The 284,515-nt window shown below is 53.0% G+C and overlaps 1 protein-coding gene across 2 annotated transcripts; it reads left to right on the top strand.

Annotated features, from left to right (window-relative positions):
- Positions 1–55,238: 55,238 nt before the first annotated feature.
- On the top strand, positions 55,239–277,833 carry GRIK3 (glutamate ionotropic receptor kainate type subunit 3). Of its 2 annotated transcripts, none has more exons than XM_042996562.1 (16): positions 55,239–55,353; positions 192,297–192,473; positions 204,038–204,295; positions 211,216–211,397; positions 213,771–213,824; positions 223,162–223,335; positions 223,925–224,068; positions 229,302–229,409; positions 232,508–232,621; positions 241,184–241,387; positions 255,568–255,791; positions 260,768–260,886; positions 263,348–263,565; positions 274,020–274,242; positions 274,770–275,020; positions 277,619–277,833. In XM_042996562.1, the coding sequence occupies exons 1-16, from the start codon at positions 55,239–55,241 to the stop codon at positions 277,811–277,813; spliced, it is 2,760 nt and encodes a 919-aa protein (XP_042852496.1). In that variant the 3' UTR covers positions 277,814–277,833. The 2 variants fall into 2 exon arrangements, with proteins under 2 accessions (XP_042852496.1, XP_042852497.1); XM_042996563.1 differs by having other exon boundaries at positions 274,770–275,075; positions 277,619–277,647.
- Positions 277,834–284,515: the final 6,682 nt, after the last annotated feature.

Genomic DNA, 284,515 nt, shown 5'->3' with positions numbered 1-284,515 from the left:
ATATGGCGTTGTAGATGCCACTGGGACACTATTTATTGACTTTAACATGCCTCTGTTTAACATTTATTGAGGATCAACTACGTACCAGGCACTTTGCTAGATGGTAAGGTTATGAAAATTTGGTCACTCTTGTTCTTAAGGGGCTTACTATCTAGTGGAGGGAGACATACATGTAAATTGACAAGTGTAAAAAAATGACTACTGGGGCACCTGGGTGGCTCAGTCAGTTGAGCAGCTGACTCTTGATTTTGGCTCAGGTCATGATCCCAGAGTTGAGAGATCGAGCCCCAGGCCGGGCTCCACACTGGGCGTGGAGCCTGCTTAAGATTTTCTCTTGCCCTCTGCCCCTCCCCTGCAAAAAAAATTAGTACTACAGGGTTTTCTTTAGGAAGTGAATGGATAAACTGTGATACATTCGTGCAAAGGAATATTATTCACTGCTAAAAAGAAATGAGCTATCAAACGCTCATGAAAAGACATAGAAGAAACTTAAGTGCACATTGTTAAGTGAAAGAAGCCAATATGAAAAGCCTACACACTGTGTGATTCCAACTATCTGACATTCTGGACAAGGCGAAACTATGGGGCTACAGTAAGAAGATCAGCTGTTGCCAGGGGTTAGGAGGGGGGAAGGGATGAGTAGGCAGAGCACAGAGAACTTTTAGTCAGTGAAGCTACTCTATGATACTATGATGGTGGATAAATGTCATCGTACATTTGTCAAAACGCTTAGAGTGTATAACACCAAGAGTAAACCCTAGTGTGAACTGTGGGCTTGGTGTGATCATGCCTTGTCAATGTGGGTTCACTGATGGTAATAAATGTGCCATTCTGGTGGGGGGAGTTGATATAGGGGAACAAGTGCATGTGTGGGGACTGTGGGTATTTGGAAACGATCAGTCCTTTTTGCTTAATTTAGCAGTGAACTCAAAACGGCTCTAAAAATAAAGTCTATTTTAAAAGTGAGTATTACAAGATGCTAAGATTGAGATCTGTGTAGGGACTAGAACTCTGAAGGGGGAGGGGTGGTCGGGAAGGGCGTCATCATGGAGGGGACCTTGACTTGTGAGAGACATTCAGTGGAGACCAGTCTGTAGCTCAGAAGAGGGCTCTAGGCGGGCAATAAGGATTTGGAATTCATTGGATCATCCGTGGAAGCCAGGGGAACATGGGAAGAGTATATGAAGTTCAGAAGAATGGAATCATGAAGGTGGGACCCCAGCTATGCCAGTGCCTGAGGGCCGGGAAGACCTTGGAGAGGGTGAGAAAGGAAGAAGGAGGATGAGATGAGAAGGACCCTGGGTGAAAGGAACATGCTGAAAAGTGGAGAGTGTATGAGAGTGGCACTGGGGAATGGCAAAAGAAGGGAAATAGTTAAGTCCCTGAGAGTCCGTTGGAACCCATGGACTAGAGCAGACATAGGCTGGGTCATCTAAAAATGAAAAACTGTTCAGGGACCAGGAGTGCTGGACTATAGCCTATTTTGTCTGTCTAGGAAATCTAAAATAAGAAAATTGTTGGCCAGAAGGAAGTTGATCACGGAGCAGAAGAGAGTGGGAGTCCCCAGAGAAAAGAGAGGCGGTGCCCATCCCAGGGAGGTCTAGAAGACAAGAAACTGTGACCTTCAGGAAATTCTGTCCCTAAAGACACATACAGAGCATTCAAGCTATAAGATTTGGAGTTTTCTGGTCCCAATGGCAAGAGCTTCTCAAGGGCAAGAGGAATGGATGCAGAAGGCTGTGGTTGTCTCTAGTCTCTTTGTTCCACCAGACGTCTTTGTTCTGAGTCTGTTCGCCAAGCAACCTTCCAGCGCTCGTGCAGATCTGCCCTTAAGTTGCCAGGGCCTGAGTCCAGCCTTTTCCAGTGGAGACTAAGAATTTAGCTACTTACCTCCAGCTGCTCATGGAATCCCCTACATGCCCTTTCTTCTCACTTGACCTCATGCTCCATTGACAGAATGAAACTCCTTCACCTTCTACCCCCACCACCAAATCTACTCAACTACAGATACTCGTATCAAAACCTACAGTTGGTATTTTCCTTTCCATAACATGGTTGGAAGACTTTGAGCATACGTCCAAATCCTCCATTTATGCCCTGGACTCAAGCCAGCTCACCTTCCTCAGGGCTTTGCTCCTTCTTTCCCTCTTGATGCTCTCCTCGATCATCCTCACCTACAGATGTGCATGTTCTGGAATGACATCTTTTGAAAACCCCTATAATTGGCCAGACACCTTGCTCCAAGCATTGTCCCATTTCCCTACTTGTCAGTACAGCGAGATAGGTCAAACAAATAATTGCCTACAATTGCTGTAATCAGGTCTCCACCTCTGATTCTCCCTCTCACCTTTTCTACCTGGGCTTCCATTCCCACCATCCCACCAAAAGTCCTCTTGGCAAGATTACCTGGTGATCCCTGTCCCGCCAAATCCAATGGTTGCCCCTCACTGGCACTCAACCCTGACGGCTCCTCCCTTTTCCTTAAAACGGCTCCTCTCTTGGCTTCTGGGACACCCACTCTTCTCAATTCTCTCCCACTTCATGGGTCTCTCTTCAGTGTCTCTGGCAGGCTACACATCCTCTACTTGCTGGATGACCAGGAGTTTCCCAAACTAGGTCCTCAGCCTTGACTGAGCCTCATGCTCACCTGTCAGGCTGCATAGTTGTCAACACTCCGCGGACGTCTGTCAGGACTCTGGGATGGCACATGGCCAAAGCTGAGCTCTTAATTTCCTCCAGAAATCGGTGCCCCATCTCAGGAATGGGAACACCATCTTCCCCAGTGCTCAAACCAGATATTTGGGAGCCACCTTTGATTCCTCCCATGTTTTGTCTTACAGTGAGGCCAACTATGACTTCCGCTGGTTCTACCTAGAAATTATAATCTGGCTTTGCCAGATTCTCTACATTTCTGTAGCTACCACCTGTGGCATACTTCATAGCATGCCCAGGGCACCCGATCCTCCAGTGGCAGCGTCCTTCTCCAGGAATTCCTCTCAGTTGAAGAGAACCCTCTTTTGTTTGAGGCTACGTTCCCTCCCCAGGCCCACACCCCGTCGTCCAGGGACTGGTTGAGTCTACGGTCTGAAAGCCTGACCCTCTGGCTTCCATTTAGGACAGCTCCAAGGACGTCTCCCAGCTTGGTGGCTTCCCTTGAGGGGAGCTGAGGGCTCTCAGTTGCAACTTGTTCACAGTTGGAAGTTGTGCCTGCTTTCCTCACTCCCCCACAGGTGTCGTCCCTGAGCGCATCCCCCAGGAAATCACCTGTATGCAAATCACAGAATTCCAGAGTCTGTCTCCAGGGAAAACAATCTACACTAGTCAAAACCGCCATCACATCTCCCCCCACAGCCCTGCGATAGCCATTCCGCTAGTCTCTCTGCTTTGGCCGTTGCCTCCCTCTAATGCATTCTCCAGGTAGCAACCAGACTGCTCTTCATAAAACAAGAACCACATCATCGACTCCCCTGCTTTAAATCTCTGTTCATTCACCGTTGCACTTGGACTAAAGTCCAGACTGGGCCCGGTGGGGGGGGGGAGGTGGGCTGAGCCCACTAGTGTCTCTGGCCTCATCTCCCACCACTCAGCGGTTCGCTCAGCTCTGCAGCAGCCACACTGGCCTTCTTTCTGTTCTTTAGACACCCCAAGATGCTGCCCGCTTTAGAGTCTTTGCATTAGCTGCTCCCTTGGCCTAGAGTGCTCTTCCCCCCAATCTCCCCATGGCTGGCTCCTTCATTCAAACCCCAGTTCAAATGTCACCTCCCTGGAGAAGCTTTCTCCGACTGCTTGCTCTAATATAGGTTCTCTATGTAGGATTCTCTGTCACTTCATCCTCCCTTGTTGTCATCACAATACTTACACATATGAAATCTTACAGTCTATCTACTTCTGGGCCTATTTTAATCTGTGCCCCTGTGCCTCTAATGCAATCTTCTTTGAGAGTAAGGACCGTGCCCGTTTCGTGGAGTGCTTTGGTGCTGCGTCTGCAATACCCACAAGTATGCAAGGGTGTATCAAGATGAATGAATGAAGGAATGAATGGAAGTTTCCAGGAGCCAGCATGCCAGGATCTAATCGCTCTTGAGTTCTCCCAAAAGAGGTTCAGATTCAGCGAAGGTCTTGTTGGGACAAGGCTCTAAGCCACTTCAGTCACCAACATCAAGGGCCAAAGGGAAGTCAAGTACAGGAAGGACACAAATCATTCAGCAGATTTAGTAACTAGGAGATTATTGGTGACCTCGAGGAGAACAGCTTCAGTGGAGTAGAGGAAGTGGAGGAATTAAATTGCAGCAAAATGAGAGTGAATAGAAGGGCAAGAAATGAATACAGAAAACTCTTGGAAGGAATTTGTCAGGGATGGAAAATAAAGGCTCACTTGTTTTCTGTTGATTGCTTGAGATGGGCTTTGCTTGGTTATAATCTAGGGGAAAATTGCTGATCTGGTACTACCGTGAGCATCCACTAACACTCTTAGGGGCTGCTGGTGGTGCTAGACTCTTCTCTAAGCTCTTTATGTATGCATTTGTTTTCTGTTACTATGGAACAAATTGCCACAAACTCGGCAGCTTGCAACAACACATATTTATCATCTTATAGTTTCTGCGGGTCAGGAATCCTGATATGGCAGAGTTGGGTCCTCTGCTCTGGGTCTCAAAGCTTACAGTCGAGGTGGCAGCTGAGTTGAATTCTCATCTGGAGGCTCAACTGGGGCAGACTTCACTTCTACACTTACTCAGATTGTTAGCATAATTCATTTTCTTGTGGTTGTAGTGCTGGGGCTGTGGAGTCTTGGTGGCCATTGGCTAGAGGCTCCTCTGAGATCCTGGAGGCCACCTGCAGGAGGATGCCCAGGGTTCCCCAGTGTGCCTGATTACTTCATGAAGCCAGCAAGGAAAGTCTGTACCTCGAGTCTTCTAAGACAGAGTCTTATGTAATGTGACATAATTATGGGAGTGACATCCCATCACCTTTGCCATATGCCATTGGTTAGAGGAGCAAGTCACAGGTCTCACCTCTACTCACGCCAGGGGATTTCACGAAGGCCTGAACAGGAGGAGATGGGGATCTTGAGGGACCTCAGAATCTATCCACTGAACTCATTTAATCCTCACAAAACCCCAGGAGGTGGACCTTACTGTTATCCTCATTTTATGGAGGAGAATACTGGCAGTGAGAGAGAAGGGGGGACAGACAGAGCAAGACCCATCAGGCAGCAGGAAAGGGGATAATGCAGAGCATAGCTGGAGAGTTCTGTAATCGGAGGAGAGACACCTCAGTCACTGATACTGGAGAGGAAGGAGAGAAGGATCCAGATCAGCTCGTAAGATTGGGGTGAGTTCCTAGGCATCTGCCCAAGAGGCATAAAAATATATATCCGCACAAAGATGTGTATGCAAACGTTCACAGCAGCATCACTCCTCACAGCCAAAGAGCAAAAACAACTCAAATGTCCGTCACCTAGTGAACAAACGAAATGTGTTTTATCCATACGATGCAAGAGCATTTTGCAATAAAATGGAACCAGCTTCTGTTGCAGGCTGCAACATGGACGAACCTGAAAAAGAAGTCAGACACAGGGGCGCCTGGGTGGCGCAGTCGGTTAAGCGTCCGACTTCAGCCAGGTCACGATCTCGCGGCCCGTGAGTTCGAGCCCCGCGTCGGGCTCTGGGCTGACGGCTCGGAGCCTGGAGCCTGTTTCCGAGTCTGTGTCTCCCTCTCTCTCTGCCCCTCCCCCGTTCATGCTCTGTCTCTCTCTGTCCCAAAAATAAATAAAAAATGTTAATAAAAAAAAAAAAAAGAAGAAGTCAGACACAAAAGATTACGCATTGTGCGACTCCATTTACGCGAAATGTCCAGAAAAGGCAAACCTATAGAGACAGAACGTAGACTCGTGGATGCCGAGGGCTTGGGATAGCAATGGAACATGACTAAAAGATTAGAACGGGGTGATGACTGCCCAAGTCTGTCAAAACAGCAAATATCAGTAAATTGTACACGTCCACAGAGGAATTTTATGGCATGGAAATTACACCTCATTAAGCTGTTTAAAAAAAAGAGAGGGGCAGTAAGTTGGTGGAGTACTTCCCACCCCCGCCAAAATGCCTTTTTCTCTCCCACCCAGGTCAGGTCATATGCTGAGAGTGAGGAGTGTGGCGTGCGGGTGAGGGGGGTTGTCCAGAGGGGACAAGGACTAAGAAGCCAGGAGTGGGGACTAGAGACGAAGCTGATGTGTGGAAGGACCTTGCTGGGGGAGTGGAGACACCGAGCTTGACGTGTTCCAGTCTCCAGTATATTTTCCAGTCTTGCTGTCTTCAGAAACCCAAGTCCCTAAGCAGAAAAGCAAGGGTCACGGTCTCAAGCCAGACTTGGCATTTTGCCGGATGGGATGGAAAAAAGGACAAGGAGGTTGAGGGTGTTGGGAGAGTGGAGTCAATAGGATGGCAGTGGCGACTCAGGACAGGGGAGGAAGCAGTGCTGGGGTTCTGGGGACAGCCGATGGAGGGGACAAGAGGCGAGTTCAGACATGGGGGTTGCAAGGAGGCCGCGGGCCAAGTATGGTGGGAATGGGGGTGCGCAGGGACAGTGAGAGTGGGTGTTGCATACGCTTTTCCTTTCGTGTCCTCAATTGTCAATATCCTTCTGGAACCGTGGTGCCCCGGCCTGAGTGTGTCCCATCTGCGTCGTTACTCGCTCCCACGGCAGAGAGCTGACCGGTCCTGAGCTTACTGTCCAACTCACAGCCCTAGAGCTCTGTATGCAGTGGGCGCTCCGTAAGGCGGCAGTTGGGTTTAGGACCCAAGGGCAAATTGCACATTTACGCTTGTGCCGCTTTAGCTGGTAAACCTCGGCCCGTTGGTCCAGCCGGAGGACGTCTGTCTGATCCCACCTCCTCAGTGGTGCCTGTCTCCGGCTGTGTACCGTGTACCTGTCTGCCAGCAGGTGCTCTCTGTCACTGGTGTCCCGGGCCACCAGAGCGCCTCATGCTGACTGTGGCTGGATCGTCCATCCCAGGAAGGAAAACACAAACACTGCAAAGCCCTCGGCTCTTCAACCTCTTGCCTGGGGAGTGGGGAGCAATCTCTTCCATCGGGTGCCTCCCTGGGGTTCAGAACCTCCTGTCCCCAGCCAGCCGGCCCTTTGGAGGTGAAGGCGAGTCCACCCCAGCCTCCCTTTCACGCTCCAAGTCCCACAGGAAGGAGGATCGATGCTTTCTGTCTCCCGGAGACAGACCGTGCATTCCTGCAGGGCTATTGACAGCCTCGGCGCTCTCTCGTATCTTCCATACTTCATTTGTGAAAAGAACTGTAATTACCCTCAAGGAGTCATTGGAGAAAAGTATACAAATTGAAAAGGACTGGAATTGGGCACCTCTGGCTGCGGAGAAAACACTTTCCATATTGAACCGTTCTCTCTCGGGCCCGAACATTCCCGTTTGCTCGTCCCTTAGCTTTTCTGCCGAAAACTGTGGCAGCCTTTGTGCCCGCCCTGACAATGGGCGTTTGACACGGAGGGCAGCGAGATTAATGAAAGACCAGAGTTTTCCATTTCTCCCTTCCACAGCTAACTACTTTCCTTTCAACTCCTACTGCTAAATAGCTCAGACAATTAATAAAGCTTCGGTTGTGCTTTGGGGGTTTTTTTTGTTTGGTTTTTTGTTTTTTTGGGGTTGTTTTTTTTTTCTCTCTCTCTCTCCTTTTCTTCCCACACAGTTGGTTGTTGACACGGCCTTAACCCGACAATCCACTGGCCTTGTTAACTGGTCCAGAGACTTAGATCTTGCCAAGAGTGGAGAGTTCTACGATCTGGGGAAGAAAATGTCCCTGTTGCGGGGCAGTTATCTGAGGTCGAGACGCTGAGAGCTTTGTCCCAGGCCCTGCAAGGTGACCCTGGGCCTGGGCCAGCCTCTGAGCTCCCTGCCCAGCTGCCTGACCTGACGGTGCCTTGGCCTTGAGGCCTTTTTGTTTGGGGAACTGTATTATTCATTCCCTGGGGCTGCTGTAACAAATGACGTCAAACCTGGTTGGCTTGCAACAGCAGAAATTTATTCTCCCACAGTTCTGGAGGCCAGAAGTCCAAAATCAAGGTGTTAGCAAGGTCGGATCCTTCCGGAAGCTCTGAGGGAGAATCTGTTCCATGCCTTTCTCCTAGCATCTGGTTATGGCCCGCAGTCTTTGGTGCTCCCTGGCTTGTCGATGCATCATTTCATCTCTGCTCTGCTTCCCCCACCTCCCTGCTTCCCTGCGTCTTCTCCTTTTCCATCTCTTATAAGGGCACTTGTTGGTTTTAGGGGCCACCATGATCTAGGATGATAATCTCATTTTGAGGTCATTACCTTAATCACTTCTGCAAAGACCCTCATTCCAAAGAAGGTCACAACCAGAGATTCCAGGCGGACGTACATTGCGGGGGCACAACTCAAACCGTTGTAGAACCCAACAGAACTCCTCTGCCGCCCGGAATTCAGAGCTTGGGCCGCTTCAAGCCCCATTCTCTGCCTAGTGCCAGAGGCTAAAGCCCACTGTGTGCGCACAGCAGCCGTCGGGGAGCAGGTGGGGGTGGCCATGGGGCAGGCGGGAAAGGAGGAGGGTGAGCCCAGACCATCGCAGTCGTGGACTCCCACTCACCTGCTCCCCGGCTGTCCAGCCTCCTGAAGCGAACCCTCAAATACCAGCTGGGATTTGAAGAAGCTGCTCAGGACCACCCCGCCCCCCCAACCCATTTCCTTTCTATCCTGTTTCCCCAGCTCTGAACTCTCAGCCTTGGGGCACTGAATTCTCCCCTCGTTTCTGCCCTTGGACCTCTGTTCTTGCAGACTCTGCTGGGTCTCCCCTTAGCCCTGCCTCCTTCTACTGCCCCGGGGGACAATCATAGCATTAGGAGCGCATGTCTGGAGTGCTGATTCTGTGCCAGGCACCGTTCTAAGCACTTTGTACACATTAGCTCCTTTAATTCTTACAACAGCCCTGTGAGGAGGGTACTGTCAGTGCCACCCCCATTTTAGAGATGGGAAAACCGAGGCCCAGAAATGTCCAGTAATTTGGCTAAGGCAGGGTTTCTCAACCTCATCACTGCTGACATTTGGGGCTAATAATCCTTTGTTGGGGGAGCTATTCTGTGTGTTGTAGGATGTTTAAGCGGCATCCGTGGCCTCTGCCCACTGGATGCCAAGATCACCGCCACCCCCTCAGTCGTGACAACAAAAATGGCTCCAGACATTGCCAACGTCTCCTGGGGTGCGGTGAAACCACCCCAGGGTGAACCCCCTGGCCTAAGGCCATGTGGTAGTGACTGGAGAATCTAGGATTAAAGCTCAGCAAGTCTACACCTGGTCCAGTAGTCCCCCCTAATCGATGCCTATTCTGGATTTCGATCCGTGCAGGCACTACACGTTCAAGGTTAGGGCTGACACCATAGCTTATACCCCGTGAAGTCTAATGTCCGTCCTTGCCTGACACTTCACACCGAGACAGGCTAACCAGGCACGGGGAGGAGGGGTGCACACTTTCTAGGGCAGCTCGGGGTCTCCAGCCCTGCACCGCTCCTGGCCGTGGCCGTGCCTCCTAGCTGCCCGAATGGCTCAGCATTGGGGTGTGGACACCACAGCTCCATGTGCATCGCGACCCTGGATTCACAAGTATACCCTGGGATCCTCCCTCGTTTCCGGTTCTCAGGACAGGGGGCGGGGGTAAGGGGATTCGCCCCCTTGATGGCCTTCTAGGGACGGTACAAGGACTCTACCTGTTCTCTTTAAGCACATGAGAGATTCCTGCTTGTGCTCCTGGGGGAGGGGATGGCCTTTTGAGGTCTCTTCCAACCTGGCTTTTGTCCATTCCAGAAATGGTGAGGGTTTTGGAGTCTTCAGAGAAGGACTAGTAATTAAAAGGGCGAGTTAATTGCCCCTGGTGGTCATGGCTACTGCCCTTGGCTTATGGCCCTCCCTTTCACAAAGAAAAAAGAAGGTATTAAACTAGGAAAGCCAGAGAGGGTTGTTTGTTCTGTGTTCCTTCCCCTTCCCCACCCCGCTGGGCCCCCGCCCTCCAACCACACACACAAGTGGGGACAGTGATGGTGGAAATCTCTGCGTTTCTGTAACAAGAGCTCCTCTCTGCCTGGTTCCGTAACGAAGGAGAAAGGACCAGATCGTGTCATTCTCGGGGGAAACGTACCCACTCTTTCCAAACACACAGTGGCTCCGAGGCGCTAGCTGCTTTTCATCGTCTGCTATAATCGCTCGTTTTTTATTGGCACATAAAAGGGCTTCCTGTAAAACATATTAAAGCTTCCAATTCTGAATGAAAAGCACTTGATGTAAAATCTCTCCAAGAACAGGAGCCGCAATCAAGCGGGGGCTGGTGGCATCTCCCCTGTGTGGGAGGGACAGCAGCCTGGACAGTGGGTTGACACCACCCTTCAAGGAGCTGGGGCTGAGGAAACCACCCTGGGAGGACACAGCCTGGCTGCCCCAACCCCTCCCCCCCCCGCCAGGAACCTGGGCCTTCGCTCCTTCTCCTACGGGCTGAACCCTCCCCAGATGTATTCAGACACGTACCAAAGAAGATCCGAAGCCCCAGGCAAACATGATACATGGCTCCCGGATGCCTGTTTTATTAGAAGATTCAGAAAAAAAAAATGTTATTATCTTTATGTGCAAACAAACATGGCAATATTAGGGAGTAGAATACAAAACACGTGTGCGTTTTTAGGATTAAAGCGCAGTTTCCGAGAAACTGCCTGGCTCTGAGCAACGCTCCTGCCTAGTAGGGATCCTAGAGCAGAAAAGTTTGAGCCGCATTGATGTTTGGGTCCAAGCCCTAATTCCCTGGCATTCAGAATCCTTTGTGATCTGGCTCCATCAGTGGAGTGGAAAAGTCCACTGCCTAGAACATAAGCTTCCCAAACGCAGGTGTATCTTTCCGAGGAGAGAGAACTCGGGCCAGAGGGGAGACAGGGTCCCGCATCACACGGCTAGGTGTGATGTCAAGCCTGAGCCTCCTGCCTCAGCCGTGCTGTTTCTGGAGTTCCTGTCCTCCCCGCTGCTCCCTCTCTAGGAAGGAGTTCCTATTATTATACCCATTTTACAGATGGGGAAACTGAAGCACAGAAAGGTTAAGCAACTTGCCTGAGGTCACACAGCCAGGAAGTGGAGGAATGTAGCATCTGAACCCGGGTGATATCCGGCTGCAGGACAAGCATACGTCTGCCTCTTAAGCTTCTCTGTATCTGTTTTGTCTTTAGTGTTCTCAAAGAGCAGTCTTTAGACCAGCAAGGTCAGGATCATCTGGGAACTGGTTAGAAACGCACATTCTCCGGGCGCCTGGGCGGCTCAGACGGTTAAGCATCCGACTTCGGCTCAGGTCATGATCTCAAGGTTCGTGAGTTCGAGCCCCGCGTCAGGCTCTGCACTGACAACTTGGAGCCTGGAGCCTGCTTCGGATTCTGTATCTACCTCTCTCTCTCTGCCCCTCCTTGGCCTGTGCGCGCTCTCTCTCTCTCTCTCTCTCTCTCTCAAAAATAAATAAATAAACTTAACAAAATACTTAACAAAAAAATGAAACGCACATTCTCAGTCTGGACCCTAGACCTTCTGAATCAGAAACGCTGGGGGTGGAGAGCAGTTGTCGGTGGTTTAGAAAGCCACACAGGTGATTTAGATTCCTGCGTAAGTTTGAAAATCACTGCTTTCGAGGGTTAAAGTGAAATAATGTTTATAAAATTCTTAGCGCAGCATTCAACAAACGTTAGCTATTATCACGACCAGCTTTATTTGATAAGAGTGAAAAAACCGTTGTGGGGAATATAAAAAAAACACCTGTCTCCTTGGTAAAGAGCCATGGAAAGCAACTTACACTGGCAAAAAAAAAAAAAAAAGAAGAAAAAGTATTCAAGTGCACTGGGGGGAGAGATACCGACAAAACCATCATAGTGGTGCACCTGGCACCTGGAACTTGATCCAGTGCAAATAGATGTACCCCCCACCCCCGCCAAAGGGGCAGATCCCATCTCGTCATTTGAAGGACGCCGTTGCCTCCTCCTGGAACCTGATATGATCTGGTTAACGAGCTGGCCGGCTGATTCACTGGCTGGCTTAAAGCTAGACCTCACCCTGGTCCTCTCCTGGGCACCCCCATCCCTGCCCGCATGGGCTCCGCCCCACGACAAGGACGCCACGTCCCTTGGCCTCCTATGCTTGCTCAGGTCTCATGAAGACACTCCCCTCTGGGCGTGACCTGCCCCCTTGTCACTGCGTGTCACCCTCAGTGGCGATGGGCTTGCCCTTCCCCGGGCCCGGCGTGTAATTGGCCTGGCATTACCCCGCAGTCTCCTGGGAATTGCTTCTGTCAGGAGCAGAACAAGCTTATCTGTTTAGCCTGAATTATGTCACCATGTGCTCAATGTAAATCTGACCGCCTTCCCGAAGCACCCGTCCTGGATGGATTTGTGAATAATTTCGCCACCACAATTATTTTACAATTTTGAATCTTGGCTGGCAACTTAATGCATAGTTTGCAGCAAGAAGCTGCATAAATCAGGACTTCAAACAAAGGCTCTCCAATCGGGCATGGGGCTCCCAGTGCTGAGAGAGGCGGGGAGCCCCTCCTTCGGGGGGTGGGAGCTGGACTTCCGGCCCACACCCCCAGGCCACGTCCCCGCTTGGAGCTTCTCTCTGCTCAGGGGCCTTTCCGGTGCTTTCCACGTCAGTTTTTTTCTTGTTATCTTAGTGTTTAAGTTGATTTCCACTTTTATAAATTGGAGGGGGGTGGCAGGTAGTGGGCTCGCCTTCTCTCTTCCTGTTTCCAGGGCCACTTTCCCTGATCTCCTCACCCTCCAGGACAGGACCTGGTCCATAGAGATCATCTATTCCAGCATGTTTAAATGTCTGTCCCCCAGGTCCCAGAGGTGCCTCGGGCTGCCTTGGGGTGGCGGAGGGAAAGGCTCTGGGCTCTGTTGCCTCAATCAGGGCAGCTCCCTTTTGATTTATTTTGATTTATTTCATACATTTTTTTTATTTGAATAAAAGTGTTCAGCTGCTAGAAAATTCTGAAAACCCATGGTGTAATCTAACCCTTTTGTTTTACAGAACGGGAATCTGAGCCTCGGAGAAAAGGGGCATTGCTAAGCAAATTTGCTGTAAAGCACACGGATGAGAAACCCAGGCTCTGGCAAAGGTCCCCCAGAACTAGCCTCTTTCCTTGACTAGCTCGTGCGACCTTGAGCTAAGCTAAGGCTTCACCCCTCCCAAGACTCAGTTTCGTCAGTGATTAAATGGGAATAATAATAGATTTGTTCTGTACATTAAATGAGATCACATGTAAAGTGCCCAGCCCAGTGTCTGTACCCAATAAATCAATAAATGTTAGCTCAGGGTATTAACCTGGGTCTGCTAAATCCCAGCCATAAGAACACACACCGGAAACTACGTGTGGTGGAGTCTGTGTGTAAGTAAAGAAGAAACTGGCATGGGCTGAACACCTAATACCTGCCAGGGTCCTATCATTTCATCTTCAAACCTGCATGTGGGTCTCACATCATCGGCATTTTGCTGGGAAGGAAACTGCAGCCTCGAGCGGCGGACTGGCCAGGGCAGCCTCCCCGATGGAATTCCACCCTCCTGAGACCAGAGGCTGAGACCAGACGCTGGCTACAGCCGTTCCAGTAAAAGGATTCGGCTGGCACTTGGGCCGGGCTATCAACAGTTTCTTCAAACCACGTTAGCTGTTTTCCCCAAGTACGTTTATTAACAGACTTTGTGTCTGCTGCCTTTTGCCCGTGTTTACTTTTATAGCATTCTATTCCTGCCGCATGTTGTTCTATTAGCCACCTTTCCTCCCTAGTTTTGTTTTGTTGTGTTTGTATCCTCTCTCCGCTTTCATAAGTGATGAAAGAGACTCGTGAGGGGCCTCTCACCAGGGAGGAGGCACCGGGAGAGTGGGTGATGCGGTTCTTTACAAGCTTCAAGGCTGTAGACGAATGGAATGGACGTATGGGGGAGGGACTGGGCACCCCTTTATTCACTCGATTATTTGGCTGGTATTCACCAAGACAGATCTGGTCTCTGCCCCCGGGGGGACTCAGGGCAGTGCAGAGGGCAGATAAACTAGCCGTGGGAAGACTGAGCAGTGCTGCCCTGATTAGGCAAGTCCTTGGTGTGCGGCTCATGGGAGCACCTCCCTGGGGCCCCACCTCAGCACCCAGCTCGGGCATGGCCCAGAGGAGGTCTCATAAAAGGTGCCGAGCAACCATTTGTGAGAAAGTCACAGTGGCGTCAGCTCCTCGCCTGTGTGCCCCGTCCTTTCCCTGGGCTCCACGGCCAGGGTCTGTTCAGACCTGCAGCCATACAGGGCACCCCTTGGGAGGAGTTTGCTCAGCTCGCCTTCAGGACGGTGTCCCGTTCCCCAGCCATTCTGGATACCCCGACTTTCCTTCCCTGGTGTCTGTTGGGGACCTAAGAGACCCCAGCTAGGGCAGAGATAAGTGGAAGAAACAAACATCCTGCCATTTCTTCATACATGCAGACACACATACATGTACAGATCTCTACCATCCGCACAGATCTGTGCACACAGATCAGTGTCGGCATCCAGAAAGACATGCCCCCCTACTTAGAAGTTCATGGCAAATGCCCCCCGCCACACACACACACACACACACACACACACACACAGCATAGAATCATACAGTCACTTAATTCTGGTCGAAAACCTGCATAAACCAGACACCATTCAAGGCCTAGAGAAGAGCAGGGTTTCAAAGAGACGCTCCATACCCTCCTGGAGACAGGGAAGAGGCAAGTTAACACAAAAATAAATGTACAGTAACAAATACACGTAAGTGCATTGAAAGAAAGGAGTAGAACACCGTGAGAAAAAACAGCAGGGAATGTGTTCTTTAAGTTGAACGGGAAGGTAAGTAGCAGAGGAAGCGTTTCGGGCACGGGAGCACGCGTGCGGAGGCCTTGAGGGAGAAAAGAGTTCCAAACATTCAAGGAGTCAAAATATGGAATCAGCATTCACATGAACACAGACTGCACATCCATACGAGTATACGTAGAAATCTACGCACAGGTGAGTGTGCGCCCCAAGCACGTGTACCGCGCCCCCATAGACAGGTGCGCGGGGCGCTCACGCAAACACATATACGAGTGGGGAGGAGCACACACACATATACACACACATGCACACACATGCACCTATGTATATGTGCAGAGCACATAGAGACACGCACAAACGAACAGGAGAACGAACCTGAAGGCACCGAGCACAGAGATGGGTGTGGAACACACACAAATACTTACTCATTCTCCCGTATGCATACAGACACGAGATGAGCGTGCACCGTATCTACACACGTCTGTCCACAATCACCCCCCACGTGTGACACGCACCCCCGTGCATGGAAGGAAATAGCACATTGTCCAGAGCATCAGAACACACGGTGATTCCCAGGCCCCAGACCATGAAAGTCAATGGCCATTAAGGAGCCGATCCCTCCTTCGGTTCTGTGAACACCTGGGGGCATAATCCGCGGCCGCCTCCATTTCTGCACAGCTTTGGAAGGATTCTGGACGGTGAGGACGAGGGGAGGGGGATGGAGGTCTTAGAGTCTTTGACATTGTTAAGCGCTGCCCACGGCAGCTTTTCTCCCTGAGCTGTATGCGGATGGTGTTCTCTCGTTCCAGAGGGCGCTTGGCTCCTTAATCCATTTTCCCTGGCCTTTCTTTGTGGGTCAGACAAGTGGCCAGTTGGTCACAGAGGTCAGCTAAAGTTCCCTGGGGACTGGAGGCTTCCTTTTTGCAGTTGGTGGTGGGAGGGGAGGGCAGGTTGGTTTCCTGAGGGTCCGGATATCCTTCTCCCCTGCTGGGTGTGAACAAGGCAGGGCCTGGGGGCCGTGCTCTCTGGGGACTTGAGGCCCAGCTGAGGGGGCTGGGAGTACTGGGCAAAGTTCACCTCTCAAGTTCAAAGTTCAGAGAAGTGGCTAACGTCTAAAATAAACTTTAACAAAATCAAGTGAGGCTTGTCTGGGAGCAGGAGGAGCTCAGTGTCAGCTGAACAGCCCAGACAGACAGTCACTTGTGTTCTGAGTCTCAGTTTTGTCATCTGTGAAATGGACTTTGTCATCTGATACCTTGGCCCCCGCCTGACAAGATTTGAAGACAGGGGCACCTGGGTGGCTCAGCCAGTTAAGCTGCTGAATCTTGGTGCGGGTTCAGGTCATTGTCTCACAGTTTGTGAGTTCAAGCCCCGCATCAGACTCTGCGCTCCTTGCGTGGAGCCTGCTTCGGATCCTCTGTCTCCCTCTTTCTGCCCCTCCCTCTCTCTCTCTCTCAAAAATAAACAAACGTTAAAAAAGAAAAAAAGGTTTGAAGACAAATGAGATAATGGACTCCCAATTTCCTGGCTGGACTTTCGAGGCCCCTCTCTGACCTGACCCCTCTTTACGGCCCTGCCCTCCCCAACCTCACTTCTAGCCTCTCCCCCACCACACTATAGTCCAGTCACACGGAACCACCGGAAGTTCTGCAAACCCACTCTGGTCTTAAGAGCAGTACCTTTGCGCGTGCTATTTTCTCCTCTTGGAATGTCCTTTCTTCACGTGTTCCCTCAGTAAATGTCTTCTGACTTACCCAGACCCCTCTGAGCTGTGGCATCTTGAAGGGAACCTGCCCTGATCAACCCAAGCAGCCCCGGATGTTTTCCTCCTCTCTGTCCCTGTGGTTCCTGGCAAAACCACCGCCCCTTGGTCGCACTGTGTCACCACATCCTCCTGCCCCATGGGGGGGCCCATAAGGACAGAGACCGAGTCCTGGCCATCCCCCCACCCCCAGGTGTTCCCTCAGAGGTTGTCAGATACTGGTGGATGAGTACAATAAACATATCAGGGTGTGTAGATTTTAGAAATCTGGCTCTGTTGATTAAGTGTCTGACTCTTGATCTCAGTTCAGGTTCTTGATCTCAGGGTTGTGAGTTCAAGCCCTGCAATGGGCTCCATGCTGGGCATGGAGGCTACTTTAAAAAAAAGACAGCAACTTAATTTTAAAACCAGATGCAGGGGTACCCGGGTGGCTCAGTCAGTTAACCGTCCGACTCTTGGTTTTGGCTCAGATCATGATCTCGCAGTTCGTGGGTTTGAGCCCTGAGTTCAACTCTGCTCTGGCAGCTTGGAGCCTGCTCGGGATTCTCTCTTCATCTCTCTGTCTCTGCTTCTCCCTCACTTGCTCTCTCTCATTCTCTCTCTCTCTCTCTCAAAATAAATAAATAAACCTAAAAGACAACAGATGCAGAATTCCTCTCTGGGAAACAAGTGCTTCTGTTGAGGAAAGTCCCTTAATGATGTCTGGATGTGGGGAGTGAAAGGTGAAATCCACTGCCGTCCTCCCCATCTCAGGACGTGGTCAGAAGCAGCCAGAAAGAGAAGGAAGAAGAGGAAAAGAGATGAGTTGCTTTCTAAAACCGAGTAGAAGAATTTGGAGTTTCAGAGCAGTTAGGAGAGAGGAAAGCCAGGAGCCAAGAGCAGGGACCGGGACGGGGAGTGAGACCAGCCACACTGTGGGCTCCCAGGAGGAATGCGCTGTCTCCCTGACTTGAAAGGGCAGACTTCCGGTTTGTGCACTGCGCTGGCCGACGTGCAAACCTCTCCACCCCCACCTCCCAAACTTCACTAAAGTCGGGGGCACACAAATGCCACGTGTTGGATCACTTGGAGGAACCCAAAGGAAAGGGGCAGCGCTGGGTGCCGGAGGGAGCGGCCGGCCGTTCTGGAACACAGATGGCAGAGGGGATGCTGCGAAAACCTGTCTGCATCGATTGGCAGGACCCGGGCTCAGGCCCTAACCGCCACAGTGGGTTGGGGGGAGGGGAAGCAGGTCCAGCCACCTGCCTGGAGGCCTTGGGGACGCTGGGCTGGCAAAGGTCCGTTGCACGACAATAGGAATCACTGGTCTTGAGAAGCCCCGTGGCCTGGGAAGTGGGGGGAAGTGGAGGTGGGGACCAGGGGTGACTTTTGGAGGGCAGTGGAGTTAGATCTGTTCTCAGGAGGAGGGCTGGAGGAGCCCGGTAACGTGCATCACCCGCAGGGAGACTGGCCACACTGAGTCTGAAGCTGATGGGCCTCATCAGGGGGCAAAGAGGAGCTCTGGCAGCGACCTGCAGATCCAGGGGAGGGACGGCCCACACTTGCCCCCGGCCAGAAGGGGCTCCATAGGGGCAGCTCTGAGCTGCGCAGGAGCCTCTGTTACAGCCCCCTGTGCCACCACCTCCCTCCCCAGGGGCCCACACAGTGAGCAGGAGGCTCCAAACATGAATTCCCCTGACTCAGCCACTCGGCAAGGAGACTGAACAATTAGGTCAGTTTAGAGCCAGAGCGACGGGACAGGAGGCAGGCGTGCCAGCGAAGCGGTGCCCATCCTTACTTCCGCGGCAAAGCCACACTCACAACCACGGAGCACCCGGCCTCGTCTGACCCACGGGCTCCGGGGTCCCGGTAGCTCAGGCCGGGCTGGGGAGAACGAGAACCCCGAGCAGCTGAGGGAGACAGCTGGAGGCTCCGGTGCTGGTTGATCGGAGAGGAAGGTGCAAGGTGTGGCCATAACATATGGAGCAGTTTAGGAGGAGCCCCTTAGGGACCGCGTTCTCGGGAAAGGGAAGGAAAGCAGTTCGTTCATTCGGCAAACATTTCCTGGGCACCTGCTACGCGCCAGTTCTCGGCACTCGTGGGAGAGTTCAGGAGAGCGATCAGGCCGGAGTTTAAATGTCTGCACAAAGAGCAGACACCTGAACCCGAACAGTGAACTTGAGCCCCACGTTGGAATGCTCTGATTTCCTCGTGATCCGGAGAGTTTGGAGGAAGAATCCTTGACTTGACAGGGGGGTGGGAACAAGGAGAGAAGCCAAAGGTGGAAACGGACTCGGAGATGTTTCTAGCAGCCTGACTAATGAGCCTTCAGCGCCAACCCAGCAGACGCGCCTGTGCCCGTGGCTGGTGCCAGCTACCTCTGCAGACAGTGACGGAGGCCTCTGCGCTCTGACCGGCTGAGCGAGGCCGCGTGTGCGCTGACGATGGCTGAAGAGGACTGGGGGTGGGGGGAATAAAAACAAAAGTGCAGGTGGGACCACCGAAGGCTCCCTTTGGGGCGGTGGCAGCAAAATGGAGGCAGGGTTTGCCTGCTTTTGGAGGGCCTGGGCCAGTGTCCAGGGAGAGCACTTGGGGGTGAGGAGGCCTGGCTTCTGCCTCTAGCTGGGCAGCTCCAGAGCGTTTGGGGTGGCCCAGCGAGCAGCCAGAGGGAAGGGAGGGCAGAGGCAGGGGCAGAAGCATCCAGAGAGGCTGGCGGAGAGGTCGGGCAGGCACGTTAGACAAGGCTGGGCACGCCCCTGGCATGAGTGGGGTTCCTTCCCTGCCTCCGCCACGCCTGGTCAGGCCGGGTCAGGAACTCGGTGATGAAGTGAGCAGAAGGGGCTGAGGAAGGCTGGGCAGACGAGGGAACAGATGCAGAAAAACCCACATGATGGAGCAAAATAGATCTTTCCACAAGCGATGCTGTTTAGATGGTCCCATTACGCTTTGGCCCATTTTCCTGATGGTATTGCTTTGGATTGAAGGGTGTGGCAGTGACTTGGGGGAGCTCGTCGAATGGCTTTAGGAGAGGGGAAGAGAAGGAAAGGCCTTGGGGTCAGAAGTGGAGGGGTCTTGGGGCGCCTGGGTGGCTCAGTCCGTTGAGCGTCTGACTCTCGATTTCAGCTTACATCATGATCTCACGGTTGGTGGGATCGAGCCCTGCATGGGGCTCTTCACTGACTGCAGATCCTGCTTGGGATTCTCTTTTCGCCCCTCCCCCACATGCGCGTGCACACTTTCTCTCTCTCTCATAATAAATAAATAAACTTTGGGAGGCTTTTCAAGGCAGCCTGCACCAGGGTTCTGGGGGCCTGGGCCCATTTGGGTTAAGGATTGAGGGCTGAGTGTGGCAGCTCTTGTTTAGATATTAGAAAAACAAACTTGGCCTCCACCCGAGGTCAGAACCAAAAAGGCAGAAGGGACTGTGGAGAATCTGGGGAAGGCCACAGCGCGCTCCCATTCACGCCCAATCAGTCAGTAAAAACCAAGAAGCCTGACGATGCCACGATGCAGCTTCAAATGTTGCTAGAAGGGCAAGTTGTTTTGTTTTGTTTTTAATTTCTTTTTAACGTCCATTCATTTTTGAGAGACAGAGTGTGAGTGAGGGAGGGGTAGAGAGAGAGGGAGACACAGAATGGGAAGCAGGCTCCAGGCTCTGAGCTGTCAGCACGGGGCCTGACGTGGGGCCCGAACCCACAAACTGTGAGATCATGACCTGAGCTCAAGTCGGACGCTTAACCGACTGAGCCACCCAGGTGCCCCTAGAGGTATACGTTGACACGACGACCCTGGAAAACAATCTGACATTGTCTTGTCAAATCAAACGATTCAAACATCCTCTGCCCCACCAATTCCACCCCACGGTATATGTGCGCAGAAGCCCTTGCCCCTGTGCCCCAGGAGACACCGAGGAAGGCTCAGGGCAGCTGCGTTCATAAAAGTAAGCGTAAAGACACGGAAAGCCGGAAAGAACCCAAGTGTCCCATTCCGGAAGCAAGGTTAAACACATAGGGTAAAGCTCACGCTGTGGAATGATGGGGAACAGCAGCAAATGATGGGCCCAGGGCTACACACAGCAGCCTGGGTCAATTCCGGTGGCTGACGGAGGGTAAAACCAGGGTCTCAGAAGACTTCATACCATCCGAGGCCTGGTTGATGAGGCTCCGAAAGAAGGCAGAAGAGATGATGAATCGCTTAAGCACATATCCTGGGCTAAAACTGAGGAAGGAGGAAGGGAGGAGAGAGGGAGAGAGAGACAGAGAGAGAGCAAAGAAAGTCAGGAGAGGAGGGAAGGAGTGCAGGGAGGGAGGAGAAGAGGGAGAAGAAAGGAGAAGCAAGCTGAGGTGGAAGAGGACGGGAGGATAGGATCAGGGAACAGGTAGAGGACGTTCTAATCTGTGCTTGGAGCGTAGGGTCCCGGTTGTTTGTTACATTACAAGTGAAAAAAAGAATTAAAAATGGGTAAAAAAAAAAAAAAGGTGGTCATGAAACAGAGTGTGTTATGAATAACAGTGTATGACTAATACACTCCAAGGGACAAAAAAAGTATGGAACTGCCCCTGGAGGTCCCTTTGGGACCTTGGTCCAGTTCTCCCAGTGTCCTCAGGATGTTCCCAGGCCCCACCCTCCCCCTTTTCCATGGTCCCCTCCCTCCTACCATCACCCCATCACTTCCTCTGGGGATCTCTCTGAGCTCAGCCTCGAGGGGATGCTCGGAAAGCAGAACCGTGGAAAGAGGGGACCCCCTGAGACCTGGGGCCGGCCCTGTACCCCCAGACGGCAGCACAGGGGGGGCTACTGGACATTCAGCAAAGAGCGGATACAGTAGCAGCTGTCCTTGCCCCTGGCTCTCGGTGACTTCCTGATCTCCCTCGCTGCACCTTTGTGCCCACGACCGGTGTGGTGTGTGTGGGGGGTACTTCCTGTCAAAGATCTGCAGGCTCCCAAATCAGAGCACCCCTCCCCCCACATCCCTGCCCCACCCACATCACTGACCCCTCTTCTCTGTGTTCATTTGTTCAGATGCGTGTGCTGAGGGCCAGGCGCTGTCCCCCGTGCTAAGAACACAACGGCGAGAAAAAGGAGCAAACAGCCTTGCCCTTGCCACACTCGTCTTCTTGGTGGGAGCAGGGCAGGCAGGGAGGCGGACGGTGACAAGATAAATGTGAAAACGACCTAGGGTGGTGTATGGGGACGGCAAGGGCTGTGGCTGGGGAGAGGATATCAGGGCTTGAGGGTAGGGAGTAGGCTGCCCTTTCGATCAGGGAGGCCAGGGACGCCCTGTTGCGAAGGTGACATTTGAGTATAACGATCTTTGTTTTTTAAGTTTTATTTATTTGGAGAGAAGGAGAGAGAGAAGAGAGGAGGGACAGAGAGAGAGGGAGAGAAGGAGACCCCAGGCAGGCTCCGTGCCATTAGCGCAGAGCCCGATGCAGGGCTCAAACTCTTGAACCATGAGATCATGACCTGTGCCGAGATCAAGAGTCAGATACTTAACGGACGGAGCCACCCAGGCACCCCTGAGTAACAACTGAAGGCGGTGAGAGGGTGAGCTCTGGGGATCTTGTGGGGGGTGGGGGAGGAGTCTTCCAGGCAGAGGGAACAGCCAGGGCGAAGTTCCCCGCCTGCAGTAGCATTAGCTGGACAGAGGAGGCACTGGGGAGAGAAGGAGGTAACACAAGAACCAGGGCAAAGGGGACAGGTAAGGAGGCTAAGGTGACACCTGGAGGGATCAGGGGTGACCTGGACCAGGGTCGTGGCAGTGGGAGTGGTGAGTGGTTGGGTTCTGGACCCAAGGAGGTGGAGCTGAGAGGGTGGCTGTGACGTGAGGTGTTAAGAGAGGGTCAACAAAGCCACTGGCTTTTTGTCCTGAGCCCCTGGAGGGAGGGTGCTGTCCTGCAGTGAGATGACAAGACCGTGCAGGACAGGTCTGAGCAAGAGCAGGAATTCCATTTCGGACGTGTCAAAGCAAGATGGCTGTGGGATGTCCAAACCAATGGTCAGTGGGCAGTTGAAGGGGTAAGTCCGGTGGGGGGGGGATGGTGGCGGGTATAGGGGAGAGTCCTGCTTCCAGAATACTCGGCATCCCTTTGTTGGTCACACTCCGGTGGGCCTTGGGGCTTCAGGGAGGCAGAGGTCGTTTCCCAGGCATCTGGATTTCTCAGTGCCCACTACAGGGCCCATAAGCAATGTTGAATGAATGAATGAATGAATGAATGCTCAAAGAATCATAGGGTGTCAGCTGCTGGCCTGCCCCACGATGACTAGGTATGACCAAGATGGGTACACAATGACAGCCCCATTTTCAGAGGGGGCCATCTAGAGACAGTGGCCCATCCCCCCTTGAGGACCGCCCCAGGCACTTGGGTGAAAATTGACTGGGGGGTGTCAGGGCTGGTGACAAGGGTACAATTGGCCTCAGGGTGCTTGTTATGACACCACTGCCTCTGCAGCTGTCATCAGCCCCAGGGAGGGCAGCGCGGTCTCTGCACGGGCCTGGTGTCCGGGCAAAGACAGTGACCCCATGCCCTGGGGATCTCCTGGGACCTCCCTGCCCTCTCTCTCAGATGGTTTGGTCCAGCCCAGTGGTCTTCATGGAACCCTTGGGGCGCCTGGGTGGCTCGGTCGGTAGAGCCTCTGACTCCCGATTTCAGCTCAGGTCATGATCTCAGGGTCGTGGGATCGAGCCCCGTGGCGGGCTCTGTGCTGAGTGTGGAGACTGCTTGGGATTCTCTCTCTCTCTGCTCCTCTTTTTCTCTCTCTCTAAAAATAAAAAAAATAAAATAAAATAGTTAAGTCATGGAACCCTCTAATGAAACCTCCCTGGGAGTGGGGAGAGAAGGAAGAGAATCCCCAGGGGTGTGGGAGTCCAGGAAGCACAGAGCACAGCAGGAGGAAGGCAGGGTCCCCAGGGCTGGGTCAGCCGCACAGATTCCCAAGCCCCACTCCAGAGACTCCGAAGCCATTGGTTCTTTGCCTCGTGGGTAAGTCCTTGGCCTCTGGTTTCCCGTCCTGCTCCCTAAGGTCTGGGATTTGGGCAAAGTGCTCCCCTTCTCTGGGCCTCAGTTTGCTCCTCCTGTCAAAATCCAGATTCTGCCGAGTACCTTGTTTGTGTATGAGGATTCAGCAAGACAAAGCACCTAAAGCCTTCTCTATTGTGACTATCAAAAGGCCTCCTCCACAACACATAGCTGGAAGGTCACTACCACCCTGAGGACGCCATTGTTGTCAGATTCCATTGAGCTCCTCCACGATCTTCTCTTCTCGTGCGTTCAAGCACTTTCCCCGCAGCTGCAGCCGTCTGCCTCTCTCCTCGCCCTTCCCCCCTCCTCCTCCCTCCCTCCTGCCTCTCACCTGCCTCCTCTCAGCCCCCACCCTGACCCTGGAGAGAGACGCAGCCATTCTGCACAGCCTCACCTGGGAGACTAGCGGGTCCTAGTGGGACAATGGGCTTCTGGCGAGTCGTCCTCTCCCCAAAGCCTCTCAGAAATTGGGGGCAGCTTCTGGAGACGCTGTTTTTGGCCCAGGCACCACCAGCCCAAACAAAGGCATTTTCTATGGCTGCTGGGAAGGCGACAATTGTTTTCATTTAGCGAACGTTCACTGCCAGTGCCAGTGTTTTCTCTTGGAAGCCAACGTTTGGTTGAGAAGACAATGCCAAGCTAAATATTTTCTCTGCATAGAAATCCCTTTAATTTTTTAATCATTTGGCAAACATCGGCTCCCTCCCTCCCCTCGCCCTTCTGTTCTTCTCCCCCTCGCTCTCTGTCTCTGGCTGGGTCTGTGTCACACCCAACATCTGGGCTGGAAGGGAACGGTTTGGTGGGCCACACGATTGTTTCCAGACCTACAAATGGGGGGCTTGGTGCAGACGCACAGCTGGTTGACGTGTTGACGTTGTCGTTTGAGATGTTTTATGTGAATGATGGCGGTTGATGCAGAACATGGCCTTCAGCCCCCGCCCCCAGCCCCGCCACCCCCATCCTATCCCAGCTGCTCACACTAAGTTCTGGTTAAGAGAGGCCAAGCAGGCAGTGATGAGGGGCCCCTATGCTGCCAACCAGGGCCGGGGCAACAACAGCTCTCCATCACTTTATGGCTGATGGCTGCAGCAGCTGTGGGTCAACATGCCCCTCTCGCTTCCTAAGTGCCCCCCGAGGAGGACAACCCCATCTCGTCCTCCGTGCCGAGGCCCAAAGGTACTCAGAGCCTCGGGCTTCCGAATTCCCTAGATCCAGGAGGGAGAGCTCCCTGCCCCGTGCCCCGCCCTGCCTCCTTCCTGACACCACAGCTGGGGCCGGACCCTCAGAGGGTGACTCAGAGGCGGGAGCATATCTGAACAAGACACAAAGAGTAAATGGATCAATGGATCAATGGATCAATGGATCAATCAATGAATGGATGGGTGATCGTGTGAATTCGTGAATGGGTGAGTGAATGAATGGCCCACGCTTCGTGTGAGAGGCCAAGTGAATGAATGAACGCGTCCCTGTGTTTGTGCCCAAGGGCGCAGTGTGCAGCACGGACATTGGAGGGGAGGCCAACGAATGTGAAATTGGGTGGAACAAGTCTCCACGGAGCGCGTCCACGGTAAAGGGCGACTGTGTTTGTTCCTCCTCCTTGATGAAAGTTCTGCCATCCGCAGGGAGAGCACCAGCTTTGCAACCCCGGGCCCTTTATCTGGGGTTGACTGCTGGCTTTGTCATTTCTTAGCTTGTGACCTTGAGCAGCTTGCTTCATTTCTCTGGGCCTCAGTCTTCTCATTGGTAAAATGGGATGAGCGGGCAGCTATCTTTTGGGTTGTGTGGAAAGGATTTGAACATAAGGCCCTTGCCAAGTTTTAGTGCTCGTCTCCCTGAAGGGGGGTCAATGGAAAACATAACCTCGTCGCCTGGTAGCACAGCGGGTGAAGGCCACCCTTTGTTTCCAAGGGAACATCTCCTCTCTCTGTGGAAAGACATCTGGCTACAAGGATATCTTCGGGAACACAGATACACCCAGGGGACACTGCCAGACTCCTCTGTCCTTCCCCTCTCTCTCTTAGCTCCTGGTGAATGTTTGACATCACATGGACCCAGACAGAGTGGGTGGATTTAAGAAAAATACTTCTTGGTATGAATGATGGAACTTCCTAGAAAGAATCACTACTAAATACTAGCAGGGGTAGCAGAGAGAACGTTCACTGGGGCTGAGCATGTTAATTGCCGAGGCCTGCCATCGTTATGAGCCAGATAGCAAGCAATGGTGTGGAGCTGGGCCGACGCTGCTGAAATTCTTCCTGGCAGGTGGCCTTGGCCGTGTTATCTAACCTGTTTACCTCTGTTTCCCCATCTGTATCATGGCAAAAATAGCATCTACCTCAATGCTTGGAATATAGCCTGGCACATGGTGAGCAATACATAAATGTTAGCTAGTATGGTGGTGATAGTCCCCAACTACAAGCTCATTCTTTTTTTTTTTTTTTCTTTAACGTTTATTTATTTTTTGAGAGACAGGGACAGAGCATGAGCTGGGGAGGGGACAGAGAGAGAGGGGGAGTCACAGATTCCGAAGCAGGCTCCAGGCTCTGAGCTGTCGGACCCCGACGCGGGGCTCGAACCCACAAACCATGAGATTGTGACCTGAGCCGAAGCCGGATGCTTAACCGACTGAGCCACCCAGGCGCCCCAACGCTCATTCTTGCAAGAGGATTACGCAGCCTCTCCCCACTGTGACCGGGCTGGGGCACGTGACTTGCTGTGGCCACTGGAGTGCAGACAGGTTGAACTGGTGTTCCAGGTCCCAGAAGAGCTTTGAAGAGCATCTTCTGCTTGCTGTCTCCAGCCTGCCTCCACCATGAGAGCAGCGTGTTCTAGATTATGGTTGGTTCTTCAGCCTAGGACGTGGTACAACAAGACATGTGGAGCTCAGCCAAGTCTGGCCAAGTGCAGGAAAGCTGCAGTCCCCATATAATGAGAGCAAGAAAGAAATGCTGCTTGTATAAGCTGCAAGATATCGGGACTGCTGTTAACTGCGGCAAAAGCCGACCAATGCAGCTATTGTTACCATCATTATCCCCATTTTATAGATGAGGCAACCGAGGCTCCGAGAAGCTAGGTTACTTGCTGTGTTTACACAGTAATTACGGGGGTGCAGATGGAATTCAAACTCGAATCAGTCATTCATTCAACAACAAGGGCTGGCACTGAAAAGGTAGACAGGGCCCTGGCTCTTGTGGAGCTTACGTTCAGCTGGGCAGGAACAGAGAAATACAAGTCAATTGGTAAATACACAAGAAAATTTCAGGCTGTCATAAATAGAGTAAAAATAGGGGTAAAAAATAGAGTGATGTGATCGTGCCTGGGGAGGAGTGATGGGGTAGTCTTGACAGGATGGTCAGAGAGGATCCTCCCGAGGAAGTAACATCTCCTTTAAGGTATCAAGGATGAGAAGAAGCCAGCCCTGGAGAAGAGCGTGGCACAGCAGAGGGAACAGCAAATGCAAAGGCCCTGAGGTTGGAACCAGCATGGGGTGTTCCAGGAGCAGAAAGGGGCCTGGAGTGGCTGGGGGCAAGTGAGGACCGAGAGTGGAAGACCGGGGTGTCGAGGGAGAAGGGCCAGTGACGCGTGCTTTGTCATCCATGCTCTGGAAGGCGGGGGGAATTTATTCCGAGTGCGCGGAGGATTCTAAGCAGAGGAGAGATGTGTTTGCATTTGCTTTCTAGAATTACGGTTATTTGGGATGGAGAAGGCAGGAGGCCAGCTGGAGGCTATGACAGCGATGTAGGAGGAAGCAGTGGCGAGGCCCCGCGTGGGGGTGGAAATGAGAGAAGCGAACCGACTGCGGATATCCTTCAGAAGGAAGGGCTGTGTGTTCGTTGGAGGTTTGGAGGTGGGCGAGATAAGGAGGTGGCTCAAGGATGACCTTCAGGTGACCTTGTGGGGGGTTGGTACCTGACTGACTTGAGGAGAACTGGAGGAGGGGCCAGCAAGCCACTTCTGTCCAATTCCAGAGGAGGAGCTCATTATGAAGAAGCTCCAGGGGGCCCCTGGGTGGGGGGGCTCAGTCGATAAATCATCGACTGGATTTCAAGCTCAGGTCATGATCTCACAGTTTGTGAGTTCAAGCCCCGCACTGGGCTCTGCGCTGGCAGTGTGGAGCCTGCTTGGGATTCTCTCTCTCTCTCAAAATAAATAAATAAACTTAAAAAAAAGAAAAAAAAAAAAAAAGAAGCCCTGTGACCCTCGAAGCCTGAGACCGTGTCCTGTCCGCTCCGGTAGCCGCCAGCCATGGCTGGCTACCAAGCACTAGAAGGATGGCAGGGCCACGCTGACGTGCACGACGAGTGCATGTCAGACTCCAAAGACTTCCACTGCTTCCTCCTACATCGCTGTCATAGTACGGAAACCAGAATGTAAAACAGCTCATTAATAGTTTTTATATTGATTACACGTAGAAATGGTAATATTTCAGATATGTTGGGTTAAATAAAGTAAGATAAATAAGATATATATAACAAATGTAATATAAATATCATATATGTAACAAATGCTACCTGCTTCTCTACTTTTAAAAATGTAGTTACCAGAAAAATCTAAAGTTACTATGGGGCTCACGTTTGCGGCTCGCACTGCCTTCCTACTGGGCTATGCTGTCGTAGAAGGACCACAATGGGGTGCCACCCCACATAAGGATGTAATTGCTACAGCACTGCCCAGAGCTGTCCCCAAGGCTCTCTTCTTCCTGTCCTCCGGGGTCCCTGGGCTCCCTCAGCCAAGAGTAGGTGTCAGATTTCTCTGCAAAGACTGACAAGTTCTCACTCCAGCCCCTCCGGACCTGTTTTTGCCTAGAAACCACATGCAGTTTTCATCAGAAAGAAAAATACACACAACACGAAACTAAAGAAAGGAGCAAAATTTCCCTGACGCACTGCCAAGCAACTGTTCCATCTCCCACAACGCCCCGCAGTTTCTTCAAACACAAAGACGTTTGCCACATGGTCAATGAAATCATTTGGGAAAGTGTCAAAAGACTATCCACTTCGCCGGGAAGTTTGGGAGCCCTGAGATTTCCCCATTCCCCACAGCGGTCTCGGGGCCATTTACCTGTTTCCCCCTAGCTCAAAGCTCCCCTGGGGGTGGTCCCTGAGATCACACCCCTGTAAATCCACAGCCCCACCAGACCCCGCACCCACAAGGATTGCCACTGAGGGTCCGCATGGGCCCTGGGGGCACCTTGGGGCTCTGAGCAAATATCATTTCTCCTTCATGGAGGGTATTTGAACTCAGCGGGGTCAGGCAGTTTTTGAAAAGTGTCATATTCCCTGCCTGCCCACAGCCTAGACTGGATACGCCACCTTGCCCTGGGGCCATTAAACAAGGTGGAACCTCAGGAGAGCAAGATAGCTACGGAGAGAGGCAAAACCCAAAGAGACCACCCAAAGAGAGAGCCCAGAGACAGTGAGACAGAGAGAACAAAGGGAATACAGAGCAAGAAGGACACCTTGGGTACTCAGGTAGGGCCAGGCCTGAAGAAAGTTCAGAAGAACGGAGTGCATTTATTCATTCATTCACAAAACTGTAACTGAGTACCTACTATGTGCCGGGCACTGCACTAGGTGTGGCTAATTCAACAGTGAATTAGAGCGTAGCAGGTCTGGCATCTGCCCTCACAGGCTTGCAGACCTGTTGGGAAGATTAAACAAAGAATGTGTGGATGTATTTATAGTGAAAACTATAAATGCTATACAAAGATAAGGATATGACGCCGTGAAATCTGCACCAGAGACATTCGAGCTGAGCTGAGAGACCAGGAAAACCTTCCTTGAGGAAATGACGTTTGAGCTGAGATCTGAACAGTGACTTGGGGCTAACTGCACAAAGAGGAAAGTGAGCATGCCAACCGAGCAGTGCAAATGACATGTGCAAAGGCCCTGGGGCAGAGGGAGCGGAGTGAATTTGAGGACTAGAGAGCAGTGTGGTTAGAGCAGAGATAGCTAAGGAAAGCTTGGCAAGAGATGGCTCTGGAGATGGAGGCAGGGGCCAGACCACACGGGCCTCACGGAGGTCCCAGAGTCAGGTAGGGAAGTAGAGTCGAGACTCTGAAGCCAAAGGCTAGAAAGAGGAGGAGACTTGTTCATCGCCAAGGAGAACAGGTGCATGGTTGAAGCAGTGACAGAAGCTGGTACTGTACTATGAGTGGGTCACACCCGGAGTCAATCACCTCTGCGTTCACAGACCCAAGATAACTTTTACTTGGTGGGGTGTCCTGATGATTAGATGAAATATGCCTGGGACACACTTGGCAGAGAGTTGGCATGTGGTGAGCGAACATGTTCTAAGCAATTATGAAAAAAAAGCAATTACGTATTAATCTATTATTAATATTGTGGAGATGGGACAGGGGACGCAGGCAGGGAGCCCCACAGCAGAGCCAAGACCTAGGGACAAGACGGTTTGGGTCCATGGAGGAGCAGGACTGTCGAGAGGCTGAGCAGTCCAGGCAGGGTACTGCCAGGCTTCCCCAGGACCTGCCACCACAGTCCAGGGATCTCAGTTCCCGCCTCTCCTCCTGCGTGCCTGGGAGTTGCCCCGTGTTTTCCAAGAGGGAGGCGGACAGAGGCGGCGTCCTGGGGCCCCGTCCTGGTGTCTCCCTCTAACGACCTCAGCCTTGAGCTTGAATTGAGAAAAAAAGACCCTTGTTCCTCCCGTGGGAGCTTGGGCACCAGTTTCTGAGATCTTCTCCAGAAGCAGTCACCCTGGTGTCTTCTGGGCGGAGCCTTCGGGGAGCCTGGGAGCTTAGCATCAAAGGATCATAGACGTCCGGGCTGTGAACAACAAGGTTTAACATGCTTCAGGCTTCTCCAAGGTTCCAAATTTTTCATCTGCCTTTAAAAAACTTTTTTTTTTCAATTTCAAAGGGTTGGAGGTTTTTGTCTTGCTTTAAAAAATGTTGCCTATGTCTGAAGAAATCCACACAAAAGAACTTGGAGATTCGGGAGGTGATTAGTATACAGGTAATATTTTTTTTTTTTTTGCTTTCTCTTAATGATAAAAGTAACATACACCCAACCTGGAAACTTGTAAAACACAGAAAAAGATCAATTTTAAAAAATTGACCTAAACCCCCTCTCTGCAGATACTCACTGTTAATGGTATTAATGTGTAGCGCATGTATATATATTTTTTGAGCTCTTATGAAAATATACGCCAGCCATTACATTTGAGGTTTTTATGCACGGTTTTATCTTGTCCTCACAACAGCCCTATAGGGTAGTACAAGTATTTATTCCCAATTTACAGATAAGTAAAGTGACCCTCAGAGGGTCACACAGTTTGTTCAAAGTCATTCACATTAGGTGGGAAGACGCAAAGCTGGAATCCAAACCCTTTCTGACCCTAAGCCCACCCAGATCACCACCACATTTATTCAGCTTCTGACTCTGGTTATATCCTAGTCACCTTCCTTTCTTTTTCCTTTCCTTTTCTTTTTTTTTTTCTTTCTGAGAGAGACAGAGAGAGAGAGAGAGAGAGAGAGAGAGAGAGAACGAGCAGGGGAGGAGCAAAGAGAGAGGGAGACAGGGGATCTGAAGCAGGCTTTGCCCCGACAGCATGGAGCCTGATGCAGGGCTTGAACTCACAAACCATGAGATCATGACCTGAGCTGAAGTCGAATGCTCCACTGACTGAGCCACCCAGGCGCCCCACTACCTTTCTTTCTATACACACATTTATATGTGTAATATATATATATATATATATATATATATATATATATATATAATAATGTATACACATTTAAGGTAATATTTACACTTATACTGAATGCATTGCCCAGGTTATTTTGCTTTTTCACTTTGCAACACATCACGCGTATTTTCTCAAATCAACAATACTCTTCGACAGCACTGTTGTTAATGTCGGTATAGTATGTTTCAGTGCAGACTGGTGGCAGCTCTCAAGGTTCGCTCCAGGGTCATCTGGGAACTTGTTGGAAATGCGAATTCTCAGGTCCTGGCCCCAGACCTACCGCATCAGAAATTCTGGGAGTGCGGTCCAGGAATCCGTGCTTTAATCGGCGGTGACTCTGATGCAGCTCAAGTTTAAGAAGGGACCCTTCAGACGTTCTGTATTTTTCTGAATTAGTCCCCTCTAACGGATATGTTTAGATTATTTCCAGGTTTTGTTTACCAAAAACCAGGCAAAATAAGCATCTTCGTTTGCCCACTTCTCTGAAGATCAAGAAAGTGATTTTAAAATAAAACAGGTGTCGAAACCAAATCAAAACAAACGAACGGAACGCGAATTAATAGATGCTACACTTAAAAAAAAAAAGGGAACTAAAGAAAAGCATGAGAGATTTTGGTCAGACCCAAGGAAGTACTCTCTTTCCTGGCAGGACCACCTGGCAGGAGGAATGTCTCTGGAGCCCTGGATGTCATCTGCGGGGACAGCTCTGTCCCGCAGCAGCCTGGGAGGCCCCCGGGACACTGCTGATGCACTCCAGGCCCTTCTCATGCTTTCTGGGCTTTGAAGCATACTGGCTGAGCCGTTTATTAAAGAGACAGCTGCTGTCTGGGCCCACCCAGCGGGAGGAGGGCAGAGGGGCCCGGAAGCCGCGAAGGTGGATCTAGAGGGTAGGCTGGCCACTCACCTCCCAGCTGGTGATTTCATTAAGCGAGTGCCTGCTGAGCGGGCTCTGCCCCACGCCTCACTGTTGCCCTGCCAAGCTGCAGGGTTGTCGGCCTGGGGCCGAGCCCAGACTTCTGAAATCAACTCCAGGCTGCTCCCCGGGTTCTTGGAAGACACCCTCCATCTGATGCCGAATGGAGATCGGTCAGCGGGGCATTTTGCTGCCTGTTCTGGAGATCAGGCTATCGCCAACGCCCGCCAGCTCTCATTTCCTGTCCACGCCTCCAGCCTGCCTGTTGGCAGGAAAACTTCCCTGGAACCTGATGGGCCCGAAGGATGCCTTGACAAAGAACTAAGGAAAGCAGTTTTAACTTTCCGGTGTGTCTGTTTTGTCACCTGTGAAATGGGAGTAGCCGGCGATCCCCGTCCAGTGAGCAAAGGGACTGCTTGTGGGGTGTGCGCGGTGAGTCTTGCGTGTGACGTGGGGTTTTGACGTCATTGCTGTGTATTCCGAGTCTAGAAGCGGCCGTTGTGGCTGGCTACTAAGGAAAGCACAGGTCTCTGGGGACATGTCGCCGGGGAGCAACAGGGCTCTTCCGCTTAGTGACTGTGTGACTGTGGGTTTGTCACGTCTCCTTCCTGAGCATCCGGTTCCCCGTTGGTGAACAGAGGTGATAACGTCTGCCTCACAGGATGAAGGTGAAAGCTGTGTGGGTAGCAGGGCCGAGAGTGCCTGGCACCTGGCGGGCTGCTTAGCAAGGGGGCCGTCTTTCTGCCCGGGAGACGGTGAGATACAGCAATGTGTGTTTTTCACATCAGACACCTGCAAACTTGGGTCTTGGCTTTCCCAGTGAACGGGCAACTTTGGACACGTTACTTGACCTCTCTGTGCCTCAGTTTCCGTCTCTGTAAAATGGGGGAACAAAAGCACCTACTTTGTAGGGTTCTTGAGAGAATAAAATCTGTTCTTAAAATGTGAGGGACTGTTTGGAATCACTGTTACCGTGTTTATTTTCCAGATGTGGCACAGCCTGAGTCTCTGTGCCATCAAATATCTGGAAATGTGGGCATGCCAGGAGAGGCCACTGCCTGCCAGTTTTGATGGGACATTCAGTCGGTGGATGTTTATTGAGCACCAGCTGTGTGGCAGGCCGTTTACTGACCCCTTCAAGCCCCTTGGGCTCGGGGTTTGTGGAGGACCCATGGCAGAGAAGCCCCAGGACTGCGCATGCAGGAGGGCACAGAGGGGGCCACTGTCGGAGGCAGTGCACGAAGGCACAAAGGCACGGAGGCAGAGGGGGTGAAGGTCGGAGGAAGTGCACTGCCCTTGGCCACCTTCCAGCAAGGAAGCAGAGCTCCCAGCTGGTGTGGATGTGTCTCAGAGTGGTCCCTGACTGCCCCTCTCCTACAACCTCCCGAAGAGCAAGACCTTGAATAATTTCGGGTTCAACATCAGCCCTCAGATTCCACTGCAGGTAATTCAAGGGAGAAAAAGAACAAAAATCAATGCGAACCCAGTCTCCGGGTCTGAGGACCAGTCGCCTCTTGTTTGTAACCTGAAGGGATCAATAGAGATGCTTCTTTGGGTCCATTTTGAAGCTCAATACCATGGATGCAATTTGGTTGACAATTATGAGCAATCAGTTATCTTGTACAGCCTCGCTCCCACCACCAGCCGCCAGTTCAGGCAATCATGAGCTATTACCCGGGGCGGGGGCGGGGGGGGGTGGCACTGGCGAGGGACTGGAAACTATGACATGCTCACCAATGATCACTCAGGAGTAAACGGAATTCGTTGATCAATTAAGTCGCTGGGATGGAGAAGTTATGAATGCTCCAACGCAGAAGGCTAGCTTCTTCTTTTCATATCCTTTAGCCAGGGGTAGGTTACTATTGATTAAATGATCTATCTCCCTGGCATTGGCAGTCACAGGGGCCAAGTGTCTAGGTTAGGGATCGCAATAGTTCAGAACATCCAGTGCCCCCTGCTGCCATCAGGAACACACAGGGACAGTCGCCTTCACGACGCAGATATCTTGAGTTAGGGTGGATAAAAATCTATGGGGTGCTCCTGGGTTTTAGGTGCCCCAGAGATGGCCCGAGCTAGGGCTTGGCAATTCCCTTGTGGGGAACCTTCCTCCGGGATTCTTGGCTTGTGGCCACTTGGCTGCAGGTGCACACAGAAGCAGCCCTGTGCAGAGTGGGTGAACACCGGGGACCTCGACCCCTCCCGGGTCATGAACTGCTTTGGAAAATGGGTGTAGCCTCTTCATCCTTTCTCTGGAAAATTGCTCAGATCCCCCAAGTTTTGCACATCCTTTTAAGGCCGCCTATGAAACCCGTGATAAGAATGTAAAGCCAAGAGTTTGGGAATCAAATAAATCTGAATTCCTTCCTGTTTGCAAGCCATGTGATCCCGGGCCGCTAACCTTCATCCTTCAACCTGCATTTCCTCCCTGTAATGGAAACGATAATACTACTGACCTGGTAGAATTGCAAGCTGGTCCACGTGAAGCAGTAATCCGTATGCCTAGCATGTAGTAAGTGCTTAGTAAACATTAACCAGCATCATTAGTAACACGAATAATAACTATTAGTAGGAAATAACTATAAATCATGTACTGTCTCTATGCTGCATCTGTAAAATGAGGATATAATAGTACCCGCCTTGCAGACACATCGAAGGAAGTGTTACTTAAAAGGATGTGTATGAAGCACTTAGCCCAGGTCTGGCACATTATAGGTGCTCAATAAATAGTAGTTCTTTATCGTGATTCTGGTGGCTCTTATTTTTCTACTAATGAATATTACTGATTATTTCCTGGGCCCTCCCATCTGCCAGGGCAGGCTTGGGCTGAGGGGGATTCTGATGAAGGCCTTGGCAGCTGGCCATTGACAAAGATGGTGGTATTCATGGTGGCCTCTGGTGGGGGGCAGGGAGGCCACAAACAACCACATGATGCAAGCTACCTGGCCCCAACTCTGCAATGGATATGCTGTGTGATCTTAGCTAAGCCTCTTTCTCCATCTGGCCAGCACTTTCCTTTAACTTCCTAAACCAAAGTTGATGATTTGCAGTGGTCCAGACTACAGTTGGCTCAGCCCATCTTGTCAATTGCTGGAGACATTTCCTGTAGCTGGGTCTGGACTGGTGTGGCCTGATGCTAAGGGTGGACCAAGGAGAGCAGTAACTTGACCAAAGGCAAAGAATGCCCCTCCTTTGCCTTCTCCTTTCCTTTGGAATAATAGGGTTTGCTGTTCCCCAAAACCTCCTGGCCACTGTGGGTCATCTCATTCCACCACATCTAGAAGTTTCAGGTTGGGCTAAGATTGCCCCCTGTCAGGGTCCCAGGAGGCCAGGTAGCCAAGTCCTCTCTCTATCCTTCCCCAGGAACCACAGGCTGCCTCATGCTTGGTACTTCGGCCGTGGGGTTGGGATAACCAGGATGTCTGGCCTCCACCATTGGCTTATAGATCTCTTGGAGCCTTCAGATCTCTTTCTGTGGAACGGGGTGAATAGCCCTCGTCTTGCCGTATCCTGGTGGCAGAAAGGCAGGACTTCTCCATGTGGAGCAGGGACAGTGACGTGGCCACCTACAAAGCCAACGTCGCGTTCACCAGCCCTTTGAGTGAGCTGGCCCACCCCAGCAACCTATCCTCAGGACCCGTATGTATGGACGACCGGCAGAAGGTCGTGGAGGCGGCTGTTTCTCACCCCGGATTTGCCCCTCCCTCCCCTCCGAGGCCAGCCTCCTTCTCTGGGGCCCTTCTCTGCAGTTTTCAGTTTTCGACGCCATCTCTCCGCCTTCCTCCTCCATCTCCCCGCCAGCCCCTGACTCGATGTTCATCCCATTAACCTTAAAAAGCAAACTGCCAGCTATTTTACCAAAATAGTGAGTTCATTCAAGAATAGCGAATTACAATCTAGAATAAGCAAGCTGCGGCAAAACAACAGGCAAGACCAGGAAAGAAAGGAAAGAAAAGCTCTTTGATAGAGGGAAGCGGGAAGCTGGGAGGAGCTGCTATCAAAAAGTCCATTGGAGGAACCTGGGAGCAGGAAGTGGCTTCTCATTGGTTGACTTGTGACGGTCTGTCATTGGCTGAGCTGTTGCTGGGGGAGGAGGAAGCCTGCCTTCCTCTTGCTAGGATAATAAAGAGGCAAAAGGTCTCTGTCTGTCTCTCTCTGTCTCTGTCTCTGTCTCTGTCTCTGTCTCTCTCTCTCTGTTGGGTCTGCAATGGATTTCCAGTGGTAGGGCGTGTGAGCTCCTGACCCCGTTCTAAATGAGGTTTGCCTTTATGTATTTTCACAATCCAGATATTTTCCTGCCAGCGTCTCAGCTCCCTCACTCTTTCTGTTGGCCAGCGCCATCCCTTCATTTCAGGACCCTGTCCTAGGTTCTTCCTTTCATGCATGTTCACAGCCAGTGTCACAGCCTGTCTTCCTAGGGGAAGTGAGAGCAAGAGGGACCGGGGTGACTCCAGATACCCTGGGCTGCATTATTAGAAGCATACAATTTAGGAGGAAGGAGGTGACAGTCATGCCCGTGGTTCTGCCAGGCCCCCCAAGTGTCATATTCAATACAGGTTTCCTGTTATCACTTCCAGGGAAGTGGGTGACCTTTCTTTTGAAAACACTCCTTAGTGTCTGGCATTATTTACTTAAGTGACAATTTGTTCTTCTCTCTCTTGCCAGACTGCATGCTCCATGAGGCTAGAGACCATATGAACGGGTGTAATTAAAAAATTTTTAATTTAAGCATTTATTCATTTTTGAGTGACAGAGACAGAGCACAAGTGAGGGAGGGGCAGAGAGAGAGGGAGACACAGAATCTGAAGCAGGCTCCAGGCTCTGAGCTGTCCGCACAGGGCCTAACATGGGGCTAGAACCCATGAACCGCAAGATCATGACCTGAGCCCAAGTTGGACACGTAACCAACAGAGAGCTACTCAGGCACTGGTGTCATTCACCTTGTGTTTATAGCTCCTGCCCACGTGTTACCACCATGGTAAGTACTCAGTATCAATTTATTGAGTATAGGAATGGATGAATGGATGGTAAAATGGATAAATAGGGTAGGAGGGAAAATAAAGACTTTCTATAGAGCCAGCCCCTTACAGGTGTGAGTTTGAAGGAAGTTGCATTAACCTGAAACACAATGCTGTTGATTATTTTATGAGCAAAACTGGTTTATTTGGGGATAAAAGAGAAATGTAATACAGGACAAGCAAGCTATGCTAAAACCATAGGCAAGCCCAACAAATAAAGGAGAGGAAAGTTATTTTATGGAGAAGAGGGAGGAATGTGGGAAGGCTTGTTTTGAAAAGTCAGCTGGAGAGAAGCAAGAGTTCGGGATGATGATGGTTTCTCATTGGCTGAGTGGCTGGGGTAGTTGATTTCATAAAGGAAATGCAATGTACATTGCTCCCTGTTGGGACTTGTAATTGCTGATTCTTTTCTGTTAAGGATTCTTCCCTTGGGGTCGGTAATTGAGGATTCTTCCTGAAATTGACACTGAATGGTATGGCTCCCCCCTCCAGCCTCCCTTTCCAGCTCCACAATCTACTTCAGTGAGGTTTTCCTTTACTAAATTTCATACTTAGAAGGGGGAGAAGCCCTATATGCAGAGGTCAGTGTCCTGTGAGTGTCTGGGAAGGCATCCCATCTCAGAGTCAGAATTCAAGTCTCCTCCCATCTCAGGGCATTATAGAAGGAATTGGATGGACCACAGGTCCTGGACATGCTTCTACCCACCCCTGCACCTCAGCACCCCATCCCCTGGCCCTTACCCTTCAGCCCATCAGATGGCAACCTTGTGCCCCAAACCATCTTGCCTTCAGGAAATTACATGATCCTTTCATGAGCACCTGAGACTGAACTGGATTCCATTCTTGGGGTTATTTGCATTTTAATGACCAGGGAAAAAACCACTTCAGTCCAAGGGGTGATGCAGATGGGGTGAGACAGTAAGCCCTTGTGTGAGGCTCTTTAGGTGTTTAGAGAGAAGGTCTCTGGGTAAGGAGGACTTGATAGTTGATGTCCCACTGGCAGGTTTGTGGGCCATACAGCTTCACTCCCCACCCCCTATTCCCAACATGTACTGTTCCAGAAACGTTCTTTATTTCCAGAATGGAGCTGGGTTCTCCATGGTGGGCATCATGGCAGCTTTTCCTAACCCAGCTGCAGGCTCCCCTTTCCTTGCCTTCCCCAGGCGAGGAGGGTTCCTCTACCTGCCCAGGCCACCCAGCCTGGCTGGAAGCACCCCATTCAGCTCCTCCCAGAGATGTACTCCTGCATAGGGACTGTAGCTTTTGCAGAGATGGGACTGGAACAGCCAGGCTGCTGCGAAGCCAGAAGTGGGTTCGCAGCAGCCCCCAGCCCCTCCGTGTAATTAGGCAGGCACTGTTGGGAAGGAGGAGGGGAGCGAGAGCAGACAAGCGGCACCAGGCACGAGAAAAACAATCGCATGAAGTGCCTGCGGCTTCTCAATTTAAACAGTCTCCCAGAAGGCCCAGATGGCTATCAGTGACCCCACAGAGAAGCTTGGGGTGGGGAGAGGGTGGGTGGAGGTGGGTTGAGAGGAAAGGGGCCTTTTCCCAGCCAACCCCGGGTGGGGAAATGGTCTCCCAGGAAAGCAGACCCACTTTTGCCTAAGTGGCTGGTCTGTGTAGCACATTCATCCGGTATTCATGAGCCTGGCATTAACTCTAAATGACAAGGCACCATGGGCTCTGGCTGTGATACTCAGTGTGGCCTTGTCGCTCCCTTCTTCAGCCACTCTGTGATTTCCATTAGTGAAATGCATGCACAGAACTCAGATGACAGTAGTCTGGACTTCCAGACATGGACACACACACACACACACACACACGCACACATGTCTGCACATGCACGCACACTGGCCTGACTTCTGACCCCATGCCTGGATGAGGGTGGCTGGAAAGGCACCTCCAAACCCAGCTAAACATCCTCAAGGACCTGCTCAGGACCTGCTGTGTCACAGAAAGCTAGAGTACCACACACGGAGAGCACCGGACCTGAAGTCAAGAGAACCGGGTTCAAGTCCCAGCTAAGAGCTAAGATTTGTCGAGTATTTCTCTACCCCTAGCACTATGCCGTGTGCAAGGTGTGCCTTATCTCCTCAAATTCTCAAGACAACCGCGCGAGTAGCTATCATTATCCCCTTCTACAGATGAGGAAACTGGGATCAAGTAACTTGCTTGACCTCCCACAGCCAAGAGGCAAAGCTGGAATTCAAATCCAATCTGTCAGATGCCAGTGACACGCAAGCTGGTGTTGTCACTTGGCTGCTTACTCACCGACGACACTCTTCCTGGAGTCCCCAGTTCCCTCATCTGCAAAACAGAGGCTCACACCTCTCCTGCTTCCTGCGCAGGATTGTTACGAAGCTCGCAGGTTACACACATCCCTACATACTCACCGAGATTTTTAAGCCTCTTGATGCATGTTGAATTCTAGGCCAGACATTCAGCCTGTCTGAGATAGCGGAGAGCATTTTTACTATGAAAGCCCTACTCTAATGATTCGAGAAATGTCATTTTCCTCTTGAAAAACAACGGAACTGACGTGTTGTGGGAGAAGGACCCCCGAGCCAGACTTGGCAATGCCCGAGAAGACCCAAGGTGATGAATTTCTGTGAACTTGCACCTTGGCCTCTCCGAGTCATTGTCCTGAGGGCAGAAGAAAGGGCCGGTGGGAGGGGGTCTGAGGCAGCTGACCCTTCAGCGCCCCCACCCCCGCTCTTGCCCACAGAGAAAGTAGAGGAGCCACCCCAACTTTCCTGCGTCTAATCACCTTTGTCTTGTTGTGCTGTCCCCCAGGCCGGTTTTCCCAGACCCTAGAGCAAAGGATGTTTACTCCATTCCTACCTGAATCTGCGACCATCAAGAAAGCATGAGTGGGCTTTCTGGGGAGGGGGACTGGACAGCCAGTGGGCTGATTTTCCTGTGTCTTGGAGAGCTAGACACATGATGGCTGAGGCCACCAGGTCTAGGTTGACCTGCTAAGACTGAGGCAGCAGATTTCCGTTCCAAACAGCAGCCTTCTCCTTCCATCATCCTAAGCATGAGCAAAGCCACCACCACCTACATGGTGGAGTTGGAGGGGCGCCCAGCTTGCCAGTCTGGCACCTCCACACTGAAATGTCCCAGTTATAGGCACACGAGACACACACATTCCAAGTGAGAAAGGCACTGGGAGACACTGTCGTGTGATGAAGCCGCTCTTCTGGGTTCTTTGGACCAGAATCAGGGGAGGCCACAGGCACGGTGAGTGTGGGGCCTTGGAGAAAGACGAGGTCGCTGGGAGCCATCGCCTGCTGGCTGCTCCCTTAGCTTTTTCTGTTCAGGCCCCAGAGCAGAGACAGGAGTCTCCTTCCCTCCCTTCATCCGCAAGCCTCTTCTCACCTCGCTTTGCGAGAGATTCTGCCCCAGGCACTCATCTGGCCACATCTGGTTGTATGAGTCATTGTACACTTATGAAGACGTGTGGATCCGTATCTGTATGTGCGTGTGTGTATACGCACGTATGGGCATGTTGATGTGTACATAACACAGCGTGTGTGCGCGCGCGCGCACGAGGGTTTCATAAAAGCACAAACCCGTGTGTTTGCCCGTGTATGTGCATTCTCAGCCCGCCTGCCTCCAGATTCTTTTCCCTGCCTGGGTAACGGTACCTCCGGGCTGCTTTTCTACTGAGTCTATACTCGTATAGGGATTTCATTCTGATTCATAGCTTCTTTTCTTCCCCTGTGAGGATAAAATTCTCAGATCTATACCTCCAACCTCCGATCTCTTTTCCAGGCTCTAAAGCTTTGTTTCTGATGGATCACTTGTGTGCCTCTCAAACCCGATGGTCCCAAATTGTCCCTTATCACCCCTTTCCCCAAACCCGTTTTCCCTCCAGCCCTAAGTATGCTAGAGACTGGTATATGGCTGCCCTCCCAGACTCCTTCACCCCTCACACCTTGTGACAGAGGCTTGTGGCTCCTTCCTGTGAAATGTCGCCTTCTGTTTTCACCACCGCCATCCTCGGCCAAGGCTTTATCACCACACACCTGTTCCACTCATGAGCCCCTAACTGGTCTCCAGGGATCCAGGCTCTCTGGCCCCGGCTCACCCAGTCCTGGGAGAGTGGAGCCCTTTCTAAAAGCAGGAGCTAGATCTCATCACTTCCTATTAAAAACCTTTTTCTGGGTTCCTGTGGCCTTCAAAGTCAGCTCTACCAGAACCCAAATCTACCCTCTGATGCTTGTTACCTATGAGACCCTGTCCACGTTACCAGGCCTCTCTGAAACCACACTACGGTTTTCAGAGTTATGGCCCAAACTAAGCAAGGCAACATGTGGAAGTCCTGCAAAATGTCTTTTCTGTAATATATATGCTATATAAATGTGCTTATATATGTATACAATATAAATATGTGTGAGTATTGTATGAAATATGTATTTTCTTAATTCTAGTTCCTTGGTTTGGGGGGAGAGGTTGTGTGTGTGTGTGTCAATTTGCAAATATGTAAGAAAATGAAGGTTGTATATAACTACATGCACAGAAATGCTTTTATTTGTCTATCTTGTCATTCATTCATTCATTCATTCATTCAGCATGCAAGCAAGCAAACGTTTGTTGACCCTACTATGTACCATGCATTGTAGAAAGACCTACGTTCTAGGCCTTAAGGATTTGGCTTCATATCTGAACTTCCTCTCAAGTCATATGCCCTGAGCAAAGTCCAGATTCATTTGTCAAATCCTACTTCCCTTGTCGAGTCCGAGTTCATGGAGGTGTGATGATCTTTTCAGGGAGGGCTGGCTGGCCCTGTCTGTCCATCTCTGAAGGCCCCTCACCTGGAATTATTTGTCTTGGAAATCGCCAGGCTCCACGGAGCCCTTCTACATCGTGGCAGGCCTGTCTTCTGCCCTGCTTTGCTCTGCCGAGCAGGAGGCCCTGGGCAGTGCAGGCGGAGGCCTGTGCAGAGGGGCAGAGGGCGGGTGAGGCCCCTGCAAACCCTTCCTGGGAAAGCCATGCTTGCCTTTGTGGGGGGCAGGGAGGTGGAGGTCGGCCAGACTCCATCAAACGGAAGGCTCTCCAATTTACTTTCAGGAAGGAGCTCCATTAACGCGAGCGTTTGGGGAAAAAAACAAAAACACTAATCACCATCCGAAATGTACATGCTATTTCCCATCTGGTGTGCGGAATTGGATCGTCTCGGGAGTCTCGGGAAAATGCAGCAGATGGGCTGGGTTTGGAGCCCGTCTCCCCACAGGCAGTGGGGAGAGGAGGAAGAGGCTTGGCACAGGCAAGCCAGCCTGCGTGAGGAATGGTGGGCCCCGCCGGGTCCCCATCAACCGGGTCCTGGAGGAGCCCTCCCTGCCGTCAGATGCCTGATGCAGCCAGAGCAGCTGTGTTGGCTGCCCCTGTGGCTTCTGGTCCGTTCTGGGAAGCGGTGGCTCATGCTCTCAGTTTGCAGGAACTCTACAGCAGCTCAGGCTGCAGTGGTGCCAAGGAAAGATTTGAGGGGCTCAGATGCTGGCTGGGACTACCCCTTGGCTGTGCAGTATGGGGCCAGTCTCTCACCAAGGCTCATGGTCAGTGTCTCCCAGAGTGGCCAAGAGGCTCAATGAGGCCAGTGGGAAACACCTCCCATGGTGCCTGTGCACCTGATCACTTGATTGGGATGCCCCCAGGCGGGGGATTTAGGGGTGCTCCAGAGAGGATGGGGGCATAATGATAGACCTCTGCTGGGGAGGAGGCCTCACCCGCGAGCTCACGGTCAGGCCGAGGGAAGAGGTGCCCAGGCCCCCACACTGTACCACGGCAAAGGGGTGCGTGTGTCAAAGACAACAGCTCATCCTGTGACCTCCGAGTAGAGTCAGGAGGGACAGGGGCATGTGCGGGCAGAAGACTGGAACAGCTCCCAGCAGGTGGACAGAGAGAAACTGGAAGAGAAAGAATGGGGCGGGAAAACAGAGCTCCTGCAGAGGACGAGGGAGACACAGCAAAGAGTAAACAATGCATGATGGCCGTCCCTTCTGGAGATGGGATGCCCCCCACCTCCATCTGACCCCCACCGATGACTGCTGTCCTATCAGGTGGCAGGATGCTGCCAACACTTTTCTTGTCTGCAGTGACTTTCAAACCCCCTCCCTGGGGCACCCCTCCCCTCCACATCTAATTAAAGGGAGGAAAGTAATTAAGGAAGGGCATGTAACATTCCTTGTTACACTGAACTTAATAACACCCCCCGCCCCTCCCCCACCTCCGATCCATAAATATGACACGCAGAACAACTCGCTGCAACACCAAATTGTTTATTGCTTGCTAAGCTGGAAAGCACTTGAATTAACCTCCTGCATAAGAGGAGTTAGGAAAGATCCAGGCATCTTGAAGTGGAAAGAGGACATGAGCCAGACAGAGTCCTTGTCTGGGAACCCAGAGGATGAGGCTTCACTCACTCTCTCACGCACGCACTCCTTCATACAAGCATTTGAGTGCCCACCGTGTAATAGAGCATTTGGTAGTGCTCAGGACAGAGAGGAGGCTAAGCCAGGATCGCCTTTGCAGTTTGACACGCGTTGTCCTTTGCAGCTTTAAAAGGGGCGGCTCTGAGCCAGTGAGGGGAGGGCCTGTTGCATCGGGGAGAGGACCCTCCTCAGGCTGGGGCTGAACGGAGATGGTGGGACAGATGCTCGGTCCTGGCTGGGCCATTGCTGTTCACCGGGCCCTTCATGTACGCAGGCGCAGTAGGGTTACAGAGATGAAGTAGCCGCTGCCCGCCCCCCCTCCCCACCCCCCCCCCCGGCCCTAGAGAAGCTCACAATCAAGTTGGGGAGAGGGACGGGGACACAGCACAAGTTGCAGCATTAAGAGTGCCAGTCCTTAATTGAGATGTGTACCAAGTGCAGGGAAAACACGGGCGGCAGCCATCAACTTTGTCTGGGGGAACACTAGAAAGGATCACAGAGGAGCTGACATTGAAGGTGGGTTTTGAAGCGTAACTGGGAATTCCCAGTGGAGAGAAGGGTACGGGAAGATCTAGGTATGAGAAAAAGCTTGTGCGGAGACTCAAAGGCATGAAAGGGGAGGTGGCCTGCTTGGGCTAGAGTGGAGAGGGGTGGGGACCGGTGGGGGAGCCGGAAGGCATGGGGGTAATCTCAGGGAGGAAGATACTCTCTTCTACGAAGAGCAGTGTGATACGGTCTAACGGGTGAGCTGCCTGGATTCAAAACCTGGTTCCACCACCTCCTAACTGTGTCCCAGTCTCCTCATCAGCAGACTGGAAAGAACAGCAGCACCCACTTTATAGGGGAATCGTGTGGATTAAGGGAGTTAACACTTGCAAAGTGCCAGGAGCCATGCCTGGCACGTAGCGTGCACAAATAATGGCAGGGATTACTATCTGTTTCTTGTCACCACCCCACCCTGGCACGCTGGTCTAGGAGCCATCGGAGGGTTTTGGACCGAAGGGCAATACCCTCTCTTTGCGTGTTGCATTTTGGAAAGGTCCTTCCAGCGGTGGTTTAGATCCAGTATGTCCCCGAACGTCCCTGTCCCAGAATCCCCTAGGAAACTTGTTCAAACATACATTCCCAGACCCTGCCCCAGAATGACTGAGTCAAAGCCCCTCAGATGAATGGGCACCAGGGACATTTGGGGGTGATGGAAATGTTCTAAAATTAGATTGTAGTGATGGCTGCATGACCCTGTACATTTAGTAAAAGTCATGGAATTGTACACTTAAAATGGATAAAGTTTATGGTATGTAAATGACATCTCAATAAAGGCATTAAAAAGTTTTCCCCAGGTGATTCTGTAAGCTGGCTCTGCCTTGAAGGTAGGGGCAGGCCGGTGGGGGGACTCAGAGCCTGACTGCAGGCTTGATGGGCAAGGTGGGGGGAAGGGACAGGGAGGTCACAGAAATCCTGCTGGCAGCTTGTGCAGGGCTCGCCTGGATTTGAGGCTGCTTCGCTGGGTTTAAATGCTCTCTCATCTTTACCAGGGAAGCCATTGGATTTCGCCCAGGGCTCTCTCTCTTCAGGGCTCCTACAGCACCAACGTCTGGCGGCCTGCCATTAGCATGTGGCCCCACCCGCGGGATGCTCGGAGTCCAGGCTGGCTCCCCACCAGTCCTGGGAGCTCCTCAAGGGCAGGTCCACAGGGGCGCAGAGTAGGTGGTTTCCTAGTACGCAGTGGGCCTCTGTGCACACACCACTCCTGGCTTCCTCTGCGTGGGTGTGGACAGGGCTTCAGAACTTAGGAGGAGCAGGTGTTCAACTTGGCCTTCAAGTCCTGGTTGCTCAGAAGCCACCTTGAGATGATATGTCTTCATCTTTTCCTCCTCCTCTGGCCATCAGCTTCATCTGTGGCTGTTCTGTTCTTCAAGGCTGAGAGCTCCTTATAGGGGTGATTTGTCCTCTTGGGTTCCCAACTTTGTCCCCTCCGGGTTTCCCTGGGCCATCACGACTCCTACCTGTCTTTCCCCAACTCTCGCCTGGGTTCCAAGACTTTGGATGTGACTACTTTGGGTATGACCCCCTCGTTTGTCCCTCTGTCCCCTCTGTGGGCTCTCGAGTTCTCATCTGTCCCCTCAAACTTTCCAAATGTTACCCTTGTCCGTTTCTGTGACCCCACGGCCCCTACCTGCCTCTCTCCTGTCACTATCTGTGCCCCTTGGCCTCTGCCATTTATCCCCATGGATTCCCCCTGTGACCCTATGGCCCTCCCCATGTCACCTCAGCCCTTCCTGGTCTCCCTATGACAGCGGGTCGCCAGGGAAAAAGAATAAAGGCACGGATGAGGGGAACAGCTGGGCAGGTATTGGAACGAGCTGCAAGTGCGGTTGGTATAAAAGTGTTTTCCCTTGAATTATCTGGAAAGTTGTTTCTATTTTTTGCTCAGTGGTATGTATGTAGATGCAGGCATGGGCCTCAATGCCACACCATGGGCTGTGGAACTTTTGTCCATGCCCCCTGCCCTTCAGTCCTGACCATTAAAGACCCAAGTCCCCTGACCCAACACATAGGGACCCTCTTGCACTTGACATGGAGATCCCGCGGGCCATGTCAGATGCCCTCATATCCCAGGAGAACGGGCATCAGAACCTTGTTCTCTGGTTCCCATCTGTCCTCAAGCTGCTCAGAGTTTCTCTGGGCTTCTCTGGGTATCTCTGAGCATCCTGGTTCTTGCAAGGGACACACGTGCCTGCTTGAGAGCAAAGGGACCCGGCAGGCAGAGTCCACAGAATGACGTAAAGCCAAAGCGGAGAAATGAGGCTGTGGCCACTGGCACCTGTTCCTGCCCAGCCCGTCTATTCAACCCAACCAAACCCAGGTGGAGGGTGGAAGACTGGGATTAACTGATTGGCAGAACCCAGCTCTCCATCACACAGACCTCCTGGTGCCTCGAGATAACACAGAGCAGGAGGCTGGCTCCTGCAGCCAGCACCCCCTCCCCATCCCAGCTTCAGGCTACTGCCCAAATCTGCCTGCCGCCTCCCTTAGCTGCATCCCTTTTGTCCTCTGGGAGGCACAACAGCATTAGCAGCTAGGCCACTAGGCTTCCGGGGCTTTTGAGACAGCCTGGGGACCCGAGCCCTCCCTGACGCTTCCGAAGGCTCCCAGCTTCTGATGGGGAGGGAGGGGCAGGTGTTCTCTTCCCAAATAGGATTTCCTGAACTGTTTCTTGGGCCAGAGGCTGGGGAATTCCCCTAGGGATGAGAAGATCCAGGACTGAGATGCAGGGAGATCAGGTCACCAATGTCAAGACCAAGAGGCAGCCCAGGCTGGTAGGGGTGGAGAGGAAGGAGCCCGGAGAAATCTCCAAGCTTGGAAGCTGGTTTGGGGTACAAGTCCTAGGTTGCCTTCCCGCCCCACAACGGCAGCCAGTTCGTCCCCCACGGAACAGAGACCCCACCCCCACCCCCACTCCCACCCCCGCCCCCAGCAACCCCACAGATTCTGTGGGCATTCCATAATGCAGTGTCGGTGAGCAGGGGAGGGGAGCAGAGGGCCACCTTGACACAGAGCATTCCTTCTGAGCCCTTCCCCACCCCGGGGAACCCGGCAAGGCCTGAGTGAGTGTGAGCGAGAGTGTGTGTGTATGTGTAAACACACTGTGCTTCCTCCCGGAGCCTTGCAGGAAAGACGGTTTTCTCCCAGGGCCTATTCAGGGGCTCAATGCATCCATACAGCAGAGAAAGTTAGTCACTAAGTACAGTGCACTCTGACTGTGTGCGGGTACCATGCTAAGCACATCACATGTGTTAACTCATTTAATCCTGCAACAACCTTGCACGGCAGATGGTATGATTATCTCCATTTTACAGACAGGAAAGCGAGGCAAAGAAAATTTGGTAAATGGCCAGCAGCACTCAGCTGGCAAGAGACAGGGCAGATGTGAAGTCAGTCTGCCTGGTTCCAGAGTTCGTACTTTCCAGAGAAGCAGGCCTGCCCAGCTCTGTTCAATGAAATCTTGAGGAATCTGTCTCTTCTCCTTCCCCCAGAGAAGCCTGCGGCTTTCCTCTGCCCAGGCTGCCTCTGCCTCTGCCCAGCTGCCCGAGGCTGGTGCTCACCACCTCTGTGCCCTTGCTGTCCATGGACGAGGGATCAGGAACAGCAACAAAGCCAAGGCACGCTTGAGCCCTGAGAGCTTGGATGTGGGGTGAGTTTGATTTGTAGCACCTGCCTGCAGCTGGAATTTGGGCCACCCCCAGCCCTACTTGGGACACAGACACCAATCAATATTTCTTCCACATTAGGCAGTTGCTAGAGGAACATGTCTCGCTAGAACCAGGTGGAATAGGGACCATATTACTGGGGGATCTCCTGCACCAAGAGGCGGGGGCTGGGAGTGTCCGCATCAGAGCCGAGGTCTGGCATCATGGAGAGGTGAGGACCGCTCCCCTCTGGACCTGAAGCAGGGAGGCAGCATCGCATTCCAACAGCCTGTTGTCCCCATCTCCCTCTGGGTCCTCCTCCCGAGTGTGAGGGCACGTGCTCCTCTCCGCTCCCAGCCTGGCTGCCTGCCGCCTTGTCTGTCTTGCGGGCAGAGAAGTGCCATACCTGTGTGCCAAAGAGACACAGGTGTGCCTGCGACGCTCACACAGTGCACCACCTGCTGGAATCTTGGCGGAGGGTGGACCTGGGATGGGATCCATGCGAGAGACAGTCTGCGGCATAATTACGAGGGAGCAAAACACAAAACAAAACAATGTTTTCCTGCCTCTCTCTTTTCTACCACTTGCTCTAATTATTTTCCCACTTTAAAATTCTACATCAACTTTAATTAAGCTGGCCTCGGGCAGGGAAGTCTGGCAAACTTGGAGAAGTTCACTTGTTTATTTTCTTATCACTCAGTGATTGGATTTTCGTGGCTCACTCTCTCTCTCTCTCTTTAAGGAAGGATGATGGCAGCCTCCTGCCCGTGGGAGGGACAGGTGCAGACAAGAATGGCTCCACGCAGCCTCTGAGGGACACGCTCCTCCAGAAAACTCTACTTCGTGCTCTGCGTTTGCCTCACCTCCCCCTCCAGCCCCTGCCTCTTGCTATACCCTGCAAGGTCAAGGTGTGGTAGAGGGGAGCAATTGTTAAACAAGGGAGAGAGCACTGGGCTTGGAGTCCAGAAGTTTGGGTCAGAAGCTTAGTTTAGCCTCTTATTTGTTGGGCGCACGTCATTCCTTCATGCATTCATTTGCTCATTCTCTCATTTATTCGTTCATACACACGTCCACTCCCTCATGTATCATTTAGTTTCTCATTCATCCCTCTCTCCCTATCACATTGAGCCAAGGCACATGCTTGCTTCTGCCATCCGTGCCCCCAGCAAGTTATTCGTGGGAAAGTTATTTGACCCCTCGAAGCCCATTTCCTCCCGCTGGGTTGTTTCAAGGACAAAGAGATCATGCAAATGGAAGCCAAGGTGGCTCCTGGCACAGTGTGGTGGCACCAAATGGCACCTCTGATATTACGTCCATCATCAGCCCTGGGCTCTGGGTCTCTGTGGGCCTTTGATGTGCTAGCACGGCAACTGCCCGGACCATCTCCAGGGTCAGAGGCGAGAGCTGAATTCTGAAGGTGGCTGAATTTCGTGATCCAGTGAAAGAAACGAGCACTGGGGGGCTCTGAAGGGGCCAAGAAGCCTGGGGGGCTGACTGGGGACTCAGCACACTGCTGGGGTACACTGGGCTGTACCATGAGGTTGGACGGTGTCTGAGGCTCCGCCTGCAAAGTGGCCGAGGACAGGAGAAGCAGGCAGGTTTCTGCCAGCTCTGGTGGGCGCCCAGTGCGTGAATGACTGAGTGATGGAGGGAACGAGTGTGGATGTGGATGCGAGTAACGGAGTGAGGGGGTGATGGAGGAATGGGCTGGATACATGAGTGAATGTGCGGACAGCTGACTGTTTGAAGCAAAGGGTAGATGACTAAGTAAATGAATGAGTGAATGTCTAAGTGAGTCATTAGTGATGGAATGAATGAATGAATGGGGAACGGCTGAATGGATGGATGAGCGGATGAATGGGTAAAGAACTGTGTAAGTAAATTAATGAATGGGCCAATGACTGAGAGCATAAATAAATTAGGGAATGACTGAGTGACTTCAGTGAGCGAGTGAATCTCATCTGCACACCCAGAACCAGGCCCATGGGACCCAGGAGGTGACAGTTTCCTGTGGGCAGTTGTCCCCTCCTCCCCTCTCCCTCCAGCAGCAGAACCCCATGGGCACCCAGCCCAGAAGTGGGGCCACTCCGTTATGTATAAATACAAACAGGATCCCCGTGTGTCATTTACCCTCTACCACAACTGCATCCCGACTACTGAAACGCACATGTCAGTAAAATAACATATCTCTGGTGGCTTGTCTACCTGTCTCCCTCACTGCTGAGAAATAACTTGCAGCAGCAGGTTAAGCTGACAATAAACACAGGAATTGACTTCACTGGGAATGAACTTGCTTGACTGTTGACAAAAATCTAAGGTGATACAACCTTTGCGGGGCTTGTGGCTTGCTCAGGGGGCTCTGATAGCTGCTGTGCTCCTTCCTTCTTGGGATAGGGATGAAGGATGCAGGCCCCAGGCTGGTGAGAGGGTCTCCCGTCCCTGGGCCCAGAGGCAAGTCTCCGTGTCCCTTAAAGGGCAGAGGCTCGGCTTTTGTGGTTTCACCAACTTTGCCATGGAGAGAATGCTGCGAAGTAAAGACCGGGTATGAGGAAGGCATCTCCCTCCTCCTCCCTGCTCTAGCAGTCGGCAAAGATCAGGAGAGGCTGGCAGTGACCAGCTTCTGGTCCAGGCCCCCTCCAGGGTGAGATGGTGGGAGGTAGCCTGTCCCCTCACGCTCACCAAGGCACCCAGGCTACCGGTGCAGGTGTGCACAGCCGCGGCGGGGAGGGCCGGTAGTGGGACACTTGGAGGAGGGGCTGGAGCCCGGGCTTCAGCAACCAGCAACCCCCCCCCCCCCAGCCGGCAGCCTGCCCGCTGCTGGGCAGCCTGAAGGGAGATGAAGGTAGGCAGGCTTCAGCAGAGGGCACTCCAGTGCTAGGAATCTGCACTCAGCAGCCACAAGCCTGTGCTCCGTGGTTTCCCTGGGAAGCGGAGATCATGAATCTCGGTAACTCGAGCCCAGGGCCTCATCACTCACCATGATTGTGGGGGGATTGAGGGCTGGAGTGGATCGGTCTAAACAAAATGCGCACACAGGGGACTCATCCAAATGAGCCCGCCTGGCCACCCCTGGGAGGCTCCTCCCGCCCCAGCAGAAGCGGGGAGGGGCCGGGAGGGGCCGGAGGTCTAGGGTTTCTTCCTTCCCAACCCCCACCTGGGAGCCAGTGGGAGACATGAATCTCGCTGGCAGGGACTTGGGCCAGCTCAGCCATTTTCGGGGATGTTAATGAAATGCGGGAGCACTTGTCCTTTCAGACAGCGGCCCCTTTTATTTTGGAATGAAAAGCTGCATTAGTCTGAATGAGGTTTGGAGGCCTCATAAATCCGGCGCTGGCTGCCTCGTGGGGGAGTGAGGAGCCGAGGCCTGGCTGGTGGGTAGACTTGTTTACCAACAATTCGAAAAGCCTGGATTGGCGGCTCCCAATCCCAGGAGATGCAGCTTGAGATCCCGCCAGCTCTGGTGCCTGCTGGTGGCAGGACAGCCTGGAGAGGCGCCCCACCACAGGGAGAGAGGGCTGCAGGTTTGGGGGCACCCCGGTTTGCTCTAGTAAAGGGCCCAGATCCTATTCTACTCTTAGCCTTTCTACAAGCAGCCGGATGCCCCAGTGGGCCTCCAGCGGAGGTGATGAGGACCTTTTGCTAGAGCCTATCCCCTGCTGAGTCCAAGCAGGACAGGATAAGGGTCAAGCTTGCAAGCTTAAGAGGCAGATAAGACTGCGTGCGGATCCTGGGTCCTCACCCACAGTGCCTGGCAGTGATGGCCAACAAGTATTACAGGAAGGAAGGAAGACGGAGGCAAGGAGGAAGGAAAGAAGGGAAGGAAGAAGGAAGGAGGAACGAAGGGAGGGAGGGAAGGAGGAAAAGAGGAGGGAGGGAGGAAGGAAGGAGGGAAGGAAGGGGGAAGAGAGGAAGAGAAGAGGAAGGAGGGAGGAAGGAAGGGAGGAGGGAAGAGGGGAAAGGAGGAAAGGAAGGAGGGAGGAAGGGAGGGAGGAGGGAAAGGAGGAAGGAGGGAGCAGAGGAGGAGGAAGAGGAAGGGGAGAGAAAAGGAAAAGGAAAGGAGGGAAGGAGGAAGGGAGGAGGGAAAAAGAGGAAGGGAGGAGGGAGGAAGGGGGAAGGAGGAAGGTCACACACTAGCTTTGTGACTTTGAACCTCTTAACCTCCCCGAGGCTCAGAGTCTTTACGGTAAAATGTAAAAATCCCAGGGATCCTATCCTGGCAGGCTGTGGAGAGGGCTAGAGGAAGTGATGCATGTAAGGTACATTGAGTAAGTACATCGTCTGGAATATAGAAAACATGTAATAAATACTAGCAGTCATTATTATCATTGCTGTTGGTTTTGTTGACGTAATGCGTCCCACCCTTCCCCAGCCTGGAAGGGAGCGGGCTCCTGTCAGTTTGGGGAGACCTCTGTGGTACAAAATGGCTCGCAGCGAGGTCCAGAATAAGGCCCAGTTCTGAGCTCACATCAGCCCGCTTCCCTCTGACCCCGGGGGCTCCCGAGGGGCTGCGGGCCCGGTGACCTGAGCCCCACAGCCTCTGCAGCTGGGGGCTGTTTTCCACCGCAGCCAACGTGGCAGCAGAGGGAAGCCTCCTTCTGCAGCGCTGGCTAACACCCGCCCACTCTGGGATGCGGCAGGAAGCCTGGCCCAGCTTGTGCTGCTTCCCTGGACCTGGCCAGGGGGCTGCAGGGGACAGGGCCACAGCGTGCCCTGGGGGCCTCAGATTCCCCCTCCACCTTCATCCATTCACTTCTCTAGTACCTCTCCTCTTGTGCTGGCTTTCTTGAAGGCTACTCCTTCTTCTCCTGCCCCCCATCTTTCATTCTTCACTCTCACTGTCCCAGCATAGGGTTCTGGTCTAGGGTCCAGATCTGCTCATCCCCTGGAGTCGTACCTCTCCCCTTCTGCTTCCACAGTTTCCTTGCCAGGCCATTTGTTCCCTGCACCCTACCCCTCTCCTGGCAAGAGGCTGCCTGCAGGATAACCAGACAGAATTAGCATCCAGGCTCTTGCCTCCTCCCCCACCGCCCAACCATGCTTGGGCACTGTTGGCGAGGCTTTTTTAGCCCTGCATCCTTTGCCTTGAGTTCAGGTCCTGCCAACCCCTTTTCCGTTCCCCATCAGGGCACTGGAATTTCCTTCCTTAGAGACCGGTCCTGGGCTTTCTGGCCTCTTGGAGCAACTAAACCAGGGGACAGGGAAGGGTGTCCACCTTCATCCTGGAGGGTGGGGCCACTGGTTCCCCTCTCCCGCGCTTCCTCCTTGCTGGTGCCCACTGGGGCCCGTTGCTCTCTATCAAGAGGTGGCAGTTGCTGCCTCTTTGGCTCTGGTCTGCATGTCCTTCCCTCTGGTCTCTTGGGCAACATTTTCCAGTGGCTGCTGGGGAAACCAGCCGCTGCTGCGCACGGGTGAGGAAGGCCAAAGTTCGGGCAAAGACGGAAGCCGGTAACCTCTCTTTGCTGTTGGGTCTTTGAGGATGGCCTCTAGCCCGGCACACCTCTTCCCCTTCTTAGAAGAAGAGCCCTGGGAATCCTCCTCCCTGCTCCCTGGCTGCCTTCCCTTCAGGTGGGAGGGAGTCCCCTTCCAAGTGGCACGATTGGCCACGCTGCAGTGTCACATCTCCACACAATGCCAACGTGCCCTACTCCCAGAACGGAAGGGAAAGAAAAGCCAGGGAAATTAACGGGCTGGATAGAACTGGACTCATAGTCTATTTGTAAGAAAATCAAAGATTTGCTTTTCAGATGTTGGGGGCCATGCTCTTACCAGACAGCTGGCAAATGGGAGGTATTGGGAATGATGGAATAGATCAAGTTATTTAAATGAGAAAAATAAATTCACACACAGCCTAGCCGCTGCCCGGTGACAGATCCGTTTATTTATCTACTGTATCGGCACCGCTTTGTCTCTGTCAAAAAGGTCATTAAACTCGCCTAACTGCGTAATTCCCAGCCTCCTGCTCTAGACTCGCTCCACAGCCCTTCCTTTCCCTCGACACCCAGCGCCACTTGAAAAAAAATTTATTATTGCTAATAAACAAGGTTTTTTTTTTTTTTAACCCTTTCTAGCTTGTCCCCCCATGGGTCTCGCTGTATCCCACAGAAAATGACAGTTTCTCTTTATTCGTTCTCAGGAGGAAAGGGGAAGGGAACTAGCCCCTCCTGCACGGTTGGGGAGTTGGGGGAAGACGGGTGGGAAGTAGGTACCAGGGTGCATCTCAGATGCCCTCCGAGTCTAAGGATTTAGCCATCTGCCTCCGAAACCCCTGTGGTTGCCGGGCGTCGTCAAGTCCTGCCTTCCAAGGCACAGGGTCTGGCCTGGGCCGTCCCACCGCCACCAGCTCCCGCCGCTCCCCTAGCCCAGCGTGGTCGATTCTGTCTTCCCGGAGCCCCAGCCCCAACTCTGCCTCCCCGAGACATGGGCTTAGGGAGGGAAACCGGTTCCCGGGTCCGTCTCCCGCCGCCGCCGTCCAGCCTGCGCCCGCTGCGTGGGAGCTGGAAGGCGAGACTCCGCAGACGGCGGGCTCCGCGTCCCTCTGCTCCGGCGGGCGCGTCTCCTCCAGCTGGTCGGGCCGCTAGGCTGCCGCCGTCGCCCAGCTCGCGGTGCCAGCTCCCTTGCTCCACGCCCGGCTCCCAGGCTCCGTGCCCTCGCAGTTGAAGGGACTGGGGGCGGCAGGGCGGATGGGGACATCTGGGAAGCGAGGAGAATCCTCGTTCTCCGGGCGTCCCCCTAAACCGGGTCCAGGGTCCCCTTCCCCGCCCCCTGCGCAGGTGTGAGCGCGCGAGTGTACGCCTCGGCGGGCGTGAGTGTGAAGTGTGTGTGCGCGGGGGAGTGCGCGGAGGGAGCGCGGGCGGCGGGCGGCGCGGGAGGCGGGAGGCAGGGCGCGGGGAGGGGGCTGGGAGGGAGTGTGTGCGCGCGTGCAACTCCACTCCGGGGCTTTGTGCGAGCCCGGGCGATAGCATTGGCGGCGGCTGGAGGAGGAGCGGCCGGAGACGCGTGCAGCCCGCCCGCCAGCGCCCGGCAGCCGGGGCAGGTGGGAGCCCGCGCGGGAGCCGAGCCGACGCGAGCCGGAGCGGAGTCCGAGCGGAGCCCGAGCGCAGCCCGGGCGGAGCCCAGGAGCCTCGCTCGCGGGCGACCCGTGGGCGGCAGCCGGGCGGGGCGGGCGCCGGCGGGGCGGCCCCCCAGTAAGATGTGCGCGGCGCCGCGGGGCGCCCCCCACTCGCAGCGGCGCTCGGGAGCCGGGCAGCTGGGCCAGGCGGCGCCTCGGGGGCTGCTGCGCGCCCGCGCCTAGAGCTGCCGCCCCAGGGAGCCCGCCACGGCCGCGCCCCGGGCACGCTCGGCGGCGCCCAACGATGACCGCTCCCTGGCGGCGCCTCCGGAGTCTGGTTTGGGAATACTGGGCCGGGCTCCTCGTGTGCGCCTTCTGGATCCCGGACTCGCGCGGGATGCCCCACGTCATTCGGATCGGTAAGGGCTCCCCGGAGCCGGGGGTCTCTGTGCGCCCGGGCGGGGGCGGCAATGGGGAGCCAACGAACGCGATCCCAAGAGATTTTTCCCGATCTCTGCGGGCCGCCGGGGCCGGGTGACCACCGGGAGCTCGGCCCGGTCAGGGCAAAGTTCCAAAGCCGGGGGTCACGGGCCCTACTTAGTGGGGAGGAGACAGCCGGGCCGCGGCGGGCGAGGGGCCCTTGGAGCGCTCGTGAGAGGCCAGACCTGGCGGAGAGGAGCGAAGCGTTCCAGCCCCAACCCGAGTGGAGGGCTCATTTCCCGGCCACTGCTGGCACGACCGGCCACAGACCGAGTTCTGGGAGCGGGCTTCTCCGCGGAGCGGGAACCCTGGGGGAAGGCGCCAACTTCTCTTTCCTCCTCGCTCCCGGCAGGCCCCCGCCCCCACCTGGGGAACAGCTCCAGCGGCCGCGGCGGGGAAGCGAGGGACGGCTTCGCAGGACGGAAGGGGGGTGGGCGGCGGGTCTCTCCTCCCGGCGGCCGCCCTCGGCCTCGGGGGTGCCCCATCCAGCCCGGTGGCTTGGGGGAGGAGAGGGGCAGCCCCGGCCGGTCGCTCTTGCGTTCCCTCGCGGCTGGGGGGAGGGGGGGGGGAAGGAAGCCACGGAGGCTGCCCGCCGCGGCCGGGAATGTGGCGGGAGGGATGCGAGCGGTTTGTAAAGTTAGCCGAAATCCCTCCGCAGCTGGCGGCGGCTGGCGGGGTTGCGCGCGGCTTTCCGGGGCTGCCGCGTCTCAGCTCTCTTCTCGCCGGAGACTCCTACTCCGGGCTTTAACTTTGTTGTGGTCGCCCCAGGCACCCTGTAGGCAGCGCTCTGGGCAGTGCGGGAGACCCTGCGGGGCCCAGGCCCGCGCCCGCCAGGGCTGGGCCCGGCCTGGCCACGCGGGAGCCTGCCGCCAGGCCGGAGACTTGGGCCTCCTGGGTTCGCGAGGCGCCACCACCAGCATCTGGCGCAGGGCGGGCAGAGCTCTGCTGAGCCAGGGCCACCTTCCCCCCTTGTGGCTCTTCTCCAGGAGAGGACTGCTAGAGGCTTGAGGGGATGCAGGGAACCGAGGTCGGGCTTGGTTTCCGTACTTGAGGTTTTCCTAGGAGGTGGTCAGGAATGGGGGGGCGGTTGAGGGGTACGTCTTCGTGGTTCGCTCCTGGATACCACAACCTCTGGAACTCAATATCCGGGTGGGGGTAGTGCGCGGTGCTCAGCGCTGCCCACGCTGGGGTCTTTGAGTCCATGCCCGGGACCCTGGCAGACTCACACCCTGAGGCGGAAGAGGCAGAGGAGTCCAGGCACGCGACTCTCGGGACATCCCTCACGGTCAGGCTTAACCCTTTGCAGCCCAGGCTGCTCTTGGCAAGCCAAGCAACGTCTTCTATCTGCCCTTTTGCCTGCCCCAGCTCCCTGTTTGGTTAGCATTCCAGGGGCAGGCACAACCTTAGTCTTGGGCCAGCACTTCTTTCATTCCCTCCTTCCTTCCCTGCTTTTTGGGGGCCTACGTGGAAGAGTGCCCTTGAGAGAAAGGAGAGGGGCCCCAAAAGGTGCTCTGTGCGCGTCCCACGCGTTGCAGTTTCCTTTCCTCTGCACGCCGGGGAGCTGGGTATGCTCCCAGCTTAGCTTCAGGGGTGGAGGTTTTTGGGGCCCCAGGAAGTCAGGAGAAGGTGAGGACAGCCCCAGAAGGATGAGCTAAGGAGGGGCAGGATGGTGTGTCCTTAGCTGCCCCCTCTTATTGTGAAATTGACTTCACTGGGGGCTCTTCACTGCTCTGAGGGGAAGCCCCAGCCTGCTGCCCTTTCTTGGGTTCATGTTGTAATAATGCAATTAAGGATGGCAAAGCCCTCCTCTCTTCTAATCTTCTTCGTATTAAGCCCCAGGATTAATTAGCATGTCGGCCCAAGCCATTTATATCAGAGAGCCCTGCCCCATTTGATTCCCAGCCCGGGGACTGGGGTGCTGTGTGGATGCCAAACGTGACCGCCGGAGCTGTGCCAGCTTAGATGGAAGATGGGAAGGCTCCGAGGCCTCTGGGCTTCTCTGGAGCTTCCTAGGGAGCTGAACTTCCATCCTTGGGAGTCCGGGCTGGAGCCTTAGCTGGGGCCAGAGAAGCACAGTGGACATGGGCGGGCCCATGCGCGCGGGAGCGCACACACACACGCGCGTGCGTGCGTGCACACACACACACACTTATGCAGAACCTAAACACACTGCCTTGGCTGGGTCCCCCACCATCTCCCTTTTCTGATCCACCCGTGGGATTCCAGGGTTTTCTGCCTGAGGCTGCAGGAATTGAGGTCCTGGAAATGGGGTTCGGGAGTATGCTGGGTGTTTTGTGGTTCCCGAGATTGGTGCCTGAGCTGGCTGTTCCTGGAGCCGAATTCTCCAGCAGGCAGGCATCCTCAAACACCAGCTTGGGAGAGGGTTTTCCTGCAGGTGTGTGAGGGGCTCTCTGGGCTGGGAGCAGTGTACCCGCCCCCTCTCTTTGTGCCTTTTTTGGGGGCTGAAATTTCCTCTTAGACAAGGAGATGGATAGCTCAGCGGTGTGACAGAGTGTTCAAACAATCCGTCTTGAATAGATGAATTGCATTGCTCTGTCTTTTTGTAATTGTGTCTATCAGAGGGAGAGGTCAAGGCATTGATTGCTTGGATGGTTTGCAAGTAACAAAGGAGAGCGAGGGAGAGAGCGAGGGAGAGAGAGTAATTGGATTGTAGTCTGCGGGAAAAAATGATCATTGATTATTTTATATGAATATGTGAAAGATGTATCTGCGTGTGATTATCAAGTGTTGCTCATTGAAGGTTTTCAAGGCATATTGTTCGGCATTTTATTATTACTCTTCTCATCGTTATTATTGTTGGGATGGATTCTGGTCTTAACTCATGGGAAGCAGTTTAATGCATGGATCATCTCAGCCAGATGGGCTTCAGTGACCTTTTGTGGGAACCTGGATTTCCTGGTTATATGACCTAGAAGCTGAAGTGGAGGGGCCCTAGGCTGGGAGCTAGGAGGCCTGGGTTTTCTGCTCTCTCTTCTGCCCGTTAACTGAGCCATTGTGGTCAAATCACACCGTTCCCCCCAACCTTGAGCCTCTGTTTCCCCATCTGTAAACCACCGTTGGATTGGCTGTGATGGTTTGGGATATTCTGTGGCTTCAAAGTTCCTTTTAGTGCAGACGGTGGGGACTGTCCGTGCCACTGTAGGTTTCATGGTTACACGAGGCTCCCTCGTATTACATGCATACGGTAGGATCGAGGGCCAGCTTGGAACTTGAAAAGGGAACCAGACAGTGGTGGTGGCAGCTGGAGAGCCCTGGTGGATGGTGATGATCTCTAGCCAGCCAGGGGGAGGTTGGGAGCCAAATGACTGCAGAGACATAAAGCAGGTGTATGTGTTGGGGATGGGGGTGGGGTAGAGCGGGAAGGACTGGCTCGGCTCTGGACTCTCTGAGCATCTACAGACAGCAGAACAGATGAGCCTCAAGACCCAGAACCTGGGCCGGGGACGGGCAGGGGTGGCCAGCGGGCAGTCACAGCAGTCTCTCCCTGGGGAACGAGATCCCCCTCCCCCAGAGTTCTCCAACCAGCCCCGTCTTCATTGTCTCCGATCAGTTCACCCAAACGGTCCTGACCATTCGTCTCCTGAGTTTGGGAGCCGTGTGTAAAACAATGAGGAATTTCTTACAGTGACTGGTGACGCGCTGAAACATTGCCGCCTTGTAGGAGCAGACAGGAGCTGAATGAAGATCAATAGGGCTTTCCCCCCTGGAAGTAAATAGCTTCAGACAAGACCTGGGAGTGGCCCGAGGGGCCTTGGAAGGCATTAACTTGAGCAATTTCTGCCTCCACTTTCCAGCCCAGCCGCTCCTGTCAGCCCGGGCTTCCCTCTTCCTCAAAGCTGGAGTTTAATTTCTTCGTGATGCCTGCCTTGCACTGCGCTAAACAGTTTTTTGACATCAGGATGAGCTGGGGGTTTTAGAGGTGGCTTATGCAGGGTGAGCCAGGCACTGTGTCCTGAGTAGGCTCCTCCAAGGTCATTTGCATTCCCCTGTTGCTGGCCTGACAGCCAGTCCAGCCTGATGTGCTCTTTTGAAAGGGCTTTGAGGGGTGGCCCTTCATCCCCCCCACCCTTTCAGGAATGCAAGGTTGCTTGGCTGCTTTTAGGGTCCTTTCTGGGGCCTGGGAGCCTCCCTGAGTCCTCCTGTTCCGGCAGGCACTCTCTGTCCCTGCTCTAGGAAACAGCCCCCTCGGGGTGGGGGGGCGCAAGGGGGCAGGAAGCACAGAGTCCTCTGTGGACATCACAGCGCTCCCTCCTCTTGGGGGAGGCACGAGGCCATGTACAGGGAAGGTGGCAGAGGCTGCTTGGGGTGTGCTTGTCAGAGGAGACTTGGTGGTACTCAGCAGCTGGGTTTGTTTCTGATCTGCTGAGGCCAAGCCTCCTCCATTCTGCGAGAGACTGCTGCCCCTGCCTCCTGTGGCTTCAGCCCGAGCCGTGGACCCTCCAGAGGTAATGCAGAGAGGCGAGAGCCAGTGCTCCATTTGGCTGGGCAGCAGCAGAGAGGACCGAAGTTCCGGGGACAGGGCTGGTCCTCCCGAGGCTGGTGTGATGGGGCTGGAGCTTTGGATGGATGGATGGGCCCAGGGCCTAGTGCAGACGGGGCTGGGTCTTGTTCGCCAGAATAGCTGTTCTCCCAGGTGCCCATTCCCCGACAGCAGCACCAGGGGGCAGTGTGCCTGTGTCGAGGTATCCCTGTGTCTCCTGCCTGGGACCCCACCTGGGTCGGGAGTGACATCAAAATAATGCACAGCAATGCGACAATAACAATGACCCCCACTTAGGAAGCGCTTACTAGGTGCCAGGCACCGCGGTGTTTCACACGCTGACTAGTAATGCGGGCGCATAGTAAGTGCTCAGTAAATGCCGCTGCATTTCCCTCCCCCATCTTATTTAACCTTCACCGCCGTGCGGGCATCATTTCCATTTTGCAGTTGAGGAAACTAAGCTTGGCAAAGTCACTTGCACAAGATCACATGGGCAGTGAGTGGTAGACGGATAAGAACTCCTGTCGGCCTGACTGCAGGGGTCCTGCGTGTTTGACGGTCCGTGAGGGCGGAGGACGAGGAAGCACCACCAGTTTGCACAGGTGCTGAATGGAGCACCCCCACCCCCACGGCTCTGGGAGCTGAGTGTGTCCTCACAGGGCCGGGCTGTGTGTTTGGCCCTGTGTTGGAGGTGGCTCTGTAGGTTCTGTGACATTTAACCCTGCCAGTGCCAGTTTTCAGAAGCAGATAGCCCTTGTTGATGAGCTGTGTGGCAGATACGCTTCCTGGACGGAAAAGGACGGATGGTCTTTCCCACCCTCCCACCAATAGACACTTACACTGACTACATCTCACTTTATCCGGGCTTCTGGACTCTGCCCAGTGCTTCCCTGGAAGCCTGAAATAAAGGATGGACTCTCCCTTGGATATGGCTGGTCCACCCATAGGAATCCTTCCGCTCCGGGGACTCCAGCCTATGTGTCCCCCTGGAAGCCATGAGCTGTCCTCAAAGACATCATCAGAGCCATGAGGGAAGGGCTCCATGTCTGTGCCTCGTCTTTGCCTCTGTCCTCCTCAGCCAGTGACCTGGCCAGAGAAGGTGGTCGCGAATTGTTCTCTGTTCTTCTTTTTCCCCTCACCTCCCTTTCCCTCCCCAATCCCATCCCCTCTCCCTTCCAACATCCTTTCCAGGCTAATAGGTTTTATGGTCATTTTATTTTTAAGCAAGAGTCACATTCTGCCCTTCCGAATAGAGCCTGCCTTGCCAGTCACTGAGACAGGTGGACAATCCGAGGCCACTGACGCTGGGTCCTGGAATATTTGTTGCTGTCTCAAAAGACACTGTGGTAGGGTGTGGGGACGTCGGTGCAGGAGCTGCTCAGTCCACCCTTCCCCATGCCACCTCTGTAAGAGCAAAGGCAAAATCAAATTTACTCTCCTTGTCCCTCATGTTCCTTCTTCTGGGGGACCCAGGAGGCTGGAATAATGGTGGCTTCCAGGGACGGAACTGTTTTGGAAGTGGGCGGAAACTGCATGCTGAGAGCCCCTAAAGAGGTGACAGATTTGGGATAAGCACAATCAGAGGGCTCATGGTATTTTCCAGGACCTCAGTTTCCCCTTCTGTAAAAATGGGGCGATACTGTCTGCCTCACAGAGCCAAACAGGTACGACATCTTTCCAGAAAAGCTTAAATGCTGTCCAAAGATCAGCATTTCTTCTTGTTGTTGTTTGAGGGGTCTGATACCAGCACAGGGCCAGCACTGGGGTGAGATGAGCGAGGCAGCTAGGGAGCAGAGTTGAAGCAGGCTCTCTAGTGGTGACCCTGCATTCGCACGACTGACCACGAGAGCGGGTGCTTCCTTAAATGTTGTGCCCCTAAGTGCCTCATTGGCCTGGACCAGTACCTGTGTTTGCTCATGGAGTCGGTTTTCTTCTGCTTCTCTTTGTGCCCCAGAGACGAAATCCTACCTGAGTGTGATTGGGAGTGGGGACACTGGGTCGAGGGCCAAGGGGTTGGGCTTGAGGACCACAGGTCATTCTGATTTGGCTTTCGTTCCCCATCGGCCACCTTTTATAGGCAGCACAGAGCACTCTGCCCCGCCTTGCCTCATTTTATTTCCTTTGGAGTTATGTCCAGGGTCCCACTGCCTTTTACTCCAAACCTGGCCCTCCCCTCTCCCCAAAGCTCACTTTCCCATGTCCCCTTCCTTGTTTCCTTGGACGTCTGTGCCTTGTTTACTAATGCTGATTGGCCTTGGCTGTAGTTATGCTTTGTGGGTTTGTCTAGGGCTTTCTCTAGTGCATGCGTGTCCTGCCTCCCCCGTTAGGCCAGAAGCTGCTCCAGGGTGTGTAAGGCCAGCTCCCCCCGCATCATTACCAAGAGGCAGAATGAATTTTTGCGGGGGAACCAAATAATATATTTCATTGATTCTAGGATGGACTTTCCTCCTCTCCCTTCTCCCTTCTCTGAAGTCAGGACATGTCTCACGTGTCATAGCTGGGGTTGCCTACAGGATGTTTTCTTTTTTGGCACCTCAACATGTAATGGCATGGCTTGGGTTTGATGAACTGTGGTGGACCCGAGTTAGACCGTGCGTCTCACATGTCTGCGCCGCGTGACCTTGGACGCGTCACTTTACCCCTGGGTCTCCGTTTTCTCATTTTAAGATAGAAGTATTGGGATTAAGTGAGACTACATTCAGATGTTTTTGACCTGCAAAAATTTCCTGTGGCCGAACCTTAGAGTATCGTCTTCACAGAGTCAGTGCGAGGATTAAAGATGATAAAGTGTATGAAGCTCTTTGCGCAGTGCTTGATATTTAATAAATGCTGGGAGAGAAAGGATTCTCCAAGGTTGGAGGCCATGTCCCTCCCATCAGACTGTGAGCTCTGAGACTGTCTGCTTCCTGCGTACCCTGTGCCAACCCTGGTGCCCAGTACTCCATGCCGCTCAATACCTGGCATTTATTTACCCATTGCCCACACACCCACATGCCCCGTAGTGGAAATGGTAGGGTCCAGCTGCCTGTGACAATTATCCACCACATTAGGGGGAGAGAGAGGTGCCCTTTGGGATGCTTCTGTGTGTCAGCTCCCAGACTCCTCCTGGCCTGCTATTTATCACATACCTGCAGCCCATGGGGTGCTGGTTCTTCCTCCCAGGTGCAGTGTTTTAGCTGAAATGCATTTTGCATGTATTCAGGACCGAGGAGACCCTGGTTGTGGGATGCTCTTTAGGGACTGATCCAGAGAATCCTTGTCAGTCCTTCTTGGATGTAGAGTTCAGTCTTGCTTCTTGGGCAGGCTAGTATGGCCCAGAGAGGGTCTGCGGCTAGAGGCTGGGCCCCAGGGGATAGAGACCGCTGGCTCTGCTGGGAGACATCAAGTAATGAGGCCACGGCAAGAGCTGGGGAGGAGAGAGTCCCCATGGTGATCATACAGATCGGAGATAATGAGATGGAGTGAGATCCGGGGGGAGTGGCAGCTTCGACTCCAAATCCTTTGGTGCCATGCTGAATGGTGGTTAAGGAAGGCAGGGGAAAAAAGGGAGCGAGAAGGAGCTAAGATTCCAGTTTGTGTGAAGAGGGTTCCGATCCATAGGAGACAATTAAGCCTTGCGCTATTAAAGGGACTGATGCAGACAGGCTGCCGATGGAAGGGGGTTTATAGAGTTCTCAGAACAACTGCAGGGATGAGCTCTTTAAATATGGGAACGAGGGAGACTTCTGCAAAGCCTTCCTGCATCTGCTTTGCAGAACCGAAATATGCTATTCCAAAAAGCCTGCCCAATTGGGCGGAAAAGCAGGAGCAGGGAGCCAAGGACTTCCCAGGGCTCCACGCATCACACTTCCTATCTGTGGTGGAGAATCACAGAATCTAGGCTGAAAAGGACCCCAGGGGTCATTCTTAGGCCTCTGGTTCTCAAACGGAGCCTTGCACCAAAATCACCTGGAATGCTCATCAAACTACAGACTGCTGGGCACCCGCAGAGCTTCTCATTTGGTAGGTCTGGGGTGAGACCTGGGATTTTACACTTTTGACAGGTCCCCAGATAATGCTGATGCTGCTCCTCTGGGCACTTCCCTTTGAGGACCAATGTTCTCAGTCACTGGAGGGACCTTCCCCTAACCCCCCCTTATAGGTGGATATCTGGTCTCTGATTGAACATCACCCGAGATAAGAAGCTTACTACTTTTGACCCTCTTTTGTTCTTTACTGCGAATGTTTCGGCTGACTCCAATCTTTGTTGCAAATTCCCCCCCCCCCCAAACTTGTCTCCCTGCAGTCCCAGGGAAGGCGATAGAACTTGGATGTTGGGAGTATAGGTTCTGAGATCCATCTGTCTGAACTTAAACCTTTTCCCCCGTCCAGGCTCTGGCACTTGGGATAAGTCACTTAGCCTTCGATTTCCTCATCTGCAAAATGGGGATAATAATAGATTTGGCCACGTGGGCTCATTGTGAGAATTAGTATGCCTGGCACAAGAGCAGCTTTCAATGCACTTTTACAATCTAGCATGTGGATAAGTTCACAGGTTCTGGAATCTGCTGGCCCGAGTTTGAGGCCTGTCTCCATCACTTCCCATCTGTGTGATCTTGGGCAAATTTATCTAATAATAATAACGATGATGATGATGATGATGATGATGATGATGATGATAATGGTATCTGCCTCACAGGGTTGTTATAAGGATTAAATGAATTAATGCATATGAAGTGTTTAGACCACAGCCATGGGAAGCACTCAACAAATGGTGTCCATTACTCTTATGGTACAATAGCCATGCTCACTGGTTCTGGTTCTGGTCTGCTCCCTATCCTCCCATGCAACCCTACGGAAATGTAAAGGCATTTCTCCCAATTAGAGATGCTCAGTTCTTCCCACCAGGCGTTGAGAGCTAAGCTAACCCCAGTGCTGCTTGTGTGTTACACCCAGTGAGCGCCTGGCTTCCTCGGACCTCAGCTTCAGTGTCTCCTTGTACAGCCCAGGCCAGTTCAGCCTTCTCAGCAGCTACTTCACTTCGCCGAGTTAGACTGAGCTGGCGGTCTCTTGAGATCCCCTGGTCTTTTTCACAGGCATCGCTGCTGATCTATAACTTCTCTCATCTTCCCTTTGGCAGTTGATCTTTTGAGCCTAAAGGCAGGACCTGTCATTTATCCTCAGTAAATCCCACCATGGAACCTTCAGGCAGTTATTCTTGCTCGTTGTTCCTGGACCACCAGAGCCTGCTTCTGGTTCAACATCCTCAGGAAGTAGGCATGGATTTCACCCTCTACTTCCTCCCTGGCCTCCCTCTGGGGGGTCTGTGGTGGACAGGTTAAGTGGTTATTGGCCTACACTACGGTGGGGGCTGGGAATTGCTGCTCTGGACAGTGTAGCTTTTGCGGCTCCTCTTCCATTGTTTGCCTTGCTTCGTGCCATCTGAGCCTGAGGTGAGCCCGCCTTCCCTCCCTTCAGCCATTTCTGCCATCGACGCATTAGGCAGGAAATGACCAACGTCAGAGTCTGTTGGCTTAATTCGGTAATCATGGATCCACGATCCTATACTTTAACCCGCTTCAAAACCCCACTAGCTTCCTTATACTTTCAGGCCCTTTATGACATGCCCTGGTTGGCAGACCTATACTGCATCCCTCCTTGCCTCATACACACTCTGTGCTCCACTATACTGAACACCCAGGAGGCACCGTGCCTTCCCTCACACCCTGGGGCCTCCACTCTTGTTATTCTTTGCAGACAACTTCTAGTCATCCTTCAGGTTTCAGCAAACGTGTCTTTTCCTCCAGGAAGCTTTTCTTCATGTCTGCCCACTTCTTTGGGCCCCCACAGCACCCTGTATTTCCCTTATCGTAGCACTTATTATATAAGCAGGGACCCCGATGACTTATTCACCTCTTCATCTGGTGCGCCTAGCACAGTGGATGGCACATAGTAGGTGATTAATAACTGTTGAATAAATGAATGCATTGATGAATACAGTCGTTTGAGTAGAAGTCCACACTCCTGCCCTGTTACTCAGCTCAACATTTTTTCCATCTGGTCAACAAGATTTCATGAAAGGCATTGTTAGAGCCTTCTACAGAGTCAAAGTTCTAATGATGTCTGTGGTGTTCTGACACATGAATTCAACACCAAGACTTTTTCCACGTAGTAGCTTGGGCAGAACTGGAATATTCAGGGGAGTGTGTCCTTCGTTCCCGGGACTAGATTGGTCTTCATATCCATTGTTTGGTTCATACCGTGATGATTCTCCTCGTGAGAGACACAAGGTGTCTGTTTCCAGAAGCAACTGAAGAAGGGCTCATGGTCCTCCTGTCTTCCTGACCTCACCTGTTTCTCCTTCCCACTTGCCCCTAAGCATCCCTGCAGCTCCCTTGGGTTGTTGAACCCAGCAAGAGAACTTCTGCTACTCATCCTTAATAGGCTGGCTGCTTAGGACAGCTGCTAGACAGGGATGTTGTGCCGCTTACACTGTGGCCAATTATAGGTCAGGCCTCTCTGTTTTCCGTCTTCACCACATCACTTACTCCTGCAAAGATGTCTAGACAACAGGTCTACATGCCAGCTTTGTGTAAAGCAGAGGTGTTCAGGCTATATGGACAGTCAGCCTGGGGCATTTAGCCCTGGGGTTGAGTGCATCATCCACACTGGGTTCTTGAGAGTGTGAATGTGTATATTTCTATGTGTTTGTGTTATTTTAAGAAATGACCAGTTGGAGGTTTGCTCCTCTAGCACAGGCTTCCCAGGTTGTGGCTCAACAGCCATTCATTACCCCAAGCCTGTTAAATGGATCAGTGGGAAACTGAAGACTTAAGTGTTGAAGTGACGGTCCCAATTCCTGACTGTGCTGATTGGTCTGCTGTATTTGTGTAGCTGAGAGTGAGGCCAGGGCAGATTTGCAGTGAGGCCCTGGGCTTCCCCTCTTGAGCATGACAGAACCGGGCTCTGCCCTGAGGCCATGCCCTCCCTTCCTTGCTTCCCTCCCCAAGGAAACAGATGACACATTATGGGCAGAAAGAGCCTGTTGCCTACATGGCCATTTTTCCTGCCCAGTTTAATAGAGGTGACAGCCGTCTATTTTACTTGTCTCGTAACATTGAATCAGTAAATAAAATATGGGTGAACTCTCAGGTTTAGCTGAATTATGGCTGGTCCCTGGGGGTTGAGGGCTGGGGGAGAGCTGAGCAGAGAGGTTGAATCCCTGGCTTGTTGCAAGAGAACCTGAGCCTTGTGTCCTCCTGTGGCTCCAGGAAATCTTTCAGTGCTGAAGAAGGCCAGGCAAGGTCACCTTGTTGGACTATCTCTGAGTCCATGGAAGAACCAGAACACAACTGGGGGTCCCCCAAGTGTTGGAACTACAGGAGTACAGTACCTGTCCCTATTCTTTTCCTATCACAGATCAGGATACTGAGGACCAAATGGGGGACATGATTTGTGCCACATCCTTTGGGAAGCCATGGGAAAATCAGATGAAAACATGAGTCTCTGACCTCCACTATATTAAGAAAACTCAGTCTCTCTCTCTCTCTCTCTCTCACACACACACACACACACACACACACGCACACACACACACATACACTTGAAGCTTTACATTTTCAGTCTTGAGATAGAGACTAAATTTTTGTAATACTGAAAAACAGACCGATAAAACATTTTTCCACATTGAGGGAGAAGTACAAAGCAGATTCGTCTGTGTTTAGAAAGGCTTGTAGATAACAGATCCACCCTATGAAGTTCCCACGAGGCCGGGGAGATTAAGGTTCACCCCTAACCTCTGTGTTCAGCACCACGGAGAGCATTCAGGCGCTGGGGTAGTGAGTGGGCGCCATCTGCCCGCTGACTCTTCTGGCAGGGGTGATGTGGTTATTGCAAGGTCTTGCTAAACAGGCATTCTTTTTCAGAATGCTATTCCTCTAGGATTCTGGTGTTCATAAACTGGACTGAGGTGTTTAGCAGGCACACGTAGGCTAGTGAGAACTATCGTTTGTGGTCGTTCAAATCAAGCAATTCACAGTAAAAAAAATGAAGGCAACAGATAGAATTTGCTCATCCCTCCCCCGCCCTCCCCCCCCCCCCCATAAATTGTGCCTAAGCCTTTGGTGCCTTGTACAGCTTGTCTGCTAGGGAGCAGTAGCAGATGACAAAATGAGTGAACATTTCTATTGTCAAATATCACACCCGATACCAAGCATCTTTGCTCAGCTTGTCAACATCATCTTTCACATTGCATTTGGTAAGTAGGCTTGTGTTATGTATTTTTATCCTGCTAAATGTGATTTCTTAAAAGTATTTTGTGTGTTATTATTTCCTGAGTTGTGGAACCCTGCATACCTATAATAGAGCCGTATTTCCTGCTAGTAAATAAAACGACTCTTCGTTCAGGTGATGGGAATGGAATGTGTCACGGCTTTGTGGTTTTCCCCAAAGAACCCCAGCAGTACCAGGTGCTGTACCACCTGGATGTGTCTGGGAAGCCTTGTGATTGGCCTGGGTGTTGACAAAGGTCTCTCCTAGATAGAAAGTCACTCCGAGTGGCCTCAGCATACCTCTGAGAGAGGGGTAGTTTGTGGCCATTACCGAGGCACTCTGGGTTGGCCGGAACACCTGGTCTAGAAGCCAAAGAGCATAGGAACCTAGGAGTATTTGGATGATAGACTCCGAGGAACTGACACGTGCCTCTGAACACGGAGCGACATTTAAGTAAATAGGCTCCAAGGATGTAGGAGACAAGATGGCACCTTTCAGTCATACAGCAGAAAGATCTGGAATGGACAGAGGGGAAGTGCGCTATGATACCAACAAAGCAGGGCTCTTCAGGAGCCCTGGCTTGAAAGATCTCAGGAAGAAAGGATTGGTTTCTTTGCTGCTCCTGCTTGGGTTCAGAGAATCAGAAAAATCTGCTTTGGAAATGTGGCTATTTTTATGCTGTTTGTAATCTCGTGTTTATTTCCTGTCGTTTTCACATGGACTCTGGGCTGACTCACTGATTCACCAAACATGGGTGGCGCGTCCACTCTGTGTACTGCAGAGTGCACAGGGAAGGGACTTGTGGAGGGCCTGGGGCGTGAAGCAGCCTCCCTGGACCTGGTGGTAACTCAGTGGCCTCCTGCTAGGTCCATGTAGGTGACCTTCAGTGATAGCCATGGTTCCTTGAACAATCAGATACGTGCAGTTTGGACCAGAACCCCACCCTTGGATCTTTCTCATTCTCCTGGGTGCTGGGGAGGGGCACTGAGGCTCAGAGAGGAGAAGAAACAAGCTAAAAATCACACGGCAGAGCCAGCTGGGAAGCCATGTCTGTTCCCTTTCACCCTTTACACCTCTGTTCTACTTGTCTTGCTGCTAAACCATATCACTCCTTCCACTGTTCTGAGAGCCCCCTCCTCCCGAGCTGTCACACCCTATCCTCGGGCCCCCGTCAGGGTTCATTTTGGCCAGTTGTCTGTCTCTTGTCAGAATGGAACCTTACGTTTTCTAGATGGGGCAGGTGAGTAAGTGTAAGTAAGGAGGAAAGGTAGGGGTAGGGACTAGTATCTGATTTTTGTCTCTGAAGAAGTGAGTCTGTCTCCTTCGGTGGAAGTTTTTCTCTCTGGCTGACTCACCTTCTTCCTGCTGCAGTGTAAATCCATCTTGTCCGTGACATGACATGGCCATTTGTGGAGTTTGGGAAGGAACATCTAGATTGGGAAACAGTAGCTTCGGGGACTTCCTTTTCTAGGGCTGTAGCAAAGAGACTCTCAAACAATTAAGCTGAAATGGCTACACTGTCCCTCACATGGGCTCAGGCAGATTTATAAGATTTTCTTTTTTAAAAAATTGGGATTTTTTTCCCTGGAGACAATGATTTATGGAATAATCAATTTCTTTATCTACTTAATACATTGGAGCGATCCGTCCACGCAGGCATCAATCTCCCCCAGAGGCTGGAGAGGGCCGACAGCCTTTTGAGCCTGACTCACCCGGCAGAAGGTGGCTTTTTCTGTGAGCGACTTTGATCCCAGAGTCTGGCTCTGAGGCCCGCAGTAAAGAAGGTCTGGGGCTCCCGCAGCCCCACTCTTTGAGCAGAAATGCTAATGCTTTCTCCTGTTTGGTGTCAGCCCCACCTGGAGAGGAGTCAGGTCCAGCACTTGCTGGCCCCGTGGTACAGGTATGGAGGCTGAGATGAAGGTCAAAATCCAGAGCTTGGAGATGTGAAGGTAAGGGCTGTCATTCTCTTCATCTCTGAAGGCTGTAGTGTAGAAGGGGGAGCAAACCTGGCCTTAGAAGTCCCAGTGGAGAGAATTGGAGCCAGTGGGATGATGGTCCAAGGAGGCAGAATTTGGTTCAATGCCAGCCATCTCGTATTCAGTGCTGTTTGAAGATTAAGTAAGATACGTCGGGAGTAGTGATCTTCCTGGTACGGGAGATAATCAAGAACACGTTGGCCAAGGATGTTCCCAGGGGACTCCGGGTTCCTTTCACCGTGAAACTCCAGGCATCCCCAGCCGTGATGCTATAAAACCCCAGGCTTTCTAAGCTCCCTGAAAGGAATGCGCCCGCCCTGGTTACACAAACTCCACGAACTCACAAACTCTGAGTTCAGAGTGGTGGCTGCAGCCAGCCCCAGGAAGGACCTGTCGATATTTTTGAGCAGTGTAATTCCAAATACACGGGCACTCCTGATGTCACGTAATTGGCACATCTCTCTGAGGTAGGTACGATTACCTTCTCGTGCAGTTGTAGAAACCGATGTGTAAAGGAGAATGGGTGGGTCCAAGGTCACACAGCTGGTTGGGATAGAGCTTTGGCTCATTCAAACCAGCACCTCTTTACTCCATGAGCCTTTAGTGAGCACATACTGTGAGCACATACAGCCCTGTGTCAGGTGCTAGGACTACAAGGGGGAGCAAGACAGATATGCTTCTGGCCCTTACGGAGCTTGCATTCTGGCAGGACAGACATCAAGGAGTCACTACAAGTTCAAAGCGTGTTATAGAAGGGAAGCACAGGCTGCCTGGGGGAACACCAGGAAGGGCTTCCCTGAAGAAGTGACATTTGGGCTGACACCCGGGGGAGAAGAAAGGGGCAGTGAGGTGAAGGTGCTGGGGAGGAGGGAGTCACGGGTTCTAGGTAGAGGGCGCAACATGTTTAGATGCCCAAGGGGCAGACAGTTGTGTTAAATTAAACCAGAAGAAACTGACAGCTTTGTAGGTCAAACGTGGCCAAATACCCACAGAATTGTATTTAAAAAAACAAAAACAAAACAAAACTCAAGGAAGTCCAGTGTGAATAGAGCAGAGAGAGGGGGTATGGCAAGATAAGGCCTGAGTAGTGGGCCTCGAGCCAAGGTGAGGAGGCTGGACTTCATCCCAAGGGCACTGGGGAGACATGGAGGACTGTAGAAAGGGAGCAACCTTTGAAAAGTCATCCTGGTGGCTGGGTGGTGTGACTACATGGGGGTGAAAGCGGAAGCTGGGGGCCTATCAGGAAGCTGTTGAAGTAGTCCAGGTGAGAAAGGACAGCGAGATGGGCAGATGGCAGGTTAGTTGGGGACCAAGTGTCCAGGGCCCTTCTCAGAAGCCTGGCTCTTCCCTCTGCCCCAGGCCTGAGCAATGGAGGCCAGGCCATGATACCTGTGAGTGGACCGTCCCCAGAGCCATGTGCCTGTTTTCTGAGCCCTCCGTCGATGGGTACCACATCTGGTCATCTGAGAGCTCAGCTGGGCCTCCGGCCACATTTCATGGTTTCCTGGGTTGGCCGGGGAACCCTAGGTGAGTTCCGTCTCCTGCTGCACAAGGCAATGAGCCCTCCTTGGCAGGTGGGCCACTCTCAGTCTCCTTCAGCAGGCAGACGGGGCTTGCGGGTCAGACCTTCTGCAAGTGCTAGGTCTTTGTGACAACCTGTCCGAGAGGCTTCAGAAAGGAGCTCTTTGGGGGTGCCTGGGTGGCTCAGTCAGTTAAGCGTCTGACTTCGGCTCAGGTCACGATCTCGCGGTCCGTGAGTTCGAGCCCTGTGTCGGGCTCTGGGCTGATGGCTCAGAGCCTGGAGCCTGCTTCCGATTCTGTGTCTCCCTCTCTCTCTGACCCTCCCCCGTTCATGCTCTGTCTCTCTCTGTCTCAAAAGTAAATAAACGTTAAAAAAAAATTAAAAAAAGAAAAGAAAGGAGCTCTGTGGCTGAGCTGAAACCCCTTCTCCCGCTGAGGAAGGAACCCTCCTTCTCCTTGGCAGAAGGTGGGAGGAGGGAGACCTCTGACCTGCAGGGCAGGCGCAGGGGTCGCTGCTGCCTAGGACTGCAGCATCAGGGGCGGGAGTGACAGCCCCACACAGATCTGGCTGGGCTGGGCTTCCCCTTGTGGTTTCAATTTCCAGCCCCCTGTGCTAACACAGTGTTACTGTGCTCATAGACGTAACAGTCGTGATGTGTTAGAGGCTTGCAGTGTGTCAGACACCGCGAAGAGCATCTTCCTGACATTCATTCACTTAATACAGCAAATCTGAGCAGTAGGAACTTTATCCCCACTTTATAGATGAGGAAAAGAACCTGGCGTCACGCACGTGGCAAAAGCATTCAGAGATGGTAATTGACATCATCGCTGTCATCCATCATCATGGTCGCTGTTGGTTTAAATAATGGATGCAAAGACCTATCCCAGTACCTGGTGCAAAGTGGGTGCTCAGGGAGTATTTGTTGAACCTGTTTGTACAGATTCAGGCAGAAAATGGGGTGAGTGGCCTGGGTCAGGAGAGGGGAAAAGCTTGGGAAAGGGGTCTTCCCAGCTTCCTGGATCCCCGAGGATCTCTTGCTCCCATTCCCCTGGCTAGGCCTTTCTTAGCCTGGTCCCTCCCCTGTCGCCTGCTCCTCGCCCACCCCCCATTCTTCTAGCGAGGGCGCCCGATTCTCTAATGCCATTTCTTGGCAGCCTCAAGGGAAGCAGGGACAGCCTCCAGTGTCCCCCTGTCTTGGGAGGCAGTCGGTTGGAAGACCCTCCCATCGTTCAGGGCTTCACCCTCCGGTTGGCTCTGCTCTGTCCTCAGCCACTGGCAGCCGCTTCCCTCAGCCAGTCCTGTCAGGACTCCACAGAAACACCTCTTCACATACAGACCTGTTGTCAGCTCAAGGCAGGTGGTGAGGCTGTTTCTGACCCGTGCTTCTGCATTCTGTGTTTTCCACCTGAATGCCCTCCCCTCTTCTCCTGCTGCATTTCTTTCTCATACTTCATGTTCTGTCATAGGCTCACTTCCTCCAGGAAGCCTCCTCTGATACACCCAGGCAGTGGTACAACCTTCCCTGAGCCTCCCGGAGCCTTGCTGCACCGTCCGTTGTTATAACACTTCCTGTGGGTGCAGAAATGATCTTCTTCCCCATCATGCCCCTGGTGACCCCAGAGCTCACGCTGAAGCTCGTGGAACCTCTTGTGTTTGCCTCCAACTAGTTGTTAATTTTTTTTATCCTGTTATTAAAACAACACCCATGACAACATCTTTTGATGGTTTACTCTCTTGGAGACAGACTTCTTAGCCTAGAATTTAAGGGATTCTCCCTCTGATCTCTTTTTCTAGGTTCTGCCCTCCCCCAACCCCCCATCAATTTAATTTTAAGTTGAATTAGTTTCTTAGGTTGAGTTAGCCAACATACCCAAATTGGGATGTTTTATATAAAGTTTTGGGTTTCCGGCTTCCTTTCCCACATTCCCACATGCCACAGCCCCCACCTGTCTTTATAGAGCTTCCGCCAAGATGGGGCGATTTACTGTTATGCAGTAAAAGCATAAGTACTCTTCTTGCTGTGGAGTTAAGAGGGAAAGGTGAAATGTTTTGTGTGGCTGTGTTTTTATTATCAGGAGTGAAGAAGACGCAGACCAGGAGGGCCGTTTATTTCAAACATTTGTCCCTCACCGGTCCTGCTTCCCCGTTGGGTTCCTGTTGGCTCCTGCAGGCACTGAGTCCCTGACCCCCACGGGGGCCAGGAGCTTCTCAAAGGCAAGGCCCTTATCTCATTCTTATTTACTGTGATGATAGGACCTAGTGCTCGCTGAGCCCTTTTCCCATCTCCTTTAACCCTTACAACGTCCCGAAGATGGGGGCCCTTATCCCCTCTTCCCAGAGGAGGGATCTAAGCCCTAGCCAGGGGGAGGACCCCTTCGGTAAGTGACAGTGTCTCCCAGATTTGAACACCGGTCTGCCTGGCCCCAGCTTGATTCCCCTGTGTATTTCCAGCAGCCATGCCAAACGAGGCCCAGAGCAGACCATTCATAAGTGCTTGACAAATCAGACTGAATCCCGGAGTCGCAGATGGGATGGAGTTCTGGGAGACGTCCTCCGGCAGTGGACAGTGGCATGCTTGGGATGTTCCTGGCCCTTTTCCTTCTTTCGGTGCCTGGATGGCTCTGAGTGATGCTGTGTATCTCTAGGGCAGCATCACGCACAATTAGGCTAATGTGTGCTGGGCAGAGAATTTGCTGTGAGTCCCTTCGCATTACCATGTCTTTGAGGCACTAGGACGTGGTGGGGGCATCAGAGCTCTGCAGGAGCATTTAAAAACATTTTTTTTAAGTTTATCCACTTTTGAGAGAGAGAGAGAGAGAGAGACAGAGCATGAGCAGGGGAGGGGCAGAGAGAGAGAGAGAGGGAGACACAGAACCCAAAGCAGGCTCCAGGCTCTGAGCTGTCAGCACAGAGCCCGACGTGGGGCTTGAACTTTCGAACCGTGAGATCATGAACTGAGCTGAAGGCGGACGCTCAACCCACCGAGCTGCCCAGGCGCCCCTGCAGGAGCATTTTAACAACCTCTGTCTGTGCTGGCTCCCTCTGGTGTTCGCCGTGGCCGCAGGCCCATCATGCCCACACAGTCCCGGCAACTAATCAGGCCTGGATAATAGGCCACACGGACACACGTCCTTTTCCCGCTTGCCTCTGGGCTCTGGGGATGCAGAGGAGGAGGGTTGCACAGACTCCATTTCTGCTTGGCCGGGGTCGGGGGAGAATGGGGAGGGCAGGGAGAGGCTGTGCCCGCACTCCAGCAGGCATGAGGTGCGGGGCGCCCTTGCCTTGGCCAGGCTGTGGCTGAGGGGCACCTACGGTGAGAGGGTGGGTTGTCTGGTGTCAGTCAGGACTCAGGAGGTGGCCGCAGAGGGAAGACTTAGCAAAGAATGAATCAGCGGCTGTGTCTAGAATAGTGTCTGTAAATGCCGCCTCTCCCGGACGCAGCCGGTTTAAGATTCTAGACATCTGGCCTATCTGGGTCTGGAAGAGGGTCCCTTCCCAGGGAGAATAGCCTTGGCTGATGGTGGTAGGTATCGTGGCAAGGACGAGGCGTGAGTGACTTTCTCCCGACACCACCTGGGAGCTGGCGCCCGCTGGAGGTCTCCCGGGCCCATGGTTCAGGGCCGCTTCCCAGGGCTGGGCTCAGACCCGCCCCACTGTGGGAACCGGAGGTCTTGACTTTTGGAAAGTGCGGTGGTCCTCAAGGTTATTGGAGGCATAGCTCTTGTGACAGTCTGTTGGAGTAGCCTTCGTTCTTCCCAGTCCTGAGTAGGTCATGCTGAGGACATCAGCCCCACCCCCGTATTAGCGGATCTAGGGTCATCCACCTCCTGGGAGCTTGGGACCAAAAGAGGGGGAGTAAGAGGCCCCATGCAACACGCCATATCCCTTGGGCTCGGTGCTTCCTGCGCCAGCTGGAAGTGACTTTGCATGCCCCTCCAGGGGTGGCGAAGAGAAGGCTTCCTCTGTGTCCCACTCAGGGTGGACGGCACTACCTCTCCTCATTGTCCCTGCAGGCAGGCTCACACTTAAAACAAATAAACAAGATGAGAACTAATAGACCCAGACCGGGAAAAAACTCCCACTAGGACTTACTGGGCACTTACAATGCCAGACAGTATGGAAGCAATTCTGGGTATTCACTCTTTAGTCCTCGCAGCGACCCTGTGAAATGGTCCAGTCATCCCCATCTTCAGGTGAAGAAACTGTGTGTGGCTCGGGTCACTCAGCCAGTAGGTGGCAGAACCCGGGTTCCCGGGGGGAGGTCGGTTTCAGAGCCCTTAGCCGTTCGCTCTAGGATGTGTCTGCATACTTAGAGAAAACACGAGTTACTGCTGAGTATGGATTTTTCCAGATTTCTGAACCTAGAATCCTGATAGAATCTGGGCAGGATCTTCCTGGGCTTCAGGATCCCTTGATGCTAAGACAGGAACAGGATGTTTAGACTCTATTTTGAGCCCACTGTTTTCATCCTTGAATGAACCAATGTGGATGAATTCCTATTGAGAGACAAAGAGTGAGTCAGGAAGAGGAAGCCAGTGATTGAGACAGAGGCACTCAGAACAGAGGAGATGGGGAGGGACAAAGAGATGAGACAGAGACAGAGAGGAGAAAGGGAGGTTAAGTGTGTTTGGTACCGGGATAAAGAAGCTCTCAAACACCTGGTGGGGTCAGAACGACTTCACAGAGTGGCAGGTTCAGATATCCTAGACGCTCACCTGGGAATGCTTCACTCTGGTGCCCACCATGGTTTCTGCCCCCAACCCCCCCCCCCCCCACTTACCTCCAGCTGCTCAGCAAAGAGGCCACCTGGTGTGGTTTACCTCCTATAGGTGGATGGGCACCATATGTAAAATACTGAAAGTTGTGCTAGCCTGGCCCAGAGTGGGGTTCAGTGAGTTACTGGATGGAGTCTTCCTAGAGGAACCAGGTCATCTAAATGGGATCCACGTGAAGAGACGTCTGAGAATCTGCCAGAAAAGGAACACCTTAGCTTGGAGTACACCCATCCTGGTTGATTCTCAGGAGCTGGTCTGCAGTTCACTTGCTTGCCTGGCTTCTTCCGCCCCTCCCTCCCCACATCTTTCCTTTCCCTCAATAAATGCTGGATGAGCCCCTACTATGTGCCCAGAGTTTCAGGTGCTGGCTCGAGGGACGAGATTCCCTTCTTCATGGGATCCTGTCTAATGTGTTCCGGATGACAAACAGTAAGCAAGTGAAAAAGCCAGTACACGCACAGTTAGGGATTAGAGCAAATGCTAGGCATGAACATAATTGAGAGGCTACTCTGTGCTTTTTCGGAGCAGGGCGAGCCTCTCTGAGGAGGTAGCATTCAGGCCGAGGCCTGAAGAAGGGGGAGGAATTGCCATGTGAAGCATGTAGGAGAGTTCCAGGCGGAGGGAGCAGCATGTGTGAGGGCCTTGAGGGTCGGAAAGATTGTAGGATGGTCAAAGGAGAGAAAGAAGTTCTCTGTAGCACGGGGGCTTGGTGTGCAGGGGTGGGGGTGAGGCATGGCATAAGATGAAGCTGGGAGGTGGCTTTGCCAAGGTCCCGTTCCGGTGTCGTCTCTGGGCTTTCCCAAGCTGGCACAGGTTCTGGTCTGAGGCATGGGCCAGCTTCATACCACAGACCATTGGTTCCTGTGGCCCGTTTAGGCTTTGGGGGTCAGCCTTCACTCTTCTGTACATTCTCGCGTGGAGCTGCTCTTGGCCAGTGACGCCTCCTCCCAGCCCGGGGCGGTGGGGGGGCTCCCCCAACCCTGTCCCAAGCACATGCTGGATGCAGCAATGGAAAAGCCAGCGCGACCCCACGGAGGGGCAGGCTCTCTATGGGGGCGGGGCTTCTCTTCCAGGGAGATTCATGTCTCCTGGCAAATCCCCAGCATCTAGGGGAGTGAACTCCAGGTGGAGGTCTTTAGGAGTCTAATGGTTCTGGGGGACACAGGTGGGCATTAAACAGCAAAGGTTCTGATTGGCTCCTTCCATGGAGCGTGTGACAAGAGGTTTTTTTTTTTTTTTTTTAAATGTTTATTTTTGAGAGAGAGACAGAGTGCGAGCAGGGGAGGGACAGAGGGAGAGGGGGAGACACAGCATCCGAAGCAGGCTCCAGGCTCGGAGATGTCAGCACAGAGTCTGACGCGGGGCTCGAACTCACAAACGGTGAGATCATGACCTGAGCCAAAGCCGGACACTTAACCGACTGAGCCACCCAGGTGACCCACAGGTGCCGGGCTGTGTGCCACCTACGGGTGGCCCACACTTCTTGAGGAAGAGCACACACACTGTTCCAGGCATCCAGGTATCGCAAGGATGGGACACCAGGCCATCTGGTTCAATCCACTGATAGATTATTCAGCATATGTGAGTGTGTGGGTCCAGGCTGGGTGCTTTGGGGGAACCCTAGGAGGAGAGTCCGTCGTTTCCATTAGCAGAATTCTCTCCAGTTGGCCGAGTGTGCACGTCTGTGTCCCATTCCATGTTCCCAGCAGTGAGTTCGGCAGGCAGGGCAGGACGGAGGCTCGCTCCCCGGTTGGCACTGAAAAGACTGAGGTTCGCTGAGGCCAGGTCACTGCTTCAAAGTCACACTGGTGGTGTCTAGAAAGCCCTGACTGAGGTCTGAATGCGGATCACTCCTTCACCATGTAGGCGCTCTGCCAACTCGAGAACACGAGGCCAGCCCCCTTTTTCTCATCTGTAAATGTGGAGTAACGTGCTAGATGTCGAAGCGCTTGGCTGGGGGCCTGGGAAAGAGTCGGTGGCCAGTAAGCTCCGTTTCCCTCTGGCCTTCTGACCAGACTCTGGGCCTGGGCATCTCCTAGCCCATCCCCTTCCTCCCCGCCTCGAGAGTTTCACGTGCGTTGTCGTGACCTTGCACAGAAATGTCTTGATAGCTGCTGCCGGGTAGACAAAACATCTGGAAGATTGGTCTATCCTTTTTCTTTCCATCCCACTGTTTTGGTGTCATGAAGATAAAGCCACAGACACGTAACTGCCAGGGCCCAGTTCCCAGAAGGCCATAAAACACGGGCGATGCTGCCTGGCCCCGCTCGCCACAATCCAGTAAAGTGCTCCTTGCATCCAACACACGGTTATTTTTTACAAAATCGCTGAACTAGCCATGTTAGCTGTACTGATCAATAAATTACGTTGATGAAAACTCAGTAGGCGGCGTCCCCCCGGCGCTCATTCCCGCACAAAGGAAGAGCTCCACACTCTTCCCTTCTCGGTGCCACTTCTTGGTGCCATTTCCTGTCTCCTTTTTCTTCCCGGAGTACCGTTCCCGGGGCCACTGTCCGAGCCAGAACCCCCGGACAGGATGTGGAGAATTCCAGGACCACCGGCGGGGCTTCCGGCCCAGGGCATGGGACCTCCGTGGTGGGATAGAGTTGATCCATCTACCGAAGCCTCCAAGAAGATACTTGCTTTCCAGGGCACCCTGTACCCATGGCCACCTGCTGCTGGGTGTCCTCCCATCTGTGAGACTCCTGATTAGCAGCCCTGTTGGGGGGAGTGACAGCCAGTCACAGCACCAGCCTCCTTGCTTAGAAGAACCAGGAGCCACAACAGATCCATGGTCTTCCCTTCAACTCACTCATTCATTCGTTTGCATGACATGTTTTGAGACCTTGCTGTGGGCTCGGAACTTTCCGTGTGCAGTCTTACTGAGTCCTTGCCAAAAGGCAGGTGTCGGGAGTTGACTTTTCACCACTGCCTCCCTTAGTTATAACAATACCTTTATTGCATATGCTTAGGGAAGGCAGGTTCCTGCATTTGATGAAGCGGCAGCTCATGCTAATGGTAAGTCCAGACACGGGGCTTCGCTGCCTAGGTTCAAATCCTGCCTCGTGACCTTGGACCAGCTCTGAACTTCTCCATGCTTCAGTTTTTCCTTCTGTAAAATATGGATGAAAAAGTGTTTACCTCATCGGGTTGTAGCATAGATTGAGTTACTGAGAGCGAGCACCCCATGCCTAGAATTTTCAAGCACCATACGAGTGCTGGCTGCTTTAAGCTGGTGAGGATTAAGTGGGCTCCTATGTGGGGGCGCCTGGGTGGCTGAGTCAGTTAAGCGTCTGACTCTTGCTTTTGGCTCAGGTCATGATCTCACGGTTTGTGAGTTCGAGCCCCGTGTCAGGCTCTGCCCTGACAGCGCGGAGCCTGCTGGGGATTCTGCCTCTCCCCCCTCTCTGCCCCTCCCCTGCTTGCGCACACATGCTTGCACTCTCTCTGTCTCAAAATAAGTAAATAAAAAAACGTTAAAAGCTATGTGTAAAGTGCTCAGGATAGCACCTGCTGCATCCTGAGAGCTCGAAGAATGTAAGCTAATGGCCTTGTCCCATCCAATTGTCACAACACTGCTGAAGCAAGAACTGTTAACCACCCCATGTTGCAGATGAGGAAACTGAGGCCAAGCAGCTCACCCAGGATTTCAGAGCAGAAATCTGACCATGGCTTGTCTGGCTGCAGCCCCCAGCTGTCTTCTGTAGTGCTGGGCTGCCTGCAATTGTACTGCTTTGGAGTTGGAAAGCCCCCGGGAGATGCTTGGATGGGACAGGTGGGGAATCTGCCACCCAGAGGGGTCACATGACTCACCTGAGAGCACACCGTTAGGTGGGTGACTCCTGGGTGCTTCCTACACGCATTGTAGCCAGGGATCGTGTGTCCTGAAGTGGCCTGGGCTGTCTCCTGGCCACGTGTGCTGTCCTGTGCAAGGATGACCTTGTCCCCTTCACTCCAGGAGCATCTTAAGAGCTCCTCGCACAGGTGCTAAATGAGTAGCAGGTACTTGAGTTGGACTCGCCGGGTTTGGATCCTGGATCCACCATTTCCCATCTGCCATGCTTTCTGTGCCTCAGTTTCCCTGGGCTGTAGACAGGACTGGGTGGGAGAAGGTGCCTGGCGTGCCGCGGGCACTCAGTAGACGTTCGCTTCTATTTATTCTCCTCAAGAATAAACACTGAAATAAAAAGAATAAACGTCCCTTTGTACAGCTCTAAACATTTACAGCTCGTTCTGACCCTCAGACAGCTCTGGAAGATAGAACGGCTGGCGTCCGGTCTTCGCTAATTTGTAGCTGAGCAAAGAGAGGTCCCGCTTAGGTGATGGGTCTGGGTCACACAGCTGGCCGGTGAGGGAGGCAGGACGCAAAGTCACATCTGTGGGTCGGCAGAGCAGGCTTCTCCCCCAGCTGCAGCTGCCCCCTTTACGAAGGCCCCGCAGTGGGGGAAACCTGGCCGCCCCCATGGAAGCCAGTACAGAGCTTGCTGGCCACTCAGGCTGCTTCTCCCCCTTCCCAGGGTAGGTACGCTGTCGGGGAGCCAGCGCTGCTGGTCCCTGGGGGTGGCCCCGATCAGTAGCCTCAATACTTGCCTCCTCTTCTCATTATTGGGACATTGGCTGCCCCCTCCAGGCTCTGTCTCTCCCCTGTCCCCTGCCCCCACCAGTCCACATCCTAGGCACCATGGCTGCAGGCCAGGGGACATTTTTCCCAATTACAGGGATCACCCAAGTTCCTGATTCAGCCTGGCCCGGCCCAGCCCCATTTGCATACCATTAGCTATGATGCCATGCATTATGGATTCATATTTAATTTTAGGACTTTTTGGAGGCAACTCTAACCTAATTAAAATCTCCTTCTCCAAGAACCTGACATTTTCCCGAACTCTGGTAACATGGGCTCTGCACGAATGGACCCCACACGCATACACACACACACACACACACACACACACACACACACACACACCCCTCCAGCCATAGACACACATTGCCATTTCAGCCCCGGTTCCTGTGGATTCTTTTTTTAAATGAAAAGGAAAAAAAATGAAAAAAAAGTCTTTTTCCTCCAAGTTGATTTGTATGCAGACTTATCTCTGAGAGCCCCCTGGGGCTTGTGCCTGGAGAGGCTGCCAGAGCTGGGCTCCACAGAGAATCCAGGGGCCGGGGGAGTGTGGGGACCCAAGCTCTGCCTCAGCCTCGACCTGCCTCCCTCTGGGAGTCACTCAGCCTGCCCGCGCCTCAGTTTCCCCTCCTCCTTGCTATCATTGTGCGATAAAAATCTCAAGTCCACATCATGCCATTATCTTCAGCCCGTTTCAACTCAGGCAATCTGAAATGAAGTATGTGGAAATCTTTTTCCTTAATCAAATGAAAATAAGATAGCGGGGGTGGGGGGACGGAGGGAGAGATGAAAAGGTGGTGTACAGGCGATTTTTAAGACAGTGGAACTCTTCTGGATGATACTATAATGGAACCGTGTCATTACACATTTGTCAAAACCCACAGAATATACAACACCAGGTCTGATGTCTGTGTAGGCTCATGGGTTGTAACAAATGTACCACTCTGGCCGGGGGTTGTTGATAGTGGGGGAGGCTGTACATGTGTGGGGCCAGGGCTATATGAAAACTCTCTCTGCTTGCTGCTTATTTTTTTTTGCTTCTGTGAACCTAAAACTTCCCTAAAAAATAATAAATTGCTCAATATTTCTTGAGCGCTCACGTCCGTCTAGCATTTCGCATGCATTAACTAATTGTCACGGCAACGACTTGAGGTCAGTATTATGATCGTAGCATCCCCACTTGACGGAGGAGGAAACTGAGGCTCAGAGGGATAAGTAGCTTGCCCAAGGTCACACAGCAAGCAAGAAGAGGAGACTGGATTTATTCCTGGATGTTCTGGCTTCAGAGCCCATGGTCTTAACTGTAACACTGACCATGCTGCACTAGAAATGCTGGAGCTCAGACCGCACCTAAGCAAGCTGGGCCCTCTCTTGTCTGGGGAGGGTGAGGTGAGAGCACAGAGCTCTCCAGGGAGCGGGCGGGGGACGTTGGCCCAACACCATTCCCAGGTCCTCACCGTGACCTGCCCGCATGCCTGTGTCTTTCCACGCGTGGAATAGCCAGAAAGCTGCATCTAGGTGGGTGGCTTTGTCTGGGGTTGATCTTAGGTTTGCAGTGCCAGGGGAAAAAATACGGCATTTATTTTCCCCAACACTGAATTATGAAAAAATTTAAATGCCTAGGAAAGTTGACAAGAATTTTACTGGGAATAACCATACACTCACATGATATTTCTTTAGTCATCATCTGCCTTGTGCTCTGGCAGTGTCCTGGCTGATCTCGTCACACGCTCATTTCAGCCCTCACGCAGGGCCAGTGGAGTGGTCATTTTACAGACGAGGATACTGAGGCTCAGGCAGATGAAGATACTTGTCCAGTGCTGCCCGGCTTGGTAAGGGGGAGAGCCGGGAGTTGTACCCAGAGCTCTCTTACCCTCAAGGCTGATCTTTCTCACTTTTCTCTGTTATCCTCGTGAGATTCTGAAGTCCCTTTTATAATAATGGCAGGCAAAGCATCCTTACCTCGGCCCCTCTGGGTACCAGGAGGAGATGTGCGTGGCAGTCAGAGGATGTAACGAGAGTGGAGGTGAGATACGGGGTGTTTCTCTCAGGCAGGCTTGTGCTGGGCATATCACCCTTTATGACAGTGGCTCCCTCTTCTGACGCTCCTGGCCCATGAGGGACCCAGAGCTCTAAAGAGCACTTGAGCCCTCAGGCAGCTGCATGGGTCCCGGGACTCCGGGGTCCTCCCACCTTCCCACTCTGCCTGCTTGGCTTGCCACACGGTGAAGCCCGGATTAGTGCTGTGACCCATCGGCGCCCTCCTCAGAAGCCTGAGCGGGCTTCCTGGCTCCCACGGCGCTTAGCCCCCTCCCTGGTCCGGGCCACTTCACCTCTCCCGTGGGACAGCCATTTTTCAACTGTGATGTGAAGAAGTAATTGTTGGACCAACCACTCGTGGTTGACGGTGCTGAGAAAATGCCTTGAAAGTGCTTGGCCCGGGCCTGGCGCACAGTATACACACAGTATGGGGACTGTTCTTGTGACCTCCAGCTGGATTTGTACTCCCGTCTCCAGCCGGGGCCTGATGGCATCCAAATGCCACCGCACACTCGGACCTCCTCGCCTTCACTCCTTTGGTCCTCTCTGCCTAGAATGCCCTTCCCAACATCCTCCAGTGTCAGATCTCTTCTCCTCTGGAGATCTGGAAGGCTTTCCAGTTTCCCCTGTACGAATGACTTCCCTCTTCTCCCTCTTGCTGCCACCTGAGCTCCGTGACTAGAGGCACGGTCGGGTGCCGGGCTGTGTGGTTTGACTTGCAGCTCTGTCACTTGTTGACTACCTGACCTTGTAAGTTACTGGTCTGCTCTCTGCCTCAGCGGGCTCATCTGCTAAATGGGCACGATGGAAGTAGCTCCCTCCTCGTGAGACCTGCGTGAGTTATGACATGAGGGAGCATTGGCATGGTATCTGCCACAAACATTTCAGAGCCTGCTGAGTTGAGACGACTCTGTGCTCAGCCTCCAAGTGTGAGACTCGGCAAGGGGGAGGCCCCGCAGGCGGACGGGATCGCTCCAAAAGGCAAAACTCGGGGCAGCTCGTAGACTGGGGTGGAGAGTGGGCATGCCGCTGGGCTGAAGCAAGGGCCTCTGCTCTGTACGGGATCATCTCGGTGAGGACGTGGGCTTTCCCGTGCCACAGTGCCAGTGGCACAGGGCTGGGGAGCAGCCTCTTGGTTGTAAGAAGTCGCTGTGGTGACAGACCTGAGTTCAAATGCTGCCTGCACCACCGGTTTGCTGTGTGGCCTGGGGCAAGTTCCTGGGCTCCTCCCCGGCCTCAGTTTCCTCTCCTGTGAAGCGGAGAAGCATCGTGCCGCCTCCCAAGTGTCCTCAGCGCGGCAAAGCCATGGCCCTTCTGGCACTCGTTCCACCTCCCGTGGACGTTCAGCTCAGGCCTGCCTTGCCCGCCCGCCTCCTTCGCCTGAAGCCCCTGCTGGTGACTGGGAACAGAGCGCCGACGTGTAACCCACGTGCCTGGTTTGCATGGAGGCTGCCCTTTGTCCAGAGGGATTTCGATTTTTAGATTTTTCGTGAATAAGTTCACCTGAGTCCTGCAGGGCATTGACCAGGAAGGTCTTTGACTCGAACCTCCATTAGCTGCCGCCTCCTCTCATGCTGAGGCTTTTGCAGAAAAATCATTTAATGTTTTCTCTGTGTTTAAAGAAAGCTCCGAGGACCCATCAGGCTCAGCCTGGCTGGCGTGATCCTGAAACAAAGTGCAGTCCCCAGTGGAACAGGCCAACCTCTGCTCTTAAGTAAATTCAGGGGAGCATTTCTGCACGTGGCCTGCCTGGCTATATTTAGGCCTCGCCAGGCCTTTGAGTTCCTCCCCACTGCATTATTAAAGTTGCTCTGAGCTAAGGCTGACAGGGCGGGGGTGGGGAGAAGCCCCCCCACCCCCACCCCATGAACACAGCTGGAGTTTGCCCTTCGAGGTCTGGGATTCATGCTTAGCTCTGTCATGTGTGCGTTTAGAGACAGGAGAGAGGGCCACAGACTCCCAAGGGAACAGATGGCTTTCCAGAGGAGGCTCCCCCAGCCTCAGGCCTCCTGAGTCCCCATCTCACTGCCCACTCACTCACATCCTCACCCTTCTCTTCATCTCTACCTTGAAGCAAGTGACCTTCCGTGTCAGGGATTCTCAGTCTTTGGCATGTCTCTGCAGGTCATATTATCCTCTTCAAAAACCCTTAAGGGCTTCGCGTTGCCTGCACAATAAAGCCTAACCTCCTCAGCCTAGCATTCAAGGCCTTCCGTGATCTGGCCTCTGCCTACCTTTTCATCCTCACCCAGCAGGCATAAACCGCCTTGAGTGTAAATGCCATGCGAACAGGGGCTTTCATCTGCTTTATTTACCACAATATGCCTAGTGCCTTGAGGATTGTCTAGAATACTGTAGGTGCTCAATAAATATTTGCTGAATGAATGAATGATGCAGCGATCTGCAGTTTCCCAACCTTGTGGTGTTTTTGCTCTGCCAGCCATCTGCTGCCAGGCAGGCCTTCCCACCTCTTTGCCCACCTGCGTTCTACCCTGTAAAGCCCCGGATCAGGTCCTGCCTCATCTGGTGGCCCAGCCCCTGTGATCCCTCCTGGTCTACCACTTTGACACCATCTGTTGTTAGACACCCAGCGTCTTCCTTGTTAGCTGGCTTTCTGGAGGCCCCATCTGCTCTTATACTTGGCTGCACACCCTTGAGGTCTAGGACGGGTGAACATGGCCTCCCAGGGCTTCACAGACTTCCCATGTGGCCAGAAAGTGACCGAGCTCAGAGGAGTAGTCCCGGAAGCAGGTGAAGTTCAAGGCAGCAGGCGAAGTGGGCCAGGACTAGGGGGTGCTGTCATTGGAGAGACAGTCGTTAGAGGGAAGAGACTGTTAGGCAGGTGTCTGAGACTGGCACCGAAGGCCAGGAAATAAGGCAGCAACCCTGTGTGATGCCCAGAGACCAGGGTTAGGGCTCCAGCTGCCAAAGGACCAGCTCCATCAGGGGCTCACTCTAGTGCTGGGTTGGTTGGGAAGGACGTCCAGAGACACGGAGAGCCGAGATCCATGGGGGGCAATCCAGGGGTCTCAGTGGGGAAGGGAAATGAAGAGACTCCAGTTAAACACAGTAGGTGTGTTGTAAATGTGGGCTTCAGCCAGTGCAGATAATGGTTGTCCCCACCGTGGTCACCACTCCTGAGTCACTTGTAGAAATCACCATTGGAAGTCTTCAGAGGACTCATAGACGCACACACACGTGCATGCATATTCATAGATACACACACACGCACACACACAGACACACAGCCCCCCCTCTACAGCTCAGTGACAGCAAAAGGACACCAGGCATGGAGCATGGGGAGGAACCAGATGACCGCCCGTGACCTCTGGAGGCCCCTTCTCTGAAGACCAAGCTTGTGGATTCAAGGGTACACATGTGAACAGAGGGAGTGGAGATGTGTAGGGGGGAGGGGAGGGGGAGTGGGAGCTGGGAGCCCTGGCCAGAGCTCAGACCCCGGCTCCGCTCCAGATCCTGAAGCTCAGTGTTTCTCTGGTTTTTCTGGGGTCACTTAGCTCTCAGAGGGAACAATTCTCCACTTCTTTGTGTGATTCTTTATCCTTTTCAAAGCCCTTTTGTGCACAGTTTTCAATTTGATACCCACCCCGTGAGGGAGAACGGTATTCTTATCTCTGCTTTATAGATAAGGAAATGGAGCCTCAGAGAAGGTGCCTGGCTTGACCAAGCCCCTCAGAGGGTGGGTCGTGGAGCGGGGATTAGAACCAGGAGCATGTGACTCTGCCCCGTTGCATTTGCCTGTGCCCCCTCTGATGAGTGCTTATTTTGGAAAGCAGCTTCCTTTGGCCTGCAGGCGTCCATGCTGAAGCTTCCTGGTGTGTGTGTGTGTGTGTGTGTGTGTGTGTGTGTGTGTGTGTGTGTGTGTGTTTGAGGGGGTGCGGAAAGCAGCGGATGGGCCAAGCCCTCCGATATTGCATCCACCCCCCTCCTTCAAGTTGGCTTTGGGGGTTCTGATGGCAGCAGGCACCAATGCCGGTTCCCTCCCCCCTGCCTCCCCTGCCCACTGGGGGCAGCCCTGGGCAGAAGAGAGTGGGAGCTGGGGAACCCAGTGGGGCCCCAGTGGGGGCCCAGTAGGTGGCCCTCTCATCCCAGAAGGGTGGCCTCTGGTGGAGCCTGACTCAGGAGTCAGAATTTGTCAGCTTGGAGGGAGCAGAGAAGCGGAACAGCCCAGGTCACCAAAGAGCCACCGAAGGGGTCTATTTGAGACCCAAAAGGACAAATTCCAGGAGAAGTTCAAAGAGGAGGTTAAGAGGCATTTGGAGAGACATGTGGGTTCCTAGTTGCTCAGAAAGACCAGGAATTGATTCAAGGTACAAATGAAAACAGAGTGGTGATTCTGTTTGGGGGAGGGGCAGTGAGGTGGGGGCCGGGAGCCTCTTGGCCAGACCCCAGATCCCTGCTGCTCCAGATCCTGAAGCTCAGCCCTTTCTCCTGTTGAGGCTGATATTATGAACATAAAGTAAGTAAAAGACCTTTTTCTCTTTCTCATGTGCAAGGCAGATTCGGTGTTTGAAATTTCATGGCACTGATGCAGGAGGGCGTTATTGATGTTTTATGTTTATGTCCAAAAGTGCAGTTGGGGGGCATTAGCTGGGATTAATTTTTATTTTTTATGCATTTTATTTTTTTTAACATTTATTTATTTATTTCGAGAGAGAGGTGGAGGGAGCTCACTTGAGGGAGGGGCGGAGAGAGAAGGAGAGAGAGAATCTCAAGCAGGCTCCGTGCCGTCAGCTCGGAGCCTGATGTGGGGCTTGATCTCACAAACCACGGGATCATGACCTGAGCCGAAATCAAGAGTTGGACGCTTAACGGACTGAGCCACCCAGGTACCCCAGAATTAATTTTTAATTAATGAATCGGTAACTTATTCCATCTCATTCCACGGAAATAATTTGAGGCTGTTTGTAAGACTTACATTAAATAAGGTGGCTAACTTATTTTTCTAAGTATTTAGAGTAAGGAAAAATATAAATTAGAAATAAAATGTTTTCTTGGAAGCATGCTAAAATACTCTTGTTAAGTCATAATGTCCATTGCAGTTGCTGTAATGGGGCCATGTATTTTTAACTCTGTGCTTTCTAGCGGCCAACACTGTTAGTTATAGAAGTTTTACCTTTTCTTTGCGGAAAGGTCACCTAAGTATCTCTGGGGCAAAATAAACCTTTTATTAACCCCTCATTAAAAAAATTTTTTAATATTTATTTATTTCTGAGACAGGGAGAGACAGAGGATGTGTGGGGGAGGGGCAGAGAGAGAGGGGGACACAGAATCCGAAGCAGGCTCCAGGCCCCAAGCTGTCAGCACAGAGCCCGACGCAGGGCTCGAACCCACGAACCGTGAGATCATGACCTGAGCTGAAATCAAGAGTGGATGCTTAACCCACTGAGCCACCGAGGTGCCCCGTCATCCAGGGCTTTGGATGGAACATTCTGAGGATGCAAAGTCTTTCTAACAGACAGCAGTAGCAGATTTCCTTAACCGACCGAGGCACCCAGGCGCCCCCAGCAGTAACAGATTTCCTAAGACTGGGCCTGTTATTGTCTGCTCTTCATGTTACCTGAAGCCATAAAGACAAAACTCATGGAGACAAAACCAAGCCAGGAGCCTAAAAAATGCTCCAAGTGCACAGCTTGATCAAGGACAGATCCTGGAATGGCTGCAGGAATAGGCGGCTGGCCTCCCCTTCTGCCCATTCTCCGAAATGTTATTTTTCTCCATCAGACTTTGGGTTTGTGTTGGGCGAGAGACGGCTGATGGGACCGTCTCTGGCAAGATCTGACATCCAGGTGGCTCTTTGGTTGAAGGCCGCTCCGTGTAATTGAGAGCAGTGATCCCCAGGCTTTTCTCTGATTGATAATGATTCCCCACTACTAACAAAGTATAGCATGCACCCTGATCAATGTGGCTTATTCTTTATGTGTCGTATGTAGATACACCCAGGTCCATCTACTATGTACCTTATACCTCATATGTGGGAAGAAGTAATTAAAATGGGTGAAATCCAGATCAATGTAGGTAGAAGATAATATTTTGTTCCTCTTCCTGGTGGGTTGTCTTATGCCCTCCCTAGGCTGTGCCCTCCCTCCACCTTCTTCTTTGGTTCCTCTGCAAGCCTGGGCTGCTTACTAATTCCTGCTGCTCTGACTGGGAGCTGGAGGGCAGAGCGAACCTTCCTCCAATGGCAGGAGATCACTACCCCTGCTGCCTCTCCCCTCCTCTGGGATAGCTCTGAAGCAGGTTCCCCACCGTCTCCCAGAGGTCCCCCCCCGTGGTGGCTGGCTTGAGCCCAGCTGATAAAGCATCCATTATTAGCTACCCCTTTCCCTCACTTTCCTCTCCCTACCATTGTAGCCCGAGATCACCTCTCAAGTAAACTATGGGCACTCAACTCTCGGTCCTGGACTCTGCCTCTGGAGAGATTCAAATTCCCCCAAAGCCTTTTTCTGAGGGGCTGAGGAACCTATCCAGATTCTCATAGCTTCTTACTTTAACGCAAAGAGGGGCCTTGGTTTTTTTCTTCAAATCCAGTCCCGTGTCTCTTCCCACAAATGAACCAATGGACAGTTCTGTACCCGGTGTAGGGTCCAGGCCTGGGAGATTTCCTTACCAATCTTCCCAGGCCCCCCTCTGTGAGCAGGGAGAAATTCCGTAATGCTCCTGGGGCGAGCCAGCGCTAGAGCCCCGTGGCTTCCTGCCCGGGGAGTCAGGTGCAGGACATCCCCCCTGGCCCCCACCAAGTAAGTACATTGAGCTCCCTGCTGTATGGAGTTATTGAATATACACTCGTTAAATTTGAGAGGACAACTGCCAAATGCAATTGATTTTTTGCTTTAGAACAATTGATCTCAGACGATTCTTTCTGACAATAGGCAGATGAAGGACCACTTGGCCATCACAGCCACTCCTGGTTTGTGACGATAAAATGGAGCCCTGGGCCCGCGGGAGCTCATCTTTCTGAGTACTGTGGGCAGCGGGGGTGGGAGACGCAGAACATACATTTGCAGCATCTCAAGGTGTTTTAATTCTTTACGTTGGGAATGAATGTTACTCGCTGGTAATCCCAAGAATCCCCTTGGATGGTTATGGACAGAATCGAAGGAGGTGGTGCGACAGCCATATGCAATTTACTCCTTGACCTCTGCAGCCAGGATGTGCTCCCGGCTTCCCTGGCTGGGGATGAAGTGAAATCAGGGCCCAGCATAGTGCTTCCTTCTGTGTGGGCTGGTGGATGATCGCAGAACGTGGGTTTCAGGGATGGAAGAACTCCCCGCAGGCATTTTGACCCAAGAAAGGAATTGGGATCTAGGCCATCATCTTCAAGGCTTACCTTCTTGCGCACTCTGATTTAAAAAAAAATTTTTTTTTTAATGTTTATTTACTTTTGAGACAATGCAAGAGACAGAGTGCAAGCAGCGGAGGGGCAGACAGAGGCAGACACAGATTCGGAAGCGGGCTCCAGGCTCCGAGCTGTCAGCCCAGAGCCCGATGTGGGGCTCGAACTCACGATCCATGAGATCATGACCCGAGCCGAAGTCGGACGCTCAACCGACTGAGCCACTCAGGCACCACCCCTTGCCCACTCTGATTTCATGTCCCTCTGAATGCCCACTTCTGCTGGGAAGCTTCCTGCCCAGGTGGACATGGGGGAAAGGAGGCTGAATTTGGATTCAGACAGACGTGTGTGTGTACCTTGCTACCCGGCTGACCTTTGACAGGTCACTGCCTTTATCTTGGCCTCAGTTTCCTATTCCATAAAATAGAGTTATTGCCTTGTAAGAGCGTGGTAAGCATTAAATGATGTAATCCACGTGGAGCACCCAGCATGGTACAGGGCACATGGCTGTGTGACCTTGGGCAAGTTACCTTACTTCTCTGAGGTCCATTTTCCCCAGCTGTCAAATTGGGTTAATAGCACTTAGCCTCCTAGAGTCGTGAAAATTAAATTGATTAGATTTATGCATGTGGAGCTATATCACAGGCCCTGGCACATAGGAAGTCCTCGATAAAGTGAGCTGTGAGCACTGTAATTATTATTTACTCATATATATGATAGCAGTAATAAAAGGAACACCTGTCTTGCCAACCCTAATGATTGGAAGGCTGAGAGATCAAGTGGGTGGTTTCTGAAGGTCATTCGCTCAGCAGGTATTTCTGGAGTGCTCACTGTGTGCCAGGCACTGTCCTGAGCACTGGAGAGTGAGCAAAGAGCAGAACAGCAAAACTCCTTGCCCTCCCAGAGCCTACATTCCAGCAGGGACATTAACCACAAGCCTCGTAATTGAAGTAAGCTATGGAGTGTGCTTCGTAATATGAGGTGTTTAGGAGACAAAATAATACAGGGATGAGGACCAGGAGGTGGAAGGAAGGGGTCATGTGAAATCGAGGTCCGGGTCCCCCGGGACCTAGGTGAGAAGTCTGTTTGAGCAAAGACCTGAAGCAGTGCCTTAAAGCGGAGACAGTAGAGGGACTGGGGTGGGCCCGTCCCTGCAGATGCCTTCTGCTGGGTGTGGGCCAAGCGTGCCTTCTGGAGGCCCAGCCAAGGGACGGTGCCCTGGACTGGTGGGGGCCGGGGGGGGGGGCGCACGCTTCTGCGGGAGGGAGCTGGAAACTCCAGGCTGGGTGGGACAAGTGAAGCGAGCACTCCCCAAGGCCCCTCTCCAGGTGCCTCAGGCCCCTTTGGGTGCAGAATGGGGAAACTGACTTAGATTTGGGCCCTCAGGGTGCTTTCTAGAAAGGACCTTTTCTGAAAGCAGCTCTGAAGGTCAGACGCTGAGCGCTGTGCTCTCTACCTGCCCCCGTGCTCACCAACCCCTCACACCTGGCTCCTGACTTGCAGTTTCCTTCCTTCTGAGACAGGGACGTTTGGTCCTGGTCTGGGAGAGTGACCCACTCTTCCATCTGCCCTTGCAGCTGCCTCTCTGCCTCGGTGCACCTGGGCCCCTCCCCCAGACCATGCACCTCAGCCCCCCAACTCTGTGTTCCCAAGCCTCCCTCCACGATTCCTGGGTCCCTCTGTGTGTACCTGACTCTCCCTCCCCCCCCACAACCTTTATGCACCCAGGCCCCCAAATTCAGGCACCTGAGCTTTCCACTCTGTACCCCATGTCCTATCTATTCCCCAGAGCAGCCTTCATCCCTGCTCCTCCCCTCCCCACCCCCAGCACACGCACTCACACACACACACACACACACACACACACACACACACACCCTCCACACCTGAAGTTCAGCAGAAGTGGGCAGAGCTGTGATGGGAACCGCAGACGCTGCAGGTGGATGTCCAAGGACATGGCAGGGGTCTCAGAAGCCCCTTAGGCATCAGCAGGAGGGGTCTTTCACGGATTCCGGGGGCCTAGGGACTTGCCTTGCCCCGATTACTGCTTTGGAAACTGACATTCAAGCTGCCTTTCACAGGTTGGGAGAGGGGCTCCCTTCACCACCAGCCCAATGGGGAGCTTTGGGAAGAGCAGCGGAGGGGGAAGAGGAATTTCTCTGTAAAATGGAGATAATAAGTGCCCATCACAAAGCTGTCGGGACAGCCGGGTGAGAAGGTGCAAGGGAAGCTCTGGGCACAGTGCTTGGCACGTGGTGGCGAGTCCAGCCAGTGACAGGTGCGGTGGAGATGCTGCTGGTCGTGCACCCCCACCACCTGGTCATTTATGGGTCCCCCTAACAGACGCCAAGCACCGTCTGCATCTAGGTCCTTGCTGATACTGGAGAATAAAGTAGACGTGGGGCTGATTCTCAGGGAGACCACAGGCTTACTGGGGAGGCAGTATTAGGCTCCAAGGCCCCGTGGTCAGGCTCTAACAGGTGTGAGATGGAGTGCTGGCTTGTCCACTGGGCACAGTCAAGGAAGGGTTCCTGTGTTAAGCCAATGGGGAGGGCCCCTCGTGGTGGGGTGTTGGGCCACTTTATCAGTAGGAGGGCAACGGTTCAGCCAGGGCCTTCCATCCCCAGATGCAGATCAGGTTCACAGCCACCTGTTTGTTTATTTGTTTTAGTGTTTACTTATTTATATATTTAGAGAGAGACTATGAGTGTGAGAGGGGCATAGAGAGAGGGAGAAAGAGAATCCCTAGCAGGCTCCATGTTGTCAGCAGGGAGCGGGACACGGGGCTCGATCCCACGAACTGTGAGATCATGACCTGAGCCGAAATCAAGAATCGGTCATGCAACCGACTGAGCCACCCAGGCGCCCCAACAGCCCTTGGGTCCTCCAGTCAGAAACCTGGGCTTAAGGGAGTGGCACGGCCAGCTTTGGTCCCCACAAGATGGGCCTGGACACCGTTGCTTCCTCCCACTGTGCCTACTGTAGGCCAGGTGTTGCTTTATGCTCTGAAGTTACACCAGGGAACCGAGCAGATCCTGGTCCTTGGATTAATAGTTCGCTCTAGTTGGGGGAGCGATGGCCAGTCAATGGGCACGGTCACCCCTGGCCCCTCCCAGGCAGGGTCTGGCCACTCTTGTTTTCGCTAGAAGTAGCTTGAGAGGCAGGAGTCCGCAAGGGCTCTGGACGGAGTCCCCCTGCGCAGGGGTACCTCCATGGCTCCCCGTATGGTTGCGGCCGGCTCCCCCTCGCTGCGCGTGGCGTTGAGCTCTGGAATTATATTTCCTGATTTAACAACTGCAAGTGTTTGCTGCAGCTTTACTGCCTTAAAAATGTTTTCTAATAATCCCCAGGTGTTTCTCTCGCATACAATAGCCTGGCTTGTTACAACCCAATTAAATCCTTATTTGAGACGCTTAATTAAAACTCTGAACGGAACAAGCCATAAAGCTTGCTCCTTGCCAGCCTCGTGCCAAAAGTGCCTATCCCTGCCCCCCGCCCCCACCCCTTTCCCAGGCCAGCCGCTGACATTTGCCACTTCCGGTTTTGCGTGGTGGAAGGGGGCACTCCGTTTCCTGCTTGGGGGGAGGCTCAGATGCTGAGCTCGGTTACCTAGAGACACAGGGATGGGCTCCTTGAACTCTTGGTACCCAGTTCCCCACCCAGAATCAGCCTCTCCTGGCTGCCGCAGAACAGGGTTTCTCAGCCTCCGAACTGTCTGCATTTGGGGCCAGATACTTTATTGTGGGTTGGTCTGTGCATTGAAGGGTGTTTAGCGGCATCCCTAGCCTCTCCCCCCAAGATGCCAGCAGCACACTCCCCCCAGATGTGACAGCTAAAAATGTCTCCCGACGTGGCCCAGTGTCCCCTTGGGGGGCAAAATGGCCCCCCACCATTGAGAACCCCTGTCCTAGAGGGAGGCGCCACCCCAACACCACTGACAGCCAGGAGCCCGGGCACAGCTGGGCAGCCACTGGCAATTCACTTTCACCCCCTTCTCAAACCAAGTTCTAACAAAATAGGGAGCTACAGGCGATAGACTGTGTTCTCCGTCCGGGGCACCGGGAAAGTGTCTCATGGGGAAACAGAGAGGAAGAGGCCCCTGCCTTGGAGCCCACAGACACACATCTCTGCCCTAACAACCGACTTGTCTTCACATCTTCTTGGCCTTCTTCTTTTCTCCCACTCCATGCTCGGCTTAGGACAAAATGGAGCCAGATCTCTTTGAGTAGAACCTGAAGGTAGGGTGACCCACTTGTCCTGTTTTGCTGAGACTTCTCCTGTTTAGCACTAAAAGTCCCATGTCCTGAGAGACTCTGTGGAGCAAAGTGGGATGGTGGGGAAGGCCTGTTCGTTGCTCATCCCACCAAGTGGTCCCTGAGGGGCTAAGAGAACAGCCCTGGAAGAGGGAGTTGTTATTGAGAATCTATGGGCCCCGTGGGTATCATCTCACTTCCTCCCACAAGCTGGTGGACCATTAGCTTCACCTTATGGGTGAAGAAACCAAGGCCCAGGAAGACTGGCCCACAGTGACGCTGTACAAGTGAAGATCCAGGATTTGAACCCGGCCTGTCTTGCACATGCCATTCTCATGTACCTTTTCCCTAAGATCCTGGAAAGGGAGGACTTGGACACACGGGTTCTGACGTGAAGAATCTCTCTTTGGCCTTGGCCTGGCCATGGAGAAAGAAGGGCTGCTTTCCTGGTACCTACTGCCTGCTGATGCGGAGTCAGGGGTTTTGATGGCAGGAGAGCCTGACCTCCCAACATCAGCTTAGGAGTAGCTTCAGTCCTGCATGGGGCTCCCGGTCGGTTCTAGACTTGCCTGGTGACAGTTCCAGTGCCCAGAACAAAAAGAATGTGACCGGAGGAGCCGCTTGGGACCAAACTGTCACCAACAAGAAAACGGCTGGTGAAGGGACATGATGGGGACCAGCTCTATATTTGTGGTGTCCAAGGAGGATGCAGCCCGCATTTTAGCAAGTGACATATGGAAGCTCAGAAGACACAGGAGCAGGTGTCCATGGCCTGAGCTGATTGGTGGCAGGCTGGGAGGTGCTCAGAGAATTGGGGCAATTGCAGACTCCTGTTTCTGACAGTGTAGTTGCAAATCGACCCAAGGAAATAGAAGGGGTGGGGGGGGGGTGGCTCCTAAGGAAACGTGTGATTGTGTATGGAGCTCTCTGGATGGGCTGGATTTATAGTGGTTGTATTCCAAGGGTGGCAAGAAGGCACATCAGAAGGGATGTGATTCCTGGACTGCATCATCCCCAGGAGGAGTGTCAAATGCTGAGACTTCAAGGCAGTGTGTATAGCATATGTGTAGAAAAACGTAACTGTGAGTCTTAACAATGGCTGTTACTTATTGAGTGTTTACTACGTGCCAAATGTGGCGTTAAACATTTTCCATGTAATGGCTCGAATAGCCCTCAAAACAGCCCATGAGGCAGGAAGTGTTGGCCACCCTGGCTTTTCAGATGAGGAAACTGAGGCACACACATAGTCTGTGCTGGAGGCAGGATTGAGGACCGGCAGACCTGGGTTCACGTAATGGTTTGGCCACTTCCTTACCCGCTGTGTGGCCTTGAGTTGGTTGTCAGTGGCTGTTTCCTAGATCGAAGGTCGTGAGGCTTGGGAGAGTTCATCCACCTGACATGTCAACACAGAGATGGGTCCACGGCCGGTGTCCAATAAACGGGAATTCCTGTCTGTCTAAGGGACCGGCCATCATAATGGAATAACTGTTGAGGGGGAGCCCCGGGGTGGCAGGGACTCATTTCACACCATTAAGGGGGACGATGGTCAGCCCAAAAGGGGAAGCCCAGACCTCGGGGACAGACAGACCCAGGGTGGCCCAGGCATCGTGGACATCCCTGAACTGCTGGAAAACAGAGGACAATGGAGCCCTGGGGGAGTGGGGAGGGGCAGATCCCAAGAGGGAGACTGGTTTTCAGAAACCACAGGTCGGGGAGCTTGCTTAAAGCTGAGGTTTGTGAACGCCCATAAACCAAAAGCCAAGCTTCCTTGAAGACCTGTCATGTGCCCCATGTCATGTTAGGTGTGAGGCCAAATTCTGCCAGACTGAACTTGCTTTCCTGGACAGTCATTAAACTTCAGACCAGGGGCCTGCATTTGCCTGAATTCAGCAGTGATTTGGGTTCACTCCTCAACTCTCCTTGTGGACAAGATGGAGAAGCCAGATATTAAGAAGGACAGTTAGGTGGCTGGGTAACTGGCCCAATGGTTGCATCCCAAAGGTGCTTACTTATTAACGGTTCTGTCCACGGGCAGAGAGGTTTCTGCTGGAGTGCCACAGGGCTTTCCCATTGGGTTACAGATGTAAGGTACGGGTTGCTAGGTTCCTGTGCACAGGGCCCAGTAAAAGAGAAAGAACCGGGGTTCGCTAGGACAGGGCCAAAGGTGAGGAATGGTTCGGATCTAGGACCAAAGTCGGGGGACCTCAGCCACAGGAGTGCCCCAGAGACAGCACTTGGATTCCCTGGCTTCTGCTCCGTCTTCCTGATTGCCCGTTGCTTCCTCACCCTATTCTCTGAGCTCTCGGAGCTTGTGTTCACACTTAGTTCCTGGTCCCCTGTGCCTGTCACTTGCACATGGTTGTTCGTGACCTCTCCCTCCTATCTAACCTGGTGGCCTTTCAGCTCTCACTGGCAACAGCTTTGTGCTCAGCATTGTGTTGTTCACATTCGTTTGTGAAGGGATCTGATGGGACCTCCAACTGTTCACATAAGGCCATTGTCGTGGGCCTTGGCCAAGCTGTGGATAGGCTTCCAGCCACAGTCAAGCGTTTGCAGCCCCCGGGGATGAGGGCTGGCGGGGTCACAAGATGCAAAACAGAGGGGCCCGATGGCTGCTCTTTCTGTAGAAATGGTGGATTGAACGAAACCACCATGAACAATGATGATTAATTGTTATTACCGATGGTGTGGCAGGCATAAGGATGTTAATTTCATGTTGTAACGTGAAATCGTGGGGAATTGCAATTACGGATGACAACAGCAACATTCATGACTCTCTTGATGGCTCTGGGGTTTTCGCAAAACCACTCCTCCCTCCAGTGGGCATCTGCCCCGCCCGTCTCCGGCAGCTCATTCTCCATTCCCACCGCTCTGCTGAGGTCACTGGCAGTGTCTGTCCGGCTCATTTGTGGGTTCTCTCCCCCCTTCTGTTTGTGAAGGGCTTTCACCGGCAGAACCAAACGGAACAAGTCTAACTGAGCGAAAGGTGGCGCCTTGCACACAGGTGCAGAATCCCACCCGAGTCAAAAGGCACAGACGTGCTGGGAAAGCGTGCGTGCACGTTTCACAGGCGGTTCTGTGTTTGTTTTTGTGTTCTGCCGGGAATCTCAGGATGATGCTCGGTGTGTGTGATGGCTTAAAAGACCCATTCTGTAAAAATTCTGGACAGCGTCATTCAAAGCAAAGGATCTGCCAGGGAGGTGATAGGGCCACTCTGCTCTGCGCTGGAGAGACCATAGCCAATGGTACTGCATTTAGTTCTGGGCACCCACTGATGAAAGAGCTCTGAAGATAATAGCTGACATGTATCGAGAACCTACTGCATGCAAGTCACTGTTCGAGTGTTCCGTGGATTAAATGGCTCTAGGAGATTTGGTGCCACTCCACAAATCATAAAACAGAGAGATTGGGTAACTTGCTTAAGGTTGCTCAGCTTAAAATAACTTGAAACCTGGATATTTTTTTAAACGCTTATTTATTTTTGACAGACAGAGACAGAGCACAAGCGGGGGAGGAACAGAGAGAGAGGGAGACACAGACTCTGAAGCAGGCTCCAGGCTGTGAGCTGTCAGCCCAGAGCCCCACACGGGGCTCCAACTCACGAACCGTGAGATCATGACCTGAGCTGAAGTTGGACGTTTAACTGACTGTGCTACCCCACCCCCCACCCCACCCCGGGCGCCCTGAAACCTGGACATTTGTATAATTATCTGAGAAATTGGGAATGAGAAAGTTTAGTGGCCAATGGTTTGAGGGCACAGCCCGTGTTACATCCTAGGCCATGCACGAATATCTTAAGAAACACTTAACAGTTGTGCAAAGTAGGGGTTACCATGTCTACTTGATGGAGGAGGAGACCAAGGCTCAGGAGGAGTGAACTAACATGTTCAAGGTCCCAGAGCTAAGAAATGGAAAAGGGGGTGGCCCTGATTGGTGTTGACCACCGGCTGGGCGATGTGTGGGACCCTGAGAGCAGTCAAAGCAGCTGCCTGCCAGGAGAGCCTGGTAATGGCTGGCACAGTCCACTGATGGGCTAGGCCACCCAGGGAGATAGAGTCTGTGTCACTGAGGGTGTGCAGGTGTGGGCTTGGCGATCTCCCGGAGGGGTGCTTCTTAGGGAGGGTGCTTGCTTCCCACAAACCCCACACGGTGCTGTGGAGCTAGGGTGGCCCTCCGGTGGCCCGTACACCCCTGTGCCGATCAGTTACTCTACACAGGCCACCACTGGAGGCGTGACCTTGGGTAGGGCCGTTTTCTACAGCAGGGGTGATCCCCAAAGCGGCCCGCAGGCTGAGGGCCGCTCTGGTGGTGGGGGGTAATCTTTCTTATTTCTAATCATCCCAACGGCCACCACACCCCCTCCCTATCTCACACGTGTCATCTGGAGACACCTTGCCAAGACTCTCTCGTCACATCACCGTTACTGTGAGGGTGCTTATTAATATCCATCAGATTTCCTGCTAACAAAAGGCTCTTAAATGTTCTGTTGCATTTTATCCTCCCAAATGCCCTCTGAACGGAGGATGATTAACGCCCCCACTTGATAGAAGATGGGCTCAAATGCTCAGAATTAAGCTACTGGTTCAAGGCCGCATACCCAGCAGGAGGTAATGTGGGGACTGACCACATCGGCCTCCTGCCCCCAGCTAGAGGCCCTGGGCGTCTCCTGTGGGACCCATGGAGATGGCACCTTGGATTTGCCACACTTGGTCACTTTCCTGGCTTTCCCCTATGACCGATCCATTGACTCTCCCCTCTCCACCGACCCCCCCCCCCCCGCCCCGCCCAGGGCTTCATCTCTCCCATCTGTGCTGATGCCTCCAGAACTCCCGTTGCCCCTGAAATTCAGGCCCATGTTTGTTTTGTTTTGTTTTCTCCCTGTTAGCCCATCCAGATGTCCCAGGGACACCTCGGACTTGCCATGTGTAGCACTGACCTTACCCTCTGAACTCAGGGCTGCAGGGCAGTGAGGTGGCATGAGCTCAGGCCCTGGGATTAGATTGGGTTCGAATCCTGGCTCGCCACCTGCTGGCCATGGCCTTGGGATGCTGCTTAGCCTTTGTGTCTCAGTATTCTCATCTGTAAAATGGGGATGAACATGGTGTACGCCCGCCTCATGCCGTCGTGAGGGTCAGCTGAGCTAATGCACGTCGAGTGTTCAGAGCAGGGCCTGGCACATAGCGGTCTGCAAATGTGAGCCGTTTGGGTTATTGCTCGTGATGGCGCTTACAAGGACCGCCATCCACCGAGTCCCGGGTAGGAGCGTGTGCTACCTCGCCCTTGACACCTGACTGGTCTCTGCTTCCCCGTGTCTGGGGCACACGTGCCTCCTTGCCTTCCCTGTCACCACTGCCTCAGCTTCCGCCGGGACCAGTATTTCCTAGGAGGGCCATCCGATCCGTCCACTGTTCTTCAGCCACCGGAATTGGACTTCCCTAATGTGAATGTTTGATCGTGGTTCTCTTCGGCTGCCAGTCCTTCCATGGCTTCCTATCGCCCGCAGGGTAAGGTCCAGCTTCTTGAGGCGGGTGTTCGGGGCCCCCTAGCATCCCACCCACAGCCCCTTCTCCAGCCTCTCACTGCCCACGAAGGCCCCTGGATCCTGCCTCACTAAATGCCTGGCATCTATTCTGCCTTCCGACCTCTCTCCCCTGGGTGCTGTTCCCAGCACACCGCCCTCCACTGAGCCTCTGCCGTCACACCGGGACGTGTACACCAAGCCTCTGTACAGGGGCTTTCCCTGGTCCCAGGCCCTCCCTGCCACCTGGCTGATAACCTTTGCTGCTGTGTTCACCCTTTTGCTTCCTGGACCTTGGCTGAGCCTTTGCCTGATGCCGGGAGAGGCAAACGGCCTGAAACTACAACCCCCAGGGACCTTCAGTTTCAGCCGGGAAAAGGCAGATTCCCGGGAAGAGCTCCTTTTGGAACCTGAGAGACTGGAGTTCGAATGCCAGCCTTTCCCCTTGCTGGTGGTGTGGCCAGTGATCGGCACACCGCTTCTCCTGTGGGGCCCGGTTTTGCCATCTGTAAGGTGAGGGCTGTTGCCGGGAGGCTGCTAAAGCCCTTCCTTACGGAGCCGAGCCCAGCGGGGCAGCGGGGGTGCTGAGGGAAGATTGGGACCTGGGTTTGCATCTCGCCTCCACCATTGACTACTGTGTGTTTGAGGCTGCTCACTGCCTCTCTCGGGGCCTGTCAAATGCAGGACTGAAGCTGATGGTTTCTGTGGCCCTTCAAGTCCTGGCCTGTGATGATTTAGGACTCCTGTGAAGGGGAGTCCGAGAGAGAACGGTGGAAATTCATGTTTATGAAGCTACTATGCGGTTCCAGCGCTGGGCTAAGTGCCTTATATGCATGAGCACCTCGGTGAGGTGAGGGCTGTTATTATTTCTAGTTTACAGATGAGAAGACGGGCTCAGAGAAGTAAAGTGATTTGCCCGAGGTCACACAGCAAGTAAGTGGTGGTGCTGACTCTGGTGCCCTTGCACTTGCCTCGGGCAGCTCAGGGTAGTCTATAGTCCCCTTTCCCCCACCTCACACACCAGGGAAGGGGCAGCCGGGGAGCAGGTGGATAGACAGGTGGGTCGGGACTCAGGACCCAGGGCCCAGTCTCCACCCCCACGTAGACTATGGAGGCCAGATCGTTGCCCCTTTCGAGAAGGCTCCTGGCCCTGGGCACAGCCCAAACTTGAGTCTCCAGCTAAGCACCTTGCCTTCTCATCTGATCCCAGTGGCCCTGGGGATCCCAGGGCCCTGGGCCCTTCCCCACTCCCTGGAACTCTGGCTACCACCGGCAGCCAGAGTCCTGGGCCCAGATGTTCGCAGCTCCTCAACTGCAGCCCCTTGTGACTGTATCCACACTCACAAGGGAATGGTGTCTTTCATTCCCTTAACAGAGCGGAAGATCCTGTCAATGTCTGTATTTGCCATTAGAGAAAATGAAGTTTGTTTTGCTTTCCCCCTTTTTAAGTGGGACCCCAACCCAGGCAGTTCCTTGGAACTCAGATATTAAAAACAGCAAATTAATGGGAATTTGTCTGGGTGGAACCCGTCACGAGTCCAAATGCTTCTCTGGGACTTCTCATCAGTCCTCCCGGCGGCCTTAGTCTGGAGCCAGCAACTCCTGGACTTCTCCCAGCACCCCCCGGGGTGTGAGCACATTGCTGGCCCAGGTGCAGAGGTACAGGCCCTTCCAAGCTGGGAACTCAAGCAGGATCCGGTGCTGGGAGACCCGGATGGTATAGATGTGGCTGTGTGGAGAAGGGCTGACCTGGAGGACACAGCAGCATGGGGTGAGGACAGGCATGACTCAGGATTGGCTCGTATCTCAGAAACTGGACCTCAAGCTGAAGAGGGCTGAGCAGGGCTCGGGGCTGGGCACCACGGGTCTGAGCACTGGAGGGCTGTAGTCATGACAGGGACCTGGCAGACGAGCAGTGAGAGCCTTGTGCTGGAGTGTACTGGTCCAAGGTGTGTGCTCTAAAGCTAGGCTGTGGGGGTCAAGCCCTTACTTTCTGCTACTTGGTCTAATTTCTTAGAGGAGTTACGTAGCCTACCTGTGTGTCAGGGCCTCCCTCTGGAAATTCAGGATGAGTGTAAATGTCTGCTTCATAGAACTTCAGTGAGGCTTAGGGGGAAATGGTATCCTGAAGAAGTCAGAGGGGCGTGTGGTTGTTGTTGTGTCGTGGGTTTCACGAGGGGGAGGTTGTGAGTTAGGACTCCCGCAGGCCAAGAGCGCGGTCGGGACGAACTCTGGTTCCCACAGGACCCGCGGGAAGAGAAGTGGACCCCAAACTGTGTGGGTGCGAGGGCGGCCAAGCTTTCTTGGGCCGGGCAGGGATCTGGCCTGTGTCCACCGCATGGTGGGTGAGGCCTGGCTGGAAAGTGGTGGGGGGCCCATGCTTGGTCTCCCCAGGAGGATCCCAGAGATCGGAGCATGTGATTCAGAGGGGCCTTTTCGCTGACAGCTCCCTCTGCCACACCAGACTCCAAGCAATTAACCAGCCAGGCCCCTGGGAGGAGCGCTCGGCGGCAGTCAGAGGCTAACCTTGACCTCCTTTGCACACTGCTGCAGCCGCCTCCTGCCTCCCATCTCCAAGGTGCTCCAGTGTTGTTGAAGGGCAGCTTCTCCCTGGCATACCGAGCGCTCATGCTTCTCTGCCAGCAGAGTAGCGGGCGAGGGCTCCCGGGCCACGAACACTGGCTCTTGGGTCTCCCACTGAGACAACGGGCCTCCCTGGGTCTTTAACCCCGGACACCCTTTCTTGGAGATGCACAACATCCTCAGCTGTGTGTGTGTGTGTGTGTGTGTGTGTGTGTGTGTGTACACACGCGTGCACACACAGGGGAGAAGGGCTGGAGGATGTGCGTACGAGGGCAGGGGTGGAGACACCTGTATGCATGTGCGTGAAGGGAGAGGATGCGTGTGCACGCGTGTGCTCGGCTGGAGGAATGCGGACGAAGCGAGCGGAAGTGCGAAGCGGGGAGAAGGGATGTCTGTCGGGGGCGGGTGGGTGGGAGTGGGGGACGTGTTGAGGGGATGTGAGCTGCGGCGGGGAGGAGGGGAGTGTGTCTGAGCGTCGCATGCGTTGAGGCTCCGGGATGGGTAGAGGGGCGTGGAGGGATGTGGTGACACTACATTCCCCGCCACCCCCTCTCCACCAGCTCGGGGCCTGTACGTTTCAAATACTTCATTGTCAGTCCTGGTAAAGCCTTTATTTATAAAGCGCGGGTGTCTCATTCAGCTTAACTGAAAAGGCCTTTAAATCACCGCAGCTGGGAAGGGCTAATTGCAGTTAGTTGTCAAGGACTCTCTTGTCTGCTTTTGCCATCTGTGACATAGTGAATGCAAAGATCATTTTAAACATAGGCAGTTAATGTAGAGAATAATTTGAGAGCTTTAGATATTTATGGTAAATTATTTAACTTTATAGTTGAGTTTTATTGCCTCATTATTCTATGTGTGAGGAATCTTGGCGTTTTCTGTGACTCGGCACTTTGTGGAGTTTCTCTTTGCAACACTCGAGAGTGAAGTTATTCGGCCCTCACGCGAGGTCCGGGCTCATTGCTAGTCCTCTCACGGAAGGGGCTCTCTGATCTTTGCCCAGCTGGCCACGGCTTCTACTCACCCTGCCGTCAGGGTTTCTGGGCGGGCTTGGGTGCTCAGCAAAGCTTCTGGGTGCTTCCTGCTGCCCCGTGGGTGGGATGCAACTCTGTGGAGCACAGCACTGCTCTGCTGCGGTCCCTCTGTGGGCTCCATGGCGATGCTGGCGGGGTGGGGAGGAGGGAGGGGCCGGCAGGAGGCTCCCGTTCTGGGGTGGTCCCCAGGCTTGGGTTTTCATTTGTGCTGAGGCTCTTTGGCACCGCTCTCCTGGAGCCTCTCGTGCCTGCCTGAGTTCTGTTAGGGCAGACCCTTGTCATCTGGATGTCATTTATCTGTTTGAGTTGTCACTGATCACTGTTCAGAGTTGAAGCTTACTTAGATCTCTTTTGGGTGTCTGAAAGGGAAGACTTCCCTCCTCCTGGAAGGTAGCCTGTCTCTCCTTGCCGTGATCAGAGGGGGTCCTGGCCCAGGCACTGCGGCACAAGCTCTTGGTGCCCCTGCCTGTGTCCCTTGGGCACTCACCATTCCAGTGCTGCTGGCAGCCTTTTGCTGCGAGCACCCGAGACTCCTTCCCCAGGCCTACGTGCTGGGGTGCTGTTGCCTCAGGAGCAGCCCTCAGCCAGGGGTGGACAGGAATAGGAAGAGAAGTACCCCAGCCTCTTTGCTCCTCTAGTGGATGATGCTGGGGTGTAGCCTGTTCTGTCCCCCATAACAACCCGGTGAGATTGAGCTCAAGTTGTCCTTGGCCATAATCTACTCATCAGCCCTCCCTTTTTTGGCTTCCTTCCCTTCCCTGCCTCACTGCCCCTTTCTTCCCCCATATTTCCTGGTATCGCCTCCCAAAGAAACTACTTAAACTCCTTGTCTTAGGGGCAGATTTTAGGAGAAACTTTATTAGGCACCTGTGCAGTTGAACTGTACCACTGCCCACTTGATAAACTGGGAGCCGTGATCCTTGAACTCTGCTTCTCCAACCCACTGGCTTGGCTTGGTCTTTGGACGTGGCATGCGCATTGCTTCGGGCTGTGCTCTTGACCAAGTTCAACCTTGATCAGGATTTCTGTGAGAGGGAGGGAGTGCTCAGCTAGCCAGAGCTCCATGAGCACAGCTCCCTGAATGAAGGTGCTGGGATTTCCAGGGGAAGATTATGTCCTTGGGAAGGGTGAGTGACTCTTTTCTGTGAGGCTCCAACTCCTAGTTCAAGGTCTCAAATGAGTGCATCAGGTCCGAGTTCAATGGCTGGGGAGGATTTAGTTTGAACCCCAGAGTTATTAGTTGTGGAGCTAAAACTGTCACAAGATACTTGTGAGGAATGTCAGAACGAGCTCTCCCCCACATCTCCTGCTAGAAGACTGCCACTCATTCTTCAAGACTCAGCTGAAATGTCACCTCTTCTGCCAAGCCTTCCCCAACTCCTGCAGGCTTTGGCCGATGTGTTTCCACAGCTCTCTGTTCATAGCTTGGTATTTGTATTTATCACATTGCCTTGCCATTTATCTGTCTCCACATCTGATCCCTGACCAGGCTGTGAGCTCCTTGACGGCAGGGGCTGTGTTGATTCATCTTTTCATCTTTCTTGTCTGCAGAGCCCAGGGTGTGGCACAACTATAGGCCGAGAATCATGATCTGAATTCATGGATGGTTGTGGATGGGTGAATGGATGGATAGATGGATAGACAGATGGACTAAGGGAGAGAGGGAGGGAGGGAGGGGGATGGATGGATGGATGGATGGATGGGTGGATGGATGGATAAATGAATGGTTTGACAGGCAGACTGAGAGATGGATGGATGGATGGATGGATGGATGGATGGATGGATGGACTGAGGAAGGGATGAATGGATGGGTGGATACATAGATGGACTGACAGGGATAGAGGGAGGGAGAGTGGGGGATGGGCTGGTGGGTAAGTGGGTGGATGGAAGGATGGGGAGATTGTTGGGTGGATGTTGAAGAATTGTGGCATTCTGTGTTCAAGTCGAAATTCGGAACCAAGAAACGGCTGCCTTCTACAATGTCTCTGCATTCTTGGGCAGTAGACAAACACCTCAGGATTTTCCCTGGAAGCTCAGAGAGGAGAAGATAGTGAGTCTGGGTCCCTGGAGGTAGGTGTGAGCTCCTTTCAGCTGGAGGATGGGGGCCTTTCGCTTGGGCTGGGAGCTGTGGTTCAGGGGGACTTCCTCCTCCACCTTCTCCTGGAGCCAGGGCATTTCTCCACCATCCCTGCCCCCACAGCTTTGCAGAGACACCACAGGGAGGAGCAGGGAGGAAACTCAGCTGGGAGGGGCTTCCAACACCCTTCACTGAGGTCCTACTTTGGAGGGAGAGCAGATGAGGAGGGACCCAAGTAGGATGTGCTCAGCAGGTGGAGAGGGAGCCCATGCATGACTCCAGCTGTGTGGCAGGAGGTCTGGGGTGGGGGGCAGGACAACAGCCTAGAAGGCAGGAAGCAAGAGTACATTTGAAGTTCAGTGACAGTAGCTGGGGACTTTGGGTGCAGCCTCTGACAAGCCGCCTTTTGCCATTTGATGGGAGGAAGCCAAGATCCCAAAGCCTTCCTCTGGCCCTGAGCTGTCCCAGCAGGAAACCTCATCCCACTGCCACACCTGAGACCCATCCCTGCCACCTTGGGCATGGACAACACCCATCCCTTTCATCAGCAGCGACAAAGGAGGCCGAAGGAGATGCGAGGCACTTGGACCCATGTGCATGCCCAGCCTCTGCAAGGCATTGTGCCCATGCATATCAAATTCACCACGCCTGCCCCTGCTTTCTCCACCCCAGACGTCCAGGTGCTTTCCATGAGGACAGTGCTCTGAGGCCCCTGTCAATGATGGCAGCCCCTGGGAGGCAGGCAGACGTGAGGGGGTCGTGGCTGGTAGAGAGGGTGCACCAGGAGCCCCAACTGCAGAGTAATAGCAGGTTTTCAGCACTTCGGACAGCTTTATTAGGGATGGGCAGGGACACCCTGGCCGGCCTTGGAGCCTGAGGCAACAAGGCAGAGCAAGAGCGGCACCCCACCCCACCCGCATTCTCCTCCCCAGAGCTCTGAAGACAAGGCCCTGTCTGCTGTCACCCTGGCCCTGCTTTCCCTCCTCTTCTCCTTGTGGATTCCAGTCTTTTCTCTGCCCCTCTGGCTGTCCGCATGGTCTCCAGAGCCTGAAGCTGCCTGCGCTCCCAGCACTGCTGAATGTCCACCGTGGGGGCGATCCTGCTTGGGGGTGCTCTGAGTGTCCATGCCCAGCATGTTCCTTCTGCCCTTGCTTTGTGGAGCCTGTGGCCACAGTGCTTGTCCCGGCCTCCTGTCCAGCTGTCCCGCACCCCCTCCTCTGCCCATTCTGCATGTGCCAGACTCTGCCTGAGATGTCCCTGAGGCCTGGAGCACCCTGATTAATCCTTGGCCTGCTTCCCATGTGTGCTATGTAGCCCTCCTGGCCTGGGCCCCACTCCCTGGCCGCGCACACGGGGCTGGATTATTCTGGCACGGAGGTGCCACCATTTCAGCCGGGCTGAAGAGGGGACGCCATGGAAAGGAGGGGTTTTGTCCTTACCCCTGGGCAGACCCCAGCAGCCACTCACTGCCTCCTCCCTTCCCTCCTAGCTGCCACCACCGCTCTTTCCACCCCTCACCCACTCACAAACACCTCATTACCCACACTGGCCCATCTTCGTGATTCCCAGAGCCCATATGTCCAGGAGTCTGGGCAAACAGGGAGTAGCCATTTAGAGAGCTGGGGGCGAGATCTCTGGCTGCCTGAGAGGGTCACTTCCTGAGGCCAGGTGCCCTGAGCTACAACTTTCCTCTCTGTCAGCTATTGAAGCTTCTGGAGTCACACCTCGGTCCCCACCTGTGTGGGGGTGGGTGGGTGTGTCTATGCGTGTGACCGTGCGCCTGTGGGGATGCGGGTGGGGTGATGGCATGCGGGTGCCGAGGCTGAGGGTGGCGCTGCCAGCGTGCGAGGCTTGGAACCCCAGCTCTTCGCCCGTGTGCAAGTGTGTGCAGATGCCACAGTGTATGGCTGCTATGTTGTCTGTCTTTCTAGCTAATTCTGTTCTTATCCAGTGCCTGCTCCGTGGAAGGCACCCTGCAGGGTGGGGTAGACAGTGGCGGGAGAGACCGAGACCTCCCCGGTAGAGTGCCTGGCACCTGGTAGGTGCTCAGTCAGCATTTGTCGAGCGAACAAGTGAAAGTTAAAGAATCCCATAAATACATCATTAACTGATCATTGACTTCAAGGAATAGCCCAGTGTGCCCCCAGACCATATGTTGGAGCAATCTAATTTAAACTGGGGGTCAAGGAGGGCCTCAGTTTTGAAGGTTTCTTGCTGTGAGTATCATGGATGGAGCAGTTAGACAAGAGCTAGGATTTGAGGCCCAGCTCTGCTCTGTATCAGCCGTGTGATGGGAGTAAATGCCTTGACCTCTCTGTCTCCACCCACATCCTGTGAAATGAGCACGATCAGGGCCCCTACTTCTTAGGGTTGCAGTGAGGAGTAAAGCCGGGGAGAGCACCAAGGACAGTACCTGGCACATAGGAAACTCTCAGGGCTCCCTGGAATTGCTGTGTCCCCCACCCCCAGTGCTGGAAGGGATGTGCAAGCGTGTGCCATGTGTACATGCGGGTATGAGCCAAAGCGGGCACGTGAAACGGTATATGTGACCCAGCAGGTGTCGGGGTGTGGATCCATACATCCTGGCTGTGTGTGTGTGCAGGAACTCTCTCGTGTGTGTGGGACAGTGTGGATGTGATATGCGCGGGGAGGGGGCTGTGTGTGTGTGTGTGTGTGTGTGTGTGTGTGTGCACGCGAGCATGCGCGTACCAGGCCAGAAGAGGCAGCCATTCTGGGAGTGCCGGCAGCCATCAGCGTACGGGTGGGGGAGAGCACGCCTGCTCCTCGGTGCGCACATGCATGGGTGCACACTGATGTGTGCTGTAAGGGTTGCAGGGAATGAGTGTCTGGGTGACAGTGTGAGAGAGCAGGAGTGAGCAGGACCAGGAGAGGGCTGGAGCCAGAGCCGGCACAGCAGCAGGTGGCCCGGGGCCGCCAGGGCTCACTCCGAGACAGCCGGGTTTTAATTGTCCGTGGAGAGGATGGGGCTCTGGGGAGTTGTCAGCAGCCCTCTGAGAGCTGCAGTTGGGCTCCTTGCCCTACTTGTGGGCCAGCATCCTTCAGCTCAGCTGGCAGCCGCTCCTCTCCTTCTCCTCCTTCCCCTCCTCCCCCGCTTCCTGCTTGCCTCCCGGCTCCCTCCCTCTGCCAGCCTCGAAGCTCTGTGAGTGACCCCCCTCCCCACCTCTTCTCCCCCTCCCCTTCACCTTCCTACTGCTTCAAGACCCTCGGCCCTGGGGCTGCCCCTTCCATTCTCCCTGACCAGTGATTTGCCTGGGTCCTCCCTCTAGAAACTTGGATGGATGGGCCCGGGAACAGAGCACTGTTCCCTCCTGCCTGCTCCCTGAAGACCCTTTTCTTCAGAAAGTGACCTCAGGCAGTTTTCTCCCAATTCAACACATGGATTCCTCTTCTTTTTTTTTTTAAGTTTATTTATTTTGAGAGAGAGAGAAAGAAAGCACAAATGGGGGAGGGGCAGAGAAAGGGAGAGAGAGAATCCCAAGCAGGCCCCCCCACCGCCAGCGTGGAGCCTGATGCGGGGCTCGAACTCATGAACCGTGAGATCACGACCTGAACCCAAGTCAGTGCTTAACCAACTGAGCCAACCGGGTGCCCCATCACTTGGATTACTTTTATGCAGACCTGAGGGTCTGGGTTATGAATAGAACCTGAGGTTCTGCGTTCCCTACAAACCCCTAGGGTGGTGTAGGCGCCCCGTCTGGTCTGAGTTCCACACTTGGAGTGAGGAAGACGCGAGGCCTTCAGGGACCAGCTGTAGACAAGCGGCCTTGCTCAAGGACTCCATATGCTCCCCGCTCATCCTCTCTGAGCGGCCCGAGCCAGGCCGCCTCCCTTGGATGCTGCAGGAGCAGCAGCCACACTTGAGACCCCGGCCCTGGGGGACCACAGCCACAGCACACGTGTGCTTCTGGCCGGCCAGCTTGGGAACCAACCACAGGAGTCCTCTCCCAGGGAGCTGCCCCTCGCTGGCCCCACCTGCCCACTCCCCCCGCCCCACCCAGTTCACCTGGACAGGTTGGGGATGCCGCCCTGAAGGTCTGTAGGAAACATGCCTTCTGGCTGAGATGGTGACAGCAAGGGTGGGATCTAGGAGCTGGGGGCAGTGGGAGGACTTAGGAGTATGTCAGGGACCCTGGGGAGGTGGGGAGAACTCCCTCCTCACCACCTGCAGTGCCCCCTCCAGCACCCCCAGCCCCAGTTTGCAGCATACCCCTCCCCCCGAGGGAGACGCAGACATGCTACTCCCTTACACCTTGGCTTAGTGTCATTGGCTACTTGACATTACGTTCTCCCATTTGTTGGTTTATTGTCTGACCCTTCTATAAGACTCGAGGCTCCGAGGGGACTTTGTTCAATGTCATGTCTTCACTGCCCAGAGCAATGCTTGCTGCATAGTAGGTGCTCAAAAGCATTCACTGCACGAATGCCCTAGGCAGCCTGTATACCCTCCTAGAAAGAATGAACAAGAGTACTCAGTTCAAGGCCTGACTTGCCCCTCACCCCCCATTATCTCTTGGAGGAATGACTAGGCTGGCTTCTGAGAGGTACAATGGAGCAGGTGGCAAGCCGACTCTAGTCAGAAGAGCCTGGCTGCACTCCCTAGCTTGACCACTTACAAGCTGGGTGCTGTTAGGCAGATTGTCTCGATGGCTCCGTTTTCTCAACTGTGAAATGGGAGCTATAATCCCCCACTCACTGTGGCCATGAGGAGTCTCAAAGCGTTGTTGAAACAGAGCTCTGACGATGGTTCCCCGTACCTTCCCTTCTGTCACCCCTGACCTGTCTGGCTGCCCCATCACCCCAACTCCCTGGTCACCCCACCTCCCTGGAATCCCGTAGCCTCTGGAAGCAGCCTCTGTCTCGATCTGGGTCCCTTTGCCCCCCTCCCCACCCCATCTCAGGCAGTGTGGCTTCAGCCCTGTGATGTACGAGTCCTCTTTGTTCTCCCTCTTTCTCCACCCTCTGCAGTCCAGAGGTTCTCCCCGTGGAGCACTTGGCTCTGTGGCCCGTCATACCCTCTCTGGGCTGACCGCACCTTATCGTCTCTCGTCTGCAGCTCCTGCCACCGCCCAGCAAATCTTGTCTGTGTTTCTTAGTTCAGATTCCCAAAAGAAAGAAATCTGATTGGATCAACTCTTCCTTATGAGTCAGGTCATACATTGTTTGTCTTTGGGTCAGGTGCCTGCCCATTTGTCTGATGGGTTATGTCCAAGGAAGACATGATCCAAAACACAGTCTCCAAGGCAGCAAGCGCTATGAATGGGGCACCTCCCCCTCGAAGAGGGTGCGCCTGGGACGGGCATATCACCAGCTTATTCCAAACCTAGAGAATTCCTGCGCCAGAGCTCCAAACTTGAGGCCTTCTGGATCGGACTGCTTAATCGGTTGTGCTGAGAAGCCAAAACCTGTGAGCTCTGGGTGACCAGAGCTGAACATAGATCTCCAGCCAAAGTAAGACCTAATTCTGGCCTGTTTGCTGACTAGCCCAGGCCACTGGTTCCAGCAAGGGAGTGTGACTGGTTCCTTGCAGGCCAACCTCATGGTCAGAGTACATCTTGTAGTGAGGGCTGGTGGATCTGGGCCCTTTTCTGTCTCAATGACTGGCCCATTAGACTAGGGCTGGATACCACACTTAGAGGGGAAATAGAGTTAATAGAAGTCACCATAACCAATAACAGTTCATCTGTCCTTGACCCATCCAGACATCTCCTGCAGTAGCTTGATGGCAAGTGGCTATACATTTTTTCATTCCTCTCTGTATCCTTGATCTACGTAAGGTGAGTGCAGAATCTCCCATCAAGAGGTGGTCTGTTTTGGGCCAGTAGAGTTTGACAGAAAGGACATTGTGCCAACTCTAAGCCTAGACTTTAAGACTCTTTGCATGCTTTTACTCTCTCTCCATTGGAATCCTGCTACTGCCCTATGGATGATGAGAGATGGGTGGCCAAGTCACCCCACGGCTGCTGTTGACAGTGAGCCAACCACCAGTCATCGAACGAGGCCATCCTGGGCCAGCTAGCCCCTACCCACCACTGACACACAAGCAAGCCCAGCCTGGGTTTGTCTAGGTTGGCCCATATCAGTAGAACCACCCACAGGATCTTGCTTGTTGCTTCAAGCCACTAACCTTTAGAGCGGTTTGTTATACAGCAGTTGCTGACTGATACACCTCCTTGCTGGGAGACTTCCAAGGATGTGTTAATAAGCGCTGACTAATTCAGTCTCTGAGCCTGGGAAGTTCACTCCTTGAAGGCAGGACATAAAATGTGGTTGGACTCAAGTTGCAACGATGACTCTACGTTGATAGATGCCCCGTAATCTGGGTGGGGTGTGTGCACCAGGCAGCTGCACTTCCTGCCACTTACAGAGAATTTGCTGTAATGCATTGTGATGCATTAGCATAATAATTGCTAAGCATTCGCAAATGAATAGCTCACTGACTGATGGATTTTGTACAGAATCTGTGAAGGTTACATCGAGGGTGAAAACATTTCACTGTGTCAATGAACATACTTAATTTTTCTGGAAGTGCTATTTAAATTGCGTTGTGCTGTGACATTAGCATAACAAAGACATAATGCATTCGTTTATGCTGTAGTAGGGAACACTGCCTTAATCAGCGGACACCATGGAGGGAGGAGGCGGGACGTGCAGAGAGTGGCCCAGGAGCTCTGAAGAGCAGCCCCATTGGGTCCCTGTGGCCGTGCAAGGGAGGTCCTGCCTGTGCAGGTCCCGCCCCAGACGCGACTCCAGGGGCCCTGGGGGCTCTGGCAGTGGGTGGACTCTTTTTATTGGCTTGTTTCCTTTTCACTGATTTTTCTCTTCTCACTATACTGGGCACGGAGTCCTGCTAATGGCTGGGTGGGTCTTGGCTGTCAAAAGAGAAATCCTCAGAACAGTTAGGAAGCGTTCAAATCTGACAGCAGTCACCCGCCCCCCTCAGAGGGTAGGGTGGCCTCCCCAGAATCCGCCAGCTGGTCCCAGGAAGCTGTGCCTTGGGGCCTTGGTCTCTCTAGCCCCCTCCCCTGAAAGGGCCTTCAGAGCTGTCACAGAAAACCTCACGAGGGAGGGTGGCTCGTTATACATTTTCTCCAGATCTGGCTCTTCAAGGGGGAAGTGTTTGGGGAGGAGAGAGAGCCTGCTAACTGAGAATCTACTGCCTGCCAGGGAGTGAACTGTCTTTATATGCACCAGCTCAGAGCTTCTCTGCCAGCTGTGCACAGATGCGGCGATTCATGGTCCAGTCCTGGGTTAACCAGAGTGGGACAGACTTCTTTTCTTTTTTTGCAGAACTTCTCAGGACCTTTAGTATCATAATGAATCTTAAGTATGTCCAAGAGGGAGATATAAGGGAACCAGACATTTAAAACAGTGGAACCTGGTGAGAGACAGATACAGTTTCATTTGTTGCTTTATAGGGGCTCCATGAGAATAGGATTGTTAACCTCATCTCAAAGCTAAGGAAGTGGAGGGTTCACAAGGAAGTAATTGACACAGAACTGGCAGATGGCCCAGGTGGGATTTTAAACCACGTCTCCCTGATTCTCACACCAGAGGGATGGTGTGGACTGGCTTCCTGAGGGAAGGAGGGGACTGAGAGCCAGCTTTTGGAGGGAGAGACCAAACTGAAGATGACCCACAGTTACTGCTGGTCACACCTACTCAGACCCTTAGGACCCTGGCTGCCTGAGGGAGCCCATTCTGGAGATGCAGGGCTGAGGTCAGGACAGAGAGATGTCTGTCGTGTGTCCTGTGGCCAGGGGCCCTTCTGGCAAAAGGTACATAGTTGAGAAATGTGAGTGGGGAGGAGGTTGGCCAGCTCTCCTGCCTCCTGACGTGGGGCTTGCAGAAGAGGTCATTTGAGTGTCTTGGTGCTTTGGGACTGGGCTAATATGGAGTGAGGGGGGTGGTTGTGATTGAGTCCAGGAAGGAGGGAGGAACCATGGGGAGGGGAGGGGGATCAGTACCCTGTCATCCCGTCCACCAGCAGCGTACCCTTGAGATGCAGTTGATTTCACATTGAGTCCCAGTCCTCAATCCAGATGGCCATGAGGTCTGGATAGTGGCTGAGCTCACTGGGCGAGCTCCTCCACCCTCGCCTGCTGAAATCTAAGGCCCATGGGGGTGAGGGACAAGTTGTGTGGGACCCTACCCAATTGGCTTTTACCCAGAGGTCTTTCAGGTGTCACAAAGTCCTTTTAGAATCTGATGGAAGCTATGGGCCCTTTCCTCAGAAAACTGCACATTCATATAATGAGTTGCTTACAGTATGAAGGGTCACAGATGCCCTGAAGACCATCCTCTGGTGGGATCTTCTGTCTTGGGGAGAAAGTAGCTGAGAATTGAGACTCTGGCAAAAGGGAAAAGGCAGGGAGCCCTCCCACTGGCTTCTAAGGACTCATCCCAACTTTCCTAGGTTGGTGTTCAAGGGCTCATTTCGCCTTCCATCCTCCTCGCCCACTAACCACCCCAGCTCACACTCCCTCCGAGCACCACCACCCCCACCTGTCCTCTGCCAGCCCAGCGTGACCGCTCACCGTCCACAGAGGACACTGCAGGTCTCCCTACTTTGTTTGGGTTTCTGCTTGGGATGCTCTTCTGCCTCTGCTCCCAGAGTGAATCTTGTCCACTTTTGGAGTCTCTCTTCTCCTAGGAGGCCCTCGTCTAATTCCGTCCCTTTCAGTTGAGCATTTATTTTATTAAACACTCTGCACATGCTACATTCCAGGATACAGAAAGGGGCAGGAGGGACAGATCACTGCTCTCACATAACCTATAGGCCAGTGGGGGGAATCAGAGGAAATAAGCATTTACAGGTGCAATGGGTGTTTTGAAAAGGAGAAAGTGGGAGAGTGCTCTGCGACCATGTGGCAGTGGGGATTTCATTTCCTCTAGGGTGGAGTTTCCCAAACGGTGATCATTGAAGTTCCACTTTTACAATTTGTGCCATATCCGCTTGCCATCTATACTATAGTTTACTTCTCATTTAAGGAAATAAACATTAAAAAGTCTTACCTTCTTAGCGTTGTCCTCAGCAATATTATCTGTGAAATCATGGGTCTTCATGGGTTATTTATGTATTTAAAAAAAATTTAAAGCTTTTCTTATTGTGATAAAATATGCATAACATAAAATGTATTATTTTAACCATCTTTGAATGTATGGTTCAGTGGCATTCAGTACAGTCACAATGTTGTGTAACTATTACCACTATGCATTTCCAGAAATTTCTCATCATCCCAAATAAAAACTCTATACCCATGAAACAACAGTTCTCCATTATTTTAAAAAAATCTCTATTATCACCCCCTCCCAGCTCTTGGTAACTTCTGTTCTGCTTCCTGTCTCTATGAATTTGCTTATTTTAGATAGCTCACATAATGGAATAATACGATATTGTCCTTTTGTGCCTGGCTTATTTCACTGAGCATAATGTCCTCAAGGTTCATCTGTTTTGTAGTTTGTATCTGAATTTTCTTCCTTTTTAAGGCTGGATAATATTCCATTGAGTGTATATACCACATTGTTTATGTATTCATCTGTGATGGACGTTCGGGTTGTTTCCACCTTTGGGCTGTATGATGTGTGTTTTTTGTAAGTTAATATATGTTAAAACATATACATAAATATTAAAGTAAAAAAGATAGTTGTCTGTGATTTTTTTTTGTCCTGAGAGCAGAGCCCAAGATAAGGACCTGAGTGCAGGCAGTTTATTTGGGAAGTACTTCTAGGAAACAAGAGTGGAGGAGCAGAGAACATGAAAGAGGGAGGGGATAGAATCCAATGAAATAATGAACTGGTTTTTGTGGGCAGTTGGGGCTCAGTTCCATTATGGCCTTTTGAAGAACCAAGTAGAACACCCCTCAGAATTACCCCATTGGAAGACAGGAAAGCTGGGCACAACTGCGACTTCAACACCCACTGCTTTATCTCCCACCCCACACTTCCTGGTGGTTGCTGAGGGGTTCAGCAACCTTCCCAAAGCTCAAGAAAATAGACTCAGAGACCAGTGCTTGGCAATCCCTATAAAAATAACACCAGCATTCTTCACAGAGCTAGAACAAACAATCCTAAAATTTGTATGGAACCAGAAAAGACCCTGAATAGCTAAAGCAATCTTGAAAAAGAAAACCAAAGCTGGAGGCATCACAATCCTGGACTTCAAGCTGTATTACAAAACTGTAATCATCAAGACAGTATGGTACTGGCACAAAAACAGACATTCAGATCAATAGAACAGAATAGAGAACCCAGAAATGGACTCACAAATGAATGGCCAACTATGCTTTGACAAAGCAGGAAAGAATATCCAGTGGAATAAAGACAGTCTCTTCAGCACATGGTGCTGGGAAAACTGGACAGCAACATGCAGAAAAATGAACCTGGACCACTTTCTTACACCATACACAAAAATAAACTCAAAATGGATGAAAGACCTAAATGTAAAACAGAAAGCCATCAAAACCCTACAGGAGAGGGGCTCCTGGGTGGCTCAGTCGGTTAAGCGTCCGACTTCAGCTCAGGTCACGATCTCACGGTCCGTGGGTTCAAGCCCCGCGTCGGGCTCTGGGCTGATGATGGCCCAGAGCCTGGAGCCTGCTTCCAATTCTGTGTCTCCCTCTCTCTCTGACCCTCCCCTGTTCATGCTCTGCCTCTCTCTGTCTCAAAAATAAATAAACGTTAAAAAAATATATTAAAAAAAAAAACCCTACAGGAGAAAATGGGCAAAAACCTCTTTGACCTCGGCCGCAGCAAATTCTTACTCAACACATCTCCAGAGGCAAGGGAAACAAAAGCAAAAATGAACTATTGGGACCTCACCTCATGAAAATAAAAACTTCTGCACAGTGAAGGAAACAATCAACAAAACTAAAAGGCAACCGACAGAATGGGAGAAGATATTTGCAAATGACATGTCAGATAAAGGGTTAGTATCCAAAATCTATAAAGAATTTATCAAACTCAACACCCAAAAAACAAATAATCCAGTGAAGAAATGGGCAAAAGACATGAGTAGACATTTCTCCAAAGAAGACGTCCAGATGGCCAACCAACACATGAAAAAATGCTCTACATCACTCATCATCAGTGAAATACAAACCAAAACCACAATGAGATACCACCTCACACCTGTCAGAATAGCTGCTATTAACAACTCTGGCAACAACAGATGTTGGTGAGAATGCTGAGAAAGAGGATCTCTCCTGCACTGCTGGTAGGAATGCAAACTGGTGCAGGCACTCTGGAAAACAGTGTGGAGGTTCCTCAAAAAATTAAAAATAGAACTACCCTACTACCCAGGAATTACATGACTCAGTATTTATCCAGGGGATACAGGTGTGCTGTTTTGAAGGAGCACATGCACCCCAATGTTTATAGCAGTGCTATTGACAATAGCCAAATTATGGAAAGAGCCCAAATGTCCATAGACGGATGAATGGATAAAGAGGTTGTGGTGTATATATATACAGTGGAGTACTACTCGGCATTCAAAAGAATGAATGAAATATTGCCATTTGCAACTACGTAGATGGAACTGGAGGGTATTATGCTAAGCGAAATTAGTCAGAGAAAGACAAATGTATGACTTCACTCATGTGAAGACTTTAAGATACAAAACAGATGAACATAAGGGAAGGGAAGCAAAAATAATATAAAAACAGGGAGGGGCACAAAACGTAAGAGACTCTTAAATATAGAGAACAAACAGAGAGGGGTTGCTGGAGGGGTTGTGGGAGGGGGGATGGACTAAATTCCTAAGGGGCATTAAGGAATATACTCCTGAAATCATTGTGGGACTATATGCTAACTAACTTGGATGTAAATAAATAAATAAATAAATAAATAAATAAATAAATAATAAAAAAGAATTGGGGTGGGGGGGGGAAGCCCAGTGCTTGAAGTGGGATGTGGGCAGGGAACTGTCCACTACAGCGGTGCTGAAATCAGGTGTGCCAAAGAATGGGGCACACTGCATTGTAAATGTCTGCTGCGTTATCTAAAAACATTCCTTATACTTCATTTTATGCTTTGAGAGGGTTGGCCCCTAAAAAAAGTGATCTCTAAACTCTCACCTGAAGAGACATTAGGAGCTAGTCAGGCAAACACCATGGGAAGGGTGTTTATGGTGGAAGGAACAGCTCAGATAAAGGCCTGGAGTACGGACATCGCAAGGCCATGTTTCCAGAAGGTCAGAGCTGCTGGAGCAGGGAGGAGGAACAGAAAGATGGCTTTACGGAGGTGGGCAGGGACAGACTGTGGAGAGTCCTGAGTGTGCCCCCAGTGATGTTAGTATGCTTTCCTAAGACCCATGGGAAACCTAGGAAGGATTTAAACAAGGTTGGGGTGTGTGTGATACCCTGGGCCTGAGACCACCTGAGCAGGCCAGACCCCTGTGTGGTTCTCTCAGTGTCAGCATATCTTTCTCTGGATACATGTGTGCAGCCATATCCTTTGTCTTCCAGTGTAGCAGAGAGGAAAGAGTTCCATGGGACTGGGTCCCACCTCTGCTACCAGCTAGCTGAAGAACCCTGGGAACATCACTTTTTTTTCTCTGCTAGTCTCAGTTTCCTAGTCTGTTAGGTGGGAATAATCATAATGTCCGTCTTTCATGGTTATTGGGCAGATTCCATGAGAAGACTTTACCAAGAGCATAGCAGAGTGCTTGGAAACATAATAAATGTCCAAGACATGAGGGTTTCCTTTCCTAGTATCCAACACATATCTTGGTTCCATGAACATAACCAGGCCCAACTTGCCTGAGAGAAAGGTCGCTTAACAGTGACAGAAGGAAACCCTGGAGGTAGTGAGAGCCCTCATTAGGGTAGGGTCCACCTCATTTCTCAAGAGTATACTCCTGTCCCTTTCATCTTCCTTGTTAGTGGGCATTATATCCTCATCCAGGAACAGGCTGAGGTCGGATGGACCTGATACTTTGTTCCAAAGGTGCTGAAGTCAGGAAAGGCTAGGCCACTCCAGCAGGATCTGTCTGCTTCCAGCTTGGGCTGGGTCTTTGGTGGGGTTCTTAGGGGTTCCACGGTGGCTCTAGCCCCAGTGAGGTTCTCATAGGCAATTCCCAGGGCTCCCAGGCCCTGTAAATTCCCCTTCAAAAATAATGGCCTCGTTGGGATGCTGAGCACGTGGTGGAGCCCGTGCCAAAGATGGATCAGGAGCCTCTGCGTGTGGCCCGGCTGGGATGATTACTGCTGCTAAGTAAATTGCCAGCGCCTCCTCAAGCCCCCTCCTGCCTGGCTCTGTGATTCATTTCCGTTCAGAGAAGTTTAATAATTAGCAAAGGGGATTTCTAACAACAGATGGTGCCTGGCCCTGGGGAGTGGTTCTGCCGCAGACATACTTTGCAGAGAGGTAAGCTGGAGATGTTCTCCTGCTCCTTCCAAACGGGTGTCTCCAGGGCTCTGTGATGACTGAGTCTATTTGCATAATGAGGCTGCAAGAAGAACAGAAGGAAAGGAGGGTGTCAGCTAGGTGGTGGTGGTGGTGACTCTGCTGGAGAGGGGGCACCAGGCAATGGTCTCCTTCGCTCTGCTACCCATGTGGAGGTCTACAAAGACAGAAGAGAAGAGCTTCCAAGTGTCATGAGAGGCCACTTAAGAGCCTGCCTGGGACTGAGGCAAGAGAGAATGAGTGGGCTAGGAGCCTCCAAGGGCCTCAGGAGGCTTCTCGTACCCACACATAAACTTTCCCCCAGACCTCCTCTGAAAGCTGAGCAATTTGCTCATCTTCTATCTCCCTCCTGGTACAGCGGGAGAGCTCAGATCTACCTTGGACTGTCCCGACTTTAGAAGCCAAACTCAAAGTATCTTAGGTAAAAGAGGAATTGGCAGGCCCTCCACATTGGACAATCTCAGGATAGACTGGCTTCAGACATGGGTAGACCTAGGGGATCATTCCTTGATTTTGCTTCTGAGAGGCCTAGTGGTGGCCTCATTCTCTTTATAGCATAGGCTTTCTTCTTCCATTTGTGCGGGAAAGATGTTGCCCTGCTAGCTCTAGCCTAAACCCCCTATGCTGGCCCAAACTTATGTGCCCGTCCTGTAGTTGATCTCTGTGGCCATGAAGAGTGCTGATTGGCCAGTTTGGACACTTAATCGTTTTCTGTGCCTGAAAGAGAGCACTATGGTTGACGGCTCCACCAGAACCACAAGGAGCAGGGGGTTCTCCAAATGAAGAGCTGCAGAAGAGCCAGACCAAACATGTCCTGGAGGTGGCCAGCCAAGATCATGCAGCAGCAGAGCTTGGGTTAGGCAAATTATACTTTGCTTGACTAGTGGCATCTCAGGGCTCAGCATGGCTCCCCAGTGAGGGCCTGGTATGTTCATATTACCACCTAGTGAGTTCCTACTGGGACTTGCCCAGTGATCCTGGACTGTCCTGGGATAACACAGGGTATTACCTTTGTGATAGTGGTAGGCTACTTGGAGGACAGACATAAAAAATGGTTGCAAGACAAAGAAGAATGTAAGACATTGCAGGGGCACTCTGCAGAATCAAGGCATGATTTATATCTCACCGAGGTTAAGAGAGACAAAAAACCACTGTGTGATCAGATGAGCTGGGTGAGGGAAGGGTCCTGGAGGATAAATCTTATGAGCCAGTTGTTCAAGGGTAAGCTGGTTTGGATTAAGAGTTCCAGGCAGAGCAAGTGGCATGGTGGTAGGACCTATCCAACCATTCGTCCATCCATTCACCCTTTTATTCATTATATAGGATACCTATTGAGTACAATTTATGTGCTGGAATTGAGCTAAGTTCTGTGTTGATCAGAACAGTATATCATGTGACGGGAATGGTGAATAGAACATCCCAGCTAGATTAGAGAGTAATCTAGTGGAAGAAAAGACTTGAAATGTATTTTGGCTCAGAGTATGGGGCCTCAAAAACCAGACTCAGGTGTGGAAGGATTTTCCTGAGGGAAGCCAGTCCTTCCTTATATGGGGAGTTGATTCCACTCACTACCCAAGGACACTGTGGGGACAGTCTCCTAGGTCAGGATAGGGGTTTCGTGGACAGAGAGTGCCTCCACTGGTCTAAACATAGTGCTCTTTTCCCAAGTCATGGACACTGTGCAGTTAGTTGATATTCTGAATCACCACAACTCTTGTGCATTTTTTATTAAATCTTTGGTGCCTGCCAACACTGATCTCCAGCAAGTAGTACTAGATGACATGAACAGAGGCTGTTCAGTTTTGAGATATCACACCTTCTTCAGCCTGTTGACCTCCCCCTTCACACTGCTGTTGGTGAGATTGGTATTATGTGTTTTCCCTGTCAAGATGGAGTTTCTTAACACTACTTCATAGTGTTAGTTTCTATATGATCATGTCTGTTAGCTGAATTGTTCTTAGCTCATGCAATAGAGTTCTATTCATCCACGTTTTCATGGTGTTCCCAGGAAAGTGCTATGATTTCTGGGTGTGCAATGCCCTAGATGAGTTTAAGACCTGTGTAGCGGCCTGAAGCTGGGACCCATGATTTTATTGAACTCTGTGAGCTTCCTGCCTCCCCTTGATGAATTCTTGCTTATCCATCTAGTGTCTGGGCCTGTGTTCCTCAGCTATGAAGTCCTCTCTGATATCCTCAAGAAGTAGTGAATCTTTCCCCACCAGAGGCTTCCAGGGCACCTTGCACGTAGCTCCACCTAAGACTAATTCCATCATTAGGGCTTTCATTTCTATACCTCCAAGGCCTAGCCTCAGAGCCTGGCACATGGTTGGTGCCAGAAAATGTTGAATGGATGAATGAATGAAACTATCTATTAGTGATTGTGTGTGAGGGGGTCAATCTGTCAAGATCACAACTCTGCAAACTGTTCCAAAAACAAACAAACAAACAAACAAAAACTAACAAAACAAAAGCCAAGTCTGTTCCCAGGCGATAGATTCAAACACAAGTCCCATGCTCCTTGTTAACACCTTCCACTGATCTCCCCAGAGATGTATAGGGTGAAGATGATGGGATACAACCTCCTGTGCTAGTTGCCAAAGACAGGGGTGATCTCTCTGAGTTCTTTGGGTTCACTCCTCCCCTTTATCCCTGGCTGTCTTGTCAGGTGTCTGCCATTGGTGGATACCCAATCCACTCAGCTCCCAAGGAGACTCTTGGTGAGGGAATCAGTAAGGGCTGATTGAGGAGATGAGCAGGGGGATGCTTACCTGTTTTTCTGGAAAGGACACTTTGTCTTGGGAGCCAGAGTAATTTGGGGGAAGCAAAGGTGGCGTTTTCAGCCAATTCCATTAATCTGGCCTCCTCTTGGGGAACAGAGGGAGTGGAGAGTGGGGGCTGACTCCACAGTGGGCACTCTGACGAGGCCATTTAATTAGTTTGCTTCCCGTGGGAGAGGGTTGGAAAGGCTCTCTATCTTGGTTTTGTCTTCAGGATGAGTCATTCTGTTTGCTCAAATTGTCAACTGTCAAACTACAGTCAAGAGTGCATTCTGGGTAGAGGTGTTGGTGCTGTCCTTTTCCTGAAACACCCACTCTTGGGAAAGGGGGGCATGTTGCTACCAAGCTACTGGCTTGAATGTCTTGGCAAGGGATCCAGAAGGGCCTGGACAGCCCCATATGGAGCTACAGTTGGGGAGATAGGGAGGTGGGGGTTTCAGGCTGAAAGGAGGATGCACCTACTGTGTCCATGTCCCAGGACTAGTAGACTCATGGGATGTCTACATGTATGTAAGAGGGGGGAGGGTCTATAAATCAGAGGCCTTTAAAAAGGCAGCTGAAGATATTTTCTGAGCTGTCTAAAGCTTGACTAGAAACAGGTTAAATGTTCTTTGCTCTTGGGGGAGTATCAATACTTGGGGGGAGAATACCCCATTGTCACCCTTAACAGAGAGCTTCTGACTTGCCTTATGGAAACGTGCATCAATCTCAATGGCCACCAATTATCCTGCCCTGCAGGACAGTGGTAATTAGGGGGGTGTGGGAGAAGAGAAATAAAGAGAGAGGGAGAAAAATAAAGGCAGAGAGAGCATGAACAGAAGGAGACAAAACAGAAAACACAGGGTCATAGAGAGAGATGGAGAGAAAGACGTAAGAGCAGGTGATACTGTGGGGAAGTGAGTAATAGAGCTCCCATGGATCATGGTGGAAGCTTCTGAGGTTGCTCCTACCTACAAGAGACAGATACAGATGGGGTGTCTGGGGCCGTGAGGGGTCTGTACCATCACAGAATGCCTGCACTCTTCGAGCTCAGCTTTTCAGTGCAATAGACTGGAAGTGAATCTAGGCATCTGTTCCCAGGAGCCTGGGAGCCAGGTCCTTCAGAACAAGCTCAGTGGATAAGTATGTCATTTTTATCAATAGTCTCACTGTCATTAATTGAGTGCTTACTGTGGACTATAGATCTGTTATCTCAGTTAATTCTCACAAGAAGGGTGTATTTTTGCTCTTATTAGCTGCATTTTACAGATGGTAAAACTGCGCCTTTCAGAGTTTAAGTAACCTGCCAGTAAGTGGCAGAGTTGGGCATCTAACCCAGGCCCATCCAGTACCAAAGTGCATTTTCTTGACCCTCTGTCCTTCACTATTCATCGTATGCCTTCTATGGGCACTGCCGAAGGAACCTTCCCGTTGCTTACACCACTGTGTCGCTCTCGCTGGATTTCTTTCTTGGTTTTCTATCCTGCTTCCTCTTTACTTCCTCTTCTGTCACCTCCCACTTTCCCAGACCATCGGCTGTGGCTCGATGTCCTGGTCTTGGCTTTTCCCAGCTAGCCACAGATGACCCCCGAGTCTTTGCTCTCTCATTTCTAATTACATTCTCAAGGGGTTTGAGTTCTGCATTGTGGAGCGATCCCTGGAAGGGGACAGTGAGGTCCTGCTGGGCATGGAGATGGGAGCAGAAAGCCAGGACAGACCAGAGGAAAGCAACCGAGTCAGAAGCACTTCTCAGGACTTTGTGGATCCCAGCAGAAAGGATTCAGGCCTGAGTGGAGAAGGAGGACCAGGGGTTGGGGAAGAGAACTAAGGACCAGAAAGGCTCTTCTATGAACTCAAAGGCCTCTTCCATTCTATCACTGTACAGATTAAAACTGTATTGTCATTGTCTAGAGGTTAAAACCCTGGAGACAGGCTGCCTGAGTTCAAATACTAGCTCCTCCTCTTTCTAGCTGTGTGACCAGATGATAATGACACCTCCTTCGTAGGGTTTCTTAGAAAATTAAATGAGATACTGTCTATGGAGGGTTCAACACAAGTCTTGATACTTAGAGTTCAATAAGCATTAGTGATAATTATCATCCACTTATTTGTCCTCTTCCCCCTTAGGAAAACCAAAATTCTATACATTTTTAAATACTTGTATCTTCAGAAACAAGAACCTTCCCTGGCAAGCAGTGAGTCTTAGACAATTTGTTGAATGAATGAATGAATGAATGAATGAATGAATGAGAGACTCACCACATCCGGATCTCTTATTATTCCTTCCTTTCCTGGGCCCACGTCTAGAGGTCAGAATCCCTATGAAGGGGAGAGTACCAGGGGTGGCAGGGTGGGGTGGTCTCTACCCAGGAAGAAGGTTCTGATGAGGAAGATTCTGGGAAATTAGCTGCCACTGAATCCATGAGGGATCAGTGGTGTCCAGAGTGGTCCATGTGTGTCCACAGACACCCAGCTTTGTGAGGGAGAGAAGGTTCTTGGTGTGGATGAGGATGAACCCTTTCCACAAAGATCAGGATCTGTATTCTCAGTCCTGGCCTTTCAAGCTAGGAATTTCTCTCCCCTGCTGTCCCGGGTGGGCCTAATCTGAACTGTGTGGGCAGTCAAAAGGTTGCAGTCAGCCCCAGTCTCAGCCAAGCCGACTTGTTGGGAACTGTCCCTGGTCCTGACCCACCAGCCCCCACCTTGGTTCTGGCAAAGAGGCTGTGGTCCAGACCGACCCAGCCCAAGCAAGCCTGTTCTGCTGAACCTTTCAAGGGCCCTATTGGCTTGGCAAAGTCTTTAGGCTCAGTCCAGGCCAAACATTGGCCTGTATGACACTCGTCTGGTAGCCTGTCTGGTCTCATCTCCTGCTTCAGACATCACAAATCTGCCACAAGCTGCCACAAGCTGCCTCAGCTGAGGCAGACTGGGTCTGCGGAGAGCAGACTGGAAAAATGAAGGGAAAACTCACTGGTTTTCCTCTTGTCCTCTACCCTCAGTGCTTGACTTCTGAAAGCAAATTTGGGTGTTTTTCCTCCGCACCAAACAATTCTTCTGTTCTCTGCAGATAGAGACTGGGAGTCCTACAATTTCACTTGATTCTGACACTGTCTTGCTGGAGTTAGCATCATCTCCCACAGATTAAGGGCCCAGTCCCACACAAGACTACCCACACTCCAGATGCCAATCTCAAGCAATGGGTCCCCAGGTTACTCATGCTTGTGTCTGACTTGGTTATAAGTTAGGGTTCCTCTAAGCCCCTCCTCGCGTTCAGTAATTTGCTGTAACAACTCACAGAACCCAAAGAAACACCTTTATTTACTAGTTTAGTATAACATAAAGGATATGATAAAGGTTGTAGATAAACAGCAAGATAAAGAGGTACATAGGGCAGGGTCTGGAAGGATCCCCAGTGCAGGAGCTTCTGTCTCCGTGGACCTGGTGACCACCCTTCCAGCACATGGAAGTTTTCATCAACCTGGAAGTTTTGTGAGCCTCATTCTTTAGGAATTTTTATGAAGGCTTAATCCTGTAGATATGATAGACTATTAACTCAGTCTTTTTAGCCCCTGAAGTGGGGCCGAGAGCTCCAAGCTGGGGTGGTCTTTCTGGTGACCAGCTCCCATCCAGGAACCAGCCCAAAGTCACCTCATTAGAACAAAAGATGCTCTTATCACCTAGGAAATTCCAAAGGATTTAAGAGCTATGTGTAATATGCTCCTATCACCCCATCACTGCAGAAGTTACAAGGATTTTAGGAACTCTGTGCCAGGAACCAGGCTCAAAGACTAAATATTAGCAGGAACTGGAGGCAGAGAGACCAAATACTATATTTCTTACTGTGTCACAGGTGACCCTTGAGGACAAAAGATATGGTGCATCCACGTACAGCTAGCTGGACCTGCCCCCTTGGCTGGCACCTCTCACTGGCCAGCGTGCCCTGTGGGCCAGAGTCTCTTGGGACCATGGGTCGTATTTCTTTTCCACAGCAAAACTTGTGTTGTGGGTGGGGCTGAGAAGTGCCGTCTCAGCATGATGCTTCCCGGCTAATATAGCAGTGTGAAGGCTCATCTCTGGAAGGGCAGATTAATCATTTCTGCCCCGAGTCACCATCCAGGCCAGATTTATGGTGGCAGGAGCATGGGAGCCCCCGACTTTATGGTCTTGTAAATTACAGAGCTGCTTGTGCAAGAGGCAGGCTAGACTGTAAATCATGTGTAATTGCTTGTAAATCGGGAAACAAATAGTATTTTTGCTTAAATTACCCTGTTTGCAGTGTTTCTTAGGGAATTGTGGGTCCATAGAGGACCTTTAACCTCTCTGGGGCCAAAATTCCCTTTGGGAATCCATATAAACCATCTCAGAGTCTCTCAGTGCCAGCCCAGCAAGTCTGGAGGCCTTTGGGTCAAATGGAGAAGAATTGACTGCGGTTGTCATAAATTCCCCTTTCAGGCAGGCTTAATCCACATTCTCCTGGGACCTCCCTCCCCCTCTCCCTCCATTTTGAATTAACCCCAAGGGTCCCACCTCCCCCGTGGCTATGGCCAGTCCTCTCCAAGGCTCTGGGAAGACAAGCCCACGTGAGCTCCAGAGAATCCCAATTTCATTCCTCCTTAACCCCCCACGCAAAGGCAGTGACTCACTTGTATGCGGGTAAGCGTGGCCTCTGTGTTAAGAAGCTATTTGCTGGCTTTTTCTCATTTTTTCCTCATTTCAATGAAATTACATTTATAATCTTTTTGCCTGCCTTGGTCAACTTTGAAGAGTCATTAAATTCGCTGATAGGCAGCCTGGTAAACTTTAATTGAATCACGAATCACAGGCTCCTAGAAGGTTCAGCCTTCAGGGGACCTTGGGGACCACATAATTCAGCTCCTTCATTTGACAGATGAGGAAATAGAAGTCTAGTGTGGTTAAGTGACTTGCCCAAGGTCACACTGAGTGAGGGCGGCTCTGGGATGAGAACTGAGTCTCTGTCTTGAGTGCATGCCTTCCCCTCCACCACGTGGGCCCTCAGATTCAGCTGTCACTCCTACAGCTCCGCTATGGGATAAATCTTAATCGGATCAACAAGCATGTGTCTTATAACTGCGGGAATGAGCAGTATTTCCTTCCCTAGGAAACTGAGTCAGCCGGAGGGCTTGGGCTATGATGTGGTTCTGGCAGCTCGGAGACATTCCTTATGGGCTCCGGCGTAGGATCCCTCTGGGCCTTCACTTTTCAAAGTGGCACTTGAGGCTTGAGTTTGATGCTGTTGGTTAGGCCTGCGCTAGTCATGTTGCATGGGGTAGTTGCGGGGTGTAGCGGGAAAGACATGAATCGTCTCGGATTCCAGGCTACGCTACTCACTGTGGGTGGGGTCTTGGTGAAGTCACCTCACCAAACCTCAGTTTCCTCATCTGCCAAATGGGCATAAGTAGATTTCCCTTGCAGGGTTTCTGTGGAGACAATAAAGGTGGGGCATGGGAGAAGTCACCTAGACCACGGCCTGGCACATGGGGATCCCCCCATCCATGCTGGTTGTATCAGAAGGGCAGAGACGTGGGGCTCTTGGTTACAGTGACCTGAACTTGTCTGTGGAAGCTCTGTGTACAGAGAAGTGGGGGAGAGATCACTGTGTGGGGGCCAACCCTGGGTCACAAGGAACCTGTGGTCTGATTTCCTGTCCTTGGGGTCTTTATCAGCCTCACTAACTGAGGCTGCCAGGCCAGAGCTCACGGGCACCCTCCAGGAGAGGTTACCTGAGCTCTGACGAATCCTGAACCCTCACCTAGCACCTCTCTCTGGGCAAGACAAGAGGGTACTGTCTGGGGAAGGACTTCAGTGCCGTCCAGAAGGCTGAGGTACAGCAGCCTGACTCGCCCCCATCTGTCTTGGGCCTCACTTGGCTTTGTGAACAGACTCACAAGGGGTAGCTCTCCTCCTGCCCAGGCCGAGCCCACAGCTTCTCCGCACCTCCTGCATCCACATACTTCGTTTGACCCATGGGGCCTCCGTGGTTAAGGATGTGCTGAGAGAAGGGCGGTGGGCTTCTGCTTAGGAGGAGAAGCCTTCTGACTCTACACCATCTCTTCACTGTCACCAGCCAGTTCCTCATCCTTGGGGCTGACTGGGGCTGACAGGCAATCTGGGACCAGTTGGACACACTGAATGCTTTGGGATGCCCTTGTCAATGACAGCCATTCAAAGCTGAAATGCCTCTAGCGGTTATACCAATCCCAAGACTAGGAAGGAGACTGAAGGGGCCTCTCGTGAAGGATCATTTCCTAAAGGACTCTGAACCTCAGTAGGTGGGGAGCTCGCACAGAGGCCGGCACCCTCTGGCTCCTCTTTATAGATAACAAGAAATAGAAACTCAAAGCAGGGGCTCAGATCCTGCTCCACCACTGACTTCCTGGCTGTGCCACTTGGGCGAGTTCCCGAACCTCTCTGGGCCTCAGGTGTTCAAAAGGGGGGGGGGGTGGGTTAAAGGCACATGGTTCAGAGGGTCTTGGTGAGGACTCCATGAAATCATGCATAGAAAGAGCTCAGCACAGGGGCACCTGGGTGGCTCAGTCGGTTGAGCGTCCGACTTCAGCTTAGGTCGTGATCTCACGGTCCACGGGTTCGAGCCCCACATCAGGCTCTGTGCTGAGAGCTCAGAGCCTGGAGCCTGCTTCGGATTCTGTGTCTCCCTCTCTCTCTGCCCCTCCCCCGCCACGCTCTATCTCTCTCTCTGTCTCAAAAATAAATAAACATTAAAAAAATATTTAAAAAAATAAAAAAGAAAGAGCTCAGCACAGTGCCTGCCACGTAGAAAGTGTTCCTCGACATTGTGGTTACTAATGTGACTCCTAAGCCTCCTTCCAGACCTGCAGGAGACCGTCAGGAAGCGTGACGGGTGTGACTTTCATGTTCAGCCTGGCGTCCTGAGTGTCCTGGTCTCAGGAGGCTGAGCAAGATTGTTTATTCCCGGAGCTGTTTTCTCCACTGCCCGCCTCCCCCAGACATACTCGAGGAGCCAAGTGGGCAGGAGGCACGAGGGAGACCTGCCAGGCTGACGGAGTGGAAGACTGTGGTCTAGCTCCTGTGGACAGACAGATGGAGTAGAGGACGCTGGGCACGTGGCCTCCCTGCCTGGGACTCTGACCCCAGGCTTGGCCTGGCCTGGATAGAGACTCTCCTCCTTCTCTTCCCTTTTGCTGGTTCTTTCTCCTCCCTGGCACTCGCTGGTCCTGTCTCCCTCCGTCCCTCTCTCTCCTTGCTGTTGTACTCCCCCCCCCCCCCCACCCCACTCGTCACCTTCAAACACCCTGGATAATCTTTGGCCACTTATCTATCGCCCTCTCTTTTTCTGCTCCTCTGCCTCTCTGGCTTTTTTCTTTCCTTCCTTCCTTTGCATTGCCTTTTCTCCATCTGACTTGGTCCCTGTCTTTGCGCCTCAAAATCTCCCCCTCTCTCGTAACTTGTGTTCACCTTCTGCCTCTTTCTGTCGCGTAACCTCTCTGCCTCTGTGTGTGCGCATCCCTCTCACTCTTCGGTTGTCCTGTTCATTCTTTTTCTTTCTCTCCATTTCCTATTCTCTCCCTTCCCCCTACCCCCACCCCTCTGCACTGAGGCTGTCTCCAGCTCCCCCTGCTTCCCTTCAGGGTTAATCACCCTCTACTCAGGTGAGCCCAGGGCTCTGCTCAGGACTCTTTAGTTTTCCTAGAACAGGTGGTTTGTGTGGCTCTCCTTCTCCTTCCTTGCCCTTTCCCCAGAAGCTGAAGCATCAGTTTGATTCTTTCCTGGAAGGTGGGATCGGGGCTGGGACTGACCTCCTGCAGCACATACCTGGGAGTCCCTGAATCTCTTGGAGGAGAGAGTGGGAGGGAACAGAGGCCTGAGCCTACGACCCCACCCGCCACCTGCAGCCCTTTTCTGGCATGGCCAGAGCTTCCATGCAGTGAGGATTTTTTTTAAGTTTGTTTTGAGAGAGACAGAGAAAGTGCAGGTGGGGGAAGGGCAGAGAGAGAGGGAGAACCCCAAACAGGCTCCGCACAGCCGGCCAGTGCACAGAGCCCGAGGCGGAACTTGAACCCACAAAACCAGGAGATCCTGACCCTGGTCGACCTCAAAGGTCGGACGCTTAACCGACTGAGCCACCCAGGCGTCCCATGAAGTGAGGATTTGTTAAGCCCACTGTGTGCCCAGGGCTGTGGAGGGTGTAGGGGGCAAAGGGGAGAGGGCCTGCTCATAGAGATCTTTCTATCTGGTTGTGGAGGAGAAGCTAATAGGCGTGAACTGGTTCAGAGGCGGGTAGTAGGCGGTGAGGGAGCGATAGTTATTCATCATGACGTCCGGAATTGTCAGGGCCAGGGCTGATGTTCCCACCACCACCTGCCATCCCACCCCCCACTCTCTGCTTCCTTAGGCCTCCCTTCCTTTAGACACCTTTCTGTGCCTTCCTCTGACAGCCTGGACCCCGTGTCCATCTACAGTCCAGACTCTGAGACCAGCCATCACAGTGTATTGAGCTCATCTGGCCAGGTCTCTCTGTCCTCCTCTGTCAGGCTGGGAGCTGTCCAAGAGCAAAGGCTTTCCTGGTCCTTGCTGAGTCTAGCTGGGCCTGGCACGGAGGAGGGGGCACATTCCGGCCTCTTCCTAGGAGAGGTTGGGAAGTAAGGAGGTGTGACGCGAATTCAAGCAGGACAACCTTGATGCAAGGGTTTTTGCATCCTTTGGCGAAATGGTTCCGTCTGGCACATCCCAGCTCTCCCGAGGCACGAGTGTCGGGGCTGGCAGGCACCTTAGAGAAGACTGTCCAGCCCTTTCTGTTTACGGATGGGCCCCTGAAGCCCACCCTCAGCCTGGCCTGCCTGGGAGCGGAGGAGGGAAAGGGCCCCTCGGGGCTCCGCCTGGGGCCGGCGGCCCAGCTCACTCTTTCGGGCAGCTGTTTCCACTAACGTGCCACCTCTCTTGGTACCGGTGCCTGTTGCTGTCTTTGTCTGCCCCGAGCTGTCTCTCTGTCTGCCACTGTCCTCATCCTCTCTCTCCTGTTTTTCTTTCCTCTGATGGGATAATTATGCTAATCAGCCTGTCAGAACAAAGATAATTGTGGTGGACTATTTCAGACTTTGGAATTCAGGCCGGGGCCCCTTTCCTGCTTGCTTCTACACGCCCTTTAACACCCCCCCACCCCACCCAGGCCTGGGCCGGGCAGGTCTGTTGCGGGAACGGTGGGGGACACTCGGGAGCAGCGGCAGGGTGCGAGCGTGGATGAGCGTGTAGGTGTGCCCACGCACGCATGCACGCACACACGCACTGCACAGGGCCCACCTCTGTGCACAGGCACACGCTGCACCAAATGTCTGCAGAAAACGGCGGAACACGAGGAGGATAATCGGAGAGCTGGTATTCCGGGCGTAGGATTGCTGAGGGCAGTTCATCTCTGTGTGGCCGGGTCCAGCCCTGGGGTGACCCCTGACCTGCCCCAAAGCTGCAGTGGTAGTGACGTGTGTGTGTGGCAGGTATAAAGGCCAAATCAGCACCCTCTCTTCTTTTTTTTTTTTTTTTTTTTAAAGATGTGTCAGGACCATAGACTATTTACTCATGACTTCATTTTAATGTTTTTTTATTATTTATTTATTTATTTTTGCGACAGAGAGAGACAGAGCATGAGCAGGGGAGGGACAGAGAGAGAGGGAGACACAGAATCGGAAGCAGGCTCCAGGCTCTGAGCTGTCAGCACAGAGCCCGATGTGGGGCTTGAACCCACAGACTGTGAGATCATGACCTGAGCTGAAGTCGGACGCTTAACCGACTGAGCCACCCAGGCGCCCCAGCACCCTCTCTTCTTTGGGGATTGTGCCCCACCCCCAGCCAGGCCTGGCTCCACTCCCTGGGAACAATTGGTCATCCCTGGGTGGGGGCAGAGGGGGGCTGCTGTGACAGGCGGCAGGGCTGGCCAAGCGGGGCCAGAGGGGCAGTTCTGTGTCCGGGGGGTCTCCAGGGGGGTGAAGGGAGTGATCCCTGAGGAGCCAGGCTCAGTAGTAGGAATCCTGGAGGTGCTCGTGGGGAGGGGAGGGGGGCCGGCAGGAGGTTCTGGACCACCCTCCCTGCTCTCCTGTTTCTCAGATTCTCATGTGTTCCAGAGGAGCTTGGGCTCAGCCCAGGAGTGGATCCAGAGTCCCCGAGGCCACTGTGCAGCCAGCCAACCCCCTTCACACACCTCCCTCTTGTCCTCAGCGTCCCCTCCTTCTCCAGGGACCCCCAGTCCCCTCACGCGCCTTTTACCTGCATGCGCTCGATAGTATTTATCAAGCATCGAGCAGATGCCAGGCACTGGGGTCCCCGCCTTCACGGAGCGCGCAGAGTCACTGCTGCCCCCCAGACAGTTCCCCGAAATGTCACCCTCTCCTCTTTGGTCAGAGTACAAGCCCCAGTCAGTACCCCCGGGTTCAGGATCTGACCCAGCTTTGTTCTGGGCCCTATTTGTCAGAGGCTCAGTTTCTACACCTGTCATTGGGCATCCTCACGCTCGCTGCCTCCGGGAATGTCAATGAGGTGGGGGAGGGGTGGTGTCTGTCATGGAGCCTGGCGCACTGCGTGGTGCTCAAAGCGTTATGGTTCCCCTGCCCTCCTCCCTCCCCTGCCCCCTCCCGCCATCCTTCCCCCTGCCCTGTGCCAAGTGCCCAGACCTTTTAAGGGACCCAGCCAGCAATTTACCTTTAAAAGACCAGCCTCCCCTGTGCCGGCCAGCCCCCTGCCCGCTGCATCTCACTGCTCCCTCACCTCCATTCTGGCAAATGGCAGCCGGTCCCCAAGGGAACCAGACTGACGCTCTGGATGTGAAGCTGTCCCCACCCCCTCGCTCTTCAGGTCTGGCCCACCCGGCACCCCAGACCAGCTCAAAGCCTCCAGCTCCAGCATAGGGCGGGGGGCGGGGTGTCTTTCTTCTTGTGCCCGGAGTGAGGCAGGTGAGTCCGCTCACAAGAAGGTTCCCCCACTGGACATGCAGCTCCCCAAGGGCAGGGCCCCCGAGCAGCTGACAGAGGGAATGAATGTGTGATTATGGGAATGAGTGATGAACAAGTATTATCTCTAAGAGAGGAGATCCAAAGCCTTTATTTTAGAAAATTTCAAAATACACCGAAGTGGAGAGAATGGAAGTCACGCGCTCCTTGGCCGCTCTTGTCATCCGTTGCCAGCTGGGGCCAGAGCTGTTTTCAGCCGTCTCTGCTCACCTGAGTGCCAGCTCTGCTCTGCGCTCCCTCTACCTGCCCACAGATGCTGGCGCTCAGGGCCAGGCTCCCGTAGGAATCTTTCAAAGGTGGCAATACAGATGCCTTGCAAAGGTGGCAATACAGCGTGCTGGCTGGGGAGTGGTGCGGGGGTGGACATGGCCCTGGGCAGCCCTTTCCCCAAAGACAGAAGCCTGTCTGCCTACAGGCCGGCGCGGAAGGAGTTAGTGGCATTTCCTCCCCTCTCTTGTGTGCATTTGGAACGTCGCCGTCCCAGTAAATTGTGGCCATTTCACAATCGAGCCTTTGAGTCATTTAAATAGCTGTTGGTGAGATGCTACACTGACTCATTTAATCTTCCTAAGTAACTTTCCTCCTCTGGGCTTGTGCTTACGCAGCACGTCTGCCCAGTCTGGAGCCAAGGCGGCTGCTGGCTCCAGGGATCACACCCGCCAGCGCCTGCCCCAGCCCTCTCCTCCTCGGGCTTCTCCCCAGCTCGGCCGCCCCAGCTCAGCTCAGCCGAGTGCTGACTTACGTGGGGAGAGGAGAGGCTGATGGTGGAAAGGGCGAGTGTCAGAGCTCCTTGGGGCCCTGCTCCCCAGGGAAGACTGGCAGCTTGGGAGAGGAGGAGACTCCTTGGAATCTGGTTCCTGGCACTCTTACTTCCCATTTCAGAGCAGTCAGTCTGGATGCTGAGCCTTCGTCCTGGGGGCCTTGGACTTGGCCATGTTTATCCCACATGGGTGACACTGGATCCTGGCCCTGTTGGCCAGGAGGGAGGAGTGGGGAGAGGGACCCTCAAGCAGGAGGTCAGCGAACACTCTGTGGATGCATGTGTGAGTGCCTGTGTGTACATGTGCAAGGTGTGTGTGTGTGTGTGTGTATGTGTGTGTGTCTTTAGTCCTAAATGTCTTGGTGTATTTGATGCATCTGTGTCTATACAGCATGTGCCAGGGTGTTTATGAGCCTTCTGCTGTTGAGCCCACGTACATGAGTGCTTCAGTATGGCGTGTTCAGTGTATATTTGGGTACGGGTGCAGCCTATGTGCCTGTTACCCGTGTCTCTGTGTATCTGGGCAGCATGTGTATGTATGTATGTGCGTGTGCGTGTGTGTGCACCTTCTGGAGGTCTGTCTGTGTGCAAGTGTGTGTGCCGTGAGTCTGTGCCTCTGGTGTCGGTGACTCAAAGATCTCTAATGACTTGGCGGTTGTGTTTCTACGTATTTTGGTGCCGTGTGTATTTCATGCTTCTGTCCGCCTCTGTGCACCTGTCCACATATCTGTGTGCTGCTCAAGGATGGGGAAGCACGGCCAAGGCCGGGTCGGGTCAGGCCGCTCCCCCGTGTCCCATGCCTGCCCCTCCCGATCCTGCTGGCAGGGTTGATGCCGGCCGTGCCAGGCCCCGCCGTTAGCCCGGTGGGCGGTCACTCACCCACTGCTGCTGTTTTAGGAGAGGAAGCCGCTGGCTGGTGGGCTGACACATTCACCCAAGTCTCAACAAGTCGACGAGCTTGAGGCCCGTTGTGTGCGCTTCCGTGTCTGTCTGGCTCCGGCTGTGATGTGTATACGCACGTGCGTGTCCTCGTAGGTACGCAGATGTACACACGTGTGCCTCTGCGTACATGTGTGCCTCTGCGTACATGTGTGCTTGGACCTGTGTGTGGAGGTGAGGGGAGCCCGCTCCCAGCCTCCTCACGCTGATCAGGGTGAGCCTGGGGGACCTGTCTTTGGGAACACAGACGGGTTCTCCTACCTGTTTTCCCACTCTCCAGCCTCAGGCCCCCTCCCTACCCCTGAGCGTCCTGGAGGTCCCCACATACCACTCAGTGTCGCGCTGCTCAAAACCCTCGCAGTTTCCCACCGCTTATGCAGAAACGACCACCTGCCTTCAGGGAGAGGCTGTCCGGGCTTCCCTCCCACTCCCCCCTCAGATGAGCTGTGTGGTTTCTGCCTTCACTTGTGGCTCCCTGCACAGAAGGGCACCCATGAACCTCTTTGGCGCAGGTCCTTGGCTACGTGCCGGGCCCTGGGAGACGCGGGCAGGAGGAGGTCCAGCCTCGCACCCCAGGGCCTGTCGGGCTGGTGCAGTAGCAAGCCTGGAGCCGGGATCTAAGGATGTAAGGCGTGCCAGACACACGAGTGCTCGGCCACGGCCAGGTCTTCCCAGCGGGCACTCCCTCCCTCCACGTCAGTGTGGAGAGGCCCTCTGGCTTTGAGAGTTCTTTCGGAGCCCCTCTTCCCAGATTCTCTTCTGATTCCCCAGCTGAAGGTGCATGCTTCGCCCTCCTCGTGTCCACACAGCAGCATCAGACTTCGCCCCCTGGGACATCCTCGGGACGATAGGTTTCCCCAAGCAGAGCTGAGCCTGGCAGCCAGCGCAGAAGAGGGAGGCCAGGGGCTGACTGACAGCCCCTTGGGGAAAGGGAGGCCCTGTGGTGGCTCCCAGGTGTCCTCAGCACCGTCCCTGGCGTCCTCTAGCCTCTGGATGTGCTCCCCCACCCCGGGCAGCATTCCTTATTCAAGCTGTTCTCTCTCTTTGTACTTTCCCTTCAGGGAAGCTCTTCCAGGGCCACACTTAGTTGTTAAGCCAATAAAACCCGTGTGAATATCTACTCCTGTAGACCTGTGGGTCCCAGTCCTCGCTCTGTGTCTCTACTTGGATGCCTCAAAAGCCCCCAGCTCGCAGCAAATGGCACCTTTAGGTGCCCAGGTCCACAAGCTGGGAGCCCGCGGGATCACCGCTGACTCCTGCCTGTCTCCTCTGCCCCGGCCGGTCCATCACTCTGTCTTGTAGGTTTCATCTTCTAAGTGTGCCTAGATCAGTTTCCTTCTCTACGGCCCCCCCCCCGCCCCCGAACCATTGTCAGTGCCATCTAGGCCTTTCTCCTTGCATGTGCTCTGGCCCCTACTTCTCCCTCTGCTCCACATGTGGTATCTACAGATTCAGTCTTGGAGCCCCACCCCCAAAAGCCGTCAACAGCTCATCATCGCTCTGAGAATAAGCCCCAAGATCTCTGCTTAGTCCACCAGGCGACCACTGGACCCACTTTCTTTTCCTCCACAGCTCTCAATTCGACCTCGTCTCTTCAGGTTGGCCTCTCCTGATCTCCCTCCCCTCTGCCCCCAGATGTGCCTGGTGGGGTCCTCCTGCCACCTGCTCTGATCACGCCAGGCACCCCTCAGCACTTCCAGAACCCAGGTGGCCTGCTTACTGTAGATGATCTATCTCACTGGTGTCCAGTGAGACCTCCTCCTCTCCAAGGGCTGTGGGGCTGCGGCTGTGTCAGGGGTTGACCCCCACTGAGTCCCCAGTGCTGGCAGGGAGGCACAGAGTCTGCATAGTCGGGGAGCTCGGCAAACGTGTCCTGAATGAATGGATGCATAGAGGGCACTCAACCACCTTCTCTTCCTCCTTTTTCCTCTCCTCCTCCAGGCGGTCCTGGGCCAGCCTGCTTGCTCCCGCAGAGGACACAGTGCGGACTCTTCGGTGGTGACACTGATGCTCCCTGTTGTCTGGCTTGTACAATGTGCCGCACATGTTGGTCCCTTAGCCTGGAGGACTTTTTCCCCGTCACCTGGCTGGGTTCCTTCCGGGCCTTCAGATCTTGGCTTTAAACGGTCCCTCTTTGAAGAGGCCTTCCCTGATGGCCACATGCAAATTAGGCTCCCCAGCTCCCCACTCTGTATCATTACACCTTGGCTTTTTCCTTCCTGGCACTTCTGTAGTCAAATAGTTGTTCATTCGTACACTTTTTGTTGCTTGTTTCCCCTGCCAGACCGTAAGCCCTAGGAGGGCGTGGACCACGTCTGTTGATTCCCTGTCAGTTACCCAGTACCCATCCCAGAGCCTTCTTGGCATGCAGTAGGTGCTCAATAAGTGTATAAATGAATGAATGAGGGATTGCATTGTGTAACTGATTTTCCAACCCTGTGAAGGATCCATTTGAGAGATGAGAAAACTGAGGGGATTTTTTAAGTTTTTTATTTAATTTGAGAGAGAGAGAAGAGTGAGCAGGGGAGGGGCAGACAGACAGGGAGGGAGAGAGAATCCCAAGCAGGCTCCACGCTGGCTTAAAGTCACGAACTGTAAGATCATGACCTGAGCTGAAATCAAGAGTCAGACGCTCAACCGCCTGAGCTACCCAAGCGCCAGGAGAAAACGGAGTTTCACGGAGGCTTAGCAACTCACCAGTGGTCACAGCTAATGAGAGGTGGAGTGGGGTTCAAACCCAGGTCTTGTCTGACCTGAAAGCCTAACTCCATTCATTCATTCACTCGTTCATTCATTCACTTTGTCCATCTCTCATTCTATGCTGGGAAGCAGGACACAGAGGGGATGAATCGTGCTGTCGGGGAGATGTCTCGGGCCGGCAGGGGAGAGGACTTCGGGGGGAGTAGGCTTTCCTCACTGGGTGGTCCATGCTGCATGGCAGGAAGAGCACTGGACAGGGAGTCAAGAGGCCTGGGCTCTACTGTGTACCACTGCCCACCCCCATGACTTCAGGAAACCTGCTTCCACACTTGTAAAGTGAAGGGCCTGGTCCTGTTCTGACAGCACATCCGCCGAGGTAGCTAATTGGCAGGACATTCATTTTCCTTTCCTTTCTTTCCCTTTCCTCTCCTTTCCCCCTCACAAGAGAGGTCACCTTACCAAGATCCTAGATGGGCTGTCTGGTGGAGTGGGAGGAGCAGGGGCCTTCGCAGGCTCCCTGCCCCGGGACACCGCTCTCCTGCACCCCCGCCTCCTGCCCCCTTACTTCCCTCTCCTCCCGCCCTCAGTGTCTCCCCAGTTCTCCCTTCTCCTCCCCTCCTTCGTCCCCCCTCCTCTCCTCCTCCCTGCCCCCTTCCTTATATCCCTTCCTCTTCTTCCTCTTCCTCCCTTTCTCCGCCTCCTCCCTTTTACTTCTCTTCCCACCCTGCCAAGGGGGAGAGCACAAAGGGTAGTCAAAGTTAATTTAGGCTCAAGTGCCTGGTCACCTAGAAACAAGGCCAGTCCCCTGGTGCAGGGCCTCAGCCGTGGCCTCATTAATCTGCGAGAGACCAGCATCGGCGGTGCCGACGTAAGTAAGTAGGACAGAGGCATGCTGCGGTGGAGGGGGGCCTTGGGCTCTGGCCACTTGGCCCCCCAGCAGTCACATGGCCACCCCCAGGTGTGCAGTGGGAAGAAGACAAAGGAGAAAGAAGGAGAAACAAAGACCCCCGGGTATCTGCTGTCCCTTCCTCCATGTGTCCTTGCTTTTGGCCCAAGGACCCTCGGGTTTTTGCTGTCCCTTTCCTGCATGCGTCCTTGATTGTGGTCCACTCTTCCTGACCCTGAACGCAGGGCTGCATTGGTAGGGACCCACCTTCAGAGGGTGTTACAGAGCCCGGAGTCCCCTGTCCTGCTCTCTGCTTGCATGCACTGACCCTCAAAGGACTCTTGTGTCCAGCCTCACAGCTGTGAGCTTCGACAGTGGGAGTGCTGGGTGAGCCCGAGCAGTTTGGCCTCCTGGGTCAGCCACTTCCTTCGTAAAGCCACCTCCTCCCAGCCGCATGCTCCGTACCTTCTCCTTTCCTGGGCCCTGCCTTGGGACGTCTTCTTTCTGGGTCTGAGTACATCTGTTCTGCTCTGCGCTGGCTAATGTTGAGAAAAACCTCTGACCCCAGCCCGAACTGAGGCTCCGCCATACCCCAGCCCAGACCTTCTGCAGTCACTGTAGCATTAACGGGCCCCTGATATCCCAGGGGGATAAGTGTGTAATTGGTAAGTGAGAGTGCACAATCATTCATGAGAACCTGCTCCCGCAAGTTGTGATCCCAAAGCCCCAGTTGTGTTTTGCAGCGGGGCTAACATCAAGTTTTCATCAAGATAGTTCGTAGAATAGGGGTGCCTGCCTGGGTGGCTACGTCGGTTGAGTGTCCGACTTCAGCTCAGGTCATGATCTCACAGTCTGTGGGTTCGAGCCCCGCGTCGGGCTCTGTGCTGACAGCTCGGAGCCTGGAGCCTGCTTTGGATTCTGTGTCTCCCCCTCTCTCTGCCCTTCCCCCGCGCATGCTCTGTCTCTCTCTCTGTCTCAAAAATAAATGAAAATATTTAAAAAAAGATAGTTCGTAGAATAAACAGGCAAATCTCATGGAGGCCCTCGCCTTTACCAGAGCAAATTGTATAGCGGGAGGAAGGGTACCAGCTGGGCCAAGCATCTTCTGCATGGCGTGTCCCTGCTCTGTGCTATCTGCTGACCACACAGTCAGACTGACTCAGCCAAGCCCATTCTAGTTTGGTCTTCTGGAAATCTTATCTATCTGGGAGTGTGGGAGGATGGGCTTAAACACCTAGGGGCCCAATTGTTAGGATTTGTCAAGGAAATCATGCAGCACCACATTTTGGGGGGGGAATACTTTACTGAAAAAATATTATATTTATAGATGGGAAAAAGACTGGAAGGACCTGTACCAAAATACGAACAGTGATTTTTTGGATGGAAGGGCAATTGGAAGTATCGCTAGTTTTTTTTTTCTTTCTGTTATGCGGTGCGCACGTATTTTGTAAGCAGGAATGAATATAGTTAAAAATCTGAATTTGAATGCCAACTTGATCGGGTCTCAGCTGAGCTATCTTTGGCAAGCCAGTTCTCCTTACAGAGTTCCAACTTCTACGTCGCTAGGATTGGGGTAATAAAACCCATTCTGTAGCATTGTTCTGAAAAAGAAAATGAGATTTTGTGTGTGTGTGTGTGTGTGTGTGTGTGTGTGTGTGCACGCGCACGTGTGAATACTGAAGCCAGAGCTAATGCATGTTTAGAACAACTCCGGGATCATGGGGGCACACACAGGTGCCATAGTGTCGGGTGGCTTGGATCCGAATCCTGACTCTGATACTTACAAGCTATGCGTCTTTGGGAAGGTTGCTTAACCACTGTGTGCCTCTCTTTTTTGTCTGTAAAATGGGGTTGTTATAACGAATAAAGGCATTAATACATGCAAAGCACCTAAAATGGTGCCGATACACAACAAGTGGTCAACAAATGCTGGTAGTGGGAGTAGTAGTATTTTATTGTTGAATACATGTTCTTTCACTTTCTTTCTAGACCATTAGGATTCAAAGCCCTGTGTGGCTCATGGGGTTGTTTTATTCCAGGAGGATTCCATCTGCCTGCCTATTTCAGAGTCAAGGGAGACAGAGGTCCCCCAGGAGCCTCAGCCAAGGAAAATTGGGGCTCAGTGTAGAGCTGGGATCAAAGGTCAGAATGGGGTTAAAGTCAAGGTTCAGTCTGATGTGAGAATCAAGACTAATTTGAAGAAAGATTTAGGTCTCCAGGGCAGGAGCGCAGATTCGTCTCTTGCTTTCCAGTGGAAGCCGGCAGGCTCTGGGGCCTGCTCTGTGCTGCTGGCTGGACATCCAGAAAGGATCTTTCCCTGGGTCCCAAGCTCACCCCTCAGTGAACTCATCCTTGGGCCTGTTGCAGCCTCCCCAGAGGCCAGACCTTCCTTCCTAAACAGTCTGAGCCGCCCAGCGGTGCCCTGACCCATCCTCAAGGAATCCCTGGGAGCTACCCTCTGTGTCCTGGTCCCTGGTCATCTTCCAGCTCAGGGATCGGCCACCTCAGCTCTGGCGGGAGGGAGGAGCACCCTTATCACGCCTGCGCCGGACCTCGGCTGTATTTTTAGAATCGCTCTGGGCCCGTCCACCTGGTGGCAGTGGGCTGGACAGCTGGACAAGGAGGCCGGGTGCCTCTTGTCCCAGGCAGTGACGAGTTGATGGAAGGCCAGGCTGTCCCCCAGAGCCGAGCTGGGCTCCTGTGTTGGGCCGTGCTGGTGATGAGTGGGCATGGAGCTGTGTGCACAGATGGCCCTACATGTACTCGTAATTTGCCAGAATAAATAGTTGTTATTAATCTCCCCTGTGCTTTCCTCCTTCCCCTGCCTCCCCCATTTGCTGCTCGCCTCGGGCTGATTGAGAGGCACTTGAAGGCAGGGGCTGAGTTTTACTTATCTTGCGGCCCCCGGTGCCTGGTTCAGGGCCTAGCACACAGTAGGTGCACTCTCAGCAGGAAACCAGGTACATATGTGCCCCTACCTTCCATCACAGGAGTGCATCCAAACCAGATCTATACACAGTAGGGTTTCAGCCGACTCAGACTGGCCCACAGGAGGTGATTTCTTGGCACAGAACCTGGCACATGAGAGGTCCCTCCTCGTATGGGACCTGGCACACAGTAGAAGTCATGCAGCATGGTGTTTGGCACATAGTAGGGCCTCGGCCAACCCAGAGTTTGGCTGGGAGTAGATAAATTTCAGAAAAAATGCTTGCTGAGTCGAATCTTCTCTCTCTATACCACACTCAAGAAATAATTACTGAGTACCTAGGATGTACCTGATTTGTTACCAGGTATTGTGTGGGGGAAGAGGGTGGGTAAGACACAGGCCTTTCATTCTTATTTAAGGAACCTACAGCCAAGTGATGAAAGATTAGCCCTTCAGAAATACTCTATCACATGGCTGACCGAGTGAGGTCGGTTAAAGGAGGGGGGCTGCCTGGAGGAAGACGCATGGGAGATGGATCAAATGTCCCACTTGAGCTTTAGTACGAAGGCGACTGATAGAGCATGGGTTGGGCCCGTGAGGCCAGCTGCGGTGTCGTGAATTGCTGTAGCAGAGAGTACGGAGTGTGTGGGGGACAGGGCTGTCATTCGTTTGTTCAGCAAGCACCAGTCCCTGGGACAGACTGGCACTGCCCTGAGCCCTGATGTTGTGGCTATGGATTAAACCATCCCTGCTTTCGGCGGGGCAGGAGGGTCAAAACTCTAACAGGCTCAGGTCATGATCTCGCGGTTCATGAGTTCAAGCCCCCGCCTTGGGCACGCTGCTGTCAGCATAGAGCCTGCTTCAGATTCTCTGTCTCCCTGTCTCTCTGCTCCTCCCCTGCTCTCTCTCTCTCTCTCTCTCTCTCTCAAAAATAAGTAAGAACGTTTTTAAAAACTTAAAAAGAAATCCAGTATACTGGTTGTCAGCTGTTGATAGTGTTTTGAGGGAAACCTAAAGCTTTAGGGTGAGGGCGTGAAAGACCGGACCAGACGGGTGGGCTCCTTTGGACGGTAACCTGATATGATATGTTGACATTTGAGCCAAAACCCGAATCCCAGAAGGCGGAGCGCACGTGAGGTGTCAGGGAGAGAACCCAGTAGGTAGACAGAAGGGAGGGAGCGCAGGGGGTGGGAGCCAGACTGGGAAGGGCCTTGAACACCAGTATAAGGAACTTGGACTTGACTCTGTAGCCAGTGGCCTGCCTTTGAAGGCTTTTGAACAGAGGAGGGACGTAATCAGAGCCTCAGAAGGAAGAAGCCGGCAGAGCTGGGGCTGCGGTGGGGGGCCGGGGGGGGGGCACCGGAACTGGAGGCCAGTGATGGGGAGGCAGCTCCAGGTGGAGGAGGACAGAGCCGGGAGGCAGGTGCTATAGGCATTTAACAGCGGAATTGTCTGGTTGTCTGAGGTTGAAGGAAGAGGAAAAGCAAAAAGGCGGATGAGGGTGAGTGGGGACCCCTTGATGACAAACAGAAACACCAGGCCCTGGAGTGGGTTGAGGGGGCAGGTCCCTTCTGAAATGGATGTTCCTCCTGCTTCTCTCCCCCACCCCCCCACCCCCATCCAAACCCTCTTCTCTCCTCCTCCAGTGCCTTTCCCTACAGTCTGGAGACTCCACAATCCAAATCCTGAGGAATATCTTGCTGTTGGCCTTACATGTGTCTCTTTCTCCTTCTCCTCTGTCCTCCTTAACCCTTCTGAGCCAACCTTCTTGGAGGAGATCCTGAAAATCAACTAGTCCGGGTCCTTGTGGGGCCCCTGAACGCCCGATGGATTGTGAGCAATATCAGGAGAAGCTAAGTGCTCTGGGTTTTGTGCTGGACAAAATGGGGTTGGAGTCCCCGCTCCGCTGTTTACAAGCAGTGTGACGTTGGGTGAGTTACTTAACGTCTCTGAGCCTCCGATTCCTCCCCTGTAAAATGAGAACATGCATGTGCTAGCATGGGGCCTGGCACAGAATAAGGTTTCAGACAGGTTTGTTGTTGTTATTATTATTGCTGTGACTTGTTAGCCACGTGTGAGGCCGTTCACCCCGGCAGGTCCTTCGGGTCCCAGAGCCTCCTTCGGGAAAGTGTGTGTGGTTTGGAATCAGGCCGATCTGCTCAAGTCATTCCTGAGGAGGTGCTCATCCCGGTGTCTATTTGGGCCACCCGGTAGGGGAGATGGTAGGCAGCCAGTGCCCCTTCCATAGCGTGCAGCAGGCTCTTGGCCCAAGTCTCCCTGCAGCAAGCCCAGCGGGCACTCACAGACTCCTTGCTGTGTGCGCTGGGTAATCCCAAGGCCGTGCCCCCAGCCTGCAGTGTAGTGCCCCCAGGGCCCATGTCCCCTCAGGCAAAGGACAGGTGTCCCATTTTTACTGTCAGGGCGCAGCCCTGCCTCTCAGCCTCAGGCCACAGGTGTCAGGGCTTCCCAGGGAGGCAGATCTGGCTTCTGTCCCTGGCCTGGCCTGGGCTATCATGATGGGGATTTTGGCTCCCCACTGCCCGCAGGCCCAGCCAATATCCTGGCTGCATCCCAAAGCTCTGCCCTCCCCTCTCACTCTCTGGCCTCCTCAGACCTATACCTGGCTTTTCACCTCTGCCTCTGCCACCCGCCAGGAGCTTCTTGGGGTCCAAGAGTTTGTCACCCTGGGGAAACCAGGGTACTCCATAATGTAAGACTCTTGGGGGCACAGGGCTTCATCCATGGGGACCCAGGGGAATGAGACACACATCCTCATCCAGCACGGAGTGGTAAGAAGAACAGAACATCCAAAGCTGCCACTCAGCTGTGTGACCTTGGGCAAGTCCCCTAACGTCTCTGAGCTTGTTTCCTCAACTCTGAAGTGAGAAGAGAAATTCCATCCTTTCAGAGCCAGTGTGTGGATTAAATGAGATTTTATTTATTTATTTTATTTATTTATTCATTTATTTTTAATTTTTTTTTTAACGTTTATTTATTTTTGAGACAGAGAGAGACAGAGCATGAACAGGGGAGGGTCAGAAAGAGGGGGACACAGAATCTGAAACAGGCTCCAGGCTCTGAGCTGTCAGCACAGAGCCTGACGCGGGGCTTGAACTCACTGACCGTGAGATCATGACCTGAGCCGAAGTCGGCCACTCAACCGACTGAGCCACCCAGGCGCCCCTAAATGAGATTTTAAACCCCAAAAGCACCTTTGGAGCTACAACATGCTTAGGAATGTGGGCTGTGTATTAAATACCCGAGTCAGGAGCCCAGGCCCTGATGACAACGTTGAGCCATCCACAACGTCTCTTGGGTCCCCCGTGTCCTCCTATCTGTTGCATAAAGTCTCAGTCTAAATGATGTTGCAGGATCAGTTTTCATGATACCACAAGTCCCTGCCGGCTCAGAAAGCCTGGGATGGGCGCCTGGACTTTTCCATTCCCTGTTGGGGACCTTGAGGCCCGAGAGCGCACCCCTGCCCAGGCCAAGGGCTCAGACCCGCCCCCCGCCCCAGCTGCCCCATCTCAGTCCACTCGCACCAGCCCCTCTCCGCTCTGCTGCCCCTTGTCCCCTAACCTGGAGCCCTGTCCAGAAAACTAATTGCTGTGACTCCAGTGTTTATTTGGAGACAATACAAGTCAATTGAAACTGCCGCATCAGGAGAAATATGTTCCACTTAGATCTTTAAATTAGCTCAGCGCCTGCCTTTGATGAGGCCGACTTGGGAGAGGCGTCCGCCCTCGTGCTCCACTGATCATTGGCCATTGTGGGCCATTTGCTTAATGAACAGTGTGGCCAGCGGCCAGGGGGTGGGGACAGCCAGGCACACCTGCCCATAGGCTGGCGAAGCTGGGTGGCCTTGCCGTCGTGCCATTTGCCTTGGCCCTCGGCTCCGCAGCCGACCCTTCTGGTTGGAGAGGACACTGAGGTCGGCTCAAGCTGTTGCTAATGGCCAGAATAGAAAGGTGGTGCCAGCCACGGATTACGAAGCGCTTCCCGTGTCCCCTGCCAGGCACAGGCTGAGCCCTCTGCAGACGTTGCCTCACTGCCAATTGGAGCAGCCTTAAGAGGTCAAGGCCATTGTTCTCCCATTTTACGGACACGAGACTGATTACAGCCACATGTCTCTGACTCAGAAGCCCGTGGAAGTCAGCGGAAGAGGATGGGAGGGAAGGGGGCTGCGGCGGAGGATGAGGTGCGATGCGCTGGAGACTTCCGGCCAGAAACTTCGGAGGCCCCATCTGTCTTCCCTTTTGTTTTGTGGACTCAGGCCTGCATCCTGGGAGCAGGTGCTCTGCAGCCTGAGAACACTCCTTCCCCTCCTGCTCCCCTTCCTCCTTTCTTCCCCCTGCCCCTCCCTCCCCCTGCCCTGACATCCTGCAACCCTCAATTTCCTGCTTTGCCCCCAGATCCCTAAGTGTGGGGGTGCTGCAGAGATCCAGGGGAGGCCTGTGACCCTTTCGGCCTGCAGGGCCTTCCAACAAGGACGCCTCTCTGCCGTCTCTAATGTTGCCTTCTAGATGATCCTCAGGTGTCCCGACTCACCCGTGCCTTCCAGAGGTTCTGTTCACTAGCAGAGCTATAGCCCTGGGAAAGTTGTTCTTTACTCCCGTCTTTGTCCCAGGCCTTCCTTCCGGGGTGGGGGAGTGGATTTAGAAGTCATGATTGCAGACCTTTGAGGAGCTCCCAGTCTGGAGCAGCTGTGTGTGTCCCGGGTAGAAAGGGATAGGGTCCTAAGCCGCCGCGGCAGTCCCCAGGTTTGCTCGGATGCCCGGTGTGAGATGTGGGACCCGAGCCGGCCCAGAGCCTGGTGAGGAGGCCCTGAAGGGCAATGACCTCACCTTCCCCAAAACCCTGCCACACCTACAGGCCCAGCTCTGCTGTCTGTCTGCGAGTGAAGCATTTCCCTGCAGCCAGGGACCTGGCAGGTACCTGCAGGGCCAGTCAGACTGGGTCGGTCCGGTGCCTGAACCAGACCAGCCCCTGGCTGGGCAGCACAAGCCAGAGATGGGCATTGCTGGCTCCACCCTAGGATGATGGTAGGCCCCTTGAGGACAGGGCACGTGCCTTCTTCTCCTAGAGCCCCACAACCCTTGTCCTGCACGGGCCTGCCTGGTGAGACTAGACCATGAATGAGTGAACAGTAGCTATTGTTAACGCGGCTACTAGTCATTCATTTTTCCTTTATTCATTTGCTCATTTACCGTCTACTCTTGCCAGGAAGTTTCTGGTCCAGATTCTTAACATGTAATTATCTCCAGGGCCCGGACTGGGGAGAGACTTAATGAGGTGCCTCGGGCACAAAATTTAAGGAGACCCTCGCTCTCAGGGTCATGGGAGTGCCTGATTATCTCAGCTCCTGAAAATAACCTTGCTGGTAGGTATCGTAATTTCCATTTCAGAGATGAGGAAATGAAGTCAGAGAAAGGCTAATTCATTTCCCCTGGTCACCTGGCTGGGAGATATTTATTCCCAGATCTGTGGGACTCCAGTGCCTTTGTTCTTCCCTGTGAACGGTCCTCAGTTTCCCTGCCTCGCCTGACCTCCCGGGTGGGGCCCCGGCTCGAGGCAGGGAGGGTGAGTTACCGTCGTTTACTTTCCGAGTGTGTTAGCTCCGCTTGGCTCCCTCTCCTGTGTCCTGAGCACAGACTGAGCGCCTAGGGGCCGGTCCTGTCTCCTCTGCTTAGCAGAGGACAGTGAACTCTCAGCGCCTCCGTGTTTATCTGTAAACAGGGACAAAATAATAGTCCCTATTTCGTGGGTTGCCGTGAGCACTTGATGAGAAGGGATATGTAATATGCACAGCACTTAGAACAGTGCCTGCTACGCAGCTTCATGGAATTGTTAGCTGTTAGCTTTCATAGCTGGGTAACCTGTTGTCACCCCAAGGTAGGTGGGGTCTGCAGTGAGCCCCAAGCCCTCAGCCCACTGAGCCTTCAAGATTCAGTCTCCGCCTCCCTCTCAGGAGAGCTGCCCTCCAGGCTAACAGTTCCCAGCCTGTCACCTCAAGGCTTCTGGGATGGCAAGTGCCCCATCAATGCTCCCCCCAGGTGGAATGATGGGGATAGGGTTTGGTCCCCGCCACCCCATTCGCCCTCTGCCTCCAGGCAGGGGAGCAGCCTCCCTGGCTCCTTCCAGCTTGAGCTCTCCTGGAACTCACTGGAGCTTTGGAGAGCGAGAATTCACACCTCACTGAAAATTCGTTTCAAACAATTAGCAGGTCTTTATTGGAGGAGCCTTTGAAGTGGGAGCCCAGACCCATCTCCATGAAGGATTTCCCCCCAAATGACAGGCTGGCAGACGCTGCCACCAGCTTGGCCCTTCCCTGAGTGCCAGGGGCTCCTGGCTCTGGGATGGCACCATGGGGCTCCTGTGCTTCTCTCTACTATCGCCCCTCAGTGTCCTCCTGTCTGGCACAGAGGGCTGCTGAGACCGTAGATAATGCGTGGAGCAGGGGTCCCCCTGGGGTGGGGGGCGCTTTATCAAGTCTGTGGGGTTTTTCTGTTTCCAAATCTGTCAACCCACAGGCTAGGGCAGCTGAAGCCCTTGACTGTGAACTTGGAGCTCATGCATTCTTGAACAGTGCCTAAAACTGTAATTATCAGTCGAATGAATGTATGGATTCCTCCAATGATTGGCCTTGTGGCTTTAAGCCAGCCTCCATTTCCATGGGCAAACTGGAGGCAGGGTGGGTGAGAGAGGAGTGGGCTGTCTGGTCTCCAGGGCTCTGAGCTAAACCTACTTTTCTTAGAAGGGCTTCTATTGCAGTGGAGTGAAGACTGGGTTCTGACTCTGCCCCCCTTCTACCTACGTGATCTTGAGCCAGGCTGCCAGGTGCATCTCAGTTTCTCCATCTGTAAAATGGGTAAACTTCTGCTTCGGATTCTGTATCTCCCTCTCAGCCCCTCCCCTGCTCACACTCTGTCTCTCTCGGTCTCTCAAAATTGAATAGACGTGAAAAAAAAATTTTTTTTAATGGGTAAACTAATCTCTATGTTGCAGAGCAAGTGTACAGATTAAATGAAGTCATACCTGGAAAGTGCCAGGCCCAATAAGTGCTCGCGATTGATCGGCTACAGCCTATGCCCCTTACCGTGACTTTTCTGACCTCTTCCTCCACAGCCAAAGTAGGCTGTTCGTTAGCTATGGCGGGAAGGGCACTTTCTGCATCATCCTAACCCCGCAGAACTGAGGCGGGGAGAGCCAGGAAGGATGGGAGCTGAAAGGATCCTATCCCCACGCTCCTGCCCCACGAGGCAGCCCCCAGCCTGGGCCTCCAGGCTGCTGTTTGATTCCCTTTCTTTGACATTCCATCCATCATCATAATTGCTTCTCCCGAAAAATGAATTTGTAGTTGATTTCTTCAAAAGAGGGAATCAGCCAACAGATAAAAAGGTTGTTTTATTTAATTTGCATGAAGAGGCCGCCTGCTGCCCCCCAGCTGTGCCAGCTGGGCTGTGGGGAGGGGGCCTGGCGGCAGGTACTGTGTTTACACAGGTAGGCACGGCTGTTCCCCGGCTCAGGACCTCCCTCCCAGGTTGTGGAGATCCTGGCCCCAGAGCGGGGGTCTTTGGTGAACCCGCTGGGCTGATCATTCTATCCCAAGAGACCTGCACCTGCCCCACACCTGTCGTTGCTGGGGCAGGACGAGGCTTCTAGCTCTGAGGGCCGAGGGTCATGAAGCCAGATGCTCCTGAGGGCAAAACTCGGGACATCAGGGGCTCTATTAGGCCAGGGTCTGATACACATGCCAGATATCACTGAGTTTTCTCAGGAGGAAAGGGCATTTAAATGGCACGTATGGGGTACCTGGAGGGCATAGTTGGTTAAGCATCTGATTTTGGCTCAGGTCATGATCTCACGGTTTGTGAGTTCGAGCCCCATGTCAGGCTTTGTGCTGACAGCTAGGAGCCTGGAGCCTGCTTTGGATTCTGTGCCCCGTCCCTCCCCCACTGTGCACTCTCTCTCTCTCTCTCTCTCTCTCTCAAAAGTAAATAAACATTTAAAAAAATAATAAATTGCATGTATGTTTGGGTCAAATTGAGAACTCCAGATTCCTCTGTGAGATATATTTCACCCAAGGGTGTTGTGTTTCCTCTCAGTTTAGCAAACACTTGATGATGCTCCCGTGCTCCCAGAGCATGGCTGATTCTCTCCAGAAGCTTCTCTTGCGGTCATTGTGAGCCCTGTCTTTAGGAGAAATTCTTGGCAGGGGCGAGGGTTAATGGGCAAGGCAGAGCATAGCCGGGGGTAGGAGTGGGACCAGACAGGGAAGGCCTACTGAAGAGAAGCCTCAAAGGTTGAGTGATATCCAGCGAGGTGGGCACCAAGGTTTCCTGGGGCAGAATTCAGCAGAGCTCCTCGCCTTGTCCAACATCTGGAGAAAGTGCCAAATACTTAGACGGTTCTCCACCAAGACGCTTCAAAGATTCAGAGGCTTAGGTACGCCACGGATGGGGGTGGGGTGGGGTGTGCGTATAATTTGTTGTTGAAACCTGGACGCTTCTGCACGTGAGAATGGGCTGTATTCATAATTACTCCAGGACAACAGGTGTAACTGAGACTGTCCCTGGCAAAGCAAATGTGTGTCTTCAGGTCGACCGTGTGCCAGATGCACTGGGGACTTAGGCCAGCAGGGCGTGCTCCCAAGAACTGCCAAAAAGAGCATCGGACATTTCTGGATAGAATGACAGGGCATCCGTGGGGCGACCAGGGCCACAGAATGGAGGTGGGGCAGTAGCTGGGAGACTGCAGTTGGCGGGGGTGGGGGGTGGGGGGGTAGGTTTCATCCCCTGGGGCTGCTGCTTAGGGCAAGTCTCATACCCTCTCTAGGCCAGTGTTTCCTCTCCAGGAGTTGCTGAATGTGAGAGGGTCTCACACGTTTCTTACATCTGTAATTGCCTTGCTCCTTCATTTGTCCCCTTTCTTACTGCGTGTGCTCCTGCCTGTCACATAAGTCTATGAGGACAGAGGCCTTGTGCGTCTTACTCGCTGCGATGTGCACAGCTTCTAGAACAGTCTAACAGGGGTAGACACTCCGCAAGTGGGATGCGGTCATGGGGGGTCTGCAAGGGGCCTCGCTTGCACACGCTTCCGGGTGTGGCAAGGATGACCGCGCCGGGATGGCCCGCGACGGCTTTGGTAGAGGCTGGTGGCGCAGGTTCTTCTCCAGGAGTTCCTGCTTGGTCTCTGCTCTTGTGTTTTTGTCCCCTTTTCTGAGTCACATGGAATTCTTCTACCCCTGACCACCCCCTACCCCCCATCTGTAAGAAGAAACGACATTTCGGGCACAGAATCCTCACTGCAATTATTAGGGTTTTTTTAGAAGATTGCAATTTTTTAAAAACTTTTTTTAATGTTTTAATTTATTTTTGAGAGAGAGAGAGAGAGTGGGAGAGGGGTGGAGAGAGCAGGAGACATAATCTGAAGCAGGCTCCAGGCTCCACGTTGTCAGCACAGAGCCCGACGTGGGGCTCAAACCCGTGAACTGTGAGATCATGACCTGAGCCGAAGTCCAACGCTTAACGACGGAGCCACCCAGGTGCCCCAGAAGATTGCAGTTTTTTAAGTTGATGTACTTATGTTGAGAGAGACACAGCATGAGAGGGAGAGGCGCAGAAAGAAAGAGGATACTTTCTCCGTGCTGCCAGGTGCGGAGCCCAACACGGGGCTCGATCCCAGAAACTCTGAGATCATGACCACCAGAAGGGAGAGGCTTAACCGACTGAGCCCCCCGGGCGCCCCACCCGCCGCCCCCGTTTGCAATTGTTAAGGCAGGTGTGGGGGTGGGATGGGGCAAGGGGCTCCCTGGCTTTATGAAGATGGCAGTCATTACCTTAAAAGGCATTATGAACAGCAACTATGGCTGACGGAGGTAGGGGTGGTGCTACATCTTTTCTTCTTCCGCGAGGGGTGGGTGCGAACTCCCACCGGAGACACCGCGTCCGACCGTCTGAGTCGCTCCTCCTGCCCGTCTTCCCTCCCATGTGAACTCTCTGTTCTCCATGTGGCTGTGGTTGTGTCTGTGGTTGTGCCTCATCTGAGCTGGGATGGAGCTGCCGCGTGTCGCATGGCCCCCGGTTGGCTACGAGCAGGAGTGGTTTGTCCTCGCCTGGCAAACGCACAAAGCCAAGGGCAGGATCTTTTCCGTGGTTTCGTTGGGGGAGACTTTCTTCCTTGGTAGCTCCTTGTTGTGACTGTGAACATCGCCACTTGGGTCACGTTCTCCCTTGGGGGGGGGGGTGTGCCTCCCCCACAGGCTCCCCTCACAGGTGCACGATCAGCGTTTCATGCCCCCCTCATGTGTGCGCTGTGTGTTACAGGGACGCCTGGCCTTGACGGCCACTGGCAGCAACATGCCAGGCAGGTGACATGCCAGTAGGGGCGTATTTGGCTCCTGTAGCCACGTGCGGGAAGGCGGGGTTGGCTTAACCTTAGGGGCAGACAGAAGCCTTAGGGACAGCCAGAATCTCTCTGCCCTCCCCTCTCCCCTGCCATCTTGTGCTGGCTCCCATCCCACTCTTCTGAGTCAACTTTGTTCTCTCAGGTTGGCTTCTCCACGAGGTCAGAACCCTAGCTTCTGGAAACTCCAGGCTTCTGTTCATTAGCGTGTTATGTCAGGAGAAAAAACTGCCTTTTCTCCTCACCTCCCATTTGAAAGACCCCAGGAAAGGACGCAGTTGGCTAAGCTTGGGTTGGCTGCTGACCCCTCGAGCAGTTACTCTTCAGGTCAGAGGACAGCAGTCCCCATTCGGAGACAGGCCACGAGTGGGGTGGGGGCTACATGGAGGATGGCTGTCCTAAAAGAGGAGGCAGGTGGGGGTGACGTAGACCTGGCTGCTGGGAGAATGGGGTGAGGTGGGCGAAATTATTCCAGTTTGTGACTGACACAGGAGGACCGTTTCTCATCTCCCGGCCTTTCCGCAGGAAGAACTTCGAGAGTCAGTCCCAGGCTAAAAACGCATTTCTCCAATGAACAGAAACGCAGGCACCACGGAGCTCCTGACTGACATGATCAATTCCTTCCCTGGCAGCAGCAAGCCCCGGTTTTACTGTTTAATCACTTCCAAACCCTGCTTCGTGGCCAATGATGCAGCTCAGGGCTTTGGGGGGGCTGGAGTGGGCAATGCTCTTTCTGGGAAAGGAAAACAGTGCAGTGCGTAGCCCCGTTGTCTGGCACAGAACGGGTCTCGTCTCCCCATCCTCGCCCTCCGCCTGGTCTGGGCTAGAGGCAGCCACGGAGGACCCAGGAGGTGGTGCCCACCACTTTCCACTTCACGGGGCCACCCTCTGCTTCCTGCCCTGTCCTCCAGTCTCAGCCAGCACCCTCTGCCTCCACACTGCCTGCCGTGCAGTTCTAGATTGTCCTGTGCGCCTGCTCTTCTCTCCTTCCAGTCCATGTTACTTACTAGTAAAAGAATGTGTATACACTTGGAAGGCCTGCGGGGACATTAGGTTGGCAGAGGGTGGAGGTGTCTTTTGGGGACCACTCAATGCAGCCTGACCAGCCTTTATCTGAGGGCCCTCCAAGTTGACTGCATAAGGGCGTTGTCCTCCAGCCGGGTTAGTTCATGGGTGTAGTGGCCCCTGGGTGGCAATGAATAGCTATGGAACTTGGCTGGTCATTATAAACCTGAAGTGATAGCAATTGGAAGGGGCTGCTTTGGAGAACCCCTCCCTCCCTTCCCTCCTTTCCTCCCTTCCCTCCTTTCCTCCCTTCCCTCCTTTCCTCCCTTCCGTCCTTCCTTCCTTCCTCCCTCCCTCCCTCCCTCCCTCCCTCCCTCCCTTCCATTTCTTCCTTCCTTCTGTCCTTCCTTCCTTCTTTCTTTCCTTCCATTCCTTCCTTCCACTCCTTCCTTCCTTCCTTCCTTCCTTCCTTCCTTCCTTCCTTCCTCCACTCCTTTGCCCCCTCCCTCTTCCCCCCCTTCTGCCCTCCCCCTCTCTCTTCCCCTCCTCCTCCTTCTCTCTCCCTCCCTCCCTTCCTTCTTTCTTCCCTTCCTCAGACTCCGTGGGACTGTCCTCCAAGGAACTGGGCCTCGATCATCTCTGCTCCCCACCTCTACCCCAACTGTAATCATGTAAGGATGTGAAGGGTAGGGCATGTCTCGGGTCCTTTTTCCCCACCAAGATTTCTGTTTCATTGAGTCACAACCAACTCAGACGGAGTTTATCAGTGAGGCCTGAGACAGTCCTCTCGCGATGAGGAATAACTCACAAGGTCTGATAACGTCTGTATCTTCTAGCATCCACTTTAGGATCTCAAAACTGAGTCCGGTTCTGTCTGTGCACGCCGAGTGGAGCAAGATAGCACCCTCCACCCTCTAGAGTCCCTGCTTGCATTAACGTGGCAACTGATGTCCTTAGCCTCCTGGGGAGCTGATTCATACTGGGCTTGTTGAGCACTTGAGGGCGTGTCACTAAGCTGTGTCCCCATCCTGCCCTGTGCTCTAGGAATGTGGCTTCAGTGTACTCCCGGGACAGTTCGTCTTTTTAGAGTTAGTCCATTGTTCGAGCTCGCTCACATTCTTCCATCCGATTCACAGTGCGACGCCTCTGGCTTTGTGACATGCCCCTCATCTGGTGACAGGATGGGGGAGAAACAGAAAGTCCCCCCTTAGGTGTCTCAGGCTAGTTATATTGTTCAGTATAACACTTGCAGGGAAGGTATAGAGAGGGGAAGCAATAGGGGTGCACAGGACGCTTACTGACAAAGCAGCACTTCCTCTCTCCTTTGACTTCCTGCTCGTGCACACACTCCCTCCACTGGGAATCCTGCTGCTTCGTGCACTCCTGACCCAAGGCTCTGTCTGCTCTCTCACCCGGTCTGTGCATTCTGACTCTGCCCTGCCCTCCACACTGGCATGGTCGTCTCTTGCAAGCACACAAGTGGTACGAAAGCAAGGCTCTTTTACCCTGGGCCAGAGTCTGTATCCAGCCTGTAGGGCTGCCCCTCCGCTCCCTTCCTGGCACTGCCCGGGCTTGGGGGAGCCTTCCTTTCCTGGTGCGCAACCTGAACACATGTCCACAAGGCCTTTCTGCCTGCCCTGCCTCAGGGCCTCTGCTCTCCTGCTTGCAGACTCCCAGGACATTGATTGCTGTCTTTTCCCAGCCACCCAAACACTTTTCTGACTCTCACCTTCTACCTTCCTGAGCCCGCGGGGTTTTTTTCCTGCCCCTGCCGTGATGGCTGTTTCAGTTCTTGAACAAGCTGATAATGTCTGTATCTTCCAGCATCAACTTTTGGATCTCAAAACTGAGTCCGGTTCTGTCCGTGCACACAAAGTGGAGCGAGTTAACACCTGCCTTCTAGAGTCCCTGCTGCCATTAAGGCAGCAGCTGATGTCCTGTCTCAGGGGGTTCACAGAGCTCTTCCCTCTGACGGAATGTTCTTCCATCCATTCATCTCGACTAGCCCTTGTCCTTTGGGTCTCAACGCAAATGTCATGTCTTCAGAGAAAGCCTTCCTCCACCTCCATTCCTGGCTATTTTTTCTTTCAGAGAATGTCACAGACTGTGAGTCTGGAGTTCTCTCTTGTCCAGCAAGAGCACGGATGCCGAATTGAATACGAGAGAGGCTAATGTCCAGGAGGAAACAAGAGCCCCTGAACAGGGGTTTCATCTCCGTATTTTGAGCGCTCAAGATCTTACACACGTGGTGAACGTGAGGAAAACAATCAGACAGTAATCATTAACATTTGTGTTTAAGAAGCAAAGAGTCTGGGAGGCAAATAGATTTTGTGATCACAGCACAATAGGATATAGGCGTCAAATGGAAAGTAATTTCCTGCAGGTGATATAACAAGTTATTTGTGGTCCCATTATAATATCTCGCTAGCTCACCTCGGGCACTTTTGCCCTGTGGTGTCAGCTTTCCGCCCTAAGCTTGTTCCTAACCCATTTATATAACTATAAGGAATTCTTGAACCTATTTCCCCACAAGAGAATTTATTACAAATTGTAACTACACGTGAAAGCTGCAGAGGCAACAGATCTGACCCAGTGCCACGCCGATGCCCCGCAGCCTCTCCTATCGTTGTGCTAGGCTGCACGTGTGCACCACACACTGAATGGGGCGGGGGGAGCAGAACAGGAGTCCAGCGGTCTGTCACCCAGCAAAAACTTGCAAAGTGTCTCCTCCTCGGCATCAATCTGTCCCCAGAGCTCCGACCCTACGGCAGCCGCCGCTTCTCTCTTCTCCCTCCTCTTGGGCTGTCATTCTCCTGCCTCCCCTTCCTGGCTCCTGCACCTCCTTTTTTTCTCTTCCTTATCTGGAACCTTCCCTTCAAGGTCTTGATTTCCCTAGCTTATTTAGAGTAACTTGACCCTACATACACATAGGTCTATTTGATGCCTGTCCCCACTACTGTATTGCAAGTTCCACGACACTCACGTGTCTTCACAGATGCCTTATTTGCCACTGTATACCCAGTGTCTAACATGGTGCCTGGCACATAGTAGGGGGGGGGGTCCATAAATACTGAGAAAATGAATGAATACCACATTTCTCTAAAGAAACTTATTATTGATTTCACGTTGAATGTCCAGAGCCCCTGGATATCTAATCCTGGGCACTCATCTACCTGGCTAGAAAGTCACTGTGGCTTAATAAGAAAGATATTTGTTCTTTGTCCCCAGTGCCTAGCAGAGAGTTCCTATAAGCTCTTGAAATTTCTTGAGTGGTAAGGGTGATACGGGAGCATCTTTTGGTATAACAAGGTGCCTCTTGGTGGACCTACATAGCTTCAGGATGGGGACTGGTTGCCAGAAAGATTAAACCTTTATTAGAGTCTTAGAGCTTTCAGTCCCACCTCCCAACCTCCTGGGAAGGGAGAGGGGCTGGAGATTGAGTTCAATCGCCAATGGCCAGTGATTCAGTTAGTCATGCCCACATAACGAGTCTTCCATGAAACCCCCAATGATGAGGTTGACAAGAAAGTCCAGATTGGTGAACGCATTGGGTGCTGGGAGAATGGTATGCCCAGGAAGAGCATGGCAGCTCCCTCCCCTCCCCTGTACCTTGCCCAGTGTGGCTCTTCCATTTGGCTGTTCCTGAGTTGTAGTCTTTGTAATGAACCAGTAAATGTAAGTACCCGGTTCTCCTCAGTTCTCCAAGCCATTCTAGCAAATTATGGCACCTGAGCGGGGGGGGTTGTGGGAATGCCCAATTTATCGCCAATGGGTTAAAAGTTCAGGTGGCCTAGGACTTGGAACTGTCATCTGAAGTGGAGACAGCCTTGTGGGACGGAGCCCTTATCCTGTAGCGTCTGTACTAACTCTGGGTAGTTACTGCCAGAACTGCACTGAATTGTGGGAGACTGGTTGGCATTGGAGAATCAGAGAACGGGTTGGGTAGAGAAGAAACTCTTCAGAATCACCATAGACCTTGGGCACATTTTGTGGTCTTCATCTCCCGGGGCAGACAGGAGCATTCAGCACTCTCAACCTCATTTGGATTACAGTCAGGGGGTCCTCTGAATCCAGGATGAGCTGGAGCGCCTGCGGCAGCTCTGGGTCTGGGGAAGACCACCTCCCCTCCCTCAGCCCCTCCCCCACCTTCTCTCCCTGGCCCTGCCCCCACACCCGGTAAAGATGAGAGTGACTGAACAAGCATGAAAGATATGGAAACTTCCCTCCTGAATGATCACGCTAATGGTAAATTGATGGGATTGAATACATTCAAGTCGGAAATGATCCAAATATATGCTAATGAAGCTGAATATGCATTATTTAGACTAAAACAAACTAACTGCGAGTCAGGAAATAAAGTAGGTGAATTATTAGTTTGGCAACTCAAAGAATCGGGGAACTCAAGCACCGTTCCAGAGACAGGCAGAGGCAGGCAGGAAAATGTGGTTAATGAATTCTAAACCAATTAACCGCAAATTGATGGTGTGCTCTGAGACCCGCCACCCCCGACTCCCTCGGATTGCTTTCTGGAAATTCAAAAGGAAAACGCTGTTGCCGTGCGCTTTTCTTGTTCTCACTTCCTAAGTGTGCTCTCCTGGCAACTTGAGTCTCGGGGAAAAAATATTAAAAACTACAAACAGATCCCAGACACGGGAATGGGGCTATTTTGGCCACAGGGAGAGATAAATAATGCAAAGAGGAACCTCTCTATTCTTCTTTGTCAAAGGGAATCATCCTCAGACTGAAGAGAGGAAAGCGAGCCTTGATGGGAGGGAGCTAAAAGCCTGAGATGGGTGAAGAAAATACGAGAACATACTGTGCTTGTCCGGACCAGAACAACTCAACTGTCCTGGCTGAATTCTGCCCCAGGGCACAGAAGATCACAGATGAGGTCCCCATGAGACTGACGAGTCACTAGGAAGGGGTTAGAACCCAGGAGGTGGCATAGTGCTTTCCAAAGATAGAGTCTGTACATTCCAAGGCATTTGATGGTGATCATAGAAAAATCTCAGGTTCGGTTCATAAAATGTTACAGTTTCCGAGTTACAGTTACCGAGATCTTAGGAAAAGTAAGTAGCGATCAGTTGGAGCCAGCATGGGTTCACCATGAACTAGATCTTTGCTGAAAGGGCACCTTTGTTGATGAATGCTTTCCTGGTCTCTCTATAGAAACAGTCCTGCCCCTCCCCCACTTTCCCCATTCCCATCCCCACATATATATGTACTTGCTATTTCCTTCTCCTCCCGCTGGACCATAAGCTCCACAAGGACTGGGACTTTGCCTGGTACATGGTGAGGGGTCAGTACATATCTGTTGAATGAGTGAGACTTCCCCCTCATTTCGCATTCACCAAATATGGCCAGACCTTCAAGGAAGACCTGTCCCTCCCTCCCTCCTTATCCACTCACAGACAGAGACACTGGAAATGAGAACCCGAGAGCAGTTCTGGGCCCTTACTGCTCAGGTCTTGACCCCTAAGGCATATATCCCTGCCCACTTGGAAGTAGGGCCCAGTGGACTTGGAATACTCAGATTAGCATTTTTTTTTCCTTTTTAAAATGTGTATCTATTCATTTTTGAGAGAGAGTGTGTGCATGCAGGGAGAAAGAGAATCCCAACTGATAGCGTGGAGCCCGATGCGGGGCTTGATCCCATGAACCATGAGATCACAACCCAAGCCAAAATCAAGAGTCATCTGCTTAACCGACTGAGCCACCCAGGCACCCCTACTCAGATTAACAATTTCCCATCCCACAGTGGGGTGTCCGGAGGGGGCAGAGGAGGGCCAGAAGCCCCAGTGGAAGTTCCTGCTTCCTCTGGGAGAAAGCAGAAGCACGAGGGGAGGAGTCGCTGTGGCCCCTCCACACAGTCAGGACTCACCTCCTCTACTCAGTCGCGGAAACGGAGGAGAAGGCATGGCTGGTGAGCTCTGACTCTCAGTCCTGTGCCCCTTGTCCTATACTTGGCTGCCTCTGAACTTGGAAGTAATGTGGGAGAAAAGTGTAAGACACACGAAGGCCTTCTGCCTCGACCCAGCCAAAGCACGCGGAGACAGATGTTTGACCTTTGATTACGGTGTCGTCACTTGGTTGTCTGTGGGTGGGTTCACCGGCTTGCAGGTGAACCGTGGGAAAACATGTAATAATAAGGGAAACGATGGGGTAAAATAATCAGACTGATAGCCTATCAGTAATAGCATCTCTCTTAGACACCTACTGTTGGGAGCTACGTAGATCTCTTTAGGTCCACATTGTGTTCTTCGCAACAAGGCAACATCCCCCCACCAGCAGTCCATCAGGCAGCACGCCTGAAGGGGAGCAGTGGCCACATTGATGCAAATACAGTCATGAGTGGCTCGCTGCAATACCTCCGGACTGAGAGGTCTGACAGCCTTGAGTAAAGTCAGCTCACCCGGCAGAGAGGTGGGGGAACAGCACTGGCGGCGGAGGGGCCGCCCCCCAAAATCAAGCCCCAGAAGCTGCTGGGCTTAGTCGCTTCGGCCTGTGCCGGCTGCCAGACTGTTTAGAAAGCAAATAGCTCAGCCTGCTCGGTGACAAACCGTGTTAGTGTAGGCTTTGTTCTCTATTCCCACACAAAAAAGATAGCTCAGATAGAAACAGACAGTGTAACAGACTGCGGAATGAATGGTAAATGTGTTTCTACATATTGGACGGGATTGTAACCGAATCAGCTGACGCTAAGTGTGCTGTTTGGCACGTTTTGGTGATTAGTGTTAGCAGTGATTTGGGGATCTCCGTGACCTCTTCCCCCCTCCGTTATCCCAGTACGTTCATTTCGCATAGATTTATGTGTCAGGCACCGGGCTAGCCATGCAATGGTGAGCACACAGACGTGGTGCCTGGCCTCAGGGTGTTCACAGGCAGGCGCTGCCTGCAGGTAGGTGTACCTGCAAGGGTGACCAGATGTACCTGCCTCTCTTCTTCAAAAACATTCAGAATGAAAAGAAAAGGAGAGTGCCTTTAGGAAGGGGGAGTGGGTAGATGCAAAGTGGCAGTTTGGGAAACAGTATGCATCTTCTTTTAGCCAAGAAACTTCTTTTTAAAAATTTTTTTTCAGTTTATTTATTTTGAGAAAGAGTGCGTGTGAGTGGAGGAGGGCCAGAGAGAGTGAGAGAGAGAGAGAGAGAGAGAGAGAGAGAGAAAGAGAGAGACAGGGAGAGAGAGAATCAGAAGCAGGCTCTGCACTGTCAGCACAGAGCCCGACGTGGGGCTTGAACTCCCAAACGGTGAGATCACAATCTAAGCCAAAACCAAGAGTCGGAAGCTTAACCGACTGAGCCACTCAGGCTCCCCTAAGCCAAGAAACTTCTTAATGCCTCTGGCCATAAAGTGGTCACCATGGTTGCTGACCCTTTGTTGGAAAGAAAGACCCTGGGAATGTTGCCTCCATGTGCTCTGACTCTGACCCCAGGAAGGAAAGGACATGAGCTCCAAGTGTCTCTGGTACCAATGGATAAAGAAAAGCAAGGAAGGCTTCAGGAGTGCTCGGATGTCTTCTAACCCCTTCCCGTGGTGGAGGAGGGGACAGTGATATAATCCAAGACCCAAGGGCCAGAGCAGACCACAAACTTCACTTGTTTAGGAGTGGCATTGACCGAGCTTCTAGAGATTGGGCACCACCCAAAACCCAGGGTCAGCTTTCTATACCTGCTAAAAATGAAAACAAGAATTAGATTATCATATAGAAACTATTATCAGTCAAATTAGAGTGAAGGTCGATCATGAGAAATTGTCAGCATCAGGAATTCACAGTCCATGGGCCTTCTGTGCCCCGGAGAAGGAGGGAGGAACCCACTGAGAGGTCAGTAGGTATGTGGGATGTTGGCTCCCAAGGAAGTCCCAAGCATAGAACAGGTTCGTCCAGGAAAGGGAGAGAGTGATGAATCCAGGCTGTCCCAGCAAGCATCGATGTCTGAGATGGGTCCTGTCTCAGGGGGATAGAGAGGGAGGAGAAGGCTGGCAGAAGGGTTGATGCAGAAATTCTGGATGATCCAACTGGGACAAGACAGGATGAATATGAGATGGGCAGCCCACTCCTGAGATATGGGGGCTGGCAAGACCAGGGTCAGCAAGTTGGGCTTCAGCGGGTCAGCTGGGGAACAGGCAGGGCTCCTTGTCAAATGCCAAAGACACAGCATCTGAGACCCTGAGAGAAGGGGATGCACAGTCTGTCTATGGGAGTGAGATGGAGAAGCTCTCATCTGGTCCCAATGACCAGGAAGATGGCCTCTCCTCCAGATGTCTCAGCCGTCCTGCATATGGCAAAGGGAAACACTCTTCTCTCGAGTCCAGAACAATCATTTGCAGAGTGCCAGCTTTGTGCTGGACATTGAAGACAGAGTGGGGAACCAAACAGTCATTGTCATGTCCCCGTGATCCTTGCAGTCTTGTAAGGGAGATAGACAACCAGTAAGTAAATACATACGTGGATGAGCACACCATGTATTAAGCACTGTGAAGGAACAAACAGGACCCACCATGAGGAAGAACACGGTGATAAAACCTCAGAGAAGGGAGTCAGAGAAAGCTCTCTGAGGAAGGTGAGGTTTTGAGCTAGAGCCTCTCTCTAGCGGGGATGGGAGCCGAGATGGAGCATATTTGACCAATGAGGGCAGGCAGGTGTCTCCGTTTTGATTCAGTCTTGCTCCTTATTGACTTTTCTCCGTGTATCCTGCATTTATTGAGTCATCTCAAGAACATGCTTGCAGAAACTTGTGACAGGTACCTGGAGTCCCAACAGCTGGGTGGAGGGGAGACCCTGCTGAACCGGCTCAACCAACCACTTGGGACTGACCAGAAGGGCAGGCCCCATGCCTAGAAGGACCTCATTCTTGGCAGTCTGCTGTGCACATCCAAGCCACGACAAAGATACAGGGTCAGCAAGCATGTCACGTGTTCACGCTCCGTTCTTCCTGGTTCTACGGCCTGGATGGTTGGCTGAGCTTGGGTTTGGAGAGAAGGGTGGGTCTCAAGAGGTAGGCTTTGAAGAGAAAGCTCCTAGTTCCTGTCATTCCCTTGGATGGTGATAGTGGAGTTGCTCAGAAATCAGGTGTACCCCCACCTCCGTAAAGCCTCCACTCACACCATCCCTGGCCTGGAGCTCCCTGGACCCTTGGCCCATGTGGTCAGGTGCACAGAAATGTCAAGGCTTTCAGTAGGGATGGGGAGCACCCCTGGAATTTCTGGCCAGTGGATTTACATGTGCATCTTGTCAAGCATGTGTGATGGAGAAGGAACACAAAACTTGCAAGCCATGGGTTGCCACTAACTTTCTCTGTGACCCTGGACAATTTCTTTGCTTTTATCGGCCTCCGTTTCCCTACCCGTGAATTGAGTTAGGCCTGGATGGCTTCTAGCTCTGACACGTGGGATTTATGATTCCACAAGGTCAAGAGATTTAGGAGGTCAAGCGAGGCAGCTCATGGCAGCACAGTGTAAAAACCAACTGGTCACCGGGCATGGCTGTGTGAGTTGAAAATAGGTCTGTGTTTACCTGCAGACCTGAAGGAGGAGACACATGCCTATCACCAAGCTCCAGAAGCTTAGGTCAGAAGGCCATCTGGACAGCGGGCCTCCAAGAAGGCCCCACAGTAATCCTTGCATCCTGGTGTTCATGCCCTTATGCATTCCTTTCCCACATTGTATCAGGGATCCCCTGGGAGACCAATAAAATGTGGTGGTCCCAATAGTCTGTGACTCCTAAGGCGAGGCCATAAAACACATTGTCGCTTTTATTTTGCTCTCTGGGACCACTCCTTCTTGAGAAACCATAGCCTGGGGACACTTGAGCAAGCCCCATGGGGGATCCGTATGGTGAGGAACTGAGGCCCCATGCCAGCAGCCAGCACCAACTTGCCTGCCCCATGAGTGTGCCGTGTTGGGTCTTCGGGCCTCCGTCAAGCGTTCAGATGACTTGGCTGACATCCGGACTACAGCTCACGCAAGAACCTTAGCCAGAATCATGCAACTAAGTTGCTTCTGAATTCCTAACTCATCGAAACTGTGTGAGATCATACTGATTGTTGTTTTAAGTTGCCGAGTTTTGGGGAATATTTCTTACACGGCAATAAATATCGAATACACCCTCCCTTGTAGCCCAAAACATGTGACTCAAGGGTGGTGCTTCCCAAATTTTGTTTGCTGGGGCTTTGGTCCCAGGAGATGCTCACCAACCAAAAGAACTTAAGAAGGCCTAAAGTAAAGAAGCCTGTTTAGCTTTGTTTAACCTAGAGCCCTCCAAACTCGCATGGCTATGGATACCGTTTTGTGCCTGTATTTCCAGGAATTCGTGCCCCCTGGAATGTTTTCTGGGAACTACTGTTCTAGGACAAATGGAAGGTTTGATGTACTAATGTACTAAAGTACTAATGTGCTGTAATCTTACGTATTTGTTACCTCAGGGTCTATTTGTGTTCTGATTACATCTGAATTCATTCACTGCTCCCATCATTTCATCCATCCATTCATTCATCCATCCAGCGACATTCACCGATACCTCATCTCTCCTGGAACCCATTCTATGTACCAGGAGTGCAGAAATGAATCCTACAGCCCCTGCCTTCAAAGGCTCAGTCTAGTGGGGTTTAGCAGGGAGGTTAGAGTGAGGGCTCAGATGTCATAATGCCTGATTCGGAAGCCCAGTTCTGTCCCTTACAAGCTGGATAACCTTGGGCAGGTTTTCTTCACCTCTCTGATTCAGTTTCTTCATTTGCAAGTTCAAACTAATACTGGTTGTGTCTATCCCACAGGGAATATTTTAAGGAGTAAGTGGCATAACGTAGGTAAAGCACTGATTTGGTTCCTGGCACGTAGTAGGTGTTGAATGAACATGAGCTGTCATCATTATGTTTATTATTCATTCCCTAAAGTTCAACACAGGTGCATTTCCTCTGGGGAGAATTCTCTGACACCCGTACCCCCCAAGCTGACCAAGGTGCCCCTAGTATCTGCTTCCTTGAGAATATCCTGCCCTTACTTCCATCAGAGCATTTTCCTATTATATAACTGGAGACAGTGAGTGGCCTACTACAGCCAAAGCAGAGACTATAAGGGAATGGGGCTGAAGAGGTGGGTTTGGGGTATCTTTTTTCGCCAGGATGAAGTTTAGGCTAGATTTCTTGGGTGATAGGAAACCAGAGAGGGTTGGGAGAAAGGCTGTGGCTGGGCTCGGCCTGCCATTGGAATGATGTCTCACAAGGCTGTCCCTACACGCACAGGAACAGATGGCTGTACTAAGCCTTGGGCCGTTAGCCTGTGTTTTGGGTGGCAGGCGGTGACCTCATCACTCCTGCCACTCCATGCCGCTGCCATGTTTGTTCAGACACATCTGGAATATACCAAGTAACGCCCTTCTTTGTTCACCTGGGGAGCCACAGTGCAAGGTTTGAGTGATGATAGGGAAGCTGCTTAGGTCTCTGGAGTCTGCATCCCTGAGGTGGGGGGAACTGTGGGCTAGACTGTGGCTGTGGGAGTTCCGTGTCTTGTGCCAGCTGCATTGCACACTCAGAGGGGTTTTGCAGAGAACAGCTGGTAAATTCACTTCAGTATCTGCTTCCCCCAGCCCTTGCCTCCACTCACCTCTACCTTCCCCACCACAAGTGGGTGGCTGCCTCTCCTCCCAGCCACGGCTCTGAAGGAGTCTCGGGGATGACTCCGAGGCCTTCCCGGTCTCCAGAGGCAGTTTCCAACCAGCAGCCTGGCTCGGGGGTGCCCGAACCTCCCTCCCAGCCTGCTGGCTTTGAGCAGGACAGCAGCCATGTGCCAGCAGCTCCCGGGGTTCCAGGCGAGGCCTGGTGCCCCCACCTCTGCCCTCTCTCACTCTCACACGCAATTCCGGAGGCAGAATGCTAGACAATCTCTTTTTCTTTTTAAATCCGTGAAATCAGGAACCAGAGGGCAAACTGGGGCTCCGGGTCTCCAATTATCTCTCTCCCCCTACCTCTCGGGGAGCCTATACTCTCCCACTCCGCTTCAAGCAGTCAACAGCCTCTCGGAACCTGTTGAAATCTATTACCGACCTTTGGTCTCATCACCACAAAGGAGTTTTCTGCAGCGCGGAGGTGGATTAAACAGAAATGAATTGGCCGATGGAGACTTTACGACCCTCTCCGTTCTTGCCTCCCACTTTCCCCTTCTCTTTCTTGATCTCACTCTTTATTTTTTGTATAGATGCCAGCTGGGCAGAGCTGAGACAAGGTGATGGGGCCTGAGCGGACTGAGGTCACAAATACCTCGACAAATCTGCTTCATTCGTTTTGCAAACTAGGGCACCCGCAGTTCCATGGCACGGGGCCTGTTAGTGCTAAATTCATTGTGTCTGGCAAAAAAGAAAATAAAACAAAATGAAAAGCCCATAAAGTTGAACCATTAAATATTTAGGGCTCGTGATGAACAGCATGTCATAATATTTGTTGACTTGCATTTGCTATTCAATGCATCTTTTCCACTTAAGGCCCCAGTTTGGGGAGGTAGAAGGAGAAAATCAGAAGAATTGGGTTGCGTCAAAAATGAAACGTGGGCTTTAATTTAACCTCAAAAGACAAGTCTGTCTGTGTGCCCTGGGCTGTGTGGCTGTTAGCACTCTTGAATGGGGGTCTTTGCTTCCCCAGAGCCTGTCTCTTGGTGTTCAAACACAGCTCTGTGTGTAATTAGCAGATTCTCTTCAACATTCGACTTAAATTATCAAACGTCAGGACATGACACTTTATTTGTGTATGTTTTCCTTGCTTAGCAATTCAGGCGGTACCTAGGGAAGGGAGATGTGTCTGCTGAGCTCTAGGAAGGAGCTTTTCCTTACAGCTCCTTGTCTCAAAGTCTCCTCTTACAGGTTCTCTTTTTTGGCTTATGACCTCTCTTCACGCAAATTCCCCGGGAGAACCCATGGAACTCAGTTCCTTACCTCATCAGGGGGTGGGTTAATAAGATAGTTTCTTGAGAATGAAAAATGAGTGAATATAAAAACCTAGGGAGTCTGAGAGGTGGGGAGACCCTGGCTCTGGCCTGGGAAACATTAATAGATTCCTTGTCGACAGGCCTGGGGGATCCTGCTCCATAGAAGGGGGTGGCAGGGGAGAAGACAGAAGGAGAGAGAGGGAAGGAAGGAGGAGCACCCAGTGTGTGCATTGCATGCATATTACCAAGTTCAGGTGAGGCACATACCACCATCTCCTCCGTGACCACCCCCCATTCCCACTCTGTGATGCTAACCATCCAGTCCGGAAGTTTACACTGCTCACAGGGCCTGCCTTTCTGTCAGGAGCCCAAAGGGCCAGGGCAGACAGCAGAGCTGGGTCTTCCTAAAGTGGAAGTAGGGCCCTAGGAGTGCTTGGGGCTGGCCCTAGGAATCACTGTGATCTCAGGAATCCACGTGGTCTTCGAGATCTCTGCCCACTGACCAGCCAAATCATTGTGCAATGACCTTGGGAATCAGAGTAGAGATCTGGTGAATCCGAGAGTGCTCAGGGAGCCTGGAGGCAACAGGTCAGGCCTGGGGTTCCTGAGTGGACCAAGCCAGTGTGGACCGAGACTGTGGGCGATGCTTAGGGTTCCTTAGCCAGGCTCCTGCCACACCAGCACTGAACACCCTTTTTCTCTCCGGGGCTACTAGGACCCAAGTGATGTTTTGCTAAGCTGCCCAGAGCTCTGGAGAAGTCCAGACTCCAAAGCTGAGCCCTCCCCATATGTCACCAGGCTCTTATGCCAGGCTTGGCCTATAGTAGTAGTCACACTGACTGCACCTTCAGCAGAACTCCTGCCTCTAGGAGACCGCTGTGCAGGGCCAGGCTGAAGCTGAGCTCCCAATTTCAGCAGGCTTGTTTGTTTCCATACAACATCTGGGGCTTACCGCCACCATCTGGACTTGCTCCCAATCAAAGCCCACTCTCTCGATGGCTGCCAGTACTGTTCTCGACATGAGCCAGCTCACCCTACCAGAATCTGGACAGCTTATGGGAGAAGGGCTCAGAAGGCACGAACTGGCTCTCTCGAGCAGCGTGTCCAGGCCCTGAGGGGCACTGAGGCAGCGGATACGTGAGCTTGGGGGAAGATGGTTGTGCTGTGTGTGTGCGCGTATACATGCATATGTACAGGCGAGTTCATTTCTGTGAATGCACACGTGTAGCCCAAGTTTGCCTCTGTGTGTGCCTGTGTGTCCATGTCTATGGGTGAGTGTGTCTGATGCACATGTACCTCGGGTGGGCAGGTGTGTATCAGCACAGTGGATGGTAAGAGCCCTAGCCGTGGGGTTGGCCTGCTGGAGCCTCGATTTTGTCATCTGAAAAATAGGAGTGTGATAATGCGAACACTGAGGGTTGTCAGGAGAGTCAAATAGGATAGTGCATACTAATTGCCCGAAAACAGTGTTCGTGGTAGGTTCTCAATACCTACGGAGTTATCTTATTACCCCGAGGATGTGGGTTTGTGTGTGTAGGTCTACATGTGGGTATCTGTTTGTGTATTGATGGTAAGCGTGCCTCTAGGTTTCTGTACATGTCTGGGGAATAAGTCTGTGTGGAAGTTTGTATCTGTGTGTTGGCATGCTGTGCCCTGTGCGAGTAGGTGTGTGCACGTGTGCTCCAGAGCCAGGCGCCTACTAAATATTTGTTTTGCCGGGCCCTGGGGAGTGCAGTTGGCAGAGCTGTGAGCGCTGCGTGCAGTGTTTCTGACAGCTCGAGCGCGGCCTCCGAGAAGTGTGAACTTTCTCAGGGTAAACAGTTAATGATACCGCGATGCCAGCACTGACCCCCTTGGCAGGCCTCCTCTCATGCTGGGAGTCATTAGGAGGCTTCTGGCTCATGCCTCCCTCCCGCTCCCCCAGCGTGGCATCTGGAGGCCGGGTGAGTGATAGGACAGTGGGGCTCCGCACCCAACCCACACCCCCACCACCCTCCCCCACCCTTCCCTGAAGCTGGCAGGTGCCAGGGAGGAGAAAAACAACTTCTCTCAGCCAATCTCCCCAAGCCTCAGCCATCAGCACCTCGGAGAGCTCCTGATGAATGCATGCGGGGTGGGGCAGTGGGGGGAGGCACATTACCAGCTCCCCCACCCCCTTCATTCCAGGTGCAGCCAGGACTGGGGCTGTGGGTCTCCAGCTGCTCCAGGTCTCTGGATCTGGGGAAGCCCTAGTAGGAATGTGTTTACCTGGTTAATTTATGCAAAACCTCACTCTTGTCTGAATTGGGTCATGGCCTCTGGGAACTCCTGAAACCCTGGCATGAAACCTATTTGGTTTCATGAGTCTCATCATGGTCTCATCATGGGTGATGAGAAAACGGGCCCTTGGTCCTCCACCCCAGCAATGCCATCCCTGCCCCTCACCCCCAGTGCTATTTCTGAAATGTGCCCAAGCCACGTGTGCCCGAGACCCTCCTGTCCGTGCAGGACTATGACAAGGCTTCACCTTTAATGCAACTGTGTGTGCACATGTATGCACTCATGTGTGGGAGCTCTGAGCCTGTATGTGTCTGTGTGCACACTTGTTTGCATGCGTAGGTCCTAGATGCCGACATATGCCTGAATGGGGCAGCCAGCGCATGTGTGTGCGTGTATGTATATGCATGTGCACATTACCAGCTGCGTAGACATATGAGTACCCTTTTGTGCTTGTGTCAAAAAAGGGATTTTCCAAAAGCCATTCAAGGGTTGGGATATCCAGGTGCACCCCACATGGGGCTCAGCTCCCCACTAGGTTATCTGCTGAGGGTGAGGGCAAGGTGAACATTGGGATTTATTCTAGAAGCCCATGATATGAAAGAAGCTGAGCTGGAAGAGAGCATCGAAGATGGTTTCATTCTCCTCCCCAATTGACAGGTGAGGAAACTGAGGCCCTGCCAGGAAGTTGGCTTGTGTAGTCTCTAGGGGCAGAGCTGGAGTCCCATCCCATGGTCCTGCTTCCCAGGCAGTGTTCTCCACCTTTGCAGCCCCCTGTCCTTGGAGTGGCCCACTGCTTCTGCCCTGACTCCCTCCCCTCCGAGGCTCCAGCAAATCAGGGGTCAAAAAGTCTATGTTTTTCAGGTTTCCTGTGAGCCAGAGGAAGCCCCCTTGGGTCTCTCCCTTCCCTGCTGCCCCTGTGCCAATCAGCTGAGGTCCCTTTAACAGATGGATCAGGCCTCCCACCCCCCACCCCCTGCTGCTGCTGCTGAAGAGAGAGAACCTTTCCAGACATCCCCTGTCTGTGTTTCATTACAAAGACGCAGCCATATTCCATTAATTCCTCATTTGCTGTGGGCAAAGCGCTGATACGTACATTTTTACCTGGGGTGGTTTTAATCAGTTAATTTAACCAGAAACATTAATAATGTATTTCTTTGCCACTCGACTGCCCATCTGTTGAACAACTTACCTGTTGGAGAGCAATGTCACCTCCCGTGACTCAGAGCCCTCGGCTGCCCAGGAACAAGATGAGATTCTGCATATTTAATGGCTTTGCAGACCAAGGGTGAGGGCTGGGGGTACTGCTCTGTGCCTGGCATGGGCTACCAGGCTGCAGCGGGCAGCATGGTCTTCCTTTTACCCCAGGCTCCAGAAAAACATCATCTCTCTGCCTTTGATCATCGCTTTGTTGGTAGATTCTGGGTTACGGGAGAGGTTGGATCTCTGCTTACTGTTGAGTGTATGTTGGGAGATGCCAACAGACAGAGCTGAGCTTTTAAGTGCAGCTTAGCTGCTTCCCAGGCAAGCAGCTGCTCCTCCCAAGCCTCAGTTTCCCTGACCACCTCTTGGATCCGTTGGAAAGATTCAGTGGGAAAGTCTGTGTGATCAGGCACAGGGCCAAGCATAGAGCAGGTGCTCCATATAAGGTTTCCTTCCTTGAGTCTAAGTAAGCTCATGGTCCCGAGCATCAGGACCAATCCCAAAAAGGCTGAAAGCCTGAATTACCTTGGGGGAGTCAGGAGTGATGTTCAGAATAAATACCCACCAGGCTGGGAGGGGAGGAGCAGCAGCCAATCAGAGCTTCCTGTGGGGCCGGAGGCTAAGCATATAGTTACTGGGTCATGGAAGGTTCGAGAAGGGGGTGGGAGCTATTGAGGCAGCCGTGCAACTTTAGATGCTTGGGATTGCTGGTTGGCTGAGGAGGTTGGTGGTGGGGCGGCGGGGGGGCCTGCCAGCCATAGGACAGACCCACCACCTGACCTCCCCTACATCTTGGCTTTCCTGGGTTCTCGGCTTTCTCCTCCTTCCTCAGAAACCATGATGCAGCCAGAGCTCTGGGCGTGCTGTCCCGCTCCTGAACCTGCATCTCTGGGACTAGTACTCAGCCCGCTCAGGTCTGTGTCCCGTCTACCCACGGTGCTGGGGACCCTGAGGGTGGCAAAGCCACTGTGTTCCGTCCTAGTGGGCGGATAAGGACTGGATCCCTGTGAATATCCACTGCCTGACCAGCCAGCTCTTGCCTGCAGCCTGGTGCTGGGAAAACAGGCCTCACCCTCTTACAGAGCCCAGAAGGACACTGACCTCACTCCAAGAAGAAAGAGTGGGCAGATGTAAGGAAGAAGTCGAAGAGGGGTGGGCTGAGGGGGAACACTAGCCCCAGGTGACCAGAGAGATTTGTCCCTGGGAGCCTGGAGGGGCCAGGGCAGGTGGGATACCCTCAGGAACAGCAGGGCCAGGTCCTCAGAACTTTCCTTCTTGCCTCGGTCTGCCCCGATTTCATCAATTCTAAAACACCACTGACTGTAAGATACATAATTTTATGTACTTCCCTAAGAAAGAAAAAAAAAATGCCACCAATTAAACTATGACACAGTGCTTTCTTATCATCTATTGCAAACCCATCTCCATTTCATGGATGTTAAAATGCGGAGGGAAAAAAAGTGTGACTTGGAATCAATGAAATATGGTAATTAAAGAAAAAAAAATACAAAACAGTCACTGCTGTTTATCCAGGGCTCTCTGTGCACCAGGCTCTCTGCTGAGGGGCATACCAGCCGCACCTTGCTGCGTCTTCACAAAGCCTGGAAATCGAGACACCGCTCAGAGAGGCTAAGTAACGTCACAAGGTCACAGACAATCCTGTTAGCAGAGTATCTGACCGTGCTTATGTGCCAGCAAGATCCGCTTCCACATCTGTAGTAAGAACTCGGAGACCCACAGAGCTTGACAGACTTGTCTGAGGTCCTGCAGCCTGTGTGTGGCAGAGCGGCTGGGTTTGAGTGACCACTCTACCGTCCTGTTATCAGCTAGCAGGGGCGGAGCTCAAACCCCACTCCAGCCACCCCCACACTGTGCTCCCAATCGCTAGCTAGCTAGCGGACATGGCCTCTTTTCAAGAGCAGAGGGTGGGTGCCAGAGCGGGTGGTTCTGCATCGGTGTCTCCCTACAGGACTCAGCCTCTCTCTGGCCTCCCAGTGCCCTGGAGGTTCCCTCCTTCCCCTCCCCCCCTCCAATGGGCACTTGCTTCCTCCACTGGCTGGCCAGCCGAGGGTGAGTCCCACCTCTCTGGCCTCCTTCGGATTCCTACCAGCCAGCGGAGCGAGTGGGGGCAGCAGGCAGGCAGAGATGAGGCAGAAACGGGAGAGCTAGAGCTGCTGCCGAAAACTCACAAATTGGTCCCAGAGAGAAATGGAGCCTCTTTTTTGCCCATCAGCTCACTTCCCCAACCATTACCAGGCAAGCAGCATGAGGGCCTTGGCTGGAGCAAAACTCAGGCACGGGCATGGGGAATGGCTTTGGGACAGCCGGAGCTCCCTTTTAGAAGTCAGCCTGGGCTCGGCCTCCCCAGGGAACTGGCCTGGAGTTGGGGAGACTTGCCCCCCTTCCGTACCCTCAGGTGGATGGGAGGGCCCAGGCCCACCTGATGCAAGGAGAAGGGGTGGGTGCTAGATGGGCCGAAGGGCCCAAAGTCTATCCCAAGAGCAGACGGCAGCTCCGGAGGATTGGGCATGGCCAAAGGTGGGGCTGACCCGGGGACTGTAAATTCAGGAGCTGGCCTTGTTCCAAGTTTTGGGCAGAGAACAACAGAGAGGGAGAATCAGAGGCCACAGGTGCGTCTATTGTGTCCCAGGCACTGGGCCAAGGGCTTTATATACACCATCTCCTCTCACCTGTTCAGCGGCACCAGTTGATAGGCAGAGGAGGTGAGCTGGTTAGTGTCTGTGAGGGGTGTGAACTGCACTTGGCAAACTGACTCCAGACCACTGTGGTCCTGTCCTTCTGGGGAAACTGAGGCATTCGACAAGTGAGCCAGGCAGGGCAAGATGAGCTCCCGGAGCTGGGGCACACAGCGGCACAGGAGAGCTTCAGGGACTACGGTGCTTCAGCTCCCTGATTCCGCCCAGCGCTGTTCACCGGTGGTCCTATATGCCTCTGCAGGGTTGAGCGGGGTGTGGCGGCGTGGAGGTGGAGGCAGGGAGACATAGGCCTTGCCTTTGAGAACTGGGAGCCAAGCTGCATCCACTGGGCATCGGCGCTGCAGCCTGCATGCTTCTGCTGCTGGCCAGGGCAGAGCTGGCTGTCCAGCTAGAGGGGGTGTTCAGTCCTTTGCCTTGTGCCACGTGCCTCCCTCCTGAAGATGAGGGTGCTCCCAGCAGCAGGCAGGACCTGGGAGGCCCTGGGTGCTGTGTTTTCCCACTGAACTCTCCAGTCCTCCAGTGCTGGGCTCCCTGGCCGACCCAGCACCTACTGGGAGATGCAGTGTTCAGCTGGCAACAGAGCACAGCAGTGCTAGAGAAAGGAGCAGTGGTTCCTCGAGGCAGCGTGGCTTTCCGAGGCAGGGACTGAGAAAACCTGATGCCGGGGGGAGATGGCCTGCCAGCCGGGGGCCTGTGCACGACCACACTAGCCCCTGCCCACTTGCTGAAATCACCAGGCTCTGTCATGCTCCGCCCCTGCTGTCCTGCTGCCCATTCCATCTGCTTCTACTCATTCTTCAGGGCCCAGGCTAAACATCACCTCCTCCAGGAACCCTACTGGGATTTCTCCTGGCCATTTTCATTCCTGATGCACTCTGTATTTACCACAACAGAGCAGGCATCATCCATCCTGTTAATTATTTAATTCATCCTTTCCCCCTTTAGGGAACCCGGGAGAGCAACCCAGGGAGACAATGGACTTATCCATTCTTCTGTTCCCCTACACTAAGAAGGTACCAGTGACCTTCTCTGGGAGAGTCTTAAAAACCAGTACCCCGTAGGCACTGGTATGATCTCACCCTGTTTTTTCCTTTTGTGGTTTTTATGACAAGGAAGTTGGCACCCCAAAGGCAGGGACCTTGTTCGCTTAGATCATCACTGTATCCCCAGTGCCTGGAATGGTCCTTTAGCACATAGTAGGTGTGCAGCGACTGCTTGTATGGGATCAGTGAGTTGGAGAAGGGCCGCTCTGAGCTCTCAGTCACCCAGGGACAAAGATGTGGGCTTTATTCCCGCCCACTCAGTATCTGGGCACTGCACTGGGCACTGGACGACACGTCCCCTGGAGGTCCTATGGTCCAGTTGGGGGACCAACACGGAAAGAGTGACAGGTAAACGCAAACTCCAGGTCAGACCAATCAGTGTGGTGTATGGGGAGGACATACCTGGGGGCACCTGGGTTTCAGGTGTGAGCTGCAGGGAAGTTACACTCTCTCTGAGCCTCAATTTCCTGATTAGTTATGTAGTGAGAATCTAACACTTAGGGATGTTGATTAAACAAGGTGAGGCTCATAAAGTATTTGGCCTAGTATCTGGTGCACGAGAAAGGATCAAGTGCTTTGTCACCATCAATGAGAAGCGCAATGTTAGGAGCGAAGGCATAAAGATGTGGCAGTTCTTGGGGCGTGCTGAGAAACTGATGTGCCAAACTACGCATTGCAGAGAGGGGTTTAGTGGGAGATGAGGTGGAAAGATAGATGGGGCCAGATTTATGAAGACATCGAAAATCAGAAAGAAAACTGGGGCCCTGAGCCTCAGGGCAGGAGGAAGCCAGGGAGGGTGTGAGGCAGAGAGCCCTGGCACCATTGAGTTTGGGCTTTGAGGGCCACTGGGCAGATGAAAGGAGGGGGAACTGGGAAGAGAGAGGGCGGGGGAAGGGAGGGCCTGGGGAGGCTGGTGCCCTGGTGCAGGGCATGAGCTGGAAGGTGGCACTGAAGATGGCAGTGCCAGACGGACCCCAGAGTCATCTGGGGACTGAAGGGTGAGGAGGGGGTCGGGGTGGGAGGGGAAGACACCAACTTTTCTAGTCTGGACCACTGAAGGGCACTGATGCCCTTCCTGGAGGTAAGAAGCCAGGGAAAGAGCAGATTTGGGGAGAAGGTGCTGTGTTTTATTTCGGTGACATTGGGTTAGAGATACCATGGCGGACTTGAAGGCAGGTCACAGGACAGAGATCCTTGCCTTACAAAAGCCTGTTCCTCGACCACAGCCTGGAGGCTACCAGCCTCTCATCAAAAGTGACAGCATTCGGGACCGGTGCAGAGCACCCCTCTCCTGGGTGAGGACAACAGGCAGCCCACCTGGGCAGGGACAGGGTCTGCTCTGGAAGGGCCATTTACTTGATCTTTTTGGAAGACAGGAGTCCACTGTTTTATTCTCATGGCCTAATTCCCTCTGCTTGGAAATACTTGAAGTTTGTTGTTGTTGCTGTTAATTATAACCTTTTAAGCATTGCCCTAAGAAAGAATTAGTTGGAAATGACTGAACCCGTACTGTAGAATGAGAACCACACAGTGTTTCCTAAATAGTTAAACATAAATCTAGGAGCGCTAAGCTCCAGATTTAAGGACTCTGTGGGCACTGATGTTAACTACCACGGGAGATCCTTTCTCAGATGAGGCTCGGAGGAGATTGTACCTTGGCTCTGAGCTAGATGCCCAATTTCATCACCTGTGTGCCGTTTGCAGTCTTAAGCTCCTGACTCAAACCAGAAGAGATCATAACTCCTGGATATGCAGAAGCTGTGTGGTTTTGGACTAATCCCTGACTTCTCTGAGCTTCCGTTTTCTCCTCTGAAAACAATGAGAATAATAGTAGAATCCCTGTCATGGGGTTTTTGTGAGGATTAAACGAGCTAATGAGTGGAGAAGGCGTAGAACACAGGCTCAGTAGCTATTAGTGATTCTCCTTCCTGTTAGTAAGTCCAACTCCTGAACTGCTTTTGGTGCCCCAGCTAATCCACACCAGATGGTTATGCAGAAAGTTCTGTCTTTGCATTTGTTCAAAGTGTGGAGTTTTGTGGATGGTGTTTTTAATCCTGTATTTTTAAAATTCAAGCTCCTTTGTTTCCCCACGAGTGCTGACAGTCCATGCAGATTTTAAGATTGCAACTTTGCTCCAGCTCTCGAATGCACCTGCTGTCCCGCCTATTGGGACTGCCTTGGGCTTTCTGAGTCGTTGTGACCAGAGGGGATTCTACATCTTTCTGGCTCTTGGAAAGAAGTGCTCAGCTTTCTGATCCAGATGCACCTGTAAGCTTTCTTACTTTTTTGTGGCATCCCCTTCTGCCACCTGAGGCAGCAGCACTGGTTAAAAGCCACTGTCCATGTGTTATCCCTGTGGAGTTTTGTTGGCCAGTCATTTCATGCTTGCTTAGACTTGTATGTTTCACATACATTCAGTAATAGTTGAGAAGCGTTTGCTGAGTGCCTACTATGTAGCAGGCACTGTTTTAGGCACTGGAGAGAAAGTGAGATATTGGCTCAGTGTGCTCAAAGAGCTGATGTTCTGGTGGTGGCATCCTATAAACTAGATGACAGATACTGGAGATCAATTTCTTTTATTTTAATGTTTTTATTTATTTTTGAGAGAGAGACAGCACATGAGCAGGAGAGGGAGACACAAAATCTGAGCAGGCTCCAGACTCTGAGCTGTCAGGATAGACCCGGACATGGGGCTCAAACTCCTGAACCATGAGATCATGACCCGAGGCAAAGTCAGACACCTAACCCACTGAGCCACTCAGGTGCCCCTGGAGATCAGTTGCAACTTGCATTAAGATCTTTGGGGAAATAAACAAGGTGCTGCAGAGATAAAGGTCCCCCTTACTGTTTAGCTGCTGTATATCCGGTGCCTGACATACGGAGGGTGCTCTCTGAGTGTTGAATGAAGGGAGGGCGGAGTGGATGAACGGCTCTATCCGTCAAGTCAAGTTGGTGGAGGGCAAGGTCACTTGGAATTCCTTTGTATGAGCCTGGAATTTCTTTGCACAAGCCAAGAGCTTGTGAAGATGCAGGCAGCCTCATTTGCTAATGATCATAATTCAGACAATCTCCTATCTCAACCCCTTGGGGAGAGAGGCACGAAGAATTGGGTTGATGAATTGGCTCTATGTGCTTCCCTCCCTGCTGTGTCCCCGCCCAGGTGAGATGTGTGCTCACACACAGACACATGCTCATTACCTGGCAGGGTAGTCACACCTCCAAGCTCTGTTAAAACAACCAGTTGCTAGTGTCCCGGAAGCAGTCCGGTAAAAAAAAAAAAAAAAAAAAAAAAAAAAAAAAAAAATTGTCACACTGGGCCCCTGGTGTTAAGCAGACCGAACGCTTTCACTGTCATACTTTGTCATACTTTCTTCATTCTCTCTGTGTGTCTGTGGTGTTCAGGGCCAGGTATGTGGGGCAGACTGAGTTGTGAAGCATCTAGCTCTGGATGTCAAATAGCTCACATCTCGGAGAGGGGGAATAAAGACCACTTTTGCCCAAAGCAGTGTAACGCAGCGATTCCCAAAGCGTGTTTTCAGTGAGATGCTCTGCCAAGACAGGTTTCCACAGTTGTCAAGTAAGTTTGGGAAATGTTGCTTATGCTACCCCCGTCTCTGAGGCTGCACATGAGCAGAATAAATGCCCAGAGAAGTCCTGCAGAAAAGGAATCTTCTCCATCTCGTTTAACTTCTAGCTTCCCTGCGCACCAACTGCGATTTCCTGATTCACTGAAATAGCAGGGACATAATCTGCCCTCCAGCCAAGCCAGAAGTACCCATTCTCTACCCATAGCAGCACGGTGGTTGGAGTCAGAACCCAGACAGGGGGAGAGAGAGCGAAAGGAAGCCCAGGCTGGCACACTCTCACAAGGTCCAGGCACCCTGGGGCTGCAGCTGCCCCACCCCCAACACAGATGAGCAGGGAGCCCAGAGAGGGACCTGAGGGGTGCCAGGGTAAAGCTTCTCTGTACCAACCAGTTCTAGGAGGCCAGCAAGACTTTGGGAGCCAGGAGCCCAGATGAAATCAGAGTCTCTGAGCAAGAAGTGGCTCTGAAATCGCTTTGACAGCATTTGTGTTGGTTTTTTTATTTTGGGGGTGTTGTGGGGGGAGGGCCTATAGGGTAGGTGGGTTGAGGGTGGACAACTTTATTGGATTCCAGCCAATGGCAGGTGAAGTATACTGGTATTTTCAGCATCTTAAGGTCCTACCTTGGAGAGCTCCTACCTGGACCTGGCAGAGGTGTAGCCAGGAGGATGGCCTGGGAGAGCTCACCCCAGAGTCTGGGGCCACACGTGCGCACGTGTGTGTGTGTGTGTCCCTTTGTGTGCGTCCGTGTGTGTGTGAATGCCCATATGTGTGCGTCCGTGTGTGTGCGCCTGCGCGTGTGCATCCATGTGTGTGCGCCCGTATGCACGTGTGTGTGTGCATGCGTATGTGCACGTGTGAGTCTGTGTGTGCATTCGTGTGTGGGTGTGTGTGCATGCATCCATGTATGTGTGCATCCGTGTGTACGTGCATCCGTGTGTGCGTGCATGCACATGTGTGTATGCATTCATGTATGTGTAGATGTGCACGTGTGTGCATCCATGTGTGTGTGCGCTCATGTGTGTGTGTGCACGTCCATGTGTGCATGCGTGTGTGTATGCGTCCATGTGTGTATGCATGCACGTGTGTGTGTCTATGTGTGTGTGCATGCGTATGTGCACGTGAGTCTGTGTGTGCATGTGTGTGTGCATGTGTGTGCATGCATCCATGTATGTGTGCGTCCGTGTGTGCATGCATCCGTGTGTGCGTGCATGCACATGTGTGTGCATCTATGTATGTGTACATGTGAGCGTGTGTGCATCCATGTGTGTGTGCATGCTCATGTGTGTGTGTGTGTGTGCGTCCATGTGTGTATGCGTGCACGTGTGTGCGTCTATGTGTGTGCATGTGTATGTGCGCGTGTGAGTCTGTGTGTGCATCTGTGTGTGCGTGTGTGTGCATGCATCCATGTATGTGTGCGTCCGTGTGTGCGTGCATCCGTGTGTGCGTGCGTGCACATGTGTGTGTGCATCTATGTATGTGTACATGTGAGCGTGTGTGCATCCGTGTGTGTGCACACGCTCATGTGCATGTGTGCGCGTCCATGTGTGTGCATGCGTGTGTGTATGCGTCCACGTGTGTATGCATGCACGTGTGTGTGCGTCCGTGTGTGTGCATGCGTGTGTGTGTGTGTGTGTGTGTGTGTGTGTGTATAGTGGCTGTGGGCAATGTTCGCTGTTGCAGCCTAATGAAAACAGCGTGTGTTCTTGCCCCACCAGGCCCCTGTCACTCCTACAGCCATCGTCAGAGAAGAAACAAAACAAAATAGAGAAGTGGAAGTTGATTCTATAATTAGTGCAGTTTCTTCACTGTTCATTCAGGATCTCCAGAGATCAATTAGCTTGCTTTTAAGCTAAAAGGCATCTGAATAAGTATTTAACCTGCATAGCAATTGATATTTAAAACAGATGAGGATGGGAGTAATAATGCAGAACGGGCTGCTCCTTTCTCCTCCACTAATCTCCCGGCCTCTGCTCCTCCTGCCCCTCACCTCTGCCCACTCCACATCCAGAGCGGCCTTCAGTTGGGCCTCCTGGCATTCTCCGTGCAGGGCTGTGGGTGTGTAGGCCGGCGCTGAGGGGCCGCTGGAGGTGGGGCTGCCATTCATAGGCTGACACCACCGCGGAGCAGGTGGCCGGGGGTGGGGGTGCCCAGCCAGGGAGAGCCGGGTTCCCTCTCTGCTGCCACCAGCCATGCCTCCAGCCACAGGGCACCTGGCCATCCATGCAGGGGGCAGGGGCCTGGAAGGATGCGTCCTGAGAACACCTCAGCTGAAGCTTCCTCATCTAGTAGGAGCCAATCATTGCCAGGCTGGGGTGGGAGCAGCTGGGAAATTGTGGGACCCGGGTGGCCTCCTGGCTGAGCATCTTTTGGCAGGTGGTCTGAAGGATATTTGCATGTTTTCTGCTTTGTCACTGAACTGTATTAACATCCTGAACTAGAATTAGCTTTTTAAAATGAGCTCTGTGTGTGTGTGTGTGTGTGTGTGTGTGTGTGTGATGTGCATTGACAAATGCATTTATTTAACAAATGGGTCTTGATATCCTCTGTGATAGATATGTGCTGGGGACTGGGGGAGGGAAAGGGATGCCAGGATGACTGAGGTGTGTTCCCCTCCTTCCAGATGACCACAGCCTAACAAGGAGAGGGAGAGGAGCCTATGACGCATTGTAACACGTGTGAGCCTACCCACAGAGGATGAGTTCAGAGCTCAGGGAGGATGTCTTAGTAGGGAACCCCAAAATCGGGCCCTGCAACAAAGGTTCTCGTGTGAGCAGTTTTATCTGGGAGGTGATCCCAGGCGTGTGGGACGAGGGGCACTGTGGACGACTGGCGCTTAGCCCTGCCGGGGCCCTTTGAGAAACTATAGAAGTGGGCCTCAGAATTGCACCCCCAAGGGGCAAGGGAACGAGTTCACTCATCTGCCCCATGTCTTCTGGGCAGAGGTTCTGCAGCATTCCTAACGCCCTGGCTCTTATGGCCTGCACTGGCCATGCCTGCACTGTTACCAGAGGATATCCCGGATACAGAAAGCCCAGACCTCTGCCCAGAAAGCAGAGGAAGTGTCTACAGGTGGCCCTTGGGTGGGACAAGGGCATAGGGACAGTGTCTGCTCCGCAGGCTCAGAAGAGAAATGTGGGAGCCAGGTTTGGAGGGATGAAACGGAGGAAGAAGGGAAGGTGACCCAGGCGGAGGAAGAGCACACTGGAACGGACAGGTGCGGACAGACCGGCAGGCTCCGTGATGTGGACAGAGGACATGCTGTGTGGAGGGGCTGAGGCTGGGGGAGGTCGGACTGGGCCGGGATGCCAGCTAGGGGCCGGTCTTTGTGCTGTGGGCATGGGTGCGCGAGGGTGGGCTGTGTCACAGCTCAGCGCCTCCGGGAGGCAGGCCGGCCCCACCAGCCTCTCAAGGATTCTAGGTCTTTGTTCCTTTGTCTCCTCCGGCAAGGGCACTGTCTGCTCCCCGCACCCCTCCGCAGCAGCCCCCTTCCCAGTCCTGTCCCCAGCAGCTCTAGCTCCTGTTCCTCTGCCTGATGACAGCCCATCGGTCATCAGGGTCTCTGGGCGGCACTGGAGCCTTCCAGCCATCCTCCCGACATGGTCGATTCTGCAATATTTGACTTGCGTGTCCCTGAGTTGTACAGACAAAGCTCCGCATATCACTGGATCAATTAAAACAACTGCCACCAGGCCCCGGAACTCAATCAGGAGCCCCTCCCCTGGGACCCTATGGGCCTCGCACATCCTGTTGTCCAATCTGTTGCTTCTCTGGATGCCTCTGTCTCAGCTAAGTGCTCCCCGGCTTCCTTGTCACCTCGTGAGAGTAACTTCCTGCCCCTCTCGAGGGCTTACGGCGTGCCTTTGATGATTTATGCCATTTAGGCCTCAGAATGGCTCTGTGTTACAAGTGCTGGTAATATCCCTGTTTTCAGAAGGTGAAACAGAGACCCAGAGGGGTGAGGGACCCACCCAGGGTCACACAGCCAGGAAGCGGTGGGGTCCGCTGAAACCCAGCTATCTGGCTGTAGCACCTACGCGCCTGACTGTACTTCCGTCCTCATCCAGACTCTGGGGGTGTCTTTGCGCACTCTGTCCCAGACCCTGCCTCCCTCCGGCCCCTCCTCACTGACCAGTCCTCCCTTCCTGCCTGGGTCCCACCCGCCCTCGCACTCTCTCATGCCCACGGTGCCCGCCCCAGGCCAGTCTCCCTACCTGCCGCAGCCTGCCACACTCCCTCCACAGCTCAGCTCGAGCAGGTCAGATGCTGCCTCCTCCGTGAAGACCTCCATGGCACCCTTCTGAGCCTCACCAGCTCTCTGACCATTCTTATCACATGGAGAGTTTTTACCCATGTAGTGTTTTTTTATGGGTGTTCCTCCTCTCACCCCTTGGAGGAACACCCGGGAGGGTTGGAAGGGTGTCCAGCCACGGGCTGACTCACACAGTGACCGGCACACAGCCGTGTTCCCACTTGTAGCCAATAAACTGCTTGAGGAACGAAAGAATGAATGAACGAATGAATGATCGAACAAATGAAAGGGGAGACACGCCTATTCCTTGCCCCCTCCCCTCTTGCCCACGACCTCAGAAAGCCCATCATTGGGCCTTTTATGCTGGGCACTGCTTGCCTATTGCAAACCACATATTAGGCCCAGCGGGGAAAGCCAGCCAACGTGTCCCCTGACTCCTCCTGCTGAGACAACAGCATAGAGAGACCCAAAAGCAAGTTCAGAAGCGCTGTCAGGGTCCCCTAAGGGCTGGCCAAGGTACAGCAGAGAACAGAGCCTGGTTCTTCCAACCCACAGGCTGCACAGAGCCGCAGGGGCCCTGGCAGGGAGAAGAGAAAGCCCTGATCAGAACAGACAGGGAGGCGGGCCCCAGGAAGAGGCTGTTAGCAACAATCTCGCTGATCAGCGTCTCAATTAATCTCCACGACACCTTGGAAACTTCAGAAAAGAACAAAGCACACTAGGAAAAAAAAAAAGAGCAGACTCAGGCCCCGGAGGACAGACAGCGCCTGGGCCTGGTGCTGGGAACATGAGTGTCTCCTGGGACTCTGCTGCCAGACAGACGGGGGAGGCAAGCACAGGCTCTGCTGAGTCTCCCAGGCTCACCCCACTCAGGGCTGGGCTGCTTTTGCAAGGGCCAAATTCGGGAGCACAAAGTTGTTCAAGAGAAAGGAAAATCTCAACAGTTTCCAGACCAGCCCTAGACAGTCATGAGGTCATGGGCTTGACCAAAGGGACTCAGCCTTGTGCTATCGTTTGCCCTAAGACCTGTGCCTCAGGGTATTTCTAGGTCCATCTGACCAGAAAGAATATGTGTTAGGGGGGTGGGGGTGCCTCCAGGGCCCTTGCCCTTAATGTTATAAGGATGAGGCCTGGCAAGGAAGCCATGACAATCCTTGTTCCTGGTTTTTGAGGTCCCATTCAGCTTGACACAGGCCACCATAGCAGGCTCACCTGGGAGGCAGGGAAATTCCACCATTTGGGCACGTTTTCAGAGACAGAAAAAGCAATCTTAAAAATATGGGCATTTCTGGGCGGCTCAGTTGGTTGAACGTCTGGCTTCAGCTCAGGTCGTGATCTCACAGGTCTTGGGTTCAAGGCCTGCGCTGGGCTCTGTGTTGACAGCTCAGAGCCTGGAGCCTGCTTCCAATTCTGTCTCCCTGTCTCTTTGCCCCTCCCCCACTTGTTCTCTGTCTCTCTGATTCTCAAAAATAAATACACATTAAAACAACTTTTAATGTGGGCATTTTTGCTTAGGGTATCCAGAGTGTTTCTCAAAACACAATAGCACATTGTTGTAGAAGGAGCCAGAAGGAGGTTCATTCCGGTGGGCACAGCTCACTTCAATCCCCCCCTCCCTCACCCCTGGCCCTGACTTTCACTCCGCAGACGAGGGTAGATTTGAGCAGTGGTTTTTGTGCTGTGCTTGGTGGAGCCTTGGGGGCTACAGAGCCTTCTCTAGAACCACGGCACCAAGTCTTTAAATGCCCAGATGATGGAAATAGGCTTGGGCAGCGGTGTGCTAGGAAGCACACTTTCCAGAAAAAAAAGTCCTAATTTGTAGCATCTGCTTATTTCCGTGGTGTAAATACTCTCACCATGGCTGATTTCAAGCTGCCAGCTCACTTACAAATTCTGAAAATTTCACAGTTGGCTCTAACAAGCTGGCTTTGGTTGTAGAAGAGAAGTTACTACACAGTAGTTAATAACAGCTGAATATAACCTGAACCTCCCTGGGCCTCAGTTTTCTCTTGTGTGAAATGGAACAGTAATAGCTTCTATCTAATGGGTTGTAGAGGTTCTTGTGAGTGCTAAATGGAGAGTGCGGAAGGCACTCAGCATCATCCCTGACACATTAGTTGTTGTTGTTATTATTATTATTATTATTATTATTATTATTATTTTTACCCAGTAGGTTTCCATTCAAGATCTTGTTTAAAGAAAATGTTCCAGTTCCAGCTGTGCTCCACCCCTGCTTACATCTTCTGGAACCCATCTCTCCTCTCCCTCTCTCTCTCTCTCTCTCTCTCTCTCACACACACACACACACACACCATTTTCTCAGCAGCCCTGGTGTCTCTGCTCCATTTTATTAAAGCAGAAAGCAGTGACAATTATTTTCATAATGAACTGGCTCTTCAAATTAATGCCAATTACACTATGCAATCATGATTAAGATTATGCATTAATCAACGGTGCCAACCTACTTATTAGCCTCTTTAAATAACGATCATGAGGAATGTATGGGAAGGGAGAAAATGGAGGGGAGCCAATTGAATGGGGGAACTGCATCTAAGTGGGGCAGGGTGCTCTTTCCAGAAGCCAAGACCCAAAGCAGCCTTTCTTCCATGGGGCGGAGCTTGAGTCAGGGCCCTACCCTATCAGACCCTGAGCTCCCAAAGCTCCCTGGTCTGTAGAAGCCCCCTGCACAAAAGGGAAAGGGGTCAAGAGGACCCAGTAGGGAGAGGGTAGAAGAACCCTTGATGGTTTATCAATTGATGAGGTTCGGTGCCCCCTTTCCCTTCCTTCAAAAGCATGGAAAGGTAAAGTGTGGTTGATACTTCTTCTGGAGTAATGTCACCCCCATCTTAGATCAGGTCTCCCAGATGCAGAGCCTGAGGCAGAGATTGGGATGCATGAGGTTGATAGAGGGGAAGAGAGCTCTTTAGGAAAATTCTGTAGGGGGATAGGCAAATCAGGGTAGAGAAGCAGACCGGGCTAGGCAAAGATATGGCCCCAGGTAAGATCTAGCCTTTGCCAGATGCAATATGGAGGTGCTCGGGCGGGGGCGGGGGGGGCGGGCTCTTGCATACATGCATACAGTTATTCCCATCTTGAGGCAAGGGGACCACACTTTTGAGCCCCAGTGTTCATGAGTTATCAGTGGCTGCAGACTGTCCCCAGGGCCAAGATGAGTGGTGGAACCTCTTGGGCAAAGTGGCTCCCTTCAACTGAGAACAGTTCTCTAGAGAAAAGGGCACCCTATGAAGGGAGAATTCAAACCCGGGTCTGCTACATCCAGAACCTGCTCTCTCAACCTTTGTGTTGTACCCAAATACATACTGCCTTGGTGTCCCGAGACATTCAACTTTAGGGATCACCTTGCCCTTACATGTTCAAGTAGAATGACGCCCATCCTTGCACCCCTGCTTGGGAGCAGGGGAGGGGCCGCCTCTTCCAGGCCGTGTCTCTGAGGATCCTCCAGGGCTTCCAGTTTCTCCGAACCTCTCCTATTCCAACTTCTCTTCTCTCTCTCCCACCTTCTCTACTTCTTATCTTCTTTCTGCCCAATTCACCTTGTGCTGGGCGCTGCCCACCTTTCGTCACTTCCCCCAAAGAGCACAAGCTGGTGTCCACTTTCTGCGGGCAACTCTACTAATGTCAGGGCTCCTGTAAGGAAGGGAGGTGACAGCACAGTGCAGGCTCACAGAAAACTAAGCACCGGGCATCACTGTACTACCACAACTCTTTCCTGCCGTGAAGGATTTCATACTGGTCTCCTCTGGTTTTGGCCATGAGTCATATTCTTTTCCTGTCTCCCTTTTTGGGTCCACATCATGCCTGTTCCCTTCCTCTTGGGCCCTTCTCCCATCCTCCTGGTTCAGAACTCAACCTTGCATCTTTCCTTTTCTTTGCCCGGCAATTTAGTACTATCACAGTGTTCTCTTCTCCATCCGGGCCCTAAAGTCCTTTTACCTCTAAGATAAAGGCTGCCCTTCCCTAGAAGAGGGGATGAACTACATACAGCCCACCAGCCAAATCCAGCCAGCTACCTGTTTTTGTAAATAAAGTTTTATTGAAACACACCTGCACCTGTTTGTTTACATGCTGTCCATCACTTTCATGTTACAGTGGGAAAGTTGAGTAGACCATCGTGCCCACAAAACCAAAAATATTTACTATCTGGTCCTTTACAGAAAAAGTTTGCCACCCTCTGCCCTAAAACGTGGAAGTTTAAAATTCATTTTGTTTTTATAAATGGCATTGTTTGGGGGCACCTGGGAGGCTCAGTCAGTTAAGCGGCTGACTTCAGCTCAGGTCACGATCTTGCGGTTCGTGAGTTCGAGCCCCACGTCAGGCTCTGTCCTGACAGCTCAGAGCCTGGAGCCTCCTCGGATTCTGGGCCTCCCTCTCTCTCTGCCCTTCCTCCACTCACACTCTGTCTCTGTGTGTCTCTCAAAAATAAATAAAATGTTAAAAAAATTAAAAATTAAAAAATAAATAAATGGCATTGTTTGTGTCTTCCTTTAAGAATTACCATGAGGGGCGCCTGGGTGGCTCAGTCAGCTGAGCGTCCGACTTGGGCTCAGGTCACGATCTTGCAGTTTGTGAGTTCGAGCACCGTGTCAGGCTCTGCGTTGACAGCTCAGAGCCTGGAGCCTGCCTCGGATTCTGTGTCTCCCTCTCTCTCTGCCCCTCCCCTGCTCATGCTCTGTCGTTCTCTGTCTCAAAAATAAATAGAACATTAAAAAAATAAAAAAGAAAGAATTACCATAAGCTAAATTCTCTCCATGTGACGTGCATTTAGTTACATCATTTTCTTCCTTGCCATGGTCAACCGTTGGTAGTATGTACCCATTTTCCAGATGGCTTTTATATCCAACAGCTAAGCACCACACAGGTGCTGGGTATTTTCTGCTTATTGTTGCCTAAGCACTCCTTGAGAAGCAGGAGCCTGGTGGCAACTTCTCTTGATGTCCTAGGACCCGGTGACAGGTTGGCATGTGGTAGAGGTTGGTGGTTGTTTATGGAACTGAATCACATATCCCCAAGGCTGGGGTCTCAGTGCCTGAGATGTGTCACCACCCTTGTGAGATATCAACCTCTCTCCTTTCCTCCCCACCAGGATGTGAGAGGCCTGGAAGATGTGAAGCCCTAGGAAATGGCTCCTTGTCCCATGACCTTTGACCCTCATTTGGGATGGGATCTATAGTGACCGGACTTCTTCCCAGGCTCTCTTTGATACATTTTTTTTTTATTTTTACATGTTCAAATACAAAAAAAATGCATATTTATTGTGAATAACCTAGAAAAATCAAGATAATACAAAGAGCAAGGGAAACGTATCCATAAGCCCCTTCTGTCCAGAGATGTGCATCGATCAGATGTTGGTACAAATCTTTCCAGTCTTTTTTCTGTAAATATAGATAATGTGCTTTTACCTTGATAAATAGATTTCAAACTGTAATATAATTTTGTTGCTTTGGTGGGGGGGGGGGCGAAGAATGAGCATTTTCTATAACATTAAGTATTCCTTAAGAGCATTCTTTTAAAGCTTTTTCCTTATTACCAAAGCTCTTGCTTGGTGCAGAGGACTTGGAGAAAAAAAGCACTAAGCAAAAGCAATCCATTATCTTTTTACTTTCTAGAAAGAACCTCTGTTAACATTTTCGTGTATGCCCTTCTGGTATGTCCTTTTTGATTTTAATTGGAGTTGCATTAAATTTATAAATTAATTTGAAGAGAACTGACATCTTTACAATATTGAGCCTTCTCTTCCAGGAGAAAGTTATGCCTCTCCATTTATTCCAGTTTTTTATGTCCCCCAGTAAAGTTTTGTGGTTTCCTTGGTATAAGAATTGCACACTTATTGTAAAGTATTTTATTTTCTTATTGTTGCCTTTGTGAATAGGGTCTCTCTTTTTCCTTATAATTCCTCACGGTTTATTGCTGATATATAGGAAGGCTATATGTTGTCTCTATTTGTACGCTGGCTCCTTGATGAGCTGTTTAATTTCTACTAGGTTTCCGTCTGAGTCTCGTGAGTTTTTACGAGAACAGTAATAAGCATCTGCAGACACCATCCGGCCCCAATGATCAGCAACTCCTCACCTTTATGCCCCATTTGTATCCTTTTCACACACACTCACCCTTCCCCTTTTGTTTTGCAGCAAATGCTGGGCACCATATCATGCCATCCTATACCCTGACTCTTTATTTTTTATTTTTTATTTTTAGTGTTTTATTTATTCTTGAGAGAGAGAGACAGAGCACAAGCAGGGGAGGGGCAGAGAGAGAGGGAGACACCGATCCGAAGGGGGCTCCAGGCTCGGAGCTGTCAGCACAGCTCGAACTCACAAACCGCGATACCATGACCTGAGTCGAAGTTGGACGCTTAACCGACTGAGCCACCACCCAGGCACCCCTGACTCTTTTTTTTTTTAATGTTTATTTATTTATTTTGAGAGAGCGCAAGCGAGCAAGAGCAGGGGTTGAGAGAGAGAATCCCAAGCAGTCTCCACGCTCTGCATGGAGCCCTATGTGGGGCTTGATCTCACGACGGTGAGATCATGACCTGAGTTGAAATCAAGAGTCAGATGTTTAGCCAGCTGAACTGCTCAGGCGCCCCTACCCTGACTCTTAATGCCTGCAAGTTGTTCTGCCATATGGCTGGCTTTTAATATATTGAGTAATTTCCTACTTTGGGACATTAAATTGTTTCTATTTTTTTCAATATCATAGTCAAGAAGATCCTTGTACATAAATGTGTTTATGTGTCTCTCACTTACTCTAAATTTATATCCCTAGAAATGCTGACTCCCCAGCATTAAATTAAAATCCCTAGAATTACCAGATCATATGGTATTTTGATCATTTATTTTCCTTTAGACACATACACACAGTCACACGATGGCTTTTCTGATTAGAAATATAACACATGTTCACTGTAGAACTTTTGGAAAGTACAGAAAAACACAAAGAAGGGAATTAAAGTCACCCATAATCCTGTCACTCAGAGAGAACCCCTCTTGACGGTTTGGGGTACAGTTCTTCTCGTCTTGTTTTATGCGTGCGCCCAGCCCGTTTATGCACACCCACACACACTCACGTGCATACACACTACATGTTACAAATTGTAAGCCTGCTGGAGGCCTGAGGCAAGGGTGCAGGTTTATTTATCCACTTTTTAAAATACTCGCTTTATTTTTTTTAATATAATTTATTGTCAAACTGGCTTACATACAACACCCGGTCACATCCCAGCAGGTGCCCTCCTCAATGCGCATCCCCCATTTTCCCCTCTCCCCCGCCCCCATCAACCCTCAGTTTGTTCTCTGTATTTAAGAGTCTCTTGTGCTTTGCCTCCCTCCCTCTCTGTAACGATTTTTTTCCCCTTCGCTTCCCCCCTGGACTTCTGTTAAGTTTCTCAAGACCCACGTATGAGTGAAAACATACGATATCTGTCTTTTTCTGACTGACTTATTTCACTCAGCATAATACCTTCCAGTTCCATCCATGTTGCTGCAAATGGCATGATTTCATTCTTTTTCATTGTTAAGTAGTATTCCATTGTGTATATAAACCACATCTTCTTTATCTGTTCATCCGTTGATGGACGTTTAGGCTCGTTCCATAATTTGGCTGTTGTGGAAAGCCCTGCTTTAAACATTGGGGTACATGTGCCCCTATGCATGAACACTCCTGTTTCCCTCAGGTAAATTCCTAGCAGTGCTATTGCTGGGTCATAGGGTAGTTCTGTTTTTAATTTTTTGAGGAACCTCCACACTGTTTTCCAGAGTGGCTGCACCAGTTTGCATTCCCACCAACAGTGCAAGAGGGTTCCCGCTTCTCCACATCCTCACCAATATGTATAGTTTCCGGATATGTTCATTTTAGACATTCTGACCGGTGTGAGGTGGTATCTCAGTGTGGCTTTGATTTGTATTTTCCTGATGATGAATGACATTAAGCATCTTTTCATAAAATACTCACGTAAACAATTTTTTTAATTTTATTTATTTTTGAAAGAGACAGAGTGCGAGCAGGAAAGGGGCAGAGAGAGGGAGACACAGAATCGGAAGCAGGCTCCAGGCCCTGAGCTATCAGCACGGAGCCCGACTCGGGGCTTGAACTCACAAACCGTGAGATCGTACCATGAACTGAAGTTGGATGCTTAACCAACTGAGCCATCTGGCACCCCTTAAAATACTCACTTAAAACATTTTTTTTCAGGAGCTCCTGGCTGGCTCAGTCGGTTAAGCTCAGGCTTCGACTTCAGGTCAGGTCATGATCCCACAGCTCATGTGTTCGAGCCCCGGGTTGGGATCTGTGCTGCCAGCTCAGAGTCTGGAGACTGCTTCGGGTTCTGTGTCTCTGTCTCTCTGCCCCTCCCCCAAAGTGCGCGCACACGCTCTCTCTCTTTCTCTCTCAAAATAAATAAACATTAAGAAAAACTTAAAAAAAAAATTTCAAAATGATGGAAATAACCCAAATAAAGAAACCGTGGCACATCTGTAGAAAGTAATATTATTTAACGGCCAAAAGGAATGAGGTACTGAGACACGCTACAACATGGGTAAGGCTCAAAAATATATTAAGTGAAAGAAGCCAGACACAGAAGACCACCTATTTCTTCTTACATTTATAGGATTCCATTTATAGGAAATGTCCAGAAAAGAGGAATCTCTAGAGACAGAGAGTAAATTAGTGCTTGCCTGTGGCTGGGGGCGGAAACTATGATTGACTGTAAATGGGCACAAGGAATCTTACTGGGGTGACGGGAATGTTCAGGATTGTGACAGTAGCCACCCAAGTCAGTACATTCACCACAAGTCACCATGCACTTAAAACAAGGCGCATGTTGTGGAATTTCTCGATGTAAATCATACCTTGATAAAGTTGGTTCCTTAAAGGAGTGAAGAAAGAAAACATAAAAGCTTCATTTGGAAAATAAAGAAAAGCACGAAGAACAACATAGAAATCTACCTCATGGGACCGTTCACCTGTGCGGTTTTGAAAACATCTCCTATTTTTATGTCAGTAGTAGAAATTCCTCATCTTCCTTCCATTCCTTCCTTCCTTCCGTTCTTCCTCTACCGACATGGAATCACACTGCACCTTACAACCTTTGCGTTTCACTTAAAACTACGTTGTGGGAGGTTCCAAATCATTAAATTTTTGCCATGACATGGAAATATACAGCTTACTGTGGTTTATTGACTCTGTCCCTGGTGTTGGACGTCTCAAGACCCCCTGCCCCACGCATGATTGGTGTGTCCACCATTGCTGTCAGAGTCAATTCCTAGAAACCGAAGAAATTGAGTCAAAACGTATTGAGTCAAAGACCTGAGCATTTTTAAGGCTTTTGATATTTTCTGGTAGCCACCGGGAAGGCGGGGTGTACCAGTTCTCACTTCCGCAAAAGTTAGGCAGGCGTCTGTTTCTAAACACACTCAGCAAAGCTGGGTGTTATAATTTGTTTTGTGTTTGCCCACGGGATGGACAAAACATGGTATCTCACTGATGGTTGAAATGGAGTTTATTTGATGTTTAGAGAGGATACACATTTCTTAATACGTTAACAGCTCCTTTGTATTATTTAAAATTTTTTTTTCAATGTTTATTTATTTTTGAGAGAGGCAGAGAGACAGAGCATGAGTGGGGGAGGGGCAGAGAGAGAGAGAGGGAGGCACAGAATCTGAAGCAGGCTTCAGGCTCTGAGCTGTCAGCACAGAGCCCGACGCAGGGCTCGAACTCACAGACCACAAGATCATGACCTGAGCTGAAGTCAGATGCTCAACCGACTGAACCACCCAGGTGCCCCGTGTCATTTTTTTTTTCTTTAGGGAACTATCCTTTGCACATTTTTCTATTGGAGTATTTGGGTTTTTTTCATTAAGTGTTTTTTTTTTTTAGTAAGATCATCAACTTTTATACAGCCAAGTAAGTTACAAATATTTTTCCAAGTTCGATGTTTGCCATTTAATTTTGTTTATGGTAGTTTTGATAGATTATTATTTGATATATATTATTTCTGTAGAGTTATTCATGTTTCTCCTATGGTTTCTGACTTTACTGTAATTCCTGGAAAGGCCTCCTCCACCTCAATATTGTGTAACATTCACCTACATTTTCTTTTTTGGTACTTTTATACTGTCTTCTTTCCTCCTTCCTTCCCTGACTTTCTTGCTATTTAATCTTTAATCCACTTGGAACTTATTTTGATATATGGCTTAAGATTGGAATCTAACTTAAATTTCTCCCAAATAATGGAATAATTGTCTCAGCACAATTAATGAATAATTTATATTTTACCTACTGATTGGAAATGGCCACCTTTGTCGTGTCTTAAATACTCATCTCTACTTAAATCTCTCTCTGGGGGCTTTTTATCTCATTCCGTTGATCTGTCTGTATTTTCATATGCCATTAGGACATGTTTTTAATTATTTTGGCTTTTATGATCCATTTTAAATCTGGCAGTATAGATCACCTCTCTTCTCTTCAGGCTGTTACCTCCCGGTTAGTCTTCCAGATGCATTTGACAGTCATCTTGTCAAGTAAAAGAAGAACCCTTCTATGATTCTGATAGGAGTTGCATTAAATTAACTGAAAAATTAATTTGGAATAAACTGACACCTCCATTCTTGGGCCTAACTATCCTGGAACAGAACATGCCTTGTCATTTAAACTTACTGTTATATCTCCCTACTGTAGTGTTGTTGTCATTTTTAATGCTGAAATTGCATACTTCTTATTTGCTCTATTACTAGTTATTTAATGTTTTTGTCGATGTTATAAAGGAGATCTTTTGCAATTAGGTTTTCTTACTGATTGTTGGTGATATAGAGAAATGGTGTTAACTTATGCTAACTGATCATCTAACTCGACCCTCCTACTAGTTCTTAACTAGTGTTTGTTTTGGGGGATTAAGGGGTTGTAGGAAGTCATTTATAACATTTGCAAGGATTTTTTTTCTTTCCAAGACGTGTGCCTCTAAATTCTTTTTCTTATTTTGTTGGCTAATGGTGTGGCGTGGATCTTTATCCCTCCTTTATTTCTCTAATGGGAATGTCTCTAGTGTTCACCATTAGTGTGATATTGAAGGCAGATTTGAGCTAAAGATGTTTCAAGGCGGTGACTTTTCTGGTGCTAGTTTATGAAGCGTTGTTAACAGCAGTGTCTATTGGATTTTATCAAATGCCTTTCTGCATCTTGTGAGTTGATCATGTGTTCTTTTTTTTCCTTTGAACTATTGATGTAATGGAATGATATTCATAGATTTCTTTATGTTGAACCACCCTTTCTTTATATTGACTATAACTCTACCTGGTCATGTTATCCTTGTCACATTCTAATAGATTCTACTGGCAAGCACTCTGTTGAAAATTTTCATAGCGGTATTAATAAGTTGGTCATTTTATTTGGCTCTGTTTGCCAGTCCCTGGCTGAGTGAAATGAACTAGGAGAATTTTCCTATTTCTTATGCTCTGGCACAATTTCTACGTATAGGAATTATCTAGGATATTGTTGAACATTTTTTTAGGGGAAAATCTTGCCCATAAAACCTTCTGAGCCAAACATCTTTGTTAGCATGCCCCTCCTTCCCCAGCACACATGATTTTACCTCTCTCTCGCAGGAGGAATCTTTGAGTATGCAGATGGCCCCAACGCCCAGGTCATGAATGCTGAGGAGCATGCCTTTCGATTTTCTGCCAACATCATCAACAGGAATAGGACTCTGCTGCCCAACACAACCTTGACCTATGATATCCAGAGGATTCACTTTCACGACAGCTTCGAGGCCACCAAAAAGGGTGAGTATTGTCTTCCAGGTTTGGGGATAAAGGAGGAGCCTGTTTGCTATCCAGGGTCCTGAAAATAGGCCAGAGCTCTTGGTGGGCTTGAAGCTTAGAGTCTATTCTGTCTGGGTTGGGGTCCTGCCTCATTCCCAGCTCAGCTTAGGCTGTGTCATCCCCCCGGTGTCCATCAGGAATTTCCAGGCCACTGGCAGGTGCTATGAGGGAATGAGGGGCCATGGGAGCAGGGGGAGGATGAGGAATGGGGGTCTGAGATGGGACTGGAGAGGTCGCATCAGATCCCCAACATCTTTGAACCGAAGCTGGCATTTTCAAACTTGTTTTTTTTTTAATTGAAATCTTATCCAGATAACAATACTTAAAATACCTATAAAACAAATAATGTATAAGTTCAAATATGCAACATTTCCTTGCCATAAAAAGACCTACTGAAAACAATGAAGTTGCTTCTATGGCTACAATGATTTCACCCCAGAGGCTGTGGGTAACACTTTAAGTTTGACATTCCATACATTTCCATGCTTTATTTTAGCTTCACAGTAACAAGAAAATTATAAGTCATAAAAATAGGTCTTAGTAAATCCAATCAGCTTTCCCCACACCTGAGTTTTAAGAAACAAAATAAATGTTGGGTTGCAGCCTTCCTTATTAGTGACACACTCACAATAAGTTCCTGTAACTGCACAGGAATGACTGGAGAACTTTATTCCAACATTCTCAGGTGAAAAAAAAAACAAAAAACAAAAACAAGGCAACTTGCCAATACCTGAATGAGCTCACAGTTCCCAGTGCGTCGTATAGCACATTTGAGTATACACATACGCTTTTCTTGTTACTGTTTTAAAAATATAGTTTATACACACACACTCACACACATGTATTTAACTGAAATGAACTTAGAGGCTCAAACAACTCTAGAAATAGCTTCCGTATATCCCTAGATGTCCACGGAACTCTATTTATAAAATCTCAGGCCTAAGGAATCTCACTCCCAGGAAAGACAAGGTCATCCTTCCTATAATTTGTCATCATAGCCCTTTGCTTTTCTTCTTCAAGGCCCTTATCACAATTTGTAGCTAAATGATGGTGTGTGTTTGATGTGTTTCCCCTTCTCTCCAACACTACTGAAAGGAAGGCTCTCTCTTGGTAGCTGATGTAGCCCTGGCACCTAAAAGACTGGTGTGTAGTGTAAGTGCTCAATGAAATAATTATTGAGTGAATAGATGAATGAATGATGTGAGAATGGAGCGTGGAAGTCTGAGCATCGTTACCCAGGCCCGCTGTCAGCTAAGCTTAGGGACAGCATCATTCATGTATCTTGGGAAGATCTCCTTGGTCTTCCTAAGGGGTTACCAATAGCTAATCATGGTCTCCTGGGCTCCCAGGTATAAATCTGCCAAGGTGCTTCCTGATGCTGGTTCTGTTTTCCAAAGCCCCATCGTGGGTAGACATCTTAACACAGAAAGGCAGTGTAGCGTGAGCTTGGAGCCAGAGTGCCTAGCCTTACACCTTGTCCACGCTGATACTAGTTGTGACCTTGAACAAAATACCCTGTGCCTCAGTTTTCTCATCTGCAAAGTGGACACGCTTCTGTGAAGCGCCTAGAACAGTGTCTAGCATGACTTTGCTCTTATTACATTGGCAGTCTTGCTCTCTACCCGCCGAGTCGTCAGGTTAAGGGGCCTCACATCTACAGGCACTTTCTCCACTCCTGAGTCCTGTCCCGCCTCCCTGCTCCTCCGTGCCTTGTGAGCTGAAGGGCCCAGGGTTCCTGACATTGAGCACGATTCCCTGACATTTTTGAGACCGCTGCCTTGAGTCTCAGAGCCAACTTGCAGACAGACTAGAGCATCCCCATGCTGTTAGTCTCGAAGAGTGGTTCTTTGCCCATCACCCTTCTCCCTGTGCTGGTATGCCCCCCTCCCTACCTGCGTCCTCCCAGCTCTCTATCCGCATGCCCTGTGGCCAACGCCGTGCAGTCAGATATCCACCTCCCTACTGAGAGTTCCTGCTGGCATCCTCTGCCTGGCCTCGTCCAGCTAGAAAGTAACTGAACTCAACCAAAACTCCTCAGTGAAAAGGTGAGGACATAGAACAAACGCCTGGAATCAGAACAGAGTTTCACGTGGGCACAATGACCCCAAAGGGCTAGGCTGGGTATTCTGTTCGTTTTTTTTTCCTAAAAATCACTAAAATAATATGACAGCTCTTTAGCAGCACACTTGTGAGTCAGCATAGGGACCTTCCCCAGCCAGCACTGAGCTCAGGGCAGAACTCCAGAGCCTTCTGAGGCACTTCCTCCAGCAGGAACTTAGAGTCCCAAACTACGTGGAACTGCCAAGTGGTGGGTGACTAGGCCTGAGACAGAACCACCCAGCTCTGGAAGTCCAGTCAGACCGATCCAAGTGACCAAAGCCACACACACACACACACACACACACACACACACACACGCCATCCCCCACCACATGCCTTGTTGGCTTAAAAGCCTGAATGGCGTGTCCTGTTTTTCTTCCCCCAAATCATCAGAGCCCAAGGGGGGGTCTGTCCAGTCTAGCCCAAATGTGACCTTCTAGCCACTCTTGTGCCATACGCTCCCTCAGCCTCTGGGTTCCAGCCCTACCTGCCATCCTCCGGGTGCCATGCTTCCTCCCACCTCACAGATTTTGCACATGCTGTTCTCTTTGCTTGTAATGCCCTTCCCCTGTCCCACCTCTGCCCTGCCATTTGTATAGGTCCTCGGGGGAGCCTTCCCCAAGTCCCCAAACCAGGTCAAGTCTTCACCTCATAAAGCTCTGGACTTTTCTTTCACAACCTTGATCCATGGATATGCGTGTGTGTGTGTGTAATTATGTGACCATTGTCCATATCTTCTGCTAGATTACCCACCTTTTTGTCTTTTCACTGCTGTGCTAAAGAACCATTGTTCTGACGGCTGGTGCCATACATCGTTTTGCCTGTTTTTGAACTCCACGTAAATAGAACACCAGTGTGTACTTTCAGCGTGTATAATATACCTGTGAGATTCATCTAGGATGTTGAATATAGCAGGAGTCTCTTCTTCATTGTTGTATAGTGTCCCATTATATGAACACACCACAATTTTGAAAACTCAATTTATTGTCGGACATTCGAGTTACTTCCATTTGGGCCCACAGGGTAGCACTGCCCTGATCGTTCTGGTAGCTGTCTTGTGGCACGCAAGTGTGCACATTGTCTGGTGGGTAGACACCCAGGAGTTAGAAGTATGAGGTCACAGGATGCCATATGGTCAGCGAGACAGCTTTCCAAGTTACAGCACCCACCCCTTGGGCATCCGATGGCAGTGGCAATCGCTCCACGTCGTCACAAACACTACGGGTGAAGTCAGTTTTGTTTCTGGTGGTTCATGTGATGGATATCTCATTAGAGTTGTACGTTGTATTTCCCTGGTGACCGGAGATGTTGAGCATCTTTTCATATGCTAATAGGGCATCTGAAGTTTCTCTTTCCCGGAGTGATTTTTGAAGCTTTCAACCACTTTTAAAATGGAGTTGCTTGTCATTTTCTTATTGACTTGTAGGAGTCTTTTACTAAGGGCGGGTAGGAGTCCTTTGTGGGACTTAACGCACCCCGTAGAGGTGCCACAAGCGAGCTTGCCTTTTTACTGTCTCTTGAGGAACAAAGTTCTTAATTTGAAGAAGTCTGATTTATCCATATTTTCCATTACATCTAATGGCTTTGGGTTCTATATGTGCCTGTCCTAAAGTTATGAAGGTTTTCTCCCGTGCTCTAGAAGCTCTGTTGTTTTGTCTTTCAGAGTTGGCTCTATGATCTGTCTTACATCGATTTTCTGTGCACGGTGAGAGGTAGGAGCTGAGGTTTATTTTTTCAACGCAGTGTTGGTGAGAGTGAAAACTGGTGGAGCCTCTCAGGGGAGCTGTTTGGAAGTGTTCCTGGCCACTTTATTGATAATAGCCAAACGTGGGAAATAAAGGTCCATCGACGGGAGAATGGACAGATTGGGGTGTAGTTATACAAAGGAATTTGAACGAGCAATAAAAAAAAAAAAAAAAGAAAACATTTCTTCCTACACAAAACATCATGGATGAGCCTCGCAGATATAACGTTGAGTGAATGAACAGTGGTCCCCTCTGGGGGAGGGAGGAGTATGAAGTGTGTGTTCTGGAAAAGGGAAGAGATAACCTTCTTAGGTGTTGGAAATGTTTTATATTTTGATCCAGGCAGTAGTTACATGAGTGCAGTTACATGTAAAATTTCATAGGAGTCTGTGCCTTGACTCTACACTTTGCTGTATTGTGTTATATCTCAATAAATTTTTTTTAAATTTTTTAACGTTTATTTATTATTGAGAGACAGAGAGACACAGAGTGTGAGTGGGGAGGGTCAGAGAGAGAGGGAGACAAAGCATCCAAAACAGTCTCCAGGCTCCGAGCTGTCGGCACAGAGCCCGACGCGGGGCTCGAGCTCACAAACTGCGAGATCGTGACCTGAGCCGAAGTCGGTCGCTTAACCAACTGAGCCACCCAGGCGCCCCTCAATAAAAACATTTTTGAAGAGGACTCTCTCTGCCATCACTTTCCCTTAATGCCCCTCCGATAATGTACCTAAGATAGACCCCTGCTGTGGTTGGAACCACCCGTGTCTGACCCTGAGGGCATTTCTGTGGTTGGACCGTGCTCCCCTTTAGTCACTCTCCATTCCTCAGGGAACCCCTGATTTCCGTGATCTTTATTTTTTCTTTTGATCTTTGGTTTTCAAAAAGGTAGTCCTCAGGAGCATCGTTAGGACTCTTCTGGGGGATGGCCTTGGGCTTCATTCTAACTCACCCATTGGTAATGATAAACTCTGCCATCACAGCTGGATCCAGCCACCTTGGGCCCCGCGGGGTGAGCGGGCGCAGAGGCTCGGAGCCTGGCATTGTGTGCCCGCCAGCTCTGTTTGAATTAGTCCTTCCCTCCACATGAGGCCCAAGAGGCCTTTTCCCCATTAAGAGGGACTTTCACGTATTGTCTTTATTTTTAAATGTTTTGTGGAAAATTAAAAGATGAGTGACTGCCAAACGGTGCCCGAGCCAGCAGCCCAGAGAGCGCCTGTGTTTTCTTCCAAGCCTGACCGGAGCGGGCCTGGAATCGACCCAGCACTCCCCAGGCTCCTCTGCCGTCACTTATTCTCTGGGCTGCTCAATTCCTTTTAAGACACAAATTGATTGGGATAATTTGTGCTATAACTACAATTGCCATGGAAAGAGGGGGAGGGGGGCTGCATTCAGGCTGTGGACTCCCGCAATGACTGTGAACCACTGAGTTACTGTAAAATGACCAGAAAATGGATTCCAAATTGAAGCTACAAATAATGTAATTACTGCAGTGGGTGCTCAGGGCTGCCAGAACAAGAGTTGGCTGCTGCCCTGGAAACATCTGGGGATAAAGCTGCTGCCGCTGCTGTAACCCCTGCCCTGGTCCCTCGGGGGCAGCAGTGCTCTTCCAGGCTGGAAGATCCTCAGAAGCTGAAAGGAACGTGGAGAGGACAGAAAAAGGGATGCGGAGAGAGGCCAAAGAGAAGAAATGGGTGAAAGGCAGAACTGATGCTTACTGCCACCCAGCAGTGACATGTAGTCACCGCATCTCTGGCAGGATGGAAGCCCGTATAGCCATCGTCTTCCTACCACCACCATTGTCACCACTACAGATGCCAGTGCGCCGTCACCACAATGACTGTGATCACCATCAGTGATGCAGTGGTTTCACCTCCATTCTTGACGTCATCAGCACCTGCCATCACCACCAATCACTGCCAGACAGCAACGTCTTCATCAGCACCAATCTCATCAGTGCCAGCATCATCACCATCATTCCTACTACCATCGTCACAGTCATGACGTTGACATCTTCGTCAGAACCAATCGCATCGGTGCCCGCATCATCGCCATCATTCTTACTACCATCGTCACGGTCATGACATTGACATCTTCATCAGCACCAATCTCATTAGTGCCTGCATCATCGCCATCGTTCCTACCATTATCACAGTCATGACGTTGACATCTTCGTCAGAACCAATCGCATCAGTGCCCACGTCATCACCATCATTCCTACCATTGTCACAGTCATGACGTTGACATCTTCGTCAGAACCAATCGCATCGGTGCCCACATCATCGCCATCATTCCTACCATTGTCACAGTCATGACGTTGACATCTTCGTCAGAACCAATTGCATCGGTGCCCACATCATCGCCATCATTCCTACCATCATCACAGTCATGACGTTGACATCTTCTCCAGAACCAATCTCATCAGTGCCAGCATCATCGCCATCATTCCTACCATTGTCACAGTCATGACGTTGACATCTTCGTCAGAACCAATCTCATCAGTGCCCACATCATCGCCATCATTCCTACCATTGTCACAGTCATGACGTTGACATCTTCGTCAGAACCAATCGCATCGGTGCCCACATCATCGCCATCATTCCTACCATTGTCACAGTCATGACGTTGACATCTTCGTCAGAACCAATCGCATCGGTGCCCACATCATCGCCATCATTCCTACTACCATCGTCACAGTCATGACGTTGACATCTTCGTCAGAACCGGTCTCATCAGTGCCTGCATCATCACCATCATTCCTACCATTGTCACAGTCATGACGTTGACATCTTCGTCAGAACCAATCGCATCGGTGCCCACATCATCGCCATCATTCCTACTACCATCGTCACAGTCATGACGTTGACATCTTCGTCAGCACCAATCATATCAGAATTGTTATCACCTCCATTCGCACCCTTGACAACATCACCACTCCTACTGTCATCCTTCTCCTCATCTTCATCCCTGTCGTGGCGTCAGCATCTTCGTCATCGCCAGTCTTGTCAATACCAACATCATCACCACAATTCCTGTCATCACCGTCAAATTGTCATCACCTCCTCTCTCAGCAACACTTGTATCACCGTCATTATTCCTACGATCGTCATCACCATTACTGCCACAGCACTGACATTTTTATCATCATCAATCCTGTCATCATCCTCTCGCCATCATGTGACAATATCAACATTGTCATCCTTTCCATCTTCGCCACTGCCATCGCCACAATCATCAACAGCCACACAGTATGGTCTTCACCATGACAACTCTCATTGCTATTACCTTTATCATTGTCTTCACAATTGATGTCGAAATCAGAATCTCCTCCTTCAAGATTGCTCTTTTTTTAATTTAATTTTTTTTAAGATCGCTCTTATAATCCTCTGCAGAATCATAACTTGCATTATAACACTCTCCCCTGCCTCAGTCAAACAGGATACCTAGACCTTGGGCCTGGGCAGGGGGCCATGACCTAAGAGGTTGGGCTGGGTGAGGGTGAGGGTTTAGGAAGTATCAGGCACAGGTCAAAGGGGGAAATCCAAAAGGCAGATTCTTGGAGGTGATAGTGAGGCAATGAAACATACTAGTCATGTGACCAAATTATCAACTAGAGGGTCCCAGAGACAAGAGGAAAAGAGTAGAGACAGGTGGAAACCAGGGACTTCATAGGACAGCTAGAAGGTTCAAAACTGGGGTGAGAGGCAGAGCATGAGAGAAACCAACAGATTTTATAGAGTGCTCACAGCCTCAAGCTGTGGGCAAGAGGGGGTGACCAGGCCTGGACAGCTGTCACCATCTCCTTCATGTTGTATGCAGCCTCCATGGCTACAAAGGGACTCCTACATGGTCTCTTCCTTCAGGGAGCACCTGCTCTCAGGGGGACAGAGTGGCCGAAGAGACACTCAATACACACAGAGAGCAGAGGAACAGCATGAACGAGCAGTGAGTGTATAGGACAGAGCATGGCCTCCTTGGGGCGAAAGCCCTTTTCAAAAGGAGAACTTCCTGAAATTGGACACCAGCAAACCCGGGTTCCTGTTTTTGAAGCATTTATTATCCCTGGGGTTGGTTAATCTCACACAGAGCGCCGCCCAAGGTCTCTTGACAGTAGGGTGGGAACAGCAGGGAACAGCAGTGCTTTCCCAACTTGGTCCCCAGTCCTACAACTGGGGGGGGGGGTACTGGGAAGGTGCCACGTGCCCCACTGGGCATCTTTTCCTGCACCTGGCATTGGCCATGAGGAGCCCTGATCACCCAGGAGATGTTCTCTGTGCTGGCCCTGCTGCTTCCCATCCAAGGCTGCCCTGTCCCACATTCCAGGTGGTTCCAGCAGACTCCTGACAATAACTGGCTCACCCCCCCCCACCCCGCAGAGTGCTGTATCTTTCACCTGCGCCATAAGTGGCATTCTCCAGTGTTCCTGAGGGAAATACAAATCTCAGGGGAATAAGTACTTTATATAATACATCCCGGTCCCAGGAGGCAGAGAGGGAGAAGGGAGTGGATGTTCATGAAGAGGAAAAAGTACCCTGAAGACCACCCATTCTGATCAATTCAAAACCTCCCTAGGGATGGATGCCTGGTTGGTTCGGTCACTAGAACATGCAACTCTCGATCTCAGGGTTGTGAATTCATGCCCCACATGGAGTGTGGAACCTACTTCAAAAAAAAAAAAAAAGAAAAAGAAAAACCACACCCTATATCTTTGGATCCATTGGTACCACCCTTAGCCCAGGCAAGAGGCCCCTTTCTCTGGGTCCCTGGGTCTGTGCTTTGGAGGGGCTGCCCTCACCCTCCTCTGGTCAGTGTCTCCTTCCAGAACAAAAGGTTAGTGGGACCAAGCTCACTTGCCTGCCAGAAGCCTGGGCCCTGCCCTTCTAGTCCTAGAAGTATCTAGAACGCTGAATTTCCTACCCACTTGATCCTGAGCCCATGTCCAGGCCTGCATGAGCCTCTTCCTGGGGCTGTCCTCCAGAGGGACAGCCATACTGCCACGGTCACACGCCTGGGCCCTTTCCAGAGGTGAGCAAAGGGCAGCTGTTGGCACAGATGTGGACGGAGCTTGGACATGGGAGCGGGGTGTGCACATGGAGAGTGCAGGACCCCTTATGGTTCACGGTGGAGCCGACAATAAAAGAGAGGGGGCAGGGTGGGAGCTGCCCCCCCTTCCCCCACATCACTGCCTACGGGAAGTCTCCATTCTCACTTGACTTTCCAGGTTGTTATGAAGGTGTATTTGTCAATGTAGGAGGAAAGGGTGTGTTTTATGTGACAGTTTGTTAGCTTGACTTACATACAGCATTTAAATATTTGGCCACATAGTATGTGGACCTCCATTTGTACTCTCGTCTGGGGCTCTGCAAATCCCAGGGGTGGCCTGAGCACAGTAGGTCATTCCCAGAGGCCCTTGGGGCAGCCAGGACATGTCTGAGCCCCCTGTGCACCGATGCTTAGGCGCTGTGTCTCGCCTCCCGCATGTACCACATGTTCATACGCGTGCATGCAGTATCAGTCCTGTGGCTGCAGGCTTGGTGATGCTCTATTGATGGATTGGTTAGGGCTCCTCTGGTTGCAAGTGACAGAAAACCAAATCCTAAGTGGCTTGAGCAAGAAGAGAGCGTATTGGTTCATATAACCAAAGCCCAAGATTCCACTTGATCAGGGGCTCTTATTTCGTCCTCTCTGGCTCTGCTCACCACCACTGATGACTCTGTCCCCAGATAAGCACTGTACTTGCTTTGTGAGTACAGGGTGGCTGCTGCACCTCCAGATCTTACCCCCCCCTCTCGCCTCCCCGCCCAACCATGTCCCATTGCAGAAGGAGAGTGCTACCTTCTCAGCGTGAGGTCTCATGGCATCCCATTAGCTCTGACTGGTCACATGGCCATTAAAACCAATGACTGTGGCCTGAAGGAGGCCAGTGTCTAAGGCACTTGCCTTAACCCTCATGGCTTGGGAGTGGAAAAGGCAGTGGAGCCCAAAGAAAAATCAGAGACAGTTGCCAGAAGAAAGGGCAATGGCTCCTGGGGAGCCCTCTCCCTGACTGCCCCTGACAGTTCCCACTGTAGGGATCTTTTAGAGACAATCCCTACATGAGCCTATGCCGCCTTTTGAGCCTGCAGCTGCCCTGAGGCTGCTCATTTAATGCTCTGCTGTGCCCACCAATGTTTGCCCTCCCCAGAAGCATCGGCCGTCTGGCCTGCCTGAGCTCTTGGCCCCCCGCCCAAGAAAGCAAACTGTTTGAAGGCAGGGATTCAACACACGTTCACTCAGCAGATGCTGGGAAGCACGTACTCAGACCAAGTACTGTGTTCAGTACTGTTTAGGTACTATGAAGGTACTGTTTATTGTTGAGACAGCGGTGAACAACATAGATCAAGCCCTTGCTGCCTTGTGCTTACATTCTGGTGGGAGGAGAAAGTCAACAAATGAGTGAGACTTCTGGTGGTCATTTACTAAAGAAAGAAACAAAGCAGGGTGTGGGGTTTAGGGACCATGGCTGAATGGGGATTTGTATTACAGGTTTGGCAAGTGATGCTTCTTTAATAAGGCCACACAGATGGAAAGACCTGAGGGGGGTGAGGGGAAGTCATATGGATATCTGAAAGAAGAACACTGCAGCCAGAAAGGACAGCAAGTGCAAAGGCCCTGAGGCAGGAGTGTGTTTGGCATGTCTGAGGAACATCATGGAAGCCAGTGGGGCTTGAGTGTTGTGAGGGAGGAAGAGAAGGATGGGAGATGAAGTCAGGAAAGCGGGGGTGGTAATGGGGACTGGGGTGGGTCAGGGATGGGGAGGAAGTGCAGCAAGCAGGCCCTCATCAGTCACTGGAAGGACTTTGGCTTCAGACTGGGTGAGACTAGAGCCTTTGGACTCAAAGAGCAATGTAAACACCTTAGGTTGTGAGAGGAAGGAAGGCAGGGCGGGCCCCTGAGGAGTCTGGGGCCGGGGAGGAGGCTCCTGCAGTAACCCAAGCCGAAGCGGATAGTGGCAGTGGTGAGAGGCGGTCAGATTCTGAAACATCCCCATGGTGGAGCCGCAAGATCGGGATGAACTGGGATGTGGGATAGGAGAGAACAACGGGAGTTGGGGCAAAACCAGGGTTCGGGCCATAAGGCACTGGGGTGGTGGAGCTGGGAGGCTGGGAGGGGAGGAGGAGTCGCGTTTGGGACACGTCAGGTCCGAGATGCATCTTGGACACTCACGTGGCCGTGTCCAGGGAGAGGTGAGACGTGCACGTTTGGACTTCGGGGAACAGGCTGGGGCTGGAGGCTTAACAGCCCCCAGCGGGGAGGGGTTTCGTCCTACCTGTTTCTCAGCCTTTGCCCACCGCCCAGAACAGGACCAGGTATGGAGCTGGGGGTGCCCAACGGAGTGACGATAACGTCAAAAGGAATCACCATCTCTGTTTCACAAGCCGTGCTGAGGGTCTTGTGCCCGTGATCTCGCCCCGCCTTCCTGTGATCCCCTGAGCCCGGGCGATTGCAACCCCGGCTTCCAGATGAGGAGACAGGTTCAGAGAGAGCCTCGGTCATCCGCCCTCGAGGGCTCCAGCGTGTTTATGGGATCGTCAAAATCACTGCGTCCCCATGCCCGCAGCACCCCCCCCCCACCACCCCCTGCAGCCTGACGAGGCCCGGCACTGACCCCTGCTCCCTGTCTCCCCTCCTCCCTCCACCGCAGCCTGTGACCAGCTGGCGCTGGGGGTGGTGGCCATCTTCGGGCCGTCACAGGGCTCCTGCACCAACGCAGTCCAGTCCATCTGCAATGCCCTGGAGGTGCCCCACATTCAGCTACGCTGGAAGCACCACCCACTGGACAACAAGGACACCTTCTACGTGAACCTCTACCCCGACTACGCCTCTCTCAGCCACGCCATCCTCGACCTGGTCCAGTACCTCAAGTGGCGATCGGCCACCGTGGTCTATGACGACAGTACAGGTGGGTAGCCGGGCCCGGCTGGGCTGAGGGTGGGGAGGGAGGGGGGCAGAGCCCCAGGGTCAGGCTCTTGTCTGCTCGCCCAACTCAGCTGTCCCCGGAGGAGGATCCACACTCACACCTAAGCCTTATCTAGTCACCCGGACACTCCCCCCTGCACTCCCCCCGCAGCCTCGGGCTCACCAGCCACACTCCCACCTTCCCCACGCTCCTGCCTCCACCCCTGCAGCCTGCTCAGGTCTGCGCTCAGCAGCCACCAACCAGCTGCACTCACCCCTGCCCAGCCATGCCCGACCTGCCGCGCGCTAACGGCTCACATTCCTGCCTGCAGCAAACATACCCGGCTCGGGACTCGGACCGGCCCGTGCGTGCGTGCCGGCTCTGACGCTCAATAGCTGTTCCCCCGCTTCCTCTTTCATTGCAAAGACTTGAGTCCCGAGACATTTCTTAGCCTGGCCTCTTAGAGAGTGACCTTGGCAAGTCACTTAACCCATCTGGCCCTTCTCTGCCCACGTGTCAAGTCGAGAGCTATTGCATCCAGCCTGGAAAGAGCCCTCCAGCTCTCTGCTGCCTGTGATTCTATGTCAGCTCTTGATTACCTCCTAATGGGGTGTGGGAATCATAGGGAGAGAATCCCTCAGAAAAGCTGTCTATTTAACTCGGGATTCTACGAGCATCTGTTGATTACCTGCTATGCCCAAAGTACCAGACAGGAGATCCTGGAGGGCAGGGCACCCCACCCCGGCTCAGTGCCCCCAGCATGAGGCGTCTGCCTTTAAGGGGCACTGGCACCTGGCTCCAGGTCCCCGCCAATGTTTTGGGCAGCCCTGTAGACGATCGGTCTTAGCACACTGCTGGGAATGATAGTGTGGCTTCGAGCCTGCTTCCTTGTCCGGACATGAGCCTTGCGTGCCTCTGGGGCTTAGCACAGGGCCTGGTACAACATAAATGTTTTTAAGTGCTTGTTGAACTGAACTGAACTAAATCGAATTGAAAAATCAAGAGGAAATAAGTTATAATCAAATTTTGCAGGAAGAGAGTACTGGGCACCGGTAAGGAAGAAGAATGAGGATGTGGTGATCCTATCTTCTTTCGAGGAGTTAATCATATCATAGGGGCATGAGTCCGTACCCAGAGGTCATTGGTCATTCCAGGCCATCAGAGCTAAGAATCCGGCGACAGGTACATACAGTCAGTGCCAAGGCCCCTGGGGAGAGGAGGCCCTGTGGCCTTGGCTAATCTGTGCTGACTTACTAGAGAAAGAGAGACGTGAGCTAGGCCTTGAGGGTGGATGGACGGGGAGAGCAGTCGCGAGGGCAATCACAGGAGGCGGGGGCAGCACCAGCAAAAATGAGGAGGCGGGATGTGCACCGCAGCTTTCTCAAGAGCAGGGCCTGGCTGGGGGAGAAGATTCACGTTTGGAGGGTGGGAGGAAAAGGTCAGATAAACAGAGCATATCAGGCTGTGCCAGGTCTCTGCTGTCTAGCTTCAGAGTTCAGACTTTATCTTGGAAGCAGCCAAGACCCCATTGAGTGTTGTTGCGCAAAGAAGTAGAATAATGAAAGCAGAGTTTTAGAAGGCGGCTGTGACGGCCATGCTCAGGGAGGATTGCAGGGAGAGCCCAGAACAAGAAGACAAGCAGAGGTGGCCAGATTGATCCAGGCAGGAACAAAGGAGGCCTGGATTCGAGGGGCTGCTTGGAAGAGAGCTTGGGGCCGGTGGGGGAAGGGAAGAACTGGATGTGAACGGAGTGATGTTGAAAAGGTGTAGCTGGAGTGTCACGGACACAGAGCAGTCAGAGCAGCCTAGTTGAGTTCAACTTGATTTTCAATTTGGTTCCATTCAGCTTAACAAACATTTCAAAACGTGGGGGAGTCCGTGGCGTAGCTGGTTCGGTCAAGAACACAATGGGTACTAGGGGTTCGGTCAAATAATGATCTGACTTTGATGATGACTAGTGGGTGGTAAGAGGTATGCTCCCAGAATCAGGATATTTCAAAACGTCAGCTTGCGGGTCATCAAAGCCCCGGAGCGGGAAGCACTTAAGAGCAGGGTTTGGCTATATCTGCTCTGGGGGCTTTGTGCTTTCCGATGTCTTGGCCGGAGTAACAGACAACTCAACTCAAACTGACTCAAGCCATAGGCACTTCGTTATCTGACTGACAGGAGGTCTAGAGATGGGCCGGTTTAACAGCTCAACAGAGTCAGGACGCTGGGTCAGTATCCCTGCAGTTCTCCTGGCTTTCCCTCTCATAGTCACAAGAGGGTTGCCGCAGCTCCTGCCATCACATCCTCATGTGATGATACTCCAGAAAGTAGAAGGAAAGAGGTAGGAGCCAACGGGATTTTTCTTAATGTGACTCATGCCTCTTACCAAGAAGGAAAATCTGTCTCAGAACCTTCCAACAGACCATCTGTCCAGCTCGCTGAGTCTGTGCCTACTACCTTAAGCATGTTCAAATAGGAAACAGATTGCCACTAAGTGGCTCTTTTTTTTTTTTTTTTAATGTTTATTTATCTTTGAGAGAGAGGGAGCATGAGTGGCAGAGGGGGAGAGGAGTGGAAGGGATCTGAATCAGGCTCTGTGCTGACAGCACAGAGCCTGATGCGGGGCTCAAACTCACAAACTGTGAGATCATGACCTGGGCTGAAATTGGACGCTTAACCGACTGAGCCACCCAGGCACCCCAGCCACTGATTGGCTCTTAACCAATCACCAGTCACCTCTTGGGACTGGCGCACTGCCCCCTGAACAAAATCATGGCTCTCTTCGCCCACCTAGAAGGGGGCACAGTGCACCAGTTTCTACAATATTTATACAATAACACTGTGTAAGAAACCGCCCCCAAAACGGAGTGGCTTAAAACAGTATTTGTTTAGTTCACGAGTCTTCAGGGTCAGTGGTTGGCTGAGTTAGCTAGGCGGTCGTGCTCGTCTCAGCTGGATCACTCACATGCCTGCGGGTCATTTGGCAGTCGGTTGATGTAAACCGGCCTTGGCGGAGATGACAGGGGCAACGGGCCCCTCCTCCACCAGCAGGCTAGCCCAGACATGTCATGACGGTGGCAGAGATGCAAGAGACCAAACCCAGCGTGCAGTTCCATTTCGAGCGGCTCGTGTCCAATGCCTGCTAATACCCCGTTGGCCAACACAGGTTACATGGTTGGGTCCAGTGTCATTAGTGGGGCAGGTCACCTGCCCACAGTTGGAGGTCACTGCAAAGTTACGTGGCCAGAGGTGTGCCTCTAGGGAGGGGTGAAGAACCAGGGTCACCAATGCAATCTACTGCAGGGAGAACTCTTTTTTTTTTTTTAATGTTTATTTATTTTTGAGAGAGAGACAGAGAGACAGAGCATGAGCGGGGGAGGGGCAGAAAGAGGGAGACAGAGAATCCGAAGCAGGCTCCAGGCTCTGAGCTGTCAGCACAGAACCTGATGCGGGGCTCGAACTCACAAACCATGCGATCATGACCTGAGCCGAAGTTGAGCGCTCAACCGACTGAGCCACCCAGGCTCCCTAAGGGAGAACACTTTTTAAATGTACCCGGGGACCCCATAGATGCGGATGACCAACTGATGACGCAGAGAGGTCAATGCCATTGAGAGAAGAGTTCTTACAGTTGCCTAGAAGCGGGAGGGGGCACGTCGTGGCACGCAGAGCCTCATGGAGAAGCACCAGGATCCGTCAGGAGGCAGGGGCAAGCGGAAAGCATGGGCACGAGCCTTTTTTACTCCAGAGACTTTAATTATTTTATTACCCTAATGTAGCCTATAGTACAACAGGTGGGATTTGTTAGGCGGAGACATCCTCTGTGGGGCAGGAAGCAAAACACAGATGTTGGGGGTTATAATGTGAGCCTTGTGTACTCAGAAACAGAGGGAGAGTAGGAACATAGACAAGTGCGGCCATTAGTTTGGCGCATGATTTCGGGATGCCAGATCCTCAGTTACAGAATATTCAAGAGTGATTATTACAGGAACCAACAGGGTTGGCCCGTGACCTTTGACAGGTGGTCGCCTTCACAACCTGATCTGCACCCAGAGACAAACTGGTGTCGAGAATGAAAGGAAGGGTCTTGGAAAAACCTGGGGTGGAGGGAAGGGCCCCACTGTAGGAGCCAGCCAACAGGTTGAGTCTCAAATCTTGATCCCGTTGCTAGCATGCTGCGAAACCTTGGCAGACCACGTGACCTCTGTGAGCCTCAGTTTCTTCGTCTGTAACGTTGGGAAGAAAAGTCTCTATTCTACATGCCTTCTAGGACAGGGAGATGGTTAAATAGGGTAATGAATATGCAGAAGTGCTTTGTAAGTGAAAAGCATGAGTCCAACAACCATGATTCACTGCAGATATTTTGAGAGAGATTGATTAGGGAGGCAGCCAGGAAGAAAAGCTCATCTCGGGCAAGCCAAGAGCCTCATCCTCTGTTGTGGGGGGCGCTGAGACGAGCCTCTGGTCTCCTTTGGGAATACGCTGATGAGAAGGAGGTCTGACATTTGCTGCTGGAGAATGTGGGTCACTGTGTATTACACGGGGCAATGCACTTGGCTGACAGGTAGACCCTGGTGGCCTCTGCTCCAGCATGCAGGCTGTCCCCGTCCTCATGTCCTGGATCCCCAAAGCCCACGTGCCTGCCTACCGAAGCTGGGCATGACTCTGAACACTGAGCGAGCGGGCGCAAAGTGAAAACTCGGAGGCTTGCAGGGTAACAGGTGTGAGCGGGCAGCGGCATTCACCCAAACTGAGAATTTCTGGGGTTAGTTGGGGAGGGAGGGTAAGGCTGGGTGTGTGTTCCAGAGGGGCTCGAGGCCCCTCCATCCTCTGCGAGGATCGACCGATACCCTTGTTCCTGTGCCCCATCAAGTTTAGGAAGCACTGTGACCCCTGTTTGATCCAGATCATTCCAGGATGCCAGAGCCCTCTGCCAGCCCATGCACCTGGGTCTGCGGCCTTCCAGGAGACCGGAGTTCCTGATGACCGTGGCCATGGCAACGCTTGTTTGGGAGCTCCTTGGGAGGCTTAGGTCACAAGGATATATCTCTGTCCTTTCCAGCAGAGGGGAACGATGGATACCATTCAAACTGCTTTCCTGGTGACCAGCCGTCAGGAATGGAGAGGAGAGGCTGACCAGATCTAGGCATTTGTATCAGAAATGCATTTGGAAACCCAGATGCTCTGTTGGAAGGCTCTCAAAGTAGGCTGTCTGCGTGGGGGGACTCTGTCCAGACAAGGGACACTGAAATAGTTGATTGCAAACTTTAATCCAGAGAAAACTAGCTTAAGCAAAAACAAACAAACAAACAAACAAACAAAAAAGGAGGAGTGGATTTTGTTGGCTGTGTTTACTGGAGAGTTCAGGAGTAATTTTAGCTTCAGGTACTATTTGATCCAGAGGCTCAAATGGGTATCACTAGGACTTACTTGTCCTGACTTCTGTGGTTTTGGAATCCTTCTCAGGTTCTGTGTGGTGATGCCCAGAGTTACTTCCTCCCTCTTTGGAGTGAAGTGGAAAAGAGGGGGTAGCTCTTACCAGTTGCTGAGGCACCATTTCTGGAAGTCATCTGATAGGACCAGCTGGTGTCACATACCCATCTCTAAGCCCGTACCTATGCCTGGAGGAATGTGTGTGCTGATTGGCCAGGCTGGGGCCGCATGCTGTGCCCCTAGAGCTGGGGGTAGATCCCTCCTGAGTCATGTGGTGCGAGCATGGAGGTGGAGTTGCTCCCCAGAGGAGAACCCCAGTACTGTCGAGGGGGAATGGCCTGTAGCCGGTGGACAGCACAATTGGGACACAGACGCTAAGCCCTGACTGTGGGCGGAGAGCCTAGTGGGCAGAGGGGATGGCCTACTTGGGACCCTGGCCCCTGCTGGCTCAGCCCCTCCCTGCAGTGGGGAGAGGTACGGAGGGCAGCAAGCAGGCTTGCTCCCAGGCTAAACAGAGGGGAGTCAGCAAGAACGGACCTTGAAATAGCTACGGAAATGAACTTAATTAGACCTAAGTAAGCCATTTGTCTCCAGGAAGTGACATTCAGTTTTCCCTGAAAGTCCCCAGATTAAGTGGTTTCGCAAAATGCCAAGGTGGAGGATGGATTTTTCAGTGTGGGGAGAAAAAAAAAAAAAAAACCCAGAAAACAGTAAGTCAGTTCAATTACGGAAATTTGCGTTGAGCACCACCTAAGCGCCAGGCCCTGTGCTCGAGGCTGCGGGGACCCAGGGTGGGGAGTGAGACGAGCTGCTGAGGGCGAGGCCACCCGGTTGGAGGAGGGGGTGTTTTGTTTGGACAGAGCAGTAGGGGTAGGCTTCCCGGAGGAAGCGATTCCATTGAGCCTGGAAAAAATGGGTCGGGTTTACTGAGGTAGCCTGTCCTTGGGTTGGGGGACACAAATACCACGTAGGCTTATACAGTCCCAACAGTAGTTGGTACAGAGGAGCCTGGAGCCTCCACTTGTGCCACATCCTGGAGGCAGGTCCCACGCTTCCCAGTGCTGCAGGTGGGGTGATGAAGAGGGGTGGTCTCGGGTCTGGGCTCCGTAAATCTGTATACCCCCTTCTAGTTTAGAGAGGAGCGGGTAGGTGTGGTCAGTGGGAACTTGCTGTCTCTCTGTGCCTACTTTTGGATCTGCACGTGTCGTATGTGTTTCTGTGTCTGCACACGCCCTTATTTACATATGTGAACAAGCCCAGGCGTATGTCCGTATCGAAGTACGCATGTCCATGTAAACATGTGTTTGCGTGTGCACAGCCCGGTGCCTGTGTCCAGACACATAACCGAGTCCGTGCACATGCACATATCTCTGTGGGCCACGCGTCCACGTCTGTGTGTGTCCCCAGACCTGTGGCCGCAGGCGTGTGTGGACACCCGAGATGCCCGCAGCTGTGTATACCTGTGTGCACACATGTGTCTTTTGCACCCCGGGGCCTCCCAGGGCTCATCCGACTGCAGGAGCTCATCATGGCCCCATCGAGGTACAACATTCGCCTGAAGATCCGCCAGCTCCCCCTTGACTCCGATGACTCACGCCCCCTACTCAAGGAGATGAAGCGGGGCCGTGAATTCCGCATCATCTTCGACTGCAGCCACACCATGGCCGCCCAGATCCTCAAGCAGGTGCGTGCATGCGGGCCAGCCGGAGGGATGGAAGGCATGGTCGGGATCTGCCTGCCACGTCCCCCCGCCTTCCCTTTCCCACACTCGGGCGTGACGCCGGCCAGAGTTCGGCTGGACCCCAGCTCTGCTTCCTTCTGGCGATGGGAACCGGCCTCTGCGAGCCCGTTCGAGCAGCAGCAAAAGGGACGCAGTGCGGTCTTTAAGCTCTGGCTTGGTGTGAGGATGGAATGAGACCAGGGTTGAGCCCAGCCTGGCACCCGGAGGGTGCTGTGAGAATGCTAGCTTCGGTGCCATCACTGCAGGTGGGGGTCACGGGGTGCCGCGCAGGGCCTGAAGCCACACAGGACAGAACATTTCAGGAGGCACGGAGAGGCCTCGGGGTCGCGGGAAGAGCCCCAGGAGTGCCTCACCGCCTCTTCCGTGATGAGTTCCCCGTAGCCCACAGCACTTGGTGTTACTCTTCCTATCACTAGGTTTATTGAAGTTCCCCGCACCATCTGCTCCTCTTTGCAGTGACAGTGGGGGAGGAAAGCGGCTCTCGGTCCCGGATGGGCCTCTGTTCCTTCCCAGACGCAGCCTGGCATGGCATGCTGGGAACAAGAGCAGTGTCTGCCAGCTGCCTAAGAAATAAACAACGAAATCGCCTACAACCCCCTTGGAGGGTGCTGCAGCTGAAACCCAAAACACTCCAATTTGAGCCGGCGCTCTGTGTAAAAGGCGATTATATGGTCCCAGAACGCGTCCCTGGTGATAGAAGGAGGCATTCCGTGGGGCTCTATACTCATGACCCTGCGAGAGGCAGGTGGGGGGTCGGGGGGAGACACGGAGTGCAGGGAGATGGGCGCTGAGCTGGGGACGGGGCATTTTCAAGTCCGTGGGGGGTGGGGGGTTTCCGGTCTCAGCCTCCAGTTGGGCCTTGCCAAGGGGGTGCCCAAGCCTTCTGGCCGCCTCTGTCCTCCCCCAGGCTCCTTCACACAGCAGTTAGATAGCTCGTTTGGGGGTTTGAATCTTGCTTCTGCCCTTGGGTGTTGTGCGCCCAAGAGCGAGGGACCCCGGGGTCGTCCCCTCCTCTGTCCGTGGAGCCAACGATCCCTACCTCAGCCGGTGACAGAGGATTCTGTTGAGACAAGGCAAAGAAAGAGTCTAGCCCAGGGTCCAGTGCACAGTCGGCACCCGGTGTGGGGCATCTTTAAAGTCACAATGGAGGAGACCCACACTCCCCAGAAGTCCCTTAACCCTCCTCCCGGGGCACCTGCCAGCGCTTCCTTCTATCACGGAGTAATAGAGACAGTCACGACCCCGGTTCGCCGAGTTACTATGTGCTGTGTCCATGTAGCCCCTCACTGCCACCCTGGGAGGTGGCAAGGATTATCACGCCCAGTTTACAGGTGAGGAAACTGAGGCTCAGGGGGAAAGGAATGGACCCAAGGTCATCCAGCCAGAAAGTCGAAATTTACTCCCCACATCTGCCTAACTTGAAAACATCCAGAATTAAAAGTGGAGATTTTGTGCTCAGCAGGTATACACTGCACCCCACAAAGGTAAATACATCCATTTACTGAAGCCTTTTCTGAGCCTTGAACCTGCTGAAGCAGGCTGTGAATCTCCAAGAGGGCGAGAGAATGAGTGACATTTTCCAAGTGGACTTGAGCCCGTGACATTTATTCCTCCAGAGCACTTTGTGGGCCCAGAAGATCTTTGCAGAAAATGCATTATGGTAATTATTATAGATGATAGGTTTCTAATAAAATACATAATGTATACAATGCAGGCTTCATGGTACATGGTAATAATTCCAGCCGTGCGGGCTGCTTCGTGGTCAGCTGGACCAGGGAAGCCGTCTCGGCCCCCCTGGGAGGCTCTCAGTCTGACCACAGCCCCTCCTCCTGAGGCCTGGCTGGAGGCTGGTGGGGGCTGGGCTTTCCCACACCTCTCTCTGGAGCCAGGATGGTGAGCTCCGCCGGGTGGAGTCAGGGCACTGGCAGAGGCGGTCTGGGGCTGATCCCGGCGGCATTTCTCTTAAGTGTGGCAGGCCCGAGATGCTTACTGAAAAGCCAGACTACCGGGCCCAGCCCAGCCCTGCGGAATTCGGAATCTTTGCAGAGTATGGCTCAAGATTCTGCGTTTTAATCTGTCCCAGGTGACTGTCCCGGACACTCCCGTGTGAAACCCGCCGCTGTCTACCAGCCGGTCGTTGTCGCTTTGGGGAGGTGGTCTCAGAGAACAGCCCCCTCCCTGCGAGGAGCCAGACTCTCCCAACCCCCACCCCCACCCCCCGCCACCAGTCCGTCCAGTCCTCACCACTGGAGTGGAAGTGGGGAGGCTGCTTCTCGGGCACTCCCTGCAAGTTGCTAACGTTCTGCTTTCCCGCAGGCCATGGCCATGGGCATGATGACGGAGTACTACCACTTTATCTTCACCACTCTGGTAACGTACCGCTGGGTCATGGCACGGGTCAGGGTGGGACCCCCTCGGAGCAAGGTCAGCCTGGTGGGGACAGTTGCTGCAGCTAGAGAAGATTCGCGCTGGCCTTGCTTCCTGAGGCTCTAGGTGTGGGCCCAGGCAGGGGCACAGGGATATGTTTGTGGCCCGCCCACTTTGAGAAGTGACATCGTGTTGTGACCGAGGGCAGTGAGTCTAGACCTGCCCATGCGAACACAAGCCCCTCTGATTACCAGCCACGGCCTTGCCTCGGTTTCTTCATCTGCGAAATGGGCACGATCATGGCCTCTACCCCCTAGGATGGTTGTGAGGACTAAATGTGCTGATTAAGTAAAATGCTGAGAGCGCTGCCTGGTTCGTGCAAAGAGCTGTGGAAGTATTAGCTGTTCTTACTATGGTGACCCCGGCCTCCCAGCCCACACGCTTCGCCTCGAATGTCTCAGGCCTCACACAACAACAGGCATTGCTACTTTGGATTTCTGTAGCATCCCCGCCAAAGTCTCCCCACTCACTGTCAGCCGGCCCAGCCCACCTGCAGGCTCCAGATGGGTCCTGTCCAAACTCCGAGAACATTTAGGGCCATTTAAACCCATTAGGATAATTAGTTGTGGCCTGAAATCAGCAGAATGAAGAGATCCCCGAGCCAAAGGGGCCCCAGCACCCAGCCGCCCTGCGTGGAGCCAGACACCCTTGCACCTCCCGGGGGCCCTGGGGGGACTGTTCCATCCAGCCTTGTTCTGGGGCAAGTGACAGCATGGCTAACCGTTCTGTCACTGAAACGAGCTTCTGCCATCTGCATCAGCCCGGCAGGCTTCTGTGTTCCTTCATCCATCCGGGACCCAGATAACATTCCTTACCCAGCACCTGGGCTCCGCTGAGTCTCTCCTGACGACTGGCACTGAGGCCCTGGCCTCAAGGAGCTCCCCTCCTGTGCGGTCTGCACCTCCGTGTCTAGGTCCTTCGGCAGGCTCGTGCCATCACAGGCCTGGACAGATGGCCGTGGGGCACAGTGCAGGGAGACACCAGGTACGGAGGGGCCGAGGGAAGGTGGGAAATTCGAGGCAAGAAAGCAGATGCTTACGTTGTTCTTGAAGGATCAATAGGAGTTCACCAAGGAGAGAGGGGAAGGAGATTCCACAGGAGAGAACAGCATCAGCAAAAGGCAAGAGGCACATTAGCGCTTCCCCGGATTGCTTGGGGCTGGCTCGCTCTGGCTGATTGCCAGACCCCGTTGTGTTCATCTCTTCACAAATCCACGTTCAGCGATAGCACGTAGGTGGCTTGAAGTCAGCCATGGTGGAAGGAATATTCGGGCCACAGGAGCTGGCAAAGACTACAAATGACAGTTTTTAGCCTCCCCTCCCCTGAGAGCTGGTTATTAAGCGTTGGCCAGCACACCATTTCTTACTCCCCTCCCTGCACCCCCACATACCCTGTGCCCGTGGCAGAGCTCAGGGGCCACCCTGCACATTCTCTTGATCCAGAGCTCAGACCTGGGGACGTGCCAGGAGTCACGCTGGGAGAATGGGATCCTGGAAACTGGAGACTGAGATCAGGCACCTTCTCCCGCAAGTCCCTGCTGGATTTCTGCCCACCCAAGCTGACTTTTCCATGCCGTGCTGTATGCTGGAAAGTCATTGCAGGCTGGAGGATGAGGCCACCAGGTCTCCCATGTTTTCACCTCTGTTTGGAGCCCGGAGCGAGGCAGAGGAGGAAGGCTGGGAAGGTGTGGTGGGCACATTCCAGGGGCCCAAGGCCCTGTCCCCTGGCATGGCAGCCCCGTGCACCCCTTCCTGGGCTCCTGGGGTGCGGAGACCAACGTCCGGGCCCTTTGCCCTCTGGCCTGACTCCACCTTTCAGGCAACACTCTGGAGACGGCACCTCCCTAGTGACCCCAGTTTCCTTACGTTAATGCCATTGCCCTCCTGGGGGCGAGGCTAGAGGTCTTAGAGGGAGGCTCAGGGCAGGGAATGCCCTGGGGTTTCCTCTGGCCCCAGACAGTGTCCACTTCTCTTTTTCATTTCCTTAATTCAAGCATCCGTTTACTCCCTTGTCCAGCAGCCACGTACAGATGTTCTCAAAGCCCCACGGACTGAGCAGGGCACTTGGGTGGGAGACAGTGTGCAGAGGTGGACCCAACACAAAGCCCACCAGCTGACAGGCTCCCTTCATGCACGTAGGGATCAAGCACTGCGACCCGTTCACCTGTACATCTCCGGTGCCCAGATAGTGCCTGGCCAGGCAGCAGGTGGCCATTAATGCCTGAATGAATGAATAACGACAGTACAAAGTAGAAAGTAATCAGTCAAGTTACCAAGACCCTTGTCATAGCCACGGTGAAGACCGTGGACTCTGGGGCCAGCCTGCCTGACTTAGAAGTCGAGATTCTTCCGCTTCCCTGGGCAAGTTACTTCACCTCTCTGTGCCTCATTTTCCCATCCACAAAACGGCCACAGCAACCGCATCACCTCATGGCATTGTTACGCAGAGCATTGAGTATGTTGAGTGCCTGATGTTTAATTAAGTACTACAGAAGTGTTAAATTGCTCGTGTTTTCTCTGTATTCAGCATCGCCCATCTCATGCAAAATTCAGAACAACTCTCCAAGGGAGGAACGATGTCCCGATTTTACAGGAGAGTAGAAACCAAGGCTCAGAGCGGCCACTCGCGAGAAAGGGAGCGGAGCCTGGATCTTTACCAGCTGGGGGCTGTCTAGCTCCAAAGGTCCCTGTGGAGACCTGTCGCCCTGAAAACCCGCACAACGTCATGGCTGGCCTCCCCTGGCCGCACACGGCAGCCATGGTCCAGGCACGGTGGTCGACACTAACGAGGGGAAATGGAGCCTCCACAAATCCCAGCCTTGCCCACACCTCACAGGTTCCAAAGCCCTTTCTCCACATCGCTGGTTTTCCTCTTTCCACGGCAGAGTTTTTGCTCCCCGTCGATGGATGGGCAAACCTGGGACCGGAGAGGTTGAGTGGCTTGCCCAGAGTCTCACAGTGGATCGGTGGTGGAGGCCGTGGCTCCTGACTTCCGGTCTGGTGCACGGTCTCTCCAGCCCACTGCCCGTGCTCCCTGGGCCTCTCTGAGGAGCAGGGAGAGTCGATCTTTCCAGGGAGGAACCCTGCCGTACAAAGAGTTCTGCAATTTGCAGCCGAGTAGGTGCGCGCGCGTGTATCAGGGGCTCTAACCAGCGTGTCTCCCGACTGCCCCCGGCCGCCTGCCTGCCAGGGCATCAGCCGTGTCCCTCGGGTCCCTCCGCTCCAGCCCACGTCCTGCTTCAGCTCCGGCTCCAGCCCCAGGATCCTCCTCCCCGCCCCGCTGGCTTCAGGGTCGGCCTCGTGATTCCGCCTCTTTGCTGCCCATTGGTCAGTCGAGGCTGTATCGGGGAGGGCAGTGGCATTTGCCATTTCTCTCCTTCCCCTTAGCAAACCCACGTCACCAACTCCTCGCCTCTAAAAAATTCTCCAAACTCGCTTCTTTCACGCAGAAGACATTTTAATTACCCCAGCGGCCAGTATCTGCGCCAGCCAGCTTTGAGCCATTCCCAGATAACCCCGCGTTAATCAGCCCCAGCTGAGCCCCTGGTACATGTCATGTGTAGGTAAAAGCCTGGAGGTGGAAGAAGAATTATAATAAATTAATAGATAAGCAATCACAATTAATGCCACTTCCCGGCAATAACAGTTATATCATGGGAAAGATATTTTCATCTGTCATTCCTTAAGGCAATGTTTTCCGAGCTTCAGCTTCTACCCAGTCAGACCCATGGGGTGCTAATGAATTAGTCTATTATGTTATGCTGAATGTTTCTAAAAGGTCCCTCGTCGACACTGAATTCGGCGTGTCAACATTTGGCATCGAGAACAGCAACTTTTTGCCAAGCGGCAAGGTTGCGCTCGGTTCGCCGTGCGTGGCACCTGGGGTCTCGGCGAGGGGCAGTTTGGACCAAAAATCGGAGCCGGACAAAGAGGCCTGTTCAGCAGCGCCCTGTCGTCACTGCCCTCGCGTCACAGGAGCAGGGACATTTGGTGCCAGGGGTCCTACCACACTTTGTACCCCGGGCTCAAGGTGACAGGGAGGGAGGTGACCCCAGCAGTGACCCCAGCTTGCTCCCTCCCAGGCTCAGAGTGTCAGCAGACCACATGCTACATCTTGTAGACTTGGAAGGCCCGATGCCACCAGCATCCAGGCCCCCACAGGGCCAGAGATGCCCCCTTCCCCCAGAGTCACGGAGGCCCTAGGCTGATGCTTTGGCAATCCTTCAGGCCTTCGATATGAGGTTAGCGCTACGTCAGAGAGGAGGCTGTGCCTTGCCCCCACCAGCCTGTGCAGGGGCGGCGTGAGGAGGGCGCCCCCTGGGGGCAGAGCTCAGCTTCTCTCCCGGGGCCCCAGCAGTTCAGCTCTGGCCCCAAACTCCCTGTTCTCCACTCTGCAAAACAAAAGTGCTTCATCTTCCCTTACCTGCCTTCTTCAGAGGCGACTTGGGGAAGATCTCTTGATACTGAAGCAGTCTCCTTAAGGGTCTGTCCCTCCTCCCCAGGCAATTTGCCAAACTGCTCCTAACCTCCAGCGTCATTGAGAGCTCCCCCTGAGAGGTGGATGTGAAACACTAGTCTTGATCCCAGGCTCTTCCCAGTGCTGCTTGGGTGTCCAGAGAGCGGCTCAGCTGGCTGACCCTTCTTTCCACTTCGGGTGACAGACATAGACACTGATAGTTGTCATCAGAGGGGTGAAAGCCGGGAGGTCCCAGGGTAAGAGCGGAAGCACCCCTGACCCACTCTGTTGTGCATGTGTAAAGGAGTAGTCAGGGGAGGCTTCCTGGAAGAGGTGCCCCTTGAGTTGGATCTCAGAGAATAGCCCACCCAAGAGGGTTGAGAAGAGAGACATTCCAGCCAGAGGATAAGAACATGCACAAATGCCGGCACAGGGATGAGGAGATGTGTGATGGGGGCCAGCAAGGAAAGGAAAAGGGGAGCGAAAGTGGTTTGGCTCCTGAAACAAACATGGGAGGGGGTGGGAAGATAAGTGGGGCTGGCGGGGTGGAGAGCTTTGTAAACTAAAGAATTGCACTTTCTTCTGAGAAGGTAGTAAGGATCCATAAACACGGGAGTGAGGGGGGTGGATTGATCCATCAGAAAGACCCCTCTGTGTGCTGTGTGGACTGAGGGCTGGTCACAGGTCAGAGGGAGGGCTCGGGAGCTAGACTTCCTGGGTTTGACTGCACTGCTCCCCGGCGGTGAAACCTAACCTCTCTGTGCCTCAGTTCCTTCCTTTAAAATGGGGTGCCAACAACACCCTCCTTGTGTAAGGTGGAGATGCGAATTAAGTGGTGCCTGAGGTGTAAGATTGACAGGTGCTCGTAGCTATTAGCTCGTCGTGATTGTTTCTCTATTGCCAAGATGGGTAAGGCGGGAAGGACCGGACTCCTGTCTGCCCCTCACCTCCCAACAACCAGGGGCCACACCCCAGACTGTCCATGGCTTATACGTGCCCCCCCACAAAAGCTCCAGAATCCATCCTGATGCATATTGTGTGTTTGGCAACCACCGGGGACAGCAAAGCCCGGGAATTTTTGAATAAGACAGACAAAAATGTACAACCAGCTCTCAGAGGGGAAGGGGGATGACCCTGGACTTGTAGTGCCTCTGATTTCCTTGGTGTGAATACTTCCACTGTGGCTGGTATTAAGCTCCCAATGTGATGTCACTGGACCTGCACAGGGACAGGAGGAAGTGCGAACAGTTAGCTCCCACGGGCCTGTGGGAGCCAGCTCCAACACACCACTGAAACGGCCCCGGGTCCGAATTCTGCTCCGCCCTGTAGGAGCTTCGTGACCGCAGGCGAGTCGTCTGATGCCCCTGACCCTGCTTCCTCATCTGTAAAAGGAGAAGACGATTAAACAGCTACTTCGCAGGGGGTTACTGAGATGGGACAATGTCTTCCACATCAGGGCTGAGCGCGGTGCCCACCCTGGGCTCCCCACTGAGACTGGGGCAGGCACCCTCTGGCCAGCCCAGCGAGACCCCCTCGTCTGCTGAAGACCCAGCTTCGTGCTCCCACCCGACCCCTTCCCCGTCCCAAGTCCTGGCCGAGAATCAGCACCCTATTTGTTTGGGCAAGGCTAGGACTGACATTTCTTGCTCGGTTCAAGTCTGTGCCAAACCTCCCCGCTACTCCCTACTCCTTAAGCCTTCAAAGGGGAAACCAACAGAGTGCACCCCAGAAGAAGCCCATTCTGGGGGTGCAGCGGAAGCAGCAGGAGTTTAGCATCAATCAGGGACATCTGGGAGACAGGAGGACGCCAGCACCATGTGGATAACCTGCTCCGTGGGCTCATTGTTCCTCGAGCCACCACTGAGTTAACCGAAGCTTGGACTGTGACGGGCTGGGGTGTTATTCCCGATGGCTGTGGCCATGCAGAGAAAAGTACAGCCCACGGGGTGCCCTGCCGCTCTCCCAGCACAGGATGGAGGGTCTGAGTCGAGGGACCCAGGAAAGAGGATGGACCGGGGTCCAGGACAGAAGGCGGCTTGATGAGGGCAGAGCATGGAAAAGGATAGGCAGCTGGCCAGGAGGACCTTAGGACGCAGTTTCTCCACTAGTAGGAAGGGGCCACTCTAGAGGATCATAGTGTGTTACATTTTCAAAAAGTAAAAAAATGACTCACGCAAATATAGGATAAACACGTATCAAAGATGGATTCCGTTCATTAACAAGGGAACAAGTAGGATGGCAACACGGTCTCCAAGAGCTTTTGAGGGATTGAGTTTTTATTTGGAGGGGAAAACACAGAGTAAGACGGCTCAGTGAATTAATGTCCTACAGGGCAATAAACCACAACATTGGGGTTTATCTTTCCAGTTGGCAAAGATCTCCAAGTTAGCCTTGAGTCTGGGCCTTTAATCAGTAGCTGAGAGTGAAGTCAGGCCCAGGTGCGTTCTCCCAGAGCATCACAGAATCCAGGACGGGCCTGGTCAGCGATGCTTCCCTACGACATTCCCTACGACATTCCCTTCCGCCTTATTTCCAAGTTTGGGGAGTTTTGCTTAACAGGATAGAACTCTGCTCCTCCAGCTACCACCTGCCACCTCCCTGCCCCTGCCACCTGCCACTTTTTCTTAATGCCTGGCTTGCCCCCCTTCCCCCACCCCCGCCAACCCCTCTGCCTCCTCGCCTCACCGGCCCACCTTGCCACAGAGCCGGAGTGCAGGGAGGGGCCGGAGCTGGGCCGCTCCAGGCATTGAGGCTTGTCTTCCTGGCCCTTCGGCCAGGGCCTACCCATTGCACCAGACCGGATGTGGCCTGGCCACGGACAGACGGGCTGACTGTCGGCCAGCTGCTCCTAGGAGGCGAAGGGTGAGAGGCCTGGCTTGTGACATAGGCAAGGGTGAGACGCCTGGCTTGTGAGAAGAAGGCAGAGGTATTTCTTGAGTCCCAAGCAGAAAGACTCTTCTTTTTTATTGAATTCTAACTGACCTACGATATTATGTTCATTTCAGGGGTACAAAATAGCAATTCAATATTTTTATACATTACAAAACGGTCCCCACAGTAGGTTTGGTGACCGTCTGTCACCATACCAAGTCATGACCGTATAACTGACTGCATTCTCCGTGCTGCACATTACGTCCCCGTGACTTACTTATTTTATAGCTGGAAGTTCGTACCTCTCAATCCCCTTGACCTATTTTGCCCATCCCCCCACCCCCACCCCTCTCCCCTTCTGGCATCCACCAGTTTGTTCTCTGTGTCTGTGCGTTTGTTTTGTTTTGTTTTTTAGATTCCACACGTAAGTGACATCATACGGTATCTGTCTTTCTCTGTTTGACTTGCTTCACTTAGCATAATGCCCTCTAGGTCCAGACACGTTGTTACAAACGGCGGGATTTTGTCTTTTTTTTTGTTTGTTTTTTTATGGCTGACTTACATTCCTCTGTGTGTAGACACCATCTTCTTTATCCGTTCAGCTGTCGATGGACACGTAGGTTGCTTCCACATCCTGGCTACTATAAGTCATGCTGGAGTGAACACAGGAGTGCACGTATGTTTTCAAATTAGGTTTTTTATTTGCTTCAGATAAATGCCCAGAAGTGGAACCCCTGGATCATAGAGTAGTTCTGGTTGTAATTTTTTGAGGAGACTCCATACTGTTTTCCACAGTGGCTGCACCTGTTTGCATTCCCACCAACAGTGCACGAGGGTTCCTTTCTCTCTGCGTCCTCGCCAACGCTTGTGGTTCCTTATTTTTTTGGTTCTAGCTATTCTGACAGGTGCCAGGTGAGGGCTTGCGGTGGTTTTCATTTGCATTTCCCTGATGATGAGTGATGCTGAGCACCCTTGCATGTGTCTGTTGGCCATCTGGATGTCTTCTTTAGAAAAATGTGTTTTCAGGTTCACTGCCCATTTTTAATCTGGTTTTGGCTTTTGGTGGTGGTATTGTTACTGAGTTGTAGGAGTTCTTTATATATCTCGGGTATCAACGCCTTGTCAGATATATAGTTTGCAAGTACTTCTCCGGCTCAGTGTTTTCATTTTGTTGATGGTTTCCTTCACTGTGCAAAAGCTAGAAAGGACTAGTCTATTTTTTATTATTTTTTTAATTAACATTTATTCATTTTTGAGAGTGAGAGAGACAGAGTATGAGCAGGGGCGGGGCAGAGAGAGAGGGAGGCACAGAATCTGAAGCAGGCTCCAGGCTCTGAGCTGTCAGCACAGAACCTGACGCGGGGCTTGAACTCACGGACCGCGAGATCGTGACCTGAGCTGAAGTCGGATGCTTAACCGACTGAGTCACCCAGGCACCTCTAGAAAGGACTGTTTTCAACTAGTCTTTTGGGGGCAGATAAAATAATTCCCTTGGGCTTCCCTCTGGATAACTTGGAGATGCCCAGACCCAGTGCTCTTTGTGCTCCCAAAGTGGGCTCCCCCATCGTTGGGAATGACCATGATGGCCTTTACCAAGCTCCTGTGATGTTCTGGGCTGGGCCTTTATGTGACCTGTTGCACCGGGTCCTATAAAAGCGCCACAGTCCCCATTCCGTAGATGAAGAAATTGGTTGAGCCACCTGCCAGAGGTCCGGCCGTGAGTATGTGAGGTCGGCCAGCAGGCAGAGGGTGTTCCCGTCAATTCCACATCAGTGCTCCTGCAGGTGCTCTGTCACCGTCACCGTCACCGTTGAGCCTCCCCCCTGCAGAGCAGGGCTCTGCTGGGAGATGCAGCCTTGGACGGTGGGGCTCTGAGTGTGGGATGGTGGGGTGGGGGGCGGGGTGGAGCTTACAGCAGCCACACCGTTATTTACTCGAACCTCTCTCCGTCAAGGATCTATATGCATTAGACCTGGAGCCCTACCGCTACTCAGGGGTGAACCTGACAGGGTTCCGGATCCTCAATGTGGACAACCCCCATGTCTCGGCCATCGTGGAGAAGTGGTCCATGGAGAGGCTGCAGGCGGCTCCCCGGGCAGAGTCCGGCCTGTTGGACGGAGTGATGATGGTATTCCAGCCAGGCGGGTCAGATCCGGGGTCTCCCCTTTCCCTGTCCTTCTCTCTCCTTTCCCTCTTCTATCTTTTCTTCCTTCCTCCCATCCTTCTTCCCTTCGCTCTATCCTCCCTATCTCTTCTCCCCTCCCACCACTTCCCTTCCTCAGACCTTAGACTAGGCTCTGGGAACACAAAGGAATCAGACACAGTCCCACACCAAAGGTGGTAGTGGAGGCTTGTAAACGGATTGTTTCGGAGCGCGGGGATAAGGACCCTCGGCTGTGACCAGCCGAAGGCTGGGGAGCGGGAAGGGAGAAGGTGTGGGCAGGGCCTAGGGGAGCAGCAGGAGCGGTGGGATGGGGTGAGAGGGCCTAGAGGGAGAAGGTCTGAGCTGCAGAGCGTGGGAGTTGAGTGTCTGTGGAACAGCAGGGACACCCAAGTCTGGCCTTCGCTGGGGGCGTGGACGGGGTCACCGTGGGCCTTTCCCTCACCCGGACCCCTCGTGTCTGGCGAGGGAGGGGAAAAGGGACAGAGCAGATTGGGCCGAGGACTCTCGGGGCTTGGGATCTGCTCTCAGGCAGGCCCCGGGCCCTCCCCTGCAGACTGACGCGGCCTTACTGTATGACGCCGTCCACATCGTGTCCGTGTGCTACCAGCGGGCACCCCAGATGACCGTGAACTCCCTGCAGTGCCATCGGCACAAGGCCTGGCGCTTTGGCGGCCGCTTCATGAACTTCATCAAGGAGGTGAGTGTTCCCCTGCACCTCCCCCAGCCAGGGCCTCCCCCCACTGCCCCTGGGGATCAGCATGGGGTCAGCAGAGCTGCAGAGCAAAGGCCCGGGTGTGGGAGTCAGGCAGAACCCATTTCCAGTCCGCACAAACCCGGCCTCAGTGCTTCTCCTCTCTGAGCCTCAGTTTCCTTGGGGGGAAAATGGGCCTGACGGGCTCGTTCTTACAGGGGGATTGAGAGGCAAAGGCCCTGGCGTGTAGGAGGTTCTCCGTGGGCGGTCAACACGGTCAGCAGGACCTGCGTTGGCTTTCTGATACAAGACATGAGGGTCTCTGCCTCGGGCTGTGTGACCTTGGGCAAGCTAGAGAACCTTGCTGAGCCTTGACTGGCTCATCTGCAAAATGGGGTACGAAGCATGCCCAGTCACAGGGATGCTGTGAAGTGGAGATGAGACCCCGTGTGGAAAGGGCTCAGGGCGGTGCCAGGGCAGAGGAGGCTGGGTAGATCATAATCAGCCATCCAAACTCCTCTTCGTGTCGTGGGCCCTCTGGGACTCTGCTCTCCTGGCATCACAGCGGCTGTGAAGAAGTCCCATCCGTGGGGCTGATTCAGAGGAACCAGAGAGCAGAAATCCATCCTGCTATTCAGATGACCATTGAAACACGTAGTGCCAACGGATAATTTCGAAGGACTCTCCGTCACCATTGTCCTTGTAAGCTGTGGGTGGCAGTTTACCATTCCCATTTTACAGGCGGGGGAAGCTAAGGCCGGGGCCAGGCATCCTGGCTGCATCACGATTAGCTGTGTGCCTTCGGGTGAGAGGATTAACGTTCTGATTCTCAGTTTCCTGGACTGTAAAATGGGCATTAAGAGTCCTTACCTCCGTGTTGTTTAGAAGACCGTGTGAAACTGGACGCAAAGCATCTAGCCCAGGACGTGGGCAGAGGCAAATCCCAGTAGCTGGTGGAGGAAGACCGCTTGGGGACGAGATCCAGGCAGGGTTATCCTGGGTCAGAGGGAGTGACCACGTCGAGGCAGCACGGAGTGCGGCGGGGGGAAGCCCTCCAGGAGGGCTGTGTAGACGATCTCTTTGTAGCAATCACAGTGGACCAGAAATGAGGCAGGCTGCCTTGAGCGCTCATTCATTTATTCAGCAGCTGATTGTGGTGGGCCCGCTGGGTGCCAGGCGCAGAACCCTGCACTGGGATCCAGTGGGGCTGAGACAGACAAGCCCCCGCATTCCCAGAGCTCCCAGCCTAGGGAGGGGGCAGACACGAAGCAAGCCCTTGCATTCAGGAATGTAATCCCACGTGCAAAGGAAGGCAGCTCCAGGAGGGCCAGTAACAGACCCACCACCTTATTCTCAGTGGACAGTTAGCTTTCCCCCAAGTCCCGAGGTCACCACCACCACTTGGGAACAGCGCTAAAAGGAATGGGGACGGGACATGGGCTGTAGTTTGATGCACATGCCTGTGGAGTTGTCTCTGCCTCTCCCAGCTGTGTGCCTTCACGCATGGTCCTAGATGTCCCCAAGTGTCCGTTTCCTCTCCTGGCAGATGTCACCCCACCATCATGGTGAGGGAGGCACGAAGCCCTTGGGACCAGCTCCCTCACGCCTCAAAGGGGCTCCATCCAGTGTCGGATATTTTGGTATAAGAAGACCATGATGGTCCCTTCTCATCCAGCCCCTCAAAACTGCAGAGGAAGTCTGATTGTCCAGTGCCCTGAGCAGGCCTGCTTGGCCTGAGCGATCACCGGCTTGTTCTCGGGGAACTCTGAGACCCGACTCTCAGCCCCCTGTGCCTCCTTCCTCGGCAGGCCTCCGACGGAGCGGTCAGAGGCCAGCGTGAGGGGGTCGGTGACCCGAGCCACGACCCTGGGACCCTTACGAGCCAAGCAAAAGTGGCTTTGAAGCTTAACCACTTTTTAGCTGTGTGACCTTAGACAAGCTACTGAATGTCTCTGTGCCTCAGCTCTGTCTCTGTACCCTGGAGATTTTCCTAGGGTTGTTGCAGGATGAGGTGGGTGATGGTGTGGGTGAAGCACTCAGGACAGAGCGTGGCAAGAGCAGATGCTGAACAGATTGGCTGCAGTTACTGTCCTCACAACTGCCATGACTATGGGTTCTTCTCCATGCTGGGTTTCCAGCTCACGAGGATCTCTGGGCCACATAGCTTCGGGGACCTCCACCCTGTCTACCCCTCACCCGTTGGAATTTTTGAGGCTCAGTGACAAAACCCTACAGGGAGCAGATTCGTCACCACCCGCCCCGTAGAAAGGGGCCCCTTCTCCCTCCTGGGGCTGACTGGCCCACACCGGTGTACTTCCTGTTTCCTGGCCGCTGCCCCAGTGAGTGGCCCTCACCACTCACACCCTTACAGAGCCCTTTCAGAAACACGTTTGTGCCACCTGCATTTGAGGGCGGTGGAGATGGAGGCCCCGAGCAGCCGCGTGGCTGGCCCACAGTGCCACCTCTGCCCGGGACCGGGACCCCCGTGCCCTGCCTGAGCCCAGCACAAGTCTTCCCTCAGACCGTTTCCAAGTTGCCCGTCTCCTTCTCTGACTGCGTGACAGTAAATCATTTTAAAGACTTGGCATTTCCGAGAGGAGCTGGAAAATACCAGGCCGGAGTTCAGAGCGTGTGAAGCATCTTTCATTTAGTGAGTCTTGAGCGGTGGCTGGAAGGGGCGGGCAGGCCGGGAAATGTCACGGGGAGGAGCTGCCAGTGGCTCCTTGCCCTGGCCCTGCCCACCCGCCCACAGACAGTCCGTGCCCCCCTGCTGGCATTTAATTCCTCCAGAGCTGACAAGGAGGAAGTGCAGGTTGAAGGCACCTGCTGTGATTTCCCCTGGGGGCCAGGAGATAGCCTGAGGGTGCAGAGGAGGGGGGAGCCAGCCAGCCGGAGGGGAGCTGAGCCTCCCTGTGAAGTTATAAACAGTGGTCTTCACCTTGTCTGATCTTTTAGTCTCTGTCCCCAACCCCGTTTCCAGCCCCCCAGGCTCTGTAAGCCTCCCCCACTGAACTTGGGCATGGTGACCCCACGCTCTTCAACTCTGTTCCTGCAGACCCGGATTCTGTCCTGCACCACCATCCCGTGCAGCTTTCTATAGCTCAGCCCCTCTTTGAGCCTCTGTGTCTATGATCCTAAAATGGGGGCGACAGTGACACCCACCTGGCAGGATTGTGATGAGACAAAGCACATTCAGGAAAGGGGGTTAGTTAGCCCTCTATGACAGGATTTCTACTGAGGCCTCAGGCCCTGGCCCAAGCCCCCAGCCTTCCTCCCAGCTAAGCACCAGCCCTATAATCCAAGGGAGAAATAATACCGTATAGCACTTAGCTGGGATCGTAGATGGCAGGCACTGTGCTAAGCACTTTATACATCTTTTTGAACACCTGTGAAATAGATCATTTTCCCCTTGCTGAAGCTCAGAGAGGTTGGATCACTTGTGCAAAGCCCGCATTCTGTCCAACTTGTCTTAGAGCTTCCCGGACCCCTTCCAAGCCCCGCCCCTCTGCCTCGGTCGGTCTACCGGCTGGCTCATCTGCACACTTACCTTGGGGCCTTAGAGCTGCCCAAATGCTTGGAGAGCCCACGGGTTTTATTTTGGACTCCTGGGATCCATGGTCCCGTGAACTTGGGTGTCCAGTTCTGAGTGCCAGTGTGTGCGCCAGGGACATTCAGCCAGGGAGAGGCCCTGGGGCCATTTTCAGAGCCTGCAGGGGGTCATGACCCCAGTGTGGTTGGGAACCACCTTGGCAAAGCAAACATTTCCGTAATCAGACCTTCCCCCGCCCCCATGTTCTCTGGCACCTCCTTCCCCAGCCTCCTCCAGCCCAGTGGACTGTGTGAGCTCCAGATTTCCTCCCCCACCTCCAGCCTGCAGCCTCCCTTGGTTCCCAGGACCTCCAGGATGGATGGGTTTGTTCTCCCAGACACAGAAAGCCCGTTGGTATTGGGGCGTTTAGGCGTGTGCTGGCTGCCTCCTACCTCCTTGGAGAAGGGAGAGAAAGGACGGGGCTCCAGCCTGAGGGGTGGGGCCCTGGGACCCCAGCTGCAGCGCGGAGCTCTGACCCCCTCTGGGAGCTTGGGTGATGCGCCTGGCCCTCCTGGCCTGCTTCCTGGTCTGTAAAATGGGAATCGTGACCTCACCTGGCCCACCTGCAGGGCTGCTGTGGAGGTTACATGCTCTGAGCCGTGTGAAGTACTTTGCAGGGATGCATTGGGTCCACAGGAAAGGTATTTTCTAGAACGGAGTCAGCAAACCTTTCCTGCAAAGGGCTGGATAGTAAATATTTGGGCTTTGTGGGCCAGATGGTCTCTTTGTAACTATCCAGGCCTGAGGCAGCGGCTCCAAAGCGGCCAAAGACAATAAGTAAATACATGGGTGTGGCTGTGTTCTAATCAACTGTTTACAAAAACAGGCCGCAGGCCTATGGGGCACCAGCTGTAGCTTGCTCACCCCTGATCTAGAAGAGTGGGACTTTCTCAGCTTGGGTCCTGCATGTTCTCTGCATCTCTCTCTGTGTTAACGATGTTAATGACAATACACAGAAGTGACCATGAGCTCAAGGGCTCGGGTGGTACCACGCACTGTCCTAAGTATTTTATGGGCTTTATCTCCATTCACCCCCCGTGGCGTTTTGGTACAATTATGAATCCTGTTTTGTAGATGAGGAAACTGAGGCAGAGAGGTGACCTAGAATTCCTAAGTTTGCACAGCTGACTGCGGTTGGACCCGGCATTCTGACCCCAGAGTTCTTAACCTTGACGTTCGTGGAGCTGGGGCCGGGGGCGGTGGGGGTGACTTCTCGGTCTCCTCCTGCTCTACTCCAAGCCTCTGGTCTTACCGCCAGGGCTGGCTCGGCCCCTTGGCTTTTCCACCTCTGGGTAGGTGTCACCTGCCCCAAGCCGCCCGCCTGCCTCCTCCTTGCCCCTCTCTGGGGACCTGACACGGGCTTCCCCTCCTCTTTGGCTTCAAGGCGAGGGCTCATTTGAGTGCGTCTGAGATCGATGTTGTACACGAGAAGGTGCAAATGTAAAGCTGGCTAAAGAGCATAATAGAATTTATGGAAATCGCTGGCTCGCACCACAGCCCGAGCAATGATGGAGGTGATTATTAATTAATCATGGTCTTGGGGGAACAGTATCAGTGCAAAGAGTAATTAAAATGAAGCATTGTACAGTTGTACCGAATGATGATTTATGAGCCCGAGGAATTGCCGCTCTGCCCTCTCCCTTCCGGCAGGCTCAATGGGAAGGATTAACTGGACGGATTGTTTTCAACAAAACCAGTGGCTTACGGACGGATTTTGATCTGGACATCATCAGCCTGAAGGAGGACGGCCTGGAGAAGGTGTGTGGGCTCAGGAGAGGGAGGGGACAAGACCTTGGGGGCTCGACATGACCTGGCATGGCCTGTGCACTGGCCCTTCGGAGAACATGGAGGCCTGGTCAGACTGGAAGGGTACAGAACCCAGTGGCCTGGCCGTGGCAGACACCCAGGCTATCGCCCGGTGAGCAAGGGCCACCAGGGATGCTTAACTGGAAAAAGTCATGAAAGGCTGGGGCGGGGGCGGCGCGCAGAGGGACAGACCCGACTTTGGGTAACAGAAACTCTAACCACCAGGGGGTGGCTGCCTGGGGAGTAGTGAGCTCACTGTCACTGGAGGCATTTAAGCAAAGATTAAGCAATATGATTGCTTGTCTGGGAAATGCAGTTGGTTCTTATCCTTAGAGAGAAGTTGAAGCACATGAATTCTGATCTCACTCTTGGTTTCTAAGGTCTCAATGATTTCAGGGGGTTTTGATGAGAAAGCAAGCCCTTCTGGGGCCTCCATCTGGCTACCATCAGACATTTGTAAATGAGGCCAATTCTCCCTGGGAGGCTTCTGCATATTCTGTCCAGTCAGGCTGCTGGCCTGGGGAGGAGATTCAACATTAGCCCTAATTCTCCGAATTCCTGGGACCTCAGGACCCAGGGGGTCAGCCACACCCTCTCCCACCAGCCTGGGAGTGGGGTGAACAAAAACCTGGAAGTTGGGGAGGGGCCAGCTTGGATGCCTCTGAGACTTCAGGATGGCTAGATTCCTCTCCTCTCCACCCCTGTCTGCCATTGATCAGGACTCCCTCCCTTGGATTGTTTTAACACTCAGCCCTGGCCTCTCCACCTCCACCCCTGAGCCTGCAGCCATGCTCAGTGTACACACACACACACACACACACACACACACACAGCTTCCCAAAGCACAGCATGGTCTCCCCCACCAGTGCCGAGTTAAGCTCCAGCCCCTGACTTGGACTTTTATGGCTCTCCGAGAAACAACACAACTTGCCTCTCCACGCCCAACCTCCACTGGCCCCAGAACATTCCCTGTGGTGCAGTCAAACCCACTCCCTCTGGCCCCTCCTTTGGCTGAGTGATGGCCCTGGCTGTGGAGGTGGCCTCTGTCTCCTGGGGTCGCTCCCTCAGGCACAGACGTGGCTCTAGCTGGGTTGCAACCTGTGGCCAAGTTTACTCCGCCCACTCCTGAGTGTCCCACAGACTAATGGGGGCTCCTGTGCAGGGGTGGCCAGGGAAACGCCACCTTTCCTCTGCATACAGCATCAGTCCCTTAGGCACAGGCGCTGTGGCCTCTGCTCCTAAGATCAGGGAGACCGGTTGGTCCAACCTACTCGCACCACAAGGTCTCGCCGGGCGGTATGCCAGCTCCTGTTTAAACTCCGGCAGTGCCTGGGGGTGGGAGGGGAGGGGGTGGACCTTCCTTCTCCAGCAGTATTGCTGCAGTGGTTTTCACTCAAGTGGCATCTCCTTTCTGCTCTCTCAACTGTCCATCTCTGGAGATGGCCTAAAATTCTAAGGATGGCAATTAGACCCACGTATGCCCGTGCGACCGGCTCCCATGCCCGCAGCAGACGCGAGTAATGGGATCATGAGAGCTCTTTCCATCTGAGCCTTCTATCACAGCATCCCTCTTCCAAGGACAGAGTGACGATAGCTAACACCCAAGAAAAGCCCTCCTACTATATACCCGGACAAAGGTTGACCTGCCTCCTCCAGAGGCTCCCGGTCACAGCCACAGGGAGTGGTGGGCAGACAGCCTGTAGAGGCTGGGTCCTCCTCCGTCCTAAGTGTTCTCGCCTCCCCAGGACTCCCGGGATCTAGCCAGGCATGCAGTGGGAAGTCAGTAGGTGCTTTCTGGGGTGAGGGTTCCAGCTGCTCAGGAATCACTGGACAGATGTGTATGGGGCACCCGGGTGTACTGCTAGGGACCCCTCATGGGCTGGGCCCACTTTGAGGCGGTCTGCCTGTCTCTTCTCTTGGCTCTAGGGGGTCTGCGTGGACAGAAATCCTGCCTGGAGAGGGTGCTAAGTCCCCACACAGCCGCCCTGCCTCTTGTATCATCACTTCTGTTTGCTAAGCCGGGTCATAGCTGATCCAGCCAGCTCCAGCCGGTGGCTCTGGGAGGATTAAGGCAGAATTACCCAGGCATAATTACATGTCTGTCTGCTATCTGCTTTGCACAGCTCTCTTAATGGGATGTTTGCATTTGGCCTCTCTGTTTAATTGATTAAGTTTCCCGAGTGCCCCCCAGCTAGGCCAAGGACACAATGGGCATGCCAAAACCTTCCTTGAGGGAGGGGACCTGAAGGGGAGTCGGGGGAGCTGGGCAGAGTGGGACCTTCATGAGGCCCAAGGCAATGATTGGTAAACTTGATCTTCCCTGGCGTCCTCCAGCCTCAGGCCTGATAGCAACTAGGGCACCGTGGAGAGACAGATTATGCCACCTTGGCCAGGATATCCGCCAACTTTAGAAGTAAAACCACAAAGCAAACTGCCTTCAAACCCAGCAGCAACCAGGCCCGCAGTGAGGGCCCTCCGCTCTCTGGTCTGCCAAAGACCAGCTCCTGCCCAGCCTGCCTTCCTGCATGGGACACATCTCATCACCCATTAACCCAGTCCGAGAATGTTGGGTGAACATCCCCCTTGCTCCAGACCCTGTTCCGGGCTTTGGAGGGTGTCCTGGCCCCGGGAAGTGGCACCAGGGCAGAGACCCAGTGAGTGAGCAGCTGGGTGCCCCGCGTCTTCCCCAGGAGGAAGGAGGCCCACCAGGATCAGAGTGGCTCTGTCCTGGGGTAGGACTGGCCCTGACCCAGGACCCCTGATTTCTTAGTGTATCTGTTCCACCCCAGGCTGAGGTCCCTGGGCTGTTTTTACACTCCCCTTCTCCTCTGCATTTTCCCCTCCAGCCAGCAAGGGGGAGGTGATGGAATTCAAGAGACTCCACACCTTGGGCGCCTCCTCCAAGAAGAAGGGAGGCAAGAAGGTTGTCAGGAGTTAGCTCACAGCCTGTCAGCCGTGACGACAATGCTCACCAAGAATGGGAAGGAGATGATGGCCTTGTTGGCCGTCTGAGGACTCAGCCCCTTTTCCCCGTCTGTCTGTCCATCCAGGTTGGGGTGTGGAGTCCTGCGGAGGGGCTCAACATCACGGAGGTCGCCAAAGGCCGAGGCCCGAATGTCACCGACTCTCTGACGAACAGGTCCCTCATCGTCACCACCGTGCTGGTAAGAGCCTGCAGCCCTGTGGGAGGGACTGTGTGAGCCAGGGACGGGCTGAAGAGGCCCCTCCGTCGCCCCACCCAGCCCAGACCGGGCACCGCTCAGGGGGCTGCTGCGAGGCTGGAAGATGGGGGAAGTGGAAGCGCTGAGGGTCCCTCAGAAAGCCCTCGGCAGTTGGAGCACAGCAGCTCTGCTTGTGGCCACAGGCCAAAGAGCCCAGGGGGTGGCTTTCAGAGGCCTATTCCCAAAGGCAGAGGGGGCTGGTCCTCTGGCCGTCTGAGAACTGCTTGGAAGCCGATCTTCGGAGACCTGTGTGTTTGCATTTATCCCCCTGCCCCCACCCACCCCTGAGCCCAAGCACGAACCACGAAGGGGTAGAAGGAAAGAGGTTAGCCTGTCCTCTGCACCAGGACTGAGGGTCCACCTCTTTACCTCAGTTCCCAAGGAAAAGGTCCTTCTCAGTGGTCCCCACAGCTCTGGTGGGTACTGTGGCCACACCCAGAGAGCCCAGTGGGTGCCGGGAGCCCACACACATGCCACGGTCCATGGTGTCCCATCCTGAGAGCTCTCCTCTGTGGCCACTCTACATGTCACCCTCCCTCCATTCACCAGGACTGAATAGCACCTCCTTCTTCTGACCCAAGGAGTGGCTCTTGGCATCTCCCAGGCTCTCTGCACCTTAGAGCTCAGGGTGGGCAGAAGGGCATACCCCCGCCACTGGCCTCTTGACTGGCCAGTGCTGTGCCCTCTCCACTGCACTGGCCCCTTCTGGAAGGCCTCCAGAGCATCCACAGACTCAGGGCCCACCCTTTCAGAGACACAGCACTGCTCTTGGGGACCCAAGCTGGGCCACACTGGGGACAGGATCACAGCCTGGTGGATCCTGACCAAAGACCTTTTGAGGACGATTCAGGGAGCTTCTCCTTATATTAAAAGCACATACAATACGATACAATAAATACAATATGAAAAAAGCAAATCTTCTACAAAAAAGAGGGCTCAACCTGGTTTGAAGGGCTTAGATAAAATGAGGCTGCCCCAGAATGGAACCTGGGAGTGGGGCTGGGCACTGGACCTTCCATGATGCCAAGATGGGGTGGCCCCACCTGCTTCCCGTGGGAGGCAGCTGAGCCAGGCCCTGATGAACGGTCCTGTGTCCTCTCTCTAGTGTGATTCACCAGACGTATGCTTGGTGGACAAATGGTGGACACCCCCAGGCAGGAAGGGACATAGGAGTTCAGCCCCATTCTCCCAGTGAGCAGCAGACACGGGGACACCAGCAGCTTCTAGAGAGCAACTATAGCCTGTGGGTCTCACCTCCAGTCTTCAGGGTCATGACCGTTGACAGGATCCATGTTAAAGATGATGGAGTCCTAACCTTGGTTCTGGACCTACTGCCGACAGAGCCGGATCCAGGATGAGAGGGCTGGGGAGACACCTGCCGCGCAGGTTTGGGGATGAACCCCCCTGTCCCAGGCATCTTCCCCAACACCGTACATCCTGCCTGCCTTTATTGATTAAATTGTTGTTAACTAAAAAAATATAAAAATCGGGGCGCCTGGGTGGCTCAGTGGGTTAAGCTTCCGACTTTGGCTCAGGTCATGATCTCACGGTCCGTGAGTTTGAGCCCTGCGTCGGGCTCTGTGCTGACCACTCAGAGCCTGGAGCCTGTTTCAGATTCTGTGTCTCCCTCTCTTTCTGCCCCTCCCCCGTTCATGCTCTGTCTCTCTCTGTCTCAAAAATAAATAAACGTTAAAAAAGAAATATTTTTTAAATATGAAAATCAGACTGCTGAGACCAGGAAGTCAAAAGATTTGATCAGGAATGAGGGAAAATTATATTAAATATATATATATATGTATATATAAAAGATTAAAAAGAAACAAATAAAAAAGAACAACAAAGGTATTAAAGACAGATGAGCAATTGAAGGGATACTGATGGGAAGGAAAATAGAAAAGGAGAGAGTTGAAAGGGAACAAAATACAAAGGTTAAAAGGAAAATAATAATGAGAAAAATGAAAATAAGGAACCAGATGAAAAGGAAAGCCATCAGGAAAGAGGAGAAATTAAAATAAATAATTAACGGCTCCAGCTAGACAAGGTAAAAAATGTAAAACCACATGTCAGAAAGCAAAAGGATACGAGTGTGACAAAGCTAAAATTTAAAAGGGGAAAAATAAAATAATAAAAAGGTGGTAAAAGATTAAAAACAGAACTGCATAAAATGTGAGATATAAATAAAACACTTTTCACAAGGCAAGATTAAAAACGGTAAAACCGGTGTGCTCTAAGAGATTGGGAAGAAGGGTGATTAAGTGAGCCGAGATGATTCAGCCACAAAACAATGCCCTCAAGTGAGCGACCAGCTAGAGGTAATCTACCAGCAGGATACAGGATACACACAACTTGAAAGACCACAGGCGTGAATTTTATTAAAATGGCAGCAGCCTGATTTCAAGGGCATAAGACCCTTCCGCAAAGGTGCACAGGATTTGTCTACACCAGCAGAGGCAGGATCCAGCAGACATCCTAGGCCCTTCTCTGTCAGCACTCACAGCTTCTTGCAAAGCCCCCTACCTGATGCGCTCAGTCCCCTGCCGGAAGTTCCACCCGCAGGGTCGCACTGGCCTTCAGGCACCCAGGAAGATAGGGAAGGAGAGAAGCCCGTCTCGGCCCCTAGTCTGCACGCAGCTCCATTTGGCCCACCGTCTGTCGTCTCAGGCAGACAGTAGCCCAGCAGCCGTTTGGGTCATGCAGTGTGACCAGGATGCCGGGGCAAGACTGTGATGGCTAAGAGCTCAAACCTTCCGGTGGCCCCGGGGTGGCTCAGTCGGTGGGCGTTAGACTGCGGCTCAGGTCACAGTCTCACAGCTAGTGAGTTCGAGCCCCGCATCGGGCTCTGTACTGACATCTCAGAGCCTGGATTCTGTGTCTCCCTCTCTCTCTGCCCCTCCCCTACTCACGCTCCGTCTGTCTCTCTCTCTCTCCTTCAAAAATAAATAAATGTTAAAAAAAAAAAAAAAAAAAAAAGACCACAAACCTTCAGGTCTGAGCCCTGGCTTTACTGTTATCCAGCCGTGTGACGCTGGAAAACTGCCTAAACCGCTCCATGCCTCAGTTTCCCCACCTGAAAAAGAGAGATGGTGGTAACTGTGTCTACTCCGTAGAGTTGAGAGGCGGAGTGATTCATGAAGACAAGTCAATAAATGAATAATTTATATTCTGTAATTTGTTGGGTAATTAATACAAATACGTTAATACATATAAATGCGTGCCAAATGGTAGCTGCTATTGTTACTAATTACTATTACCGATTCTACATCCGGTCCCCAGCGAGCGCAGGCTTAGTACAGTATGCAGAGTGTTGTAGAGAAAACCTCTGCTTCTGTCCCCAGCTGAGCCCTGAACTTCTCTGACCATGACCACAGAGGTTATCTCCAGCACAGGGTACCCTACAGACTTGGAACTTGCATCCAACAGCACCCCACCACTACCCACTGCCGACACTCAGCTGCCTCTCGCCTCCTTGTTCCCTGGCCGGCCCCTGGAGGCCTTAGGGTTTGTGACCTTGACCTCCGGCGTCCCTCCTAGTTCTAGTCTCCTACCGATATGTCAGACTGCAGCTCCCGACCACCACCTTCTCATCCGCTCTGCCCAAGGTCTGAGCTCCTGGGCCTGACATCATGGTAATTCCCCACCCCTGGCCCCTATTGCCTTGACCTCTGACAAAGCTACCGACCTACCCGAAGGGCATGTCCCACCAACTATCTTAACCCCATCCTGCAGTATCAGATGCTCACATGGACTGGGGCGGGGGGTGGGGGGGGGGGGACCCGTGATTGCTCTCTGCATCCCCACTGCCCCGAGCTCATGGACGGTAGGGTCTGCTTCTCCCTGTGGGTCAATGAGAGAAGCCCAGTCTTTCCTGGAGGAAGAGAAATGGCAGAGAGAGCCTGTGGAGTATCCCTGATGGGGACAGGGGATGATGTGGCACACGGCCTTTGCTCTAGTCTGCAAGGAAGTCTGGGGGTGGGGGGGGGCGGGGGTGCTCTCTTTGGGACAGCTACTCCAGTGGCGGAGGGTGGCCCAGCCCCAGCTGCTCTGGCTGAAAACCCAGCCCCCACCTCCACCCTGCTTGGCTGGTGAAAGCGGGGCCAGCACCTCCCGCTGAGAGCACTGATGGGTGGGGTGGGCCAGCCGGCCTGGAAGTGCGTTGTCCAGGCAACGGCACTTTGAGTGACAGGCGGGTACCGAGCATAGTTCAGGAGCATCCAACTACTTTCCCCTTAGAGAACAGGGCTGGACCCCTATTGAGAGGGGTCTCTCTTCTTTCTTTTTCCTGGAATCTGGGTGTGGCAGAGGGGCCGCAGCTCCCCGTGGGCTGCCCCTAAACCTGCCTCCTCTCCTCCCCTAGCCCGGAACCTGGAGTTAGGTGCAAAGCGCGGCTCAACCTGGACACACAGATGAACAGAGCCCTGACTCCACTCCCCCCACCCACCCCCGGCCCCTCCAAGCTGCGGATGGCCTTTCCCGTGCCTGAGGTCAAAACTGCAGCAGCAAGAGCCTGGAAGCCTGCCCTCACCTGCCCCCTCCCGCCCCCTCCTTGCCTGGCCCCGGCTTCTGCTCTGGTTCTGCTCTTGCATGGGCTCCTGAAAAATTCATCCGCCCCAACCTCAGCTCACACATGGAGAAGACGCACCTGACTCACTCCTGGGGGCCCTGCCTTTGAAGGTTCAGGGTTCTCTGGGCTGCTGAAGGAAGCAGCGGTGTTGACGTGCCTGTGGGTACGTGTGTGGGTGTGGGACTGGACCAGCTACACCCGGGCGTCTGGATACACACCGATGGCTGTATTTGTGCCTTGTGCACGCTGGGCCCACGTAAGACTCCCAGGCAGACGGGACCCACGGCGCTGGGCCACAGGAGAAGGAGAAAAGCAAAGGGAGGCCAGGGTGTGGGCCGGGAGAACCGTCCCAGGCCAGGGACCCCTCCGGGCCCCACCTGCTGGGCCGGGAGGACTCCTAATGCTCTGTCCTGGTTCTAACAGGCAGAAACGGAGGCCTTGGATCCAGGGCCTTCAGCTTCTGTGTCCAAGCAGGACTAGGCAGACAGGACATCGAGAATGGGGTGTATTAGTGCCCGTGGCATTGTGTACAGGTGTGCATGCTTATACAGGTGCGTGTTAACACTGCCTGTGTCAGAAGGGGGCTTGGGAATGCTGATACCCGGCAGCTCACCTTGGATCCTTCCCCCCCCCCCCCCCGCAAACGACCCCTTCCCAACTCCACAGGTCCTGCCGCCGGGAAAAACTGACCACAAGGCCCGGCTCTCACGTTGGTATAAGTGATCAGAGAGAAACCAGACTAAGTGAGCCCTGGCAACGAAAAGTTGGAAAAGGTTATTTTTCTGGACCCCTGTTTCCTGTGACTTGTTGAAGAGAAATATTACCCCGCTCCTACGGCTGTTCTCCCAGAGCAATAGAAGAGCGTGAAGTTATGAAATTGAGGGCACCTTCACTGAGCAATCGATTAGCAGCCGAGAGAGCTTGTGAATTGGCTGTCTGGACATTTCCAGTAATAAATTGTGAAATAGTCCATGAATAAGTAGTTGGCGGAGTTCAGAATTACCCCCTAGGAAATGTTGCAGGTCTAGAGACACATTACTAAGGCGAGCACCATTTTAATGCTCTGGGCTTTGGCTGTTAAATATGTATGCCATCCGCAAAGCACTTCCCGAAATTAATGGCATTTTACAGCTGCTCCGAAGGCAGCGTATTTATATGGAGATGTATAGATTCTGGGGCTGTGGTGGCTTCACAAATGAAGTGCTAATTTTAGAGAATAGGCCCAGGGAGGGGCGTGGAAGGAGGGTCAGGAAGTGAGCTATCTCGGGGACCTTTTCCGAAATGGTTTTCGGCTGCCAGCTATGATTTTTCACCTTTGCTGACCTTGGGCATGGTCTCTAGGCTGGAAAGGGCACTGCAGTAATGGACTACCCAGCACACAGAGAGAAGGTAATGATATTAATATAAATAAATAAATAAGTCATATTGGCAGCTTACATTTGCCAGGCACCGTTGTAAGTGCTTTTCGCAGATTGACTCGTTTATCCTCACAACGACCCTGTCTGGTAGGTTCCATTATTATCCCCATTTTACAGAAGGAGGTAAATTGTGCCCAGGATTCAGTGTGTGGTTGGTGATTCCCCTGGGAGAGATAGTACCTTCTTAGTACCTTCTCTCCAGTTCTTCCCTTGAGCTAAGATCAGGGCACCGCCAGGTACAGTGGTGCACGTTGTTCACTGCACAAGAATGTCCAAGCAAAAGGAGAGGTTAGGACTGAAACTCTCACTCACTAGGCCCCCTGCCAGGGTTCGGGCAGCACCTTCCCAGAGACGGATTTGCACAATGGCAATGTGTGCCCAAACCAAAGCCCCCTTCTCTCCAAGTAGCCCCAGAACCTTGCCCGCCCCCACCTGGGCTCTCTTCTCCGACCTTGTGAGCTGCCTACTCGGTTGTAAGGTGGGATAGGAGCCACAGAGATTCGGAGATTCAGCATGGAGTCTAGCTGAAGGACCCAGTGTTCACCCAGTTAGGCTATGAGGTGGTTTTCTCAGAATCCCTGGAGAGGCGGGAACCCTTTGGGGCTTCCCACACTCCCCCCATCCTTTCTGTGAGGCATCCCGAAGGACTGTTGAAAATTTAGAGTAAATGAGTGCTGGGGTGGGGTTTTTGAAAGGTAGCAGTGCTGGGGGAACAGGGCCAGAGAATCGGGGCCACCTGTCCCCACGGGAGCCCGGTAAGAGGCTGCTGGTGGGTTCCTGCTTCTGACACTCTCCGGTGAGGGAGTCCTCTGGGGACTTCATTGCTCACCCTGCCCCACGGGCCCACAGTGTCAAAGGAATAGCCACTCTGGTTGACAAAATGGTAAGACACCTCCATGATCGGGCGTGTGCCTTCTCGTGGGCATGTGCACATGGGATTGCCAGGACGCGTGCCCTCTGTCAGCTACTGTGTCACCTGTCAGCTAAAGACCTGAGGCATTCTGACATGGGGGTGGGGATGCTGAGGTGGCTTTAGGGAAGATTAAGGCCCAACAAGAGGCCACAGGCATGAAGGACTGGAGCTAGCCTCTATCAGACTGCAGTTCAGTTCCTGCAGTAAGTTTTGAGCAACTTACTGACCTTCCCTGAGCCTCAGTTTTCCTCATCTCTTGAATGGGGATAATGTCACCTGTCTTGCAAGCCTGTGAGGCCTGCCTCAAACAACCCTTGGGAGACTTTAAGGCGGTGTCGGGTGCATAGTAGGAGCTCAGTAAACGTTGAGTTTGCTGAGAGGTGGCTTGTCTCCCGCAGCCTGGTGACAGGGATTTGTCAGTGAAGCTGGGTGGATGGAGCCAGTGGAAACACACACTTGTGTGTTGACCCGGGTTCCAGACAGTGCTGTGCGCCTGGATTTTGCCACAGCAGAGCCCACGGTTCCTCATTTCCTGGACCTCAGACTGGACAAGGTCAATCAATGGCTACTTTCCACTGTCTGTCCTGTCTCTTCTAGTTCTCTGCGGGGCGGCAAGGGGTTTGTTTCTTAAATAAGAATTGTGCCCTATTCTAAGCCCCTTGCGTCTCCTCATCGCCTGGCAGGGAGGGAGCCTGACAAGGGATAGGGGGCCCTGTGCCCTACAAGCTACCCTCCGGGGACCCCGTGCCCACCAGGGAGAGGCACCCTTGTGGCTCAGCGCCTCTGGCACAGTGAGGCGGTTAAGAGCTTACACTCTGGGGCCACACGAGCCTGAGTTCATATCCTCTCCGTGCCAGCAGGGCGAGCTCACACCAGTCACTTGTCCTCGTGAGCTCCGTTACTACATCTGTAAAATGGGATCGTGGGTCCCCACCCCCGAAAGGGTGAGGTCAAGGTGGGAGGAGGCAATGCCAGCCGCTGTCTGTCGAGCACTCCCTTGCTGGGCTGCGTGCTAGGCTCTCCACAGCAAATCCTAATGCTGGAGACTGAGATCCTCTGAAGGAGAGAGAGGCATCGGGGGGCTTGAGAAGGTATTTGGGGGAGAAGTCGGAGGATACTGGACGGAGAGCCTCGTGCCGCAGGGTGAGCAGACATCAGAATCCCCTGGAGGGGAGCGTCTTAAAGTAGATTCCTGGGCTCCACCCCAGAGCTTCTGGCCCAGTGGTCTGGGTGGAGCCGGAGAGTGTGCATCTCTGAGGACTTCCTGGGTGAGGCTGGTGCTGCTGGTTGGGGACCACGCTTTGAGAACCGCTGGCCTTCATGGATGGTGCAGCAGAGAGCCTGGGATTCAGAATCAGATCGTCTTGTGTCCAAATGTCTGTTCCACCACCTACTAGCTCTGTGACCAGCGGACAGTTAGTCCACCTCGAGCCAGGGACTGCTAGAAGGTGGCTATTTGTGAGGCACAGTGTTGGCCTGACTTAACAGGCCATTCTTCTAAGCCCCCTGGCCCCCCCACAAGGCTTCTTAGACGCACAAGCAGAAGTTCCAGCCTGAGCTCTCCCCCCAGCCCACTCAGCCTTGGTCAGCCCCTCTCCCATCTGTCCCTGCAGGAGGAGCCCTTTGTCATGTTCCGGAAGTCCGACCGGACCCTGTTTGGGAATGACCGCTTCGAGGGCTACTGCATCGACCTGCTGAAGGAGCTGGCCCACATCCTCGGCTTCTCCTATGAGATCCGGCTGGTGGAGGACGGGAAGTACGGGGCACAGGACGATAAGGGCCAGTGGAACGGCATGATCAAGGAGCTCATCGACCATGTAAGTGGGAGGGCACCCCCTGGGAGGCTTGGCCAAGTCCATACACATCAGGGTGGGGCATCTTGGCAGGTGGGGGCTCCGGGGAGCAGGGAAGATGGAGACAAAGGTTGTGACCTTGGGGAGGACCCAACTGCCTTGGGCCTGCCTTGCTCACGCTCCCCGGGTCCCAGACGTTGCCCTGCACCGATGTATTGCCTCCCATCTGACCGAGCCTCCCCCACTTTGGTGACTTTGGTGAGCTCGCTCTGGAGGGATGCCTCAGCTCCTCACTGCCTCCTGCTCCCCTGAGAGTGACCAGAGGATGCCCCAGCCATGTAGGCAAGGTGCCCATGCAAGACACTTTCCCACACTCTAGGGCACGGAGTTAGATCCATCAGTGCCTAAACAGCTTTGCTCCCTGTGGGGGAGACAGGTGGTGCAGGGAGCTGAGGGCTGTATGAAGGGACAGGTAAGGCCCAGCTGGGCAGTTCTGTGCCCGAACGGGGAGGTGACCCAAGGAAGCAGACAGGCAGAGCTTTGGGGGACAAAGGAGCAGCTGGTGGGAAGGGCCTGGGGTTCATGGGACCCTGGGAGGAAGACAGAAGCCACAGTGTAGGGTCACCACAAGGTAGGGAGGTGGGGGGAAGTCAGGGGCCCCAGGGTCGAGTGCCATTTCTCATCAGCTATGTGAACAGGGGCAGGTCAGGGGACCTCTGTAAGTGGTTTCCTCATCCGTCAAATGGACATGAATCCTCCCTTCCTCGTGGGATTATTGTGACACGGGATGGGAGGTACGAGGCACGGGGTGCGACCCACGGCAAGCCCTAGGTAAAAGGAAGGCTTGTCAGAGGCAGTAAGTCGGGAGCCCGGGCTGCAGTTGGATAGAACAGGTTCAGATCCCCACTCTACCACCTGATAGGTGTGGGATGAGAAAGTTCATCAACCTCGCCGCGTCTCAGTGTCTTCACGTCTAAAATAGGAGTAAGCCACAGCTACCAAAGCTTCTGCATTTGTTGCAGGAATTCAGTGAGGAGCCGTTAGCACAGGCTCAGCTGGCACGTAAGAAACATTGCCTGCCTTCCAGCCGGGGGCCCTCAGCTTTCCAGAGGCATTGCTCATCAAGGACCTGCTAACGTATGCAAGGCCCTAACCTATGCCAGACCCCTTTCTATCCCTTCTCTCAATTCTCCTCGCAACAAGCCCGTGAGGTGGGTACTGTTATCACCACCCCTTTCACAGATGAGGAAGCTGAGGCAGAGAGAGGTGAGGACCCACGGCTAGTAAGTGGGGGAGCTGGGATTTCCAAGCGACAAAATCTTTGGAGGCTCTCTGCTCTCTGAAGCTCTGTCCAACCTCTGCAACGAGCCATCTGTGGCAGGAGCCAGGGCAGAGAGGTAGGCTTCAGACCTTTGCCTGAAAAGTACCAGCTGCTGGGACTCTGGGACTGTTGTCACTCTTCTCCCCGCCTGCCCCTGCTGAAAGGAACGCCCAGCAGGGACTTTGGAGACTTGGAAGGGAGGGAGCTGGAGCTCAGAGTGGGAAGGCTCCCGAAGAGCTTTACCTTGGCATCATTTCCTAGGCCCCAGGAAATCGAGCTCCTGTGGAAGGCCGGTAGAGAGGCTGTAATGGGTAAAGGGCATAAACTTGGGCTGGGCTTGATTCCCAGTCTGCCGCTTGCTACTGTGTGCCCTGGACAAGCGTCTTGGCCTCTCTATGTCTCAGTCTCCCTATCTGTAAAATGGGAATGATGGTAACAGAACCAGCCCCATAGGTTGTCGGGAGGGCTACATTCACCCATGTGCATTATGTCAGTACTTGCTTTGTTTTCATCTTTATCCTTATGGTTATTCCTTCGAGGCCGGGGGAGGGGGCTTCAGGAAGTACCTCTGTGTCCCTGAACTCCACTTTCTAACTCAACAGTGAGAATACTAATACCTGCCCTGCGTTCTTCCCAGCGTGTTGAGTGGCTGGGAGGAGAGAGCTGGTAGGGGAGCACTCCTAGATTGTGGAATTCAATATAAACGGAAGGGAGTGGTGTTGTCACCATTATTAGTAATAACTATAATTATTATGGAAATTAGTCAGCAGGCCCCAGAGGCATCTCCATTTATCAGCTCCCCCACTCCTGCTCTGTGAGTGGGGCTCTGGAACGTGGGGCCTCCGGTGGGTTCTGAGCCTGTCATTTGCAGAGGCCGGCGGGGCTGCGGGGGAAGAGGGGGTCACACGGAGAGCGGAGGCCACATGTGGAAGTGAGCTGGGCCGGTGCCAGCCTCCTCAGTCACAGCATCTCCGGCATCCAGAGCTTTGGAGAGCGTTTGCAAGGGGGTGGATCAGAAAAACCCAGCAGCAACCAGACCTCTGTAAGCTGACCCTCAGCTGGGGAAAAGAGGGGGCCTCGTCTGTGGCCTCCGTGCAGCCCAGTATCCATCAAGGCGCGGGCCCTGACGGGACATGCAGGGGACCTTGTTAAACCCGATTCCCTACAATTGATGAGCCTATAAATCCTAGCTTGGTGCCATTTTTAATAACATCATAACCATTTATTAGTGTCGTCAGATAATTAGTCTTCTCGCTAGCTCATAGATAGCGTGGTAAAGGCTTGGCAATATTATTACTTTCTTATTAGGGATCTGAACGTAGACGTAAAAGTGATGAATGCCCGCCTTTGCAAGAATCTGCCCCCCGAGGCCCATTTGGAGGCCCTGGGTGGAACCTCTGACCAGCAAGACTTCAGTCCTTCTCTGACACTCTGCTCACCTCTGTCCCATGCCACACGGCCTTCCAGGGAGCCAGGGTTATGGGGGAAGATGGCATGTGCGGGGTGCGACCCCCTCCTGCTGACACGCTCCCCTCCCCCAGCCCCGCCTCCTCCCCCAGGGCAAGCAACAGACACGATAGGACAGAGCCGTGATTTCTCCATCCATCACCCCAGCTCTCCCAGACTGTCGCTCTCTCCAGTTTCACTGCCCGCTGTCTGTCATTTCCTCTTTCTTGAAGGTCTTCTGCTCCCGTCCATGCCTTAAATTGCTCCCGGGTGTCTTAATGACTTTGGAATCCGAGAGAGGTTGACTTCACATTCCGAGTCTAGCACATACTCAACGTCTCTGGCCTCCGTTTCCACATCTGTAAAATGGGAATAATAATTTAAAAAAAAAGCCTTTTCTCCCCGAGTCTGTAGGAGGATTTAATGAGATACAGCCCAAAGATGCTTAGCAGAGTGCCTGGCGCTCCGTAAATGGGGCAGCAGCTGGGAGCTGTCCTGCTCATCAGCGTTCCTACGGGGACAGCCCTGCTGTCTAAAGTGTGGACATGGAAGAACATGATGGTGGTGGCAGGGGCCTGCCCCTCAGCTGTGGTCATCCTGGTGGGCCACAGCGATCCGGGATCTGATAGTCTCTGGATCCAAATAGCCTCAGGAAACTGACTCACACCGATTAGACTCACTCACGCGAAACTGAGGCCCACACGAAGGCATCAGCCCCTTACTTCACTTGGGGCATTGGCCTTTCCTGCCATCCAGAGCTTCTGTCCCGGCACCCGGTGTCCAGGATCGTGCTGGAGAGTGGAAACAGAGCTCTCAAGAGTGTGGAGAGTCTGAATCCGAGAAGAGAGGCGGCCGCTGGAGAAGGGGGCAAGAGACGAGTCTTGAAGAGTCTCGAGTGCTAAACGGAGGGATTTGATTTTCATGCTGAGAGCTACAGGGCACGGCTGGAAGAGGTAGAGTGACGGGGTCACGTGAGATTGGTACTGGAGGCTGTGACTGCGACCTGGGTGAAGGAAAGCATGGTGATGGAAAAGGAGGGAGGTGGGTGGCACAGGATGGAGATGAGGAGGTAGCATCGAGAAGATTGGCGGATGGTTGGGTGAAGGAGGTGAGGGACAGGGAGGAGTTCTGCAGCAGGACGAGGTGTGAATTTCTAGCTGGGAAGGTGGCAGTGTCTTTCCCAAGTGAAGAGCCTCCTGGCAAAATAGAGGACTGTGGGAGGTACAGAGATCATTCTGGGGTTGGGGTCCCAGCAGGTGGCTGGCCAGATGGCTGGGCCCTCAGAGGACAGAGCAAGGCGGGAGGCTAAGTTTTGGGGGTCATCAGCACAGCCTCGGGGGGTGAGGGGGAACCTCAGGAGACAGTCAGAGGTGGGACCGCTGGGGAGAGGAGAGATGGGAACCTGGGCAGGACCTAAACAGCGCGGAAGTGTAAGGAGAGAGGAAAAGGAGGACTCTATAAGACCCCGGAGCTGGGGCGCCCAGGTGGCTCAGTCGGTTAAGCGTCCAACTTCGGCTCAGGTCATGACCTCACGGTTTGTGGGTTTGAGCCCCGCATCGGGCTCTGTGCTGACAGCTCGGAGCCTGGAGTCTGCTTCAGATTCTGTGTCTCCCTCTCTCTCTGCCCCTCCCCTGGTTGCACTCTGTCTCTCTGTCTCCCAAAAATAAATAAATATTAAAAAAAAAAAAAAAAAAAGTTGCCCGAGCTGCCAGAGAGGAAGAAGGAGAACCAGGGGAGCACGGGTGGCAGGGGCCAAAGGCAGAGAGGCTGCTGGAAAAGCATGGACACAGGGGCACAAGTGGCAGGCAGGGAGGTCAAAGGAGAGGAACGAGCAGCACCCGCGAGTTGGCACGACTGAGATCTCCTGAGGGTGCAGGGTCAGCCCTCAGCGTGGGCTTCCTGCACGCTTCTGGCCTGACTTCCTGCAAACTCTTCTCAGAGACCCAGAAATCCTGTCCTGACTGCCTTTCTCAGCCCTGGAATCGGAGGGGATGGGTGGGGCAGAGAAGAAGCAGAGCCTGGCCTTGAGGGAACTCGTAAATGCCCTCCAGGCCACAGGGAGCCGTCAGTTCTCTTCTCTCTAAGTCTTTCCATCTCCCTACAGCAGATAAGGAGATTTCCCCGGCTCACGGATGGGGCTGGACCAAGATGGGGGATAGAACCAGCTGGAGACAAGGAGCAGTCATGGGTAGCCCCGGCCTGTCGTCTCTGCCCTCGTGAAAGAAATAGCACTGCCCAGACAGCCCCTGTGCCCCCCTGTAGTGCTGAGTGCAGAGCGAAGAGGAGGGCATAGCCGCAAGTGCCCATTTCCCCCGCCCGACCTTTCTTCCAGACAGCGAGTGCCCGATGAACTGCTCTGGGCTGCTGCCCGAGCGCCTGGCATGGGCTGGGCACACAGAACAGGGGCCGGCGAATGAGCACGCGGACTTGCACGCCTCCCCCAGAGACATGGCTGTGGCGTCATAACCACTGAGCTTCCCATCCTGTGCAAACGGACGGTCAGGCGTCAAGCAAGGCTGTGACCCCATCACCCGCTGTGTCCCCTGCCTTCCAGCCAATAACCCGGATTTTAGTTCTGGCTTACGTGCTTTAGTGTCAGAAGGGGCCCCGGGCCCCTGTTCGTGTGGTCAGGAAAGGCTCTGCCACACCGCCTCCTTCAGGCTGGCCTCCTTCAGGCTGGCCGCCTCCTTCATGCTGGGAGCTCACCTGAGGCAGGTGGAATCCTGGATGGGACAGGACAGTTGAGGGCAGGGGATTTCCTGATAGAGTGCCAAGGTGGACTCCTGTCAGGGCGGCCGGGTTGCCCAGAGCAATGACTGAAGACTTCTGGGGAAGCTCGGGATCTGCCTGAGAACGAGCAGGGAAACAGGTGAGGGACGCAGAAAGGACCCGGACCACACTGAGATTCACCGAAGGACTCTTAGCTGCCAGGACTCAGCCAGCAGAGAGCAACCTGGGAAAGACCTGGAAAAGAGCCTGGCAGGAGGTCAGCGTCCAGACAGCCAGAAGCAAGAGTGGTCAAGGCACAGGTGGCCAGGGTGAGGGGGGACTGGAAGGAAACAAAGGTCAGAGGGAGCGATAGGGACATACTTGACCCCCTACTGAGGGCCACCTGCTCCTTCCTTCATTCCACAAAACCTTATGGAACACGGTCTCAGCCTGGCTGCTGGAGAGCACAGCCTGAGACGGAGGCTTAGATGCCACTATTTAGTTCAGGGCTGGGGGGCCAGGGAGAGAGCGAGGGACAGAAGTGGAGCGGGAGCAGGACAAGCCATACGGGGGCTCCGCACTGAGCCGGTCAGCGCTCAGTGTGCCCAGTCTCCGAGTCGGCACCCTAGGAAGGCCTTGCCAGAGGTGTCTCAGGGTGAAGGGAGAAGGGGGAACAGGTTTATCCCCAGGCTCCGGACTTCCATGCATTTCCGGGTCTGGCACAGCAGGCGTGGGAACCAGTCAGGCCCCTGCAGCAGCACCCACAGCGGGATGGTCTTGAGTGAGCCTGAGGGTCAGGAAGAGATACTGAGGAAGAGTTATCCAGGGCATGGGGGGGTACCTACCTGGGGGGGGGTGCGCACTGAGGATGCCAGCGTCTCCACCCTTGGGGTCATGCAGGGCAAGGGGAAGGGGGCTTCTCTTAGAGGGGGGAATGCAGGTGTGGTTCATCCCCCACCGTGTGCCACAAAGTGGGGAACACCTACTGAGTCATCCTAAAAGACAGACGCAGGACAGCCTTTGCTGGGAGGTGGGAATCGGGCCCTTCTCGCAGGCCCGGGAAAGGCACAGACTTCATTTCTCACTGTCAGGCGCCCAGCAGCTCCGGAGGCCTGTGTGTGAAGCATGGGTACGTGACCCCTCAGTCACGTCTACATGGCACCCGTCCCCATCTCTTTAGGTATATCTGGGTTTTCCCAGGCTATTAGTGGCCACAGTGCTGATGAAGTCCCGGGCAATGACTAGGGAGGGATGGAAAACTAAAGATGGTCACTAGGACCTACCTGAGGACGGCCATGAGGACAGGTGAGGGCTTTCAGTGAATAGGCCAGAAGGAAGGGGCCCATCAAGGGCCGGGGTCCAGGGAGCAGAGTCCTAACTCTGGAAAAAGACAGGCAAGGGAGCAGGGTCCGGGCCGACTGGCATGGGTCATGTGGCTTCAGGGACAAGGGGGGTACTGATTAGGGAAACTGAGGCCAGAGCTCAGCCCCTTAGGCTGGGGTAAGGGTCGGTCAGGACCCTTGGGGGGTACTTCATTGCTCCGTCTTACCAAAGAACTTTCCCGAGCTTCTTCGTAGTGCCAGGCTTTGTGCTAATGTGGGGGATACGTCAGTTCAGTCCCTGCCCTCCTGGAGATTATGTACCTGCAGATGAGTGAGGTGTTAAACGGTGACTCACAAATAAGAATTTAGTTGTGCCAAGGGCACCGGGGAGCCGCATGGGAGGCTATGGGAACGCATCACTGGGACCTAGCGGCGTGTGGAGGGAGAGGGGCTCACTGCCCCCAATTCCTCGGGCTTTGCAAGGCAAGGCCTGTCTGGGCTGATGCCACCTTCGGGGCCCTGTGAGGTGGGGGGAGAGGAACCGGCGGTTGGAGACGGAGCTCCAGCAGTGTCCGTCCTGGGGCGCCTGTGGCTCTGAAACAGGGAAGACCCGCCCTTCCTTCCTGAAGGAGACAGAGATAGCAGTTCTCCCAGGCCAGGGAGAGGCATAGGCCGCGTTCCCCATGGGCAGGCGGTGAGGCCACTACAGGCTCAGGAAGCCTGCATGTGAATTACAGGTGTAGTGGTTGACCCATCCGTCGACACTCAAGAATCTACCAGCACCGTTTGCCCTCTATTCCGATTCTGGGTTGTTGAGGCTGTTCGTTGTCAGGCTCCTGTCCAGGGCTGTGCCAGGAGCACTGTTTTCTTCAGCTTGGAATTTGGGAGCCGCCAGCAGATGCTACGGACGTGCTTGCTGGGTGTCTCTCCTCTACATCCACAATCATTCGGCCCCACGACCTCTACCATCCGCGGGCTTTGAACCAGGCGCTGTGCTAGGCGTGGGGCGTAGTGTGGCGCGAGGACAGAGGCTCAAGCCCTGCTCCCATGAGCTTATATGGTCCAGGAGGGGAGAAATCACCCAGTCCCTCTAAAACCCAACTGTGCTCAGTGCTAGGAGCAAAAAAAAAAAAAAAAAAACCCACCTGGTGCCATGAGAGGAGTCACCAGGGAGACCTGAGGTCATGTGAGGATTTTGTGGATGTGATAATGGAGTTGAGGTCTGAAGAAGTAGACTTCAGCAAGACAGAGAGCTTGTGGAGAAAGAAGTTCCAGGTAGAAAAACGCACAGGTGCAAAGGTCCTGGGGTGAGAGAGAGCATGAGTTGGGGGGGGGGGGGGGGGATCTGAAAGAAGCCAGTAGAAAGCGAACGAGGGGACATGAGGTAAGGAAAGGCCGGAGAGGCAGGGAGGACCAGGTCCACGCTTTCCAACTCAGTAGCCACCAGCCACTGGGGTTAGTTAAATTTAAACTTAAGTTAATTAAAATCCATTTTTAAAATTATTTAATTCAAAATTAATTAAATGCAAGTGTAGATTCTGTTCCTCAGTTACAGAAGCCACGTGGTGTGGCTAGTGGTTACCATATTGGACGATGTAAATATAGAACTTTCCCACTGTTGCAGAAGATTCTCTTGGACAGAAAGTTGTCTTAGGCCACGAAAGGCTTAAGGAACCCCTGATGAGAATTTTTTTTATCCTAAGGGCCAGAGGGGAGTCTTGACATACGTTAAGTAGGATTGGGAGTGGGGAAATTCTAGATGGAGAAACATCACTTTGAGAAAAGAATGGAAGGTGAATTCTATGGATACCACATACATAGGCGGGGAGCCAACAGGCCAAGCCCTGGGGGAAAGTCTTGCATGCGTAGCAGGACGAGACTGGTGTTCTTGGGTGGCTGTGGAAGCATCTGGAGGGAAGTGGAGGTGAATCTGCAGGTTCCTGCAGCCATAGGATTGAGAAGCCCCCACCAGCCGATGTGATGTGTATCCTGGGGAGACCCAGTGAAAGCCGCGTATGGTCAGGAGCCAGAGTCAAGTTCTTGTCTCTGGGAATGGAACCCGCGTTCAGGACAGGGCAGGGTGGGCCCAGCCATAGCGGAATGCTCATCTGAATGGGGAGGTGGAAGGAGCTCCGTGCATCCTGCCCGGGATCTAAGTGGCAGGTATAGGAGTGACCCAGGGCTGTCACAGCAAATGACCACAATAGAAATTTGTTCTGAGTTCTGGAAGCCAGAAATCGGAAGTCAAGGTGTTGGTGGAATTGGTCCCTTTTTGTTTTAGTTTTTAAAAAATGTTTATTATTTTTGAGAGGTAGAGAGAGAGACAGAGACAGAGTGCGAGCAGGGGAGGGGCAGAGAGAGAAGGAGACACAGAATCTGAAGCAGGCTCCAGGCTCTGAGCTGTCAGCACAGAGCCCGATGCAGGGCTCAGACCCACGAACCACGAGATCATGACCTGAGTCGGAGTCGGACACTTAACCGACTGAGCCACCCAGGCGCCCCGGAATTGGTCCCTTTTGAGGGAGAATGTGTCCCACGCCTCCCCACTGGCTTCCGGTGTGGCCAGCCATCCTTGGCATTCCTTGGCTGGAAGCTGTATCACCCCGGTCTCTGCCTGCATTGTCACGGGGCCTCCTCTGTGTGTCCCTGTGTGTCCTCTCCTCCTCTTATAAGGACACCAGGCATTGGATTTAGAGCTCACCCTAACCCGGTATTGACTTCACCTTAACTTGATTCCTTCTGCAAAGACCCTGTTTTCGGAGCTTCCAGGTCGGTGAACGGGTGGAGATATAGGGGGCACATGTTGAGAGAAAGGGAGGACGTGGGAGCTTCGTGCCCCTTCCCACTTACCTTGCCCTGTGCCTCTCTTCCATTCAGCTGTTCTTGAGTTCTGTGTTTTTCTAATGGCTGGTGACCTAAGCGGATGAACCACTTTGCATTCCTGCCAACAGTCGGGGGGGGGGGGGGGGCGCGGGGGATTCACTTGCTTTACATCCTCATCAACACTTGTATCATCAATATTTTTTTTCTGGCTATTCTGATAGGTAAGCAGTGGTATTATGAGAGTTTTACACCACTTGGGGAGTGTTGCTGGGGACATCTGAACTACTGTGATGCGGAGTCCAGATAAACACAGGCTCCTGCCAGGAGCCATTCCCTAATTAGCACCCCCAGTGCCACATGCTCGGAACGGCTGTTAGGCACACTGATGAATTTAGGGGCACCCAGCAGGAGCCGGAAACAGATCTCTGGGGAAGTGAGAGTATGTCCTTTCTTTGCACAGCCCCAGACACTCTCCCAGCAATTTATCTGATGCCATTTAATATCAGTGGCAGTAATAAAACACTATTTTAGTGGGGGGGCGGGCGGGCGGGGGGGAAGAGCCTATCTCCAAGTAAGGTCACACTGCCAGGTACTAGGGACGAGGACCTGAACGTATTTGGAGGGCGCGCAATTCAACCCGCTATGCGTGACTTGCATGGTAGTGTGGTAAAGCATTGGGGTTTGAGGTCATGGTGAACGGGGTCCAGGTACTGGCTCAGCCATTCACCTGCTTGGAAGGCAGCTATGCTCACTACTGTACCGGAAACACCACCCGCCACTCAGACCAGTAGAGCTCGAAGCAATCTCCTAGCCTGAATGAGCCATAGTACCCTCATCTAGAATGTGGTAATAACATTTACCGCCACAGGAGGCTGCCGGGGGGGGGGGGGGTCATATAAGGCAGTAAAGTATATGTAGCATGCTTTGCAATGATTGGTGTATAGGAATCATCCATGAATGACCGTGGTCATTACTGTTTTAACTGGGCAGGTCACAGTCTGAGTAACAAGACATCCTGGGGGATCCCAACCAAGAGGCTGAGCACAGAGGTGGGGAATCTGATGGAGACCATACTTGGGAATTCGAGGAGGCAGGTGCCAACCGGAATACCGGACACGTGGAGCAAGCTGGGGCTCAGGGGGCAGATCCTTCCCTGGGGAGGACCCCTGGCTTAAGAGAAGGCTGATCAATAAGTTGCCGGAGGTGGGACCACGGTCACAAGTCTGTTCCCGGAGCCGGGTTCCCCTGGTTTCACTTTCTGGTACGAGGCGAGTATCCAAGCAGCAGCCAAGAGGGCGGGATGCTAAGGGCCAGACTGTGGAGCTGTAGCTGGGTAAGTGGTTCTTGCCTTCAGTTCTGGTCGTTGGACACACGGTGGAGTAAATGGCGACAAGTGGCCCCGCACAAGTATGGCATAGAGTAGGAGAGGCTGGAGCCAGGTGCGTCCTGACAGATTCTTGGTAAGGGAAAGCTGCTTATGGGGATGACATAATGCCCAGGAAGGGTTGTCCGGCCCGTTTCAGAGGTATAAGAAAGGTATGGAAAGGTCCTCAGGCAGATGGGACCAACAGATCTCTCGTAAGACCAATGAGCGTGATGGACAAGTCAGGTTTGGTTTGGCCAAGGGCATGATTGCTGTGAATATGAGGGCAAGGGCCTTGGACCTTCTTGCAGCCTCAGTTTCCCTCCATGAGAAATAGAGGTTGGAATCAAGGTTTCTGAAGGTCTCTCATCCAGCTCCGACAGCCCACGATTTTACCAACCATCCTCAAAGAAAACTGGCACGAGTGGGAAGAGCCTGCCAAGATTGGGCCTTTCGTTCTGAGTAATGAGCTGAAACAGCAGAGGCTTGACATCTGTTCCCCTCTTTCAAGGGAAGCTGGACAAAATAATGCCTTTTAGCAGCGAAATCGTAACCAACGGTGAAATGTAGTGTTTCCGGCCGCAACACCAGCTTTCCTGAAGCCCCAAGGGAGAACACACATCAAAACCCCCTTGAGGAAGGACAGGTTGACCAGCTGACTCTCTGCCGTAAGCACAGAATGCCGTGGACGCCCGCCTCCCAGCATGTGAGAGCCAGAGGACCGGAGGCTGGTGGGAAGATCCTGAAGGTTCCGTGATCCCCAGTCACTAGCCCTTTCATCCAACTTGCCATCAAAGCCAAAGGAAGACTGGCACCATCGACTTTGAGGTTCTTGCCAGGAACCCACTCCAAGCCTCAGAGGCCATTCCCAGAGGCCAGCTCCAAATGAGCAGTGACGATGATGTTGGAGTCAGAGCAGAGCCCCTCAAAGCAATGTGCTTTGAAGGGTTGGGGCCAGGGGAAGCCAAGTTCTAGAATCAGAAGCCCACTACACTCTTGTCATGCCAACATTATACAGGATCCTAGAACGAGCACCGAAAGGAACCTTCCAGCATGCCCCACCCTGGCCCCCACCCCTTTGAGTCCCAGCAGCATCCGCCAGCAGGGGCTCACTTGACAGGAAGCTCCGTAAGAGCGGGAGCTGGGACTCCGGCTCAGCCTTGCATCCCAGACCGGAGCGTAGTAGGTCTTGAGAAGACACATATTATTCACTCTGCACCTTCCCTGATAGTTCTCTCCTTTCGTTACATTCCTTTGTACACACCCTGGACTGACAGGGCTCCAGGGAGCCACTCAGCATTTCATCTTCCTCTGCCTTCCAAGCTAGGCAAGTTCCGACTCACGCGTTCAGACACTTACAAAAGGAAGGTCCCAGTATGAAACATACTTTGTATTAGGCTCCTCCTCCCTGTCTGTCCCAGGTTCCAAGGTTCGCTGAACCCTTGGGCTCCAAATGTCAATAATCGGCCGAGGGGGCTGCCACTGAAAGGAAAATCATGGGGGTTGCAACGTCAGGGTTGTGTGTTCGTCATTGCCCTCCGCCCCCAGCCCGGAGCACCTGCTGAGTCTTTTACGAGCTGGGGTTCTACCCAGATTAGCCTTCCCTTCCTTGAATCTGATTTCAACTTGGTTGTTCGTTCCTGTTCTAGGATTGGTGAAGTCAGAGTTAGTGTTAACAGTTACCATTTAGGAAACAATTTGTATAATGTCCATCTCCCCGACCAGATTGTAAGCCCAGAAACCATGTCTGTTTGGCTGAGCTCTGCATCCCTAGTGCTTGGCGGAGCTCATACAACGAATGAATGAGCGCATGAATGAATGAATGAATGAATGAAGCTGGGCCACGCCAGTGGGTGGCTGCCTAGACACATTGCCTTGGAAAGAGATCTCAGAAGCAGCCACCCCGCCTTTGCAAAAAGGTCGTTAGTACTGGTCTTTAGGACCCGAGCTCCCTCTCTGTTCTGCCCACACCTGAGATAGGGAAGTGATAGCTTGATTTACATTCTGATATGTAAATAGCCACAGGAGCCCTCCCAGAGGAAAACACTATTAACTAACAAATATTCTAGAGGCTGAGATGGGGCTTGGGAATGGACAAACAAAGCAGTAAATCAGCTACAGTCCCAGCTGCACTTAGGAACTCACTGGTAAATAGGCAGATAAGACAGAAAGTCACATGGCCACACATCCTGCATTCAACCTCAGCAGGTTAGGACCTTACCGTGGGGCAGAGCAAGCTTCATGGGAGTTTAGAATTGGAGGCTATCAGGGAGGGCTTCTTGGAGGAGGTAGCCTGTGCAAAGAAAAATCGTAGGTGGTAAGAGACAGCAGGGAGAGGGCATTCTCAATAGGGCACAATGTGTGCAAATCGGGGAGGTGAAAAAGGGAATGTGGTCATCAGGAAGCAGTTACATGGGGTCTCACATAGCAGGAGACCAGTGGGGTGGAGGCTGGAAAGGTGGGAGAATGAGGGATTATAGATTTTTAATCAGGAAAAGCTCAGACCGAAGAGACAGACCTTTAATTATTACCCTCATTAAAATTGTGGTGAGCTAAAATTGGCCAACATAGGAACATTCCTAGCCTTCCCCACCCCCTTCCTTTCTTCCTCTGCTTTGCTCTCTTCCCTCCCCTCCCCTATGGAAGAGGGCTCTGGACTTATCTCTCCTTCCAAAGAGGGTATTATTTTTGCCCAACTGGTCTTCGGGGGCTCTTAGGATGTACAGAATATCCAGAACAGAGCGAAGCAGTCAAGATGTGGAAAGGAGAGGAAAACAGATTCAAATAAGGTTGCTTGTGGATTCATGATGTTTGAAAGTCACAGAGAAAGAGCAGGAGCTATTTTTGAAGGTTTGTAGATTGCTGAACTATATTTATTTGACAAAACCCCATTTTGAGAATGAACCCCCATGGGTTACAGCTTTAATAGGGTTCCGTTCTCTGCGTGTCGATACCGCTGTCCTCTTCCTGGAGGCCAAGAGCTCTTGGAGAACGGGGGTCAAGTCTAATTCATCGTGGTCTCCCCAGCATGCTGGGCATGGCCTGGCGCAGGACAAAGGTTAGTAAAAGTTGAAACTGAAGAGTGGGCAAGTGACCCAAGGCTCAGACGACGGGCTCCATTCCGCTCCCTTACCCTCCCTCCTCCAGGAAGAGGTGTCTGTCCCCTGCTAGTCTGAGGCTTGGCTCTTACGTCTGTCTGTGCATATCTCTCTCATTGCAGAAGGCAGATCTGGCCGTGGCCCCCCTGACCATTACCCATGTCCGTGAGAAGGCCATCGACTTCTCCAAGCCCTTCATGACACTCGGTGTGAGCATCCTGTATCGAAAACCCAATGGCACCAACCCTAGTGTCTTCTCCTTCCTCAACCCGCTGTCCCCAGACATCTGGATGTACGTGCTGCTCGCCTACCTGGGTGTCAGCTGTGTCCTCTTTGTCATTGCCAGGTAAGGGTAATGCCTTGGCCAGAGCTCTGGCCCAAGGTTGGGATTTTAGGGAGCCAGACTGGTCCCTACATCCTCAGTCCTTCACACAGAAGGCCCACGTTTAAGGCCACTGCGCTGCCTGTCCCTGTGTCCTTTGCTGAGGCTCAGATCCCTTTACATCCTTCAAGCAACATTCCATAGCCCCCTGGGCATGACTCCCCCAGGCCTTACTCTAGTCTGTGTCCATGACTGGGAGGCAACTGTTGTATCCCAGGCCCTGGGAGCGGGTTAAGCCATCACCCAGAGCTGATCACCTGGGCCAGGCACCCAGTACGACAGACTCAGGTGCACTGGATGGTCCATGGTGGTTGGTGGGAGGAGGTCACTAGGGGGCAGGTTCAGCTTGGTGTTTACTGAGCACCTGGTGTTTGCCAAGCACCGTGCTCTGGAACTTAGAGCCATTGTCTTAAGTGATTCTCTCAGTCTGCCATGAAGGGGAGACGTCTGAGGCTCACAGAGGTCCCATGTTTGCCAAGGCCATCCTGGCAATAAGTGACACGTCGGGCATTTGAACTCTGGTCACCCGGTGCTTTATGTGTGACCCACATCTCTGACCACCTGGACGTTTGTCCTTTGCCCCTGCCCCAAGGTGGCAGCTCCCAGGCCCTGAGCCCTCTGCCCCCTCCTTCCAGGCTCCGGCCCCAGCCCCTGCCCTGGTTCCTTTTTCTCTAAATCCTAACGAGGTGCGAAGAGGGGCTTCTCTAGAGAGGCAATTTGAGATCCAAGGACTTGGTGTTTTGGCCTTTTTTTTTCTTCCCCCTCCGGAGTCTTCTTTGAAAGCCTTCCCCCCACCCCGCTCCCTTTCGCTCCCTCCTCCCGCACAGAGAGAGACCAAAGGGAAGGATGTGAGGGATGAAATCTGCCTGCCTCGGAAGCCCTGGGCTGCCAGCTGGCCGGTGCCGCCTGCCTGCTCTGCCCAGCCCGCCTGCCATGGAGAGGCCTTTATCACGCCTCTTTCTCTAATGGCCTAACAAGCCTTTGAAAGCAGGAGCCACTCTCCAGAGCTCTTACTATAATTTTAGCAGCGCCAGCCCACTCTCGGCTCCCCACCCCCTGCAAAACAGGGCCAGTTTCTCTGGCGTTCCTTCCGCCCATTCCGTGTGCGGCCAGTCCCCCTCCAGCCCCTGGCCTTTCAGCCTGCTTTTCGCCGCCTGCCTCCCGGCGAGGAAGAAAGGGGCCCCCTTGCCAAGGTTAGGCTGGGGAGACTTTCTGGAAGAGATGGGATTTCTGCAGCTGCTGGAATGACAGGACAGGAGAGGGGCAAGGGACCTGGTCACAGAGCCGCGAACAGGGTCATCGTACAGTTGGCACGTTAGGTAACACACATGTTACACCCTTCCCATCTGATCCTTAGAAAGGTCTAGGGAAGTGGGTATAATTCTCCCCACTTTGCAGAAGTAGCAAACGAGGTTCAGAGCGGCTAAGTCGGTGCCTAAGGTCAGAAAGCTTCTTCTTGCAGAGTTGGGTCCCAGAGCGAGGCCTGTCAGTTTGCAGTCGGGTGGCAAACACAGGTGCCCGTGGGGCTGGACAGGAAGCTAGAGGGAGGGAAGCAGGGAGGGGGAGAGACGGAAGCAGACTGGAGGACGCTCCCCTGGGGAGGACAGCCTCTCTGGGCTCCAGCAGACGGCACTGGGCAGGAATGCGGGGCCAGAAGGACAGAGTTCATGGTTTTTAGAGACACATGTAGATTTTTCAACGGACAGCTCATGACTTCTATAGGTAGCCACTAACTTGATTTTTTTACAACACTGTCAGGGTCAAGCCCAGCACATCCATAGGGTAGAGGTGGCCCTCTGTCCCCCCTCCCATGTGGCCTGTGTCCTTTAGACCGCTCCACGTTGGCTGCTGGAGAGCTGGACACAGCTGCCCCAGAGGTGGGGTCCATGAAGTGTGGGCAGGTCCCCAGGCCCACTTCAGGGCCGCTCTGCTGTGTCGCACGACCGTCCGTCTTGTAAAGTGGCCTGGCCTGTGTCTGTCGGGCACCAGGAGTCGAGGCATTAACTAAGGCCTTTTTCCACCACCACAATGTTCTGCTTTATGCCTGGAGAGGTAGAAGGACAGGAAAGGAGGGAGTGTGCATTCTCACAGAGGACAGGACTGCCGGCACTCGTCAGCAGAGGGGTGGTTAAAAGCACCTATGAAGTCATTACAGGGAGTTAGGCAGATCCGGAAGAACTGATCTGGAAAGAGGCTGGTAACTTATTCAGTGGAAAATCCAAATTTTAGGGAGTACTATGGTATGATTTTTTGTGTGTTTAAAAAGTATCACAGGTACCGTGTATGTGGGCACACAGGACTGGTGGGGTCTCGTCAGAAATCATCTTTATCTCTCACCCCCGACCTCCCAGTGTGTTCAGAGGTGAGGCTGTCCTTGCCCTCGGTGAAAGTTTTTTCAGGGCCTGCCACTTTTTGGCCCACTCCCAGGTCTCAGAAATCCTAGGTCTCTCTCCAACCACAAACACTGTTTCAATTCGGAAACTAGAAGGTTGAGGGGCACCTGGGTGGCTCCGTCGGTTAAGTGTCCGACTCTTGGTTTCGACTCAGGTCGTGATCTCACGGTTGGTTGGTTCGAGCCCTGGGTCGGGCTCCGTGCTGATGGTGCGGAGCCTGCTTGGGGTTTTCTCTCTCTCTCTCTCCCTCTCTCTCTGCCCTTCTCACTCTCTCTCCCTCAAAAATAAATAAATACAAACTTAAAAAAAAATCAGAAAGTTGAGTCCGGTATAGTCCTCGACATTTCTAGACATTTCTACCTTTGTTCACAAATCAGACTCCTCCCCTCGCCTGCACCTGGGCCCGCCTGGGCAGTGCCTCCTCGGTCGGCCTGCTCCCCTGCTCAGCACCCAGCCCTGCAACAGCCCAGGCCCCGTGGCTTCTCCCTGTTACGGTCCTGTTGCCCGTCTCGGATAGGACCCAAGGTGGAGCTGGGCCCATCTGGCCCAGGGAAGCCCTGTTGGCCCAGGGTCCTTACACCTGGCTGTGTCTGGGCACGCAGGCCAATGCCATGCAGCAGGGACTTGCCCTCCTGCGTGCATCCACGAGGCACACCTCAGCCACACACACATGGACCCAGGCGGCGGTCCACCTCGTTACAGAGCTGCCTGCCGGGCTTCCCCGGCAGTCCCGTGGGAACCCCTCTCCCCAGACTTCACGGGGAGATCCGAGGACCGCTGAATGTGTGGCTCTCCAGAGGTCTCTTCCCCAGAACCTTCCCACAGCAGCCTCCGCCTCCACTCTCCTCGGGCTTCAGTCTCTTCCTTCTGGATTTCTAGAGCCCCTAGCCAGTTTGTGGCCACTGCCTTTGAATATCCCCGTCTTGGTTGGAAGCCTCCCTTTAAAATTTCACGCGTGTAGGATCTTCCCACCTTGTGAGGACAAAATTCTTCTCACGTGAGCTTTGGCGATCAATGTATAATTCATTAAAGCTTTTAAAGAGGGGGCTGGAAAAGTCACAACAGCATGCTTAAAGCGTATCGTACATTAAAAAACAAAACAAAATTATCCTGGACACGTCTCTCCTTCTGGGTCTCTCGTCTCAGCATCCTACCCCACACCAGCCACGCCAGCTTCTTAGGGACCATCTCCACGGGCTCTCAGTCTCCCCCCAGGACTGTAGCCTCCTCCGGCTTTACACTTCCTCAACTGCAACCCTTTTGCAATAAACAAAGATCCCTCCGTAATCAGGACTTCTCTTCCTTAGAAGGCAGTGGGGGGCTTTAAGTAACAATTTTTTTTCCTGTCATACAGGTATTTGTAGATTCAGAGCGAAAAAATCTGAACACTTATGTAACACATTGTTCTCTCCGGGGGTGGGAACCCTCCAGTACTTTTCACTTTTTCACTGTATTCTTCTAGACCGTTTGAATATTTTATGAAGAGCATGTTTTGCTTCTTTTTTTTTTTTTCCATTTTAAGTACATAAGTAATTGAAAAGCCGATTCTTGGGGCGCCTGGGTGGCTCAGTCGGTTCCACGTCCGACTTCGGCTCAGGTCATGATCTCACGGTTTGTGGGTTCGAGCCCCGCGTCGGGCTCTGTGCTGACAGCTCAGAGCCTGGAGCCTGTTTCAGATTCTGTGTCTGTCTCCCTCTCTGCCCCTCTCCCACTCACCTCTCTCTCTCTCTCTCTCTCTCTCAAAAATAAATATTAAAAAATTAAAAATAAATAAATAAGCATTAAAATATTAAAAAAAAAAGAAAAGCCAATTCTTATTTTTAAAAATTAATATAATCCATATAAAGCAACAGGCTTCCCTGAAATTCCTGCCACCATTCTGACCCCCTCCCCAGAGGGCAACACTGATATTTTTAGACAGGAATCTTTCCAGACTCTTCCAATGGGTTTGTATACACATGTATGTGAAGAGGTGTAGGGCTGTGTCTTTAGGAATCTATTTATATAAATGTGATCATATTGTTCGTATTTTTATCATCTATTTTTTTTTTAACCCAACAGCATGTGTGGAAGGACTCTCCCTGTCGGGACATCTAGACATCTCTCATTCTCTCCCATCAGCTGTGTAGACATTGCAGAGTATGGTTCTGACACAGTTTACTTAATCATTTTTCTGTTGAAGGACATTTAGGCTGTTTCCAGTTTTTGCTATTGCAAACAATGCTTTGATAAACACCCTCTTTATGCTCGTGTATGGGCGTTTTTTCTAAGCTGGATAATGAGTCACAGAATTGCTAGGTTGAAGGGCATGTGCACTTTTAATTTTAAGAGATACTGCTGAATTACTTTTACAGCCAGAAAAGGGCATTAACAATAAAGAACGAGAAGCAAAATGGCCCTGAGTTCCCATTCCCTGCCTCCCCAGCAGAACACTAAGTCAATCGGAGTTAAAGGGGCAGCGCGGCCGCGTTTGCTAAGCAAGCAGCCCCTTCCCCCGCTGCCGGCTCCCCACAGCTCCGCCCCAGCGCTCCCCTCTCCCTGCTGCAGGTTCAGCCCTTACGAGTGGTACGATGCACATCCCTGCAACCCTGGCTCCGAGGTGGTGGAAAACAACTTCACTCTGCTCAACAGCTTCTGGTTCGGCATGGGGTCCTTGATGCAGCAAGGTATGTGGCCTCTCCCCAGGGGCCTCCTCTCCAGGAGGGGGTACCTCCTCTCCTGAGTCCGCAGAGCCTGCCCACCTTCCAGGGCAGCCTCAGACCTGCTAAGCTGCCAGCAGGTTGGAGACACCTGGATAGTCAGGTGTGTACCCTTGTCTCGGGTCCCTGGCTGAACTGGCTCAGGGTCTGAGGCGAAAGCAGATAAGCCAGCCCACCCGTGGTGTGCAGGGTTCATCCCTAGCCTCTCCTGCTCTAGCTGCAGTGGACATAACAGCATCCTGCTTCTGGGGGCCAGCCCCACCGGTGGCCTCGCCACCTTAGACTCTGGCTGAGCAAAGCTGAGCTGAGAATGGGTCAGACTGGAGGCAGGGAAGCAGGGCGGGAGGTCACTGCAGGAATGAAAGCATGAGACCTGAACTGGAGTCGTGGCTGTGGGGGTGGAGCACAAAGATGGACCAAGAGAACTTCAGGATGTCGCAGGGACAGGACTTGGTGACCACCCAGCCCTGGGGAGCCTGGGAACCGGAAGGGTCCTGGCTGAGGTGGGGACATTAGCCTGAGCGCGTCAGGGACGGTATGCACGGAAGGATACCGTTTTCTTCCGTGTTCTCGAGTAGGGGGGGCTGGTGTACCGCACCTGTCGCCAGCCTGGTGGCCTCCCCTTTGGCCAGATCAGCAGCTGCTCAGACGTCTCACAAAGCAGAGTACCTGCACGGGCTGCAAGGAGCGTGGTGCAGACACGCCACGGGCTGAAGCGCGTGTGCAAGGAGAGGAGCCCCCAGGCAGGAAACACTCCCGGGGAGGACCCCACCACCGCCGCCCTGCGAGCCAGCCTTGCTGGCCAGGAGCCACGTGCTCCTTGCTTCTGCCTGTCAAGTCACACGTCTAAAGCCTCTTAATTCAGGGAATGAGGTGTTGGGGGAGTGTGGAACCAAAGTCTCTGCCTATGTTAGGGTCCCACTGCGGGGCAGTGGGTGACAAGGGGGCAAGGAAGGGAAAGAGATCCCAGGGGCAAGAATTCTCTGTTCCTCGCTCACCTGTGTGTGCTCGAGAGGCCCACTACAAATCCTGGTCCTCAGTAGACCTCGATCAGCGAATGCAAAATGAATGGTATTATCCCAGCGTGTCCTGAGTGACCGCTACGTGCCAAGCCCTGTGCTGGGCACTAGAACGGAGGAAGAGGAGAGAGAAATCTGCCCCCGACTCGAACGATCTCCCAGCCACGACAGAGGCCAGCTCAGGGGCCCCGGTAGGGGTCCAGCAGGGCCTGGCGGAGTCCACGAAGGAAACAAGGAAAACAATTCATTCTCCCTCTTGGGGGGGCAGCCCTCGCCATAGCTGGGAGCTATCTGATGAGGCTGGGTGTGGCCGGGTGGGGAAGGGAGCCTCAGAGCTCCCAGTGGTCTCCAGAGCTGGGAAGCGACAGGCGCCTTTTGACGGAAGTGTCTCTTTCAGTCCTCACTATTAATGAGTACCCTGAAGCCTCACCTTGCTTCTTTGTCCATCGTTATCTTTTCTCGGTGACAGTTGGGAAAGACCTGGAAAGCCCCTCAATGCAGTAATAGCTTCTCTCCAGCTGCTATTCAAAGCATGGGCCCCTGATGTATTCCCCACGAGGTTTTGATTAGGAGGGAGAAAAATAGTTATGTATTTGAAAAACTCTCCTTTGAGTGATTTCTTTGAGAAAAAAAAAAAAATCATCCATATCAAAGCAGACACTTTTCAGATTGCAGGTCCAAACATTCTGGGAAGTTCAGGAGTCACTTGCTATTTAAATCTCTTGAAAGCCGCCTCGTTAATTACTTCAGTTAGAAGGTTTCATCTAAATTGTGCTCCGCACCCAAGGTCAGGGAGGAAGAGTGATCTATTTCGGCAAAAAAGCTTCAAAAAATGTTGATTTTCTCCTCCTGAGAAGCACCACCCGGCAATCCTGTGTTTGTGTACCGCTTGTATTTCCAACACATTCTCCTCCAGTTCTGTCGCGCTATTTGTGCGAGGCTGGGACAGAGGAAGGACGATTCTCCGTGCTTTGCAGTGTTCCAGAGGGGGAAAGCGTCTGGCATAATCACACAGAGTTAGGAGCATGATTCACTCAGGAACCCAGGGCTTTCTACTCGGAACCTGGGACCCCAGGGGGCTGACAAGCCTGTGAAATGGTGTGCATGTGCGTGTTGTTCTAGAACAATGGTTCTTAAATTTTAGCCCGCCCCAGGATCCCCTAGAGGGCTCACCAGACCCAGACTGCGGCGCCCCACCCCTCAATGACTGATTCAGTAGGTCGTGGGAAGGGGCCTGGGGCCGTGCCCGTCTAACCAGCTCCTGGGTGACGCTGAGGCTGCTGGTCTAGAGACCACAGTGAGCACTCAGCTGCTCAGCTCTTACTGGATTATCAGAGGAGTCTGGGCCCCAGAGGACTTGAGCAGCCCTAGACATTGTCAGGGACCGCCTGCCCTCTCCATTCTCCCAGGGTCGGAACTGATGCCCAAAGCCCTGTCCACGCGCATCATCGGCGGCATCTGGTGGTTCTTCACGCTCATCATCATCTCCTCCTATACGGCCAACCTGGCCGCCTTTCTGACCGTGGAGCGCATGGAATCTCCCATCGACTCTGCTGATGACCTGGCCAAGCAAACCAAAATCGAGTATGGGGCTGTCAAAGACGGGGCCACCATGACCTTCTTCAAGGTGAGACCCTCCCCCTCCCTTGCAGCACCACAAGCTGACCCTCCCATGCCCTTCACTGTCCTTCCCTAACTGCACAGAATCCATGGGCCAGGAACCCCGGGGGGCTCAGGCCCGGCCTGTTTGAGACCGGTTGGTTTCAGGGAGCTTTGATGACGTGGCCACCTGAGTTGGTCCCGGCACAGAGAGTACACGTCGTCACCCCTGGGACAGGCAGGGTAAATGTGCTGTTCTCTTAAATCGTCACAGGTGGGAGGATGAGACTGGAACAGGGGAAGGAGAAGCGTGGCCCGGACACCCAAACGGGGGCCGGGGCAGTGGGCGCCCTGCGCCTGGCTTAGGGTCTTCATGACCTTCATCTTCCAAGAGGCTGCCCTGCACTTGGAGGTGAGCTCTCCACCACGGAGAGTGCGGCCGGGGGCACGTCCTCCAAGGAAGGGAGGAGGTTAAAACTTGAACAGGCGTCTATAAACTTTTCTTAGCGTGTTACACTCTTGGAATGCCGGTGTCCGGATGCAGCCCCTGCCACCTGCTACGGTCACTGTCCTGAGGGGCATCCAGCCATGGCCTCCCTGCTCCTCCTGTAGGGTGTTGGCTCAGTTCCCCCAGGGTTTCCACCTCCTACCAGAGTAGCTATGGTGGAGGAGACTGACTGACCCTGAGAACCAGTAAAGGTTCTTCTGGAAATTAAAGTAAAAACAACAACAGCAGCCACCGCCGAGAGCTCACAGTGGGCCAGACTAGCGGCTTGGCTTCACTGAATCATCAGAACAAGGCCTGTGAGGTGGGAACCACAACTGTTTCCACTTTGCCCGTGTGGAAACTGAGGCTCAGAGTGATTAAGCAGGGCGTTCAAGAACTCAGAGCTGAAGGACCCAGGTCTGCCTTCCTCCAAAGCCCACGTTCCAGGCCGTTTGTTCTTAGACTGGAATATGCATCCAAATCACCTGGAAGGCTTGGGGAAAACCCAGATTCCTGGACCCCACCCTTGGAGTTTCTGGTTTTGTAGGTCTAGGGCAAGGCCACAAATGTGCATGTGTAAGGCATTCCCAGGTGCCACTGGTGGTGGTCCAGGGACCACACTTGGAGAACCACTACTCTAAGGGTTTCTCAGAAATGGTTAGGATTCGGGAACTCAGGGACTGTAGGTCTAGGCATCCATCCATTTATTTATTAGTCACTTGCTCTCAATCAGTCTGGAACCCTGGGCCCTGGTTCCCCATCCCCCCAGCTCTTGGGTCCTTCCACGCTAAGCCTCTGAGGGATGAGTTGAGCCTCCAGAGGGGCCTGAGGGAGGAGAGAGGAAGGAAGGAGAGGGCGGGGAGGGAAAGCCTCTACCTCCTGGAACCCCACCAGCACTGGCCCCTACCCTGGCCTCCCCTGTGTCCCTCCTTGAGGGACAGCAGATGTTTAGTGAAGAGGAAAGAGAGGAAAAGGGCTCCCCTTGTGAACATCGCTGCTGCCACCAAGAAGTGGCAAATGTGGCCTTCCTGAGAGGTCACTATCATGCATCTGGTGCGAGGAACATATAAAAGTGTCATCGCAGGCATGCTGGGGGCTCTCTGGGACCCTGTGTAGGTGTTCATGAGTGTGGGCAGTATGTGAGCATGTGTGTGCCTGCGTGTGTGTATCACAGTATATGGTACACATAAACATGCATTTAGGCACGTATGGGTGCACACAGGTGCCCGTGTACAAAGTCTGCCTGTGCAGGTCTATGTGCATCTTGGTGCTCAGACATAAGCGTTTGCATATATCTGTGGGCGTACGGGCGAGCGTATGTGTGCGTGTATGTCTGTGGTCTGGGCATGTGGATGTGTACACAGGTGTATATGCCAGAATGTCTACGTGTGTGTGCATGGAGATTATGTGTGTGCGTGTCTGCTTACATGTCCCCGTGGGTGTGTCTAGACAAATGTGAGCATGGTGGGGGTGGGGGGGTGGACCTCTGTGTCAGCCCACGCATGTATGTGTGTCATAGCTTGCATGTGTGCATGATGGCCCCTGCACGCGTGTGTGTCTGCGTGGGTGTGTCAGCAAGTGTATGTCATGGTCCGTGCATGTGTGTGTGCCTCATAGCCCCTGCATGCGTGTGTCTGCATGTGCGTGTGATGGTTCACGCATACGTGTGTGTGTGTGTACACGCGCTGGTGTGAGTGTGCCTGCTCGTGCCTGTCCCCAGGCTGTGGCCCAGCCCTTTGACTGTGCCAAAGCATCTCTCATGCATTACACATGAGCCCATCTCTAAGCAGGGCTCCCGATCAAAGGGAAGCGGCATAAATAAGGCCGGTGCAGGCTCATTGCCGCTGATTGGATGCCCTTGCCTCCCTCCACGCTAAGATGCTCAGATTGGCTTCCAAGAGCCTAGTTCCAGCTCCCCGCCGAGCCTCTGTCCTCAGCATCAAGCAGCACCCCCGGCAGCCTGCTCCGCCCTCACGCACCTTCCCTGCAAACAGTGCAGCGAGGAGGGCGGGGGAGGGACACAGATGCTGTCACCCAGCTGGGATGCTGGGGCACGAGGGCCCATGCTCACAAGGGCCGCCGGCCAGAAACAGCAACTCCGCATCTCCTGCGGGACCAACTCCACTTTCCTGCTCTCCTGATCACCAATTAATTCCTCTGGATGTCTGGCTACGTTGCCTCCTGCTTTTTTTTTTAATGTTTATTTTTGAGAGAGAGAGAGACAGAGTGCAAGACAGGGAGGTGCAGGGAGAGAGGGAGACCCAGAATCCAAAGCAGGCTCCGGGCTCCGAGGCGTCAGCCCAGAGCCCGACGCGGGGTTCGAACCCACGAACCGCGAGATCATAACCGAGCCGAAGTCGGACGCTCAACCGACTGAACCACCCTGGCGCCCCTACATTGCCTCCTGCTTTAATCCAAGTGCAGCTCTTCCTGCCCAGGCTCCCTTTTCTCTGGCAACAGCAGTGGGAATGCTTTCCAGGCTGAGAGGAGCTTGAACATGGGGACCCTAACCCTGCCTCGGATGATGAGGTAGAAGCCAACACCCACCCAGAAGTTTCCCGGACAAGCTTGCTTCCTCCCCTCTCCCCTGCCCGTGAGTGAATATGGCGCTACGGTGGGATGGGGATCAGCTTCAGGAGTAGACACAGGGAGCCTAGGAGACATTGGCAAGGTCGATGATAATAGTAACATTTATCAAGCACTCACTGGGTGCCGGGCAACTTTCCATGCACTTGGCCTGTATCCGTGTGTGTCCTCCTCACAACTCTGGAAGGTAGAGACCATTGTGATCATCTCCCATTCTACCCCTGAGGAAAGCAGGCTCAAAAGTGGCCTGAGTTCACACGGACTTGCCTAAGATCAACAGCTAATGAAATGCAGAGCAGGGATTTGAACCCCTGCGGTCTGGCGCCAGGGGCCGTGCTCTCTGTCGCTGTGTGCATGCGGCTTCTCTAAGGAGTCAGCCACGGTCTGGGATTCGGTTGGGGAAGAGCAGAGCCGCAGCCAGTGCGCCTACGTATCCCCAGTCCGCACGGTCCCACTGCATCCCGCGTAGTTGTTCAAGCGATACACGTTGAGCGGACGCCGTCGCTGAATTAGAGTTTGGAAAAAAAAAGAGGCAGAAGCCAAGTCGAGCAGGTGCAGGAGACGTGTTAAGGGCAGGAACTGAGCAGGTGGCTCCCTGAACATCCTGGGGTGCAGGGCAGGGGAACTTCGTGTGCTCCTACAGAGCGCCCTCCCCCCGCCCCGACTGAGAGGAGAGCTCCAGGGAGAGAACCCACTCCTGTCCAAAGGCAGCAGCGGGAAGCGGGAAGCCAGGCTGGGCGGGGGGGGGGGGGGGGGGGGGGGGGGGGGGGGCGCCAGAGCCCCGCTCCCACCCTGCAGCCTGGGAGATGGGGCGGCTCGAGGCGCCCCGGCATTCCAAAGGAAATTGCATTTGAAGAGTTGTCGGGGAGCAGCAGACATCACAAACAGCGTCTCCTGTGCTGTCCTCCCTCCGTCTGGGAAGATAAAAATTAATTAGGAGATGAAAAAAGGAAGTCTTTGAAAGCACTGTTTGGCTGTAAAAATATGTAGGCAAAATGTAAAGAAGAACATTGGGGAAGCGTGTTCTTTGGGCAGCTCTGAAAGGAGAAGCTGTACAGCCTCTCTGAGGATTTAGCCCCCTTTGGTGCTGGCGCAAGGCAGGCACATCGCAGAGGGAGGGACTGCGTGTGAGAGACAGCCGCTCAGGGCAGAGACCAGAGCTGGGGGCCAAGAATTCCAGGCTCCCTGGGGCTCTGGCACCGTCAGCCCCTCCCTCTTGTATAGGCCTGCCCTGCTGTAGCAAGGGAGCCTGGAGAGTTCCTGGAGAGACCTCTGTCCAGCCCCCCACCTTCCAGCCGCTCAGCCGACTCTTCCCTGAGCTGGAAGCCTCACCCTATCTCAGCCTCCAGTTTCTCCTGACTCATCTGCCGGCCTGTCCAGGGTCAGAGTCTTGCCTTCAAGCAGAAGGAGGGTGGGAGGGCCAAAACGCAAGGACCGGGTGAGGTTCGGTGCCGTGTAGCCTGGCCCTGTCCAGTCACATCCGTCTTAAAGTCAGACCGCCCAGGACTTGTTGTCTCTGCTGGGGGACCTTGGGTAAGTCACTACTTCTCTGAGCCTCATTTTGTTCACCTGTACGACGTGGGTACTGATTGCCACCAGACGGCACTCAGCGACAGGACTCAGCGAGCTACCGCACGTACAGTGGTTAGCCCAGTGCTGGACGCAGAAGCACCCAAGTCAGATGCTCCTCTGGTTGGCTGACCCAGAAGACTGGGAAGCAGGCCAGACCCTTTTCTCCTTTTGCCCCGTAGTCCCCAAAGGATTTGGAGAGGGACCAGCCAGCGGACACCTGGTGAAGCTCCCTTCCCCTGGGTCTGTGGGCTTTGTGAAGGACCTTGGTGTCTCTCACGGGATGGTCATATGCCTCCGCACAGAGCTAAGAACTCAGAAGGAGCCCCGAGATCCTCAGAATAGGAGAGATCCCGAGAGGGCAGGCAGAGGGGCAGGGACAGGTGCAGGGCTGGGCCAGTGATGAGGGGAAGTGACTGAAAACTACTGTTCCTGAGGACCTCTCTGTGCCTTCATTTTCTCATCTATGGAATGGGTATGATAACAGTACCCATCTCGCAGAGTTACTGAGATGATTAAGTGGGATAATTCACGTAAACAGCTTAAAACCGTAGCTGACACGGAGCATACATGCCCTAAGTGTTAACTGTGTTTATTGTTTGTTGTTGAAACTGGAGATACACAGGCCTCTTCAGCCCACAGATGCAGTTTTGGGGGCCATACATCGCTTGCATTTTCTTACGTTAGTTGCCAGCATTTTAAAATTGAGAGCTTTTTGCATTTAAAAAATTCACATTTCCAGCTTCTTGAAAATGTGAAAGATTTGGCATCACTGAGCTGCTCTCTCGCTGAGCACCAGTTGTGGGAGCCAAGAGGCAAGTATCAGTCTCTCCAGTGTTATCAATTCCACTCAGCATTTCCTACTTATTTTACAGCGTCCTCCCTGGCCCCCGTCAGCACTGGGCTTTCCTACCCTGCGCTTTGCGTCATTTATTTTCTATAGAAACTCTGCATTATAGCAATTATTATCCCCGATTTCCAGATGAGAGAACTTAGCCTTAAAGAGCAATAATGATGTCATCCACTTGTCCAGCACTTCCTAGGGACCCAGCCCTGTGCTAAGCCAGCCCCCATTTGACAGAGGTGGAAGATGAGGCTCAGAGGTGTGACATCACTTGCCTGTGGTCCCAGAAGGAGCTGGCATTTGAACCAAGGTTGGCATGACACCAGAGTCCATGCAACAGAGCTGACCCCTCCTGCCGCCTCTATCCCCAGCCTGCAGCCCCCGCCTTCCCAGGCAAGCCTCAGGGGGCATGTGCGGACAGCAGGGTGACCGCTAGACTGGAGGGTCCGTGAGTCTGTCCTGGTGAGGTGACATGTAATGGCGGGCAGAAGCAGCAGACTCCGGGAAGCCGCCTGGTCCCTAAGGAAATAATCCAGGAGACATGATTAACTGCCAAAGCCTCCACACCCAGGGATAAGCAAGCCAATTAATTTGAGGAAAGGTCTCCTCTCCAACATGGAAAATACCCAAGGTCTCGCATGGAATCACATCGCTTCTGCCTCTCTGCACCTGTTCCCTGGGATTCAGCTCCCTTTGAAATTTATATATATATATATATATATATATATATATATATATATACATTTTTCTTGTACAGAAATGTTAAATTCTCAAGATTAAGTATCTTCAGTTGGGGAAAATCAATTTACTTCTTTGAGGAGGCTGGAATTGAAAGTCGTGAGCCTGAAACTTACTTTCTTGCCAATTTTACTGATAAAAAAAGCCTCTCCGTCCTGGCACGTCGCCCTGTATTGGCTGCTCCAAACGATTCCATTAATTGATTTGGGTGACTGGCCCTGAAGCAATGCTTATTAAGGTTCCCACTGGAGCTGGGACAGGCAGGATGACGTGGGAGCCATAGGTGTGCGGGTCTCCGTTCCCTGGGGTGGTGATCATAGCTCCGACCTGAGACTCCAGGAGGGGCCCTGGCTATATCCCTCCCTGCCTCAGATGGGCCTGCTAGAAGGGAGATTTTCAGAGTTGTGCCTTGGAATCACAGAATCCCTGAAAGACAGAAGGAAGGAATTTAAGGGGAGCCAGAGACCATGAGTGGATATGGCTGAGCATCTGAAAATGGGAACCCCAAAATACAGAAGCACAGCCAGTGGCCATTCTAGGGAGGCAGATTTCAGAACCACCTGTTTAAAGTTTGGAGGTGAGAATTTGTTGACACTGGAACTGGGAGAGCTGAACCTCTTGAAATCAGCATCACAGCCGTCTTCACGCCTTTTTGTCACCTCTCCTCTCAAGAGGCCCTAGCTTCCTGGTGTTCTTACCAGCTCCCTCCCTGTAATCCTTCAGCTTTGAGGCTGAAGGCCTTCAGCCTCAACACCCCCCCCCACACACACACACACACAACCCCCAAAAGAAATTTCTGTCTCCATTTATGGTGGAGTGTTACTGGAAAGAACATATGTTTTGATGGCAGAAGGCTGCTTCTGCTCGACTTGCTGTGGAAAGAAGGAATAAGGTGTTGGGGGAGGATGCGGGGAGGAGTTTGCAGAATGAGGATGAGTTCTCATCTCTTTCTGAGACAGAAGGAGTGGGGCAGGGCTTCCTGAGTGGTTCGTTGTCAAGTTACTTTTGCCAGCACTTGGGATTTACTGATGGATGCCTGGTTTCATGGGAGAGTGGTGGGTAAGATGGGTGAGGTGGAGAAGTGGATGCATGGTTGAGTGATGGATAGATGGATAAAAGAACGGATGGATGGGTGTGTGGATGGGTGGATGGATGGAAGGATGGATGGATGGATGGGTGGATGGATGGATGGATGGATGGATGAATGGATGGATGGATGAATGGATGGATGGATGGTTGGATGGATGGTTGGTTGGATGGAAGGAAGGATGGATGGATGGATGGATGGATGGATGGATGGATGGAAGGATGGATGGATGGATGGAAGGATGGTTGGATGGATGGATGGATGGATGGTTGAATGGATGGATGGATGGATGGATGGATGGATGGATGGAAGGATGGTTGGATGGATGGATGGATGGATGGATGGATGGATGGTTGGATGGATGGTTGGTTGGATGGAAGGATGGAGGGATGGATGGATGGATGGATGAATAGATGGATTTATGCATTAAGAGGTATAAGGGGAGCCCTGACGGTCTCGTCAACACCTGGTTCCCACCTCTGATGGAAGGAGAATTTGGAAGCAGGAGAGACTGAGATGGAAAAGAAGCTGAGGTTCCAGAGCCACTGATGGGATAATAGTACTTAGTTATAATGACCATGAGGACAGAGTATCTGAGGAGCATGTATACTTGGCACTAGGGGTGATTGGACTTGGATGACCTGGTTAGAGGAATCATCGGAACTGATTATCTGAAAAAAACAACGATCTGAGGAACAGCAGTAGCTTGTGTGCATATGTGGGTGAGAGAGTGTATTTGTTACCTTTTCCTGGACAGCTGATTACCTGAAACCGAGTGTCCTAAAACAATGGCATTACGATCTCACCGACTGTGGGTCGGAAAGCAGCACAGCTTAGCTGGGTCCTCTGCGCGGGGACTGTGACAGGCTGCGGTCGAGGTGTTGCCTAAGGCCACAGTCGTCCCAAAGCTGCGCTTCCAAGCTCGTTCACATGGTTGTTGTCAGCAGTCAGTTCCTCCCGCGCTGTTGCACTGAAGGCTTCAGCTCTGTGTTCACTGCTGGCTGGAGGCTGCCCTCTGTTCCTGGCCACGTGGGCCTCTCCGCAGGGCGACTCGCATGGCGGCCAGCTGCCATCAGAGCAGCCAGCGAGAGTGCGAGCAAGAGGGCCAGTCTCCTGGAGCCTAATCTTAGGAGTGACATCCCATCACTCGTGGTGGGGGCAGGGGGAGTTCAAAGCAAATCAGTAGTCCAGTCCGCACTCAAGGGGAGGGGATTACACAAGGGCATGAGTACCAGGGACGGGGATCTCTGGAGCTAGATAGAAGCTTCCTAGCAACAGTGAACCTGGGCAGAGTGAGAAAGGCCCTGTGGGATAAAAGGAGCCAGAGAAGGAGAGTCTGGATGCCAGAATTATCTAGAAGATAAGCAATGTCTGAGGACTCAGAAAGTCTCAAAAAAGGAATGCTTTTAAGGGCAAGAATGGCTAGTCGGGAGAGGGCATGGGTGGGGGGTTGGCGCAGGAGGAGCTGAGGGGGGGAGAGTAGCTGGCGAGATGGAGTAGCTGGAGAGCACGGGGTTTGGAGACAAGGGTTGAGGAGGTCAGAGTAGCTGATGGTGGAGTAGCTGCAAGCAGGAATAGGGAGTCGGACGGCCGGGTTGCTGGGAGCAGCCAGCTTGCCACTCGAATGGAACCCATCAAGGACCTCAGCTTTGAGGCAGGTATATTTGCAGGTGGGATGGTGGCTGCTTCTCTGGGAAGGTGCCCTCAGGCCCGGAGGAGTGGGGTCTTGCCTGCTGCTTTGGGGCACCCCGCTCCCCTAGGCATGCTTGGGCCTCCAGGAGCCAGTTTTGGAGGGGACAGCCCTTACCAGAGCCAGAAGGCCCCGCAGAATAGTAGATACAACTTTCCTCCCAGCCCCTGCCCCCACCGCCCTGACTCCTGACAAACACAGCTTCTTTCCCATCCCCTCCCCATCCCCCCGGCCCTGCACCAGCCTGTTCAAGCACACCCCTGCTGTCACGCACACCGGAGCTGGGCCGGGTGCCAGTGAGACAGGCTGACATCACAGACAGGCACAGCTAGACTTGGAAGCGGCCGGGCACAGTGGGGCCCACAGAGCCACCTGCTCCCCTGGGGACCCTGGAGGCAGGGCCATTCCCCCCGCTGGGAGCAGCTAGCCGGCTGGCTGTAACTTCCTGAGAAAACTCAGGAATGCTGTGCAGCCTGATCTGCCCATTCTTCTTGGCAGCAGGGGACATTCAACCTCGGCCCCCTCTCCCTGCCCCCCCCCCCCCCCCCCCCCCCCCCCCCCCCCCCCCCCCCCCCCCCCCCCCCCCCCGCACCTTCTCTAAGTCTCCCCAGCCAGCCGGGGCAAGCACAGCTGCCCACCCACCAGGGCTGATCTTAGCCATGCTAGCTGTGTTCGCACAGCAGCGTCCAGCCCGGGATGCTCTGGGGACAATCACAGGAGATAAAGGGCCTGCAGACCACCTGCTTTGACTGCCCCCACTTCTCGCCCCCCCACCCTCCTCAATGAAGCACAACAGACAAACCCTCGTCTTCCCCTGGAACACGGCACACAGGGGGAGCCCTCTTTGGCTGCAGTGGAAGCGGGGGGAGGCCAGAACCCACCAAGCTTTGCCCTCACTGGCATCCACTTCTCCCTGTCTACCCTCACAGAGGTTTCTATGAGGCAGTGAAGCTCAGTGGTTAGGAGCATGGACTCTAGAGCCAGATAGCCTGGGTTCGAAGCCTAAATTTGCTACTAACCTTGAGCAAGTTACTTGGCCATGCTTCCGTTTCTGTAGAACGGAGCCAAGGGTAGTACCCGCCTCCTCAGATCGTTGTGGAGAATCAGCGAGTTAACGCAGATAAAGCTCTTAGAACAAGGCCTGCACATGTAAACCTTTAATACATGTCAGAGAAAGGAAACTCACTTAAAAAACAGTCAGTCCGAAAACCACTGCGCCACGGCAAAGAGCCAGGCGTTTCTAGGTGGGGGGGGTGGGGGGGGCTGAGTCTGAATCCCGACTTCATCACTCCCCAACTGTGTGTGTCGGGACCTCCTCTCCCAGGGCCTCAGTATCCACGTCTGAGCAAAGGGTCGCATTCCTTCCTCTGAGGGCCGTAGACAGGGTTCAGCGGCTACAGCGCTGTTAAGTACAGCGTGTGGTACTTGGCCCCCGGTGTGCTCGGTGACTGTGTGCATCCCCCCCTCCCCTCGTGGCCCAGAAATCCAAGATCTCCACCTTTGAGAAGATGTGGGCCTTCATGAGCAGCAAGCCCTCGGCGTTGGTGAAGAACAACGAGGAAGGCATCCAGAGGACCCTGACGGCCGACTATGCGCTGCTCATGGAGTCCACGACCATCGAGTACGTCACCCAGAGGAACTGCAACCTTACCCAGATCGGGGGCCTCATCGATTCCAAGGGCTACGGCATTGGCACACCCATGGGTGAGTGAGGGGCTGCAGGCGGGAGTGGGGCTTGGGGGACAGAGGATGGGCAGGGCCCCCACATCCACCCACACACACAGTCTTCTGCCCCCTCTCCCAGCTCATCCCACCGAATCTAAAAAGGTGGCATTTCTTCAGCCCAGAGACCAAGGCGTACGTCCCAACCTCGTGGGGTCAGCCGGGGCCTAGGCAGAGGAGAGCTGGGGCCAACCCAGAGGTGGGGTGAGGCAGGGCGGGGGTGGGGGTGGGGAGTCCGTTCAGAGGTCATGGCTGTTCTCCCTGACTTTTCCCCTGCTGATGCAGCCCAGATACACCGTGTGTTCCAGGGGCCTGTGGAGACAGGGACTCCTAGGCAAAACTCCCCACCCCAAATCAGGACGTTTCTCCCACCCAAACACCGTAGATCATTCAAAGAGGGGCTTTTGTGAGCCTATGGAGATGGTGGCCAGCACCGAGCAGGGTGCCGGCAGGGCGAACGCACACGGCACCGAATGCCGCTGCCAGCCGGACCCCTGTCCCCCACGCAGGCTCCCCGTACCGGGACAAGATCACCATTGCCATCCTGCAGCTGCAGGAGGAAGACAAGCTCCACATCATGAAGGAGAAGTGGTGGCGAGGCAGCGGGTGTCCCGAGGAGGAAAACAAAGAGGCCAGCGCCCTGGGCGTCCAGAAGATCGGGGGCATCTTCATCGTCCTGGCCGCCGGGCTGGTCCTGTCCGTGCTGGTGGCCGTGGGCGAGTTTGTGTACAAGCTCCGCAAAACAGCGGAGCGAGAGCAGGTGAGCCTCGAGGACCGGGACCTGCGCGGGGATGGGAGGGAGAAGGGAGGACAGGGTTCCAGCTGGGTTCGTGCCTCCCAAGCGCACGGGGTATCTGAGCCCACCCTGCCTCCCCCCACCCCCCCACCCCCGACCAGGAGGCCCGCCGGCCCCACCCCTGCTCTGACTCCGAGCACACGCTCCCACCGCTGCTGTTCCGTTCCAGGACAAGCCCCCTCGCCTCCAGCTGGACCGTGCGACAGCCTCCAGTCTGGCCTTCCTGCCTCCCCGCTCCCATCCCCTCTCCGTACACAGCTAGTGCCCTGTTTCACACTTAATTCAAACCGTGTCGTTCCCCTGCACAAAACCCTCCATGGTAATTGTTGGACCTGGGTGATGGTTACATAGGGATTCATTATACGTTTCCCTCTCCTGCATATAGTTGGAAATTTCCATAATCAAAAGTTTAAAAAAGAAAAGAATGTTAAGAGGTCTGGCCCAAGTGTACATGCAGGAGAAGTCTGCTCAACCCATCTGATTAATTCAAGTGTGGTTGAGCAATGTTTCTGGGTCCTGGTAGCAAATTAGAATCACAGGGAGAGAGTTTTTTAAGTGCTAATGTCCTGGCCTCACTCCCAGAGACGGTTTTAATTGGTCTGTGGCAGAGCCTGGCGTTGGTGTCTTAAGAAAGCGTACTTATAGGGTGATTTAAATGTGCACGTGAGTTGAGGGCTGGACAGAGGTCCCTCTCACAGAGAAGTTCAAAGGGACATAGGGCCAGTGTGGAAGGAGACTGCAGTTAAGTCCCGTGTGGAAGGGACCATTCAAAACAGGCGCTTTTTACATCCATCAGAAATGAAATAGGGCCCTTTATCATCAGAAAGCCAGAGTCAGCAAAGAGGAAGGGGAAAGATCATTCTTGGTGTCGCATTTCTCCTGGGCAGGAGGAAAGGGACATGTTCCCGTATTGCTGGGATCAGTCCAAGCGGATACGTTTATGGAAGGCAACTTCGCAGTCTGGACAGAGTCTTAAAAGTGGCCACACATTTTGACAGTGAATTTCTACTTTTCGAAATGCACCCAGTGGAAGTGGCCAAGGGTAGATGCAGTTTTATTTACAAGGATGTTCACGGAAGTGTTAATTGTCACATGAAGAATGAGGTGGGGGGGGGGAACCCTTGACGTCCAATAAAAAAGAATGGCTAAAAAAAATTACAATACATTAAAAAAGAACCACCAAATTCTTTAGGAATTCCATTGGCATGAGCTCCACATTGCACCAAAAGCCTACAAGACCTGGTCCTGGTCCACTTGTCTGACTTTCTCCCTCTCACACTGAACCCCTTTACACTGCTCCACACACATCGGCCTTCTTTTTAGTCCTTAACACACCAAACACAGTTCAGCCCCAGGCCATTTGCACATGCCGTTCCAGCCACCTGCAATGCTCTTGCCCCAGAGCACCCTGTCGTTGGCCTGTTCTAGCCATTCAGGTTTCAGCTCAAATGCCACCACTCAAGTAGCCTTCCCCACCTGCCCCCACGCCCAGCCCCCGCTCTATCCCATTCCACTGGTCTATTCTCTTAGAGATAGTTACCATTCCCTGAAGTGATTTATTTGCTTGCAAGTTTATTACCTGTTTCTATCACATCCTAGACCGTAAGCTCCCTGAGGGCTGAGACCTGTCTTTTTCACGTCTGTATGCCTAACATTTAGAACAGTGCATGGAACATAGTAGGCCCGCAATAAATATTTTCAGAATGAATAAGGGAGGTAAGAGGGAGGCTATTCTGTGTTTAGTGGGTGAACAGGGGAAGCTTGGAGGGGAAGCGGGTAAGAGGCAGAGCCAGAATTCGGAATTCCCCTGCACCACACCGGCCGCCCACAGGTGCCTGGGTGTGCTAATACCCTGACCTCATGCAGAAGTTGAGCTATCAACAGCGCCCCCTGTCTGCCAGACAAGTCACAGGACAGCCTCCGTCTGTTGGGCTCAGAGGAGCCACTGCCCTCAGATACCTGCAGGCAAAGCTGTACCTTTGCCTTCCCTTCTGGGTGCCCATGAGGGACCCAGGCCAGAAGCCACTGCCACCCCGCTGCCTTGCAGGGACCTGCCTCCCAGTTGCGCACCTTGAGAAACATGCTGGACTTTCCCTAGTGGGAACACAGTGATTCTCCCCTCAGTTGGAAGCCCTCCCAGGGGAAAGGTTACCCATACATTCACCGGGTGTTTCTTAAGCTTGACTCTGGGCCAGGCCAGAGCTGGACTCACCCGGATGAGGCTGGTTTGGTTCCTGCCCTCAGAATCTAGTGGAGAAAAATCAGACAGGTCAGCTCCTCAAACTTTAAGGTACGTGCCAATCAGAGCCTCAGTTTGCTCCTCTGTGAAATGGGGATAGGATGATACTACCTGGCCTATCTCCCTTAGTCTCCAAACAAGAATGTAATGCTTTGTAGGCTGCCCCACAAACTGATCATCCTGAGTGGGCAGCGGGTGGGTGGCCTGAAGGTGAGAGAGAGACAGGCAGCCTTGGCACAGCCTGGGGAGGAAAGGGAGGCACTGGCTGGGGTTGCAAGGCCAAGCCTCACCCATGTGCCCCTTGCCCTCCCACCCCACCCCAGCGCTCCTTCTGCAGCACCGTAGCCGATGAGATCCGTTTCTCCCTCACCTGCCAGCGTCGGGTCAAGCACAAGCCGCAGCCTCCCATGATGGTCAAGACAGACGCTGTCATCAACATGCACACATTCAACGATCGCCGGCTTCCGGGCAAGGACAGCATGGCCTGCAGCACACCATTGGCCCCTGTATTCCCCTAAGCACAGGTGGGGTGGGGACCGAAGGCCTGGGGGCAGGGCAGAGGAAAGCAAAGGAGACTGGAAGGCACCTCCCCCGTGCCCACACTGGGCTTGGGGACCAGGGCCGTTGCCTGCCTGCTGGGCCAGGAGCCTTCTGCCCTTACCTACCAGGAGACCAGCAGGCCCCCACTTGCCTCTCATTTCTTCTGTGGGTTTCTAAAGCTGCCAGCCGAGACAGCCAAGGCCAAAGGAAGCACATGCCTCTCAGGCCAAACTCACCTGCCCCTCAATTCTCCTCAACAGTCAGAAGTTTCTACCACGGCCCTGCAGAGGCCAAAGAAAATGAGAAACAGCTCTTATATTGCCACTCTTTCCCCATGAGCCCAGGCCTCCTGGGCCTTGACCGTGAGACCAGAGACAAACCTTGGGTACTTTAAGGGTTGTAGTGTGGCAGCCATTGGGAGCTGAAGATGGGATGGTCACCCCACACGTCTTAAGCAGAAGGAAGACCTTCACCCTCAGAGGCTGCTCACATAGTCCTGGTTTCAGGCAGCCCCCATCTTTGCAAAGTTGAAGGCAGAAAGCCCCATAGAGAAAAAGAGGAGTTTGCGGTATGGGAGAGAGGAGAATGCACAGAGGCCGCCATCTTGAATTCTTATGGACAATGTCCAGTGGCTCCCATTCCTCAAGGAGGTCTCCAGGAGTATAAAGTGGGGGGGAGTGGTCAGAGCAAATTTTCTTTCTGGCCCGAGGATAGAGGCCCCCCTGAATCTCTCACAAAGGATGACCAGAGATTCAGTCAGTATTTGAAGCCAGAAGAACAATGGGTTCCATGGAAATCCCATAGGCCCTTGAGCCATTGGGTCTCATTTTGCTGGTCACTGGGCTGTTTCTAAACCCTAGTGGCATTTGAGAGCTTGGGCGCTTCGCCATCTACTCATCAGCAACTCTCCATTCCTGGCCAATTGACCTTGACCTCCTTCTGTCATCTCGGAAGGAGAAGAGAAGCCTAGGTTGAAGTGAACGTCGTCACCCCTCCTCAAAAGAAGGATCATAGTCCTGCTGCACAGGCTAACTTTGGGGTAGATGGGGAAAGCCAGACGGTCCCTAAAGAACTCTTGGTGTCCTGGGCTTGCCAAACCTAAAGATGCTCCCCAGTAAAAGAAAGTTTTCAGGGACAGAATATCAGAGCTCGTAGAGGCCCCAAGAACGGTGAAAGAAAAGCTGCCTCCTGGATAATTAACCAAAGACCCCACACAGAGACACAGGCCATCTTGGCCCCAGTCTCTTGTCCAGAGCAGCTTGGACTTAGTGGGGTTGGGGGGTACAGCAAAGAAATAGTCGCAGATGGGGTAACAGTCGGGTGGACCAGATGATCTGTGGGTTCCAGCTAGGTAGAATGGATGCTCTAGAAGTCTTACGATTCTAGAAAAGGAATGAGACGTGGAAGGGTTAGGAGCAAAGTGTCCTTAAAGAGAACATGATGGGGCCAGCAGGGCTTCCCATTGCTGAGGGCAGAGGGCAGTCTCTGAGCAGGGGAGGGAGGGCTGGAGGTTCCGGACAGGGACCCAGAAGACACTAGTCACCGCCCTTCCTCCTCTGTCTTTTTTCTGCTCGGGGAGTCTGGTTAGGGAAGAGCTCCATTGAGATCTCGAGGGCCTTCTCAGTCGGGGTTAAGGGTAACCTCCAGTCCCACCCCCCAGGGACTCCCAAAGCAGGAGAGTGCAGTTGACTCGTGATTAATACTGCTCCTCCTCCAAGCTGTGAAGCTGCAGGACCAGACCAGCTGGCTCCCGCAATCCCAGCAGTTCCAACAGGCTGTGCGCTTGGGAGGCGGGAGAAGGGAGCTGGATGTGCGGCATCGCCAACACGTAATGACAGGAAAAGCCATGCTGTCGTGAGCTTCCATGTGTAGGAGTGTGTGTGTGCGTGCATATATGTGTATCTTTGTGTGTGCGTGAGCTTTAGGGGCTGGGGCTGAAGGACAGATTTGGACGTCTAACAGAGTCCAGGGCACGAGATGAACACAATCCCTGGGTTCTGACGTCTGTGTGCACACATGTGTGTGCATTTGGGATGAGGGAGACAGATCTGGACAAGCAGCAGAGCCCCATACACGTAAAAACAGAAGAAGCCATGTCTTAATGGGGTTCTGGTGAGTATACATATGTGTACACGCGTGCACAAGTGGGTATGCTTATGTGTGTGTGTGTGTGTGTGTGTGTGTGTGTGCACGTGCGTGCACATTTATGCGCCAGTGGCAGAGGTTGGAGGACAGGATAGAACCCGGAGCATCACCAAATGTTGAAAAGGAGAAGCCATGTCATCAAGGGGTGCACGTGGGTGTGTGCGTGGGCTCGTGTGTGCAGCAGAGAGCAGGAGGGAGGACAGAAGCAGACAGACGGCCGGCACAGCTCAGTGCATGTATGCAAGAAGCCATGCGGAACTGGAGTTTCTCAGTGTTGGGGGGAACATGCTCGCACACGTGTGTTCACACTCACACGTGTGCTCCCAGCTCGCAGCAGAAGCACAGATGGACAATCAGCAAGGCAAGGAACCAGGGTCTATTTGCACTTCTGTTGTGGGGGAGAGATCGTCGGTCACAAGGATCTGTCGACATCGTGTGCTCTTGCGTATGACGCTCCGTGAACGTGCCGTGTGCTTCTGGGGCCGCGCGCATATGTGGACTGGCGGGGGGAGAAAGAGAAGTGGCATGGGCTGGGAAGAGGCTTCATCGGTGGCGTGAACAGTCATGGGCATCAGAGGCACCATTCCATCAGGAACCCCACCTCCCCCAGAAAGTACTTAAATGATTGGGGTGACAATGCTGCCCGACTCCCCCTCCCACTCAAGCCTTATGTCCGTGTGTGCGGCGAATGTGCAGACTCCGGCTGGTGCCCTCTGTTCGGCGTCGAGGCCAGCCCAGTGTTCAAAGTGCAGTGGAAACCGCTTCTGCCCAAGCGTGAGCTGTCGTCTCTCCCGGGGCAGAAGAGGTGCCGGGCAGCACTTCTGGGGCAGAAGGTTTTCCCGTGGAGGCGGACCAAGAGGAAGTCAAGACTGGGCCCGCCCTGCCAGCAGGTGCACCCCGGGGCTGCAGAAGGTGCCCGTGGGCACGCCCACACACAGTGGCACTGAGGTTGGCCCATGGAAGCGTAAAAGCTGGCTTTGATGGCACGGAAGACGGGACTCGCTCGAGCACCTGCCGGACCGCCCTCGTCTGGCCCCACACGCCTTCCCTTCACAGAAGACTGACCCCCACCTTCCACCCGCGTCTCCCACCCGCCATGCCAGTGCCTCCTCTCAGCCTGCTCAGCCTGGCCAAACTGAGGGGCCACCCCCTCCCCAGCCACCCTGGGGATTTGGGACTATGAGCTCTCCTCCTCTCTCTCTCCCCTTAACCCGTTCCTGGTCTCTCTGCTGTGGACAGTTAAGAAAACCCCGACAGCTTTGTTGCCATCAGACGGCCCTACTCTGCGAGCGTCTCTCCAGGGGAATAAGGCTCTCTTGGCAGGTGAGCTGACTCCGAGTCTCTGGAGGGTTGGAGGGCCTCCCCACCCCCACCTCACGGCCAAGACTGCCTCAACGAGAAGAGCACATCCCGGCTTCCTCCCCAATGCACTTGACAGACAGACTGTGATGGCCCAGAATGGGGGAGGGGTGTGGCAGCATCGGATGAGGTTTCCACGTGGTGAGAAGTCACTCCCCTCCTTACACCGGAGGCGAGCAAGGGACAGACCCAGGCACACGCTCACCGAGAACAGTCAGAGGCTCCCTCCCTGCTTTCTTTTCCAGGGGTTGCTGTGTGGAGTTTTGCAAAGCTGCTGCTTCATGGCTCAGCATGAGGCCGGTCCCTCCCCAAGCCTTTCTCAGCTGTATGCACAAACATCTGGAAGGTGGCCAAACTCTGGCCCATGTCTGGACTGGTCCCGTGTGGATAGCCATCTGGAAGGGCCGAGGGATCTGGACGAACAGCTGTAAGGACCTAACATCTGGGACGGACCAACCCCTTGGACAGATGCAAGAAATGAGCCCAGTTCTGTGGACAGGTCTGGAATAGACGCATCCGGAACAGTCTCCCAGGCTGAGTGGACACATCTGGAAGGGGCCCAGCTGCTTGCCGCCGTAGAAGGGCCCTGCCCTTTGTCCCCATGCCAGTTTGAATCGAGCTCTCATTTTTCAGTCGTGGATTTGCCCTGGAGTTAAGATTTCAGAGCTGAGGCCATATGTGACGTCACAAAACTGTTTTTGGTAGAAGGTTAATGTTCTGTACCATATATATATGAATGTAAAAAGATATATATATATATGCTGTATATATATATATGTATATATATATGCACAGTGTATATATGACCCGTAGCCCATGTGTATACGCACCCCTCCCTGCACGTCTGCACACAGAGTGTACATAACCCAGCCAGTATGGGTGGGGACCAGGTGAGGGATGGGGCGATAGCAGCAAAGTCTGGAATGGAGGCCACCTGGGGCAGGGGCCGCAGAGAGCCCCGCGGGGATGGGGAGCACACATCAGAGCTCCAAACCCTGAAGAAGAGGACCCTGTGGCCGGGAGGTGAGCCTTGCCCGGGCAGCCTCTGCTGGGGGTGGGGGCAGGGCAGGAGAGACCGACAGGCCTTGTGTCAGTCCGAGCGTGTCTACGGCCTGTGCCTGAGGAGTAATGCCCTACCGGGACCTGGCTCCCGGGACCTCCGCCTGTCACAGTGGCCGGGCATGTGTCCGGCTCCACCCGCAATACCCTCAAAGGCTGGAACATTCTAGGCGGCGAAGGCCTCTGCCTCAGATTCTCACCCCCACACAGAGACGCAGTTCACAGCTAGGAAAAAAACGCTTTTCAGAGAGAATGACCCCAGAGGCACTGTCAGCATGCCAGTGCAATGTCCCAGTGCCCTACTTATGGACCCTGTCCCCATCCCCTGCCTTCTAGAACAGAAGACCTCAAACCACCCTGCAGTATGTCTCTGTTTTACAGATCAAAACTCTGGGGCCTCCCGATACGGGGAAGCGGCTGTAGTCATGCCAGCAAGTTTGTCCCACTGCAGACAATGTCCCCAGACCCATTTGACCCAGAGACCAGCTGTTAGGGAGTGACCGAGGAGCCAGAGATGCGAATGGTGCAGTGACACCCGGTGAAAGATGAGAAGCCAGCAAGGCCCTCTGGCCCTAGCACAGCCCACGCCATCTGTCTGCCTCCTCTCCCTGTCTACACCTCCCCCTGCAGGGCGGTCGGCCGGGAGCACCGCCCCCCCCCCCCCCCCCCCCCCCCCCCCACCATACCTGCCGACCTCCGGCCCTGCCCCGCCTGGGTCTTCCTGTTCTACATAATGCCAGCCTTTTTGTTAGTGGTCCTGCCCTTGCCACCGGTCAGAGCACCTCTGGAGTCTGCAAGGGAGAAGGTACTAGAGTGGACTTCCGTGCGGTCAACAGCCCGCCTTTTGCTCGGGTCCCACGCGTCAGGCTGGTGTGCACTAATCTGCCTCTGGGCCCCCCGCCCCGCCAGAGCACATCTGAATCCGGCCCCCTGAGGAGGGGCCTGTCCTGGCTCCAGGGGCCCTCATGCCACTGTGCTCCAAACCCCCACCCCATCTCTGCCTGGGCCGACTTCCTGGCTGGGCCTCCCTTGTCGGGGACTTGGGTTCCCCGCCCCAGGGCTGAGCCCCCAGACAGCGCCATGTGAGACCCCTGGCCTGTCCCACCACCCAGACCAGAGTGCCTGGATGCCCCCCTCTCCCACTCAACATGGTTCCCACACACTGGTCTCTGGGCCATTCAGGGGATGCCCTTTGTGGACATGCAGAATTTCTATGAATATAGTTTTTTGTAAACATTTTGTAACGATTTGGGTTTCATAGTAACTGTGTTACTTGCCAATCATTCTAGGCTGATGTAAATAACTTTCCAAACAAATCCGATTATTTTCCTTTTTAAGACACTGTGATATATTAAAGTGCACAGTTTGCTGTATGAAGTAATATGGTTTTAAATTTTAAATAAAGACATGTTTCTAGAAAACAGGGTCCCCTTGAGGTGTGTTTTCTGTTGCTTTTCTCTCTCTTTCGAACCAGAGGGTACTGGGCAGCTATGTCCTTTTCACCCCCGACTGACTGTGTCCCGGCAGGAGCCCCTAGTGGTGAGCAGGTGGGGGGCTCCAGCCCAGGCCCCTGGTTCCTATTTCAGATACGAAGGGTGTGGTGACTGTCCTTCACGGCGTCTGACCTCTGTCTCCTCGTGGGCACATCTGTCCCGAACTCATCACCATCCACGTAGCTACCTTGGGAGTTACTGTGTCCTTATGTGACCCTGCCTCTTTGGCCACAGCTGGGGATGTTGGGTGGGCCTCTTATCCAAGCCTGACCAGTCAGAGGTCTTGCCTGAGCTTTTTCAAAGTGGAAATAATGCAGCTGTAAGTCAGTTACTCTCAGGAGATGGAAACCGTACATATAACCAGGGCTCAGGACAGGACATGTTAAGCAGGAGGGGATTGAACACAGATGTGTACAAAACCAATGGAAGCGATGAGGGAGTAAGGGCCAGCTGGGCCCCCAGTGGCTCCCAGAGCGACACAGAACAGACCTATCCAGGGAGACTCTGGGACTAGAGCTGCAAGGTCACACCCCGAGCTGTAATCCAGGGCTCAGAAAGCCTGGGTCAGGAAGCTGCTGTCACCCCTGGCCCCATCACGATGCTTCTCGTCACCTGGGAAGCAAT

This window comes from Panthera tigris, chromosome C1 (genome assembly GCF_018350195.1).
Source record: "Panthera tigris isolate Pti1 chromosome C1, P.tigris_Pti1_mat1.1, whole genome shotgun sequence".
Classification (NCBI taxonomy): Eukaryota; Metazoa; Chordata; class Mammalia; order Carnivora; family Felidae; genus Panthera; species Panthera tigris.
Note: the sequence above shows the minus strand (reverse complement) of the source record. Positions and strands in the feature narration are given on the sequence as shown.

Bases quoted from the DNA above. Each gene is read 5' to 3' on its own strand.
- GRIK3 (XM_042996562.1), top strand. From the start codon at position 55,239: ATGACCGCTCCCTGGCGGCGCCTCCGGAGTCTGGTTTGGGAATACTGG. The intron at 204,296-211,215 runs GTGGGTAGCCGG...GGGGCCTCCCAG, and splicing joins GGTCTATGACGACAGTACAG to GGCTCATCCGACTGCAGGAG. The intron at 223,336-223,924 runs GTATTCCAGCCA...CCTCCCCTGCAG, and splicing joins TGTTGGACGGAGTGATGATG to ACTGACGCGGCCTTACTGTA.